Source organism: Adiantum capillus-veneris, chromosome 13 (genome assembly GCF_014529385.1).
Source record: "Adiantum capillus-veneris isolate H3 chromosome 13, ASM1452938v2, whole genome shotgun sequence".
Classification (NCBI taxonomy): domain Eukaryota; kingdom Viridiplantae; phylum Streptophyta; class Polypodiopsida; order Polypodiales; family Pteridaceae; genus Adiantum; species Adiantum capillus-veneris.
In genome coordinates, this window is record NC_140943.1 from 109,010,394 (window position 1) to 109,273,343 (window position 262,950).

General features: G+C 45.8%; 4 protein-coding genes and 1 pseudogene across 5 annotated transcripts; 3 read left to right on the forward strand and 2 right to left on the reverse strand.

Annotated features, from left to right (window-relative positions):
- Window positions 1–22,646: 22,646 nt before the first annotated feature.
- RECQL2 (RECQ helicase L2) lies at window positions 22,647–227,187 on the reverse strand. Of its 2 annotated transcripts, XM_086527175.1 has the most exons (20): window positions 227,050–227,187; window positions 180,746–180,984; window positions 180,513–180,659; window positions 180,203–180,418; window positions 105,846–105,950; window positions 105,372–105,476; window positions 80,913–81,035; window positions 80,709–80,797; window positions 78,858–78,894; window positions 78,743–78,776; window positions 78,564–78,616; window positions 78,407–78,484; window positions 78,248–78,313; window positions 54,391–54,457; window positions 54,237–54,290; window positions 54,053–54,160; window positions 53,883–53,974; window positions 27,474–27,552; window positions 27,185–27,405; window positions 22,647–23,230 (listed from the first exon to the last, which is right to left on the reverse strand). In XM_086527175.1, exons 1-20 carry the CDS (start codon window positions 227,108–227,110, stop codon window positions 22,904–22,906), a joined length of 2,301 nt encoding a protein of 766 aa, XP_086383301.1. In that variant the 5' UTR covers window positions 227,111–227,187; the 3' UTR covers window positions 22,647–22,903. The 2 variants fall into 2 exon arrangements, with proteins under 2 accessions (XP_086383301.1, XP_086383302.1); XM_086527176.1 differs by lacking the exon at window positions 105,372–105,476.
- LOC147444624 (uncharacterized) lies at window positions 62,329–63,839 on the forward strand. Its single transcript, XM_086527653.1, has one exon. It carries the CDS (start codon window positions 62,460–62,462, stop codon window positions 63,837–63,839), a length of 1,380 nt encoding a protein of 459 aa, XP_086383779.1. The 5' UTR covers window positions 62,329–62,459.
- On the forward strand, window positions 63,942–64,870 carry LOC147444625 (uncharacterized). The gene is made up of 2 exons (XM_086527654.1): window positions 63,942–64,792; window positions 64,852–64,870. The coding sequence occupies exons 1-2, from the start codon at window positions 63,942–63,944 to the stop codon at window positions 64,868–64,870; spliced, it is 870 nt and encodes a 289-aa protein (XP_086383780.1).
- Window positions 88,516–89,531, reverse strand: LOC147444626 (uncharacterized). The gene has a single exon (XM_086527655.1). It carries the CDS (start codon window positions 89,529–89,531, stop codon window positions 88,524–88,526), a length of 1,008 nt encoding a protein of 335 aa, XP_086383781.1. The 3' UTR covers window positions 88,516–88,523.
- Window positions 171,695–173,044, forward strand: LOC147444627 (uncharacterized; annotated as a pseudogene).
- Window positions 227,188–262,950: the final 35,763 nt, after the last annotated feature.

Below are 262,950 nucleotides of genomic sequence, written 5' to 3' on the forward strand. Positions count from 1 at the left end.
TCCCTTGAAAGTAGGAAACTTGATATTTACCTTGACCAAAACATTGATCAACGCCTCCATGGCCGCTTGCTCAAGAGCGCGTTGCTCAATAGCTTGCTGTAACAAAATGGGAGAGAGCTTTATTGGGGAAGGTGACTTGTAAGATGTAGAACCGGATGGAGGAATGGATGATGCCTTATGTGGAGGTATGGGTGATGAGGTTGGTGGACTTATACTAGGTACCAAGGGTTGACGTCTTCTGTTGTAGTGCTTTAGAGGAATCAATAGTGCACTTTGACGCTCTAATGAACCCCTTGTATGTGTCATGCAGTGACCACAAACCCAACCAAGTTTTGGGCAAGAAGACTTTTCACTGGCTGAACACAAGTCTAGACTCTACTAGACCAGGGCAAGTGACTAGACCACCTGGCCGGCGGACCAAGCATGAGGAAGGACCAGACTAGGGATGAGGAAGGACTAGACCAGGACGAGAGCTTGGTTGGACCAGGGCAAGACCAGTAGGGCGAGAGACTAGGTAAGCTAGAGTAAGCTGTCTAGGGTGAAACTGGACAAGACCAGCAGGCTGCACTGGCGAGGTGAAGTAGGTGAGGCTAGGTAAAACCCAGCTAGCTCCTTTATTTGTACCTCAACAAAGAGTGAGAATTCAGTTGAGGTCCCACCGGATGTGCAAAAAATGAGAGCACCTGTAGCACATATAGTGTGTCGTGCTCTCTACAGTGGGTGCTCCTCAGTGCAATGTGTGTGACATCTCACTCAAAATAGAATGAGAACAAAGGAAAAAATAGATAACAGTTGATCAACATGAAGACACAACAACAGACAAGAACATGTGGACTTGACTATATCAAAGAACCGATACAGACCTTGGCATAGCAGCACACTCAGCTCCAGCCCAGAACTCACAAGTACAATGGGGGTGTCGAGGCTTAGATGTGCAAGGATGGTGTAGACGTGTTGTGTGTATAGACTCGCTACTCTAGACAATGACATTGGACCATATATGAAGAAGATGGTAATCCTGACCCAACAGCTACTACTCACATGTACAATCATAAAGAGCCACTCACGGCTCATAAATGTCAGCCATCTAAGTCTATCCCCAAACTGAGTGGTGATGGTGACTTAGCCACGATGTCCACGAGACCATTGTCCGTATCCCTGCCATGTCTCACTGCCCAGCCCAGAGAGTCCATCCAGTGTGAACTAGACCCGACCAACTGTACTAATTATGTGTCTTGTGAAAGTGACACTGTAGCTTGCTACAATCACTATGCTATTATGTATGCTAGCAAGAAGAGTGATGATAAGTGAGGAACTAATTCTTTCTCCTATGAAATGTTTCTTCTTCCTCTTTCCTACCCTCATTTGCTGCTAACTCTCTCCACCTTCAAAGGTGTTTGAGGTCTTTGGACTGAGGCTTGGGATAGTTAATGCTTTCCTCAAAGTTTATGTTATGCTCGTAATGCATGAAGCTTTCCATCTTCATTGCATCACTTAGGTCACAAGGAACACAAAGATTGTATTGTAAAAAGTCTCTCTTGATGGGAGAAATCATAATACAGATGCCTATTGCAGGGGGGACCGGCTCCACATAAGTCTGGTCCTCAATTGTTGTTATGTTCTCTAAATTCACTCTCTTGCAAAAGTATTGTTCATGCCTTATGAATTAAATGCTATGTTTATGTTGCTAACATTAATTATGTTCACCCGCTATGCTCACAAATAAATTTCACAAAATTACTCTCTCTTATTTCCGCTACTCTCAAGTTAATAGGCCAATTCCATTACATTGGTATCAGAGCATTTGGTTTCTCTTTTCTTGCTTAAGAAGAGAGGTCCTTAAGTAACCTATAAATGGTTGATGTTGTTAATTATATTAGGGTAAGTGGAATTGGATCTATTATCGATTTTGTTGAGCCCACTATGTGGGATATGGTGCATGCTTTGGGAGCTTTGGAGTTAATAATGGAGTCTTTTTAGACTTGCCTACGGCTTTACCATTATTGAGCCATAAGAAGTCCAAAAGGAGCTAGCCCTCAACAACTCTACTATGTTAGACCTACTCCACTATTCTCTATAATTTACCACTTTGAGCCATGGGTGTAGATACTTAAGAGCCGATTTTCAAAGCCTAAGAGAAGTGGCAACTAAGGTTTTGAATTGCCAAAGCATAAACTAAGTACGTACACAGATTTTGTTAACATGGCTGACAATAACCAAGAAAGTAGAATGAACATTAATAGCTTTGATTTTTCAAATGAAGGTGCTAATGATGATTCCCCCATGTTTGTCAATTATCTCGTTATTAGGTTGCAGCAAGCTATGGGCAACCCTGTTTTGCAAGCTGAAGTTACTCAACAACTTCACGCTTATGGAATTTCCCTTCCTCTCTAAGAGGAGAGAGAGCTAAGGAGGCCTCTTGAAGAGACCCCCAAAAGAAGACTCTCTCCCATACAAGAGGAGGAATCCAAAGAGCAAGAAAGCAATGAAACTTTAAGTTCCTCTGAAGATGTGTCTCCATAAAGACGGTGGTCTAGACGATTGCCCACTCCTGCCAAGAGGAAAAGATTAACACTCATTCCTCTTCTTGTTGCTCCGCAAGGGAAGAGAGGAAACAAAGGAAGAAAAGGGCAAGCAAGACGTCACCCTCTTCTCCTTCTTCTTCACCTTCCTCCTCTTCTGAAGAAAGCTATGGCTATTCTCCTAGAGAATACAAGAGGGGAGGACATCACAAATCATACCCTGCATGGCGAAGGTCACAAAAGCTAAAGAAGTTCAAAGAGGGAGGAAAGAGTATCTCTTTTCTCACCTATGATGGCACCTTTGGTGATACCAACAAAGTGTTGGCCTTCATCCAACAATTTGATGCGGCCTTTGAAGACGAGGGATTCACAGAGTCCTCCAAGCTACACCATTTTGCTATGCATTTCCAAAAATCATCTCGTCAATGGTGCGCTAGCCTTTGTGGCAATGGCGAAGCCCCAAAGACATGGAAAACTCTACGAGTTTCCATCATGAAGCAATTCCTTGCAAGCGATGCAAAGGGCAAAGTGCTTACCAAATGGTGCAGCTTGAAGCTTATCTCTCATGAGTCTATCCACAAGTATGTAGACAAGTTTTTGAATTTACATCTCAAGGCTGCTGTCTTTCAAAAGATAGACTTTGCCGAGCAAAAGCAACAATTCAGTGCGGGATTACCTGAAGAGATGGCCGAATACATCAACTCTCAACGATGTGGTTTTATCACCGAAGTAATCCATCACACCGTGGTTGCTTCACATATCAATTTCCATCAAGGGGCTAGATTCCATGATTTTCTCATATTAGCTTGATCATTTATATGGGAGAATAGACGGGAACAAGGGTTACAATATAGACATGTGCTTATAGATCTATCTCAACACGGGGCCAATGGTAAAGGGGCCCAAATGAGAGATGGTTTGTCAAAGAGCAAGGCTAACCAATGGAGCATAAAGACCTTAGGGTTAGCTTCATTGAAGACCTCCAATAGTTAGTGTTAGAAGTCCTTTGACCTTAGGTAAGCTAGGGATGTGCTTGAGGTGCTGACTAAGGTGCTTGAGATAAGGTGTGTGCCAAAAAGCCAATATTCAATCCCTACAAGGAGGGGGGGAGCCCTACAAGAGGGGGGATGAGAGAGAACACACACACAATCACACAAGGCATGCTTGGTACAATGAAAGCAAAAGGGACACTTGTCAAGTTCCTCCTTATGTTGCCCTCATAATGTGCCTGAAGCCTATTGGTCGGCCATCCAAGGGGTCCAATGATAATTTAGAAAATTTAATTTACTCTCTTTGCATTTATCAAGTCCTCTCTCTCAAAGTGGAAAGGGCGACACTTGTCCCAAGGCTACACTCGTTACTTGATTTACCTCCTGCTTGTGATTGGCTAGGCCTGGAGGGGTCCAATGAGCTTCAAGCATGAGCTACAAGGGGGGGTCAACCAAGGAAGCTAGGGGCCTGATTAGGGGGTATACTCTCCCACACACACTCTCATTGTGTGAACTGAAAAGTGCAAGAGCTCCCTCTCCTTCTCCAAGCAAGTAGAGAGGTTGAGATCCTACACCAACACTCTTGGCTATGGAATGCAAATCCAACCAAGAGCCATGCTTCAATGCTTAAGCTTGCCATCTCCTCCATCTTCATTAATATGATATTATGTATGCTAGCAAGAAGATTGATGATAAGTGAGGAACTAATTATTTCTCCTATGAAATGTTTCTTCTTCCTCTTCCCTACCCTCATTCCTTGCTAGCTCTCTCCACCTTTGAAGGTGTTTGAGGTCTTGGGGCTGAGGCTTGGGATAGTTAATGCTTTCCTCAAAGTTTATGTTATCCTCATGATGCATGAAGCTTTCCATCTTCATTGCATCACCTAGGTCACAAGGAGCACAAAAGTTGTATTGTAATGTAAGTCTCTCTTGATGGGAGAAATCATAATACAAATGCCTATTGGAGGGGGGACCGGCTCCACATAAATCCAGTCCTCAACTATTGTCATGTTCTCTAATTCTCTCTCTTGTAAAAGTATTATTCATGCCAAGTTAACTAAATGATATGTTTATGTTGCTAACATCAATTATGTTCACCTGCTATGCTCACAAAGTAATTTTACAAAAGTACTCTCTCTTATTTCCGCTACTCTCAAGTTAATAGGCCAATTCCATGCTTATCCCAAGGCTACACTTGCTGCTTGATTTACCTCCTACTTGTGATTGGCTAGGCCTGGAGGGGTCCAATGAGCTTCAAGCATGAGCTACAAGGGGGGGGTCAACCAAGGAAGCTACATGCTTGCTTAGGGGGTATACTCTCCCCCGCACACACACACACACTCTCATTGTGTGAAGTGCAAAGTGCAAAGTGCAAGAGCTCCCTCTCCTTCTCCAAGCAAGTAGAGAGGTTGAGAGCATACACCAACACTCTTGGCTATGGAATGCAAATTCAACCAAGAGCCATGCTTCAATGCTTAAGCTTGCCATCTTCTCTATCTTCATTACTATGCTATTATGTATGCTAGCAAGAAGAGTGATGATAAGTGAGGAACTAATTCTTTCTCCTATGAAATGTTTCTTCTTCCTCTTCCCTACCCTCATTTCCTACTAGCTTTTGAAGGTGTTTGAGGTCTTGGGATTGAGCCTTGGGATAGTTAATGCTTTCATCAAAGTTTACGTTATACTCGTGATGCATGAAGCTTTCCATCTTCATTGCATCACCTAGGTCACAAGGAACACAAAGATTGTATTGTAACAAGTCTCTCTTGATGGGAGAAATCATAATACAAATGCCTATTGGATGGGTGAATAGCTCCGCATAAATCCGGTCCTCAATTGTTGTCATGTTGTCTAAATTGTATCTCTTACAAAAGTATTGTTCATGACAAGTTAACTAAATGCTATGTTTATGTTGCTACCATCAATTATGTTCACCAGTTATGCTCACAAAGTAATTTCACAAAAGTACTCTCTCTAATTTCTGCTACTCTCAAAATTCTTCCCAAGGCACTTCCAACAACAACAACAACAATTGGTCCAAGGAGAAGGGAGTTTACAAAGGCAAAAACAAACTCTCTCCTAAAGAGCTTGAAACTTTTCGCAAGGACCATAAGTGTTTCAAGTGTGGGGAGCAAGGACATGGCTATCGTTCTTTCCCTAAGAAGAATGCTCACAATGAGACTCCTAGGGCTTCCACCATCAAAGCTTCAAAAGAGGATGTTCATTGCAAAGGATCATCACTTTCCTATGCTTGGGGAAAGGTAAGAGATCATGATGCATTCATCTTGTTTGACCATGTATCTACTCACGACTTCATATCAATGGAGCTGGCCACCAAGTTGGGCATTCAAGCTTTCGAGATGGGAGATGCTGTAACGGCCGCCACTGGATAGCGAGCCTCCGTTACTCTCTTGATTGGGAAGGTGAGGCTCCATGTCCAAAGCTATGTTGACAAAGAAGACTTTTTCATCTCTCCTCTCCAAAATGAGGATGCTATCCTAGGGATGCCATGGTTTGATCGCATGGCTGCCAATATGAAGTTCCCTGAAAGGAGAATCTACTTCACCTATAGTGGAAAGAACATGTATATAGATGCTAATGAGCACGGTCACACTATTCCACTTGTAAATCCTCCTACTTTTGATAAATCAATGAAGAGCTCAGTTTCTGCGTACATGGTTTTTTGTCAAAGAGTCTCTAAAAGATCCTAATGTTTCATCAAATGTAAATGATAGGAATCAAGAAGAGTTAGACTTGTCTAATTTTCAAAAAGAATTCCAAGATGTGTTCATCAATGATATCCCTATGGACTTACCTCCAAAATGAGGGGATGATGACCATCACATTGAGCTCCTTCCAGGAAACTCATCGCCTAACAAGCCTCCTTATCGAGTCTCTAAAGCTCAACAAAGGAGATCATGAGGAGGCAAGTACAGGAATTGGTAGACAAAGGGATGGTGAGGCGTAGTTCACTTCCCTTTTGTTCTCCAGCCCTTGTAGTGCAAAAGAAAGATGGTACATATCGTATGTGTGTGAACTATCGAGCATTAAACCATATCATTATCAAAAACAGATTTCCCGTGCCTCGGGTAGAAGGTCTATTTGATAAGCTACAAAGGCTCTACCTACTTCAGTAGGATTCACCTTCAGTAGGATTCCCAACCATTCCTCATGCTTCCGGATCTCTCAAAGCCATTTGAGGTCCAATGTGATGCTTGTGGTGATTGCCTTGGATCAGTTTTGCTTCAAGAAGGGCATGCCATAGCATATGAAAGTCGAAGGCTCAATACCGATGAATAAGTCTTGGGCATTTATGAGAAAGAGCTTTTAGCTGTTCTACATGCCCTAGACACATGGACACACTATTTATTCGGGACTCTATTTATTCTACGAACCGACCATCAAAGTCTCAAGTATTTCATGACACAAACCAAGCTTCCGACAAACAAATGACGTGCGCAAATTTTCTTTTTCAATTTAATTTTCATATTGCTCACTTTGTTAGTAAGCACAATCAAATGGCCGATGCACTTTCACGACGACCAAAAGTTAATGCGGTGTCTATAGCTACTCACAATGATCTATCCTCTATGATAGATGAGTATGCTACTGACCCAAAATTTAGAGACATAATGTCAACCCTTGCTTTGGGGAAGAAAGAGAAACCATTCACCTTGTAGGATGGTTATCTTCTCCACGGCAATAGGCTATGTGTCACCCATTCCCTTTGTGAGAGAAAGTTATGTATGAATCCCATGCTCCTCCCTATGTGGGGCATAGAGGCATTCAACCTACTCTCCGAGGAGTAGAGACGTATTTCTATTGGCTTACCATGAAAGTGGACATACAAGAGTATGTTTCAAAATGTGTAGTATGCCAAAAGACCAAGTATGATAGAGGGAAGCAACCTGGATTATTCCAGCCGTTGCCTATCCCAAATTCACCATGGGAGAGTATATCCATGGATTTCATCTTTGGATTGTCCAAGTCTATCCATGGAAATACGGGAATATGCACAATAGTCGATAGGTTTAGCAAGCAAGCATACTTTATTCCTGTCAAAAAGACTGTTAAGGCACACCAAATGGAAAGTCTCTTCATATCTCATATTTTCAAACCCATGGATTACCAACATCCATCGTGTCAGATAGAGATCCTAGAATGACTAGTAACTTCTAGAAAGGTCTCTTTGAAAATCTAGGAACAAGATTGAATTTCTCTTCGGCATATCACCCACAAACGGATGGCCAAAGTAAGATAGCCAATCTTACGATACTTGATCTACTAAAGACTTATGTTATAGAAGTAGATCAATGCTCACAATGAGAAAAGTACTTACCTCTTGTACAATATGCTTACAATAATACTATACCTACTTCTATGGAAAAAGCACCTTTTGAGATCATTGAGGGAAGACCTAAAAGTCCCTTGCTACTCAAAGTACATGGGAAGATCTTCACTGCCGAAGAGTATAGCCATGACCTACAAGAATCTTTTCAAAAGATTAAGGAGGCTATATCCATCTCTCAACAAAGGAAAAAAGTTGTTGCTAACAAGCACAGAAGGGCCTTAATGTTCAAAGAAAATGATTGGGTCTTACATACTTAAGTTTCCTAAGGCTCGATTAAGGCAAACGACGAGCAAAAATCCTACGGGCCATCAAAAGTATTATGCTAAGCTAGCAAAAAGATACTATGGTCCTTTCCAAATCTTGAAGCCTATCAATGAGACGGCCTACCGACTCAAGTTTCCCAACCATTGACTCATACACAATGCTTTTCACATGAGCCTACTCAAGCCCTACAAAGGAGAGCCACCAAGTGAACCAATTATCAAAGACCCTCCCGAAGTTGAAGACTAAGAAGATGTGCTACAACCCGAAGCTATCCTTTGGTATGAAGACAAGGTACTACAAGATGGTAAGATTATCCGACGGTATCTTATTAAGTTCAAAAATTATCCTTTTGAAGATGCTAGATGGATGCAAGGAATACAGCTTAAGGATAGTATGAACCTTGTCAATGCTTACAATGAATGCTACATTAGAGGAAGAAAATGTACAATTTTTTTTTAAATGACCCATGTTTTTGTCTTGTAAGACTAGTTCTCTTTTTAATTGTGCACAAATTAAAATAGTATACATGCTTAGAATCATGTTTGTGATGACGACGTCTCTCAAACACCAAGTAGAATTTGTCACTCTACTTTCGGAGAATGAAATGGACTAAAGAGAAGAGATGCTTCCGGCACCATGTCACATACTTCCAAGTGACGTCATTGTTTGTGTAGGATGTTGTGAACATTTTACATACAATGAGACAACAATTTCCCTTTTATACTACCATGCAAATTGCTTCCCATTTTAAAAACTTACTAGTTCACATAGATCCCTTCAACAAATACAATTAAAGAGATATAATATGTCAAGAAAGTTGGAAGCCAGTGTCTCAAAGCAACATTGCACCCCATAAAAAATGCCTCATTCGACCCAGCATAAGAGGCAAATATACAAGTTGTCAACAAAGAGGGTAGTTGCATCTCAAAGCAATAGTGCATCCCATTAAAAAATGCCTCATGCAACCCGACATAAGAGTTACTTTGACGATTTAGTGATGTGGCCTCTCATGCATGTACATCATGTAACATGTGGGTCAATAGAAAAATCTTGAAACCATTGTCTAGAAATCCGCTCTCATTTCATTTGGGTCTACAACACCTTGTTGCTGAGGGAGAAGCAAAAAAAGTGCATGTTTGTGATGCTTATAGGGAGTGCCTAACAAAAACACACAGCCCGCAGTATTGCACGCATGCTCAAAAACCCTTCAATCCACCTTTAGGACCTATGCAACACTTGAATCCACTTCATGTACATCTAGTCTCCTTGTGCATACCATTTGCACAAATAAGAGAGCTCAACTATGAAGTACAATATGGGTTGTGCGGCAATGTTGTCAATGTGATGGTAAACTTTTTTGGAGTGCAAATAATCTTGTCTCACTTCATGCATGAGGAAGCGATACTTGTTGACTTTAAGTGCAAGCTTAAATACAATCATACCTGTAATAAAATTGGCCTATTAACTTGAGAGTAGCGGAAATTATAGAGAGTACTTTTGTGAAATTACTTTGTGAGCATAGCGGGTGAACATAATTGATGGTAGCAACATAAACATAGCATTTAGTTAACTTCGCACAAACAATACTTTTGCAAGAGAGAGAATTTAGAGAACATGACAACAGTTGAGGACGGGATTTATGTGGAGCCGGTCCCCCCTCCAATAGGCATTTGTTTTATGATTTCTCCCATCAAGACATACTTGTTACAATACAATCTTTGTGTTCCTTGTGACCTAGGTGATGCAATGAACATGGAAAGCTTCATGCATCACAAGCATAACATAAATTTTGCGGAAAGCATTTAACTATCCCAAGCCTCAGTCCCAAGACCTCAAACACCTTCGAAGGTGGAGAGAGCTAGCAGGGAATGAGGGTAGGAAAGAGGAAGAAGAAACATTTCATAGGAGAAAGAATTAGTTCCTCACTTATCATCACTATTCTTGCTAGCTTACATAATAGCATAGTAATGAAGATGGAGAAGAGGGCAAGCTTAAACATTGAAGCATGGCTCTTGGTTGGATTTGCATTCCATAACCAAGAGTGTTGGTGTAGGCTCTCAACCTCTCTACTTGCTTGGACAAGGAGAGGGAACTCTTGCACTTTGCACTTCACACAATGAGAGTGTGTGTGAGTGTGTGTGGGAGAGTATACCCCTAAGTAGGCCCCCTACTTGCTTTGGTCGACCCCCCCTTGTAGCTCATGCTTGAAGCTCATTGGACCCCTCCAGGCCTAGCCAATCACAAGCAAGAGTTATACCAAGCAACAAGGGTAGCCTTGGGATAAGTGTCCCCCTTTCCCCTTTCAGAGAGAGGGCTTAATAAATATTTAAAAAATTAATTAAATCTTCTAAATTATCATTGGACCCCTTGGATGGCCAACCAATAGGCTTCAGGCACACCATGTGGGAAACCTAGCTAGGGGCTTGACATGTGTCCTACTTGCCCCTTGGGCAAGCGGTGCCCTTTGGGAGAGGGAGTGGTCAAGCAACCACCCCCCCTTCTTGCATGTCTCGCCCCCTCCTTGTAGGGATTTACTTTGACTTTTGTGCCACCTCAAGCCCGTCAACCTTGGGCCTAGTTCTCACCACAAGCTTGGCCCTTAAGCCCCTCAAGCTTGGGCTGGGTTCTCACCTCAAGTACAACCCTAGCATCTCAAGCATGGCAAGCATCTCAAGCATCTCAGTCATTAGGCATGTCAAGCACCTTAAGCTTGGGCCAGGTTCCCACCTCAAGCACAACCCTAGCTTACCTAAGGTCAAAGGACTTTTACACTAACTATTGGAGGTCTTCAATGAAGCTAACCCTAAGGTCTTTATGCTCCATTGGTTAGCCTTGCTCTTTGATAGACCATCTCTCATTTGAGCCCCTTTACCATTGGCCCTGTGTTGAGATATATTTATAAGAACATGTCAAATTTTACTTGGTGTTTGAGACGTCGTCATCACAAACATGATTCTAAGCATGCATACTATTTTAATTTGTGCACAATTAAAAAAAAGAGAACTAGTCTTATAGACAAAAACATGGGTCATTTAAAAGAAATTTGTACATTTGCTTACTCTAATGTAGCATTGTAAGCATTGACAAGGTCCATACTATCCTTAAGTTGTATTCCTTGCATCCATCTAGCATCTTCAAAAGGATAATTTTTGAACTTAATAAGATACCATCGGATAATCTTACCATGTCGTAGTACCTTGTCTTCATGCCAAAGGATAGCTTCGGGTTGTAGCACCTCTTCTTGGTCTTCAACTTTGGGAGGGTCTTCAATAATTGGTTCACTTGGTGGCTCTCCTTTATAGGGCTTGAGTAGGCTCACATAAAAAGCATTGTGTATGAGCCAATGGTTGGGTAACTTGAGTTGGTAAGCCGTCTCATTGATGCGTAGGATTTTCGCTCGTTGTTTGCCTCAATCGAGCCTTAGGAAACATAAGTAAGACCCAATCATTTTCTTTGAATGTTTATACCCTTCTGTGCTTGTTAGCAATAGCTTTTTGCCTTTGTTGAGAGATGGATATAGCCTCATTAATCTTTTGAAAAGATTCTTGTAGGTCACGGCTATACTCATCGGCAACAAAGATCTTTCCATGTACTTTGAGTAGCAAGGGACTTTTAGGTCTTCCCTCAATCATCTCAAAAGGTGATTTTCCCATAAGAGTATGTACAGTATTATTGTAGGCATACTCTACAAGAGGTAAGTACCTTTCCCATTGTGAGGGTTGATCTACTTCTGTAACATAAGTCTTTACTAGATCTAGTATCGTAAGATTGGCTATCTCACTTTGGCCATTCCGTTTGTGGGTGATAGGCCAAAGAGAAATTCAATCTCGTTCCTAGATTTTCAAAGAGACCTTTCCAGAAGTTACCGGTCATCCTAGGATCTCTATCTGACACAATGGATGTTGGTAATCCATGGTGTTTGAAAATCTGAGATATGAAGAAAGTTGCCATTTGGTGTGCACAGGAATAAAGTGAGCTTGCTTGCTAAACATGTCGACTATTGTCCATATTCCCGTATTTCCATGGATAGACGTGGGCAATCCAAAGATGAAATCCATGGATATACTCTCCCATGGTGAATTTGGGATAGGCAATGGCTAGAGTAATCCAGGTTGCTTCCCTCTATCATACTTGGTCTTTTAGCATACTACACATTTTGAAACATACTCTTGTATATCCATTTTCATGGTAGGCCAATAGAAATACTCCTCTACTCCTTGAAGAGTAGGTTGAATACCTCTATGCCCCACATAGGGAGGAGCATGGGATTTATACATAAATTTCTCACGAAGGGAATGGGTAACACATAGCCTATTGCCGTGGAGAAGATAAGCATCCTGCAAGGTGAATGGTTCCTCTTTCTTCCCCAAAGCAAGGGCTGACATTATGTCTCTAAAGTCAGGGTCAGTAGCATACTCATCTATCATAGAGGATAGATCACTGTGAGTAGCTATAGACACCGCATTAACCTTTGGTCGTCGTGAAAGTGCATCGGCCACTTGATTGTGCTTACCATCAATGTGAGCAATATGGAAATTAAATTGCAAAAGAAAATTTGCCCACCTCATTTGTTTGTCGGAAAGATTGGTTTGCGTCAAGAAATACTTGAGACTTTGGTGGTCAGTTCGTAGAATAAATGGAGTCCCCAATAAATAGTGGTTCCATGTGTCTAGGGCATGTAGAACATCTAAAAGCTCTTTCTCATAAATGCCCAAGACTCATTCATTGGTATTGAGCCTTCGGCTCTCATATGCTATGGCATGCCCTTCTTGAAGCAAAACTGCTCCAAGGCAATCACCACAAGCATCACATTGGACCTCAAATGGCTTGGAGAGATATGGAAGCATGGGTACTGGTTGGGAGGTAAGCTTTTCTTTGAGCTTATCCAAAGAATTTTGCTCCTTAGCAGTCCATACCTACTTAACGTTCTTCTTAGTTAAGTCATGTAGTGGTCCTGCTATTTGAGAGAATTTTTCTATGAAGAATCTACAGTATTCGCACATACCAATAAAGCTTCTTAGCTCATGTAGATTCCTTGGATTAGGCCATGATTTTATTACCTCTAACTTTGATGGATCCATACGGGTACCATCTTGAGAGATAATATGACCTAGGTATTGAATCTCTTGAAGGAAAATTTTGCTTTTCTCTTGGTTGAGAAAAAGCTTGTTCTCCCTCAATGCTCCGATCGCCGTCTTCGTGGAGCCACATCTTCAGAGGAACTTAAAGTTTCAATGCTTTCTTGCTCTGTGGACTCCCCCTTTCGTATGGGAGAGAGTCTTCTTTTAGGGGTCTCTTCAAGAGGCCTCCTAAGCTCTCTCTCCTCTTGGAGAGGAAGGGAAATCCCATAAGCGCGAAGTTGTTGAGTATCTTTGGATTGCAAAGTAGAGTTGCCCATAGCTTACTGCAACCTAGTAACGAGGTAATTGACAAACATGGGGGCATCATCATTAGCACCTTCATGTGCAAAATCAAAGCTATAAATGTTCATTCTACTCTCTTGGTTATTGTCAGCCATGTTAACAAAAATTGTGTACGTACTTAGTGTATGCTTTGGCAATTCAAAACCTTAGTTGCCACTCCTCTTAGCCTTTGAAAATAGGCTCTTAAGTATCTACACCCACGGCTCGAAGTGGTTAATTATAGGGAGTAGCGGAGTAGGTCTAATGAAGTCGCGGAGCGGAGCATAGATCGCCTCACACACACACACACAGATACACAGAGATCTTACACAGTATGCAGAGAAGTCGTTTGAAGGTTTATCTCCCAAAACCTTATTATCCACAAAAGTATAAGTGAGTATATACAAAGAGTTAGTGATAAGTGAGTTAGGCAGGTGACAGGCCATATTCGTATAAAAGGCCACTTGAGCTTTAATCCCAACAACCTCCCACTTAAAGTCCAATGTGGCACTTTAAGTAACTGTAAATCTATGAACATAAATGTACAAAGATTTACATGGTTGTCATCTATCCAATGCCCAATAACTCAAGACAGTGCACAAAGCCCTCTCCTGGAAGTCCCTTTGTGAGTAGATCAGCAGGATTGTCCTTGGTGTGGATATTCAGCGGTTGTATCTCCTTGTCTTCAAGTACTTCCCTAATGAAGTGATATTTCACATCAATATGCTTAGTCTTCGAATGGAACACTGGATTCTTTGCCAATTGTATAGCACTTTGACTATCACAATATAACTCTGGCATATCTACTTTGATTCCCAAGTCTACTACCAATCTACCAAGCCAAATAGCTTCTTTGCATGCCTCATTTGCTACAACATACTCAGCTTCTGTAGTAGACTGCATAATACAATCTTGTAATCGAGATCGCCATGATATGGCACCTCCAGCCAATGTAAAGACATAGCCTGATGTAGATCTCCTCTTATCCAAGTCTCCTGCATACTCTGAGTCAGTGTATCCTCTGACACTCAAATCCTGATTACCATAGCATATGTGCATACTCTTTGTATGTTTTAAGTATCTCATGATACCTTTCATTGCCTCCCAATGTTTCTTGCCGGGATTTGACATATATCTGCTAACCACTCCCGCTACAAATGCAATATCCGGACGTGTAGCAATCATTGCATACATCAAACTACCCACTGCAGACGCATATGGAATCTTATCCATTTCAGCCTTTTCTTCCTCAGACACAGGACAATCTTGTTTGCTAAGTTTCACATATGGTGGCAATGGAACACTCAATGCCTTTCCCTTCTCCATATTGAAACGTTGCAAAACCTTGCCAATATACTCTGTTTGAGATAACCAAATCAACTTCTTTGATTTGTCTCTCTCAATGCGCATACCAAGTATATGACTTGCCTCACCCATGTCTTTCATGTCAAACGATTTTGCCATCTTTGACTTCAAAGCTGAAATTTCTTCCAAGTGTTTTCCAGCAATCAACATGTCATCCACATACAAAATAAGGATCAACCAACTGCCATCCTTAGCCTTCTTTGTATATAGACAGTGATCGAACTCACTACGTTTGTAGCCTTGAGAAAGCATAAACTTGTGGAACTTATGGTACCATGCCCTCGGTGATTGTTTGAAGCCATAAAGACTCTTTAACAACTGGCATCCCAAATATTCCTTGCCTTTCTCAACAAACCCTTCTGGCTGTTGCATGCAAATTTCCACATCTAAATCACCATGCAAGAACGCTGTCTTGACATCCATTTGGTGCAACACCAAATCCAATATGGCAACCAATGCAAGAAAGCATCTCAGTGTAGTCATCTTGACCACTGGAGAGAAGACTTCATCAAAGTCAATGCCTTGTTCTTGCCTAAAGCCCTTGGCAACAAGCCTTGCTTTGTACTTTGGCTGACTATCATGAGCGGCGATCTTATACATGTAAACCCATTTACAAGGTAGAGCCTTTTTGCCCTGCGGTAATTTAACTAGCTTCCATGTCTGGTTTTTAAGCAGAGCTGTCATCTCTGACTGCATGGCCAACTGCCATTTTTTCAAGTCAACCACTTGTAATGCTTCCTTGTAACAAGATGGTTCTCCGCAATCTGTGAACATGACATAATTTAGAGATGGCACATAACGATCAGGTGGTTTGGAGACACTCTCAAAATGTCGCACCACAACTGATTCTGCCTCTCTAGCCACTATAGGTTGTTCCTGAGCCTGACCATGCTGTCTTGATGTGCTATCACTAGGTCCATCTTCCCTGAACACAACTCTTCTGATCTCCTCTGTCTTCTCTGGCTTAGCGTGAAACTTGGCTTCATTGAAATGCACATCATTGTGACGAATAACTTTTCTGGACTCAGGATCCCAAAGCTGGTAACCCATCTCGCCCGATTCTCCGTAGCCAAGAAATATACACTTCTTGCTGTTTGGTTCTAACTTATTCCTAAACTCCTTAGGAATATAGCTATAAGATTCACAACCAAAGACTCTGAGATGCTTATACGAAGGTGCCTTGCCTGTCCATAGCATCTCGGCCACTTCACTCTTATCCAGAACCCTACTAGGAGACCTGTTGATCAAATGGACAGCTGTAGCCACTGCTTCTGCCCAAAATCCATCAGGCAACTTAGGATTTGACAACATGCTTCTGACCTTCTCTTGTATGGTCCTATTCATACACTCTGCAACCCCATTCTGTGAAGGATTATATGGTGCAGTAAGTTCCCGCTTAATCCCTTTTGCTTCACAAAAGTCTTGAAAAGCTTTGAAAACGTACTCTCCACCATTGTGAGTTCTCAAGCACTTCAGCTTCTGACCACTCTGATTCTCCACAAGCTGCAAGAATGTCTTAAAGACCTTGAGCACCTCATCCTTGTGCTTCAAGAAGTAAACCCATACTTTGCGAGAATAGTCATCTATGAATGTACAAAAGTACGCTGCTCCCCCTAGTGACAAACTAGGCATTGGTCCGCATAGATCATTGTGCACAAGAGCTAACCGTTCGTCCCTACGATTCCTCTTTGATCTGTGCGGTTCCTGTGTTTGCTTACCATAAACACAATGCTCACATAATTCGAAATCTTGAAATGAAAAGCCAGGCAAATAACCATAATGATAAAAAAAGGTCCATTCCTCTTTTTGACATATGTCCTAGCCTACGATGCCACAATGACACACTTGACTGCTCAATCACATTAATTACATGGTTTTTAACCTCTGAAATATGTAAAGTGTACAGAGTTCCTGACTTTCTGCCATGTGCTATAGTCATCGAACCTTTGGAGATCTTCCAAGCACTGTTCCCAAAAACTGTCACATAACCCGCATCATCCAACTTCCCTTTACTGATCAAGCTCTTTCGGATTGCTGGAACATGTCTAACATTCTTGAGCCATAAAGAAGAGCCATTCTGAAACTTCAAGTGCACATCTCCCACTCCAAGTATGTCACAAACCTGCTCATTGCCAAGTCTGACATAATCTTTACTAGTCACATATGATGTAAACCACTCTTTGTGCGGAGAAACATGAAAGATGCCCCTGAGTCAATAATCCAATCACTCATAGCATGTCCATCCTCTGCAGCCAAGAAAACAGAATCAAGATTGCTTGTGAGGAAGATGTCACCAGCTCCTATACCAGAATCATTGCCTGAACCAGATCCTGTGACATTCACCTCTTTAATCTTCACCGAACTCTTCTTTTCATCTTGCTCAGAACTCTTTGTTTTGCCTTTTTCTTGTTTCCACTTCGTACAGTCTCTCTTCATGTGACCCTTCTTGCCACAATGGTAGCATTCTATGTCATCCTTTGACTTCGAGTCACGAGACTTACTTCGGTTTTGTGCCTTCTTACCCTTCTTCTCTTCAACTATTGTCTCCCTCGAACGACCAAAGCACTATTGCTTTTGCCTTTGTCAATGTTCTTCCTGTTCACTTCCTCTATGACCAAGTCGCCTTCTACATTGGCACTTGTAAGACCTTCTGGTGCGACAAAATTACTTAACGCTGTACGAAAAGTATCCTAACTGTCTGGCAAAGTGATTAAGAGAAACATAGCCTTCACTGAATCTGGAAAGACTATCTCCTGCACTGTTAACTGGTTGAAAATTGTGTGAGATTCATTGAGATGATTTAACATGGCTGTCCCTTCCTTCGTCTTCAAATCCACCAATTTCTTGAGCAAGTAAATCTGAGAAGTAGCACTTTGTTTCTCGTACATACCATATAGCTTTTGCCATACGCCATACGCTGTAGTCTCTTCTGCTACGTTGAAGTAAACATTTTCTTCCAGTGTCAGCATGATTGTGGAACAAGCTAACTCGTCAAGCTCTTCCCACTCATCTTCAGCCATACCTTCTGGTCTCTCCCCTTTGAGCTTCAGTGGCTTCACTTGTTTTTTCGGCACCAAAACCTGTCAAATCTGCTTCTTCCAGAATGGAAAGTTTGTGCCATCCAGCTTCTTTATGTTGTAAAGAGTCTCACTTTGAGAAGATGCCATATTTGCCAAACTGTTTACTTCTGGAAAAAATCCGACAGAGTTTCCCCTGTAAACTGGCCTCTATACACAATAAACAAGCTGTAAACAACAAGCTGAAAACCTCTCCTCAAGAACTGTCAGTATTTTGAAAAAATTTGACAGTCTCCCATGTAAACTGAGCTCTGGGAACCAAAAGATAGCTAAAAAAGAATCATAAATAGCTGACCAGTGACAAATCTAAAAATCTCTGTAATATGTTGTCCTGTAAGCATACATTGTCTCCTGTCTGAGCGATCACAGAACCTGTATCTGTCTCAAGACTAAACCCTGAACAATGCCTCAACGGCCTGACACATAAGATGCAATCCAGTGTCTACACAAAGTCATACATCCTATGGGATAAAAGTCGTCGAAGAGAATGCATGTAGAGGGGAACTCCAACAACCTAATCCACCTCACACTGGGTAACCCAACTCCCAGTGCTTGGCTTCAAAAAACCTCACCCACGACCCTCTCAGATGGCTCAACAAACTGCCCAGAACTAACATACATCCTACAATAGACCAATCACTTTCCTATGACCGCTGTGACGGTCTTTCTGCTAGCTTGACTCACAACTAGCAGACCCACAATCACAGTACATCAATCTACAATACATGCCAGTGGTGTCAAGCCGTCGTATGGCCACACCTCCCTTGGAACCTAGCAAGCACAAGAAGTAGCAATGCAGACTGCAATATATATATATCTGATGATATATATGTGTACATGGTCTATAGATGATGCTTTGAAGACTAATGAGTGATGTATGTCGATGCCGATATTGATGTCGACCACCTCCTGCTTGCCAGTCTACACAAGGCGGGTTTCTTTGTAGCTGAAACCTATCTTCTGATGTAGTGCTCAGAACGAAATTCTGAGGGCATAAACAGCTTCGAAAGAGGGGTAAAACCCCAGGTCACCTATCTAGATCACCTACTGGAAATCCTCCTGGAATGTCGAGTGTGAATTTCCAAGCTCCAGATCCAAAATCTGCCTAAAAAGTGCGGGTGCGCGATTACGCAAAACTCTGAACCAAGCTCTGATACCAATTGAAGTCGCGGAGTGGAGCGTAGATCGACTCACACACACATAGATACACACAGAGCTTACACAGTACACAGAGAAGTCGTTTGAAGGGTTATCTCCCAAAATCTTATTATCCACAAAAGTATAAGTGAGTATATACAAAGAGTTAGTGATAAGTGAGTTAGGTGGGTGGACGGCCATATCCGTATAAGAGGCCACTTGAGCTTTAATCCCAACATCTACATATAGTAGAGTTGCCAAGGGCTAGCTCCTTTCGGACTTCTTATGGCTCAATAATGGTAAAGCTGTAGGCAAGTCTAAAAAGACTCCATTATTAATTCCAAAGCTCCCAAGGTGTGCACCATATCCCATATAGTGGTCTCAACAAAACCGATAATAGATCCCAGTTCCACTTACCGTAATATAATGAACAAAATCAACCATTTATAGGCTACTTAAGGACCTCTCTTCTTAAGCACGAAAAGAGAAACCAAATGCTTTGATACGAGTGTAATGGAATTGGCCTATTAACTTGAGAGTAGCGGAAATTATAGAGAGTACTTTTGTGAGCATAGCAGGGAATGAGGGTAGGGAAGAGGAAAAAGAAACATTTCATAGGAGAAAGAATTAGTTCCTCACTTATCGTCACTCTTCTTGCTAGTTTACATAATAGCATAGTTATGAAGATGGAGAAGATGGCAAGCTTAAGCATTGAAGCATGGCGTTGGGTTGGATTTGCATTCCATAGCCAAGAGTGTTGATGTAGGCTCTCAACCTCTCTACTTGCTTAAAGAAGGAGAGGGAGCTTTTGCACTTTGCACTTCACACAATGAGAGTGTGTGTGGGAGAGTATACACCTTAAGCAGGCCCCCTACTTGCTTTGGTCGACTCCCCCTTGTAGCTCATGCTTGAAGCTCAATGGACCCCTCCAAGCCTAGCCAATCACAAGCAAGAGTCATACCAAGCAACAAGGGTAGCACATCATGAGGGCAACCTAGCTAGGGGCTTGACATGTGTCCTACTTGCCCCTTGGGCAAGGGGGGCCCTTTGAGAGAGAGAGTGGTCAAGCAACCACCTCCCCTTCTTGTATGGCTCCTCCCCCTCCTGGTAGGGATTCACTTTGACTTTCGTGCCACCTCAAGCCCCTCAACCTTGGGCCTAGTTCTCACCACAAGCTTGGCCCTTAAACCCCTCAAGCTTGGGCTGGGTTCTCACCTCAAGTACAGCCCTAGCATCTCAAGCATGACAAGCACCTCAAGCATCTCAATCATCAAGCACCTCAAACATCTCAAGAATCTCAGTCATCAGGCATGTGAAGCACCTTAAAGCTTGGGCAGGGTTCCCACCTCAAGCATAGCCCTAGCTTACCTAAGGACAAAGGACTTTTACACTAACTATTGGAGGTCTTCAATGAAGCTAACCCTAAGGTCTTTATGCTCCATTAGTTAGACTTGCTCTTTGATAGACCATTTCTCATTTGAGCCCCTTTACCATTTGCATCGTGTTGAGATAGATCTTAAGCACATGTCTATATCTTAACCCTTGGTCCCGTGTATTCTCCCACATTAAATGATCATTTTAGTATGAAAAAATCATTTGGGTTGGTTAGATATTAGATTTTATGACAATACCCATCTTAGTGGTGTAGGCAAAGCTTCATGTGTGCTCCAAGCTTTAGCTTCAGTCTCGAACACACCCTTGTATTTAGAGCACAATGCATTAATGAATGCTTCTTGGTCTTTAAAGTTTTTGTGACAGCTTGATTGTGTTTTGGCCCTTGCACTATGTGATGAATTGTCCATGGGTGAGGATCTAAATACACTTGTTCATGCACAACAAGTGGTGGACCATAACGAACAAGCAACAAGCATTACACCTTTTGTGAACGCTATGGTCCACTTAGTTTATTTGATGATGAGGCTTGCAAATAATTATGGTTTTCAACACTTTTCTATGGTCATCCAAGGATATACCGTTAACTTGCTAAGAAGCATTTCCAAAAATTTGCACCATGGGAGCTAAAAACTAAAGGCAGACGAGTTGCTAATAGCATTGAGAATCTATTCTTTGCCCATAACCCAAATGACAAAGCAAGCATGCAAGATGATCAAGCAATGAATGTCACCGCCAAAATGCCATCCTTCTAGACCCGTGCATTTGCCACAAAAATGACCCTAGAAATGGTGAACAAAGAAACATTCCAATGCAAAATACCTATCAATCTGAATACAGGCAATTCAATTATGCCAAAATCCCCACCGAAGCATATCAAAAAGCAACTAAAAATATTGGGCATGACATGCACGAGAGGGCTTTCCAAAAACCAAGTCACGAGGAGAAAAAGATTCACCAACAACATGAAACTAGACAAATGAAACAAAGGCCCATATTTTCTTGGCAAGACAGTAAGTAATGAAGCAATATCTTTAGTCTTCTCTAAAATTGGTGCAAAAGAAACACGTGCCATTGGAAAGGCGACGATAGTGCAAACTTGCTCCCAATGCAAGCCCTCCCACCATAGCTTGCAAAAGAAATACTTTTCCCTTACAAGGAAGTTGAGTATGCCAACCTTGAAAAAATACATTTCTCCATGGAACAACATATTTCTTCATCCGCTAAGCCTTGTTCGCCTTATCAACCAACCAATGCTTTCATCCGCCAATAGAGTGATTAATATTGCTTCCCTTGTGGATATCCAAGTATTTGGGAGTGACTTCATGGTCCCCTTTCTTCCTTTTATGTGCTCTCTCTCTCTCTCACACACACACACACACACACACAACCATTTCAAGGGAGAAATAAACACATGCACACGTATATTACATGAAGTTTTTTGAGAGAGATGTGTTTGGAGATGCTCTTGGTGGTAATACCAAAATTTGAAGTCATACACTGATCATTTATTGCTTGTAGGATAGCTTAATGGTAAATAAAAGAACTTCATTGTTCTTTGAAGTAACTGGTAGTGTACTCTTTAATCACTCTCAATGCAATTGTAAGGTTAAGCTGAAACACCACACCCAAGATCGACAACGATGCTATGAAATGTTATTTTAATGAACTTGATTACCTTGAGTTACAGCACTAAGTTGGATACCTTGACTCATAATAATGAACGTCCAATGTCAACGACATCTTAAACAAATTGAGAGTCCCATGTTACTACAAAATTTGTAACTGTCCTTAAGCGCATAAAAAATGACTATAAAATAATAGCATATATCAATAACAAAGCATAGTCTTACCTAAAAATTACCTCTGCCATAATGGGCTATCTATATCAAATGTTCCATGATAAATCTTGGCACAATCATTTCCATGTCGACTAAATTGACTAGTTCAAGTTAGGCTAATTATGACCTCCACTCCTTCAATTCAGAATCCCAAAAATTGTTGTGATAAAGTACTCCAAGAAGCCTGTGCTTGAGGTAGCAAAGGCTACTATCACTAGAAAGAGTTTGAACTTAATTGTCTTTTTATCACGTTAGGAAAAATGAACTTGCCTTTCAAAGTATGATTGAAATTTAAAGACAGATGAAGAATAGCAAGGGTATGCTTAAATGTGAGCTCGAGGCTTCCATGATGAGGAAATTTACAGAGAGAAATGGTGTAATAGAGTTGCAAAAAATTGATTACAAAGGTTTATTGCAGACAAAAATGAAAGGCTTGCATGCACAATATATAGCAAAACCTTTGATTCCACCGGATGCCCGGGTAAATTCAGGACAATAATCTCTTTATCAATGGTTGCTTTAAGACTCGCCAATTGGATTCAAAATTCCAAACTCCCTCTCTCCTCAAGCAAAATCATCATCTTCACTAGCACTATCTTCTATGCATATCAAATCGTCTGCTTTATCCTTTTTACTTGTTTTCGTTCTCTCCTTACTTCGTTCAGCATCAGTTTGCTTGTTTTTCTTTGCTGAAGAAGAGCTCATGGAGGCACTTGACATTGTTTTCCTTTTACCTGCTTTCTGCACATCTAGGGAAGTTACGTCTTTTGGTGAAACCCAGTCTCCAGCCACAGTATGACAATCTGGGTTCTTTGATAAGCAAGCAATGATAGTATCCAGGACATTTTTTCCAAAGAGGTCTGTCTTTCTCTTCCCCAATAGCTTCTCAATCTGCAAAAAGAACATTTAGTACACATTATATCCATTGATTGCGTTGTCAACTGATTTGAAAGACCTCATGCACGTAACACCTTGAGGATATAGCTTGGCCATGATGAGGTGCTATGATCTACCCCAAGGTAGATCCATGCGTACAATACATATGATACAATGCAGTATGGTACACAATATGGTACACTCTCGGAGAAAAGTACGCGAAGTACTGCCTGCCCTATTGCGGCCTGTCTCCGTCATTTTCCATCCCACCCGCAGCCTCTGAATACCCTTTGTTGAAGCCTTAGGCATCTCAGCCATATAGCCCCTTCGCATAGACTTGCCTTTTGTAGCAGCCTTAGACATCGCCTCCATAGCCCCTTCGCATAGCCAGCATCTAGTTTAGCACACAGCTAGCACTTTCTTCCCTCACACCCACTCTCCACAGAGATAAGCAGGCAGTCTTAGGTATTCACTATGATACAGGGAGAATACACATTAGTGGCGATCGGCATCGGTAATTGCTCAGGTTTGTTGGTAATGAGCCTTTAAGATTCCAGACTTTTGTAAGCCACAATCTTGGCAGGGAATCCTACTGGATCACGAGCACCACATTCGGGTTACACTTGGTCCTGCTCATTGGAGGTGAGTCATCTCTTCATCATGGATTCTGATGGGATGCCCATTGAAGTCAGACTTTCAGCAGAAACCCTTAGTTTCATTTACAGTTCAGTGATCACATTGGAGGCATGTTGTTCGGTGGTGGGAGGCTGTCCGCTAGACAGCTCCTGGGCTACTTGCAGCCTACCCTTCTTGACATGCTAGTTCCCAGGATTGCAATCATCTTGAGGAAACTAACAGGATCTACTGGCAATAGAAAAGTGCTATCTCCCTAAGGATAGGGAGATAAGGCCAGCAGACATCGATGTCCACATACACTCAGCATAAAATGAAAGGTATACACTGCTCAAAAGCACTGCATGCACAGTGAGACCCTCCTCCTGCACAGGAGGATGTATCAATAGATAGCCTCTAGTAGCTCCAAGCATGCCCAACACGAGGATCTGTCTACTGATTGCCAGCAGCTCCCATTGAATAACTGTTTGGCCAGCAATGGTGTGTAGAAAAGAAATCTTTATTATCTTTTCGGATTTGATGATCCAAGGAGAAATCAACCCATACTAAGAAACAAGAAAAAGACACTAAGGTGATATGTACTATGATCTAGAGAGATATTCGCTCATGTCACCAACCATAGAACATGTAAACCAACTCTCTGAAAGGTGTGCCTCTCCTGATCTCCAGCTCTCAATGAATCAAAACTAGGTTGTCCACCATTTCTCTCACAGTACCATTGGAGGGCAGCAAATCTTATTTTAGAAACTCTGTTCACATGAAGCATGTGTCCACAATAGGGCAAAGACCAGTTGCTCTGGGATTGGCTGACAACAAGAGTGAGAAAAGATGGTCAGCCCGCCAGGCTGCGAGCTCGCTATCAAAAGAGCTGCGTATGTAGTTCGTGAGTAGAGAGGGTCGAGGTGTGTGCACCTCGAGATAAATAGCTGAAGTGGCAGAGTTTGTTTTTGTTTTTTGGGTCAGAGGATTCAAGGTCGGTATTTTCTTCAACTTTTGACAAAGACAAGATAGTCATGCATATATTTCAGCATTTGTTTCGAAAAGAACTCGAGCATGGCATGGGTCATTAAAGTGTTTCTTGTTGGAGATTAGGTAGCAATGCATTATGCTAATTGAGACCACATCTTCGTACATAGGACCTTTTTATGTTCATCTGGCACACTAAATGCATCACCAAACATTGCTGGCCAGTATTCACAGGCTTGTTAAAGTCTATGCATCTCAAGTGAATGCCCAAGGTGATGCCATTATTTGATTTTTCTAATAGGTATTTATTTTACTTCTTTGACATGATTCTTGGTAGGGCAATTTGCAGAGGGAGGTACATAAGGCCCCCGAGTTACTAGTTGGTATATACGAGGCACATGTGCCCCAATTGTATAATAATCTAATTCATTGTTGTGTTGGTTGGTTCAACAATCTTCCGACAGCAAGCAGTTGTTTGTTTTGAAATGCTAGGCATCCAAAGGTGGTGAGCAGCTGTCCATGACAAGTGAGGCATCCGAAGTGAAAGTGCAGGCCCCCGGCTGGGTGGAGGGCAAGGCCATTGAGAGCTTTGGTTACCCCATCAAGTTCTTGGATTGGAGCATTTGCATGAGGACATACCCGCTTGGCCTCGACACCAAAATGGCCCCAGTATTGTTAAAATTAAAGGTCATCCTTGATCAAATATTAGCTATGGTAAGAGAATTGTCCAGTACTCAGTTAGCTGCCTTGGCACTCACTGAGTCCTCAAGGTAATGAAAATCGATTTGTCTCGGGATTGCAAATCCAAAGGCAAGGGCAAGAGCTTGCAAAGGACAAAGGCAAAGGCAAGTTTGACGAGGACAGCAGTGACACTGCTTCCACCAAGGAGATTGACGAGGCTCATGTAGCGGCAGCCACAGTGGCTGAGAATCTCAGTCTATAGTTTGGGGGAGGTTGCTGCAAAATGCTTCGGCTAGAGAGAGGCACGTGGCAGCAGAGAGGGGCAAGTGAAGCTCCCAATACTTGATTTGAACACGTGTGTTGGAGTCATCGGTCTTTGAATCCATGTGTTGGAATTCAAGGCACATTGCATTTGGCAAGCAACCAACATGACATAAATAAAACACTCTCGATGTGTGCACAATCCATTGTTGTTGGCCGGACTATGGACAAGGTGCGTTCCAAAGTTCATTGCATTATCTTATAAAATCTTGAATGTGATGTGTTCACAATTCACGAATCGGGATTCTTGGACGTAGTGTGGTCTATAGTTCCACTTTCCACGAGGCAAGCGGTACTCAAGATGGCAATCTTTTCGGTGACATGTTGGTAGTTGCAAATACAAGGTGTATCCAGCATCCTGGCCGGCGTTGGGGTGTCCATGGTAGCTTCTTCATCCACTTGGTCTTCCTACATTTTCCCACCATGAGCTACTGAGAGGGTGTTATGCATCTCGAGTGAATGCCAAGGGTGCTCTCATTATTTAATTTGTCTACTAGGTATTCATTTTACTTATTTGACATGATTTTGTGTATGGAACTTTGTTGAGGGGGGTACATAAAGGCCCCCAAGTTAGTATATAAGAGGTAGCTCTACCCCCATTGTATAATAATCTTATTCATTGTTGTGTTGGTTGGTTCAACAATCTCTCTCTCTCTCTCTCTCTCTCTCTCTCTCTCTCTCTCTCTAGCCTCCAATTGATCACCCCCCCCCCCCCCCCCCCTACCACAGGACCACATTGTGTTACTTTGTACTTTTGTCCTTTCCCGATAGATGGAGGACACACACATGGACATTTGATTTGTCTCTTAGGCCAACTTCGGCCTCTAATAGACGGAAAATGATCTTTCTTTCTCTCTTCTTTTCTTTATCTCATGCATTCTCTCCCTAACTCTACGCTTCCGCATCGTCGACTTTGACAAAAGGCTTACAAAGAGCACTAGTGTGGAGCACCGAACCAAGCTGCGGACAACAACACATAAATGTAACCAAATTGCTTACACCATCTTTACGCACATCATTATGAGTAGCACAAGAACAAAGTGTGTGTCCGTCAATCAATTCAGCCATTTTATGAAAAACCATTATACGTTATCATCATGGCCTCTCCTGGTTTGAAGAAGAGAATTAGGCAATATGAGAGACAAAATCAAGATCACTTTTCCTGTGCCAAGAAACCAAAGAGCGGGCATTGTTTATTCAATGGATCTTAAACAAGTTTGTGTGTGAGCCTCGCAGGTGAAACTATAGCATGAATGATATCTTGACTTTATACATTGGGAAAGGGGGTTTAAAAAAGAGAGGTGTGTTTGTAAGGTGCAACATTTCAAGTACTGTAACCATAAATCAATGTCAGTAAACTACACTTACTTGAGCAACTGATCTAGGTTTCTGCACAGTCAGCTGAGCTATCTGCTGCGATGACAAGATTGTGTACGGAAACACCTCATTGTGCTGTTGTGCCAAAGAGTCCCGTAATCGGTCAAGCTCTCTTGCCAAATCACAGTCTAAAATTGCTTGTAGAGCGCTCCCTACATGAATCCCTGCAGTTTGTATACCTTGTCTAAACTCAAGTTTAACCTTTCTTTTGCCTGCCACAAATACATCAGAATAAGCATTCCTCCGAAACCCAAAGATTAAGTGTTGCTTTCAATCTTACCATGCAATAATGACTGATAAAGACTTCCCAATGCTACATATGAATTAGTAGCATACGCAGTGTGCTGAAAGACCTCCTTCTGCATTATTTAAAAAACAGCAGTATCATTTGCTTTGCTATACTTGATCTATCTTTGACAAGCCCAACATTCACATCAGTATGCTCCATTCTGACGTTCATTTTATGATAAACGCTATGAATTTGACACATCTATTCAGCCAGTATTTGATAAATTTTACTATGAGGTGAAGCTCACTACTCTCAGCACTGTACCTTATACTGACCGTAAATTTTTCTTTAGCGATGTAGAAGAAAAGCATGATCATAAGTTGTGCAAAATGTATCACAAAACAAATGAAGGCGAGACCACAATAGAGAAAATTAAAAGACCGACAAGCATAAGAAATGTTAAAAAATGGACTGCCCAAAAATATAGAAAAGTATTGTTAAAGATGTGTATGTGAATGTGTGTGTGTGTGCGCGCGCGCACGCACGAGAGAGAGAAATGAAATGTTATATTAACGTGTTCAGAAGTCCAGAATGACATATGAGACCAAAAAGTTCCAATGTGGTGGATCTTATAAGAAGTCAGAGTAACGAAAATGACAAAATAAAATAAAATGACAGAATAACATGCTATGGAATCCAAAACATCTAGGTGTGAAAAGCTAGGTGGGATAGCTAAATCACATATCAGAAAAGATCCAGCATCGGTCAATGGCAGATCTCATCAATCTCCTCCATGGTCAATAGCCTGACCGGGCGTCGTGCATGTCGGGCCAAAGTGATCCGAATCCTCTGATGTAGCCTCCGTCGATGCTGTGTAGTCCTCCGCAGTCGTGGGCATCTAGATCTCCCTAGCTCGGTCGCTCGGTCGATCAGTGTGCCTCTAGTGTGAGGCGGCGAGCTCTCCTATGGTAGTAGCTCCTCCCGGTGTCCAGTGTCTGCTCTAAAGAAATCTGTGATCCGTCTCTGAGACTGGCTGGCCTCTCTCCTCATCATGCTCTCTCTGTGTTTGCACACCTCGAGCAAAAACAGACCCAAGCATCTCTGATCCTCGTACCGCATGACTCTGGAGAGTGGTCCAAAGCCCTCTCTGAACAAGCAGTGGAAGCGGCCGCGTATCTCGTAGTAGACGGGGCAGTGGCATGTGTAGTGCAACCCTGTCTCGGGCTCTAGGTCACACAGGGGGCATGTCCTGGCTTCTATTGGTACTCTGCTGTATCTCCCAGTCTCGTTCCACAGCTGGTGTGAAGATGTGCGTATCTGGCCAATAGCACATCGTATCCCATGAGACAAGTGGGTGTCCATGTATATGGGTCTCGTCACAAAACCATCCTCCGTGAGCTGGAGAAGATGCTCTCTATAGAAAGCCATCTTCGTGCCCAGCTCCTGTGTTGGCTGTATCCATGTCCTCCTGGTGTGTAGCTGAGTCAGGTCCCGGCGATCTCGGACTGTGTGAACGTCAGAGAGGGTGCATCCAGTGAGTACTAGAAGGGGGGCAATCTATCTATGCTGAACCCATGCGCCTGAAACCATGATGTCATCTCCCCATACCAGCATGTTGTATCTCCTTGCATGGCTAACTGTCGAGAGGACTCAAGTGCAAGGCGGGCATATCTGTTTCTAGGAAGTTCCCACATGCGGTGTATGAAGGAGACAGATCTGGTGAGCGCCTCAACCACTAGTGGGGGGCAGCTAGCTCTGCTCGGATAATGGCACATGGTATTGAAGCCTTGGCGCTAATAAGCCGTGAGATCATAGAGACTAGTGGCTTCTCCATGTCCCCCCATCCATCAGTCCGACTCCTCCCATCATGGTCCAATGAAGGTCCCCAAATCTCAGCTCCATAGAGCAATGCAAAAGCCACCAGGGTGTCAAAGAGCCAGAGCTTCGTCCGAGGCTCCTGAAACTAAACATGTGAACACATCCTCTCCAATCTACCCAACGCTGCATGGGCTCTGGTCAATCTAGTCTCTGCTGCTCTTCTCAATGAAAATGCTGGTCCACTAAAAACCACTCCAAGGTAGGTGTAAGCATCTGTATACTCCACTGTCTCCTAGCGGTATGTGAATGCGGGCGCTGACCTCCTGATCCACTGTGGGGTGGTATTAAATACCACGACCTTGGTTTTACCAAGGTTGACAGATAAACCACTTTCATGGGCAAACCTATGCAAAGCATCCAAGTGACGTTACATCCCCTCCGGAGAGTCGGAGATCAACACAATATCATCAGCATATAACAATAGTGGAATCCATGTTCCTGCCAGTTGTGCACCTCTAGCACCATCTCTCTCAATGTAGTTAGAAACCTCATCAACATACATACCAAACAGAGTAGGAGAGAGCGGGCAACCCTGCTTCACCCCAATAGTGGAATGAACTGTAGCACAGATAGTGTGTCGTGCTCTCTACATTGGGTGCTCCTCAGTGCAATGTGCGTGACAATCTCACTCAAAACAGACTGAAAATAGGAAATAAGAGACAACAGCTCACAGAGACACAGCAGCAACAATAGACCACAACAAATGACTCGACTATCTCAAAGAACTAATACAGACTCTGGCGTGGTAGCACACTCAGCTCCAGCCCAGGACTCTCAGGTACAATGGGGTGTCAAGGCTCAGATGTGCAGGGATGGTGAAGACGTGCTCTGTGTATAGAATCACTCTAAACGACTACGTAAAGATACAGATGACCAAACCGCTACTACTCATATATACAACCATAAAGAGCCACCAACGGCTCATAAATGACAGCACCTAAGTCTATCTCCACCAGTGGTGTTGGTGACCTGGCCACGATGTCCACTAGACCACCGTATCCCTGCCACGTGTCACTGCCCAGCGAGTCCGTCCAGTGTGAACCGATCAACCAAAGACCAACTGTAAAGTCCAAACTGTACTAATTGTCCTGTGAAAGTGACACTGTAGCCTGCTACAGGTTGCCCGCCACAAGACCGCTCACCATCTCGGTGAGAGGAAGACTGAAACTGTGAAAGAAAACTACTAGCTACTGCATATGTACAATGGTGAGCTCCTGAATCTGTCATCCAAGAGATAGAGTGGTGGCCACTGCTGCACCCGAAGTATCAGCCTTTGGAGGTGGAGCCATCAAATCAATTGTGGGGCCCTGCTGTATGTGAGCTCTCCTGTCAGTAACTGTGTCCCCTGGGAAGGGACCAGCCACCTGCCGCTGGGCCGCTGGTAGCACCTGTCCTGTAGTGTACTGAGGACGTCGAGTAACACAGCCATGGCTGACGATTGAAACCCCTGAGGAGGATACTGTTGTTGTTGATTGTAGTACTGAACAGGAACTCGAGTCTGTGAGTAAAGTCCCATAAATTGCTGAGAAGGACCCGTTGCTGCATGCTGCACTGGTGTACCTGCTCCACTCCACCCATACCCCATACCCATCATCGTAGGCTGGGTTGCCCTATTCTCATGTAAGAGCAATTCTCTAAATCCTTGTACTTGATTTTGAAGGTCACTAATCACTTGAGACTTTAACTTCAAGGCCTGTTGGAGTGCGAAAATAGTGGCATCCCTATCGGCGATGGCGATCTCAGCAACTCGCAGAGGTCCCTCCATACCTGCATAAGTACCTGCGTGACGCTGGTGTGTAGCTGCTAACCACTAGGCTCCAAGCTCAATGGTGGCAATGGCTTGCCTAGATTCCTACAATATATCTTCAGATAGCCGAAAAAGTGATGTAGAGTCCGACACTGTGGAGGGTCCTGTAACCGTGTCGGGATGAAGAGCGCTGGCAAGTGGTACAACTGGTGGGATTGGTGTGGCAAGTGGCACTGCTCGTGGTGGACTGGGAGCATGCCTCTCTGTCGGAGTAGACATGGTGGAAGTGGTTGCAGCAGGACTACGCATAGGAGAAGAAGCAACTCCCACTGGGACTTGGGAGCTAGTCATTGTGGTAGGGGTAAAAATAGCAGCAGTAGAGAGAGGAACACACACTGTAGAAGCCACAACTGTGACATGCATAGTATGATTTGCAACACCTGAACTCACCATCGAATCAGGCAGAAGTATGCGAGGAACGTCGAACAGGTTGCTTCACTCGAAGTTGCTGGCTTTCCGAAACTCGCAGTGATACTAAAGATTCTACTGTGTCCTTCACTACCTTTGCCCTCTTTTTCTTTGGCTTCCCAGGGAGATCCATTGTCTGTTCAATATATTTCCCTTTTGTCTTAGAGCTTTTACACCGCATATCCGCATCCACATCCATAGGACTAACATGTATGTTAATGACCCACGCCAACATGGGAGCTGCAAAGCATTGAAAGCTAGATTGCACAAATTGTACCTGAGCTCTGAATCTTTTTGCCCGCGACTGTAAAGAGGTAAATAGAATTTGATTAAAGGCACACGGGATGGTGTGGATGAGGCAGTATAGGCCTTCGCAGTGCGAGAATATAGTAGGCACGTCACATCCTGCCCTTGCTTACTTTAGCAGCTCTGACCAAAGAGTAGTACTTGAAAATGGCCTAGAGCTTTTTATTCCTTGCATAGTCAGCATGACTCGTACTAAGTAGCTCTTTGCATGCCTCGATGGTCGCATCTTTCGAAAGTTGTGAATAGGTTCTTGTAGCCGCTTTTACTGCAGGAAAGGTTGTCATCCCCAAAGCGTGCCCAATGCGTGCAGCAGTCAATGGGTGTCCTCTGACTTTGGGAAAAAACTTGAGAACCTCATGCACCATATCCATGGGAATATCAGAAGGCAGATCGGCCTCTGCTAATGCTGAAAGACCTAGCGTATGTAGCTGATCTTTCGATAAGACTTCTCGAAGAGACGGATGAGACTGCTGTAGATGGAAGTTCAAAGTGAATTTGGTTTGAGTTTTGGAAGAAGGAGGCCGAGGAATTTGATGGCTCAGTAACTGCGTGATGGCTTTCTTGGCTTTCCTCTTCTTTTCGTTTTTCACAGCATCTTCACGTTCCTCATCTTCCTCTTCCTCTTGGCTAGAAGACTCTGAATCAGAGTCAGAAGCAGAGCCAGAGCCTGAGTCAGAAGCTTTGTAATTCTCATCACTGTGATCAGTGGAGGACAATTCGGTAAGGCCATGGCTGGAGGTATCCACATCCTCTTCCTCTGTAGAACTTTGGGATGTTTCAGTTGGCCTCTGTCGAGACAAAGCTTTCTTCCTAACTTGTTTGCTTGTACCAGCCATCGTGAAGTGTCCTTGAATATCTAACCTGAAAAGCGTCAGTTGGTTCGAAAAGCTAGCTGCCTGGCCAGTGTGCAGGGTGAACTCGACTCCCAGATTCAGAGATGTAGCCTTGCACTTGGAAAAAGCTTGATAACGCAGGAAGAAGAGTCGGGCGGTATCAGGGAGCAAGGCGATATCAAGGAGCAGATGCAGGAAGAGGAGGAGGGCGGGCGAGGGGATTGGTGAGGACGAGGGGTTGGGGTATGGACACGTTGAGTAGGGGCGAGGGGATTGGTGAGGGGCGAGGGGGTTGGGGTAGGGTAGGGGCGAGGGCCAAAGAGGAGGGTAGAGGCGAGGGGAGTAAAGGGGGAGGGTAGGGGCGAGGGGCCAAAGAGGAGGGTAGAGGCGAGGGGAGTAAAGGGAGGGTAGGGGCGAGGGGCCAAAGACGGTAGAGGCGAGGGGGTTGGGGTAGGGTAGGGGCGAGGGGGTGTGAGAGGGAGGGTAGGGGCGAGGGTTTAAGGGGAGGGTAGGGGCGAGGGGAGTAAGGGGTGGGTAGGGGCGAGGGCCAAGAGGAGGGTAGGGGCGAGGGGAGTAAGGCGAGGGGGTTGGGGTAGGGTAGGGGCGAGGGGAGAGGGGAGAGGAGGGGGAGGGTAGGGGCGAGGGAAAAGTGTGTAGGGGTGAGGGGAGGGGTTGGTTAGGGCGGTGGGTTATTTTAGGGTAGGGGCAAGCGGAATTTTGTTCGGCTAGAGGCGAGAAGGAAAGCAAGTAGAAAGCAAGCAGTTCCAGAGGCTGATCAGTAGGAAGAATTCGGTACTGAGCTCTGGCTCCACTTAGTAAACGGAAGCAAAAAGCGGCAACAACAAAAGGAAGCTTTCTGGGTAGGTAGGCAGCAGGCAATAGCGTGCCCGCAGTTGCAGCAGCAGCTTCAGGTTCTGTTCTCCAGAGATGCCTTGTGATACAACGGCAATAACAACAATTCGGAGAAAAGGGGGAGAGAGAGAGAGAGAGAGAGAGAGAGAGAGAGAGAGAGAGAGAGAGAGTAGATGCCGAAGAATTAATGGCAGATCAGGAGACATAGTTTACAAAGAGGAGTGGAAACATAGAGGAAGGATATTGCGGAGCAGGAACTTTGTTTTCGAACTGTGTTTGTGTGAGAAGCGACATTAGTGTGTGTGAGCACGTGTGAGAAGAGATACGGGACAGACAAATAGAGATGCACCAGAGTAGTGCTAGGAAGAATACCAAGAAAAGTCCATATTCTATCCGACTAGAGTTGTACCTCGGACATTTTGAAGAAATCCACAGAGAGAGAGAGAGAGAGAGAGAGAGAGAGAGAGAGAGAGAGAGAGAGAGAGAGAGAGAGAGAGGGCAGTAGAGAGAGAGCTGTAACGTGTAAGGACTAGAGATAGAGATACCCAGGGATACAGATAGACACGGATACAGAAACAGGAGGAAGATGATTATCCAATCTATGAGTGGATTCAACTAGTTAAAAAGAAAAGGCTGGATCGTAGCTGGAATCCAACCCGAATTATATCAATGAGATGAAATGAGATGAGATGCAATTTGATGCATGCAGTAAAACAAGGAGAATTTTAACCATAACACGGATTACAACTGAGATGAAAACTTGACATAAGGTAAATCTGAGAACAGGGAAAATGGAAAGCCGGAGAGAAGAGTCAGGCAAGTGAGTGATAGCACTTTATTCTTGATCCATTTACTAGTGGCAAAGGAACGCCTTCCAGAGTGACTAACTGGACAGCCCCCTATGCCAAAATCTCTTGTACCATGAATGGCCCTTGCCAGGCTGGGACCAGCTTCTTAGCTTTCTTCAAATACTTAGCTTGATAGAGTAGCACCAAGGAACCCTGCGTTATTTTTGGCTTTCGGAGATGGCGATCATGCCACGCTTTGTGACAAAGTTGCTCAGCTTGGAGAGAATGTAAAGCTAACCTCCTGCTTTCTTCTAACATTGAGAGACGGGAGAGGTTTGCTGAAGCAATCCCCGCTGTGACACGAACACTTCCCACTCTTGCTGAACCTGAGTTGAACTCATATGGTGCGATTGCTTCTAAGCCGAAAGCTAGCTCGAATGGGGTGTAGTTAGTGGTTGCCTTGAAGGAGGTGCGATAAGCCCAAAAAGTGCCGAGGATAGCCTGAGCCCAGGATGTTGGATGCAGGTGACAAGCTTTCTTGAGAAGCGCGATTAGCACTTTGTTAGTGCTTTCAGCCTGCCCATTTGCTCTAGGATAGTAAGAGCAAGACTTGCGATGAAAAATCTTGTAATTCGTGAGGAGTGTGGAGATCAGGTCGTTGAAAAAATGACTACCTCGATCACTGATGACTTCCAGAGGGCACCCAAACCTGCAAAAAATATTTTCATACAAAAATTTTGCAACAGTGGCGGCTGTACAGTCGATGGTAGCCACCACTTCGGCCCATTTTGTTGCATAATCTGTTGCTACCAAGAGATACTTACAATTGCCTGGTTGAGCAGATGGAGTAACTGGACCAACAAAGTCCAAGCCCCATCTCTCAAACGGCAACCACGCCATAGATACCTGCAGAGGGCGATTTGATTGCTTGCTAGGCTTGGGCGCACATCGCTGACAGACATCACAAATCTTGACATGAGCAATAGCATCTCTAAATATATAGGGCCACCATAAGCCTGTCTGTAATATTTTTTGCGCCGTGATGTGACCAGGGTAGTGGCCACCTGTAGGACCGATGTGTGCATCCTCCAGAATGTGGTCTACTTCATGAGGGGAGATGCACCTGCGCAGCACACCATCTGGACCAGATTTGTAGAGCTGTCCGCCAATCAAAGAGAACGGTCTAGACTTCAGCAAGAGTCTTCTTTTTTGCAAGAGAGAAGCATTCTTAGGATATAGGCCAGTAGAGACCAGATGTAACACATCTCCATACCATTCTGGGGTTGTATCCACCTTAAAAAGATGACTATCCGGAAAATCATCATCAACCCCAATATTGGGCTCACCTGTGTGTATGCGAGAGAGATGGTCGGCCATAATGTGCCGCTTGCCTGGACTAAGAACTACTTCGAAGTCGAACTCCTGGAATATCAGTAGCCATCTCTAGACTCTTCCTGCAACTTGGGGTTTATTCAGAAGATAGCGTAGCGCATGATGATCTGTGATGATAGTGAAGTGAACCCCTAACAAGTAATGACGAAACTTTTGTAAAGAATACACCATAGCCAACCCTTCCCTTTCTGTGGTGTTGTAGTTGCGCTCTGCTTTGGTGAGCAGGCGACTTGCATAGTGAACAGGGCGATCCACTTTGTACTCTTTACTAGGCTGAGTCAGCACAACCCCCACAGCCAGTTGACTGGCATCCGTATGCACATGAAAAGGGAGAGACCAATCTGGAGCCACTAAAATAGGTGCTTCAGTGAGGCGCTTTTTGAGGTATTCAAATGCTTCAGCCTCAGGTTTTGACCATTTAAAGGATACTGTAGCACTAGTGAGTCGGGTCAATGGTTGAGCCACCTGTGCATACATTCGCATGAACCTACGATGATATCCTGTGTGGCCTACAAAGCTTTGAACACCTTTCGGGTTGATGGGAGGTGGTAACTTCAAGATTGCCACGATCTTCTCTGGGTCAGGTGCTAAACCTTTGGCAGACACCACATGGCCTAGAAGTGTGCCCTCAGTGACCAAAAAGTGACATTTGTTAGGATTGAGTTTTAGCAGTGCCTCTCTGCACCTAAGGAAGACAACAGAGAGCTGAGCGAGGTGCTCCTCTAGATTTTCCACTGGGGTTGAACATTGGGCACCTGAGAAGGTCGAAAAATCGTCCATGAAGATGCGAAGATGACCCGTAAGTAAAGAGCAGAATATAAGATATACTGCTCGATTGAAGGAAGGTGGAGCGTTTTTCAACCCAAACGACATCCTAGTGTAGATGAAAATACCCCAGGGAGTCACAAAGGCCGTTTTAAGCTGATCACTTGGATGGATGCCCAACTGATTGTATCCACTAAACCCATCCATAAAACTGTACAATATATGCCCTGCTACGTCTTCGAGCACACGCTCAGTGAAAGGTGTGGGGAAACCATCTGGGATAGTTACCTTGTTCAAAGCGCGGTAATCTACGCACACGGATTTTATTGGACTGCTTCTTGGGCGCTATCACCATGGGTGATAACCACTCAGAGTGCTCCACCGGTATAATGATCCCTGCCTCTTGCATTTTTTCGAGCTCTGACTTGATAGCCTCAGCATACTTTGGGTTGAGCTTGTAAGCTCGGCCTCTGACAGGCCTAGCCCCTTCAACCAGAGGGATAGTGTGGAGACCCAATTCTGGTGGGATCCCTTCCAAATCCTTGTAGGACCAAGCAAAAACATCCTTAAAAGAGTGTATGAAAGAAACTACCTAATCAAGTAATGTGGGATGCTCCCATAACCAAGCTGCTAAGAGGACGTGCTGAGGGTTGTCAGGGCCACCCAGGTTGACTTTTTTGACCGGGTCAGGAGGTGTAACTGTGGAGGTACTTCAGAAGTTGAGAAATGAGCTGCCTCTTGGAGCTTCGAGACATCATGTGCTGACGTTTGATCGATTGGAAACTCCGCATACTCTTCCTGTAACCATCCTGGTGGAAGCTCATCGAAGGGTAAATCTTCTGACACAGACATAACAGAGTGCTTTTGAGGAGGCGGGACGTCCGACCTGGGAGATGTTAGAAGAAGGGGGGAATCATTGGCGAGTTCATGCAGAGGAGATTTTTTCCCCCTTTGATGATGTGTTATATGTTCCCCGAGGCAGAGGGCTCCATAGGAGGACCATCTGAATCATGAGAATTTGGGGCTGACCCACTTACTTCTTCGACTGGCCCACTGTCTGCTGTAGGACTTGGGACATTTGTGTCCGCCTGAGGAGTTGGTAGAGAGAGTGTTACCGGCACATGTGACTTTTGAATAGAGACTACATAGCATGGCATCGAGGCGGTAGCTTCCAACCACTGCAGCAGGTCTTCGTCAGACCCGTCAGGTGGGATGGGTTGCTCAGGGTCGAGGGTTGGAATGTACTGACAATGAGCTGTGATGAACCACTGGATCCATACCTCCCTCGAGACGAATTGGTTGCATGGGGGAGCCAGGAGTATGTATCCACATAGCGTCGTTTCCCCAATCATGAAGTGCCTTAGTATGCCGCAACCATGGTCTACCAATCAGCAAAGGAAATCCTCCCTCCACCTGAGGAAGACTGACCACCACAAAATCCAAGCTAAATGTGAAGTCTTGTACCATCAGAGGCACCTTCTCTACTATGCCCACAAGGTAGACTATCCTCTGATCTGCCAATGTAACAATGAATGGAGCAGGGCGAGTAGGCTGCAGACTCTAAGGCCAACATAGTAAATTCTGGCATCAGATTGATCCCAGATCCACCATCCACTATGACGCATGAGAATTGATGCCCAAGAATAGACACAGTGAGGCGAGGACTTTTGTAATCGGTGAGTGGAGCAGCTGGATATGAAATCATGTAGGACTCCAAGGGCTGCACAGGTAGGTGCCCGCCACTAGGCCCTGCACCAGGGTATAGAGACTGGATGATGGAGAGGGTGTCACTTCTAAAATTTGCATCAAGTCGAAGCATGTCGTACAGTGACACTTGTTGAAAGGTGTTTTTCAAGATAGACTCTGCTGTAGGCTTCACTCCTTTGATTAGATCTTGCTCTGGTATCTTAAGCTTCTGCAAGTCCTCTACTGCTTCCATGAAAGCACCATCAATATCTGATAGAAGCGAGGTAGGTTGGCTCTTGACACTACCTGCTGGTTTGTCAGCTGCTAAGGGAGTTTGACTCATTTGTGTGACAGGAGATGGAAAAATTGGACCAGGGAGGCTGAGGCGAAGAGCAACTCTCTGTGCGCGTGTGAGCACACCAGCCGACTCTTCCACTTGCTTCAACCCATCTCGAGAGGCAACTACAAGAGTGGAAGGTGGGGCCTCTGGAATGGTGCTTACTGTGATGAGGTTAAGCTTTGGGAATGTAAACTCTTGCTAGTTCTGTGTGCTTGCAGATGTGGATGCTCGTTGTTTTGGGCAGTCCTTACTATAGTGATCCTTAGCTTCAGGACAGTGTCGGCAAGGAGGGGACCCTTCTGGCAACGGACATTTGCTCTGATAATGTCCTTACTCTCCACACCTATAGCACAAAATTGGCCTATTGGAGGGGCGAGGTGGTCTCTGCCCTTGCTGCATGGGACCGGATGCTGACGTGTAGAAGCTTTGGGGAACTGAAGGAGTACTAGCATGATAAAAGTTGGGAGATGCAAAGTTGTTGTGCATACCTTGCTGCATAGGAGGTGTTGTCAGCAGAGGTGGCAACGGGTTTTGATGGCCATAGGTGAGACCATGTTCGATGCAGGTGCTAGGCCTTGTTGGAAAGAAGGACCGAGACTTTGTTGTATTTGCCGCAATCCCTTGATATAGTAGCAATCCTTGTCTTCATGCCCAGATTTTTCGCAGAAGTGGCAATAAGCCCGAAGGGGACAGTCCTGTGGAGGATGCCCTGGAGAGCGACAAGAGCTGCACCATACCATAGCTTTAGTCTCCTGCTGAGACCGAAGCTCTTCTAGCTCTCTCTTGATTTGATCCAAAGCCTCAAGATGTGGTTTCTCTTGTCTAAGAGAGATTGATTTCTCTTCTTGAAGAGCTCTCTGTAACTTTAGGGCTTCTAGTTCCCTGCGTAAAGAAGTTATCGGATCAGAAGGACTTTCCGAAAACACTGAGGTGGTCTCTACCTGAGGGGAGTTGGTGAACAGCTTCCTAGCCCCCTCTATCCTAGTAGCAGCTGCGATGAATTCCTCCAGAGTGGCGTCGGGTCGGAGGATCTCTTGGAGTTTTTGCTGAGAGGTTTTGGGGAGCGCCTTCTCCACCCACTTCTTAACCATGAATTCGCCGGGTTGCTGGAGAAGCTTGGCAACCAGGGACTTGGTTTTAGTCATAAGATTTGCAAAAGTCTCCTCTGGCTGGAGTACCATGTTGGCCAACTCATCCAACACTTTCTCTTGGTAGTCACCTGGCCTGAAAGCTGCACAGAACTGTTGTCTTAAGGCTGCCCAAGTTGCAAAATGGTTCTCTGCAAACTGGCTGTACCATTTGTCTGCTAAGCCATCCAAGGTGGATGGAAAGAGTACCAAATAAGCATCTTCCCTGTTAAGACCACGACCCCTACAAAGAGATACAAACCTCCTTGCATGGTCGTCAGCATCTTCTGAAGAGAGTCCTTTGAATGTAGGGAACTTGATGTTTACCTTAGCCAAAACGCTAGCCAACGGCTCCATGGCCCCTTGCTAAGCCTGTTGCTCAGTAGCTTGCTGTAGAAGAATAGGAGAGAGCTTTACTCGAGAAGGTGATCCGGAAGATGTGGAACCGGAGGGAGGAATGGGTGATGTCGTATGTGCACCTGTAGCGCAGATAGTGTGTCGTGCTCTCTATAGTGGGTGCTCCTTAGTGCAATGTGCATGACAATCTCACTCAAAATAGACTGAAAACAGGAAACAAGAAACAGGAAACAAGAGACAACAACTGAGCTCACGGAGACACAACAGCAACAATAGACCACAACAAATGACTCGACTATCTCAAAGAACTGATACAGACTCTGGTGTGGCAGCACACTCAGCTCCAGCCCAGGACTCTCAGGTACAATGGGCAGTTGAGGCTCAGATGTGTAGGGATGGTGAAGACATGCTCTGTGTATAGAATCACTCTAAACGACTACGTAAAGATAACGATGACCAAACCGCTACTACTCTCATATACAACCATAAAGAGCCACCAACAGCTCATAAATGACAGCACCTAAGTCTATCTCCATAGTGGTGGTGGTGACCTGGCCACGATGTCCACTAGACCACAGTATCCCTGCCACGTGTCATTGCACAGCGAGCCCGTCCAGTGTGAACTGACCAACCAAAGACCAACTGTACGGTCCAAACTGTACTAACTGTCCTGTGAAAGTGACACTGTAGCCTGCTACATGAACCGCTGTAGATAGGCCCTCGAGGTGCGTACATGCCCCACTACTGACCTGTATAGTGCCATGACCCCCCAAATGAGCTCTGTGGGTACTCCCATCTCCTGCAATCTGCGCATCAATCTAGCTCTGGGTACTGTGTCAAATGCTTTGCGGAAGTCCACAAAGCTGCAATAGATCCGTCTCCCATGCGATCTGCCCTCCTCAATGATGGCTCTAAGTGTCAAGATATGGTCAAGAGTAGGAAAACCTCTCCTAAATCTTGCCTGCCCGGCTGCTCGTATCCCCTCCCTCTCTGCCCATCTACTCAGCTGCTGCTCAAGAATGGATGTGTACAACCGTGCCAATGTGTGTCCGATCATGATAGTGCGATAACTCCCAGGCTCCATAGGGTCTCCTGACTTGAAGATAGGTACAATAGTAGATAGGCTCCAAGTATCAAGCAAGCCTTCACACATGGCACGGTTAAACATAACTGCTAGGAGCTCTGCTAGTAGATCTCTGGCATGCATGAAGTGCTCAGCCACTAAGCCATCGTGATCATATGCTCTCCCAATCCTCATCCTGTCAATGGCCTTCCTCACCAGCTCAGCGGTGAAAAAAGCACATGTGTGGGGGTATGGATCAGGGGGGTCAAGAAGGGGCGGCTGTCCAAGAACTGTGTACAGAGATGACGCGTACTTGCACTAGGCCTCTATAGAGGTAATGGCAGGGGGGGGTGCTCATGAAAGAGCCGCCATGCCTCACGTGAGTCCTGACTCAAGAATAGCTGGTATAGATCCTGCTCTAGGCGAGCCAAAAATGCCCTCTTCTTCCGCCGCACTAGGCGTCGGAAGTCAATCTGTGACTGTCTGTGAGTGATGTCCCCCAAAAGCCCCTTTCTCTGAAGTCTAGCTCTGGTCTCGCGGAATTCCTCATCATATCAGCTGTTCTGGGGCATGCTCCCAGAACAGCGTCTCTGCTCAGGCTGTGTGTGTGGGTATGCCTCTGCTGCTGCATCATGTAACGCATGTGTCAGTATAGTAGTAAGCTCCTCTAAAGGTCGCCCTGGCTCTTCTGTACACAAGTGTCTGTAGCTATGTATACAGAGTCCGTCTCCCGCGTGAAGGTGTAGCGAGTAGGAGCTGCTGCATGTGGCCTATGTGCTACACTAAACTCGAAAGAGATGGTCAGCGACACAAGAGCATGGTCCACTGCCACACCAACAAGTCTGGGTCCAACCGTGAGGTCCTGGATACTAGAGATGAGACTCGCCTACGCCATGACATAATCCATTGTGCTAGCTCCATGTCTGTGTGGAAAGCATGTAAAACCCGCCGCAACGAGAAATCTCTGTAGGCCATTCAAGATGACCAATCCATGTGCAGTCCCCATGTCTATCAAGTGTCGTCCATACTCAGTATGCTCCCCATCTTGTAATAGTCTGGATAGGCCCGTCTTTGCAACATCCAGCTCTCTCAGCATCTCCTCTGAAGTATCATAAAAAACTGTCTGATGATGAGCAGTCCTAGCATTGAAATCCCCTATATGATGATGTCACCATCTCTAGAGAACTCCCAAATGTCATCGTCCAAAATAGAAAAGGGGGATTGTCCTTTGGGTGGTGCATACACTGACGTACTCGGGGGAAAGTAGCAAATAGCAATGTAAAGATATCTGCCTGTCTCTGCATCACCACTCTTCCATCTCGGTAAAAAGCAATCTTACCTTTTTCCCTTGCCGCTCTAATCTCTGGCATTACCTCCTGCATATGAGCTATCTGTGAGAGGGTAAGGTCATCCCCGAGGAAGATGCCCGTTTTCTTAAGAGTTGGTCTCTTCTTCAAAAAGTCCTTTGCTTCCATGGATGGAAAACAAAGGATGAGTGCCCTTTGTTTGGAGGTTTCACCCTTGCTCCCGTTTTTCTTGTTGCCGACTCTTCAGGCTCTTGAGTGCATCGGCTCATGAACCCCCATCAAAGCCATGAGTTCTTTTACCTCTTCGTCCACATTATATTTGTCTTTAAGACCGCAAATCTTCACATGTAGAGAGCGCACACGCCTTCTTTGTTCCTCTTCAAGTGTCAGGTTAATGATGGTGGGTGTGGACATAGTTGTTTCCTTGCTTTTCCCTTTCTTGGCAACCTCAATCCACTTCTCGGCCTCATCTGCCTTCTGTTGAGTCTTTGTAATTACGTCCACCCAAGAGGTCGTCATTTCTTTGTGTTGCTCTTCCCCCTCTTTGATGGCTCGCACTTGCTCTTTGATCGTGTTTAGCTCTTCTATTACTGAAGATTGCAATTCTCCCTCTTCAAGTGTATTTCGTGATCGTGCCTCTGCGAGCTCCCTTTTGAGTGACGCAATCTCTTCGTCTTGGGCCGTCACACGATCTCCTAGTGTAGCTATCTTGCTTTCTTGGGCCAACATGCATTCGTCGAGCATTTTTATTGTGCCCAATAAGTTCCGGTTGATTTTGCTAATTGTTTCGGTCATTTCTTCTTTGTATTTTTGAACTGCATTCTCTCAAAAATCAAGCTTATCATTCTGTTTTCGCATACTTGGTCGCCGCAAAAAACGAGGGGGGAATTTGCGATGGTAGTAGGAGACCACCCTACGTGCACCACACTATGCATACATGTTCTCCCCACTTTAAGCATACATGGCATACATTTGCCTTTCCTGCAATTTCTGCAAATCAAAACAAATTCCTGCTTTCTACAACTGCCAATTTTGCAATTTCTATAAGTTTTGAAAATTTTGAAAATTCTGTGAATTCTGAATTTTGCTTGCAATTACTGTTTTCCTGCAGGGCTGAGAAAGCCGTTTGAAACTCGTTTGGGAGTAGACTCGTGTGGGAACCTGCACCTGCCGGGGGGGAATGCTGGGCCACACGAAAAAAGAAAACGGGGGGGGGGGGGGGGGGGGGGGGGGGGGGTTTACGCGTGAAAAAGAATGCACAAGGGGCTGCAGGTTACGCGCGAGAGAGGGAGAGACGGGGAGAACCCTAGAGCAACCTGGCTGTCCTCTGTGACGCAGTGCCAATAGCAGCTCGGTGACGACGCCCTTGCTCAGCTCCCCCAGCAATGCTTAGCGAGAGACAGTCCCAGAGACCTGCGTGCTTAGACCTGCTCGCTGAAGATGCTACGTGCTAGGACCTGTGTGCTGAGACCTGAGAGAGAGAGAGAGAGAGAGAGAGAGAGAGAGAGAGAGAGATGCATTTCCCACAGAAGTCAAAAAGGGCCCATATTCAAAAGCTGTTTCCACCTGCAGAGAAGCCAAAGCAACTAAAGCATTCCTACAAAAGAACAAACTCCATAAAGTTATTTTCAAAGGGGTAGTCTCCACTACCATAAGCCTTTTTTCAAAACTCCTTCAAGCATTGGAAGCGGCAAATTCCAATGAGCTTCACCCAGTAAAGCAAAGGGCACTACCTCCTTGTGAAGAGGGGCTTCACCGACGATGAAGAGGAGCTTCACAAAAAGGAGTAAAGCCTTACTAAAGAAATTTTCCCTCTCATTCTCTCTATCCCTTAACTTGCAATGAAATGAACCCAACCGAGCACAACCACTTCGAATAAATTTCAAATTCTTGTGCACCATGTAAAGAGGTAGACACTGGCTAGGAGAGTCTCCTAAGCTAAGACCCCTCTATTAGCACAAATGGGGGACAAGGGAATAGAAAAATTCAACGGGAAGGGTTTCACACCTGGAAAACGAAGTTAAGAGGTTACCTAATGAAAAAATGTTTATGGTCTATCATCAACACTGGCTTAGAGCATCAAGCCGAACCCGATGGAGTGCATACTAGGGTATCTACGCTCATACCAAGTGCACAGAATCTGGCCAAAGACGAACAAGCATTAGGAATTATCATCACCTCTTTGCATGACAACTATGTGCATTTTATAGAAGAATGTAAGCATGCACATGAAGCCCGGCATGTCCTAGAAAGTAATTTTGGAGCCAAAGCCAAAAAAAGTAAAGTTAGTCTCAAAAGACAACTTTACAAGATCGCCATGATTGAAGGGGAGGACATTGCTAGCCTAGTAAATAGGCTTAAGAGCATTGTCACGCAGCTCACTTACATCCAGATTGAAGTACCAAAAGACAACAAAATGGCCATACTATTAAGTGCACTTCCACCTTCTTATGACCACTTAGTCACAATTCTTGAAGAAAAAGAACCAGCTCCACCTTTCCAAGATGTCATCAACTCAGTCCACGCAAAAGAAAGAAAGCAAAAAGGTTCATTAACCTCATCAGGAGGGGCCTTTATCACAACATCCTCAAGGGGAAGATATTCGCCATCAACATCATCTACCGAGAGAAAGTGTTATGAATGTGGAAGAATGGGACACATAGCGAAGGACTGCTACACAAACAATCCTTGCAACAGATGTGGTAAGAAGGGACACCCTCCTTCTCGATGCTACACAAATGGAGGCAGTAGCAGTGGAGAAAGCAGCAGTGGTAGAAGCAACGGCAGAAGCTATGAAGGCAAGAGACCTAACAAAGGATCAGCTCACATAGTAGAAGACGAAGAAGACAAAGGAGAGACCAACCTTGTCTTTTATGAAGACCCATTTTGAAGATGCAGCATCTCTACTTGTAGGGGAGGACTTTTTCCTATGTGGATTTTATCATCCTGTGTGGATATTATAATCCTGTGTGGGTTTTGTCAACCTGTGTGGATTTTACCATCCTGTGTGGATACCAACTTATCATCCTGTGTGCATATTGCATCTTCAGTACTTTGTCATAGTCCAAACCTCAAGGGGAGGATTGTAAAGTGTGAGCTTTGTCCTAAAGTTTGAGTCAAGGAGAGAAGAGTGGAATTATCCCACATGCTATGGAGCAAGGCTGTAGAGCTACTTAACGCTCATTTCATGAATGAATAAACACAACTCTATTTTACACTACAAGCTTGTCTATGGTGAGCTTGTGCTAAGCTAAGTCAATACTCAAGATTGTGTTTATGAGTCCAAGCTAATTCTATCTTGGAACCTAATTCACTTGAGTCATAATCTTGCTTACACACACACTCACACACTTGCACTATGTTTCTCTTTCATCCACCCTAGCTAGCACGATCCCATTCCTGAGAGAGAGAGAGAGAGAGAGAGAGAGAGAGAGAGAGAGAGAGAGAGAGAGAGAGAGAGAGAGAGAGAATGAAACGAAATGTTACATTAACTTCAAAAGGCCAAAGTGACCTATGAGACCAGTACGTTACAATGTGGTGGATCTGATACAAAATCAGAGTAACAAGATGACAAAATGACAATATGAAATACTATGGAATCCTAAACTACTAGGTGTGAACTAAGCAGCTAGCTGGGATAGCTAGATCACAAGAGATCCAGCATCGGTCGCTGACGGATCTCATCAATCTCCTCCATGGTCAATAGCCTGACCGGCCGTCGTGCATGTTGGGCCAAAGTGATCCGAATCCTCTGATGCAGCCTCCGTCGATGCTGTGTAGTCCTCCGCAATAGTGGCGGTCTATATCTCCCCAGCTCGGTCGCTCGGTTGATCAGTGTGCCTCTCGTGTGAGGCGACGAGCTCTGCTGTGGTAATAGCTCCTCCGGGTGTCCAGTGGCAGCTCTAAAGAAGTATGTGATCTGTCCAGTGGCAGCTCTAAAGAAGTATGTGATCTGTCTCTGAGACTGGCTAGCCTCTCCTCTCATCAAGCTCTCTCTGTGTCTGCACAGCTTGAGCAAAAACAAACCCAGGCATCTCTGATCCTCGTACCGCCTAACACTGGAGAGTGGTCCAAAGCCCTCTCTCAACAATCAATGGAAGCGGCCGCGTATCTCGTAGTAGACGGGGCAGTGGCATGTGTAGTGCAACTCTGTCTCGGGCTCGATGTCACACAGGGGGCATGTCCTGGCCTCTGCTGGTACTCCGCTGTATCTCCCGGTCTCAATCCGCAGCTGGTGTGAGGATGTGCGTATCTAGCCAATAGCACATCGTATCCCATGAGACAAGTGGGTGTCCATGTATCTGGGCCTCGTCACAAAACCATTCTCCGTAATCTGGAGGAGATGCTCTCTGTAGAAAGCCATATTCGTGCCCAACTCCTATGCTGGCTGTATCCATGTCCTCCTGGTGTCTAGCTGAGTCAAGTCCTGGCGAATGAGCCTGGTGATCTCGAGTTGTGTAAGAGTCAGAGAGGGTGCATCCAGTGAGTACTAGAAGGGAGGCAATCTGTCTATGTTGAACCCATGCGCCTGAAACCATGATGTCATCTCCCCATACCAGCATGCTGTATCTCCCTGCATGGCTAACTATCGAGAGGACTCAAGTGCAAGGTGTGCATATCTGTCTCTGGGAAGTTCCCACATGCGGTGTATGAAGGAGACAAATCTGGTGAGCGCCTCAACCACTAGTGGGGGGGCAGCTAGCTCTGCTCGTACAATAGCACATGGTACTGAAGCCTTGGCTCTAATGAGCCGCGAGATCATAGAGACCAGAGGCTTCTCCATGTCCCCCCATCCATCACTGCGGCCTATCCTCCCGTGATGATCCAGTGAAGGTCCCCAAATCTCAGCTCCATAAAGCAATGCAGAAGCCACCAAAGTGTCAAAGAGCCAGAGCTTCGTCCGAGGCTCCTGAAACTGAACCTGTGAACACATCCTTTCCAATCTACCCAATGATGCATGGGCTCTGGTCAATCTAGTCTCTGCTGCCCTCAATGAAAATGTTGGCCCACTAAAAAACACTCCAAGGTAAGTGTAAGCATTTGTATCTTCCACCTTCTCCTAGCCGTATGTGAATGCTAGCGTTGACCTCCTGATCCAGTGTGGGGTGGTATTAAATACCATGACCTTGGTTTTACCAAGGTTGACGGACAAACCACTTTCTTGGGCAAACATATGCAGAGCATACAAGTGACGTTGCATCCCCTCCAGAGAGTCGGAGATCAACACAATATCATCAGCATATAACAATAGTGGAATCCATGTCCCTGCCAGCTGTGCACCTCTATCACCATCTCCCTCAATGTAGTAAGAAACCTCATCCACATACATACCAAATAGAGTAGGAGAGAGCGGGCAGCCCTGCTTTACACCAATAGTGGAGTCAACCGATGTGGATAGACCCTCTAGAGTGCGTACATACCCTACTACTGACCTGTATAATGCCATGACCCCTCAAATGAGCTCTGCGGGTACCCCCATCTGCTGTAATCTGCGCATCAATCTAGCTCTGAGCACTGTGTCAAATGCTTTGCGGAAATCCACAAAGCTACAATAGATCCATCTCCCACGCGATATGCCCTCCTCAATGATGGCTCTGAGTGTCAAGATATGGTCAAGAGTAGAAAAACCCCTCCTGAAACCTGCCTGCTCGGCTGTGCTTATCCCCTCCCTCTCTGCCCATCTACTTAGCTGCTGCTGCTCAAGAATAGATGCGTACAACCGTGCCAATGTGTGTCCAATCATAATAGTGCGATAATTCCCAGGCTCCATAGGGTCTCCCAACTTGAAGATAGGTACAATAGTAGATAGGCTCCAAGTATCTGGCAAGCCCTCACACATGGCACGGTTAAACATAACTGCTAGAAGCTCTGCTAGTAAATCTCTGGCATGCGTGAAATGCTCAGCCACTAAGCCATCATGATCATATGCTCTCCCAATCCTCATCATGTCAATGGCCTTCCTCACCATCTTAGGGTGAAAAAAGCACATGTGTGTGGGCATGGATGGGGGGGGGTCGGGAAGGGGGGGCTGCTCAGGAACTGTGTACAGAGGTGATGCATAGTGGCCCCAGGCCTCTGTAGAAGTGATGGCAAGGGGAGGGGAGTGCTCTTGAAAGAGCCGCCATGCCTCACGTGAGTCCTGACTCAAGAATAGCTGGTATAGATCCTGCTCTAGGCGAGCCAAAAATGCCCTCTTCTTCCGCCGCACTAGGCGTCGGAAGTCAATCTGTGACTATCTGTGAGGTGATGTCCCCCAAAAGCACCTCCCTCTGAAGTCTAGCTCTAGTGTCCCGGCATTCCTCATCATACCAACTGCTCTAGGGCATGCTCCCCGAACGGCGTCTCTGCTCAGGCTGGGTATGTGGGTATGCCTCTGTTGCTGCATCATGTAGTGTCTGTGTCAGTATAGTAGTAAGCTCCTCGAGAGATCGCCCTGGCTCCTCTGTGCACAGGCGTCTGTAGATCCCATCTATGTATACAAAGTCCGTCTCCCGCGTGAAGGTGTAACGAGTAGGGGCTGTTGCCCATAGCCTGTGTGCTACACTAAACAGAAAAGAGATGGTCAACGACACAAGAGCATGGTCCATTGCCACACGAACAGGTCTGGGTCTAACCGTGAGATCTTGGATACTAGAGATGAGGCTCGGCTGTGCCATGACATAATCCACTGTGCTCGCTCCATGTCTGTGTGGAAAGCATGTAAAACCCCCCACAGCGGGAAATCTCTGTAGGCCATTCAAGATGGCCAATCCATGTGCAATCCCCATGTCTATCAAGTGTCGTCCATACTCGGTGTGTTCTCCATCCTGTGATAGTCTGGATAGGCCCGTCTCTGCAACATCCAACTCTCTCAGCATCTCCTCTGAAGTATCATAAAATATTGTCTGATGATGGGCAGTCCTAGCATTGAAATCCCCTAGAATGATGATGTCACCATCTCTAGAGAACTCCCATATGTCATCATCCAAAATAGAGAAGGGGGACTGTCCTCTGGGTGGTGCATAAACTGACGTACTCGGGGGAAAGTAGCAGATAGCAATGTAAAGATATCTGCATGTCTCTGGTCTCAATCTCACCCACATGTACCTAGCTTGCTCATCCCTGCGGGCTATATTTATCAATGGCTGCAACTCCTCCCTGAATAACATTGCCACTCCTCCTGAGCCCCGCCCTCTGGGCTCTGATCGTGTCTCGTGTCTACAGGTTGTCTCTCATCTATATCCACTAATGTGAGGCATTGATTGCCCTGGGGCCTGACGTGTCTCAGAGTAGAAGACGATGTCTCTTCCCGTAAAACTATCCTCAAAAGCACCCACATCAAGTCACATAGATCCATTACAATTCCATGTGGCAACTTTGAGTGTGGTCCCATAGGTCCCACACAGTCATGTGGAGCGCCGCTCTACAATCACCACCCGGCCATCTCTGTAGAAGGCCGTCTTTCCCTTCTCCCTTGCCGCTTGAATCTTTGGCATTACCTCTCTCATATGCGCAAGCTGTGTGAGCGTGAGGTCATCTCCAAGGAATATGCCCGTTTTCTTTAGTGTAAGGCGCTTCTTTAAAAAGTCCTTCTTTGCCTCCATGGATGGGAAACGGATGATTAAAGCTCTCCCTTTTGAGTCTCCCCATTGCCTTCTGTCTTCTTTCCTACCGTCCAAGCCTCACTACCCATCATGCGAAGAAGTTCTTCGACTTCCCCTTCCACATCATCTCGGTCTTTTAGACCGGTTACTCTTATATGCAAGACTCTAGTTTTCCTTCGCTGCTCGCCTTCTAGAGTCATGTTGATGATTGTAGGAGTGGGGACGGATGTGGTTTCTTTCCCTTTCCCTTTCTTAGCGACTTCTATCCATTTTTCGGCCTCATCCGCCATTTCTGCGTCTTCGTGATCACATCCATCCACGAAGACTTCTTTACCACCTTCTGTTTCTCCTCCTCTGTGATCATCCGTACCTGCTCCTTGATGACCTTGATCTCCTCTATCATCGAGGGCTGGAATTCCCCTTCTTCCAGTCCACTGCTTGCTCTATCAGCAAGCTCTCGCTTGAGGGCTGTGACCTCTTCTCTAAGTGCTTGTGAATCCGCCTTAAGTGCTTGTACCTCTGCGTGCAAGTCCTCTTTCTCCCTTTTCCATTGCGCGCCTTCGTTGAGGAACATTTGAAGAAGGTTGGCCTTCTCTTTCCACCATCCCTCCGTCTCTGCTTTCCATTCTTTCATCTCCCTTTCCATTTGTGTTATCCGCTTGTTTGTAAGCACAAAGGTTGCCTTCGTATGGGGCTTACATACTGGCGAAAGAGAGAGAGAGAGAGAGAGAGAGAGAGAGAGAGAGAGAGAGAGAGAGAGAGAGAGAGAGAAATGAATGAAATGAAATGTTATATTAACGTCTTCGAAAGGCCAAAGTGACCTATGAGACCAGAGAGTTACAATGTGGTGGATCTGATACAAAGTCGGAGTAACAAAAATAACAACTATATCAACATAACAAAACAAGCTAAAAACACTATGGAAACCTAGGCCGCTCGATGTGAACTAAGCAGCTGGTTCGGATAGCTAAATAGCTAAATCAGAGGAGATCCAGCATCGCTCGGTGGCAGATCTCATCAATCTCCTCCATGGTCAGTAGTCTCACAGGGCGTTGTGCATGCCTAGCCAAAGTGATCCGAATCTTCTGATGCAACCTCCGTCGATGTTGGGTGGTCCTCCGCAATCGTGGGCGTCTGGATCTCCCAAGCTCAAACGCTCGGTCAATCAGTGTGCCTCTGGTTCCGGCTGTCCAGTGTCTGTTCTAAAGAAATCTGTGATCTGTCTCTGAGACTGGCTAGCCTCTCCTCTCATCAGGCTCTCCCTGTGTCTCCACAGCGCAAGCAAAAACAAGCCCAGGCATCTCTGATCTTTGTACCCCATGACTCTGGAGAGTGGTCCAAAACCCTCTGAACAAGCAATGGAAGCGACCTCGTATCTCGTAGTAGACGGGGCAGCAGCATGTGCAGTGCAACTCTGTCTCAGGCTCCATGTCACACAAGGGGCATGTCCTGGCCTCTGCTAGCACTCCGTTGTATCTCTCAGTCTCAATCCGCAGCTGGTGTGAAGATGTGCCTATCTGGCCAATAGCACATCGTATCCCATGAGACAGGTGGGTGTCCATGTATCTGGGTCTTGTCACAAAACCATCCTCCATAAGCTGGGGAGAGAGTTTCCACGCTCCGCAGGATCATCTGCTTTGAAGATAGGTACAATAGTAGACAGTCTCCAAGTCTCAGGTAGACCCTCACACATGACACGATTAAAGAGAACTTCAAGAACCTCGGTCAACATATCCCTAGCATGTATCAGTGCTCTACTACTAGATCATCATGATCATATGCCCTCCTAGTCCTCATCATGTCAATGGCCGTCTTTACCATCTCAGTGGCAAAGAAGGTAATCGTAGATTAGCATGGGTCAGGAGGATTTGAGAGGGGTGTCTGTCCAGGGGCCGTATATAAGGATGTTGCATACAGATCCCACACGAGGGGAAATAATCACCGGGGTAGGGAAGTGCTCATGAAGGAAACGCCATGCCTCTCGTGAGTCTACTCAAGAACAACTGGTATAAGTCTTGCTCCATTTGAGCTAGGAATGCTCGCCTCTTTCATCGCACAAGGCGCTGGAAGGTTATCCGAGACTGTCTGTGATTGATGACCCTTAGGAGAAGATCCCTCTGAAGCTGTACTCCTCGTCATACCAATTGTTATGAGACATGGTCCCAGAACGGCGTCTCTAATCAGGCTAAGTGTGGGTATGCCTCTGCTGCTGTATCATGCAATGTTTCGGCCAGTAAAGTGGTGATCTCCTCCATTCAGATTCCTAACCTGGCTGTTGTACATAGACGACTATAAATCTCCTCTATATAAACAGAGTTATTCTTTGGTGTAGATGTATAGCAGATATGTGTCCTCCCTCCTGACACTTGAGTTGTACTATACTAAAAGGAGACGGAAAGTGTCAAGAGAGCATGATCTACTGCTACACCCTCTAGTATGGGTCCTACTGTGATATCTTGAATACAAAGGATGAAGCTCAGCTGTGCCATGACGTAGTCCATTGTGCCGGCCCCATGCCTATGTGGAAAGTATGTGAAACTGGCTGAGCCGCTCTAGGAAAACATTGTAGGCCATTAAGTATGGCCAAACCATTGTGGTCGCCATCTCCGCGAGATGTCTCCCATACTCTGTCTGCTCTCTGTCCTGTGAATTTCTATCAAGCCCCAAATCTCCTACATCCAACTCTCTAAGCATCACCATCCCTGTGGAAAACTCCCATATGTCATCATCTAGGAGAGAGAAAGGTGACCACCCTCTAGGCTTAGCATAGACTGATGTACTGGGGGGAAAGTAGCATATGGCAATGAATAAAAATCAGCCTGTGTCGGCCCTCAACCTCACCGACAAGTATCTAGCATGATCATCTCTTCGTACAATGTGTAGAAGTGGTTGTAGCTCCTCTCTAAATAATATTGCTACTCCCCCCGATCCTCTGTTCCCATGCTCAGATCTTGTACCAGTCCGGCAAGCTGTCTCCCATCTATATCCCGTCACATGTGGCATCATCTGTCAAGGGGCCTATTGAGTCTCTGAGAAGAATTAGTGTCCTGTCCTAAAGCCATTCTCAAAGGCGCCCACATCCAGCCTATAAGATCCATAAAAATCCCAGACAGCCATCTTCAGGATGGTCTCGCACCGTCATGTAGAGCGTCACTCTACAATCACCACCCAACCATCTTCATAAAAGACAATCTTTCCCTTCTCCCTTGCTGTTGTAATCTCTGGCATCACCTCTCTCATGTGAGCCAGCTGCGAGAGGCTGAGATCATCACCGAGAAAAATACCTATCTTCTTGAGGGTTGGCCTTTTCTTCAAGAACTCCTCCTCCAAGGAGGGGAAACGTATACGAGTGCTTTGTACTTTGAGGATTTTCCCGGGCCTTCACTCCTCTTGCCCACCCTCCATGCCTTTGCGTGTAAAGGCTTCTCCATCCCCATCATGGACATGAGAGAGAGGTGAGTTACAAAAATGAGTGCAAAATCAAAGGGACTTGGTTTTTTCAATCTCAAGATTCAACATTAAATAATAAACAATGACTTGAAGGTATCCAATTACAACCATCTTTGCCTTATCTCCAAGGCTAAAAAAACCAACCAAAGGCTTTTTCCACTAGCAGGCCAAAAATGTGCAATCAAATATTGATGTCAAAAGAGCATTATTATCAGATAAAACCAGATAACAGTGTTCAGTCACTCCGAAAGTTCTAGTTATCAGGACTATATTATGAAATGGATGATAGATAAATCAGAGATAAAGTATATAAATAAAGTCCCAAAAATTGCTTATCAAAAATGAAAAGCACAGCATGGTATAGAGAATCTAAGATAAAACCAGAAGTTTGACAGTGATCAGTCAACTGTTTTGTCCTACTTCAAAGCATTTCAGGAGGTTCACTACTAGGAGAAAGAAAGGAATTTTTCTCTAAGATAGACGTTAAATAATTATCCTCTAAGGTAGAAATAAAATACCAGAACACCATCCAACAGTAGCTGTAAAATTATCTGCTCAACTTCCTGCTTCTTGACATCTTTTGCAAGCTGTAGGTCTGTTTGTGTTTGGCCTGAGAAAACATTCACACAAGAAGCCTTTCAGAAGAGAAGACCAGCTGCTCTCAATCCTACAAGGAGTGCTTCATAACCTGCTTGATGCGCCCTGCTTTTCCACAGATCCACAAGCTGCAGCAGAGTGACTTTCTTGTCACAATCCTCCATCTCTTTCACAGCCAGTACAATAGATTGTGCATGTGCTGCAGTTAGAAGCAACAAAAGTAAGAAAAAATAATTCAGGTTCTCACCAAAGAATCTACAAGAAATCACAATTACCGGTTACATCCTTCTCAGCAATGTCACCACCAATGACACAGTTGTCACACATGCCTGATAGAGGTTCTCATAGTTTTTTAGCCAAAGACAAAATCCCAAAGAGAAAGAAAAACAGCATGAGAACTCTTTTTAAAAACGAAATAATCAGAATTACCGTTACATTCTTGGCGTTGTTCACCAAAATGTTTAAAAAAAGCTGCACGACGGCACTCATTCTTCAACTGTAACAAGGGAGTAACACTATAAACATCTCACCCTCCGTAACAGTACCCATTCTCGCAATGCTGACATCGTTAGTAAATGTAAACATGATGGCAATAAATTAAAACAGAACAGAAATTTGGTGAAGCAATCATTTATGTTTTCAAATTTTCGTAAAGCTCCACTAGATAGTAATAAATATAAGAAGACTTGAGATTGGCTTGCTGTCAACTTCTCAATCTCCCAAACAAACATACGTAATGTATGAAGGCAAAGGTGAGCACAATTTGCACAATCACATCAACAACACATTGTCCCTAAACCCTAAAGCTGGGCTCCCTCCCTCCTGTTTCATTTTTTTTTCCAAAGAAAAAAATTCTTTTACAATAAACATCTGGAGGGCACACTCCTCAAGACATAATAGACAAAATAATAAATATGCCAATCACCAGGGAGGTGTGATCCCAATGTCCCTCAGCTATACAATAAATTACCAAGGCTATACCTTGGTTTCAAATCTCTCAAATCTCCTATGTTTACATTTTTTGTCATGTCCAAGAAGTGGAGAGTTCTCCTCGTATACTGTTTTGCATGAATACAGCTAAAGGAATAGCATCTCTTAACTATTACATGTAGGTACAACATCCTGAGGAGCCTTATTGAGCTCTGCGCCCTAAGGAGACATGAGGAATAGCTTCTACAGAAGAAAAGCTCTGAAGAGGTAGATTCTGTTGATTAGCATCCTTGTGTATATAAACCTGTAAGACCTAAGGAGCCTCTTTCTGTCGCTTTTTTATTTATTTATTTTAAAGGAGGGCTTAGACGCTTTTGTATTACGTAACCAAGTTACAAAGCCCGTAGGCATTACATCTTCCCATAAGCATCACTTACTAATGGAACTAGTTGGGAAAAACCCCTGAAATATAACAATTACAACAAAACATAGGGAAAAAACCAGCATTGATACAGAGTTACAAAAGATGGGTGATACATCAAAGGCTAGGGACAAAGGAGGTGAAGATAACTGTAGAGAGATCACAAGCAGAATTAGGCCACCCATCCTTCAACAAGGAGACCAAAAACTCCACCAAATAATCTCCAATATAAAACTCCGGATCCCCAACGCCCACAGTGCACCCCAGCGGAATAAGCATCACCGCCACACATAGACTTTGCACCAAACTCCGGGAGAGAGACAACCTCAAGCCATCCCTGGTGGCTTAACCCACCCATATCCACCACACCCACCGAAACCACCACCAAACCCATCCGATCATCGGGGGCCCAACAAACAGGGGGAAAAAAACAGAAAGAATTGACAAGAAATAGGCAAAGCAAACAAACACAACCCTAACATAAGCATAGCACTCAAGTGCGCCTTCATGTTACCTTCAATGTAATCCCAATGACCTTTACTCATTAGAAATTCATTGTTCTGAACTCCAAGCATCGAACACATGTAGAACACAACACATGCAAGACACACAAAGCAAACAAACACACAAGTAGAGCAGAAAACAATCAGCAAACAAGAAACACAAAGAATGACCTACGTAAAAAGAAGAAAACGTCGCAAACATAAAGATTACAAGTGGAGAGGCAGGAACAATGTAAATACATAGAAGGCGACCACGGCAGGAGACAGCAGCGGCACAAAGCATGCACGAGGAGGAGGCGCACACACATGTTGTCGGAGGACTTCAACGGCAGGACGGGCCAGTCTCAGCAGACAGCTTTCTACGATACCTCAGAGGAAATGTTGAGAAAATTGGATGGCAATGATATGGGATTGGCCAGGTGTTCGCAGGATGAAGAGCACATTGGATATGGGGTATATCTGACAGATCTGGGGGCTGCACATGGACTGGCCATCTTGAATGGCCTCCACAGATTTTCAGCGTCGAGTAGGTTCACCTGCTTTCTTCATAGACATGGGGCCAGCACAGTGGATTATGTTTTGGCTCAGCTCAGTTTCATACCCTCTATTCAGGACTTTACAGTCGGGCCCGGGCCTATTGGGTAGCAGTAGATCATGCTCTCCTCACCGTTTACCGTCTCATTCCAGTTCAACACAGCTCGATTGGCACAGACACCTATACATACCCGATACAATTTTACTTCGGAGACTGATTTTGTCTACACAGATGGTATCTACAGACGCTTATGCACAAAGGATCAGGGGAGACCTTTAGGGGAGCATATGATCACGATGGCTTGGTAGCAGAGCATTTCGTACATGCCAAAGATTTGCTTCCAGAGCTTGCAGTGATGTTCAATTGTGCCATGTGCGAGGGGAGATCACGTGGGAGATGGCTCTATTGTTGCTTTGTGGACTTCCACAAAGCCTTCGATACAGTGCCCAGAGCTAGATTTATGCGCAGACTGCAAGAGATGGGGGTTCCAAAAGAGTTGATTTGGTGGATCATGGTTCTTTACAAGTCAGTAGTGGGGCATGTACGCACTCCAAAGGGGATTTCTCATTTGGTTCACTCCACTATTGGGGTGAAACGGGGCTGCCCGCTATCTCCTACACTGTTTGGCATGTATGTGGATGAGGTTGCTGACTACATTCAGAGGGATGGTGATAGAGGAGCACACTTGGCAGGGACATGGATCCCACTACTATTATATGTTGATGATAGTGTTGATTTCTGACTCCCCAGAGGGGATGCAGCGTCATTTAGATGCTTTGTACACATTTGCCCACGATAGTGGATTGTCCGTAAACCTAGGGAAAACCAAGGTTATGGTGTTTAACACCACACCACAGTGGGTCAGGAGGTCAGCACCTACTTTTACATATGGCCAAGAGACGGTGGAGTATACAAATGCATACACCTATCTTGAGATCGTCTTCAGTGGACCGGCATTTTAATTGAGGAGAGCAACAGAGACTAGATTGACGAGAGCTTATGCAGCTTTGGGAGATTTGTAGACGATGTGTTCGCAAGTTTAGTTTCAGGAAGCTCGAACAAAGCTGTGGCTTTTTGACACTCTAGTGGCTTCAGCTATGCTCTATGGGGTTCAGATTTGGGGGGCCCTCAGTGGACCACCAGGGCAGATCTGGTAGCATTGATGGATGGAGATGTATGAGGAGGCCTCTAGTCTCTATGATCTCTCGGATGATTCGGGCTAAGGCCTCAGTGCCACATGAGATTATTCGCGCTGAGTGTAGCAGGGCTACAGTGTCATTGGCGCAGATAGACAGTTAGTTCAGTTGGTCAGGAGTTTATACTAGACAGACTCTCACCTAGGCAGTGACACGTGGCAAGTGATATGGATGGTGGTCTAGTGGACACGAGGCCAAATCACCACCACCTCAGTTTGGACATAAGCTTAGCTGGATTGGGATATCTGCTAGCCGTTGGTGGCTCCTTACATATGAGTGGTTGGGTCCTAGTCGGATACGGGATCCAGATCATCTACTTTTGTGTGGTCAGTCGTCTAGAGTCTATCATCTTGAGTTGTACACAGCACGTCTGCACTATCCCTGTACAATTCAACCTCGACACCCCCACTGTACCTATGAGATCTGGGATGGAGCTGAGTACGCTGCCATGCCAGAGTCCGTGTTGGTTTCTTTGAGTTAGTCGTTGTTCATGTTCATTGCTGAGTGGTACTGTTGTTGCTCTGTTGTTCATTGTCTTCTTTGTTTGCATTCTGTGGAGTGAGATCTCACGCACATTGCACTGAGGAGCACCCACTACAAAGGGCACGACACATTATCTCCGCTACACGTGCTCTCACTTTTGGCGCGCCCGGTGGGACCTCAACTAAAATCTCACTCCGTGTAGAGAGCAGAGTCAAGTCGAGGAGCTGCTGGGTTTCAGCTCTCTACCTGTCTTGCTCTAATGGGTTCGACTGGGTCGGCTTAGTCTTAGTCCTAGACCTGCTGGTCTAGTCTCTCGTCTTGGTCTAGTCTCTCTGGTCCAGGTACACCCAAGTGGTCCACTCACTTGCCTTGGTCTAGTCTCTCTCATCCAGGTCCAGCTAAGTGGTCCAGTCTCTCTCTCGCCTTCGTCTAGTGGTGATTGGACCAGTTTTCAGCAAGTTAAAGTTCTTCGTGCCCAACGCTTGGGTGGGCTTTTGGTTACTGCATGACACATACAAGGCAGTCAAAAGAGCGACAAAGCCCGCTATTAAGTCCTCTGAAGTATTACCACATAAAGCGTCAACGCTTCGTGCCAAGAAGAAGTCCACCAACCCCATTATTCCTACCTTCACCCTCAACCAGTTCTACACCTCCCCAGTCACCCCCCTCAATAAACTTCTCATCCCCTATGTCACAACAAGCTCCTTTACAAACAGCTCCTCCACATACAGCCATGGAGGAGCTCACAAGCGTTCTAGCTAAGGTGAGTATTAAGTTTCCTACTTTCAAGGGTCTCTCCACAAAGGATGTTGACGACCATGCCCGGAGGTTTGTTTCTCTCTGCAGAGATCGTCGTCTCAACCGAGAAGATGCCTACTTAGTACTCTTTCCATCCACCTTGGATGGCTTAGACGACTAATGGTACAGTCAGTTTGCAGAGAACCACTTTACAACTTGGGCCACGTTACGACGACAGTTCTATGCAGCTTTCAGGCCAGGGGACTTCCAAGAGAAGGTTCTGGATTAATTAGCCAATCTGATGCTCCAGCCAAACGAGACTTTTGCAGAACTCATGACCAGAACCAAGTCTCTGGTCGCTAAGCTTCCTCAGCAACCAGGTGAATTTATGGTTAAGAAATGGGTGGAGAAGGCTCTTCCCAAAACCTCTCAGCAAAAACTCCGAGAGAGTCTCCGACCTAATGCCACTCTGGAGGATTTTGTTGCAGTGGCTACTCGGATAGAAGGAGCTAGGAAGATGTTCACTGACTCTCCTCATGTAGAGACCACCTCAGTCTTTTTAGAAAGTCCCTATGATCCTTTAACCTCTTTACGCAGGGAACTAGTGTAACTATGTCAGACTTTGTAAATAATTAATGTATTTACGAGAAAAGAATTATCTAATTAGTTGTGTGCACATCAGAATAGATCTAGCAGTTCAAGGGCCTCAGGTGCGCCCAAGTTTGGGCCAGAGCACCTAAGGGAGACCCTAGCAGAAAATACCCTGAAGCCCTAGTGATTGGGAAATCGGGTCTTCAATGAAGGGGTAGATAGTAGCCTCAGATTTTAGACTCTAAAAATTACACGCGCTAGTGTAAGCACAGGAATGAGATGGGGTCTTTAGAACAACATAACCCCTAAGGCCTGAATTATTTTTACGGCCTTAGGATAAGTCTATTAAATTATTTTAAATTGTCTATGCTGGACCAAATGGCCGGACAAGTGCGAACAGGTAATGCCAGAGCAGTGCTAGTACGGCATTGCGTTGGGGAGCACCTAACATTTTCATTGGTTGCATCTATGTGTGCACTTGTGCACTTAATTGCACTTTTCATTAATTAGCATCGGACTTTTAAAGTCAAAAGGTGAATGGTTTTTAAATTATTAAGTAAGTGTGCCACTTAGCACACTTACCCATGCAATCTCTCTCTCTCTCTCTCTCTCTCTCTCTCTCTCTCTCTCTCTCTCTCTCTTCATGCTAGGGCCCCCTCTTCTGGCTGGCTATATGAGAGCAGCCCCTCCCCCTCTTGCCAGGTTGACAGTGCACTACCCCCCCCTAAGTTGAACGTCCTCTATGCAGTGAAGCTCTCCATTGAAGCTTGATAGCAGCACCTTGTGGTGTATGTGGAGCCTCTGAGCACCCATCACCTAGACAGGGCCTCTCATGGTTGTAGGCAGCTGTGGGAGAAGTTCCATCGCGTATACTAGTAGAAAACTCTCTTTCTCCCTCGTCTAGCTGCTGCAAATTCTCTGTTTTCAGCCCCTAATCACCTGTATTAGGGTGAATTTCAGCAAAGTCTTAATAGAATCTAATTCATCACTACCTACTCTACACATACACAAAGTTTGGAGCATTTCCATCGCAAAAAGCACCTCCATTTCGACATTGGAACGCGCTCAGGTAACAAATTCTGGTTATGTGCAGAAAATTACAGCAAGCGTGTGTGCGTGCGTTTTGCATGTTTCTTTCGTGGGTTGACTGTAGGAATGATTATGTCCGAAGAGACACAGTTAGCGGAAGATAAACTCTCGTTTATGAGAGCTTCCGATGAGTTTTGTGAAAGGTAGACTCTCGCCTACGAGAGCTTCCCAAAATCTCACAAAAGAGGAAAGATCCTCTCAGTAGTCAAAGAGCAGTTCTTCTACTCTCTCAGTCAGAAGTAGAAAAAGGACAAGAAAGAATAGAGGACGGGCTTTTGCCCTGTTCCTGTGCTTGTAAAGATTCTCCCTTAGTAATAAAGATATTCTCTTTATGGGGGGGGGGGGGGGACTAGCCCATCTTCTGGTCATCAATGATGTGTCAAGCTTTCTCTCCAAAGTCTCTTGAGTATATAAATTGCATTTAACAGTCGGTTTTTCGGTTCCGTATTTTTGTGACAACTAGAAGTCCTAGAGTTACACCGAGCTCTTCAAGAGGAGAAGTCCTTCTGTCTTCGATAGGAGAAGACTCCACATCATGAGGCTTTGGACCAGATCAAGCGCAAGCTAGAGGAGCTCAGGTCTTAGCAAGAGACTAAGGCTATGGTCTGGTGTAGCTCATGCTGCTCTCCAGGGCATCCTCCACAAGAATGCTCCCTTCGGGCTTATTGCCACTTCTGTGAAAAGTCTAGACATGAGGACAAGGATTACTACTACCTCAAGGGATTGCAACAATTACAACAAAGTCTTGGTCCTACTCTTTGTAGCAGGGCTACAGTGTCACTTCACAGAACAGACAGTTGGACAGTTGGTTACACTTGGTCCTGGTTCACACTGGACGGACCCTCTGGTCTGGGAGCGACACGTGGCAGGGTACCTACCGACGGTGGTCTAGTGGACTTCGTGGCCAGGTCACCACATGGCTGACATTTATGAGCCGTTGGTGGCTCTTTATGGTGATACATATGAGTAGTCGTTCTGGGCCAGTGGCATTATCTTGCACGTAGTCCTCTAGAGAGAGTCTTACACAGAGCACATTAGTACCATCCCGGCACATCTGAGCCTCGACACCCCATTTGTACCTGTGAGTCCTGGGCTGGAGCGGAGTGTGCTGCCACGCCAGGGTCTGTACATGGTTCTTTGAGCTAGTCGAGTCCACATGTTCTGGTCCACTGTTGTGTCTCTGTTGTTATCCATTGTTTCTGTGTTGTTATCCGTTATTTCTGTGTTTCATTCTGTCTGAGAGAGTTTTCATTTGGTTGAGTGAGATTGTCACGCACATTGCACTGAGGGGCACCCACACTGTAGAGAGCACGACGCATTATCCGTGCTACAGGTGCTCTCATTTTGGCGATCACGGTGGGACCTCAACTGAAGTCTCACTCTGTTGAGTAGCTGGTTTCTTCGCCTCGCCTGTGCAGCCTGTTGGTCTGGTTTGGTCTGGTTCAACTTAATCTAGCTGGTCTAGTCTCTCGCCTTGTTGGTCTGGTCCTCTCTCGCAGTGGTCCACCGAGTGCTCGTCCTGGTCTAGGCCTTCCTCGTCCCTGGTCTCTGGTCCTTGGTCCTTGGTCCTGGTCTAGTCCTCGCCCTGGTCCAGCCCTCCTCGTCTTGGTCCTTGGTCCTCGGTCTTGGTCCTGGTCCTGGTCCTGGTCTAGTCCTCGCCCTGGTCCAGTCCTCCTCATCGTGCCTGCTAGGTGGTCTAGTCATTGGTCCTGAACCAAGTGGTCTAGTCACTATCCTCACTTGTTCGGTTTTAGACCCGTGTTGTTCACTGCATGACACATACAAGGCGGTCAGTTGAGCGTCAAAGCGCACTACTGAGCCCTCTGAAGCACTATAACAGAAGACGCCCTGTGGTATCTAGTAGAAGTCCATTAACCTCATCAACCATACCTCCACATACGACATCCCCGATTCCTTCATCCGGTTCCACATCTTCCAGATCACCTTCTCCAGCAAAGCTCTCTCCTATTCTGCTACAGCAGGCTATTGAGCAACAGGCTCAACAAGGGGCCATGGAGGCGTTGGCTAGTGTGTTGGCCAAGGTAAACATCAAGTTCCCCACCTTCAAAGGACTCTCCTCGGAAGATGCGGACGACCATGCACGGAGGTTCGTATCTCTCTGTAGAGGACGTGGTCTTAACAGGGAAGATGCTTATCTGGTACTTTTTCCATCAACCTTGGATGGCTTAGCAGACAAATGGTACAGCCAGTTTGCAGAGAATCATTTTTCAACTTGGGCAGACTTAAGACAACAGTTCTGTGCAGCTTTTAGGCCGGGCGACTACCAAGAGAAAGTGTTGGATGAGTTGGCCAACATGGTGCTCCAACCAGAGGAGACTTTTGCAGAGCTTATGACCAAAACCAAGTCTCTGGTTGCCAAGCTTCCCCAGCAACCAGGTGAATTCATGGTTAAGAAGTGGGTGGAGAAGGCGCTTCCCAAAACCTCTCAACAAAAACTCCGGGAGAGCCTCCGACCCGACGCCACTCTGGAGGAATTCATCGCCGCTGCTACGAGGATAGAAGGGGCTAGGAAGCTGTTCACCAGCCCCCCTCACATAGAGACCCCCTCTGTGTTTTTGGACAATCCTTCTGATCCTTTATCTTCTTTACGCAGGGAACTGGAAGCCCTAAAGTTACAGCGAGCTCTTCAAGAGGAGAGATCCTTCTCTCTTAGACAGGAGAAGCCCCCACATCAAGAGGCTTATGATCAACTTAAAAGAGAGCTAGAAGAGCTCAGGTCTCAGCAGGAGACTAAGGCTATGGTATGGTGTAGCTCATGTCGATCTCCAGGGCATCCTTCTCAGGACTGCCCACTTCGAGCTTACTGCCATTTCTGCGAGAAGCCTGGCCATGATGACAAAGAGTGCTATTATCTGAAGGGAATGCGGCAACTACAACAGAGCCTCGCCCCCAACCTTCAACAAGGGTTGACACCTACATCCAACATGGTTTCACCCTATGGTCATCAACACCCTATGCCACCTCCGCTGACAACACCTCCTATGCAAGGTATGCACAACAACTTCGCATCTCCCAATTTTTATCATGCTAATGCTCCCTCAACCCCTCAGAGCTTCTACACGTCACCCTCAAACTCCATGCAACAACCACCTCGTCCGCCGTTCCGTCCCTCCAATCGGCCCATTTTATGCTACAGATGTGGAGAGTATGGGCATTATCAGAGCAAATGCCCTCTGCTAGAAGGCTCTCCTCCGTGCCAACTTTGCCCTGAGGCTCAGGATCACTACACTAAGGATTGTCCCAAACAACGCGCCTCTACCTCTGCGAGCCCAAGTCAGAGCCAACCGGAATTCACCTTTCCCAAGATCAATTTGATAGCAGTTAGTACCAACCCCAAGCCACCACTTTCTGCCCATATGATTGCCTCTTAAGACAAGTTGCAGCTGGTAGAGGAGCCAGCTGGTGTCCTCACACGAGCTCAGAGGGTAGCCCTCGGCCTCAATCTTCCAGCAGGTACAGCCCTTTCCTCCCCAATGTCTACACCTCCTCCAGCAGCTGACATGCCATCCCCTAGTGCTAAGAAAGGATCTTTTACTATGCTTTCCGATATTGATGGGGCTTTCTTAGAAGCAGTTGCTGACTTACAAAAGATCAAGGAAACTGAGAAGACGCTGATCCCAAGAGAAAAACCTACAGCAGAGACTATATTGAAGAATACCTTTCAGCAAGTGTCATTGTATGACATGCTTCGACTTGATGCAAATTTTCGAAGTGACACCCTTGCCATCATTCAATCTCTGTACCCTGGTGCAGGGTCTAGTGGCGGGCACCTCCCAGTGCAGCCCTCCGAATCCTACATGATATCCTATCCCGAAGCTTCACTTACTGATTACAGGAGTCCGCGTCTAACCGTTTCTATTATGAGCCGCGAATTCTCAGGGGTCATAGTAGATGGTGGGTCGGGTATCAACCTGATGCCTGAATTCACTATGCTGGCATTGGGTCTCCAGCCCACTAGGCCTGCCCCATTCACAGTGACTTTGGGCGACCAGAGGACTGTCTACCCCTTGGGCATTGTAGAAAAGGTGCCTCTGCAGGTTCAAGATTTCACATTCAGCTTGGATTTTGTGGTGGTTCGCCTTCCCCAGGTAGAGGGCGGCTTCCCATTGCTCATTGGCAGACCATGGCTACGACACACGAAAGCACTACATGATTGGGGAAACGATGCAATGTGGATACGAACCCCTGGCTCCCCAATGCAACCGATTCGCCTTGAAGGTGGAATGGATCCGGTGGTGCATCATAGTTCCCTGTCCATGGAGTCCAATCCCGAACTGGAACAACCTACTCCGCCGGATGGGTTAGATGAAGACTTGCTGGAGTGGTTGGAGGCTACCAAATCTATGCCTTGTTATGGAGTCTCTATTCACTCTTTGCCTGAAGGAACATCCTCTTCAAATGATTCCACAGCAACTCAATCTAATGTGCCACCTGAGCCTATGAAGAAGTATAGAAGCAATAAGAAATCTCCTCTACAAACACCTTCGGTGTCTGCTTCTCCGACCAGAACAAAGCTCTCCTTTGTGTATAGCAAACTCCCTTCACAGAGCCCGTCCTGCAAGATGAATTCTAAGATCGTGATCGCTGTATTGCTCATGGTAACTGCGTGCTCATTATGTGCACCTATCTACCCTATCCCCCTCTCCCCCTCACTACCCCTCGCCTTACCCTACCCCTCACCTCCTCGCCCTAGCCCTCCTACCTACCTCCTCCCCCTCGCCCTAGCCCCCTACCTACCCCCTCGCCCTCGCCCTCGCCCTCCCACCTACCTACCCCCTCGACCTCGCCCTCCCCTTCCCCCTCTCACCTACCTACCCCCTTGCCCTCGCCCTCCCCCTCTCACCTACCTACCCCCTCGCCCTAGCCCCCTACCTACCCCCTCGCCCTCGCCCTCGCCCTCCCCTTCCCCCTCTCACCTACCTACCCCCTTGCCCTCGCCCTCCCCCTCTCACCTACCTACCCCCTCGCCCTAGCCCCCCTACCTACCCCCTAACCCTCGCCCTCGCCCTCGCCCTCGCCCTCGCCCTCCCCCTCCCACCTACCTACCCCCTCGCCCTAGCCCTCCTACCTACCTCCTTCCCCTCGCCCTAGCCCTCCCCCTCCCACCTACCTACACCCTCGCCCTTGCCTCACCTTGTCCCCTAGCCCCTAGCCTCTCATCCTCCCCCTCGCCCTACCTACCCCCTCGCCCTCGCCCTCCCCCTCTCACCTACCTACCCCCTCGCCCTCCCCCTCTCACCTACCTACCCCCTCGCCCTAGCCCTCCTACCTACCTCCTCCCCCTCACCCTAGCCCTTCCCCTCGCCCTTGCCTCCCCTTGTCCCCTAGCCCCTAGTCTCTAGCCCCTAGCCCCTAGTCTCTAGCCCCTAGCCCATAGTCCCCTCGCCCCTAGTCCCTAGTCCCTAGCCCCTAGCCCCTAGTCTCTAGTCCCTAGTCCCTCGCCCCTAACCCCTAGTCCCTAGTCCCTCGCCCTCGCCCTCGCCCTCAAAAAAAAAAAAAAGTGTAGCCTGCTACAGTGTCAATTTCACTTTCACACGACAGTAGTTTGCAGTTGGGCTTTGGTCAGTTGGTCTTTGATCTGGTCGGTTCCACTTGGGCAGAGACACGTGGCAGGATGGTGGGTTCCTGCCTAGTTAGAGGCTTAAGGCGATTGCAAGCAATGTAATGTTCTTAACTCCACTTTTGAGGTATGTATGGTCATGGGCCTAACACCTACTTCAAGAAAGATCTACGGAAGCAGTACCTAGTGGTTTTCCTTCACAGCTTTCTCAGTATTCCTCTCACCGAGACGGTGAGCGGTCTTGTGGCGGGCAACCTGTAGCAGGGCTACAGTGTCACTTCACAGGACAGACAGTTGGACAGTTGGTTACACTTGGTCCTGGTTCACACTGGACGGACCCTCTGGTCTGGGAGCGACACATGGCAGGGTACCTACCGACGGTGGTCTAGTGGACTTCGTGGCCAGGTCACCACATGGCTGACATTTATGAGCCGTTGGTGGCTCTTTATGGTGATACATATGAGTAGTCGTTCTGGGCCAGTGGCATTATCTTGCACGTAGTCCTCTAGAGAGAGTCTTACACAGAGCACATTAGTACCATCCCGGCACATCTGAGCCTCGACACCCCATTTGTACCTGTGAGTCCTGGGCTGGAGCGGAGTGTGCTGCCACGCCAGGGTCTGTACATGGTTCTTTGAGCTAGTCGAGTCCACATGTTCTGGTCCACTGTTGTGTCTCTGTTGTTATCCATTGTTTCTGTGTTGTTATCCGTTATTTCTGTGTTTCATTCTGTCTGAGAGAGTTTTCATTTGGTTGAGTGAGATTGTCACGCACATTGCACTGAGGGGCACCCACACTGTAGAGAGCATGACGCATTATCCGCGCTACACTCTTCAACAACGACCACCATTTGCATCCCACATGGGTTCCCCCTATGGCCATCCAAACCACATGCCACCTTGGCTGACAGCACCTCCTATGCAAGGTATGCAGAGCACTTTTCCCTCTCAGAGCTTTTATAATACCCATGCTCCCTCATCTCCTCAAAGCTTCTACGCCTCCACCTCTAACTCCATGCACCAGGAGCAAGGAACACCTCGCCCATTGAGTCGGCCTATTTTATGCTACAGATGCGGAGACTATGGACACTATCAAAGCAAATGCCCCTTGCCACAAGGGTCCCCTCCCTGCCGCCATTGCCCTGAAGCAAAGGATTACTACAATAAGGATTGTCCCAAACTTCGTGCATCTACGTCTTCGAACCCAAGTTAAAGCCAAAATGAGTTTACCTTTCCCAAGCTCAATCTGATAGCAGTTAGCACCATTCCTCAGCGTCCCCCTTCTGCCCATGTGGTTACCCCTCAAGATAAGCTGCACATGGTAGATGAGCCAGTGGGCGCCCTCACTCGGGCCCAGAGAGCCGCTCTCGGTCTTAGCATTCCAGCAAGTTAAACTCCCCCACACATTCTCACACCAGTGGATACCTCACTTTCAGCTGTTGACAAGCCATCCCCCAGTGCCAAGCAAGGATCCAAATCTTTGCTCTCCAATATTGATGAAGCTTTCTTGGAAGCAGTTGCTGATCTACAGCAAATTAAGGTACCAGAAAAGCCACTAGTAGAAAAAGAAAAGCTTACAGCAAAGACAATCTTGAAGAACACCTTTCAACAAGTGTCGCTCTATGACATGTTGCAGTAGATGCGAGTTTTTGAAGTGACACTCTTACAGTTATTCAATCACTTTACCCCAAAGCAGGTCCTAGTGGCGGGCACCTCCTAGTGCAACCATCCAAGTCCTATATGATATCCCATCCCGCTGCTTCCCTCACGGATTATAGAAGCCCTCTTGGGGCGGCAATTCTCAGGAGTGATAGTGGATGGTGGATCTGCCATCAACCTAATACCTGAGTTCACTATGTTGGCTTTAGGTCTGCAACCTACACAACTTGCTCCCTTCACAGTTACGTCGGCCGACCAGAGGACAGTCTACCCAGTGGGTATAGTGGACAAGGTGCCTCTGCAGGTACAAGACTTCACCTTTAACTTGGATTTTGTTGTGGTTCGTCTTCCCAGATTGAGGGAGGATTTCCCTTGCTCATCGGTAGACCATGGCTGCGACACACTAAAGCGCTTCATGATTGGGGAAACGATGAAATGTGGATACATACTCCTAGCTTCCCAATGCAACCCATTCGCCTAGGAGGCATAGATCTCGTAGTGCACCAAAGATCTTTGTCAATGGAAACCAACCCAGAACAAGAACAGCCTACTCCACCCGACGGGTCAGACGAAGATCTGCTAGAGTGGTTGGATGCTACCAATCTATGCCTTGTTACGGGGTCTCTATTCAATCTCTGCCTAAAGGGACATTCTCCTCCAATGTCTCTACGGTCATTGAACCCAGTAAGCCACTTGAGCCAACAGCAAGTGTCGAGGATCTACAAGAGTTCACATACACTTCAACCTTAGCACCATCTGTGTCAGATTGTTCAAACCAACTTAAGTTCTCTGTGTCTCGTGAACTACCCTTCACCAAGCCTCTTCAAGGCGGCTTACAGCGATACCAAGTGAATTTCAAAGGGGATGACACTGATGTCTCTCTACTCCTAGCCGCGGCCACTTCTTCACCTACAGTGCAATCTTCAGCAGTGCCCTCTCCAGACCCCACAAAGGGAGCAAACTTCGGCGTTTCTGATACCCACATGGCTCTGCTAGGCCATGTGTAGTGCAGACGAGTATCTTTGCTAAGGTCTAGGTCACAGTACAAGATCCATGTAGCCCCTTCTGCAGGAATGCACAATGATTTTACAACAGATTGGTTTGTAAAAACTCTGTTTTTGTGCCTCCTCTTTCTTGGCTTCACCACCCCTGCTTGTCCTCTCTCGCCTCCTACCTACCTCCCCTCTCTCTTTGTTCCTGATCCCTTCCTCCCCACCCCCTCCCACCCTCACTCGGCCCTGCCCTCCCCTTCCCAACCCCACTCGCCCCTACCCCCTCTCTCCCTTGCCCCTACCCACCCCCTCACACCCTCACTCGACCATACCCACCCCCTTCTGCACGAATGCACGATGATTTTGCAACAGATTGGTTTCTAAAAACTCTGTTTTTGTGCCTCCTCTTTCTTGGCTTCACCACCCCTGCTTGTCCTCTCTCGCCTCCTACCTACCTCCCCTCTCTCTTTGTTCCTGATCCCTTCCTCCCCACCCCCTCCCACCCTCACTCGGCCCTGCCCTCCCCTTCCCAACCCCACTCGCCCCTACCCCCTCTCTCCCTTGCCCCTACCCACCCCCTCACACCCTCACTCGACCCTACCAACCCCCTACCCTCGCCCCTACCCACCCCCTCTCTCCTCCTTGCCCCCACCCAAGCCCCCTCGCCCCTACCCACCACCTACTCTCTCCCTCGCCCCTACACACCCTCTCTCCCCTCCTCGCCCCTACCCACCACCTACACTCTCCCTCGCCCCTACCCACCCCCTCTCTCCCACTCGCCCCTACCCAGGCCCCCTCGCCCCTACCCACCCCCTAACCCTAGACCTCGCCCCTACCCACCACCTCACTCTCCCTCGCCCCTATCCTCCTCTACCCTTGCCCCTACCCACCCCCTCTCTCCCCCTAGCCCCTAACCACCCCCTACCGACCCCCTCTCCTCCCCTCGTCCATACCTACTCCCTCTCGCCCGTACCCTCACCCTACCACCCCTTCTCTCTCCCCTCGCCCTATTCACTTCCTAGACCACTATCCACCCCCTCAATCCTCCACTGTTAGAAGCAACTGCTACAGACGCATTCAAGTCGGATTTTGGGCATTGCCTTTAAAAAAACCGAAAATTTTCCCGGAGTTTCATTGCGGCCGAGGCTCCACGTGTCGAACTAAAACCGGGCATTGCTTCATTGGTACCTTCCTCCTAGGAACTCAAAATCTTCTCCAAGCATCACCTTCTTCAGTCAGAGTGTTCTACGTGTTTCCTGCTTGTTTCACTGTTCTCTCTAGCTCAGTGTTCTCTCTCACTAGGACGATGAGTGGTCTTGTGACAGGCAACCTATAGTACGGCTACAATGTCAATGGTGTCTACTTTTGTGTGGTCAGTCGTCTAGAGTCTATCGTCTTGAGTTGTACACATCACGTCTCCACCATCCCTGCACAGTTGAGCCGGACAATTATTTACAGAGACGGACATTGACGAAGCTCTTCAGCGACTGATGCAATACTTTCTCAGACAACGCCCGATGTTGGGCATCCTCGGGCATGGATAATGATGATGATATTTTTCAGGCTGACAATTTGAGTCTTTTAGTTTTAGTCTTTCAATTTACTTCATTTTATTTTTGTACCCACACATTGGATTAGATCCACAAGGATTGTATCAGTTTGGTCTCATAGGTCATTTTCGCCTTTTGAAGATGTTAAAATGACATTTCATTTCATTCCCTCTCTCTACGCAGTTTTGTAGAGGATAGTGGCATGGGTGTAAACCTAGGTAAAACAAAGGTTATGGTGTTTAACACCACACCACAATGGGTCAGGAGATCAGTACCTACTTTCAAATATGGTCAGGAGATTGTGGAGTATACAGATGCATACACTTACCTGGGTCACTTTGGCCTCATAGGTCACTTTGGCCTTTTGAAAACGTTAATATAACATTTCTCTCTCTCTCTCTCTCTCTCTCTCTCTCTCTCTCTCTCTCTCTCTCTCTCTCTCTCTCTCTCTCTCTCTCTCTCTCTCTCTGGGCCGCGCGAGGGCCGTACGCACACACGCTCTCTCTGCAAGCTCTTCTACGAGTAGAAGGACTTCCTCACCGTAATACCCTACCCCACATTTGTGGCTCGGGTTCGATGGATCCGCCTACCGAAGGGGAAGGGCCGGGTGTAGATAGTTACACCACCCCCAAAAAAACAGCAGCTACATTTAAACGGAGAAGCAGAGATACTGTACTATCACCAGGATCCTTACGAGTGGGGAAAACCTCGAGGAGACATGATGAGCTAATGATGGAGAAGGTCCAGGTGATGCTCAAATCAGAGCTAAACTATATGAGGGATGACATCAGGAAGGAAATGCACGCGAACGCTGAGAGCTACAGGAACTCCATGTATGGAGACATGATGAGAGAAATAAGGAGAGAGATCCGGGGGATACAGAACGAGGAGATTCAGAGCTTGAAAACGGAATTACGAAACCTAATCAAGGCCGAAGTAAATGTAACAGATTGCGTTATGCAAAAGAAAATCGATGAGGCAGTAGCAAGTTTTGAAGCATGGAGAACAAATATGGAAAAGCAAATGGGGGAAAAAGATGCAATAATTGAGGAGCTAAAAGGAGAACTTGTTGCTTGCAAATTTGTAACTAAGGAGAAGGGAGACGACCAACCTTCGGTGCTGAAGGAGCTCGAGGACATGAAGGATCAGATGAAAGCTCTACGGGAAGGAGATGGACAGAAATCGAAAACGGCATCTTCATGGGCGGAACGTCTTTGTAAGACACAAGAAAAAGTTGATGAAGCACAGAAATGGATTGAGGATGCGAAGAAAGGGAAGGCCCAGATGCCCGATACCACACCTACCTCCACTATTATTAATATGACCATTGAGGAAGAGCAGAAAAGGAAGAATCGGGCTCTACATGTGCGGGTCACAGGGGTCAAAGACAAAGAGAATGTAGATGAAGAAGTGAAGGAACTGCTACAACGCACGGGGCATCACAGAGCCCACTCACACAAGTGCATGGAGAGTCGGCAAGAAAGGAATCGATGTGAAGGGAAACGTAAAGGATAGGGCACTTATTCTCCGCTTCCCGAATATAGAAATAAGGAAAGAATTTCTAAAGAAGAGGCCAACTCTTAACAAAACCGGTATTTTCCTAGGAGATGACCTTACATTGGCACAAGTGGCACACATGCAAGAGTTGATGCCAGAGATCAGGGCAGCAAGAGAAAAGGGGAAAATCGCCTTTTATAGAGGGGGGAAAGTAGTGGTTCTGGAAAAGCGCTCAGCATGACGGTGCGATACCTATGGGGCGACGCTCCGGATAGCAGCGTGGAATTGTAATGGATCGTATAGGCTAGATGTAGGTGCCTTTGAAGACAGCTTTAGGGACAGAGACATAGTTTTCTACTCAGAGACACACCACATATCGGGACAGCATATGCCACATGTGAAGGGTTATTTATGGGAAACAGTTGGTCGACCAGACAAAAGATCTCTACGGGGTAGCCGGGGTTCAGGAGGAGTAGTAGTCTTATTTAAAGAAGAGCTGAAACCACTACTACAGATCATCAGGAAAGATGAACAAGCAAGGTATATGTGGGTGAGAATGAGAGCCAAGACAGGTAGATTTCTATATATCGCTATATGCTACTTCCCTCCAAGTACATCAGTCTACTCCTCACCTAAAGGACAGTCCCCTTTCTCCATATTGAGTAATGACATATGGGAGTTTTCTAGAGATGGAGACATCGTTCTCTTAGGAGACTTTAATGCTAGAACGGCCAACTCGCAAGCAGTATTTTATGATACCTCTGAGGAAATGCTCAGAGAAGTGGATTTATCACAGAGGGGGCTTACTAGAAACTCACAGGATAAAGAACACACTGAATATGGTAGACATCTCATGGAGATGGCAACTACACATGGTTTAGCCATACTTAATGGTCTAGAGAATTTCCCTTTATCTGGGGGATTCACATGCTTCCCGCACAGGCATGGGGCCAGCACAGTGGATTATGTCATGACTTCACCAAGCTTTCTTTCTAGTATCGAGGACTTTAAGGTGGGACCCAGACCAGTTGGAATTGCAGTGGATCATGCTCTCTTGACCTTATCAATCTCCTTCCAATACAATGCCTCTCAAGTACCAAGGAAGAAGACACACACAAGATATACTTTCACACCAGAGACTGATTCAGTCTATGTGGCAAAGATCTATAATAGGATGTGGGCAGCCGAGCCAGTATATACTGTAGAGGAGATTACTTCTCAGTTAACAGAGATACTACATGGAGCAGCACAAGAGGCATACCCACATACTCAACCTGATCCAAAGAGAGGATCTGGGAACATGCCTCAGAACAGTTGGTATGACGAGGAATGCAGAGAGACGAGAACCCAGGTACAAAAAGAGCTTACACTTGGGATCATCACATATAAGCAGTCTCGGATTGCTCTTCGGCGTATAGTACGTCGCAAGAACAGGGCATTTTTAGCCAAACTGGAGAAGGATTTATATCGGCTTTTCTTGAGTCAGGACTCACATGAGGCCTGGCGCTTATTTCACGAGCACTCACCGCCTCCGACGATTACTTCTCCTGAGATTTGGGGTCAATATGTAACATCATTATATATGGTATCTGGACAGCCTCCACTACCAGATCCGCTAGAGCCATGCCCTGCTACTAGTACTTTCTTTACTACGGAAATGGTGGAAAAAGCCATTGATAAGATGAAGAGGGTCTAGTAGCAGAACATTTGATTCATGCAAGGGATCTACTTTCAGAAGTCCTTGCTCGTCTGTTTAATCGGGTCATGTGTGAAGGATTACCTGAATCTTGGAAATTATCTACTATCGTACCTATTTTCAAGTCAGGGGATCCTATGATACCCGGGAACTACCGTATCATTATGGTGGGTCACACATTGACCCGACTGTACGCATCCATTCTGGAACAAAAACTGAGTAGATGGGCAGAGAATGAGGGCATAAGGGCAACAGGACAAGCTGGATTCATGAGAGGTTATTCCACTTTGGATCATATTCTTACGCTCAGAGCCATTATTGAGGAAGGAAGAGCAAGCGGGAGAAGGATGTATTGTTGCTTTGTGGATTTTCGGAAAGCTTTTGATATAGTACCAAGGGCCAGATTGATGCGCAGAATGCAAGAGTTAGGGGTCGCCAAAGAGATTATCTGGGGGATCATGGCCTTATACGGGTCAGTAACTGGTTATGTACGTACTCCAGAAGGGGATTCCGACATTGTTCATTCCACCGTTGGAGTAAAGCAGGGATGCCCACTGTCCCCTACTTTATTTGGTATGTATATAGATGAGGTATCAGATTACATTGATAGAGAGGGTGACAGAGGTGCCCCACTTGCAGGGTCATGGATCCCTTTGTTGTTGTATGCAGATGATATTGTATTGATAGCAGAATCACCAGATGGAATGCAGAGGCAGTTAGATGCATTACATTAATTCGCGGAGGACAGCGGACTGTCGGTAAATTTGGGTAAAACCAAAGTTATGGTGTTTAACACCACACCGCAGTGGGTTAGGAGATCGGCACCTACATTTGCATATGGCCAGGATACAGTAGAGTACACAGATGCATACACATACCTTGGTGTGGTATTTACAGGACCGAAGTTTACTCTTAAGAAAGCAGCAGATGCTAGATTGTCCAGAGCCTCTGCGGCCTTGGGAGGGTTGGAGAGGATGTGTTCACAAGTGCAGTTTCAAGAACCACGAACAAAACTTTGGCTCTTTGATACTATGGAGGCTTCGGCTATGCTTTATGGGGTCCAGATTTGGGGACCATCTGTGGATCAGGATAATTGGAAGTCAATGGAGAGACTTTTGGTATCTATGATTTCCCGAATGATTAGAGCCAAGGCCTCCGTACCACACGCGATTATCGGAGCGGAACTAGCTGCCCCTCCGATAGAAATTGAAGCTCTTACCAGATCAGTGTCCTTTATACATGGTTTATGGGATACAAATAATTGCCGATATACTAGATTGGCCCTCGAATCCTCTCGACAATTAGCAATGAAAGGAGATACATCATGTTGGTATGCGCAACTGTCCTCGTGGTTTCAGAGACACGGGTTCAGTATGGAAAGATTACCCCCCTTCCAATACTCTCTTGAGGCTCCATCACTGGCAATTACATGAACGGAGATTAATAAAATCATCCGTCAGGATCTTATACAGTTGGATACTAAGAGGACATGGGTAGACCCTACACAAGAATTGGGCACGAAGATGGCTACCTACAAAGAAAACTTCCTACAGCTATCTGAAGATGGATTTGTGACCCGCCCGAGCTACATGGATACCCACTTGTCTCATGGTTTGAGATGTGCTATTGGTCAGATTCGTACATCCTCACACCAGCTGGTAATTGAATTTGGCAGATTTAGGGGAATCCCACCTGAGAGCAGAATTTGCAAGTTATACGGAATGGAGCCGGAGACAGAATTACACTACATATGCCATTGCACCGTATACTATGAGATACGTGGGCGTTTCCATTGCCTATTTAAAGAAGGCTTTGGACCTCTAGATAAAGTCATGCAATACCAAGATCAAAGATGCTTAGGCTTGTACCTACTGGAAATACATCGGCACAGGGATAATCTAATGAGAAGACAAAGAGCACTACAGCCTCAGAGGCAGATCACAGATTTCTTCGGATCGAGAGAAGCAGGAGGGGAAGGAGAAGCAAGAGACCAGCAACCAGCACAAAGGAGTACCCACATCCATACCAAAGGCACCCTCATGGATAGGGCGATTGAGCTTAGGAAATCGAGACGACCACGACCGAGATGCAGAAGCACACTTCACCGGAGGAGACTACAACAAAGGATTAGAAGCATTCTAGGCAGACACCCAGAATGCTCCTAAGAAGTTTATTCAATACTTTGTATTTAGTTTTTCACATTTATTTTCACACTTTCCACACTTAGTACTTTAGTACTAAGGTCAAAGACTTTGTAACAGATTCACCACTTTTGTATCAGTTTGGTCTCATAGGTCATTCTGGCCTTTTTGAAGACGTTAATATAAAATTTCATTTCATTTCATTTTCTCTCTCTCTCTCTCTCTCTCTCTCTCTCTCTCTCTCTCTCTCATTCATTCCAGCCTCTCATCGCCTTCTGCTTTTCTTTGCTTTTCTTCCTCTAGCTCTCTCCGCATTTGACCTTCTAGAGCATGTAGATACCCGTATTTGTCTCTCCTAGACATCTCTCTATATTAACGTCTTCAAAAGGCCAAAATGACCTATGAGACCAATCTGTTACAAAATAGTGAATCCGATACCATGTCTGGTACAAAGAACTAGAACAAAAATACTACTACTACTAGAATCCATCCTCATCTGTACTCTGGATGTCGAGAGAGTATGACTCGAATCCACTGATGTAGTCTCCGTCAATGTTGTGTCGCCCCTCTCCTCAATCGTGGCCGTCTCGATCTTCGTAGCTCCAATGCTCCGTTGATGAGAGTGCCGGTAGTGGTCGAATGAGTGTGGGTTGTGTGAGGATTCTAGGTACTAATCTTTTATTAAGTACTTAAGCTCATGATTAAGACTTAAGAAACTTGAACTTGACTCAGAGATAAGACTTAGAAGACTCTGTGTTTGATTGATTGATGACTGCTTGAAACTGAGTACGATAGGCTCCCTATATAGGAGACGAAGAGACACAAATGAAAAGACACGTCTCATGGTAAGAGACGTGACTTTAGACGTATAGACACATCCTTTCGGCGAAGAGCTGCAACCATTGGGCGAAGAATCGCACCCGTAGAGCGAAGGGTTGTGACCAGTCGTCGAAGGAGTGTGGCTTTTGGCAAAGAGGCACGTCTCTTGAGCGAAGGGTCGTGACCATCCAAGCGTAGGGGTCCGTCCTCCTTGGCATGGCACTTCGCGTATCTGCAACTAGGAGTAGATGTATTGCTGTTAACATCGTCACAATCATGACATTCCCTCCCTCTTTAAATAAAACCCAGGGTAGTTGTAGAAACTTCGGGAAGAAGGAAATGTATTGTTGTAGTGCTTCTGCATCCAAAGCTCTTTCTGTTAAGTCCCACGTCATGGCACTATTATTGACCATGACTATTTTGCCAAACTGAAAACTGATCATATCTGCAACTTGATAAGTGTCTTTGTCAAAGTCATTTCTAACTTCGAGCTTTGTCCAATAAAAGATTGAATCTGTATCTGCGTCCATCCCTCCGTATCTGCTTTCCATTCTTTCATCTCCGTTTCCACTTGTGTTATCCGCTTGTTTGTAAGCACAAAGGTTCTGCAAGAGAGGCCAACCCACTATATCCACATTACGCAGAGAGAGATGATCATGTGCACTCATCTACATTTTGCACTTCCCTTGAGATTGTACTTCCTCCCTTGATCATGTATCCCACCCCCTCTTTATATTGAAGTTTGTACCTCCATTGCTAATGTAGCCTGCCTAGTTTTGGGTCAAGTACTTTCAAGTTCCAGTAATTCCACACCAGCTTCCACACATTGTATCACCTATCAGATGGCTGTCAACTTTCCCTGTCATAGGTCATTTTTTCCTCTTGCAGACAATAATACATTTCATTTCAACTCTCTTCAGGTCCGCAAACGGGATGTCTGGTAGCTATACATCTGAGAGACATGGAGTACACCTATACAGTATCTTCCATCGAAGTATTACAGAGAGCACTTCGTCACAATTCCAAAGGATTCCTTCATGATACATGGACACATGTATGCCACATAGTGCTAAGAGCCTAAGAGTGATGATTGGACAGCTTAGAGTTGCATGTCACAGACTCGAGATTGAGGTTGGGTGAGAAGCACGGATTGACAAAGACCAGAGGACATGCGGAGTATGTGGACGTGGGATAGAGAACAAGGAGCACTATGCATGCAGATCTCCAGCATATGAGAGCATATGGGACCGATATGTAGCCCTTTTTACAGGACAGCCCACACTAAGAGTGCTATTGGAGTCGAGTGACCAGAGACAGCTGGGTCGCTTCTTACTTGAGATTCGGAGACAGGGAGACTCTCCTCTAGTCACCCACACACACCAAAGGAGGCCACCAGTCGCAGCTCACGGACTTCTTTCAGAGAGCTGCCCTAGTTCCACCCATTGACACTCACAGAGGGGTCACACTACAGCTGGCAGAGATTGTTTGAGCTTGTAGATGCACCAAGATACCAGGCCCACAGAGAGGAGCACAGGACCATTCGGGAGATCCAATTACGACAAGAGCAAAAACCAGACCCTGTTGTTATGCTGCAAGGATTCATCACTCCCTACCCAATAATGCATGCTATACTACAACCCCACTTTGGTACTGGAAGGAGCTAGCTAGTCCTTCGCATCCCATGGTTGTACCCCCTATGAATATGGTTCCACATCCATTAGAGTTAGAGCTCCATTCCCCTCACCCCTCATATACATATACAAGCCCCCATGTCAATCGATTTTGTTTCGTAGCAGGTTTATTTTCAGCACTTTTGTTCTTTGCAAATAACACTCCTTAAGGTGATGAAATAATTGAGCTGCATACCTGACAGAACCGAACCATGCTGTACAGGTTTGTCAGCCCTGCATGCTCGTGAAAAACCATGCTGCTCTGCAAAGAAGTAAGATCTCTGAAACACTATTTCTGCCAGCAGCTGTTCTAATCCATCCGCCCAAAAAATAAAAATCAAAAATCAAAACGCACATGACGAGGTAGGTCTGCTGGCTTGAAATAAAGCAGGCAATGTGATGGCAGACCGTCACGACCAGCACGCCCACTCTCCTGCTATGTAGGAGAAAATTCAATGAGACTTCAAATCAGCATAAAGTTAGACTTTAATGGGAAGCAAAACACTTAGGACCTGGTAATAAGTTTCCAATGACTTGCTCAAGCTATGATGAATTACAAAACGCACTGCAATATTTCATACACACTCATCACTATGAATTTAAGGACAAAAGTCTAAACAAACACACAAAAACCACATGGAAAATGGTTCATAAAGCGTGTAGCATCAAGTTATGCAGGAGTGGAGCTCACCATCTGGTTTGTTGATACCCATGCCAAAAGCCACCTGCAATATTCACAAGCACCATAAGCATGGATCTGTCAGGTACAGCACCCTGGCCTTTTTTGAAAAGGAGAAGATACCAACCGTGCCAACAATAACCTGCAGCTTGTTGCTGCTCCACCTGTCACAAAAAAAAAACACCACGATTTCTGAAAAGTGTAACCTGTTTTGTATACTCAAACAGTGGATATTTCAAAATAATTGTTGAGATTTCAGTGCTATGCTGCAGTCTGACAATGATTCTACTGCACTGCAACGAAAGACTTTATTAGCAGTTATATCATTTGAAAATTATTAGATTGTCTTACACTCTTTTCTAAATCAAATCTTTCTCAGGCCAGTTACGCACAACATTTCTAGAGCTTCAGATTGCATAGACTTCATCTACCAATGGTCTTCAGGAAGATGCCACACAACAACTCCACAACCTCCTTTCTAAGAAGAAACAACTTTTCTCAACAGCTGTGAAGTAAATAAGTTTGATATATTCTTGGCATGAACAACGTGTCACCAGGGGGATACTTGTTTTACGATCTATTTAATGAAGAAAATACCCCTAGCTGGTCATTACTGCATGTAACCTGCACCATTATCCATCTTTTTGCCAACATATAGATGCTGAAGAACATGAGGGTGTCTGCCAAAATTTGGCACAAGACTTAGCTACTACACAGGAAGACATGAATAGACCTTATACACCAGCTTACCATGCAAGTAAGCAACAATCAGTTTCACCCCCTGACCCTAAGGAGACATCTCCCGAGGAGTCCAACATGCCCAGACTCAATTGTGTGAGGCTTGAAGGCCTGTCTAGATAAAGGTGCAAATGCTCAACTGGCCCCAAATCACAAGCATAAGATGGGTATCAACTCAACATCTATGCCAGGGCAAGTGCAAGGCTTTGCTGAGTGCCAAGGCAATATAATAGGATTAAATCAACCTCTACAAATGACAAATGAAGATTTCATCCAATGCCACAAAATAAGAATGTCCACATATTCCGTGTCATTGGAGAGGAGCAGCATTGCATAAAAGTTGATAAGGGATACATGATTCTCTATTTGGATAGGAATGTGTTGTTCTCTTCTGGAAGCTTCTGGAAGAAGCTTTGAGACGCTTACTTCAAAAGAGTGATGGGGTATGCAATCAAAGACATTGTCTAAGGATATCTCTGATAAAAATAAGCTAAAATAGAGAGATTATACAAATGCAGCCGCATTACACTATAAAGATCTAAGGGATATGTTCTCTATTTGTAGTGGCCTTTAAGAAGCCACTTTAAAAGAGTGATGTGGTATACAATCGAAGACATTGTCTGGGGCTAGTTAAGATAAAGATCAGTTGGAATAGAAAGAAAATACAAAAAGAGCAGCAACACCCATGTAACACGTCATCCAGTTCACAAACCCCGGTACCCCAAACAAAGCTATTGAGAAATGTATTTTCATGCTGCCCGGAACCCAACTCACAAAACTTCATTATCTAGAGTTCCACCAGGACAGATTAAGAAGATAATGACTAGATTATACTGAGCGCAGCAGGTGGCAGATACATAGTCGTCCATGTTCAACATATGGTACCATTAGTGCGATTAGCACTGTCCCATACAATTAGTTCAATGCTGTTCAATAGCCTCCAGATAGAACATGTGAGTGGAGCTCTAGAGCTCTTTTCTTCTGGTGCAAATGCTTCTAGCCGATCTTGTCACTGTGGTGGGGCTATCTGGGGCTAGCCTTTCTTGAGCCTCATATATCAACCATTTGAGTATTTCTTATGGTCATGTAGATGCTCATGCTAGTTATTTTACGATGGTTTAAGCTACCTATGTTTTCCTTTCTTGTCGTAGCACTTGACATACTAATGTTGGATCTGTCCACTTAGTACTGTACTAACATTGAATAGTGAATGCACAGTATTGTCTGTAAGATGACATACCGATGATGAACAGCTGACCGGGCATGAGGTTCCATGTCTGCATGATAGTAGGCTGCTGCAATTCCTTGTTCCCCAAGCTCTTTTGCAACCTAGAGTACACATCTCGATAGTCACACCATAACACTGGTGTTTGAGCTACATTAATTGAGAGAAAAAGAGAAAAAAGAGACTGGTGTTTACATTAGAAAAAGCAGTAATGCTTACCTGCTCACATTCCTTCCGAGAGTAGCAATACACTATTCCAGAGTCCTTTTTCTTGTACGATTGCTTGATAAAATTGGCAATCTCAGAAATGACATTTTGTGCATTTGGTGACTTTTCTCTCACCTGAAACAACTCAACAGTAAAAATTATGTACTTATCTCATGGCTCATTCAACATCCCATAGGAAACCTTCCAGAAGAAGTATATCTTCACATACCAGGACAAAATTTTATTCTGGCAATTATGGTACACGTTATCGCCTGACACTTAAATAGAGTAAGAAACAATGGCAATTTGTTGATTCCAGCTGCTGCTACCCCTTTCACCCTCTCTTACATCGCTATCACTCCATGCCCCCCCCCCCCCCCCCCCCCCCCCGACTCTGAGAAACAAAAAAAGCAGGTTCTCACTCCTCTTCTTGCTGCTGCCCATCTGTGCTTGTATTTGCTGCCCTTGCTAAACATTTTGATTTCTTCAAAGGTGGGTACGTTTCTAAGCCAAATGTTATTGAAGCCGAGGCCAGCTTAACCTGAGGCACAGAGCATCGTCTCCCCTTCTTCCTCCCATATTTGCAGTTTCCTCCTTCCACTTCTCCTTTTTACCTTGCGCTTTGTGCATGAGATTGGGTTTGCATTAACGCTCAGCTCTGCTCAGGACATTCTCTAGTCCTATTTTCTTCACTTCTTCAGCAGCAGACAGATGGCATCTCCTGCTCCGTCTTAGAGGGACTCTTTAGAGGATCCCTCGCCAGCCCCAAAAAAGATAGCCAAATTACTCTCTCTCAAGCCAGAGGATAAGGCAAGCCTTGCAGCTGAGATTTGCAACCTTCTGCAGGCTCACAAAGAGGTGGCCAAGATCATTAATGTTCAGATTTTAGGATGAAAGTATTATCAGATTGACTTCTGTCTTCTAACATGGTCGCCACAGTGCTTTGGATGAGCCCTATTGCTGAGCATGCTGCTTGAACACGCTCTAGACATTGACAAGAAGCTTTCGACAAGGGCATCAATCTGTCCCATGGAGCACCCTCCTTAAGTAGCTTCAGAATCTCAAATTTCTTTCATGCATAAGTCACCAATCGAATACCACTATCATCGCCATTATCCACATGCCATTGTTGTTTCCATCAGACTGGCAATTGACAGCCTAAATAGGATCAGAAGGAATCTTGACCAGTTGGTTGGCAATATTTGCAAGGACTTTAGATAGGGTTTCTAACTTCATCAGTCAAAACCGCAGGAATAGGTCATATGGATAAAAGCAATTTGGGCTGATTGGAGTGCGGATTTTTGCCTAGATGACCTAGTCATGATGGCGTAGATATAGGGGATAAAAGCGATTCTCCGCCATTCAATGCTGATTTTCGCGCTCATGCAGCCAACATACACACACAGGCAGTCAATGTCATTTGTGCAATTTGAGCTCTAGTGAGGGTGCCTTCAAGAGTGGATGGCTCATTTTCCCTAAGCTTGACAATAACCCATAGCTGCTGCTTCATCAGCTATCCCCATAGCTTTGTCTGCTACGTATGGAAGCCCTCCCCATTGAATTTCTCGACCCCTTTGTGCGAATAGAGGGGTCTTAACTATTGGCGATGTGCCAATGTCAATGTTTACCGCTTTACAAAAGCACTATAATGATAGTCCCCATAAGTGGGCACTGAGAATTATGGCATACATTACCAATGATATGCCTTGGAATACAAGCATTTTAAGCTTTTTAATTTAGGGGAAGAGAGAAGGATAGAAAGGAGGAGAGAGTGATTTCCTTTGCTTTGAGTTCTCGAAGAAGCCGTGAAGCCTTTGAAGCTCTTGAAGATAAAAGCTTGGAAATTTTTGAACCCCTTTTGAAGCTTGGAAATTTTCTTCAAAGCCTTTGCCTTGGTGCTCTAGCCCTTGTACAAGCTATGCCTCGAGCCTCAAAGAGAAGGCCTTGCTGCCTCTGATTACCTGCGGGAATGTTAAAGCTCATTTAGGGGGGCTTTTCCTTGGAAGATGGAGTTTGATGGAGCTTTAACTCCACGCAAAAGCGTGCCCTTAAAGGGCTTGGGGGCCAATGGGAGTCGAGCTGCCCGTGGGACTGCTCTCTGGCGCAGCTTCCAAAAAGTGGGGTTAATGGTGTCCTCACATCCGCGTGTAAGGCAAAAGGGGCTGGCATGTGTGATCTCCCACTTTTGGACCCACTTGCCTTCTAGGCCATGTTGAAATTCCGTACCCAATCCCCCCCCCCTCTCCCTCCCTCTTGAAATAGAGAGTTTGACCTCGTGACCTCACCAAGGGGAAGCGCCCTAAATGAGGATGGCCCAGCCAAGTAGCCCACAAATTGCTCTTGTGGAGGAATCCTGAAATACAGGAATATGAGCTTCTATTATGCAGTGTAACACACGAAACAAAATACACACACACACACACACACCCAAATATAGACATAATTTGAGGGTTGCGTTTTACACAAGCAACCAAATACACACACACACACACACACCCAAATATAGACATAATTTGAGGGTAGGGTTTTTTATGGGTCTCGGAATGCAGAGCTTAGTGGCTCTAATGGAAGCTTATCATGAAGGCTTTCTCCACACGCACAATGCATGAATCACACAATGCTCTAATTTGAAGGTTGGGTTTTGTGGGCCTCGGAGCTTGGAATGCACAGCTTAGTAGCTCTAATGGACGCTTATGATGAAGGTTTTCTCCACACGCACAATACATGAATCACATAAATCAAAGGGATTAATTTGGGGGATTGATTGTGCAAAAAATTGACCATAAAATGCACAATCAGGTGAAGTGAAATTGAATCAATTGAATGAGAGAGAAAATGAAATGAAATGTTATATTAACGTCTTCAAAAGGCCAAAGTGACCTATGAGACCAGAAAGTTACAATGTGGTGGATCTGAGAGAGAGAGAGAGAGAGAGAGAGAGAGAGAGAGAGAGAGAGAGAGAGATGAAATGAAATGAAATGTTATATTAACGTCTTCAAAAGGCCAAAGTGACCTATGAGACTAGAAAGTTACAATGCGGTGTATCTGATACAAAGTCAGATTAACAAAATAAATTAAACTAGGATAACAAAATATAAATACTGTGGGATCCTAAACTAAGCAGTACAATGTGAAGACAATATGGGGGGGGAGTACAGATCCATCTTCATCTGCACTCTGGACGACGAAAGAGTATGGCTTGAATCCTTTGCCGTAGCCTCCTTCGAAATTGTGTAGCTCCTCTCCTCCCTCGGGGTCGTCTAGATCTCCCTAGCTCCAATGCTCGGTCTATGAGAATGCCAGTAGTGCGGGTAGACCTCTCCACCGTCGTTGGTTGCTCCTCTGTCTGTTCTTCTGGGTGTACAGTATCTAGTGTAAAGAAATCTGTGATCTGTCTCTGGGGATGTCTCTCTTCACCTCTCTTCAGTAAGGTTCCTCTATGCTTGTGTAACTCAAGTAGATAAAGCCCAAGACATCTTTGATCCTCGTAACTCATGACCCTACATAGAGGCCCAAAACCTTCTCTGAATAGACAGTGAAAACGACCTCGTATCTCATAGTATACTGTGCAATGACATATGTAATGTACTTCTGTCTCTGGCTCTAGATGGCATAAGCGGCATATTCTGTTATCTGCCGGTGTCCCTCTAAATCTGCCAATCTCAATCTCGAGCTGATGTGAGGACATGCGTATCTGGCCAATGGCACAACGCAAACCATGCGAAAGATGCGTATCCATATAGCTAGGTCGAATCACAAACCCATCCCCCGTGAGGTGGAGAAGATGCTCTCTATAGAAAGCCATCTTTGTGCCCAACTCTTGTAACGGCTCTATCCATGTCCTTCTCGTGTCCAGCTAGATCAAATCCTGACGGATGAGTCTATTAATCTCTACCCGTGTCAGAGACCTCAAGGGTGCCTGAAGAGAGTATTGAAAAGGAGGCAACCTATCCATGGTGAAACCATGTGTCTGAAACCATGATGTCATCTGAGCATACCAGCATGATGTGTCCCCATTAAAAGCTAATTGTCTGCAGGACTCTAGAGCCACCCTGGCATATCTGTCTCTGGTAGTATCCCATAGACTGTGTACAAAGGAGACTGATCTTGTGAGCGCCTCAATCTCCATAGGGGGGACAGCTAATTCCGCTCGAATAATATCATGCGGTACAAAAACCTTGGCTCTAATCAGCCGAGAGATCATAGATACCAAGGGCTTCTCCATACTCCTCCACCCATCCTGGCCTATAGAAGGTCCCCAAACCTACACCCCATATAACATAGTAGAGGCTACCAAAGTATCAAAGAGCCATAACTTTGTCCTAGGTTCCTGGAATTGAACTTGTGAACACATCCTCTCCATTCCTCCCAAAGCCGCACCGGCTCTAGTTAGTCTAGTCTCTGTTGCTCTTCTCAAAGAAAATCTCGGCCCCGTGAAGACTACCCCCAGGTAAGTGTATGCATCTGTATACTCCACAATCTCCTGACCATATTTGAAAGTAGGTACTGATCTCCTGACCCATTGTGGTGTGGTGTTAAACACCATAACCTTTGTTTTACCTAGGTTTACACCCATGCCACTATCCTCTGCAAAACTGCGTAGAGAGAGGGAATGAAATGAAATGTCATTTTAACATCTTCAAAAGACGAAAATGACCTATGAGACCAAACTGATACAATCCTTGTGGATCTAATCCAATGTGTGGATACAAAAATAAAATGAAGTAAATTGAAAGACTAAAACTAAAAGACTCAAATTGTCAGCCTGAAAAATATCATCATCATTATCCATGCCCGAGGATGCCCAACATCGGGCGTTGTCTGAGAAAGTATTGCATCAGTCGCTGAAGAGCTTCGTCAATGTCCGTCTCTGTAAATAATTGTACCGGGCATCTTCCATGTCGTGCTAGAATAGTCCTGATTCTCTGGTGGATCCTCCATCGATGTCGTGGTTGCCCCCGTAGACGTGGACGTCTAGCACTCCCGAGCTCAGTGGCTCTGTCCACTAATATACCTTTGGTAGAAGTGGGCTCTGAAGTTTGCTGCGAAGCATGCTCATCCGGTTGCTGAGTCCCTGCTCTAAAGAAGTCAGTGATCTCCCTCTATGAATGTCTCCCACTACCTAGCAAAAACAACTCGAGGCATCTCTGATCCTAATATCTCATGACTCTAGCCAATGGTCCAAAGCCCTCTCTGAATAGACAGTGAAAGCGGCCTCGTATCTTGTAGTATACCGGACAATGACAAATGTGGTGTAACTCTGTCTTGGGCTCGATATGACATAACTGGCATATCCTGGCTTCTGTTGATACTCTCTAAATCTGCCAGTCTCAATCTCTAGCTGATGCAATGATGTGCGCATCTGACCAATAGCACATCGTATCCCATAGGATAAATGAGTGTCCATATAGGCCGGTCTGATCACATATCCATCCTTTGTTAGTTGGAGGAAATGCTCTCTATAGAAAGCCATCTTCGTGCCCAACTCTTGTACCGGCTGTATCCATGTGCTTCTAGTATCTAGTTGAATCAAATCCTGATGTATAGGTCTAGTGGTCTCCATCCGTGTGAGAGAAAGGGAGGTTGCATCCAAGGAGTACTAGAATGGAGGCAGTCTATCCATGCTGAAGCCGTGTGATTGAAACCATGATGTCATCTGCCCATACCAACATGCTGTGTCCCCTTGTACCGCTAGCTGTCCGGATGATTCAAGTGCTAGCCGAGCATATCTGTCTCTGGAAAGGTCCCATAAATTATGCATGAAGGAAACTGATTTAGTAAGGGCCTCAACTACAAGAGGAGGGGCAGCCAGCTTAGTGTAGCGGAGATAATGTGTCATGCCCTGTATAGTGGGTGCTCCTCACTGCAATGTGCGTGAGATCTCACTCCACAAAATGCAAACAAAGAAGACAATGAACAACAGAGCAACAACAGTACGACTCAGCAATGAACATGAACAGCATGAACATCCACTAACTCAAAGAAACCAACACAGACTCTGGCATGGCAGCACACTCAACTCCAGCCCAGATCTCATAGGTACAATGGGGGTGTCGAGGCTCAACTGTGCAGGGATGGTGGAGACGTGATGTGTACAACTCAAGACGATAGACTCTAGACGACTGACCACACAAAAGTAGACACCATTGACACTGTAGCCGTACTATAGGTTGCCTGTCACAAGACCACTCATCGTCCCAGTGAGAGAGAACACCGAACTAGAGAGAACAGTGAAACAAGCAGGAAACACGTAGAACACTCTGACTGAAGAAGGTGATGCTTGGAGAAGATTTTGAGTTCCTAGGAGGAAGCTACCAATGAAGCAATGCCCGGTTTTAGATCGACACGTGGAGCCTCGGCCGCAATGAAACTCCGGGAAAATTTTCGGTTTTCTTAAAGGGAATGCCCAAACTCCGACTTGAATGCGTCTGTAGCAGTTGCTTCTAACACTGGAGGATTGAGGGGGTGGATAGTGCTCTAGGAAGTGAATAGGGCGAGGGGAGGTGGTAGGGGGAGGGTGCGGGCGAGAGGGAGTAGGTATGGACGAGGGGAGGAGGGGGGGTGGGTAGGGGGTGGGTAGGGGGTGGTTAGGGGCTAGGGGGAGAGAGGGGGTGGGTAGGTCTCAATCAGTATATTGGTGCACTCCTCCACTGAGAGGCCTGTACCATTTCTGCCAGCTGTGCCTTCCAATAGACGGTCCCAGAGCTCCTCTGTATAAACGAAATCAGTCTCTGGTGTAAATGTATAGCGGGTGTGTCGCTTGCCTCCTGGTGTCTGGGTTGTACTATACTGAAATTTAACGGACAGTGTCAATAGAGCATCATCTACTGCTATGCCCACTGGCCTGGCTCCCATTGTGAAATCTTGAATGCAAGGGATAAAGCTCGGTTGTGTCATAACATAATCTACTGTACTGGCCCCATGTCTATGTGGAAAGCATGTGAAACCGGCTGCTCCAGGAAATCACTGTAAGCCATTAAGTATGGCTAATCCATGTGTGGTCGTCATTTCCATGAGGTATCTCCCATACTCCGTTTACTCTCTATCATCTGAGCATCTGTCAAACCCCAACTCACCCGCATCCAGCTCTCGAAGCACCTCATCTGAGGTGTCGTAGAAGACTGTCTGCGAGTTGCCCGTTCGGGCATTGAAGTCCCCTAGGAGAATGATATCACCATCCCTTGAAAACTCCCAAATATCATCATCTAGGATAGAGAAAGGCGACTGCCCTCTGGATGCGGCATACATTGATGTACTGGGAGGAAAGTAACATATGGCAATATATAGGAATCGACCTGTGTCAGGTCTCACTCTCACCCACATATATCTAGCATGATTATCTCTTCGTACAATATGCAGTAATGGTTGTAGTTCCTCTCTGAATAGCATTACTCCTCCTGAACCTCTACTCCCGTGCTCAGATCTCGCATCTGTCCTGTGAGCTGTTTCCCATCTGTATCCCACCACATGTGGCATTACCTGTCCAGGGGCCTGATGAGTCTCTGAGAAGAACACAATATCATTGTCTTTGAAACTCTCCTCAAATGCACCCACGTCCAACCTCATAGACCCATTACAGTTCCAGGTAGCCATCTTCAGTGTGGTCCCATAGGTCTCGCACCGTCATGCAGTACGCCGCTCTAAAATCACCACCCGTCCATCTCTGTAGAAGGCTATCTTTCCCTTCTCACTTGCCGCTGTAATCTCTGGCATTACCTCTCTCATATGTGCGAGCTGTGAGAGGGTCAGGTCATCACCGAGGAAAATACCTGTCTTTTTGAGAGTAGGCCTCTTCCTCAAGAATTCCTTCTTCTCTTCCGACGAGGGGAAGCGTAGTATGAGAGCTCTCCCCTTTGAAGACTCTCCCGGGCCATCACTTTTCTTACCTACCCTCCATGCCTTTGTGTGCAAAGGCTTTTCCATCCCCATCATGGATGTAAGGCTTGTGACCTCTTTCTCCACGTTGTTTATGTCCTTGAGACCGGTCACTCTCACATGCAATGCTCGCATCCGCCTTCTTTGTTCCTCTTCGAGAGTCATGTTAATTATCGTCGGTGTACAAGGAGTTTCTTGACCTTTCCCTTTCTTGACGACCTCGATCCATTTTTCAGCCTCGTCCGCCTTTTTCTGTGTCCTTGTTATCATCTCCGCCCATGAAGATGTCTTTGCCACACTCAGCTTCTCTTCCTCTGTGATCAACCTTACCTGTTCCTTATTTTCCTTGATTTCATCAATTACCGAGGGTTGAAATTCGCCTTCCTCTAGTCCATTGCTTACTCTATCAGCAAGCTCCTGTTTAAGGGCTGAGACTTCTTTTTTGAGTACCCGTATCTCGGCGTTTGGGTTCTCCTGTTTGAGGGCTGATACTTCTTCTTTGAGTGTCTGTATTTCTACGTTAAGGCTCTCTTTCTCCTTCTTCCACTGTGCGCCTTCATTGAAGACCATCTGAAGGAAGTTGGCCTTCTCCTTCCACCATCCTTCCATCTCTGTTTTCCATTCCTTCATTTCCCTCTCCATCTGCACCATCCGCTTATTCGTGAGCATGAAGGTTGCCTTTGCTCGGGGCTTGCAAACAGGTGAGACATTGGCGGCTTCTGTGTCCTGTGCAGGGTCTTCTTCAAGTGGATCCATTCCGGTGAGGCCCAAAGAATCAGACACACACAGAGAGAGAGAGAGAGAGAGAGAGAGAGAGAGAGAGAGAGAGAGAGAGAGAGAGAGAGAGAGGAGTGATAGATGGGCTGAGGAGAGAGGGGGGGGAAGGGGGGGGGGGGGGGGGGGGGGTTGTTTTTCCGCGATAGACAGAGAAGGGGGGAAAAAGAGGGAAGAGAGAGAGAGAGAGAGAGAGAGAGAGAGAGAGAGAGAGAGAGAGATGAAATGAAATGAAATGTTATATTAACGTCTTCAAACGGCCAAAGTGACCTATGAGACCAGAAAGTAATAATGTGGTGGATCTGATACAAAGTCAGAGTAACAAGATGACAAAAATGAAATGACAAAATAAAATACTATGGAATCCTAAACTGCTACGTGTGAACTGAGCAGCTAGCTGGGATAGCTAGATCACAAGACATCCAGCATCGGTCGCTGGCGGATGTCATCAATCTGCTCCATCAGTAGCCTGACCGGGCGTCGTGCATGTCGGGCCAAAGTGATCCGAATCCTCTGATGCACCCTCCGTAGATGTTGTGTAGTCCTCCGCAGTCGTGGGCGTCTGGATCTCTCCAGCTCAGTCGCTCGGTCGATCAGTGTGCCTCAACTGTGAGGCGACGAGCTCTGCTGTGGTAGTAACTCCTCCGGGTGTCCACTGGCAGCTCTAAAGAAGTCTGTGATCTGTCTCTGAGACTGGCTATCCTCTCCTCTCATCAGGCTCTCTCTGTGTCTGCGTAGCTTGACCAAAAACAAACCCAAGCATCTCTGATCCTCGTACCGCATGACTCTAGCGAATGGTCCAAAGCCCTCTCTGAACAAGCAATGGAAGCGGCCTCGTATCTCGTAGTAGACGGGGTGTGAAGATGTGCGTATCTGGCCAATAGCACATTGTATCCCATGACACAAGTGGGTGTCCATGTATCGGGCCTCGTCGCAAAACCATCCACCGTAAGCTGGAGGAGATGTTCTCTGTAAAAAGCCATCTTCATGCCCAGCTCCTGTTCTGGCTATATCCATGTCCTCCTAGTGTCGAGCTGAGTCAAGTCCTGGCGGATGAGCCTGGTGATTTCGGACTGTGTAAGAGAGAGAGAGAGAGAGAGAGAGAGAGAGAGAGAGAGAGAGAGAGAGAGAGATGAAATGTTATATTAACGTCTTCAAAAGGCCAAAGTGACCTCTGAGACCAAAAAGTTACAATGCCGTGTATCTCATACAAAGTCAGATTAACAAAATAAATTCAACTAGGATAACAGAATATTAAACACTGCGGAATACTAAACTAAGCTGATAGGTGTGAAAGGTGAAAGGCGCAAAATGTGTGAACTAAGCAGTACAATGTGTAGACAATATGGGAGGGAAGCAGAGAATCCACCTTCATAGAGATCCATCTTCATCTGCACTCTGGACGACAAAAAAGTATGGCTCGAATCCTTTGTTGTAGCCTCCTTCGAAACTGTGTAGCTCCTCTTCTCCAACAAGGTCGTCTAGATCTCCCTAGCTCCAATGCTCAGTCTATGAGAATGCCAGTAGTGCGGGCAGACCTCTCTATTGTTGGCTGCTCCTCTGTCTGTTCTTCTGGGTGTACAATATTGTTGGACTCTGCACTCAGAGAGCGAGTAGAGGCTCTCTGGACAGAGCACTTGGACAGGCAGGATTGTCCTGCTGACAGAGTGACCTAAGGATTAGCTCAGATTAGCCGTTTCTTTCTCCAGGACTCTTTGGCTCGCCGGGCTGCAACGAGAGAGGAGGAGCAGCGTCTCAGACGGGGCATTGCTTCGTTACAGAGGATGCAAGAGAAGCATCCAGACAGTCCTTGGTTGGAGGAGCAGCTACAGCAGGCTCGACAGGAGCTTGTTAGCACAGAGGAGAGGTGACATGAGTTTGCTTTTCACCGACAGGCATCTCAGTGGACCCAGGTGGGCGACAGAGTGACTGGTGCTTTCTTTGAGGCAGTGGGACCTCGGCATTCGCATGCCAAGGTCAGTCGACTGCAGAGGCCCGACGGGTCAGTTGCTTCTGAGCTCGAGGATATGCGTGCAGTTGCTACTGACTTTTACCGTGAGTTACTGTCTGCAGAGCCCCAGTCAGAGCGCCAGGATGCATGTAGGGAGCAAGTTTGGGCACAGATGCCTTGTCTTGTGACTGAGGAGATGCGTCAGAGGCTTGAGTTGCCACTTCCGCTTGAGGAGCTGCACACGGCTCTTAGGGCCCTCCCCCGTGGTAGCTGTCCAGGTGAGGATGGGCTGACTCCCAGTTCTTTCTTGGAGTACTGGGACCGCTTGGCCCAGATCTCTGTAGTGCTTTTCAGTACATTTTGCAACCAGGAGTGATGCCTGACAGCATGAGTGAGGGCCTGATCTACCTCATTCCCAAGGAGGGTGGCTGCTTGGATGAGATTCAACAGTGGCGCACCATCACCATCCTCAACTCAGCCTACAAAATTCTTGCCAAGTCTCTGAGTTTGAGGATTCAACTAGCTCTAGAGAGCCTTATACATGGGACTCAGACAGGTTTTGTCAAGGAACGCAGTATCCTTGACAACATCTTTACTTTTTGGGAGGCTTCTGCCCTGGCACGGCTCCGTGGTGAGGACCTCGTGATTCTTCTTCTCGATTTTGAGAAGGCATATGACAAAGTTGACTGGGACTTTCTAGTGGGCACTCTACGCAGGATGGGCTTCTCAGATGCTTGGATCAGAGGGGTGTCAGCTTTGTACAGACAGGCTCATAGTCAGGTACTTTTGGCAGGAGGTAGAGGTGATCGCTTCATGCTTACACGTTCGGCCAGCCAGGGCTGTCCTCTTGCCCCCTTCCTCTTTCTGTTCTATGCGGAGGCGATGAGCAGGTTTTTAGTGTCGCAGCAGGTTGGTCTACGGGGCTTAGCACTCCCTATTCGGGGAGATGAGCTGCTGGACGTTGAGTTTGCAGACGACTCAGCCTTGTACTTAGATGGCCAGGAGGCCAACCTTCACAGGTGTGAGCAGGCTCTGGAGACCTTCTGTTGTGCATCGGGCGCACTGATCAACAGGAGAAAGACAGTGGCTTTCTCGGTTGGTAGTGCTCCTGTGCCCGATTGGATGCCAGGAGAGGGTTTTAGGTGGATCCCCCAAGGGACTGCAGTTGGGTACTTGGTCAGGTTGGTTTGGACTTGTCTCCCGAGGAGCAGATTGCTCCCCTCCTCCTATCTATCAGGAGGAAGTTGTTACATTGGAGCTCAGCACGACTTTCTTTGGCTGGAAGAGTAGTAGTGGCCAACCAGGTGTTGTTGGCGACTATGTGGTACATCACTTCTTGCTGGATCTTCTCTAGTTCCTGTATCAGCCAGGTAGAGAGGCTGATCAGGAACTTCCTTTGGTCAGGACGTGACACTCAGGTAGCCCGAGCCAAAGTGGCTTGGCAGGTCATCACTCTTCCTTGTTCACAGGGAGGGCTTGGGATCATTGACCCAGCACAGCACAGCAGAGCCCTTCTTGGGAAGTTCATCGTCAGAGGACTCCTTCCAGGTGAGGAGCCCTGGAAGGAGTTCTTGCTACAGCGGCTTCGTGCTAGGGTGCCTCAGGCAGGAGGCCCCTGGCAACCTTCGACCAGATGGATCTTCACAGAGATGCGCAGAGTTGGTTTGAGCAGGAGACTGGAGGACCGCTTCGCTGTGAGTTTGCTTCGATCTTGGGAGCTCTTGCGGCGAGGCCTGGAGCAGAGACAGCCTACTTGCACGGAGGAGCACCTACAGCAGCCCCTTGTCTGGAACCCCATGGTTAGCACTCAGAGAGGCCACTTGGTTGGTAGTCGACCTCATGTTTCCTGAGGTCCCATGGCAACGAGTCCAACGCGCTCTCTAAGTGACTGGTTAGAGTTCACAGGCTTGTCAGAGGAGGTGCAGGCTCTCCACCTACAGGGCATGAGAGGGGTGCAGAGCATGTGCCAGGACATCTCAGAGGCAGTTCCAGCTGAGTGGCTCACGCCTCTCGAGCCAATAGCACCCAGGTGGATGGGAGCCTTCACACGACTGGAGGTTCTCATCTCAGTCAGGGCCTGCTCAGAGACTGTTCCAACCCTTTTCTTCGAGCTTCAGGCTGGGGGACGCCTACAGCAAGTTGCAGTAGAGGCCCCGTAGGTGGCAGAGTGTTGTTTTTAGAGGATCCGAGTAGTGGGCATCTGTGGGAGGACTTGTGTCATCGATCCTGACCCAGTAGCTCTTGAGACTGGACATTGGAGGCTGTGCACTAGCATGAGTACAGTGGGATCCTAGTGAGTGGCTCTGGAGGGACCCTTTCTCTTCTGCAGACCACCCAAGTGTCCCGTTCTTTCAGTACACTGTTCGACTGGGACGTCATATACTTGCAGCACAGAGAGAGGCCCGCCCCGCTGCAGCACCTCATTGGCAGGAGGAGGGTCTCACAGCTGAGTTCTTGGCAACCTTCTGGGAGAGGTTGTGGGACTCCAGACAGCCAAGGCAATCACCTTGTTTCAGTGGCTGGTCGCACACAGAGCTACAACAGTTGGGAGCTGACTAGGGCATAGTGGTCTCTCGGCCGCATGTGCAGCTTGTGACCATCTTGTGGAGAGTCAGCGTCACTGTCTTTGGGACTGCCCCTCGGCCCAGCAGGTGTGCCTACGAGTTCTTCGTCTGATGCCTGCTGTCTCCAGGGCTCGACAGTACACTTGGGGAGCAACGGCTTGGTCCACCCTCGCGTGCCCCGCACTTCATTTTGAGCTATCTTCCACCAGCAGGATGATAGTGATGCAAGAGGGGCGACCTATGCTACAGAGCTTACTCCACAGGAGTGGTGGAGTGAGAGAGAGGAGTTGTGGGAGCTCATCAGTGGCCTGACACTCTGGTTCATCTGGCGGGCCCGTTGCTTCCGCATCTTTGAGGCTCGCCCTGTGCCACCAACAAAGACTGTTCGCGATTTTTGGCTAGAGCTGATCCACACTCTCAGAGGACAGCTCGAGGGACTATAGGGCAGCTCCGACCGCATGCGAGAGCGCAGAGAGGCTTTCCTTCAACTCTGGCGTCCTGGGCCTTTCTACATTATGGTCCAGGGTGTACTCCGATGGAACTACTGACCACCTGTGTGGCTTTTCCCTCCCCCCATTTCTTGATTTAGCCCCATTGTACATATGCTGGTTTTTTGATTGGGAGAGTCTCCCACCATGTTGTTGTAGCCCTCTCTTGGAGAGGTGGTTGTAGCCCTATGGGCAGTTTCAATAACTAATAGAAGGATCTTTTTCTCGGAAAAAAAAAAGAATGTTCATGAAGTTAGAAACTTCTTGGGTTTGTGTTCTTACTACTGGTGGTTCATTCGAAAGTTTGCAGAGGTATCCTCCTTTGCACATTCTGATACAGAAAGAAGTCCCTTTTCTCGTGGGGGCCCACAGAGGTGACTGCCTTTCAGACATTGAAAGAGAAATTGACTACTGGACCAGTGTTGGCTTTGTCGGACTTGCAAAAGCCATCCAAAGTATATTGTGATACTTGTGGTCGTAGTCTGGGAACGGTCTTAATGCAAGAAGGCCATGTGCTTGCCTATGAGAGCCGATTGTTTTCAAGGCCAGAATTGACAGCACAGATTTATGAGAAAGAGCTTTTGGCGGTTTTCCATGCTCTCACTCAGTGGCGAGATTACCTACTCGGAGCCTATTTTACGGTTTTCACTGATCATCAAAGTTTACGCTACTTCTTGTCACAAAAGCAGCTTTCGGAAAAGCAGATGCGGTGGGCTAACATCTTGTCACAGTTTCACTTCCAGATTGTCCACGTACAAGGACAAAAGAACTTGGTGGCAGATGCTTTGTCCCGGAAGCTGTTGGTCTTGGCTATTTCCGCGATTCAACATAGAAGCTTCGAGGACATGGTTGATCAGTACACCACAGATCCGGATTTTTTGGATGTATTCACACGAATACAGAATGGGGAGGTCGTAGCAGGATACATCGAAGGATAGCACAAGGAGGGAGTGGGGGAATGGTGGGCACGCTACGGGCCTCGTGAGGAGGGAGTGTAGAGCGAGCGGGCAGCTCAGTGCAACGCGAGGGGGGGAGGGATGAGGCGGGGCTAGTAGGGTCAGGGCAGTGCGTGGGGGAGCAAGGAGGATTGCAGCGATGGCGGGCGCGAGAGAGAGCAGCAGCAGCAGCGAGCATTCGTCTTTGCACTGGCCAAGAATCTACAACTCTTAATCGAACTTGACCTAGCTATGGAAGGTAGTATCTCAATGGACTTTCACCATGAACTTGCCTAAACATAGCATAATCAATGAATTGATTAGAAAGTAAAGAAACCTAATGGATCTAATGTGATTAGGAAGATGTTAATCACTATTTAGCTCTGATACAAGTTATTAGGGTTAGGGGGGCATAATTAGAGTTGCACTCATGATGAGAGAATAGAGATAGAAATTGCAAAATGCACAAAGTGTAAAACCAACTAAGATAACTTGATGATGAGATGACCTAGCAACACTAGTAGAATGTTACAAGATGTGGCTACTTATATAGAAGTATCATGGTTAGTGCAAGTGGTAGTACAATGGCTAGGTGCAGCACTCAAGGGCCAAGAGGCATCTCCCCAGAGGGCAAAGGGCAACCTCCCAATGTAGCTTCCGAAGGGTACTTCTTGGCTCCTTGTGCAACTCAACTAAGCCCACATGCTGCCACATGGTCACCTAGATGCCGACTGAACTATTGACTAGATTGGAGATGGTATAGACTAATGTGTAGCGGCATAGGCCAAAGGCCATATGCCCAACAAAGAGCACCGTTGGTACCATGTCTGATGTCTGCGTCCATGTAGGTGGGTTGTATAATTAACCCATCTAGAGAGGTGTGTAGAAAATGTCTCTTGTAGTGCGCCACTTTTGTGCCAAGTGGTAGTGAGGACTTAATGAATGTTTTGCTTTGTGTCTAATTTCACAATATCAATCCAAATGACCCGATTCAGAAATGTGCTACTAAAATCGAGGAAAGGAGAGTCAAGGCTATAATCAAAAGGAAGGATACATAGAAGAAAAGGCCATGGAAAGCCATCCATATGCGCATCTAGACATACAAACATTTGGTGCCCCCTTCATCAGGAAATTCTTGGAAGATGCGAGTGGTAATCGAGGATACCATTGCAAGGATAGTTCCCATATCCTATGAAGGAATGGGACTAGTCGAAAAGAGTGCCTCCATGACCACTACAGAGGTCACTATCTCTGTCCTCACAACCTCATGCAGTATCGATGACTTGCATCGAAACATGGGTACAATCACCAACACAAGCTGGCCATCATAATAGTCTCCCTCTCGTCCACTGCATCCAGCCAATAGCTCCCTCCTTTTATAGTGGAGACTGGGCCACAAAATTTTCTTTCCATAAAGAGCAGCCAATGTAACCAGTGTATCAAACAGCCACGCTTTTTTGCTTGGCATTTGAAAGTTTGAAACTACATATCTGCACTTTGCCACTCAAGCACTCCCAAAGCTGCAACACCGCATGCAAGTTTCTCCTTTGCTACCTTCTTCATACAAAATTGATGCCCTTTCAAAGTGACTCCCAAGTATGCATAGGGTCTTACATACTCAACGTGAGCATGTAGACGTCCTAACCTAGTGTGTTTTTCCGGTACCTTTTAAGAGGATTTAATTGAAGGTGACTCAGGAATTTGAGAATTGAGTAAGATTTGACGTGATTTTATAACAATCAGTAGACCTAACTATGAAGTCCTATGTACATGACCCTTGCGGTCACATTTTCATCCATCATCATCAATAGGAGCACCTGAACTTCCAACAGCCAAAGGGTGTCTCCATGGACAAGCTTCTCTCTCATTTTCAACACCCCAGACTAGCAGCCCTCCAAGAGATGGACCATCCCAACATTGTGTCACAAGTTTGGTGATGTGGCACCCCTAGGGGGTTCGGGCCACTAAAAGGTCCCCAACTTTGGACTGAGGATTAGTGGTGCTAATCCTTTAATTAAGACTAAAACTTCATACTTAAGATCAAACTGAGACTCAAGACACCGAATGTGTGTTTGATTGATTGAACAAATGCTTCAAATTTGAGTACAATAGACAAAAAGACACAAATGAAAAGACACGTCTCATGGTGAAGAAATGCGACTTTAGACATAAAGACACGTCCTTTTGGCGAAGAGTCGCAACCGTAGAGCGAAAGGGTGTGACCAATCGTCGAAGGAGTGTGACTTTTGGCGAAGGGTCGCGACCATCCAAGCGTAGGGATCCTCCTTGGCATGGCACTTCGCATATCTGCAACTAGGAGTAGATGTAATACAGCAACATAGTCACAATCGTGACATTCCTTCCATTTAAAATGAGAGCCCATGTCAAAGAAATGAGTTTTGATGTTGATAGAACTCTGGAAAAGCATTGAATCTCCGAAAATCTTCAATCTTTGAGTTATCTGAAACCTTTGTCTTGAACCTTTTCTTCTTGCGAAACCTTTTTGCTTTGACTGCTAAATCCCATGTCATTGCAGTATTCAAAGACTCTTTAGAGGAATCTGGCATGATCAGGTTGACTGCAACGAAAGATTGAGCTTCAAAATCCTTCGTGTGATGTAAGACTTCTAAATTAAAATCTTACAGTAACTTCGAATTATTTGGCGAAGAGGAAATCTTCTAAAGACATTCTTCAGATGGGATAACTTCAACTTTAGTAATCACTGGAGAGGATTTTGGCTTGAGAGTATAATCATCTTCCAATAATGAATCCCAAAATTCTTCAGAATCATCTTCAGAAATTGCGACTTCATGACTTGCAATTGGCATATCATCGTCCAATAAAGAATCAAAGAAAGCATAGACGTCTTTAGACTCGGAATTTACAACTATGTCCTTATCTTTGTTTGGTACGAAGTATCACTTGGAAAAACTTCTTCATCAATAATAATTTCTGCATCTGCATCGGAAATCATATTCGTTTCATAATCCACTGTATCATCTTGTTTGACTTGTACACGTGAGGCTTGAATCACTCGTTCCGCATAATAAAGCCCGTGTAAAATCAGTTCATGTCCATCTTTGAACAAATTGATAGTATGTTCCTCGAAAGCTAATAGCTGGATCATACTGAAATAACCAATGCTGACCAAGAATCATGTCGTAATAAGATAAAGGCATGACTTTGAATCCACTTGATTTGCATACATTTGAATCTCGAACTGCAACTGTCAAACTGTCTGATCACAAGTTTAAATTGATCCATTTGCTAACTCCACATCATATAAGTGAGATGTCTTCTAAGTTGGCAAGCCAAGCTGTTGAACTATCTCAGTGCTGACAAAATTATTAGAGCATCCGCTGTCCACCAAAATGTTGATGGAGCAACCATTGAGAGTTCCAAGAAGGCTCAAAACTTGCTTTGAAAGAGGCTCCAAAACTGAATAACCACGCTGAGCATGCTTCATAAGAATAGTTGTATCCTCTGAGACGCGAATTGTATTGACCACAGAGTTTCCTTTATCTTGAGCAGAAGCTGATTGTTCAAAATTTGATGGTGTTTCCGCGTTGGAATTTCTTTTCAAATTAGACGGATTTGGTCTCTTTGGACATTGATACCATCTATGGTCACCACCGCATATTGTACATAAACCATCCTTCTTTGAAGCGGAAGATGCATTTGACGAAGAGCCTTGCTGACTATTGGAATGCCGATCTTGAGAAAATTCACGTCCTTTACCATGATCAAGTGGAGTATTTGAAGAAGATCTGCTTTGAGATTGTCAATCTTGAAAATAGAACCTTGAAGTTGAATAAGGTGTTGTGGCTTGCTGTTTGAATTGAGACTGATGTTGCTGACTTTGGCTATAGCTGTCTCTACAATCGCGTTGTGAAAAGCGAGCCCTGTTTGAAGATCTATCACCAAGAAAAAATTCCGTGAGGGCACCGATTATCTCCAAAACGCTCCACATAGGCAATTGCAGCATCCAAGGTGGTAGAGGTGGGTTCGAGTCCGTCGATAAAGCTGTGAAGTTTATCAGAGGGACTGAGATCCTCTATCTCCAGAGTTAGTCTTTGGGACTCTGCGATGTACGCGGCCAAGGAACCTGTCTCGCTCAGGCAGCGAAGAGAGGACCGGGCATGAAAATCCGCATTGGCAGGTTCGAACGCCTTGCGAATAGCACGCCGGAATTTATCCCAAGAAGGTGTGTTTACCATCAGCAACCCGTCGTTGCCACCAAAGAAATGTTGTGTCCTTGCGCAGAGAACTAGCAAGTGCAACTTTTTTACTCTCGACAAGTCTGTGTTTGGTAAGTACACCTCCATTTTGAATAGCCATTGGTCCAGCACGCGCTTGTCGCGGCGACCATTGTACGGTTCCGACAGTTTAACATTAAGCTTCTTCTTTTGTGCAGCATTAAAAATTTTATAAAGCAATTGAAGTTCGTGATTGTCTATCTCTTCAGTTGGATCTGGTTCGTTTGGTCCGTCCACTGAAGCTTCGGAAGAAGGTGTGGAAGATGCTGCATGTGTAGTCTGAGAAGCAGCACGACAACTTCGAGAAGTGTTTTGCGGCTTCATCTGATCCAAGCAAATGCGAAGTGATGCGAGGCTTGTGGAAAGTGTGGCCATCTGCTCTTTGATGAGAGCGAGGGCGTCTTCCGACTGTCCTACGCCATCTTGTGATGTCGGCATGGTGATTCCTCAAAAGGAGCTCCAATAGGTACAGGTCCTGGTTCAAGAACAGATTTTGGGACAGGTAAAGCTTCTGGGATGGGAGCACCTACGAGAACTGGAGCGCCCTCCGAGACTAGTTCTGGCTCCGACAAATTGGGAATTATGATAATTTCGAGTTCCGGAGTATCCGCAATAATAATCACTTCGGTGTAGCAGGAGTTTCTCGGAGAACACTGTCGGAAATCTCCTCTATGTATGAAAGATAAGGGATTGGCACTTTGAATTCCACGCCTGCCATGGGTGCGGTGTCCATGGTGCATGGAGAAGAGGACCAGTGTGAGAGGAGGAGCAACAAGGGCAATGTGGTAAATCTGGAAACACTTTCTGCCTTTCATTTTGTTTATTTTATTACGTAAGTGGTGAAAGGGTGGGGTTCACACAAGGGGTTTAAACTTTGGGGTTAATTTGGGGAGGCTGGCCAAGTTGGGCACCCTTAATAATTTAAACTTATAAGTGGGCTGCCATCAGCGTTAAAATGAACGAAGAGGTTTTTTACTCTAACGAAGGGGTAGCAGCCAGCACAAAATTTCAGCATGCAGCGTTTCCAAAAATCAGCCAGCGAATTCAGCAATCAGCCCAGCGTTTCCAGAATTCAGCCTAACGGCGTAGGAAAAGGGTGCCAGCAAGGGGGGAGATGGGGTGAGCACTTGGGAAAAAGGTGCTTCTTGCCGTCTTGTGCCCTTTTGCATGATGGGGTGCAAGTGCGGTTCGAAAGGGTGTCACCCAAGCAAAAGTGCACAAGGTTCTCCGGGTACGCCACGCACACACATCTGTTTTCTGTCTTTTATTTATAGAATTGGAACAGAAAAATTCATGTTACCTCATCTCACAATGTAACAAACTACTGACGTGTCAAAGCCCTGAAGAATGGAGCCCACTTGCAGATGTCGGCCGAGGGGCCTAAACCCTAAGAAGAACAAGTAGCAGAAGAAGAAGAAGTCCTACCAACTTATGGGGACCCCGTCCGATGGGGCCCCAAGTGACAAAGGATTAAAATAAAGCAGGACCTGCACACACCCACGCAAAGCTCATAACGTGGCAGCTGTATGGGGACCCCGTCCGATGGGGCCCCAAGTGACAAAGGATTAAAATAAAGCAGGACCTGCACACACCCACGCAAAGCTAATAACGTGGCAGCTGTACGGTAGTTTCCGAAAATTGCGCTCGCATGATGACGTGGCAGGCTGTACAGATTTCCACGTTTTGCGCTGGCTGATGACGTGGCAGCTGTATGGATTTCCGTGATTTACGCTGGCAGCTTTTTGTCTTTGCTTTTGAACCAAATGCTTTTGAGTTTGAAGGCTTTTTACTGTAAATTGCTTATTAGGTCAAGGGCCTTTAAATATGAGGTTAGGGCTCATTCTTTGGCATGCTTCCTGGAGAAAGTGCAGAGTCTGGAGTACCGGCTTGTACTGTGTTGATGCAATATAAAGAAATACCGAAAGGGGTGCCAAGGTTTGGGGCCAATACTCTCTGGGGTGGAATTCCGCCACTCTGTGTCGCGTGTCGTCTCTCTCTTTCAGTTCAGTTATTATTGAAGTGTTAAAAGTCTGTTTAGTCTTTTCTTTTCTATTGGCACGTGGTGCCCGTCTTGTGACAGTGGTATCAGAGCATCAAGCGTGTGCTTTTCTGAAAGCATACCGGTCCTACAAAAGAGCAAACAGAGCTATTGGAATTTTTATTTTGAGGTATCTTCGCCCTGCAACCTGAACTTACTAGCCACTCCAACCCTTACTTCATCGAGCGCGCTCCCATCTTCACCGCTCATGTCTTACAGGGCATAAGCCAATTAAGATCACTTGCAAGAGAAGGATCCGGATTTGTTTCAAGTCACTGTTTTTCTCAGAAGCAGTGCCATGCAGATGTTGATGTCTACAGCTACCAAGCAGCATACTCCAAGTACTTGGCAAGCTTTCAAGAAAAAAAAAATTGCCCGAAGTTGTATGATTTCCTACATCTTCCTTTGGAGTGCAACTGCTAGCAGAGTGGGGTATCCTGAAATGCTTGCCATGGAAACCCTAGCAGATTATAATTTGAAGTTTCTCGACATCTCTCAGTAGATGTCTCTTCACGAATAGATGACCTTGGAGATCCAGTGCGATTGCTATCTTGGGACTACTATCGCCGCCGACGCAAACACTATTTGTCCAAGAGCTGATGGACCATGCTGTGCTCGGCTACGACCTTACGAAATGAACCTAACCCTAATTTTTGGTGCAGGTTCCAGGATGGAAAGTCGGTCGACTATTTGAGCTCCACTAATGTCAAGATTGCTTTTTAAGTTTGAAATCTGTTTGAGAACTTGTTTGGCGATCTTGTTTGAAATGGATGGTATCTGTTTTGAACCTGTCTTGGTGCCGATTTGAATTGTTTGACTTTGGTTTTAATACTGGTTTCAATGATTTGTGACTTTACTCCCGGGTGGAGTAGTGACAAATGATGTTTGAGAATGCTTGTTCATACTCATGGCCCGGACCCTTGTGGGTATTTGCGGGGGGAGTATTGAATGATTAAAAAGTGTTGTTTTCTTACTCATGACCCGGACCCTTGTGGTTATTTACGGGGGGAGTATTGTCGTTGTGACTCCCAGCCCGGACCTGGATGGTTATGCGGGACGAGTATTAAGAAATCTGAGCAGTGGTTACTCTCAGCACCTCCAAACGACGCAGGCTGCGGTCTGGGGGGTGTTTGGTTGTAAAAGGCCTCTATATCTTCCGGCCCGGCCCTTTTTAGGTTACGCGGGAGGAGTGACGAGGGAGTCGTTGAATATCTCTCGGCTCGGATCTTATTAGGTTATGCGGGAGGAGTGTTCAGCGGCAACTTTAAGTTTCTATGTCTTGTAACATGCATATGTGAGCATTTGTGTTGCATTGTGATGTGCCAATTACTGAATATTCCTAATTGGATGAGATTGCATGGGTATGTAATTTTTTAGTGCATCAAGACACCATGGAAGATCGGTACGGTCTGGGTGTGATGGCTAATTTTACTACGCCGGAATATCAAGAGTTCCAATATGGAAGAAAGGAGAAGCTAACTCCTTAATAAATAGAGCAAACTGATTGTCCTTCGGAATGTCCCTCGGAAATTTTTTTTAGCTAACTTGAGTTGTTTTGCAGATATGCTGTAATCGCGGACGATTACTCTCTTTCAAGAAGGGGAGATGTAACAAACTGCTGACGTGTCAAAGCCCTGAAGAATGGAGTCAACTTGTAAATGTCGGCCGAGGGGCCTAAACCCTAAGAAGAACAAGTAGCAGAAGAAGAAGAAGTCCTACCAACTTATGGGGACCCCGTCCGATTGGGCCCCAAGTGACAAAGGATTAAAATAAAGCAAGACCTGCACACACCCACGCAAAGCTGATGATGTGGCAGCTGTACGGCAGTTTTCGAAAATTGCGTTGGCATGATGATGTGGCAGGCTGTACGGATTTCCGCGTTCTGTGTTGGCTGATGACGTGGCAAGCTGTACGAATTTCTATGACTTATGCTGGCATCTTCTTGGCTTTGCTTTTGAACCAAATTTCTTTTGAGCTTGAAGGCTTTTTACTGTAAACTGCTTATTAGGCCAAGGGCCTTTAAATATGAGGTTAGGGCTCATTCTCTTGCATGCTTCCTAGAGAAGGTGCAGAGTGTGGAGTACCGGCTTGTACTGTGTTGATGCAATATAAAGAAATACCGAAAGGGACGCCAAGGTTTGGGGCCAATACTCTCTGGGGTGGAATTCCACCACTCCGTGTCGCGTGTCATCTCTCTCTTTCAGTTCAGTTGTTATTGAAGTGTTAAAAGTCTCTTCAGTCTGTTCTTTTCTATTGACACCTGGTGCTCGTCTTGTGACACAACCTTCGGGTCCCGGGAAAAATTTTGCTATGATACCACTGTGAGGATTAGTGGTGCTAATCGTATAATTAAAACTAAAACTTCATACTTAAGATCAAACTAAGACTCAAGACACCGAATATGTGTTTGATTGATTGAACGAATGCTTCAAAATTGAGTACAATAGGCTCCTTATATAGGAGACGAAGAGACACAAATGAAAAGACACGTCTCATGGTGAAGAGACGCAACTTTAGACGTAAAGACACATCCTTTTGGCGAAGAGCTGCAACCATTGGACGAAGAGGCACGTCTCTTGAGCGAAGGGTCGCGGCCATCCAACCGTAGGGGTCCTCCTTGGCATGCCACTTCGCGTATCTGCAACTAGGAGTAGATATAATACTGCAACATAGTCACAATCGTGACAAGGACAACTGGCCGATGACTCAAAAGATCTAAAAATTGTTGACGTGGACGTTGTACGGACCAGTCCACAATCGCAAAAGGTGTGGACGTGGCACTAATGGGCATCCGCAGTTTGCAGAACAGCCCAAAGGGCACCAGCTTTTGGATAAGGAGCTTTTAGGAGTAGAGTGTTTCACTATATGGTGTAATGCGTGCTAGAGAATGAGCTATCTAGTACTGATAGGCATTGGCATGTATGCATAAAGGCAGTGTCTACTAAAGAGTCGGATTGAGTTTTACAAGTCTATCATGGCTGATTACTCTTCTTTCAAGAGGGGGTATGTCACAAGTTTGGTGATGTGGCACCCCTATGGATTAAGGGCCACTAAAAGGTCCCCAAACCGGCTGAGGACCCGGACCCAAAAGATCTAAAAATTTCTGACATGGATGTTGTACAGACCAGCCCCCAAATAACAGAAGGTGCTGACGTACAGACATCCGCAATTTGCGGAACAGCCCAAAAAGCGTCAGCTTTTGGATAAGGAGCTTTTAGGAGCAGAGCTTTTCACTAGAGTTTCTTTTCGAGGCTAGGGGCCTTTAAATATGTACTTGAGGTTCTCACCCTGGCATTCCCCGTTTGGAGGAAGCAGAGCAGAGCCCCGACAATTGTATCTTTGTAAAGGAATATAAAAAGAAATACGCAAAAGGGGTGCCATGGTTTTGGGGCCAGTGCTCTGGGAGTGAAATTCTGACACTCCGTGTCTACCGCTCTCTATTTTCTGCACATAACGGCATAAGGGGGTGGTCACCTGTAGTAAAAAAGGCAGCAGTCCAGATCAACTAAAATGCATTTGGGGCAGCAGACTCTGTTTCCAGCCGATTAGTAGCCACCTACAGCAAGTAGATCTATAGAAACCAAACATACCTCATAAAATAGGTTAGGCCTGTTAATTGAGCTGACAAATTTCACACAGCTTCTGATTTGCAACATTTCTCTCAGGTCATTTTGCACCCTTGCAGTCGCTGTAGCCTTCCTACACAAGGCAGAAACAGAGCTTGAGCATTTGCCAATTATGGAATAAACGAGCTGAAGGTCACAAGTATGAATGTTGTTAGTAACAATCTGCATCCTAAATTCCAGGAAAAAGGAGCTCCAACATTTGACCGTCCAGATTTCATTGACCAACAAGCTAATGAAATCTTCTGTGTCATCCTTTTCAGTTGATTGTAACTGGATTCTCTTGCTTATATCAGAGTTTCCTGAACTAATAACCTTTTTGACAGTGAGGAACCAGAAGTTCCTAGATAGAACCAATTGCAATTTTCTTAATAACAAGCTCCATGGAAGGTGTGAGAAGGGAAGAAATACCACTCACTAGAACTCAATAATATCACTTACAGTCAAAGCAATCATAGGTACTTTTGGAAACTGCTTTTTCAAGATTCCAAGATTTTTGTAATCTGGCCGAAAGTCATGACCCCACTGACTGCAGCAATGTGCCTCCTGAAGCAAAAGCAAGAGCAGATATCACAATACTGAATCTCTGTTCATGAACACACACTAGCAGCTTATTCAAACAATGGAAAAAGAACCATCCTCAAAGTGCCACTGTGACTAGCATCATCTAGAATGACACTACCACCAAATGCATATTTGCTACCTCTACCTATCACTTGAAAATCCTTCTATAGCTGAGCCCATTATCCACATGTGCATGACCATGGGTACATCCATGGCCATGGAAGGTTGACATTGGGCAGGTTAGACGTTCCCCCCCTGAGGTGGCTACCTTAGAGAGCAGTTAAAGGCCTTAAAAGCTGTGTGGATCTGGAAACGGACTGACAAGCAGGGCAAATGGGGGTAGACCACACCAACCTAGTTTAGCAGGTAGGGGGACCTATGAGACCAAAAGGTTACATCCATGTGTAACTCTAGTCCAATGTCTGGGTCACATAAAAATAAAATAAATGAGGGTACCTAGAGTGGGTAGGTATGAAAGCCTACCCTACATCATCATCATCATCATCATCATCATGGATTATTAACATCTACTAGAGGCCAAAGTTTTCCTACCTCTGAGCCTTGCCAGTTCCACAGGGCACCCCTATTTTCTTGCAATGACCCTTGGTATTCCCCATGTTTATGGGAGGTGGGATATTATGAGGGGGTCGACATCTTGTGAGCACCCGTACATAGGGGAGATGAGGTGGGTACAACCTTTTTATCTTTTTTGTGACAAAGAAAGAGGCTGATTTCTATTACTTGAAAAGTCTCTCAGAACGCGCAGATGGTGCCGATTCTGAGAGCAAGTACGTTACTGATTACAAGCAAGCCTAAAGGCGGCAATCTACAAACTGTAAAAACTGGAACAACATGCCACATGAAAACTTCACAAACTGAAAGCCGGAGTAAAAAACCTCTCCTAAAGAGAATAAAAAGTGCCCTGGCAAGCAAAGTGGAGAGAGGATGACAGCAGCCTCTGAAAGATGGGCACTTTGACCTAAAGCCACTAGCGGTGAAAAGGACAACGAACATCCACAATGGCAACAGCTCGAGCGTCAGGCATTGCCCGGAAATTGGTATAATCTGACAACATAAGGTAATGGAAGGGAGAGAGCAGTCGGTGATGAAGATGAGGGTGAAGAGGCGATTGACATCACCAAGAAACTGCAGGAGGATGCCACAAGAACAGCAACAAAGTGGCACTAAAGCTGACAAGGAGCCAAACTAGTCCACCTGTTCAAGGTGGCTCTTGAAGAGCAGAGCTGGGGAGGGAACACCGAGAAGATAGTGAAGGAGGCTCTAATGACAACAATCTTTTGGAAACCTGATGTAGAAACCTAGTAGAGCAAGTAGAGAGCAAAGCAGCAAGCCAACAACGGCAAATCCAATGACCAATGCGAAAAACACTAGAAATGCAGTAGACAAGGAACACAATGACAAACGGAAAAAGGAAACCACTGAAATCAAACGAGAAAACATGCTCTAAAACAGACTTCACCCACACCCACGCACCCACCCAAACACACACACTCACCCACCCAAAAGTTTGTACTCGAGCACAAGGAAAACTAAGCTCTGCGTACACACACTACAAAAGGAACCGCCAGCAACGAGGCCACACCTCTCTCTCTCTCTCTCTCTCTCTCTCTCTCTCTCTCTCTCTCTCTCTCTCTCTCTCTCTCTCTCATTTGGGGGGTCATGGCATTATACAGGTCAGTAGTGGGGCAGGACCTCACAGGGTCTATCCACAGCGATTCACTCCACTATTGGGGTGAAGCAGGGCTGCCCGCTCTCTCCTACTCTATTTGATATGTATGTGGATGAGGTTTCTGACTACATTGAGAGAGATGGTGATAGAGGTGCACAGCTGGCCGGGACATGGATTCCATTATTGTTATATGCTGATGATATTGTGTTGATCTCCGACTCTCCGGAGGGGATGCAACGTCACTTGGATGCTTTGAATAGGTTTGCTCAGGAAAGTGGTTTGTCCGTCAACCTTGGTAAAACCAAGGTCATGGTATTTAATACCACCCCACAGTAGATCAGGAGGTCAGCCCGAGCATTCACATACGGCCAGGAGACAGTGGAGTATACAGATGCGTACACTTACCTCGGAGTGGTTTTTCATGGCCCAGCATTTTCATTGAGGAGGGCAGCAGAGACTAGACTAACCAGAGCCCATGCAGCATTGGATAGATTGGAAAGGATGTGTTCACAGGTTCAGTTTAGGGAGCCTCGGACGAAGCTCTGGCTCTTGACACTCTGGTGGCTTCTGCATTGCTTTATGGAGCTGAGATTTGGGGACATTCATTGGATCATCACGGGAGGACAGGCCGCAGTGATGGATGGGGGGACATGGAGAAGCCTCTGGTCTCTATGATCTCACGGCTCATTAACGCCAAGGCTTCAGTACCACGTGCTTTTGTCCGAGCACAGCTAGCTGCCCCCCCACTAGTGGTTGAGGCGCTCACCAGATTTGTCTCCTTCATACACCGCATGTGGGAACTTCCTAGAGACAGATATGCCCGCCTTGCACTTAAGTCCTCTCGACAGTTAGCCACGCAGGGAGATACAGCATGCTGGTATGGGGAGATGACATCATGGTTTCAGACGCATGGGTTCAGCATAGACAGATTGCCTCCCTTCCAGTACTCAATGGATGCACCCTCTCTGACTCTTACACAGTCCGAGATCACCACGCTCATCCGCCAGGACTTGACTCAGCTAGACACCAGGAGGGCACGGATACAGCCAGCACAGGAGCTAGGCATGAAGATGGCTTTCTAAAGAGAGCATCTCCTCCACCTTACGGTTGATGGTTTTCTGACAAGGGCCAGATACATGGACACCCACTTGTCTCATGGGATACGATGTGCTATCATCCACATTGGCACATCTTCACACCAGCTACAGATCAAGACTGGGAGATACAACGGAGTACCAGCAGAGGCCAGGACATCCCCCCTGTGTGACATCGAGCCTGAGACAGAGTTGCACTAAACATGCCACTGCCCCGTCTACTACGAGATACGAGGCCGCTTCCATTGCTTGTTCAGAGAGGGCTTTGGACCATTCTCCAGAGTCATGCAGTACAAGAATCAGAGATGCTTGGGTTTGTTTTTGCTCGAGCTACGCAGACACAGAGAGAGCCTGATGAGAGGAGAGGCTAGCCAGTCTCAGAGACAGATCACAGATTTCTTTAGAGCTGCCACTGGACACCCGGAACAACAAAGCTCGTCGCCTCACACCAGAGGCACACTGATCGACCGAGCGACTAAGCTGCGGAAATCCAGACGCCCACGACTGCGGAGGACTACACAGCATTGACGGAGACTGCATCAGAGGATTCTGATCACTTTGGCTCGACATGCACGATGCCCGATCAGACTACTGTCCATAGAGGAGATTGATGAGATCCGCCAGGGAGGACCGATGCTGGATCTCTTGTGACCTAGCTATCCCAGCTAGCTGCTTAGTTCACACCTAGCAGTTTAGGATTCCATAGTATTTTATTTTGTCATTTGTCATTTCATTTTTGTCATCTAATTACTCTGACTTTGTATCAGATCCACCAGATTGTAACTTTCTGGTCTCATAGGTCACTTTGGCCTTTTGAAGACGTTAATATAACAACATTTCATTTAATTTCATCTCTCTCTCTCTCTCTCTCTCTCTCTCTCTCTCTCTCTCTCTCTCTCTCTCTCTCTCTCTCTCTCTCTCTGTGTGTGTGTGTGTGTGTGTGTGTGTGTGTGTGTGTGTGTGTGTGTGTGTGTGATAGAGAGCTCTCTCGGCAGGACACCTCTCACGCGCGGCTGTTGTGTAAGTCGTCAGTGGGACTTGCTACGCGTAGCACCTAGTGCAATACGGACACAGCGGGGCACAATACAACACAGCAGAGCTGACACTGTTAGGGTTCGCGACAGCAGAAGGAACCGAGACAGGTGGGGAGCTCGTCAGAGCAAGCTCTCTCTCTCTCTCTCTCTCTCTCTCTCTCTCTCTCTCTCTCTCTCACGCAGCACCGGCGGAGATTGCGGCAGAGGATCCACAGGATTCTAGTACGACACCAAGAATGTTGATCGGGATAGGCTTCATGCTACTGTTATATTGTATCATGGTGACACTTATCCCCACTTTGTACCTTTATGGTGATACCATTGCTCAGCCTACCAGCCACCCATAGGAGTCGGTAGCACTCCTATCAGTTCTTTGTTTGTAGTTTTCTTGTTTGTACCCAGACTTGGTACTAGACTCATCATTGTAATCAGTTGGTCTCATAGGTCATTTTGGCCTCTTGTAGACGTTAATATATCATTTCATTTCTCTCTCTCTCTCTCTCTCTCTCTCTCTCTCTCTCTCTCTCTCTCTCTCTCTCTCTCTCTCTCTCTCTCTCTCTCTCTCTCTCTCTCTCTCTCTCTCTCTCTCTCCGTCCGTGCTGGGAGATGCTACGTGCGCTGGGACATGCTACGCTAAGGTTCGACTTGCACTTGCTACGCGCTGGGACATGCTACGCGCTTAGACATGCTACGCAACCTACGCACCCCCCCCCATCATCTACGCGTAGGAAGTCAATAGCTCTTACGCCCAAGTTTAAGAGATTTTTGAGCCTTAAGGTAAATTTTAAGTTTGCCCTATAGTACCCTATCCCACATTTGTGGCTCGCGTTCGATGGATCCGCCTACCGAAGGGGAAGGGCCGGGTGTAGATAGCTACACCACCCCAAAAAAAACAACAGCTACATTTAAACGGAGAAACAGAGATATTGTACTATCACCAGGATCCTTACGAGTGGGGAAAACCTCCACGATACATGATGAACTACTGACGGAGAAGGTCTAGGTGATGCTCAAATCAGAGCTAAACTATATGAGGGATGACATCAGGAAGGAAATGCACACGAACGCTGAGAGCTACAGGAACTCCATGTATGGAGACATGATGAGAGAACTAAGGAGAGAGATCCGGGGGATACAGAATGAGGAGATTCAGATCTTGAAAACAGAATTACGAAACCTAATCAAGGCCGGAGTAAATGTAACAGAATGCGTTATGCAAAAGAAACTCGATGAGGCAGTAGCAAGTTTTGAAGCATGGAGAACAAATATGGAAAAGCACATGGGGGAAAAAGATGCAATAATCGAGGAGCTAATAAGAGAACTTGCAGCTTGCAAATCTGCAACTAAGGAGAAGGGAGACGACCAACCTTCGGTGTTGAAGGAGCTCGAGGACATGAAGGATCAGATGAAAGCTCTACGAGAAGGAGATGAACAGAAATCGAAAACAGCATCTTCATGGGCGGAACGTCTTGTTAAGACACAAGAAAAGGTTGATGAAGCAGAGAAATCGATTGAGGATGCGAAGAAACGGAAGGCCCAGATGCTCGAGACCACACCTACTTCTACCATTATTAATATGACCATTGAAGAAGAGCAGAAAAGGAAGAATCGGGCTCTGCATGTGCGGGTCACAGGAGTCAAAGATAAAGAGAATGTAGATGAAGAAGTGAAGGAACTGCTACAACGCATGGGCATCACAGAGCCTACTCACACAAGTGCATGGAGAGTGGGCAAGAAAGGAATCGATGAGAAGGGAAACGTAAAGGATAGGGCACTTATTCTCCGCTTCCCGAATATAGAAATAAGGAAAGAATTTCTAAAGAAGAGGCCAACTCTTAAGAAAACCGGTATTTTCTTAGGCGATGACCTTACATTGGCACAAGTGGCACACATGCAAGAGTTGATGCCAGAGATCAGGGCAGCAAGACAAAAGGGGAAAATCGCCTTTTATAGAGGAGGGAAAGTAGTGGTTCTGGAAAAGCGCTCAGCATGACGGTGCAAGACCTATGGGGCGACGCTCCGGATAGCGGCGTGGAATTCTAATGGATCATATAGGCTAGATGTAGGTGCCTTTGAAGACAACTTTAGGGACAGAGACATAGTTTTCTACTCAGAGACACACCAGATACAGGGACAGCGTATGCCACATGTGAAGGGTTATTTATGGGAAACAACTGGTCGACCACACAAGAGATCTCTACGGGGTAGCCGGGGTTCAAGAGGAGTAGCAGTCTTATTTAAAGAGGAGCTGAAACCACTACTACAGATTATCAGGAAAGATGAGCAAGCAAGGTATATGCGGGTGAGAATGAGAGCCGAGACAGGTAGATTTCTATATATCGCTATATGCTCACCTAAAGGACAGTCCCCTTTCTCCATATTGAATAATGACATATGTAGAGATGGAGACATCGTTCTCTTAGGAGACTTTAACGCCAGAACGGCCAACTCTCAAGCAATATTCTATGATACTTCTGAGGAAATGCTCAGAGAAGTGGATTTATCACAGAGGCGGCTTACTAGAAACTCACAAGATAAAGAACACACTAAATATGGGAGACATCTCATGGAGATGGCAACTATACATGGTTTGGCCATACTTAATGGTCTAGAGAATTTCCCGTTATTCAGGGGATTCACATGCTTCCCGCACAGGCATGGGGCCAGTACAGTGGATTATGTCATGACTTCACCAAGCTTTATTTCTAGTATCGAGGACTTTAAGGTGGGACCCAGACCGGTTGGGATTGCAGTGGATCATGCTCTCTTGACCTTATCAATCTCCTTCCAATACAATGCCTCTCAAGTACAAAGGAAGAAGACACACACAAGATATACTTTCACGCCAGAGACTGATTCACTCTATGTGGAAAAGATCTATAATAGGATGCGGGCAGCCGAGCCAGTATATAGGGGGGGGGGGGATATGGTAGAGATCCATCCTCATCTGCACTCTGGACGTCGAGAATGTATGGTATAGAGAGAGAGAGAGAGAGAGAGAGAGAGAGAGAGAGAGAGAGAGAGAGAGAGAGAGAGAGAGAGAGAGAAATGAAATGAAATGATATATTAACGTCTTCAAAAGGCCAAAATGACCTATGAGACCAAGCTGTTACAACATAGTGAATCTGATACCATGTCCGGAATAAAAAAGAACTGGAACAAAAATTACAACAACTACAAGCTGGGACTGTGTGAATGTGCCAGCTCATACAAAAGGTGCCCAATACAATGTGTAGAGCAATGACAGCGGGGGGGGGGGGGGGGGGGGGGGGAGATATGGTAGAGATCCATCCTCACCTCCACTCGGGGGGGGGGGGGGAGAGAGAGAGAGAGAGAGAGAGAGAGAGAAATGAAATGAAATGATATATTAACGTCTTCAAAAGGCCAAAATGACCTATGAGACCAGAAAGTTACAATGTGGTGGATCTGATACAAACTCAAAGTAACAAAAGTAACAAAATCACAAAAAAAAAATACTATGCTATGAATCCTAAACTGCTAGGAGTGACCTAAGCAGCTAGCTAGGATAGCAAAATCACAAGAGATCCAGCATCGGTCGCTGGCGGATCTCATCAATCTCCTCTATGGTCAGTAGTTTGACCAGGCGTCGTGCATGTCGGGCCTCTGATGCAGCCTCCGTCGATGCTGTGTAGTCCTGAGCAGTCGTGGGCGTCTGGATCTCCCCATCTCGGTCGCTGGATCGATCAGCGTGCCTCTGGTGTAAGGCGACGAGCTCTGCTGTGGTGGTAGCTCCTCCGATTGTCCACTGTCTGCTCTAAAGAAGTCTATGATCTGTCTCTGAGACTGCCTAGCCTGTCCTCTCGTCAGTGTCTGCGTAGCTCGAGCAAAAACAAACCCCGGCATCTCTGATCCTCTTACCGCATGACTCTGGAGAGTGGTCCAAATTTCTCTCTAACAAGTAGTGGAAGCGGCCTTGTATCTCGTAGCAGACGGGGTAGTGCAACTCTATCTCAGGCTCCATGCCACACAGGGAGCATGTCCTGGCCTCTGTTGGAACTCCGCTGTATCTCCCAGTCTTGATCCGCAGCTAGTGTGAAGATGTGCGTATCTGGCCGAGAGAGAGAGAGAGAGAGAGAGAGAGAGAGAGAGAGAGAGAGAGAGAGAGAGAGAGAGATGAAATGAAATGAAATGTTATATTAACGTCTTCAAAAGGCCATAGTGACCTATGAGACCAGAAAGTTACAAGGTGGTGGATCTGAAACAAAGTCAGAGTAACAAAATAACAACAGTACAAAACAAAGATATATACTATGGGATCCTAGACTGGTCGATGTTAACTAAGCAAAAATGGGCTGAGTCACAAGAGATCTAGCATCGGTCGTTGGCGAATCTCTTCAATTTCCTCCATGGTTAGTATTCTGACCGGACGTCGTGCATGCCTGGCCAGAGTGCTCCGAATCTTCTGACGTAGCCTCCGTCGATGCTGTGTAGTCCTCCGCAGTCGTGGGCGCCTCGATTTCCCCAGTTCAATCGCTCGATCGATTAGTGTGTCTCTGGTGTGAGACGAGGGGGAGCTCTGCTGTAGGAGTGGCTCTTGCGGCTGTCCCGTGTCCGCTCTGAAGAAGTCTTTGATCCGTCTTTGAGACTAGCTAGCCTCGCCATTCATCAGGCTATCTCTGTGTCTGCGCAGCTCGAGCAAGAACAAACCCAGGCATGTCTGATCTTCGTATCCCAATACTCTTGAGAATGATCCAAAACCCTCTCTGTTAACCCTCACGGCTCACGGACACCCTATCACCTACGACGGACGTTGTAACCTACGGCGGACATTCTATTATTTATTTGGTAGAGTCAGGTACCGGGCTTGTCGGTCCAATAGGAAAAGGGTAAAAGTGATCGCCAATGAGAGGCGCACTCTAACTGGAACATTCAAGGGATTAGTTGGCTAAGCATGGGCGCCCAAGTGTGATTGGGGCGAGCTCATATAAAAATCAACTAAACCTAAAATTCACTCATTCTCTCATTTGTGCAATAGAAGAGTACTCTTGCTCCATCTCCATCTTCTTCTTCTTCATCTCCTTGTGTGTGTGAGTATGCGTGAGAGAGAGAGAGAGAGAGAGAGAGAGATGAAATGAAATGTTATATTAACGTCTTCAAAAGGCCATAATGACCTATGAGACCCGAAAGTTACAAAGTGGTGGATTTGATACAAAGTCAGAGTAACAAAATAACCTAACAACAGTACAAAACAAAGATATATACTATGGGGTCCTAAGTTGATCGATGTGAATCAAGCAAAAGCAAAAGACTAAGCAAAAAATGGACGGCTTGTTGGGATAGCTGAATCACAAGAGATCTAGCATCGGTCATTGGCGAATCTCATCAATTTCCTTCATGGTTAGTAGTCTGACCGGCCGTCGTGCATGCCTGGCCAGCGTGCTCCGAATTTTCTGTCGTAGCCTCCGTCGATGCTGTGTAGTTCTTCGCAGTCGCGGGCGCCTGGATTTCCCCAGTTCAATCGCTCGATCAATCAGTGTGCCTCTGGTGTGAGACGAGGGGGAGCTCTACTGTGGGAGTGGTTCTTGTGGCTGTCCCGTGTCTGCTCTGAAGAAGTCTGTGATCCGTCTTTGAGACTGGCTAGCCTCGCCATTCATCAGGCTATCTCTGTGTCTGCGCAGCTCGAGCAAGAACAAACCCAGACATCTCTGATCTTCGTATCCCATGACTCTTGAGAGTGATCCAAAACCTTCTCTGAACAAGCAATGGAAGCGGCCTCGTGTCTCGTAGTAGACGGGGCTTTGGCTAACAGCTGCACCAAGCATGCACCAAGCAGGGGATATGCTATGGATGTACACAATAGGTTTTATTCACATTGTATAAGGTCTTGGGCTCATTTGGGAGTTCCAAAGTTGGATATGCTAGCCAGAAAGCTCAACTTAATCCCATAGTAGGAGGGTTTGTGGTGCATGCCCTTATAAGGAACCCTTTTAAGCAAAGAGGTCATTCTTGAGTGGTCCTTTTGAGAACTCTCTCCCTAGAGGAGGTCTTGATGGCTTAGCCTTTGAGCTTAATGCTCATGCTTAGAAGGCTAGTGCTAATCACATGTAATTAGTATAATCCTCTCTTAATTAATTTAGTCTTCATTATGTTGTCAATCATGTTTCTCTACTTTCTTTCATTGTTTTGAACTGTTGATCTTCTCTAATCTAACTCTTACTTATGCTAAGCTACTCCGATTAATGGAGTCCTTATCTAACTCTCTTGATTAAGCGGAGTGGACGTACTCGTGATTGAGGGCTTAGAGTTGTCCTCTAATGGTGTGCTTGTGTGTGTGTAGGTTTAAGAAGCCTTGAGTTTAATTTGATTATGTGTGACTTGATTTGGACACCATGATGGGCATGGTTGGGGTGGCCAACTTGAATGCGATCTTGTGTGCTTAATCGTCAATGCATGTAATTAGAGTTGTGCTTGAGAGATTCCAAGATTAGTGTGTTTCACTTCGTTACTTGATGTGTGGAGATGATTGCTTAAATTGATGCTTGATGTGCGATTAGCATTAGTTGATTTGGGATGATTTTTAATTGCATTGGAGGATGCACACTCTTGAATCCTCTCAATCTTTGCATCTGATGATGCTCTCGCACATTCTTTGTGTGATGCCTCCAAGCCCTAGCTGGGTCATGCTCTCTCTCTCCGGATTGATAGATTTTGTGGGAGATTGCCTATGCTATGGCGAGCATCCAACATTGGCGCCGTTGCCATAGCATAGGCAATCTCCCACAAAATCTATCAATCCGGAGAGAGAGAGAGCATGACCCGGCTAGGGCTTGGAGGCATCACACAAAGAATGTGCGAGAGCGTCATCGGATGCATAGATTGAGAGGATTCAAGAACGTGCATCCTCCAATGCAAATAGAAATCATCCCAAATCAACTAATGCTAATCGCACATCAAACATCAATTTCAAGCAATCATCTACACACATCAAGCAACGAAGTGAAACACACTAATCTTGGAATCTCTAAAGCACAACTCTAATTACATGCATTGACGATTAAGCACACAAGATCGCATTCAAGTCGGCCACCCCAACCATGCCAATCATGGTGTCCAAATCAAGTCACACATAATCAAATTAAGCTCAAGGCTTCTCAAACCTACACACACACAAGCACACCATTAGAGGATAACTCTAATCCCTCAATCACGAGTACACCCACTCCGCTTAATCGAAAGAGTTAGATAAGAACACTAATCGGAGTAGCTTAGCATAAGTAAGAGTTAGATTAAAGAAGATCAACACTTCAAAACAATGAAGAAAAGTAGATAAACATGATTGACAACATAATGAAGACTAGATTAATTAAGAGAGGATTACACTAATTACATGTGATTAGCACTAGCCTTCTAAACATGGACATTAAGCTCAAAGGCTAAGCCATCAAGACCTCCTCTAAGGAAAGAGTTTTCAAAAGGACCACTCAAGAATGACCTCTCATTAAGCATAGGGCTCTTTTATAACTTTGAGCCTCAAACCCTTCAACTATGGGATAAAGTGAGCTCTCTAGCCTAAACTCATACAACTTTGGAACTCCTAAATGAGCCCAAGCCCTATATAATGAAAAGTAAATATTGTGCACTATGGCACATCAACAGCTTGGTGCATAATTGGTGTAGCCGTTAGCCGCTGCTAACACTCCCCCCTTCCTAATTTGGCGCACGGCCTCGTGTGCCGATTAAGCAAGACACAAGGACATGGTAGTAAGCAAGTCCATGGAAGAAATGTTGAGCTGCAAAACATAAGAACAAATAATGAGCATCAAAGGCCACCAAGAATGAATAAAACATGAAACATAAATGAACAATCATGCAAAGTGATCTTTTGCTTCTAAAAAATGGGTCAATCATAGTCAAAAACTAGACAACATAAAGCAAAAAAATACTCAAACTATTGTGAAGATTAAACCACTTGAAATTTCAGTTTTATGCATGAAACACAAGTAATCAATTATGACCCTATGCTAATACAAGTTTATAAACCTACTAGCATAAAATCTATGTGAACAATCTTAATAAATCATTCAAGTCTATCTTGTCTATGGGCTATAAAAAAGCTCCTAATCTATTAGTACATTGTCAAAGTTTTTTGAAGCTCATGGAAGTTTTGATTTAGTCATTCATTGAAAGATTAAAGCACAATCACAAAGCTACCACCCCAAGGCAAGTCTAGGTGCGACTCTCGGCTCCTTGAACCCTCAAGAAGGTGTTACAATAGCCTACTAGCTTACCAAGGCGACGGATAACCCCTATCAACCCAGGGCATCGGTTTAGGGCCTTGACCAAGCGAGCCAAGGTGATTCTCCTCGCCTACCAAGTGCCAATAAGACGCTAAGCCTCACAAAGACACAACATCACATAGAATTTGTATTTTCACGTGCCTTAGTAGCATTTTTGCTACTTTTTTGGACACTTCTTTGCTTCATGGTTCATTTTTTAGCACATTTTTTAATACTTCCTTTATGAGATACTAGTGGCAATTGGACTAAAAAGATTAAAGCCTAATCATAGCCCTAGGTCATGAAAAAAATGAATGGAATATTAAGACATATCACTATGAATCTAGGACTAGCAAGAAATGAACCTACATTAACCTAAGATCAAGGCCAATTACCTATGATTAACATACATAAAACCTAATTTTTTGTGAGTTAATTTTCACAAAGTAGGGTGTTGAAACTTTACGATGCCTAGCTTTCTAACATGAAAATACCATAGCTTAGAAGCAAAATTTCACTTAAACCAAGCAATAGAATGGAGAGATAAACAAGGAGCAAAATCATGGAAGGATTACACCTATTCATGCTCTTTGTACATCCTTGAGCAAGCATCCCTTTATGTAGAGAAGTCTCTTGATCCTTTTTATTTGCAAAAGAAGCCTTTTGAAGCTAAGTGAAAACACAAGCTACAAAAGCCAATTATTGAAAGCCCAAAGCACACAAAAAACATTATTGAAAACCTAAAGCTAGGGTCTTGCATACCCGAATTTGCCAAAGGGAAAAAAATGCCTTTGGTTATACACATGATGCTCTAAAGTAGCAAATTCATGCATACATATCAACCATGAGAGATAAAATGAGCTTCTACATAAGCAAATAGTACAATTTTTATCATCTCTCATGTATGATTCAAAGTTGATTAAGCAGAGTGGGCATACTTGTGATTGAGGGCTTAGAGTTGTCCTCTAATGGTGTGCTTGTGTGTGTGTTTAGGTTTAAGAAGCCTTGAGCTTAATTTGATTATGTGTGACTTGATTTGGACACCATGATGGACATGGTTGGGGTGGCCGACTTGAATACGATCTTGTGTGCTTAATCGTCAATGCATGTAATTAGAGTTCTGCTTGAGAGATTCCAAAATTAGTGTGTTTCACTTCGTTGTTTGATGTGTGTAGATGATTGCTTGAATTGATGCTTGATGTACGATTAGCATTAGTTTATTTGGGATGATTTTTAATTGCATTGGAGGATGCACGCTCTTGAATCCTCTCAATCTTTGCATCCGATGACGCTCTCGCACATTCTTTGTGTGATGCCTCCAAGCCCTAGCCGGGTCATCCTCTCTCTCTCCAGATTGATAGATTTGTGGGAGATTGCCTATGCTATGGCGAGCCTCCCACATTGGTGCCGTTGCCGGGGACGGGTTGCCTACGCTAGTGGAGTTGAGGTTGCAAAAGATAAGAGTAACTTGAGTACCGATTTCTTGTAATTAGGTAGGATTTGATTTGTGTGTAGTGTAATTAGGTTTAATTGGATGTGTATAGAGTCATTTCACCCCAAAAACCCCTAAATTCTCTTTTGATTTTGCTAATTTTTCACTAACCTTCACTAATTTTGCATCCCATTCATGCTAATTTCGTGCTAATTGTACAAATTCCATGCTAATTTCATGCTAATTGTGCTAACCTAACCACTAATTTTGATTTGGAATGTATGCTAAATCCCCTTAATTGAGGAGGATCATCACTCTTAATTGCTCTAATCTATGCCTAATCATGTGATTGAGTGTTGATTTTGGTCAATTTTTTGATCAATTTTGGACCGAATCGGAGTTGCACACGTGTGTGCAATGGAGTGTCTACGCGAGGAGCAAGGACTAAGCGAGCAAGCAATCAAGAGAGAGAGTGTGCGATCAAGCATTGCAACGACGGCACGGCGGCAACGAAGCGGTTGAGCGCGGCGAAGCGGCGGCTCCTTCTTCTTCGCAGCGAAGAATCCTCCACGAAGCAAGCGTAGAGCGGTGAGTGACACACCATCGCCTTCTTTGAGCTTACTAGTTTAGGCTTGTTGTGTGCTTGGAACCATTTGTGGCTCGCACACGGTGTATCGGCAAGTTCCTTGCATTGACACATACGACATAACCGCACATTTTTGGCGCCGTTGCCGGGGAATACCGTGCATTAAGCTCGAGTAGCACTCTGTGCTTCTCCGTGGTGCAATTTCAATTATAGGAAAGGTAGGGAAGGAAAGTGTGTGTGTTGAGAAGAGGGATTTGGTGTTATACTGTGTGTTTTTTTTGTTAATGGAGTTTTCAAACGTACTGTGTTTATTCTCTGTGTAATAAGGTAGTTAGTTTTCTTTGTTAATGGAGATTTCAAAGGTACTGTGTTTATTCTCTGTGTATCAAGGTAGCTAGTTTTCTGTGTACAGTAAGTAGGAAGAAGATTAGTGAGAGTTAATAGAGTGTGTTAGTGTGTAAGAGTAGGTGTATTAGTTAGAAGTAGATAGATAGAGTGTGTGTGCTCTCGCACAGGCCGCGGCGACCTTATCCTTTTAAAATAAAAATTTAAAATTAAAATTTATAAAATAAAAATAAAAAAATTTAAAGGTAAGACCGGGATCGGGAATATCTCCCAGACCCAAGCCCAAGCTCACGCTCAGGCCTAGGCCTAGGCCTCAGTCGCCTTTTAAAAAAACGAACATGGTATCAGATTCACTATGTTGTAACAGCTTGGTCTCATAGGTCATTTTGGCCTTTTGTAGACGTTAATAAAGCGCTCTCTCTCTCTCTCTCTCTCTCTCTCTCTCTCTCTCTCTCTCTCTCTCTCTCTCTCTCTCTCTTTTTTTTTTTTTTGAAAAAAGTCAGGGTTATATATTATTGAGTACAATATAATCCCCAGCGGATGCCAAAATAGCCTATCACGTGGGGTGTACAAGCTGAATGTAAGGAGGAGAGCCACTATAGTGACTACTCGACTAGAACAATCTTATGGTGGTCGGTGTGAGGAGTGGAGGAGAAACCATTGAGGAGGGGCATAATGCCAAGTAATCTGACCACCTGTCAGTGTGAAGAAGAGTGGGGATCGAGCCCAACACCGAAGGAAGACAAATCGACGAGCCTCGGCTGCTCGAGATGTACCTGAGAGAGAGAGAGAGAGAGAGAGAGAGAGAGAGAGAGAGAGAGAGAGAGTGTGCGATCGAATTAGCTGTTTGATGGAAACTTTTAGTAGAGCTACGCGCTCTGAACCTGCGGCTAGTGAAGTAAACGAAGGGGGTGGGGAAGTAGAATCACCATTCATATCTCCTGTAGACCCCACACTCCCTCAGAGTGTCCACGTGGACATTCTACCTACCTCATTTAATGAGGGCCCTTCCGAGCTACCACCTTCCAAAGTCGCCTCTAAGGTAGCGGTGACTAAAAATCAAAACACGGGAAGCAACATTGCATTCACCTCACGGCAACCCTCTAGTACACCAAGTTTGGACGGGGTGTTTCTCAATGAAAATTGGGAATATGACCTACACACAGAGACTTTGACCGACCTATACATGGGCTACACATACCATGTGGGTTGGTTAGAAGTTGTACAATCCACATCTACTGCCACTAGTCTAGAGGAACAACACCACATGATCTGCAATGTCATCCATAGGATTATCCAATCCGAGAGGCAAAATTGAGGAATGAACATACCTTCTACGGGTCCTATGCGATTTTTACACATGGGCAAAGGGAAACAACCCACTCTATCACAAATGGAGACTCTCCCAATGAGTCCCATCGATCCCCCATATGTTGTTTCTCCAGGGCTCTCAGTGCAATCTGAGCCCACAGGTGATAGCTTCACCTTTCCAAGTCTAGCTCATCTTTCCCTTGATAACACCACGGCTACCATGCCTACCCCAATGATGGGCATGCCAAGAAACACGCCATGGACCTCATTTGTTAGTAAAGCACCGCTACATGGTAGCTCAGTGCCTGCAATAGTACCTACAAGTGTGTACCAATCGTATGCACCTATGGGTCATCGTACTCATGTAGTCTCTACTCCTCCCATTGTCTCAACTACCTATGCTCCACAACCACAACACCCAAGTTCTTATTTCCATGGGACTATACCGGCTAGCATTAGCATGTCACATCCGACGTCTGCTATGCCTAGGGCCACACATATGAACTTTGGACCACCACATGGCACAACATCGTACCCAACGTGGAACCCAAGGGCTTCCTATGCGCCAAGCTCAATGCCAATACCTACTCCACATGTAGTCTCTGGAGCACCTTCACCCACGGTGCCTGCTCATTTAGGTGACTTGGCAACATTTGCTCAAGCTATTGGTCGATCTATTGCTGAGAATATGCGTAACACGTCTGATAGAGAGCCTAGAAGTAAGGCGGTACAAATAGCCAAGCTCACACAAAAATTTAGTGGAGACGGGGATGTGAGAAAGCATATCGAAGTGTTTGAACAAATATGCGATTCTCTAGGAGAACACAATGACCTACATAAGAGCAATGCTTTAAGCTTAACCTTAAGTGGAAAGGCTGGGGATTGGTATAGAACCCTAAGGGTGGAAGAAAAAACGATTTACCCTACTCTTAGGAGACTATTCTTAAAAGAATACATACGAGAGGGAGTGCTTTGGAGTGTTGCCTTTCAGCTCCAGAAAGCCCAACGAGAGGAAGGAGAGTCGGTGAGAGACTTTATAAATCGCTTGAAGCATTTGAATTCTCGTTGTAATCCAAATGAGCGCTTCAACAATAACCAATTGCTTGATAGATTCATTAGGGGATTACGGCATGAGGATATCTACAATGGCCTAGTCATTAGAGATATCACCACTTGGGAAGCAGTCACCACCAATGCGATCCAATTGGAGGATAATTTAATGATTCAAGGAGAAAGAGTGTCTGTTGAGTCTAAATCTATTAGCTCACAAGCATCGGGGCATCAGCCAATGACCCTAAAGACTATTGCTAAGGAGCCAAAGATATCTGAGATAACTTTAGCAGATCTCACCAAGGCTATTCAAGAAAGTCTTAGAGACAATCGTGCTCCGCAAAACAATCATATGTATCCAAGAAGGGAGCAGCAATGGTGCTCAGTATGCTATGGACCGCATAGCACCAGTGAACGCCCTACTTTTAGAGTAAAATTCAATGGGAACTGCAATGCCTGGGGAGGTATGGTCATCAAGCTAATGATTGCATAGTATTTAAGCGTGCGATGGCCAATAGACCAACCTTAGCATGGACAGACACACCTCGAGTGCCTGCATTGATGCCAGCCCCACCTCTTGAACAAACATCACAACATATGGTCCCTAGGGCCCAAAATGTTGTTCAAACAACACCCTTACCACCTCCAGTGCTAGGACCGCAACCACCACATCCGAGAATCACTTCTGTGAATCAAGTGGGTTGTGAGTCATCTATTTCTTGTTTGGAAGGCTGTGAGGAAGATATCGATCCTAATATCGCCTATGGGATGGATGTGCTTGAAGAAAGCCCACAATACTACATGGAGGACTATTGGGGACCAGTCAAACCTGTATATCAAGTAGCTGCTCTTGCAGCAAGAGGCCAAAATATCAATTACACTGCTAAGAGACCACCTTTTCAATGCTATGAGTGTGGAGGTCCACATCGTGTAGCCGAGTGTCCTATTAGGCTACAAAAGAACGCCACACTAATGCAAACCAATCAAGCGAGCACGTCTACAATGCCGATACTCATGTGTAATCGATATGGCATAGATCATTTGATTGCCCAATGTCCACATAATCCAAATGCACCGAAGATCACGCCATTAAACTTGATTGAAGTTACTGAGGAGCCATCACCAAGTACACCCGTGGTACCAGTAAACGTACTCCCACGATCGATGCTCCAAAAACAAAATTATATTCTTGAGAAAAGAGACATGGCATCAATTGCCCAATCTCAGAAAAAGAAGAAAACACGAAGAAAGAGATCGCAAAAAGCACCGACGTCAGACCCCGGTTCAAAGACCAGCATAGGGACTGGTGACGACCCCGTATATATGAACGACGCTGAAGAAGATTCTGATTCAGGTGAAACCATGGAGACCAAAACGACCACTAACATAGAAACCAACAAGGAAGATCTTCATGAGCCACAATGGCCAGGATACAAAAAGAAGATAGGAACTTATCCAAACCCTACAGAGGAGATCGAGCGAGTCAAGCAATTAAGGAGTTTGGTAGAAGATACCTAAAGGGATCTAGAACTAGCACCTAGGAAGATCCAGATTACAAACACCGTGTTCCCTACGCAACAACAACCTCACCAAGTCCATAGACCCTTGGACATACCTAGTGTCATCCAAGAAGAAAGTGACTTAAAGTCATGGGAAAGTGGGCGTACTCACTTCTTGATGGAAAGAATGTTTACAGAGGGACTACCTGATCCTACCGAAGAAATGGAGATCCCATCTTCCCCATGTCAAGGGACTCAAGGCCAAAAGGTACCGTTAAACATTGCCAAATTGATGGATTTCATGTCTTCAGAAGTTAGAACCACCATCATGTTCAAACTATATAAAGACCCCGAGCTAGTCTCAACTCTTCGAGCCTTCCTCAATGGAGAACTAAAGTTTGGGCTACCACAATTTGCACAGATGGATGGAGCTGGGGAGATGCCAATAGAGGAGGAATACATAGATCCACAACCCAACCTCGATGAGAACCTTGTTATAAAAATTCCTGTTAACAAGTTGGGACAATACTTTGAGGGTGATGAATCCAATGCGACCATACCAATCACTACTAAGGGATTAACTGTGAAGGGAATCCTTGATGGTGGCGCTAGGGTTAGCATTGTGACTAAAAATTGATGGGAAGCTATGGAAAGACCTCACCTTGCGACCACAACCATAGTAGTGAAGATGGCCAATGGGTCTATTGTTAAACCTATTGGGAGGCTAGAAGATCTCAAGATCAAGGTCTTTGGACATAAAATAAGAATTACCTTTATTGTTATGGATTTCTCCAAACACACTATGGCATCTGAGATGATCTTAGGACATCCTTTCATGAGGGAAGCAAAAATGGTGCATGACTGGTCCAAAAACCATGTCTACCTGCAGTTCCAAGATTCTGTCATTCGAGTGGATCTTGTGACGGGTCGAGCACATCCCCTAGGAAACAGGTTTATAATTGATCATAGATCTGACACCACAATTCACTCGGCCCCATTGCAATATTGTTACACGTGTAAAGCGGACACTGATGTTGGGGAAGATTCTCTTTATATGGATGTACTACTTGGGATGACTGAATCGGACAATGTGGATTGGGTCCACCTAGCAGCAACCATAGACACTTGGGGAAATAGGGGGACGACCTGGGTAACACCTGAGGGGGATGAAATGCCTCTACCCTTAAATATGCTACAAGCAATGCATATAGCTTCTGATAAGACTCATCCTCATCTAACAAGAAAAACATACAAGTGGGTCCCTAAAGCTTCTTTAGCGACCATAGCTAGTGCTAAAAAACAGAAGCCTTGTAAGAAACGTCCCACTCGCCCAAAAAAATGTAAGGAAACGTGGCGATGGATTCCTAAACGACTATTGGAAGCCCAAGGCTACTATCAAGGAAATGATCAAATCTGGGTGCCAAAACGTAGATTGTGTTCTTACCTGTCACATGACCCATGTGAGTCCAATCCTGTAGCTCTAAAACAAATTGAAGATCGTGGAAAGGAAAAAATCACAGAATGCTACACACCCACTCCAGAGCTAGTTTGGGTACCGAAGAAAGAACGATTTGTTCCACCTAGCTCAGGAAGGGGGGAGTCCCATGAAGCTTCTAGCTCCTCATGTAATGCATCCATAGAGGTAAAAGCTTCTCCACAGCCTCCACCTACAATAGTGGACCTCCATAAAGCTACAAAGGAATCCACACTTCCTAGTGTTCAAGAATCACTTGATGAACCAATTCAAGTCCGATCCTGGGAGAGTACCTTACCACCCTTGCAACTCGATGAGGCACCTAAGGTAAGAGAAAACTACTGGCAAAAATCCCCCCATATTACCAACTGGAATAATTGGTTTCAAAGGGTGACAAGCTCATTTCAAACGGTATGATCTACCCAAGGAAGGGAGGAGTGTTTGCTGACATTCATCATTCACTTGCTTCCCTCTCAACCTTGTTTCCCTGACCTCTCAATCACCAACCTTAGGGAATGTACATATAAAGCCTTATACTCACAAAAAACAAAAAGAATAAAGAGCAAGAGTAATTAGCAAACGAGTATGCACAATAAAAGTCAAAACATTGACCAGACCTACACATTCACATCCGGTACATGAAACAGAAACCTATGCCATAAAACACCTTTGATCCTCATCACTCAAGTGATGGAGGGTAGGTAGAATTAGTACGATAGGAGTGTTTCTGTTTTAGAGTTGAGTGATTAGCAAAGTTTCTTTTTCCCACTGATGTGCCTCCTAGAGGTATTCTTTGTGTTTCCTAGTGTGTACAGGAACGTGTTGCTGTTGTTAAGATTTGGACCTTCATGGGATCTTTCTCTCATTCACACTTCAAATCAAGCGCGACCAGCGACACAAACAGGTGTTTCTTATCCATTAGCATTGCCCCTTATCTTTTTGCATCCATGTTTGTCTGCTTTGATTGTGATTGGTAGCATAGTATTCAGCGCATTTGCTTAGTACTAAACATTAAATTCAATGAATTTTTTGTCATAATCACTTGTCTAGGTTTAAAAATCAAACAATCCGACTAAGCTAGTTTGACCAAGCTAGGTGTTAGAGATCTTCTCTTAATACCATGGGGAATGCCTTCCTAATAATCAATGGTTACTTAGATTCTTAATCCGATTTAAGCAGCATTGTGTGAAATGTACTAGGGCTTTCTAGTGGGCCTGACCCTATTGACCTTTAGCTTAAGTATTATAAAGGGAGTTTACTTGTGTGATGAGCCTGGGGAGGTGTATCAGTGTTATATGACCCTCCAAAGTTACAAAATTAAAATGTTGAAAATGAACAAACAAAAAATCAAAGTGCCACATTGTAAAATCTTAAGCTGGAAGAGAAATCTCAGCTTGATTGGGTACTTCACTCACATGTATCGCCTATGGTACTAGAGCCCTAGAGGTTCCCAGTGTGGGCGCTTTTCCTTGAAAAGCAAAAAACCCAAGGCATACAAAATAAGCACACACATCAAAATTGAATCACTGTGAAAAGACTTTGGGGGGTCAAAGAAAAGGTAATCAGTCAGGCGATGATTTCATGAGACTATTCCTTTTATCGTAGCTTAACTACAAGGTCTTCTAGGTATAGCCTCTAGTCAGCCCTTGAATATGAAATACTTGGCTCTCGCGATTAAACAACTTAATTGACCAAAGAAAATTAAGAAGCTTACCCATGGTATTAATAGTCGATCTCTAGTGCCTTTCGACCGTTAAATTAGCGACCCCAGACTTGTTTAATTTTTTACCTTTACATCTGTTTATGCATTCGATTATATTGCAATTTAATGTTTATTGCTGACAAATTGTTTAAAATTCTGTTACCAATCAATTTGTCTGTCTAAAACTGCATATGCTTTTTAATCGCTTATGAGAATGCAATTACTGTGCCAATGTTGTTTGATTTTGCAGTGACTGAAGAAGGCTAAGAACATTCATCTCAAATGCTCTTCCACCTCGACGAACAAGCTTCAACTCAATAGCTTCCGAGGACGGAATCTACATCAGGAAGGGGGGCATGTTAACCCTCACGGCTCACGGGCACCCTATCACCTACGACGGACGTTGTAACCTACGGCGGACATTGTATTATTTATTTGGTAGAGTAAGGTACCGGGCTTGTCGGTCCAATAGGAAAAGGGTAAGAGTGATCGCCGATGAGAGGCGCACTCTAACTGGAACATTCAAGGGATTAGTTGGCTAAGCATGGGTCCCCAAGTGTGAATGGGGCGAGCTTCATATAAAAGTCAACTAAACCTAAAATTCACTCATTCTCTCATTTGTGCAATAGAAGAGTGCTCTTGCACCATCTCCATCTTCTTCTTCTTCATCTCCTTGTGTGTGTGTATGCGTGAGAGAGAGAGAGAGTGTGTGCGATCGAGCATTGCAACGACGGCACGGCGGCGGCGAAGCGGTTGAGCGCAGCGAAGCGGCGGCTCCTTCTTCTTCGCGGCGAGGAATCCTCCACGAAGCAAGCGTAGAGCGGTGAATGACACACCATCGCCTTCTTTGAGCTTACTAGTTCAGGCTTGTGTGCTTGGAGCCATTTGTGGCTCGCACACGGTGTATCGGCAAGTTCCTTGCATTGACACATGCGACATAAGCGCACACTCTCTGAACAAGCAATGGAAGCGGCCTCGTATCTTGTAGTAGACGGGGCAGCGGCATGTATAATGCAGCTCTGTCTCAGGTTCCATGTCACACAAGGGGCATGTCCTAGCCTCTGCTGGTACTCCACTGTATCTCCCAGTCTCAATCCGCAGCTGGTGAGAAGATGTGCGTAACTGGCCAATAGCACATCATATCCCATGAGACAAGTGGGTATCCATGTATCTGGGTCTCGTCACAAAACCATCTTCCGTAACCTGGAGAAGGTGGTCTCTGTAGAAAGCCATCTTCGTGCCCAATTCCTGTGCTGGTTGTATCCATGTCCTCCTGATGTCTAGCTGGGTCAGGTCTTGGCGGGTGAGCTTGGTGATCTCTGACTGTGTAAGAGTGAGAGATGGTGCATCCAATGAGTATTGGAATCGTGGCAGCCTATCTATGCTGAACCCATGTGCCTGAAACCATGATGTCATCTCCCCATACTAGCATGTTGTATCTCCTTGTATGGCTAACTGTCGAGAGGACTCAAGTGCTATGCGAGCATATCTGTCTCTAGGGAGTTCCCATGTGCGGTTTATCAAGGAGACTAATCTGGTGAGCGTCTCCACCACTAGTGGGGGGGGCGCTAGCTCTGCTAGGATAATGGCCCGTGGTACTGATGCCTTGGCTCTAATGAGCCGTGAGATCATAGAGACGAGAGGTTTCTCCATGTTCCCCCATCCATCTGTGCGACCCGGCCTCCCGCGGTGATCCAATGAAGGTCCCCATATCTCAGCTCCATAGAGCAATGCTGAAGCCACCAAAGTGTCAAAGAGCCAGAGCTTCGTCCAGGGCTCCTGAAACTGAACCTGCGAACACATCTTCTCCAATCTACCCAATGCTGCATGGGCTCTAGTCAGTCTGGTCTCTGCTGCTCTTCTGAGTGAGAATGTAGGTCCGCTAAAAACCACTCCAAGGTAAGTGTAAGCATCTGTGTACTCCACAGTCTCCTGGCCGTGTGTGAATGTCGGTGCTGACCTCCTGATCCATTGTGGGGTGGTATTAAACACCATAACCTTGGTTTTACCAAGGTTGACAGACAACCCACTTTCGTGGGCACACGTATGCAAAGCATCCAATTGATGTTGCATTCCCTCTGGTGATTCGGAAATCAACACTATATCATGAGCATATAACAGAAGTGGGATCCATGTCCCTGCCAAGTGTGCACCTCTATCCCCATCGCTCTCAATGTAGTCAGAAACCTCTTCCACATACATACCGAAAAGAGTACAAGAGAGCGGGCAGCCCTGCTTCACCCCAATAGTGGAGTGAACCGGTGTAGAAAGTCCCTCCGAGGTGCCCTCTGTGGGTACCCCCATTTCCTGTAATTTGTGCATCAATCTTGCTCTGGGTACTGTGTCAAAAGCTTTGCGGAAGTCCACAAAGCTATAGTAGATCTGTCTCCTATGAGATCTGCCTTCTTCGATGATGGCCCTGAGTGTCAAGATATGGTCAAGAGTAGAGAAGCCTCTCCTGAACCCTGCCTGCCCAGTTGCACGCATTCCTTCCCTCTCTGCCCATCTACTCAGCTGTTGCTCAAGAATGGATGCATACAACCGTGCCAATGTGTGTTCAATCATGATAGTGCCATTGTTCTCCATGGGGTCTCCTGACTTGAAGATAGGTACGATCGTAGATAGGCTCCAAGTGTCTGGTAGGCCCTGACACATGGCACGGTGAAACATAACTGCTAGAAGCTCTGCTAGTAGGTCTTTGGCATGCATGAAATGCTTAGCGACTAAGCCATCATGATCACATGCTCTCCCAGTCCTCATCTTGTCAATAGCTTTCTTCACCATCTTAGCGGTGAAAAAAACACGTGTGTGGGCATGGATCGGGGGGGTTGGGGAGGGGCGGCTATCCATGTACTGTGTACAAAGATGATGCGTACTGACCCCAGGCCTCTGTGGAGGAAATAGCAGGCGGGGGGGGGGGGGTGCTCATGAAAAAGCAGCCACGCCTCACGCGAGTTCTGACTCAAGAATAGCTCATATAGATCCTGCTCGAGTTGAGCTAAAAAAGCCCTCTTCTTCCGCCGCACCAGGCGTCGGAAGTCAATCTGCGACTGTCTGTGAGTGACGTCCCCCAAAAGCACCTCCCTCTGAAGTCTGGCTCTAGTCTGGCGGCACTCCTCATCGTACCAGCTATTCTGAGGCATGCTCCCTGATCGGCTGCTCTGCTCAGGCTGGGTGTGTGGGTATGCTTCCGCTGCTGCATCATGTAATGTCTGTGTCAGTATAGTAGTTAGCTCCTCCAGACGTCGCTCCGGGTCCTCAGTGCATAGGCGTCTGTAGATCCCATCCATGTATACAGAATCCGTCTCCCATGTGAAGGTGTAGCGAGTAGGGGTTGCAACCCGTGGCGTGTGTGCTACACATAAACTGGAAGGAGATGGTCATCGACACCACAGCATGATCTGCTGCCACCCCGACCGGTCTGGGCCCAGTTGTGAGATCCTGGATACTAGAGATGAGATTCTGCTGTGCCATGACATAGTCCACTGTGCTGGCTCCATGTCTGTGTGGGAAGCATGTAAAACCTCCTGCAGCAGCAAGAAATCTCTGTAGGCCGTTCAAGATGGCCAATCCATATGCGGTGCCCATGTCTATCAGGTGTCGCCCATACTCAGTATATTCCACATCGTGTGATAGTCTCGACAGGCCTGTCTCTACAACATCTAGCTCTCTTAGCATCTCCTCTGAAGTATCATAAAACACTGCCTGGTGATGGGCAGTCCTAGCATTGAAGTCCCCTAGGATGATAATGTCACCATCCCTAGAGAACTCCCATATGTCATCATCCAAAATAGAGAAAGGGGACTGTCCTCTGGGTGATGCAAAAACTGATGTACTCAGGGGAAAGTAGCAAATACCTAGGTAGAGATATCTGCCTGTCTCTGCTTTCAATCTCACCCACATGTACCTAGCCTGCTCATCCCTGCGGGCTATATGTATCAGTGGCTGCAGATCCTCTCTAAATGACACTACCACTCCCCCCGAGCCTCACCCTCTGTGCTCTGAGCGTGTCTCCCACCTGTATCCACTAATTTGAGGCATGGATTGCCCAGGGGCCTGGTGTGTCTCAGAGTAGAAGATGATGTCTCTTCCAGTAAAGCTATCCTCAAAAGCACCCACGTCAAGACGCATAGATCCATTACAGGTCCAAGCAGCCACTTTGAGTGTGGTCCCATAAGTCTCGCACCGTCATGTCGAGCGTCGCTCTAGTATTACCACTTTTCCATCTCGGTAAAAGGCACTCTTGCCTTTTCCCCTTGCCGCTCTAATCTCCGGCATTACTTCCTACATATGAGCGATCTGCAAGAGGATGAGATCATCCCCGAGAAAGATGCCAGTCTCTTTAAGAGTTGGTCTTTTCTTCAAGAAGGACTTCTTCGCTTCCATGGAGGGAAAACGGAGGATGAGTGCTCTTTCTTTTGAGGTTTCTCCGCTGCTTCCATTTTTCTTTATGTTGCCCACTCTCCATGCCCTTGTGTGCGTCGGCTCATGAACCCCCATCAGGGTTGTGAGTTCTTTTACTTGTTCGTCCACATTGTTTTTGTCTTTAAGACCGCAAATTCTCACATGTAAAGCGCGCACCCGTCTTCTTTGCTCCTCCTCTAGTGTCTGATTAATGATAGTGGGTGTGGACGTGGACGTTATCTCCTTGCCTTTTCCTTTCTTGGCCACCTTGATCCATTTCTCGGCTTCATCCGCCTTCTGTTGAGTTTTGGTAAGAACATCCACCCAAGAGGTCGTCATTTCTTTGTGTTGCTCTTCTCCCTCTTTGATGGCCCGTACTTGCTCCTTGATCGTGTTGATTTCTTCGATTACTGAGGGTTGCAGTTCGCCCTCTTCCAGTGTGTTTCTTAATCGTGCTTCGGCGAGATCTTTCTTGAGTGACGCAATCTCTTCATCTTGAGTCGTCACTCGGTCTTCCAGCGTACTTATCTTGCTCTCTTGGATCAGCACGTGTCCTTCGAGCATGTTTATTGTGCCCAAGAGATTGCGGTTCATCTTGGTAATGGTCTCCGTCATTTCCTCTTTGCACTTTTGAATGGCATCCTCTAGGGGGTCGGCTTTATCGTTCAACTTCCTCATGCTTGATCACCGTCCGCCAAAGGAGTCACTAAACGTACGTGTGCATCCACACTAGCAGCGGGCGCGGTAGCTGGGGAAGTGGGGGAGCGTGAGGAGGTATGGCAAGGGAGGGGCAGCGATAAGAGTACGGACGAGAGAGAGAGAGAGAGAGAGAGAGAGAGAGAGAGAGAGAGAGAGAGAGAGAGACAGGGGGGAAGGGAGGGCGGCGGGGGATATGGCAAACTTTAAAAAAAATAATAATAATAATAATTTGACTTCCTACGCGTAGAAGAAGGGGGGTGCCAGCTGGACTTGCTACGCGTAGAACAACTCGACATGCTACGCGTAGGACTATGCGTGGGGCAGCCGGGTGTGGGGGGAGCCTGTCTGCAGTAGCACGTCTCGTGTGGGGGGGGAGGGGGGGGGAGCCCGCCTGGTGCGGGAGCAGTAGCCATCAACAGGGCGGGCAGCAGCAGGTCCCTGCAGTAGGCAGCAGCACAACGCGAGAGCAGAGGGCTCAGGGCCTCGCAGCAGGGGAGTCCGCGCAGCGCGAGAGCAGAGAGGGAGGTAGTGTGGCGTGAGGGGAGGTGGGGCTGCAGTGGCAGCGCGGCGGGGAGCGGGGAGCAGGGGCAGGGAGCGCGGCAGGGGCGGGGGCAGTGGAGCGCGGCAGGGGCGAGAGAGAGAGAGAGAGAGAGAGAGAGAGAGAGAGAGAGAGAGAGAGAGAGAGAGAGAGAGAGAGAGCGGGGGCGGGGAGCACGGCAGGGGAGAGAGAGAGAGAGAGAGAGAGAGAGAGAGAGAGCGAGAGATGAAATGAAATGAAATGTTATATTAACGTCTTCAAAAGGCCAGAATGACCTCCGGTGAAGTGTGCTTCTGCATCTTGGTCGTGGTCGTCTCGATTTCCTATGCTCAATCGCTCTGTCAATTAGGGTGCCTTTGGTTTTTGTTCCAGAATGGATGCGTACAGTCGGGTCAATGTGTGACCCACCATAATGGTACGGTAGTTCCCGGGTATCATAGGATCCCCTGACTTGAAAATAGGTACGATAGTAGATAATTTCCAAGATTCGGGTAATCCTTCACACATGACCCGATTAAACAGACGAGCAAGGACTTCTGAAAGTAGATCCCTGGCATGGATCAGATGTTCTGCTACTAAACCATCATGATCATATGCTCTTCTTGTCTTCATCTTATCAATGGCTTTTTTCACCATTTCTGTAGTAAAGAAAGTACTAGTAGCAGGGCATGGCTCTAGCGGATCTGGTAATGGAGGCTGTCCAGATACCATATATAATGATGTTACATATTGACCCCAAATCTCAGGAGAAGTAATCGTCGGAGGCAGTGAGTGCTCGTGAAATAAGCGCCAGGCCTCATGTGAGTCCCGACTCAAGAAGAGTTGATATAAATCCTTCTCCAGTTTGGCTAAAAATGCCCTTTTCTTGCGACGTACTATACGCCAAAGAGCAATCCGAGACTGCTTATATGTGATGATCCCAAGTGTAAGCTCTTTCTGGACCTGGGTTCTCGTCTCTATTCCTCGTCATACCAACTGTTTTGAGGCATGTTCCCAGATCCTCTCTTCTGATCAGGTTGAGTATGTGGGTATGCCTATTGTGCTGCTCCATGTAGTATCTCTGTTAACTGAGAAGTAATCTCCTCCTTCTCTCATTGTACAACACATTGTACTGGGCACCTTTTATATTAGCTGGCACATCCATACAGTCCCAACTTGTAGTAATTGTATTTTTTGTTTCAGTTCTTTTTTATTCCGGACATGGTATCAGATTCACTATGTTGTAACAGCTTGGTCTCATAGGTCATTTTGGCCTTTTGTAGACGTTAATAAAGCTTTCTCTCTCTCTCTCTCTCTCTCTCTCTCTCTCTCTCTCTCTCTCTCTCTCTCTCTCTCTCTTTTTTTTTTTTCTTTTGAAAAAGTCAGGGCTGTATATTACTGAGTACAATATAATCCCCAACAGATGCCAAAATAGCCTATCACGTGGGGTGTACAAGCTGAATGTACGGAGGAGAGCCACTATAGTGACTACTCGACTAGAACAATCTCATGGTGGTCGGTGTGAGGAGTGGAGGAGAAACCACTGAGGAGGGGCATAATGCCAAGTAATCTGACCACCTGTCAGTGTGAAGAAGAGTGGGGATCGAGCCCAACACCGAAGGAAGACAAATCAACGAGCCTCGGCTGCTCGAGATGTACCTGAGGAAGAATCCCACTGCCAAATCAGAGTGTGAATGATGTCCAGCCAAATGGCAGTGAGGATATCCTGAAGGAGCTGTGGAGCTGCACTGAGAATGTGAAGACAACGAGCTCTCCAAACATTCCATAGTGTAATACTAGTGATGATTCGTCACGTGTCTGAGAATCCCCCTGCCAAGCGATCTGTGGTAGCATAGCCAAAGTCCCTCGCCGATAACCAGTCGAGGTAAGCATGAAGGCTGGATCTGTGGCTGAGCCCTCGTAGAAAAGATGTGGGCCGGGCATCAGCATCAACCATGAGACAGATCCCCAAGTGAGAAATCCATGCTGAACACCTGTTCTGCTGAGTAGAAAGCAAACTGCAAGCCACACTACATGGGAAGCTGAGCATGACCAAAGACAGTGGGTTGGTGACTCAAGTAGTCGCAAAGGACAGCGAGTACAAAACGGATCATGACCCATAGTAGCTAGCCAAGTCCCAACTGGAAGTCCCGCATGTGCAATCATCCACATGAGAAAATACGACGAGCCGCATGTAAATCCCAGATGGCGGACAAAAACTGCTGCAGATAGGCATGAGAGAGGCCTGAATGTAACCAGAAACGCATACGAGTGGGCTGCTCTAGTTGCTGTCTCATCAATCCTAACCTTCCAATCCTGGCAGTGTACTCAAAGAATGATACAGGTGCACCAGTGGGGTCAGAGTGAGGCCAATGCCACTCTCCTGGGTCCCAATAAAGCTGAGATAGGGCACGACCCTCCCACACCCAAAGGCTCCAAAGTGCAGCATCAGCGGAAGCAAAACGGGGGTCAACACAACGACGCTTCCCGCGTGAGCCAACTACTCGTATGGCCTCCCATCGAGCGCCGGGGGAGATAAGTTGTGGAGAGGTAGCATCATATGTCAATCTAGCATGAGTCCCCTGAGAGTAGTCAGTATCAACTGTGAACCGCATGGTGTCCAAACGAACTAATAAGAGAGTGCTCTAACCAAAGAGGCCTTCCCAGCCACAATGGGGGGGCATCTGAACCGTGCCTCGCATGACTGCATCCCACTGTGAAGGAACCGCAGAATTAATCTCAAGCAGTCTGTCTGTCACCCCGCGACCAATGTCATAATGTTCCGCCACAAAATCTGCATCCAGCATACGTGTCTCATGAAACAACTGCATAGAGGCAGCAGGGCCAGTGTCCCAAGCAGCCCAATCAATGTGAGTCCTCTCTCCAAGCTGACGAGGTGGATTAACCGAAGAATCAAGAACTGTAGCATTCCAAATGAGAGGCTGGCGCTCAATCTCCTCACGACATGAGGGAGGTGAGCGTATGATAGCCCGTCGCATGGAAACCCAAATCTGAAGGAGCGATCGGAGGAAGCGTGAGAGGGTGGAGGTGGACAAGGGGGCATCCGTAAAGAGAAAACGATACCTTGAATGCCAAGTATGACCGTCTCTAGTGCCGAGTCGTGGAGTCACTGTGCAAAGAGCGGCCTGAAGAAGCATCTTCCAAGGTTCTTGGCCGGGAAAAAGACCCCGAACAATAAGCTTGGTAAGAAGTGCGCGGCTCTGTAACTCTAGATCAATAATGCCAAGGCCTCCCTCTGACCTAGGTCGAATGATCGTGGACCAGCGAACTAGAGCACGAGTATCAATAGTCCCATCTGTGCCACTCCATAAAAAGTTCCTCACTAGTCGGCGGAGCTGAGCTATCACACCGGAATGTAACATCCAACAAGAGGCCGTATACCATACTGTAGCCAGAATGACCTGGTTGGTGACCAATGCACGGCCAGCCAACGACAGACGACGTGAAGACCAATGGCATAGCTTCCTGCGAATAGACTGTAGTACGGGTGCAGACTGCTGCTGTGAGGAAACATCAAATCCAACCTGAAAGCCCAGATATCTGCATGTCTGACCCGGCTGTAGCCATGTGAAACCATCAGCTACCTCCCAAGTAGGTATGTCATCACTACCAACCAGTAACCCATAGGATTTGTGCCAATTAATGCATGCACCACTCGCAATGCAAAAAACCTGTAGGGCCTCCCGCATGGCGTCAAGAGCAGGTAGCAAATAGCGCAACATGAGCATAGTGTCATCAGCAAACTCCTGATCGATAAGGTCTGGAGCTGTAGGTACTGGCATGGTCAAGCCACGAAATGCATGACTCTGAGCACGAAGAAAGTCAGACATAGTCTCTCCCACAAACAGATATAGATATGCTGCTAAAGGACATCCTTGACGGACAGATCGAGAAAGCTCAAAACTGCGACTGACACGGCCACCAATAGTAATAGCACTGCTGGTAGTTCTGAAGAGAGCGGAAATGCCTGAAATCCATCTCGAAGGGAAACCCATCCTGGCTAAAGATCCTTCGAGAAAGTCCCACTCAACACAATCGTATGCTTTCTCGAAGTCAAGGATGAAAAAAGCGAGAGGTTCAGAAGATGATCTGGCCCACTCTACTGCCTCATAAAAAGTGAAGATATTATCCAAGATGCATCGATCCATGACAAAGCCTGTCTGAGAAGTATGAATAATATCTGGTAAGAACGGCAGCAAGCGATGGCTGATCAGTAACGCTAATATCTTATAGACCGAAGGGAGTAGGTTAATAGGTCTCCATTGTCGGAGCTGAGTGGTGCCACCCCCCTTCGGAATAAGAGATATGAGACCTGAACAAAGATCCGGATGCATATATCCTGATGCAAAGATGTCCTGACAACCGCGAAGCAGTGGTATATGCAATACATCCCAATATGTCAACAAGAAGGCTCTAGTGAGGCCATCCTCTCCTGGACAGGAGGATGGATCAAGACTCTCTATAACAGCATGGAGCTCTGTAAGTGTGAAGGGTGCCAACAAGATCTCTGCCATAGTGTCAGTACAACGATGTCGAGTGTGTTGCCAGATCTGCTCACAGGCAAGTAAAACCTCAGGAGTGCATACATCAGCAGTGAACACTGTTTCAAAATAATTTGCATACATATCAAGAATAACATCAGGATGCATATGTAGTGTCCCTTGAGCATCGCACAAACTCCACAGGGTGGTGCCAGGAGGGCGTTCTTTATGCGCTGCGAAGAAGTCTTTATTCATTCGATCAGCTTTAGCTATCCAATGAGATACTGAAGCATGATGAGTGAACTCAGACCTACGCGACGAATCTCTTCTGTGAGCTCTGTCTATCTAGCAGCGAGATAAGCATCCTGAGGCCACTCCTCAAGCAAGCGCTGAGTGGAACCAAGAGGGATGTGAGGATCAGACTCGCGTACTCTCAACTGACGATGAATAATAGCAGTCTGGTCACGGCAGTAAATACTAGACTGAGTAATGCAATGAGCAAGAAACTCTCCAGGGGGTCCACAATAAGAAGCATCCGTGGACCATAAGTCACGAATCTGCTGCTGCAATACTTGAGTGGTGAGAACACTGTCAGGGATGCGGCAGTCTCATGTCTGTGCAGAGGATCTAGTGAAGGAGATAAACAATGAGGTGGGTAAATAATCTGAGAGGCTGGTCCCTCTCCATATAGTAGTAAATCCGCCTAGAGCTGCTACCCAAGGGCCAATGTAAAAACGATCAAGTCGCTCTAATAATCTCCCCTGCTGTCTCTGAAACCCCCAAGAGTAATGAAGTGTAGCAGGGTGGTGACCAAAAGAGGGTATGTGCCAGGCGTCAACACCTTGAATAGCTAGAAGAAATCGATCCCAAGCTGGCTGCTGATCGGGAGAAATGGATGAGAGAACGGGAGGTGTGATGGCTCGCCAATCAGAGTCGCTCTCAACGTTGTTGAAGTCACCTCCAACAACCCAAGAGTCTACAGCAGGTAGAACAGCAGCCAAGGAGGACCAAAAAGTAGCCCTTTCTCGAGGGGTAGTGGGTCCATAGACTGACATAAAACCAATGACAGATTCCCGAATCCGAATAGAAACATAAACTGCTCTGCCAGCGACAAGTGTGCCATGCTACTGAACTAAGGCCAAGTAACGTGGCCCTACTGAGATGCAAACACCGCAACTCTGTCCATGAAGGCCCAAAGCAGGCTCCCAAAAAGTGCAGGCACCCGAGGACATGAGATTGCCAAAAGGAGTGGCAAGCTTATGCTCTCTCTCTCTCTCTCTCTCTCTCTCTCTCTCTCTCTCTCTCTCTCTCTCTCTCTCTCTCTCAGCAATCTATATAAAGGCTACTATATAAAGAAAGAATTGAATTGCTAGTAACACTGAAAGTAATACAAAGGAAACAGCTATGCTCAAATGGAAGAATGAACATACTCGTGTGAGGCTGAGTAGCCTTTATATATATTGGGGTGATCAATCAGTGCATAGATTATGGGTGATTGCTAGGTCTGTGGTAGGTGAATAAAGTTGGGTGGTTGATTGCTAAATCTATGGGATAATTGATGGTGGCAATTCACCCTTACAAGATAAAGGTAAATTAATTTCTAACATCCCCCCTTAAGGGTGAATTTCCTACTGCAGAAAAAAAAAGAACTTGAAATCCCCCCTTCAAGAGGAAGTTCGCTCATGGGGTGTAAGGGATAATCCGCGGCAGGAAGCGGTTTGCTTTGCAGCATGTACTGACTTTGTGAAGAAATCGGCTCAATTTTCAGTTGTGGGCACATAGCGTAGGCGCAGAAAACCGTCAGCAAACGAGCTCCTTCAGAAAATGAAAGCTAATGCGAACATGCTTGAGCTTCGAGGAAAAAGCAGGCGATGTGGTTAACGCGATTGTTGATTGATTGTCGCAGTAGAGTATCAAGGGCTTGTCAGAGATAGCATAGGGCAAACTAAATTCTTGAAGAAGTTTGGATAGCCAAAGTGCTTCACGAGCAGCAAGAGCAACGGACACATATTCTCCCTCGGTAGATGAGCAATCAACGGAACCTTGACGCTTCGTTTGCCATGAAATGGGGCCTCGTGCAAATAGAAATATATACCCACCAGTGGAGAAACAGCGTGGATCATCACCAACCCAATTGGCATCCACATAGCCAGAGATGGAGAGCGGCGTACTGGGATCAAAATAATACGTGATGGCATCGTGCTTAGTGCTGTTTAAGTAGCAAAGAGTGCGCTTAGCAGCTTGCTTATGAGCTTTGCAAGGTTTAGCCATAGAGCGAGAGCGAATGTGGCCTGTGTAACATAGATCAAAGCGAGTACATGAGATTAAGTAGCGTAGTTGCCCGCAGAAACGTGGGAAGTGAAAGGCGGGCAAAAAAGAAGAGTCATATAAGCATGATATTCTGGAGCTAGGTTATGGTTGAATAGGAGAGGAGCAGCTTCAGGAGAGCATGAGTTGAAACCATAGTATTGTAATAATTCCTCAATATATTTGAGTTGAGAGAGTGTTATCCATTTACTTGCGGGGTCCCTGATGACCTCAATGCCAAAAAAATACTCAATAGCGCCTTTGTCGGTGATGGGAAATTTTTGTTGTAGGCAATCAATTGCACGAAGAACCATAAGATCATTTGTACCTTTAAGTGGAATATCGTCGACAAATAAACCAAGTAGAGTAAGACCTTCAGGACACTTCCAAAGATAGATGATGTAATCAACGAAAAGACGTTGCCAGCCACAACTTATAAGATGTTCATGTATGTGGGTGTACCATTGGCGAGAAGACTGTTTTGAACCATATATTCTTTAATTTGCAAACGTAATGTGGGTAGTCCGAATGAGCAAAATGAGGTGGTTGCTTCATGTAGACAGCTTCAAACAAAAATGAGATGGTTGCTTCATGTAGACAGCTTCGAGATGGTCAAGAGGCAAACCAAATTTTGCGGCTATGGCCACAAGTGGACGGAAGGATGCCATGGCTAAGACTGGAGAATAAGTGTCGAAATAATCGACGCCATGACGTTGAGTGAAGCCACGAGCAACGAGAAGCGCTCTGTAGCGGTCAACGCACCCAGCAGGGTTGAACTTTTTCATGAATAACCATTTGCATCTGAATATATTGAAGTGTGGCGCAGGAGGAACTAGCTCCCAAGTATCGGCCATATTTAGGGCGTGAAGCTCTTCTAGTATGGCCGCATGCCATAATGGACCCTGAGAGGAAGAGACAGCATCTTCGACCGAGAGTGGTAATGCATCTTCAAGCGGTTGCGTAAGCGGGTCTGCTGAGTATTCTTCTTCCATCATTGCGGAAAAGCTAGTGGCAGCATAGATGTCGGCGAGGGAGCGGGTGCAAACATTGCGGTTTGTGGCAGAGCTATCAAGATGTGGAGCTCCAGGAGAAGAATCCATCGAAGATAGTGTGCCGGGGGAGGTGGCGGATTGAGAAGACTGTGATTCGACCTCATCGACGTCGGAAGGAATGCCGTAGTTGAGGGGTGTGTCGTGGGAGTTCGAAGATGAGGGTGAGACACAGATATATTTTGGGAGTAAAGAGAGGCGTGAGGAGGTTGAAATGGCGGGGTCAAGAGATGGGGCTGTAATCATTGCCGTGGGTAAAGCATTGTGGGTGAACTGGAGCGAGGCACGGGTAATGGGTTTGGTGGAGGTGTGAAAGCCCGCTGTAGAATGAGTTGTGGGTTTGAAATTAAAGGGTCTAGATTATGGCGTGCAGAAGAGGTGGCGAAAAGAGGTACTGAGGACGGTTCTCTTGTCGCCAGAGGAGCACATGGGGACAAATGGGGAGGAGTGCGGCAGGGCTCAGAGAGTGTGTGAATGCACAGGCGAGCAGGTTGAGGGTTGCAGGATTGCGCAGAAAAGGAGCTGCGAGGGCGAGGTGGCAAAGTATTGCAGGCTTGCGCAAGGAATGAGCTGCAACGTGAGCTCCGTGAGAGAGCGCAAAAAAGCGATTTATAGGAGGAGGGCAGCTCGCTGATGAGGGAGAGCGAGCACTGGCCGAAATCAAAGGCATTGACAGAGGGAGGTTGAAGAGCTCCGTGAGAGAGCGCAAAAAAGCGATTTACAGGAGGAGGGCAGGTAGCTGATGAGGGAGAGCGAGCACTGACCGAAATCAAAGGCGTTGACAGAGGACGGGTCTGAGAGGGTGCCGAGAAGGTAGGGGTTGATTGAGGTGTGCCTACAGAGTTGGTAGTGGGCAAGGGAGCGCTGAATGGGGTGGTATGAGCTGCAAGCGAGGGAAGCGATCAGCGCCAGGGGAAGCGGAAACGGTGTTGGTGGTTGAAGCCAAAGTGGCGCAGGGAATTTCGGAAGCGAGACTAGGGCCAGTCGACGGCGAGGGGCTACGCGAGGGGGGTTGGGCAATAGCCTGCAATTGTGCGCACGAGGCGAGCGGGAAGTTTCTAATAGGGTGGGGTGGTGAACGATAGAAGCTCATAAGGGTTGGTGCTGGCTTTGAAAATTTTCAAAAGGATTGGGTTGGGGATAGTTCACCTGCAGAGGAAAAAGGGGTATAATTATGGGGTGCATCATGTGGATTCGGGATGAGGGGTACGCGCGATGGTGAGGATATGATGCGAGGAGGGGGCTCAGGTGGTTGGCCGAGAAGCGCGCCTTCATCAAAGATGACGGAGCGGGAAATATGAAGCAGCGGTGCTCCGGTAAGTGAAAACAGTATGCTTTGACGCCAAAACAATCACCATAGCCTAAAAATAGAGCACGATGGGCGCGGGGAGCTAATTCTGAAGCGGGATGTGTGTCAAGCGCTATGCAGGGGAGCAGAAGATACGCAGATGGGCGAGGTTTGGAGGGTGGCCATGCCAGAAGGTATAAGGTGTGGTGTCGGGATTCCGTGAAGAAGGGATGCGGTTTTGTAGATAACAAGCTGTAGCAGTTGCTTCTTCCCAATAAGAATCTCCCATATTTGCTTAAGGTAGCATGGCCCGTGCAGCATCAAATAGTGTGCGGTTTTTGCGTTCGGCACAACCATTTTCTTGTGGATGATCTGGGATACTAAATTCATAGCGGATACCAGCTTCATAGCATAGCTGTTGAAATTTATGAGAAGTGTATTCTCCACCATTGTCTGCACGAAGAACCTTGATGGTGCGATTGATGTGATTCTCGACTAGAGCCTTGAAATGCTGAAAATGAGTGATGGTTGCAGATTTTTCTGCCATATAGTATGTAGCTGTGTATTTAGAGTAATCATCAATGAAGACCAACCTCCCCGTTGCAGCTCATTCCCTGCGCAAGCCTGCAATACTTTGCCACCTCGCCCTCGTAGCTCTTTTTCTGTGTAATCCTGCAACCCTCAACCTGCTCGCCCGTGCATGCACACACTCTCTGAGCCCGGCTGCACTCCTCCCCATTTGTCTCCATGCGCTCCTCTGACGACAACAGAACAGTCCTCAGTACCCATTTTCATCACCCCTTCTGCACCCCATAATCTACACCCTTTAATTTCAAACCCACAACTCATTTTACAGCGGGCTTTCACACCTCCATCAAACCAATTACCAATGCCTCGCTCCAGTTCACCCACAGTGATTTACCCACGGCATCTCACTACAGCCCCACCTCTTGACCCCGCCATTTCAACCTCCTACGTCTCTCTTTAGTCCCAGAATATACATGTGCCTCCCCCTCATCTTCGAACTCCCACGACACACCCCTCAACTACAGCATTCCCTCCGACATCGATGAGGTCAAATCATAGTCTTTTCAATCAGTCCCCCTCTCCGAGCACACTATCTTTAATGGATTCTTCTCCGGGAGCTCCACATCTTGATAGCTCTACCACAAGCCGCAATAATCGCACCCGCTCCCTCGCCGACATCTATGCTGCCACCAGCTTTTCCGCAGTGATGGAAGAAGAATACTCAGCAGACCCGCTTACGCAACCGCTTGAAGATGCATTACCACTCTCGGTCGAAGATGCTCTCTCTTCCTCTGAGGGTCCATTATGGCATGCGGCCATACTAGAAGAGCTTCACGCCCTAAATATGGTCGATACTTGGTAGCTAGTTTCTCCCCCGCCACACTTCAATATTCTAAGCTGCAAATGGTTATTCAAGAAAAAGTACAACCCTCCTGGGCGCGTTCAACGCTACAAAGCGCGTCTCGTTCCTTGTGGCTTCACTCAACGTCATAGCTGGTCGATTATTTCGACACATATTCGCCAGTCTTAGCCATGGCATCCTTCCGTCTACTTCTGACCATAGCCGCAAAATTTGGTTTGCCTCTTCACCGTCTCGATGTCATTACAACTTTTTTGCATGGATTTTTGTTTGAAGTTGTCTACATGAAGCAACCACCTCATTTTGCTCATTCGGACTACCCACATGATGCTTGCAAATTAAAGAGTCCAATTTATGGTTTAAAGCAATCTTCTCGCCAATGGTACACCCGGATACATGAATATCTTATAAGTTGTGGTTGGCAACGTCTCTTCGTTGATTACAACATCTATCTTTGGAAGTGTCATGAAGATCTTGCTCTACTTGGTTTATTTGTCGACGATATTCCACTTATAGGTACAAATGATCTTATGGTTCTTCGTGCAATTGATTCCCTACAACAAGAATTTCCCATCACCGACAAAGGCCCTATGGAGTATTTTTTTGGCATTGAGGTTATCAGAGACCCCGCAGATAAATGGATAAAACTCTCTCAACTCAAATATATTGAGGAGTTATTACCATACTATGGTTTGAGCTCATGCTCTCCTAAAGCTGCTCCTCTCCCACTCAAGCATAACCTAGCCCCAGAATATCATGCTTATACACAAGCGGACTCTTCTTTTTTGCCCTCCTTTCACTTCCCACGTTTCTGCGGACAACTACGCTACTTAATCTTATGTACTCGCTTTGATCTATGTTACACAGGCCACATTCTCTCTCGCTCTATGCCTAAACCTTGCAAAGCTCATAAGCAAGCTGCTAAGCGCACTCTTCGCTACTTAAACACCATTAAGCACTATGCCATCACATATTATTTTGATCCCACTACGCCGCTCTCCATCTCTGGCTATGTGGATGCCAATTGGGCTGGTGATGATCCACGTTGTTTCTCTACTGGTGGGTATATATTTCTATTTGCACGAGGCCCCATTTCATGGCAAACGAAGCGTCAGGCTTCCATTGATTGCTCATGTACCGAGGGAGAATGTGTCCGTTGCTCTTGCTGCTCGTGAAGCACTTTGGCTATCCGAACTTCTTCAAGAATTTAGTTTGCCTTATGCTATCTCTGACAAGCCCTTGATACTCTACTGCGACAATCAATCAACAATCGCGTTAACCACATCGCCTGCTTTTTCCTCGAAGCTCAAGCATGTTCGCATTAGCTTTCATTTTCTGAAGGAGCTCGTTTGCTGACGGTTTTCTGCGCCTACGCTATGTGCCCACAACTGAAAATTGGGCCGATTTCTTCACAAAGTCAGTACCTGCTGCAAAGCAAACCACTTCCTGCCGCGGATTATCCCTTACACCCCATGAGCGAACTTCCTCTTGAAGGGGGGATTTCAAGTTCTTTTTTTTCTGCAGTAGGAAATTCACCCTTAAGGGGGGATGTTAGAAATTAATTTACCTTTATCTTGTAAGGGTGAATTCCCACCATCAATTATCGCATAGATTTAGCAATCAACCACCCAACTTTATTCACCTACCACAGACCTAGCAATCACCCATAATCTATGCACTGATTGATCACCCCAATATATATAAAGGCTACTCAGCCTCACACCAGTATGTTCATTCTTCCATTTGAGCATAGCTGCTTCCTTTGTATTACTTTCAGTGTTACTAGCAATTCAATTATCTCTGTTTTTGCATCAGTGTGAAAACTTTAATTTATATGAGCACTAAAATTGTAATTAACTTAGTAACAAAAGACAGAGAGAGAGACTGATGCGAAAGAGAGATAATTGAGCTGCTAGTAACACTGAAACTAATACAAAGGAAGCAACTATCCTCAAATGGAAGAATCAACATACTGGGTGTGAGGTTGAGTAGCCTTTATATAGATTGGGGTGATCAATCAGTGCCTAGATTATGGGTGATTGCTAGGTCTGTGGTAGGTGAATAAAGGTAGGTGCTTGATTGCTAAATCTATGCGATAATTGATGGTGGGAATTCACCCTTACAAGATAAAGGTAAATTTATTTCTAACATCCTCCCTTAAGGGTGAATTTCCTATTGCAGAAAAAAAGAACTTGAAATCCCCCCTTCAAGAGGAAGTTCGCTCATGGGCTGTAAGGGAAAATCCGCAGCAGGAAGCGGTTTGCTTTGCAGCAGGTACTGACTTTGTGAAGAAATCGGCCCAGTTTTCAGTTGTAGGCACATAGCATAGGCGCACAAAACCTTCAGCAACGAGCTCCTTCAGAAAATGAAAGCTAATGCGAACATGCTTGAGCTTCGAGGAAAAATCAAGCGATGTGGTTAACGCGATTGTTGATTGATTGTCGAAGTAGAGTATCAGGGGCTTGTCAGAGATAGCATAGGGCAAACTAAATTCTTGAAGAAGTTCGGATAGCCAACGTGCTTCACGAGCAGCAAGAGCAGCGGACACATACTATGCCTCGGTAGATGAGCAAGGAATGGAAGCCTGACGCTGCGTTTGCCATGAAATGGGGCCTCCTGCAAATAGAAATATATACCCACCAGTAGAGAAACAGCGTGGATCATCACCAGCCCAATTGGCATCCACAATGCACATAGCCAAAGATGGAGAGCGGCGTAGTGGGATCAAAATAATATGTGATGGCATAGTGCTTAGTGGTGTTTTAAGTAGCGAAGAGTGTGCTTAACAGCTTGCTTATGAGCTTTGCAAGGTTTAGCCATAGAGCGAGAGAGAATGTGGCCTGTGTAATGAGATTAAGTAGCATAGTTGCCCGCAGAAACGTGGGAAGTGAAAGGAGGGCAAAAAAGAAGAGTCAGCTTGTGTATAAGCATGATATTCTGGGGCTAGGTCATGCTTGAGTAGGAGAGGAGCAGCTTCAGGAGAGTATGAGCTCAAGCCATAGTATTGTAATAATTCCTCAATATAATTGACTTGAGAAAGTTTTATCCATTTACCTACAAGGTCCGTGATGACCTCAATGTCCAAAAATACTCTATAGGGCCTTCGTCGGTGATGGGAAATTCTTGTTGTAGGCAATCAACTGCACGAAGAACCATAAGATCATTTGTACCTCTAAGTGGAATATCGTCGACAAATAAACCAAGTAGAGCAAGACCTTCGTGACACTTCCAAAGATAGATGTTGTAATCAACGAAGAGACGTTGCCAGCCACAACTTATAAGATATTCATGTATGCGGATGTACCATTGGTGAGAAGACCGCTTTAAACCATAAATTGGACGCTTTAATTTGCAAACCTAATATGAGTAGTCGGAATGAGCAAAATGAGGTGGTTGCTTCAGGTAGACAGCTTCAAACAAAAATCCATGCAAAAAAGTTGTAATGAAATCGAGATGGTGAAGAGGCAAACCAAATTTTGCGGCTATGGCCACAAGTAGACGGAAGGATGCCATGGCTAAGACTGACGGGGGAGGAACTAGCTCCCAAGTATCGGCCATATTAAGGGCGTGAAGCTCTTCTAGTATGGCCGCATGCGATAATGGACCCTCAGAGGAAGAGAGAGCATCTTCGACCGAGAGTGGTAATGCATCTTCAAGTGGTTGCGTAAGCGGGTCTGCTGAGTATTCTTCTTCCATCACTGCGGAAAAGCTGGTGCCAGCATAGATGTCGTCGAGGAAGCGTGTGCGAACATAGCCGCTTGTGGCAGAGCTATGAAGATATGGAGCTCCCGAAAAAGAATCCTTCGAAGATAGTGCGCCGGGGGAGATGGCCGATTGAGAAGACTGTGATTCGACCTCATCGATGTCGGAAGGAATGCCGTAGTTGAGGGGTGTGTCGTGGGAGTTCGAAGATGAGGGTGAGACACAGGTATATTTTGGGAGTAAAGCGAGGCATGAGGAGGTTGAAATAGCGGGGTCAAGAGGTGGGGCTGTAGTCAAATGCCGTGGGTAAAGCATTGTGGGTGAACTGGAGCGAGGCATGGGTAATGGGTTTGGTGGAGGTGTGAAAGCCAGTTGTAAAATGAGTTGTGGGTTTGAAATTAAAGGGTGTAGATTATGGGGTGCAGAAGAGGTGGCGAAAAGAGGTACTGAGGACGGTTCTCTTGTCGCCAGAGGAGCACATGGGGACAAATGGGGAGGAGTGCAGCCGGGCTCAAAGACTGTGTGCATGCACGGGCGAGCAAGTTGAGGGCTGCAGGATTGTGCAGAAAAGGAGCTGCGAGGGCGAGGTGGCAAAGTATTGCAGGCTTGCGCAGGGAATGAGCTACAACGGGGAGGTTGAAGAGCTCCGTGAGAGAGCGCAAAAAAACGATTTATAGGAGGAGGGCAGCCAGCTGATGAGGGAGAGCGAGCACTGGCCGAAATCAAAGGAGTTGACAGAGGACGGGTCTGAGAGGGTGCCGAGAAGGTAGGGGTTGATTGAGGTGTGCCTACAGATTTGGTAGTCGGCAAGGGAGCGCTGAATGGGGTGGCATGAGCTGCAAGCGAGGGAGCGCCAGGGGAAGCGGAAACGGTGTTGGTGGTTGAAGCCAAAGTGGCGCAGGGAATTTCAGAAGCAAGACCAGGGCCAATTGGCGGCGAGGAGCTACGCGAGGGGGGTTGGCCAATAGCCTGCAGTTGTGCACGCGAGGCGGGCGGGAGGTTTCTGATAGGGTGGGGTGGTGAACAATACAAGCCCATAAGGGTTGGTGCTGAGTTTGAAAATTTTCAAAAGGATTGGGTTGCGGAAGGTTCACCTGCAGAGGAAAAAGGCGTATAATTAAGGGAGCATCATGTGGATTGGGGATGAGGGGTACACGCGATGGTGAGGATATGATGCGAGGAGGGGGACTCAGGTAGTTGGCCGAGAAGCGCGCCTTCATCGAAGATGACGGAGCGGGAAAATATGAAGCGGTGGTGCTCCGATAAGTGAAAACGGTATGCTTTGACGCCAAAACGATCGCCATAGCCCACAAATAGAGCACGATGGGCGCGGGGAGTTAATTTTTAAGCGGGATGTGTGTCAAGCGCTATGCAAGGGAGCAGAAGATACGCAGATGGGCGAGGTTTGGAGGGTGGCCATGCCAAAGGGTATAAGGTGTGGTGTCGGGATTCCGTGAAGAAGGGATGCGGTTTTGTAGATAGCAAGTTGTAGCAGTTGCTTCTTCCCAATAAGAATGTCCCAGATTTGCTTGAAGTAGCATGGCTCGTGCAGCATAAAATAGTGTGCGGTTTTTGCGTTCGGCACGGCCATTTTGTTGTGGATGATCTGGGATAGTAAATTCATAGCGGATACCGGCTTCGTAGCATAGCTGTTGAAATTCATGAGAAGTGTATTCTCCGCCATTGTCTGTACGAAGAACCTTGATGGTGCGATTGATGTGATTCTCAATTAGAGCCTTGAAATGCCGAAAATGAGTGATGGCTGCAGATTTTTCTGCCATATAGTATGTAGCTATGTATTTAGAGTAATCATCAATGAAGACCAACATGTATTTGTTGCTAGTAACGGATAAGACAAGCGATGGGCCACAAACATCAAAATGGATGAGATCAACCAAGGCTTGAGCTTGTGAAGTGGAGTTTGGAAATGGGGTGTGGTGAGCTTTGGCAAGAATGCATCCTTCACAGAGTGAAATGGGAGTGATTTGTGTAGGGAGACCTAAAGCAAGTTGGCGGTGTGTGAGCTCATGTAAAACACGGTGAGAAATATGCCCTAGTCTATAGTGCCATTTGAGAGTGTTTTCTTGTAAGGGGATATTAACGGTAGAGGATAAAGCTTGTGCATTTGAGGAGTGGCCAAGCGGGTGGAGGCGGCCAATTTTGGAAATATGCAGACTGACTAGGTGACCCTTTGTATCTCTAGCTAGAAGCGTGCATCCTTCGTTGTTGAATTCAACTTTGATACCTGTAGAGGTGAGCTCACCGACAGAAATTAGATTTTTCTTGAGTCCAGGAACATAGTATACATTTAAGATGGTTGTCTAGAGACCATTGGGAAGATCAATGAGAACATCTCCATAAGCTTTGGCATATTGAACGCTATCATCTCCCAGGCAAACTTCAAGTAGATGATCAAGGTATGTGAGATTTGATAACCAAGAAAATTGATGGGTCATGTGACGTGTAGCTCCAGTATCTAGTAGCCATAGGTTATTAGGTGCAGAAGAGATAGTAGTAACATATAGCTGCATAGGGTAATGATGGGTACTATCATATGTAGAGATTTCAACATATTGGGCTTGACCGGGGAAAGATGTGGAGGGAAATGAGGGCCTGGCCCCCCCTTGATGATAAGATGGGTGCTGAGGTATGTAGCCAGGAGAGATAATAGGGGGCTGTTGATAAACATTACCTTGATGCTTGGGTTGTCGACAGTCCTTTGCCTCATGCCCGAGGCGATGGCAGTTGGAACATTTCTTGTGTTTGTTGTTGTGATTACGACTTTGCAGACTATTATAGGACTTCTTTCCTTGACCTTGTTGTTGAGGTTGTTGAGGGTGCTGAGGATTATATAGTTTCCTTTGAAAATGCTTTTGATGCTTTCCAGTAGTGATAAGAGCCATAGGCTTATGAGAACCAGAGGTTAGCTCTCGAAGAGTTTCCTCTTGTTTAACCTTTGCCACAAGATTATGTAGCTGTAGATTTTCGATTGTTGCTTGAGTAGTAATAAAAGCTCTCCAAGATGACGAGAGAGATGCTAACAAAAGCATAGATTGTAGCTACTCTGGATTGTTAGTGCAGATATAAGGACTTCATCAAGCAAGATTTGCCAAGATTCTAAAAACTTGGAAGATGACTGACCTTTTGACATGGTAAGTCTCTCTCTCTGTCTGAAGGAGCATGTTCGCATTGGAGTGAAACAGGGCTGCCCATTGTCTCCTATTCTATTTGGTATGTATGTTGATGAGGTGTCTGATTACATTGACAAAGAGGGTGATAAGGGTGCCCAGCTGGCAGGGACGTGGATCCCATTGTTGCTATATGCTGATGATATTGTGCTGATATCTGACTCACCAGAAGGTATGCGACGACATTTGGATGCACTACGCAGTTTTGCAGAGGATAGTGGATTGTGTGTAAACCTAGGTAAAACCAAGGTTATGGTGTTTAACACCACACCGCAATGGGTCAGGAGATCAAGACCTGCTTTCAAATATGGTTAGGAGATTGTGGAGTATACAGATGCATACACTTACCTGAGGGTAGTCTTTACTGGGCCGCGATTTCTTTGAGAAGAGCAGCAGAGACTAGACTAACTAGAGCTGGTGCGGCTCTGGGAGGAATGGAGAGGATGTGTTCGTAGGTTCAGTTCCAGGAACCTAGAACAAAGTTATGGCTCTTTGATCCTTTGGTTGCCTCTACTATGTTATATGGGGTGCAGGTTTGGGGACCTTCCGTAGGCCAGGATGGTTGGAGGCATATGGAGAAGCCCCTGGTATCTATGCTCTCTCGGCTGATTAGAGCCAAGGCTTCCATACCGCATGATATCATTCGAGCGGAATTAGCTGCCCCCCCTATGGAGATCAAGGCCCTTACCAGATCAGTCTCCTTTGTACACAGTCTGTGGGATACTACCAGAGACAGATATGCCAGGGTGGCTCTAGAGTCCTCCAAACAATTAGCTCTTAATGGGGATCAATGTGACATAAAAACGCGTTTCATGCGGATGAAACCCCGAAACCTATGAAACGTTTTGCCGAAACGCATGAAACGGACATGCATTTTTTATGAAACGTTTAAAATTGGGGCTTTTTTCCCAGAAACTTTGTTCAATAGAAGTACTTTGTTAAATGAATCAATGATGCATCAGTTATGATTCATGAAACTAGTGGCTGTGTTTTAACTTTCATCAATATTGAACATCTCTTTGATCGTGCTCGCTTGAAGTCGCTTCTAAGCACTGAGCACGTCTCTCTCTCTCTCTCTCTCTCTCTCTCTCTCTCTCTCTCTCTCTCTCTCTCTCTCTCTCTCTCTCTCTCTCTCTCTCTCTCTCGTGGACATTAAAGTCTAGAGTCATGTGTGCTACATTATATACATATTTATCATATTTTATTAATATATAATTTAATGTTGTTTATGAAACCTGTTTCATGTTTTTGACGTTATGAAACGAAACGTTTCAAAACCTCGAAACCCCGAAACGATCGAAACCACGAAACGTTTCATGTCACACTGATGGGGATACATCATGCTGGTATGCACAGATGGCACCATGGTTCAAGACACATGGTTTCACCATGGACAGATTGCCTCCTTTTCAATACTCTCTACAGGCACCCTTGAGGTCTGTGACGCGGGTAGAGATTAATAGACTCATTCGTCAGGATGTGATCCAGCTGGACACGAGGAGAACATGGATAGAGCCGATACAGGAGTTGGGCACAAAGATGGCTTTCTATAGAGAGCATCTTCTCCGCCTCACCGGGGATGGGTTTGTGATTCGACCTAGCTATATGGACACGCATCTTTCTCATGGTTTGCGTTGTGCCATTGGCCAGATACGCACGTCCTCTCATCAGCTCGAGATTGAGACTGGCAGATTCAGAGGGACACCAGCAGATAGCAGGATATGCCGCTTATGCCATCTAGAGCCAGAGACAGAGGTACATTACATATGTCACTGCACAGTGTACTATGAGATACGAGGCCGTCTTCATGGTCTATTCATAGTAGGTTTTGGGCCTCTATCTAGGGTCATGAGTTATGAGGATCAGAGATGTCTTGGGCTATATCTACTTGAGTTACACAGGCATAGAGAAACTTTACTGAGGAGAGCTGAAGAGAGACAACCCCAGAGACAGATCACAAATTTCTTTAAACTAGATAATGTACACCCAGAAGAACAGACAGACGAGCAGCCAACAATGGAGAGGTCTGCCCGCACTACTGGCATTCTCATAGACCGAGCATTGGAGCTAGAGAGATATAGACAACCCCGATGGAGAAGAGGAGCTACACATTTTCGAAGGAGGCTACAGCAAAGGATTCGAGCCATACTTTTTCGTCATCCAGAGTGCGGATGAAGATGGATCTCTATGAAGATGCATCTCTATTTCCCTCCCATATTGTCTACACATTGTACTGCTTAGTTCACGCATTTCACGCCTTTCATCTTTCACACCTATCAGCTTAGTTTAGGATTCCGCAGTATTTATGTTTGGTTATCCTAGTTTAATTTGTTTTGTTAATCTGACTTTGTATCAGATACACCGCATTGTAACTTTCTGGTCTCATAGGTCACTTTGGCCTTTTGAAGACGTTAATATAACATTTCATTTCTCTCTCTCTCTCTCTCTCTCTCTCTCTCTCTCTCTCTCTCTCTCTCTCTCTCTCTCTCTCTCTCTCTCTCTCTCTCTCTCTCTCTCTCTCTCTCTCTCTCTCTCTCCACTTTACTGATTGAGACAATGCATGGTGCAGCATCAGAAGTATACCCAAACACTCAACAGGTCGGAGGCGACATTCTAGGAGCATGCCCCAGAATAGTTGGTATGATGAGGAGTGCAGAGAGATAAGAGCCCAGCTCCAGAGAGATCTTCTTTTAAGAGTCATCACTTACAGACAGTCTTGAATTGCTTCCCAGCACCTTGTCCGACGGCACAAACGAGCTTATTTGGCCCAGATGGAGCGAGACTTGTATCAGGTGTTCTTGACTAGAGACTCAAGAGAGGCATGGCGATTCTTTCATGAGCACTCCCCTCCCCCAGTGATTACTTCTCCTGATGTGTGGGGCCAGTATGCGACATTGTTATACACATTTCTTGGACAGAACCCCCTTCTAGATCCTACAGAGCCATGCCCACCTACCAACACCTTCTTTACCACTAAGATGGTAAAGAGGGTCATTGACAGGATGAGGACCAGCAGGGCATATGATCATGATGGTCTAGTAGCAGAGCACTTTATACATGCTAGAGATATGCTGGTAAAGGTTCTTGCAGTGTTGTTCAATCGTGCCATGTGTGAGGGGTTACCTGAGACTTGGAGGTTGTCTACTATTGTGCCTATCTTCAAGGCAGGTGATCCTACAGAGCCTGGGAATTACCACACTATTATGGTTGGGCACACATTGGCACGGTTGTATGCATTTATTCTTGAGTAGCAATTGAGTAATTGGGCAGAGGGTGAGGGTGTACGAGCAAAGGGCCAGGCTGGTTTTATGGGGGGTTTCTCCACTCTTGATCATATTCTAACAGTCAGAGCCATCCTTGAGGAGGGCAGCTCACGTGGGAGACAGATTTATTGTAGCTTGGTGGATTTCCACAAAGCATTCAACATGGTACTGAGAGCTCGATTGATGCGCAGACTGCAGGAGATGCGGGTGCCCATAGTGTTGATTTGGGGGATTATGGCTCTATACAAATCAGTGATGCGACATGTACGCACCCTGGAGGGGATATCTAGTTTAGTTCACTTCACCATTGGGGTGAAACAAGGTTGCCCATTGTCTCCTAATCTATTTGGTATGTATGTTGATGAGGTGTTTGATTACATAGACAAAGAGGGTGATAGAGGCATAGTTACCAGGAACGGGAACACGGAACAAAATGCCATTCCCTGTTACGGGTACTCAAGTTTGAAACACGGAACGGGGATTCGGAACGGGAACTTGGAATGGGAACGGGGAACGGAGACCTAAAAACGGCCATTCCCTGTTACTATGGATAGAGGTGCCCAGCTGGCAGGGACGTGGATCTCATTGTTGTTATATGCTGATGATATTGTGTTGATCTCTAACTCACGAGAGGGTATGCATCGACAGTTGGATGCATCACACAGTTTTGCAGAGGATAGTGGATTGTCTGTAGACCTTGGTAAAACCAAGGTTATGGTATTTAACACCACACCACAGTGGATCAACAAATCAGCACCGACTTTCACATATGATCAAGAGATTGTAGAGTATACAGATGCATACACTTACCTTGGGGTTGTCTTCATTGGGCCAAGGTTTTCTCTGGGGGGAGCAGCAGAGACTAGACTGACTAGAGCAGCAGAGACTAGACTAGATATCTAGTTTAGTTCACTTCACCATTGGGCTTCACCAGGCTCGTACGATATTGGGGGAATTCGCTAGTGAGTTTTTGAGGCCTCACTTATTCCCTTTATTAACTTTGGACCTTTTAAAAGGTCTTAAAAATGACCATAGGCCATGTTCAAATGTGAACATGGCCAAAGCTGAAAATATAACTTTATACATTGTTAAATGTACAAAGAGGGCGGCATTAGGCCTCTAAACCAGCAACCTCCCACTTAAAGGCATAAGTGGCGCCTTTAAGTTATCCAACTCCCACCATCTGTATGCAATGCTCATGCTGAGCTTTAGCAAGGCTCTTGGTGAGAACATCTGCAGGGTTATCATGTGTGTGAATCTTAGTCAAGGTGACTAGACCATCCTCCAATACCTGTCGTATGAAGTGGTATCGCACATCAATGTGCTTTGTCCGTGCATGAAACATGGGATTCTTGGCCAAATAGACAGCACTCTGGCTATCACATCCCAAGACAGGAGTACTAGCAGGCATACCAAGCTCTTTGACAAGTCTGCCCAACCATATGGCCTCTTTAGAAGCCTTAGTGGCTGAAATATATTCAGCCTCAGTTGTACTCAATGCCATAATTTTCTGCAGTCGTGAACACCAAGAGACAGCACCACCAGCAATAGCAAACACATAGCCACTAGTGGACTTCCTGGTATCCAAGTCACCTGCCATATTTGCATCACAATAGCCCTGCAACTTCAGGTCACTTTTGCCATAGTATATACACCTAGATTGTGTACCTGACAAGTATCTCAGAATGCATTTCACAGCTTCCCAATGTGCTTTGCCAGGATTGGACATGTATCTACTAACAACTCCCTCCGCATGGGCAATGTCAGGACTGCTTTGCCAGGATTGGACATGTATCTACTAACAACTCCCTCCGCATGGGCAATGTCAGGACGAGTGGCAACCATAGCATACATAAGAGAACCACAAGCTGATGCATAAGGGATTCCCTTCATAGCATTCACTGCCACGTCATCCTTTGGGCAATCGGCTTTGCTAAGTTTTGTGTGTGGAGGTAAAGGTACTCCAAGTGACTTAGCTTCAGCCATGTTAAACCTGTCAAGTACTTTAGCAATGTACTTTTCTTGAGATAAGAAGAGCAATTTCAGCTTTCTATCTCTCTTGATTCTCATGCCCAAGATGTGCTTAGCATCACCTAAATCCTTCATTGCAAAAGCTGAATTCAGCTGACGTTTAAGAGCATCAATGGTAGACTTATGCTTCCCAGCAATCAACACATCATCTACATATAGCACAAGGATTATAGGACTTCCATCATTATCCTTCTTTGTATACAAACAATGGTCTGGATGGCTGCGTTTAAAGCCTTGAGACAGCATAAAAGTATCAAACTTTTTGTACCACTGACGTGATGACTGCCTCAAACCATACAGTGCCCTTCTTAGTTTACATACAAGTTCCTTTCTATCAGGAACTACAAAACCCTCAGGTTGCTTCATGTAGATATCTTAATCAATGTCACCATGAAGAAAAGCTATTTTTACATCCATTTGATTCAATTCCAAGTCAAGCACTGCAGCGAGAGCAAAAAGGACACGCAATGTTGTAAGCTTTACAACAGGAGAAAAGATCTCTTGAAAGTCAATCCCCTCTTTCTGTGCATACCCTTTGGCAACTAACCTTGCTTTATACTTGGGCTTTCCATCAACACATTTGACCTTGTAAACCCATTTGTTAGGAAGAGCCTTTCTTCCTTTAGGCAATGGCACAAGATCCCAAGTATTGTTTGCATGCAAAGATTTGATTTCCTCTTGCATCGCAAGCTCCCAATTACTGCTTAACTCACATGATTTTGCCTCTTTATATGTAAGAGGCTCACCCTCATCTGTCAACATAACCTGATGCAAAGAGGGGTCAAAGCGCTGTATCAACCTTCTGACACGAGTAGACCTGCGTACCCAATGATCTACATTCTCAGACACAGGTTCTACATCAAGAGGCAACTCATTTTCAGCATGCTCATGCTCCTGAAAATCATTTTCATCCATGACAAGTGGCTGTCCATCCTCATTTGGAGCATCTAAATCATGTCCTACCTCTTCTGGCTCAAGGTTAACCGGCTGATTATCAATTTCAACTTGCGGTAATGCATCCTGAGGCTCTTTTTCAACATCAATAGGTGGCAAGAGAGGCTGAAATTTGACCGATTTCTTGTCAATTTCATAAGATGTAGCATTTTTCAGCAATTTAGCCTCATTGAACACTACATCTCAGTTGCGTACTACCCTCTTAAACTGAGGCAACCATATCCTGTAGCCCATTTCACCCTCTTCCCCATAACCTAGGAAGAGTCCTTGGATAGACTTGGCATCTAGCTTTGTCCTCAAGTCATTACGAACATGGACAAAAGCCTCGCAGCCAAACACTCTCAAATGATCATAAGAGGCAGGTTTGCCAGACCAAACCTCCTCTGGAATGTTATTTTTCAGCGTACTGTTAGGAGAGCGATTGCATACATGAACTGCAGTTTTCAAAGCCTCTCTCCAAAACCCATGAGGGAGATTAGCCGTGGACAACATGCAACGCACTCTCTCACATAAAGTACGGTTATACCTCTCAGCCACACCATTAGAAGATGGATTATAAGGGGCTGTCAACTCCCTTTTAATCCCATATTCTTCGCAATAACGCTGAAATTCAGCAGACATGTACTCCCCCCCATTGTCAGATCTCAGACATTTAAGCTTACTACCCTTTTGCGTGCTCTCAAAAGCATGAAACCTCTTAAATGCATTAAATGTCTCACTCTTATTCTTTAACAAATATGCCTAGCCTTTCTTAGTGCAATCATCAATGAATGTAACAAAGTATAATGCACCACCAAAAGACTTAACAGGCATTGGACATACATCGGAGTGAATTAAATCAAGAGAATTAGCTTTGCGCGAGACACCAGAATAATAAGAAGAATTCTTTTGTTTACCATACAAACAGTCATTACAAAAATCTAACTTGGTGCCCTTTACATCAACCCTCTTCAAAGAGGAGAGCACATCAAGTCCCTTCTGGCTCATATGGCCAAGTCTTTTGTGCCACAACTCCAAATGAGAAGCAACTTCGACCACTGCAAGAAACTTGCCAGGCAAAGCTTTGCCATGTAAATAGTACAATGTACCACTCTTGCATCCCTTGACAATGAGCATTGATCCCTTAAGCAACTTCCATGAACCCCCAGCAAAAATGGTTGTATAACCTTGTGCATCCATCTGGCCAACAGACAATAGACTCTTTTTGAGGCCTGGTACATACCTTACATCTTTAAGCATAAACTCTTGGCCATTGTTTAATGCATTGATCCCTTAAGCAGCTTCCATGAACCCCCAGCAAAAATGGTTGTATAACCCTGTGCATCCATCTGGCCAACAGACAATAGACTCTTCTTGATGTCTGGTACATACCTTACATCTTTAAGCATAAACTCTTGGCCATTGTTTAATGCCAAGCGCACAGTGCCCATTCCTTCAATGTCACAAGCATGGTTATCCCCAAGGTAAACCTTGCCATACTTGCCTGCATGATAAGAAGCAAAACACTCCACAGATGGAGTCACATGAAATGAGGCACCCGAGTCTACTATCCAAGATTGTGTAAGGCCATCATTTGCACTTAGCAATGCATCAATGACATCTCTACGTGAAATAAGCATGTCTTCTGCATTTGCTACAACAAAATCTGAGGGGCATGAAGCTGCAACCAAGATCTCCTCACTGTCGGATAACTCTGTGATAACCACACTAGAGGATACATTGACAGTCTCCGAATCCTTGGAGGAGGTACCTCCTGATTTTTCCCCTTTCTTATCCTCTGTCTTCTTCTCCTGTGATTCCTTCTTTCTTTCTTGCTCTTTCTTGAAATACCTGCAATCTGGCTTCTTATGGCCGTTTCTGCCACACTGGTAACAAGTCACATCCTTATCCCTAGACTTGCTTTTGCTCCTGTTTTGAGTCTTAGTACCTGTATTTTGCTTCTAACTTCTGCCTCTCGCATTGTAAGCAGAACTGCCACCTTCCCCACCACTAGACTTGCGTCTAATTTTCTCATTTAAGATGGAGCCTCGCACTCCATCATATGTGAGGTTGGGGCTATTACTCAACGAAACCACAAGCGTTTCCCAAGAGTCTGGCAAAGTCATCAACAAAAATATGGCTTTCAACTTGTCATCAAAAGGTTGAAGCCCAATATCCTGTAGCTGACTCATAACACTGGTGAAAGCACTTAAGTGCTCAGAAAGTGACTTGGCTTCGTCAAGCATCATGTTCACCAGTTTGCGCATCAAATGCACCGGATTCACAGGGGTGGCATTCTCATAAGTGACCTTCAACTTATGCCAAATTGCATGTGCACTGTCCAAGCCCTTTATGTCCACCAGAATGTCATCGGTCACAGCCATTTTGATATAGGCCTTTGCCCTCTTGTTGAGCTTGGCCCAATCCTCATCCGCCATATCCGCAGGCTTTACAACCAAAAGGGCGTCCTCACAATCCTTGAGGAACAAAATCCCCTGCATCTTGTCCTGCCATAGGTCGAAACCTGTACCGTCAAATCGCTTGATTTCCATCAAGCTCTTGGCATCAGACGATGAGGAAGTAGAGGCCATTTGCATGGATAAAAATGCAACAGAAAGTGGGAAAAGAAAACAAGGGGCATTCACGGGAATCGATTTAGAACACCTGCGTTTTGCTGTTTTGACCTATAATCTTCTGGTTTTTACCTGTTTTGACCTAATTTCAGCCTGTTTTAGGCTGTTTTGGGAACCCTAATCACCCTAGGTGACATCGGAAGCAAGGGGCTTCGCGATGAAAGCGGAAATTTGACCCTTTTGCCTGCTATCCAGCCACCTGCGCAAAGCTTTTGAAACCCTAATCTAGCTTTGATACCAGTTGTTGAAGCAGGTAGGCTTCACCAGGTGGAAGAGAACGTGAAAGAGTGCAGGTTTGTGCACACTGAGCATAGGCGAAAGAGGGAGAGAGAGGTGGCGATGGAAATCGAAAGTGCAGAGCTCTAGAGAGAGAGAGGCTCGTACGATATTGGGGGAATTCGCTAGTGACTTTTTGAGGCCTCACTTATTCCCTTTATTAACTTTGTTAAAAGGTCTTAAAAATGACCTTAGGCCATGTTCAAATGTGAACATGGCCAAAGCTGAAAATATGACTTTATACGTTGTTAAATGTACAAAGAGGGCGGCATTAGGCCTGTAACCCAACAGCCCCTGCTCCATCGCGCTCTCCCCGCAACTCCCCAACCTAGCGTAGAGAGAGAAAGAAGGGGGGAAACTTCCGTAGCGAGAGAGAAACAGAAAAGCGTAGAGAGAGAAAGAGAGGATTTTTTCAAGCGTAGAGAGAGAAAGAGAGGATTTCTCAAGAGTAGAGAGAGAGGGAGAGGTGAGAAGCGTAGAGAGAGAAAGAGAGATTTGGCACGTAGAGAGAGAGAGAAAAAAAAACTTAGCCGCGTAGAGAGAGAAAGAGAGACTTAGCCGCGTAGAGAGAGAGAGAGAGAGAGAGAGAGAGAGAGAGAGAGAGAGAGAGAGAGAGAGAGAGAGAGAGAAAACGCCGCAGGGAGACTTTGTACCTCTCCCGGGGCGGCCTTCCGACCATGAGGAAGCGGAGTGGCAAGGATGACCCGGTGGAGGATGCCATCCAAAAATGCAAAGAAGAACTGAGCGAGTCCATTAGCATGATCAACCGCCACCTCCTAGGTACTATCAACATACTCGACGCGCACGAAGCAACACAGGAAAACGCCATAAATACACTCGAGGATCGCGTGAAGGCTCAAGATAAGGAAATCGCACTACTCGAGAAAGAGCTTGCACAGGTGCGATCGCAAAATGTCCTCGAAGAGGGAGAGCTTCAACCCTCAGTAATTGAAGAGCTTAACACGATTAAAGAACAAGTGCGGGCCATCAAAGAAGGTGGGGAGCAACAAAAAGAAATGACGACCTCGTGGGTAGATGTCATCACAAAGACCCAACAAAAAGCAGAAAAGGCCGAAAAATGGATCAAGATCGTCAAGAAAGGGAAAGGCAAGGAAATAACCCCCACCCCCACACCAACCATCATCAACTTGAATCTAGAAGAAGAGCAAAGGAGACGTGTGCGGGCCTTACACGTAAGGATATGTGGCCTCAGAGACCAAGATAATGTGGAGGAAGAGGTGAAAGAACTCATGACTCTGATGGGGGTCAACGAACAGACGCATACGAGGGCCTGGAGAGTGGGCACAAACAAAAGCGGAAGCAACGGAGAAACCTCGAAGGAAAGGGCACCCATTCTCCGCTTCCCATCCATGGAAGCGAAGAAGGATTTCTTGAAGAAGAGACCGACTCTAAAGAAGACTGGCATCTTTCTTGGAGATGACCTCACCCTCTCGCAGATTGCTCATATGCAAGAAGTAATGCCGGAAATTAGAGCAGCAAGGGAAAAGGGAAAGATTGCTTTTTATAGAGATGGAAAGGTGGTGATATTGGAGCGACGTCCCGCATGACGGTGCGAGACCCATGGGACCACACTAAAGATGGCAACCTGGAATTGTAACGGTTCACTTCGTCTTGATGTAGGGGCCTTTGAGGATAGCTTCACAGGGAGAGACATCATCTTCTACTCGGAGACGCATCAAGCCCCTGGGCAATCCATGCCACAGGTGAGCGGATATAGATGGGAGACAGCCTACAGACAAGAGACCAGATCCGAGCATCGAGGACAAGGCTCAGGGGGAGTGGCAGTTTTATTTAGGGAGGAGTTGCAGCCATTGATATATATAGCGCGCAGGGATGAGCATGCTAGGTACATGTGGGTGAGGCTAGGGACAGAGACGGGCAGATACCTCTACATTGCTATCTGTTACTTTCCTCCTAGTATGTCAGTATATGCATCGCCTAGGGGACAATCTCCCTTTGCTATTTTGGATAATGACATATGGGAGTTTTCTAAGGATGGTGACATTATCATACTAGGGGATTTCAATGCTAGGACTGCCCACCACCAGACAAAATTTTATGATACTTCCGAGGAAATGCTTAGGGAGCTGGACGATACAGAGATGGGTCTATCCAGATTATCACAAGATGAGGAATACACGGAATATGGCCGATACTTGATAGATATGGGAACCGCACATAGATTGGCCATTTAGAATGGCCTACAAAGATTTTCGACAGCTGGAGGTTTTACTTGCTTTCCACACCGACATGGTGCCAGCACAATGGATTATGTTATGGCCCAGCCAGGTCTCATTCCATTCTTTCAAGATTTCGTGGTGGGCACTAGGCCAGTTGGAGTAGCAATTGATCATGCTAACTTGTCCTTCACCCTGACGTTTCAGTTCAGCACAGCTCCATTAGGAGAAGTCCCTACACACATCCGGTATACCTTCATGAGGGAGACGAACTCTGTGTATATGGATGAGATATACAGGAAGCTATGCACCCAGGAGCCAAGACGGCCACGAACTCGCTCAGATCTGACAGAGACGCTCCATGATGCAGCATCCGAAGCATACCCCCACAACGAGCCTACACGGAGACGATCTGGAAAAATGCCCTAGAACAGTTGGAATGATGAGGAGTGTAGAGAGATGAGGATCAAGTTACAGAGGGAAGTGCTCATGGGTATTACCACACATAGACAGTCACGGATTATCTTTCGCCGCCTAGTGCGACGAAAGAAAAGGGCTTATTTATCCCAGCTAGAGCAAGATCTGTATCAGTTATTTATAAGTCAGGACTCGAGCGAAGCATGGAGGCTATTCCACGAACATTCACAACCACCAGCGGTCACCTCCACCGAGACATGGGGGGAATATGCCACATCTCTCTACACAGCACCAAGACAACCACCTCTACCGGACCCACTAGAGACATGCTCGGAGACATGTTCTTTCTTTACTGCCGAGAGGGTAAGGAAAGCTATTGACAGGATGAAGACAAGGAGAACACATGATCATGATGGTCTGGTAGCAGAGCATTCATCCATGCCAGGGATATGCTCGCAGAGCTCCTGGCTATGATGTTTAATCGAGCCATGTATGAAGGCTTCCCTGAGACTTGGAGTATGTCCACGATTGTGCCTATTTTTAAGTCAGGAGATCCCATGATTCCCGAGAATTATCGCACCATCATGGTTGGGCACACATTAGCTAGGCTATATGCATCGATTCTTGAACAAGAGCTGAGTAGATGGGCAGAGCGAGAGGGCATAAGAGCACCTGGGCAAGCAGGTTTCAGGAGAGGTTTCTCCACTCTTGACCAGATTCTGACACTCAGAGCTATTATTGAGGAGGGTAGACACCATGGCACGAAGATCTATTGTTGCTTTGTGGATTTCCGCAAAGCTTTCGACACAGTGCCGAGAGCCAGACTCATACGTAGAATACAGGACATGGGTGTGCCCACAGAGCTGATTTGGGGGATTCTGGCTCTATACAGAACAGTGATGGGGCAGGTACGCACCATTGAGGGAATGTTGGACATGGTCCTCTCCAATATTGGAGTAAAGCAGGGAAGCCCCCTATCCCCGACTCTTTTTGGGATGTATGTGGATGAGTTTTCGGACTATGTAGAGCGTCAAGGGGACAGGGGGGCCTAACTAGCAGGGACATGGATTCCGCTGTTACTATATGCTGATGATATTGTGCTGATCTCTAACTCACCAGAGGGGATGCAGAGTCACTTGGATGCTCTGCATACATTTGCTCGTGACAGTGGATTGCCTGTCAATCTGGGGAAAACCAAGGTTATGGTGTTCAACACCACACCACAGTGGGTCAGGAGGTCGGCACCCACATTTATGTATGGCCAGGAGACTGTGGAGTACACAGATGCATATACTTTTCTTGGGGTAGTCTTCGGCGGACCGGTGTTTTCACTAAGGAGAGCATCAGTGACTAGACTGACGAGAGCATATGCAGCTTTGGGAGGATTGGAGAGGATGTGTTCGCAAGTTCAGTTTCAGGAACCGCGAACAAAGCTTTGGCTTTTTGACACTCTAGTGACTCCAGCTATGCTCTATGGAGTTCAGGTATGGGGACCCTTAGTAGACCGCCATGGGAGATCTCGCCACACAGATGGATGGAGATGTATGGAGAGGCCTCTGGTCTCTATGATCGCTCGGATGATTCGGGCTGAGGCCTCAGTACCACATGAGATTATCCGAGCCGAGCTAGCTGCCGCCCCCCTCGTGGTGGAGGCGTTGACGAGATCAGTTTCTTTTATGCACGGTCTATGGGATCTCCCCAGGGACAGATACGCTCAACTTGCCTTGGAGTCATCTCGACAACTAGCTCTACAAGGCGATACAGCATGTTGGTATGGACAAATGACGGAATGGTTTCAATCGCATGGTCTCAAGATGGATAGATTACCTCCGCTTCAATACTCTCTGGATGCACCCTCCCTGTCTCTCACACGGACAGAGATCACTAGACTCATAGGTAAGGATTTGATTCAGCTAAATACCAGGAGCACATGGATACAGCCGACACAGGAGTTGGGCACGAAGATGGCCTTCTACAGAGAGCATCTTCTCCAACTCATGGAGGACGGCTTTGTGACTAGGCCTGCATACATGGACACACACTTATCTCATGGGATAAGATGCGCTATTGGACACATACGCACATCCTCACATCAGCTCCAAATCGAGACTGGCCGATTTCGAGGGTGCCGGCAGGAGCTAGGATATGTCACCTATGCAACTTAGAGCCAAAGACAGAGCTGCACTACACATGTCACTGCCCGGCATACTATGAGATACGCGGCCGCTTCCACTGCCTGTTCAGAGAAGGGTTTGGACCTTTTTCTAGAGTCATGAGATACAAGGATCAGAGGTGTCTCGGATTGTTCTTGCTAGAGCTGCGCAAACTTAGGGAGAGCTTGCTAAGAACATCAGAGGAAAGACAGTCTCAGAGACGAATCACAGATTCCTTTACACCAGCCATAGGAGAGCCAACGGAGCAGTCATTACAACAAATCTCAGAGCCTACTCATACTAGGGGTACACTACTTGATCGAGCCACAGAACTTGGTAGATCCAGACGTCCACGACCTCGGGGGGTCTCCCACTACAGACGAAGGCTGCAACAAAAGATACAAATCACTCTAGCTCGACATGCAAGACACCCTACCAGAGTACTCACCATGGAGGAGGTCGATGAGATCCAACAGCGACCAATGAGAATTTTCATCTCAACCCACAAACCCCCCCCCCCCCCCCCCCATTTCCTTTCTCCTTAGCGTCTTAGTGTTAGTTCTTTATACCTTTGTAATTTCCGTACTCAGACATGGTATCAGATTCACCAATTGTAACTTTTTTGGTCTCATAGGCCATTTTGGCCTTTTGAAGACGTTAATATAACATTTCATTTCATCTCTCTCTCTCTCTCTCTCTCTCTCTCTCTCTCTCTCTCTCTCTCTCTCTCTCTCTCTCTCAAAAGAAGGGGGGCTTGGTACCCTTTTGTACTAGGTAATCAAATTATAGTCACACAAAATATAACGGATCTGATAGTGATAAAACCCATAAGATATTCAACAAACACAAACCTAAGAGGAAAAACTACCAGTGATGTAGAGTTAAAACCTGGGTGGTACTACAAAAGCTAAGATCATGGGAGTACGGAAAGAAAGTAACAAAGAACTGAAGCAGAAACAAGCCACCCAGACATTTTGAGGAGGCCGAAAACTTTACAAAAGAAAATTTCATTATCCAACTCCGCGTACATCCTAGCAGAAGATACATTGCCACCGGAAAATAGACTCTGCACCAAAAAACCAGGAGAGAGATAGCCTCTAGCCATTGCTAGCATTGATCAACAGGGCTCTGGCCCTCTTCCACTTGCAAACAAAACAGGTGAAGACAAGGCTAAAATCGCCCTTCCTCACACATCCCATAACCTTTACCAAACCCCAGCCGACACGTGTATCCACCAAGCAAGGAAATAATCAACAAAACACATAGGCAAGCAACCATGCAAGCATTCACACACACACACACACCCCTCTTGCACACATGCACACAAACGCACGCAGACATAGGCAGAACAAGCAACCACATGTAAACATGCAAAGAAAAACCCATATATAGACCAACATGCATACACACAACAAACAAAGAACCAAAAAAAGACCTGCAAAAACAAAAGGAAATTAACCCAGTGTAGGCATCACAGACACACGGAACAGCAAGAAGGGGAGGGGGGGGAAGGGTGGTGTGCAACTAGATCTGGTGCTCAATTGCTGGCGGTGCGACAAACAGTATCTGGCAGTGCTGGCAAAGGCAGCTGGTATAATGAGGAATGCTGCGAGATAAGAGACAGACTTTAGAGGGAGGTGCTTTCGGGGGACATCACTCACAGACAGTCACGGATTGACTTCCAACGCCTAGTGCGGCAAAAGAAGCGGGCATTTCTGGCTCGACTAGAGCAGGATCTATACCAGCTATTCTTGAGTCAGGACTGGGGCCAAACAGATCTGGTGCTCAATTGCTGGCGGTGCGACAAACAGCATCTGGCAGCGCTGGCAAAGGCAGCTGGTATAATGAGGAATGCTGCGAGACAAGAACCAGACTTCAAAGGGAGGTGCTTTTGGGGGACATCACTCACAGACAGTCATGGATTGACTTCCAACGCCTAGTGCGGCAGAAGAAGCGGGCATTTTTGGCTCGACTAGAGCAGGATCTATACCAGCTATTCTTGAGTCAGGACTCACATGAGGGATGGCGACTCTTTCATGAGCACTCCCCACCGCCCACTATTACCTCTATGGAGGCATGGGGCCAATACGCATCATCTTTGTACACAGTTCTTGGACAGCTGCCCCTTCCCGACCCCCCCGATCCATGCCCACACACATGTGCTGATGGTGAAGAAGGCCATTGATAGGATGAGGACTGGGAGAGCATCTGATCATGATGGCTTAGTGGCTGAGCATTTTATACATGCCTGGGATCTGCTCGCAGAGCTTCTAGCAGTTACGTTCAACCGTTCCATGTGTGAGGGCTTGCCTAAGACTTGGAGCTTATACCTATCTTCAAGTCAGGAGATCATATGGAGCTTGGGAATTATCGCACTATCATGATTAGTCACACATTGGCACGGTTGTACGCATCCATTGTTGAGCAGCAGCTGAGTAGATGGGCAGAGAGTGAGGGTATACGGGCAGTCGGGCAGGCAGGGTTCAGGGGAGGTTTTTCTACTCTTGACCACATCTTGACACTCAAGAGCCATTATTGAGGAGGGCAGATCACATGGGAGACGGATCTATTGTAGCTTTGTGGACTTCCGCAAAGCATTTGACACACTACCCAGAGCTAGATTGATGCGCAGACTACAGGAGATGGGAGTACCCACAGAGATAATTTAGGGGATCATGGCATTATACAGGTCAGTAGTGGCACGTGTACGCACTTCAGAGGGGCTATCTACATTAGTTCACACCACTATCGGAGCAAGGCTGCCCGCTCTCTCCTACTCTATTTGGTATGTATGTGGATTAGGTTTCTGACTATATTGAGAGAGATGGTGACAGAGGTGCACAACTAGCAGGGACATGGATTCCACTATTGTTATATGCTGATGATATTATGTTGATCTCCAACTCTCCAGAGGGGATGCAACGTCACTTGGATGCTTTGCATAGGTTTGCCCATGAAAGTGGTTTGTCTGTCAACCTTGGTAAAACCAAGGTTATGGTGTTTAATACCACCCCACAGTGGATCAGGAGGTCAGCACCCGCATTCACATACAGCCAGGAGAAAGATGCTTACACTTACCTTGGGGTGATCTTTAGTGGACCAGCATTTTCATTGAGGAGATGCTTACACTTACCTTGGGGTGATCTTTAGTGGACCAGCATTTTCATTGAGGAGAGCAGCAGAGACTAGACTGACCAGAGCCTATGCAGCATTGGGTAGATTGGAGAGGTGTGCTACAGATGCTTACACTTACCTTGGGGTGATCTTTAGTGGACCAGCATTTTCATTGATGAGAGCAGCAAAGACTAGACTGACTAGAGCCTATGCAGCATTGGGTAGATTCGAGAGGATGTGCTCGCAGGTTCAGTTTCAGGAGCCTTGAACAAAGCTCTCGCTCTTTAACACATTTGGTAGCTTCCGCATTGCTCTATGGAGCTGAGATAATGGGGACCTTCATTGGATCATCATGGGAGGTCGGGTCGCACTGATGGATGGGGGACATGGAGAAGCCTCTGGTCTCTATGATCTCGCGACTTACTAGAGCAAAGGCTAGCCTCTGGTCTCTATGATCTCGCGGCTTATTAGAGCAAAGGGTTCAATACCACGTGACATTATCCGAGCAGAGCTAGCTGCCCCCCACTAGTGGTTGAGGCACTCACTAGATCGGTCTCCATTATACACCGCATGTGGGACCTTCCTAGAGACAGATATGCCCGCCTCGCACTTGAGTCCTCCCGACAGTTAGCCGTGCAGGGAGATACAGCATGCTGTAATGGAGAGATGACATCATGGTTTCAGGCACATGGGTTCAGCATGGACAGATTGCCCCCCTTCCGATACACCCTCTCTAACTATTACACAGTCCGAGATCACCAGGCTCATCCGCCAGGACCTTACTCGGCTAGACACCAAGAGGACATGGATACAGCCGGCACAGGAGCTGGACACGAAGATGGCTTTCTATAGAGAGCATCTTCTCCAGCTTACGGAGGACGGCTTTGTGAAGAGACCCAGATACATGGACACCCACTGGTCTCATGGGATACGATGTGCTATTGGCCATATACGCACATCTTCACACCAGCTTCGGGTCGAGATTGGGAGATACAACGGAGTACCCGTAGAGGCAAGTACATGCCCCCTATGCCACATGGAGCATGAGAAGAGTTGCACTACCCATGCCACTACCCAGTCTACTATGAGATATGAGGCCGCTTCCACTGCTTGTTCATAGAGGGCTTTGGACCACTCTCTAGTGTCATGGAGTACGAGGACCAGAGATGCCTCGGATTGTTTTTGCTCAAGCTGCACATACACAGAGAGAGCCTGGTGAGAGGAGAGGCTAGCCAGTCTCAGAGACGGATCATAGGCTTCTTTAGAGCAGACACTGGACATCTGGAGGAGCTACTACCACAGCTGACTCCACTTACCTCGGAGTGGTTTTTAGTGGGCCAGCATTTTCATTGAGGAGGACAGCAGAGACTAGATTGACCAGAGCCCATGCAGCATTGGGTAGATTGGAAAGGATGTGTTCACAGGTTCAGTTTCAGGAGCCTCAGACGAAGCTTTGGCTCTTTGACACTTTGGTGGCTTCTGCATTGCTTTATGGAGCTGAGATTTGGGGACCTTCATTGGATCACCACGGGAGGACAGGCCGCAATGATGGATAGGGGGACATGGAGAAGCCCCTGGTCTCTATGATCTCGCGGCTCATTAGAGCCAAGGCTTCCAGTACCACGTGCTATTGTCCGAGCAGAGCTAGCTGCCCCCCCACTAGTGGTTGAGACGCTCACTAGATCTGTCTCCTTCATAAACCGCATGTGCGAACTTCCCAGAGACAGATATGTCCGCCTTGCACTTGAGTCCTCTCGACGGTTAGCCATGCAGGGAGATACAGCATGCTGGTATGGGGAGAGACATCATGGTTTCCCGCGCATGGGTTCAGCATAGACAGATTGCCTCCCTTCCAGTACTCACTGGATACACCCTCTCTGACTCTTACACAGTCCGCGATCACCAGGCTCATCCGCCAGGACTTGACTCAGCTAGACACCAGGAGGACATGGATACAGCCAGCACAGGAGCTGGCACAAAGATGGCTTTCTACAGAGAGCATCTCCTCCAGCCTACGGTGGATGGTTTTGTGACGAGGCCCAGATACATGGACACCCACTTGTCTCATGGGATACGATGTGCTATTGGCCAGATACACACATCTTCACACCATCTGCAGATCGAGATTGGGAGATACAGCGAAGTACCAGCAGAGGCCAGGACATGACCCCCTGTGTGACATCGAGCCTGAGACAGAGTTGCACTACACATGCCACTGCCCCGTCTACTACGAGATACGAGGCCTCTTCCATTGCTTGTTCAAAGAGGGCTTTGGACCATTCTCCAGAGTCATGCGGTAGAGGATCAGAGATGCTTGGGTTTGTTTTTGCGCGAGCTCCGCAGACACAGAGAGAGCTTGAGGAGAGGAGAGGCTAGCCAATCTCAGAGACAAATCACAGACTTCTTTAGAGCTGCCACTGGACACCCGGAGGAGTTACTACCACAGCAGAGCTCGTCGCCTCACACCAGAAGCACACTAATCGACCGAGCGACTGAGCTAGGGAGATCTAGACGCCCACGACTGCGGAGGACTACACAGCATCGACGAAGACTGCATCAGAGGATTCGGATCACTTTGGCCCAACATGCACGACGCCCGGTCAGACTACTAACCATGGAGGAGAATTGATGAGATCCGCCAGCAACCGATGTTGGATCTCTTGTGATCTAGCTATCCCAGCTAGTTGCTTAGTTCACACCTGGCAGTTTAGGATTCCATAGTATTTTATTTTGTCATTCTGTCATCTTGTCATCTATCTGCTTCAGAATCTTGTGCTAGACTGCAATTTCTAGAGGTTGTTTCCCCGATTATGGATTCTGATGAAGTGAATGCATTGGAACAACCCTTCTCAGATGAAGAGCTGTATCATGCTTTGAAAGCACTAGGGAAGGGGAAAGCTCCAGGATGGGATGGTCTTACTGCTGAATTTTTTCATGCTTTTTGGGATGAACTGAAAGATGCTTTATTGCTCATGATAAACAGTGCATGGCTGGAACAGCAGCTTCCATCTTCATGGAAACAAGGTTTGTTGAAATTGCTCCCGAAAAAGCATTTGGCTGAAATCTTTGATGATTGGAGACCAATCACTCTTATGCCAGTCGTATACAAACTTGTTGCCAAGATGATGGTGCACAGAGTAAGGGAGATTCTTCATCGTGGCCTTCATCCTCATCAATATGGGCTCATTCCGAGACATCATATTGTTGATAATATTGCGAATGCTATGATAGCCATTGAATATGCAAAATATTCCTCTCAGGATGTACTTGTATTGCAGGTAGACATAGCCAAAGCCTTTGATTCGGTTCGCTGGGATTTTATTTCTCAGATTACGTCTAGATTGGGTTTTGGTCCTAAACGGATTAATGTCATTTACTGGCTATATTCTGAGGCTCCGACTCATGCTATCATTGCGGACGGGCTCTCTGACCCTTGGGAACTGGGTCGTTCTGTTAGACAGGGTTGTCCGTTGAGTGCTTTGCTTTATGCAATTTCCACTCACCCATTGCTTTTATATGTGGACAAGATGGTTGACGCTGGTTTGTTACATGGAGTACAAATTCCAGGTAGTCCTTTTCTTCCTCAGGCATATGCGGACGACTCTTTTTTTATGCCTAAAAATGATCGTGCGGATCTTCAAGCTTTGATGAAGATTTTGTCAGATTTTGGGCTGGCAGCTGGTTTGCATATCAGCTTCAAAAAGTCCATTTTGCTGCCTCTTAATTCTTGCGACTGGCACTCTATTTTATGGCCTGGACAACTGCTGTCACCACATGATGTGATACGTCACCTTGGTTATCCGATTGGTTGGTTCATTACAGCGACACAACAAATGGAATGGGTGACTGCTAAGCTCGCACAGAAACGGAGATATTGGAAACTGTCCACTTGGCCTCTTTATGTACGACTGCGAATAGTACAATCCATTGTGATGGCACATGTTCAATTCTATTTGCCGTTGCTGTCTTGGACGCATAAAGACATTTCAGCCTTTATGTCGAAGGCAATGGAATTGTTATGGAAGACACATCCCAAACGCAAAGCTTTACGCTTGTTGAGAATGCAGTCTACTTGTACACCAAGATCGCATGGTGGGCTTAATATATTGAACATACATTTCCATCTCTTGGCACGCAAAGCCACACTGCTGGCTGATTTTTTCGCGCAAGTACAACCTTGGTCACGCATGCTAGCTACTATGTGCAGTTCTATGAACACAAAGGCATATGGTAATTGGATCACTGATCAATGGGAAGTTGTATTGGGTCGCTTTGAAGGTACCATACCTGGCTACCCTCACTCTACAAGATTGATATTGGATTGGAAACATGTACTTTCTCAGATTAAGTGGTCCGGGAGATCCTCTTTGAATGGTAACTCATTGCGGAAAGAAAGCCTTCACTGGTCTGCAGTATTTCCTTTTCAGCGTGACCGCGAAACGTTTCAAGGCCGAAACGTTTCACCCTGAAACGCGGTGTTTCACCACGAAACGTTTCAGTCCAAAATGAAATCACAGCGAAACATGAGACCGAAACGTGCATTTAGCGACTTTGAAACTAAAACTATGGTAACTTGTTGTTAATGAAACGGCTTGTGTTTCACTTGGTGAGCGAAACGTTTCAAGGCCCGAAACGTTTCACCTATCCTTACCTGCCGAAACGCATTTCATGGTGACGTTGTTCCTTTTCCCTTGGCAGTTACTCAATTGGTCAAGGCTTACAACTTGATGAAAATGGATATCAGACGTATTGAGGATGTTGTGGATGAAAATGGTTGAGTGTTATCTTTTCCCTGTGCTTGTCAGACACTTAATTTGGGCATGCACCATCGGCCAATTTGGAGGGACATATGTGCTTTGCTTGCTCCTCTTATACCTATACCAATACTCAATGAGGAGGATAGGCTTAAAGATTGGGAAATCATTGGTAATTCCCCAGGTTCCAAACCTGTTTCTATGCAGAATTGGACTTCAAGGCAAATTTACAGAGCTATTGTGCCTCCTCCATGGATACAGTCTCATGGCAATTTGCTTTGGCACATGCATAAGTCAATGCGGTGGTGAAAAATGGTTCTTTCCATCAATTGGAAAAGCAAGTTGCCATTAAAACAAAGAGTGTTTCTATGGAGATGCATGCTTGGCATATTACCGGTGGGTAAGATTTTGGCTTCTCGTCGCATTGCCTCTTTATCTTGCCGAAGATGCTCGAATCAAATGGAATCAGTTCCTCATCTTCTTTGGTTTTGCCCCGACTCTCGGGATTTCTTGCTTGTGCTCTCAAGGCAATTGCGTTCGAGGTTTCCTTCTGCTGCATTTGGGAAACTTTTCTGGGTTTTCGGAAAACTCACACTGCAATTGCGTCCGCATGCGATTTTCATGCATTGGGTCAGATTTTGGGCCTTCTCCTCGATCTGGTCCAAAAGAAATGTTACTCTTTTTGAATCTCGACAGTTTCAGCTCTACGCTCACTTTAGAGGCTCTCTACAGCAATCCTTGTTTGACTGCTGTAGACTAAAAGACATAAACATCACGACTTTGACACTTTTCTATGACTGTTTCTAGTTTGAAGGTTTGCTCCTATATGGAGTGACTTCCTCATGTTCGGTTGTATAGATCTTTATGGTGGGTTTTCCTCACGTTGAGGCTTCCCACATGTAAATTAATCCAAGAGATTTTTAAAATATAAAAAAAAAGCGCGCAAACGTAAGTCGCATTAGCTCCTCTCGTTGTGTCAGCTGCCTCGCTGTTGATGAGAATGTCAGACATCTGCTTTGGGATTGTCGCTGCACCAGGACATTCCTTCAATGCGTTTCTCCTTGTATGAATCTTCGATTTCCCTCGGCGGTTTTCCACAAACGTTTCTGGCTTTTTGGCATTCTTCCGACTTCCCTCCAACGTTTCTTTTTTTTTTTCGAGAAAAAGATCCTTCTATTAGTTAATGAAAACTGCCCATAGGGCTACATCCACCTCTGCAAGAGAGGGCTACAACAAGCATGATGGGGAGACTCTCCCAATGAAAAAACAGCATATACACAATGAGGCTAAATCAAGAGATGGGAGGAGGAAAGAGCCACACAGGTGGACACTAGTGCCATCTGAGCACCCCCTCGACTATGGTGTAGAAAGGCCCAGGGCGCCAGAGTCGAAGGAAAGCCTCGCGGCGCTCCGGCATGCGGTCGGAGCTACCCTCTAGTCCCTCAAGCTATCCTCTGAGAGTATGGATCAGCTCTAGCCAAAAGTCACGAACAGTCTCAGTTGGTGGCACAGGGCGAGCCTCAAAGATGCGGAAACAGCGGGCCCGCCAGATGAACCAGAGTGTCAGGCCACTGATAAGCTCCCAACACTCCTCTCTCTCACTGCACCACTCCTGTGGAGTAAGCTCTGTAGCAGGCTGAAATGTAGGTCACCCCCCCTGCATCACTATCATCCTGCTGGTGGAAGATATCTCAAACTGAAGTGCCGGGCCCGTGAGTGTGGACCAGGCCGCTGCCCCCCGAGTGTACTGTCGAGCCGTGGAGAGAGTAGGCATCAGCCGAAGAACTCGTAGCCACACCTGCTGGGCCGAGGGACAGTCCGAAAGACAATGACGCTGACTCTCCACAAACTGGTCACAGGTTGCACATGCGGCCAAGAGACCACTATGCACAAGCCAACTCCCTACTGCTGTGGCTCTGTGTGCAACTAGCCACTGAAACAGAGTGACGCGCCTCGGCTATCTGGAGTCCCACAGCCTCTGCCAAAAGGCTGCAAAGAAATCGACTGTAAAGGCCTCCTCCTGCCAATGACGTGCTGCAGCGGGGCAGGCCTCTCTCTGTGCTGCAAGTATATGACGTCCAAGCCGAACAGTGTACTGAAAGAAGGGGACTCCTGGCCGGTCTGCAGAAGAGAAGGGGTCCCTCCATAGCCACTCACCAGGATCCCACTGTACTCGTGCCAATGGACAACACTCCCAAGCCCATAGCCTCCAGTGTCCAGTCTCAAGAGCTGCTGGGTCAGGGTCTATGACGCAAGTCCTCCCACAGATGCCCACAACTCGGATCCTCTGGAAACAGCACTCTGCTACCTGCGGGGCCTCTATTGCAACTCGCTATAGTCATCCCCCACCCTGAAGCTCGAAGAACAGGGCTGGGACACTCTGAGCATGCCCTGACTGAAATGAGAACCTCCAGTCGTGTGAAGGCTCGCATCCACCGGGGTGCTACTGGCTCGAGAGGCGTGAGCCACTCAGCTGGAACTGACTCTGAGATGTCCTAACACATGCTCTGCACCCCTCTCATGCCCTATAGTAGCTGGAAACCCTGCACCTCCTCTGACAAACCTGTGAACTCTAGCCAGTCACCTAGAGAGCGCGCTAGACCTGTTGCCATGGGACCCCAAGAAACATGAGGCCAATTCCCAACCAAGTGGCCTCTCTGAGTGCTAACCATGGGGTTCCAGACGAGGGGCTACCGCCATAGGCGCTCCTCCGTGCACGTCGGCTGTCTCTGCTCTAGGCCACGCCGTAAGAGCTCCCAAGATCGAAGCAAACTCACAGCGAAGCGGTCCTCCAGTCTCCTGCTCAAACCAACTCGGCGCAACTCTGTAAAGATCCATCTGGTCGAAGGTTGCCAAAGGCCTCCTGACTGAGGCACCCTGGCACGAAGCCTCTGTAGCAAGAACTCCTTCCAGGGCTCCTCGCCTGGAAGAAGTCCTCTGATGACGAACTTCCCAAGAAGGGCTCTGCTATGCTGTGCTGGATCAATGATCCCAACCCCTCCCTGAGAACAAGGAAGTGTGATGGCCGACCAAGCCACCTTGGCTCGGGCAATCTGAGTGTCACGACCTGACCAAAGGAAGTTCCTGATCAGCCTCTCTACCTCGCTAATACAAGAACTCGAGAAGATCCAGCAAGAAGTGATGTACCACATAGTCGCCAACAACACCTGGTTGGCAACTACTACTCTACCAGCCAGCGAAATTCGTGCTGAGCTCCAATGTAACAGCTTTCTCCAGATGGACAGGAGAAGAGGATCAATCTGTTGCTCGGGGGACAAGTCCAAACCAACCTGACAACCCAAGTACCGAACTGCAGTCCCCGAGGGAATCCACCTGAAACCCTCTCCTGGCATCCAATCTTGCACAGGAGCACTGCCAACCGAGAAAGCCACTGTCTTTCTCCAGTTGATCAGTGCGCCCGATGCACAACAGAAGGTCTCCAAAGCCTGCTCACATCTACGTAGATTGGCCTCCTGGCCCTCTAAGTACAAGGCTGAGTCGTCGGCAAACTCAGCGTCCAGAAGCTCATCTCCCCGAATAGGGAGTGCTAAGCCCCTCAGACCAACCTGTTGTGACACCAAAAATCTGCTCATCGCCTCCGCATAGAACAGAAAGAGAAAGGAGGCAAGAGGACAACCCTGTCTGACCGATCGTGTGAGCATGAAGCGCTCACCTCTACCTCCTGCCAAAAGCACCTGATGTGAGCCTGTCTGTACAAAGCTGACACCCCTCTGATCCAAGCATCTGAGAAGCCCATCCTACGTAGAGTGCCCTCTAGAAAGTCCCAATCAACTCTATCATATGCCTTCTCAAAATCGAGAAGAAGAATCACAATGTCCTCCCCACGGAGCCGTGCCAGGGCAGAAGCCTCCCAGAAAGTGAAGATGTTGTCAAGGATACTGCGTTCCTTGACAAAACCTGTCTAAGTCCCATGTATAAGGCTCTCAAATAGTGGCTGAATCCTCAAACTCAGAGCCTCGGCAAGAATTTTGTAGGTTGAGTTGAGGATCGTGATGGGGCACCACTGTCGAATCTCATCCAAGGAGCCACCCTCCTTTGGAATGAGGTAAATCAGGCCCTCACTTGTGCTATCCGGCATCACTCCTGTGTGCAGAATGTACTGGAAGGCACTACAAAGATCTAGGCCAAGCAGGTCCCAATACTCCAAGAAGAAGCTAGGAGTCAGCCCATCCTCACCTGGACAGCTACCACGAGGGAGGGCCCTAAGAGCCGTGTGCAGCTCCTCAAGTTGAAGAGGCATCTCTAGCCTCTGGCGCATCTCCTCAGTCACAAGACAAGGCATCTGTGCCCAAACCTGCTCCCTGCATGCATCCTGCCGCTCTGACTGGGGCTCAGCCGACAGTAACTCACGATAAAAGTCAGTAGCAACTGCAAGTATATCCTCGAGCTCACAAACAACGGACCCATCGGGTCTCCTCAACTGATTGACCTTGGCATGCGAGTGCCGAGGTCCCACTGTCTCAAAAAAAACACCTGTCACTCTGCCACCCACCTTAGTCCACTGAGATGCCTGCCGGTGAAAGGCAAACTCATGACGCCTCTCCTTTGTGCAAGCAAGCTCCTGTCGAGCCTGTTGTAACTGCTCCTCCAACCATGGACTGTCTGGATGCTGCTCCTGCATCCTCAGTAGTGAAGCAATGCCTCGTCTGAGATGCTGCTCCTCCTCTCTCGCTGCAGCCCGTCGAGCCAGAGACTCCTGGAGAAAAAAGTGGCTAAGCTAAGCTAGGCCTAAGGCCACTCTGTCTGCAGGTAGAGCCTGGCTGGCCATGCCCTCTGTCCAGAGATCCTCTACCCTCTCTCTGAGTGCTGAGTCCAACAAGACCCGCTCTGGGATGCGAAGCATCCTGCTTCTTCTTCACATGGGTCAGATTTTGGTCGCTATGGTCTCTGTGGCACCATTGCAATCTCCTATGTTTCACCATCGTGAGGCGGACCCTTTTCCATCCTTCAAAATTTCGTTGAGGCAATCGTTACATTTTGCCTTTGACACTGGGGACATATCCCTGGAAATCTTGCAACTCTTCTATGTTTGTTTTTGACGATTTTACGTCGCAAAACAGAGTTGTGTTCTTCCCCTTGTATCTGATCCTTTTGGTGGGTTTTCCTCGGTTTGAGGTTTCCCACTTGTAAATTAATCAAATCAGATTTACAAAAAAAAAGTGGGTGTGCGCACGCACGCAGAAAGTGGGGCTTTTGACCCTTTGCATTACGTTAAAATCAACCATAGTTCCATATACAAGAGATATGGGAAACGCCTTGAAAAATATACAATGAGATCATGAGGAAAAATCCAAAAATAAACCACAAGACACATCAAAGGATAACATATTCTAATCACGTAGTGATTAGAATAAATGAAGCTATCTAGCTGTGATAAACCTACACAAATCTGCCCAAAAGCTCTGTCCGCCTTGGGCGATGTAGCGCCACAATGTCCAGTGCTAAGTATCTAACTGATATAAAGCATCCGCTATAAAAACCTCCTGAAATGGCTCACAAAAGCCAAGAAACTGTGAAGCCCCTTGCTAAGCCTCCAAAATCGTCCACAGCCACTCTTTAACATTTTCTAATGTTGTACCCCAGAAAAGGATGCAGATCTACGACACAGCCATATTGTGGGAGGGACCGACTCGTCATGCACCACAAAAGCAAAGAGAGGGTACCAAGATGCACATCTCTCTGACCAAACCAACGTCCCCATAGCCTCACCTCACTAAACTGACTCTCAAACAACTCTGCAAACTATCCATGAAGTGGTTGGCCTCAACCATCATCTGCTCCTATATGGTATCATAAACAGCCTCCCTCGCCCAAAAAAACCCTCTTGTAAAACCTGCACCCTCAATTTGATCATGGGCGCCCTTTGGACCAAGGAAAATTTGGCGTTCTCTTGACAATTACAGGAAAAACATGTCAACACAAAGTGGCCCACTCCTCAAAGATACATTTGGAAATCTTCATGGACAAACCGCAAAGAATTGAGCAGAAAAAATCTCAGATACTGGGACATCTATTAGTGATGCAAGTCACACTCCTCTACAAACTGAGGAGACTCAATCTCTTGCTCACCCCAATAGTGCTTATTGTTAGAGGCACCTGCAGCTGGATCTCCAAGAAATCCAAAACATATTGAACTGGCCTATCCTGGGGCACCTCAGGCTGATCCTCACTGCCTCCGACTCCTAATCCTCATGCTCTCTCTCACTCTGTCGAGCTGCTCTGAGACCTCTTCTTGATCCTAATCTCATAGCCTCTCCTCAAGAGGTTTGTCTGGGGGTTGCTCTGCCTCCTCCAACCTTTGTCTCACTACCCATCTGTAAACAAGGATAGGTTGTGTTGTCCTTGTCTGCTTGCCTGTCTCTGTTGTGTCTGATCAACACATTGTTGCTGCTGAGCACTCTGTTTTTGTTGACTCTGACCCCTCTGATCTCTATCATGTTGTCTTCTTGCTGCTGTGCAGTACTATTGGCTCTACTGTAGCTGTGAGGGCCGTCCTCTCCTGCAACCAGAGTGTCCCTGTTGTCGCCCTTTAGAGAAATCCTTCACCAGATGCCCCATTTCATGACATCTAAGGTGCTGGTTTAGTCTGCCCGTAACACCCCTTTCAACTCAAAGTGATGGTATCTGAAAACTTTGTGATCGGGATGGTAGCCACCTTTATAGATGGCACAGATGTTTGGGTCTATATTGACCACACGAATGGTATGCCAAAAATAAAAACCCTCTGCCTCAACATGTCTGGCAACCAAAACTGTGCACGTAGCTTTGGAAAAGTAATTTTTTCGGGATATTTCGGGAACTCGCATCTATCCTCAAAAGAAGCTAAAGTAAAATCCTCATACCACGGATGCAGAAAAATCAATCTGTCCCTGAAATTGAGAGGAGTGCGGCTGATGGCTCTAGTGGCAAGCTTCTGTGATGAGCAAAGAGCAATAAAGGTGCCTCTACCCAGTAGGATGACGTCCTCCACTGTGCCAAACAATGAAAGTGATGCCATAGCCTGGTACTCCTAGCGATATATCCAATGTTTGTGTCTGTGAGTTTCTTGTTCAAAGCAGAACCACAATCTTGCAGGTCCCATTAGATAAGATGAGTGATCTTAACTATTTCCACAATTACACTCCCTACTTGGCCCAATGAGAGGCTGTCATATGCACATGATTGGTTCTTTGTGAAAGTAAAAATATATGAGAGGAGGATCAGATTGACACTTCCAGGCGGTCAAAATCACTCCCCTAGGTCTTAACCCTCTGCAGCTACTATCAGTCTCGCCTTGGGGCAGGGAAAAGACAGGAGGGAGGGAGGGCAGGGTAGCATTGTATTCAAATTCAAAAAGCTGTCAAGCTTAAGCACAAATCTAGAAAGAGCGGCAAATAAAGAGAGAAGACAATAACTTAATGTCAGCAAAAATATTCATTGAATGTATGTATAGGTGCAAAACTGTAAAGCCAGTATTTTTATTTCTTTCAAAAAGAAGTATGTTGACCTAGACATTGCCATTGTGGTTGAGATGCAGCACTGCTGATATGAACATGACTGGGCAGGTTTATACAACCAAACATTGCAGATCCTGACTTGAATGCAAGTTTTCTGCTACATATACAAGCAGATTTGAGGCTGATCCAGGAGGCCTGTCCTTCTAACTACCCACATATGATGATTTATGGGAAACACTGGCTTTGGTGCCTCCTAAGAGTTTTGAAAAATTTCCCCTTCCCAAATTTGCCTTCAAATGCAGCAAGTAAAAGCATTCTGGAAAAGTAGCTGCCTCCTCACCTTTTCATAGTAAAAATACTTTACAAGCTTGTAAAAGTTTGAATGTGTGAGTGAGAAATTCATGCAAACAAACCTCGATTGTCTACCTCAAAACCAAGCTTAAAGCAGCGCTTAAAATTTACATGATGGTGTCCTGCAGCAAATCACTACATCAAGTAACCAACTCACATCAATTGCAATGATAGAAAGACGGCCAGCATGATTACACTTTTCAAGCTTTGACATAAATCTCTTGCTTTTTGCAATCTTCTCAGGAGTGACATAAAGCAATTTCAGTTCGCTTTCTCCTTTCTCGAGAGACTTGTACACTGTTTTCTCCTGCTCCTTTGATGTTACTGAGGTCAACATAGCTGCTGGTATACCTAAGGCAGTAAGGCCCATTACCTTGATAGCAAACAAAAGACTTAGTCATATAAAATCAGAGAAATTGTATCAATCGAACATGAAGAGGAGAATAGATATATACAATAAGCCAAACCTGATCTTGTATAAGAGAGAGCAATGGGCTAACAATAAGTGTCGTTCCATTGGAGAGGAGAGCAGGGAGCTGATAACATAGACTCTTCCCACCTCCTGCTGCCATTATGACAACAACATCCTTGCCACTTAAAACTGCATTAACTATCTGCATAGAACAAGGTTATATATAAGAGTTCCTCAAATGATGTGATAGCAAACATTTCATGCCAGGCTCCAGCCCAGTGAACTTACTTCTCGTTGATTGGTACGATAAGAAGAGATGCCAAAAACATTCAGCAAAGTAGAATCCGCTTCCTTATTCCATCGAAAAGGACCAGTCCAATTCTTCTCAGAGCTCTCAGCTGCATCCTTTTGCCTAACAGAATTGTTCCCTTCCTTACTAGCATCACACATGGAATCTAACAAGCATTGCAGTTCTGTTTGTTGCTCCAAAAGCGTTTCCTGGCGCTCAAGCAGATAGTCTAACTGCTCTGAAATTGGGGAGGAACACAGCAAATCAAAATATTAGCTTCCTCTGTAAAGTCAGATTTTTCATGACCATGTAAGAAGTCTCCTTACACCAATATCAAGAAATGACGACAAAGTAAACCCATCCCCGCTAAGTGCATTACATGTTTCTAAAGTGCTCAGAGATGGTTTACTTTGAAACTTTTTGGTTGGCTATAATCCTCCTAACAGTACCTTATCATCTTCTATCTGACACTTAATTTTCTTTTTCTCTTGGAATCTCATATTCCAGAAATCTCGAGAAAGCGAAATGCAAGGGCACCATTCAGCCCCGCAATGAACATGAACCTGTTTGCAGCCCGCTGCTGAGTCTGCTGCACTTTACCCCTCCCCTGCTCTTCCTATCCCCCTTCCGCCTTGCGATCACCTGGCCAACCTGCCTGCATGCTGTTATTCTTTTCCCCATTGCTTCCAGCCCTGTTCATTCAATGTCACATGCTTGATGTGCCATCCAGGCGTGTTACTATGACCTAGAGCAGTTGAGAGCCCTACTTAATTGCCATTGGTGGACAGGATTATCTAACTTGGTGCCCTACGAGATTCTCTTGAGAGTTCGTGTGCTTGATGCAGTGGTGGACCCTCGTTCTCTTTGAGGCCCCGAGATGCCTAGTCTTGTTGTGTACCCAGAATCGAAGAGGTAGTGAATTGGGAGTTTCGGAGGTCTATAGCAAGGAAAGTATGTCGTGCTCTCTACAGTCGGTGCTCCTCAGTGCAGTATGCGTGAAACCTCACTCCAACAGGAAGAAAACATCACACAGTAATGGAACCAACAACTTAAAGGACAACAATACACTTAGAACTCGATGGAACTCGACAAGCTCATAGAACCATACAGATTCGGGCTGGCAGCACACTCAGCTCAAGCCAAGGACTCACAACACAATTGGGGTGTCGAGGCCCCAATGTGCAGGGAGAGTGCAATTGTGTGGTGCTGGACTCCAACTCAAGACTCAAGACGCTAGACCATAGAAAGAAGATGATGATCCAATGGCTAGAACCAGCTACAAATATATCCAATCATAAAGAGCCACCTACGGCTAACAAAATATCCAATCCAGCTAAGTCTATCTCCAAACTGTGGTAGTGGTGATCTGGCCACGGTGTCGAGTCTCGCTAGACCACCACCCGTATCCCTACCACGTGTCACTAGTCAGGCGAGAGTCCGTCCAATGTGAACTCCAGCTCAACTGTAACTAAATTGCCTGTCCGATGCCAATGACACTATAGCCCTAGTATCGATTGCCCACCACAAGATCACTCACAGTCTCGATGAGAGGAACACTGAAACTACAAGAAGACACTGGAACTGCAAAAAGAAACCACTAGTGCACTAAACTAGCTGAAAAGAAGGATCTACATATATACACTGGAGAAGCTGAGCTGAACATTTTGATCCTATCACCCAGAAGAAAGAGTCGTCGCTACTGCCGCACCCAAAGTGTCAGCCGGAGCCATCAAATCAATGGTGGGAGTCTGCTGCTGGACTATAGGCTGTTGCACTTTGCTCTCCACAAACTGGCTCTCAGTGAAAGGAGCAACCACCAGCTGCGCAGCAGATGAAAGCACCTGTCCTAAGGTGTAATAGGCCGCCCATTATAAGTGCAGACGCTGCTCGCTACTGCTGCCTGCACTCTCCCCCTCCCCATTCCTCGCCATCGCTGCCTTCCCTCCCTGCCCCTGCGTTGCAACCCCGCCCTCGCCTCCTCGCGCAGCCTTCCCTGCCCGCCCCCCTGCGCAGCCAACCCCCCTGCTCGCCCCGTGCACTGTCCACCCACCCCGCCTGCTGCCGCGCCCGCTTCCCAGCCCGCAGCCCCTCCCGTCCGCTGCCCTTTCGCTGCCCCGCCTTGCCACGTCCGCCGCCCGTTTCCCAACCAACTCACATTGCCCGCCCCCCCCCCCCCCCCCCCCCCGCCCCCCCCCCGCTTCCATCGTTTCTTGCCTTTCTTCCGGCAGGTCTCCTTCAGCCGGCATTGGCAGTGCTACTCTTCGGACAGTGCTCGTCAAGGTCGTTTGCAGCGAAATCACTATATCCGCTTCTCCGACACAGCAGTAGACACAGATGGAGGCTCCAGCTCCGCCACAGAGGGACTCGCCCGAAGCCCCCTCCCTTGACCCCGCTGAGCCCACCATTCGACTTGCTCTTTCACCGACAGAGCAAGCGAGCCTAACCGCAGAGGTAGAGCGCTTGCAGGCAACTTCTGTCGTCTGCAAGATTCTCGGCACCCGACCTAGCAGAGGAGAGTTGCGTGACCTTCTCCAGGCCCGCCTTCTCGCAGACGTGGGCAAGATCTTGGACGTACAGATACTCGGACGAGGTTACTATCAAATCGAGTTTGAGACCTCCGAGATGGCGTCCAAGGTCATCGCCATGAGTCCACTAGCCATCCGAGCAGCACGTGCCCACTTTCGACAGTGGAGACATGGTTTCGACCCTCCTTCGGATGTTCTAGTAGAGGAGGCAGACATCCCCATCTCTGTCTGCTTTCCGGTTTGCGGAGGGAGTACTTACCACTTCTATCCGAGATCGGCTCAGCCATTGGGACTGTCCTAGAGACACCTCACACGGCAGCCTCAGTAGCTACCAAGGCGGCTGGCATTCCCTTGGTTCGCGTTTTGGTCAGAGACACTCACATGCTCCCGAAGGTTATTCTTCTGCCTCGGGTGAGTGGGGGTTGGTTTAAACAGAGTGTGGAGTATTCCGGCCTCCCGAATCAGTGCTTTATTTGTCGACAGAGGGGCCATTTAGCGAAGGCCTGTCCACGGAGGAGGCCTCGACCTACACCACAGCCTCAGCCCCAGCCTGCAAGGGCTGGGCAACAAACACAGCCAGAGACACAGCGCACACAGGCAGAGCCACCCTTTGAGCCTGGGGCTCCAGCGGAGAAGAGATGGCAGCAGGCCCGTGGTAGACGACGACAAGGGCCACAGCGTCAGCCTGGCACTCAGAGTGGTCCTCAGGCGCCTACTCAGCAGCAGTGGGTTCCAACGGGAAACCGTTTTGGTCCTCTTGAGCAAGATGAGGTCCTTGCTCCAGCCCCCACCCCAGCTTCACCCTCGACAGCCCCTTCCCCCCCCCCCCAAAAATTCCCTCCCTCTTCCTCATCCTCCCCCCCGCCCCTCTACCTCTATCCCTCCCTCCCGCCCCTCTTCTCTACCGCTCCCACCTGCTCCTTCTCCCCCCCCCCCCCTCCGCTTCAGTTCCACACTCGACCCAAGGGGCAGGGCCTTTTCCTGCGGCTAAGCGATCTCTTGGCAGCGCCTTTGCCACGAGTCGCCTAGCTAGAGAGGGACAACCTTTCTTGCGGCCTCCTCTGCAAGTACAGACATCTTCCCTTGCAGCTATCTCTCATTTCTGACGAGCATTGACATCCGGCGCCGATGGGACTTCTTCGACTACGGCTTCACTCGTTTTCTCGGCGACCCCTCAGCAGACCATGAGGCAGCCTGCTTCAGGGTCCATGTTTTGTTCCTTGCCACTAGGGGAACCGAGGCCTTGGACTCAGCAGTTTGCTTCTCCTTCCCCCTCTGCGGCAGAGACCAGACAGAGTGGACTCCCGACTCAGTGTTGGGATGGTTACACACATAGGTCCTAGAGTTCTCTCCCCACATGGGAGAACTAGGAGTTACAGACATGCTCCAGACTTTGTGGCCATTGGCCAAGTTTGCGGTGACACCTCCAGACTCGGCAGGATGTAGACACATTGTGGTTTACTTCTTTGCCGATACACAGTGCTTGCCATGCTATGTATAGTATATACATTCATGAGGACTCCTGGACAGAGGGTTGCTTTACGTACGGCTCGCTCTGCTTGGGCTTGGACCAGACTGTCACCAGCGTGTGACTACTATCTATCCTTTTTGTTGATTTCTTTCTTATTATCTATTTACTTTCACTTTTTGGAAACACCCCTCGAGAAATCTAACTGCCCTGCATTGCATAGCTAGTGTGGAACTGTCCAGAGGGAGTCCAGGCCTGAGGGCAAGACAGCACTAAGGTTGGACAAGGACTATGGTTAGCCAAAGTGGGGTCATTGAATAGCCAAAGTGGAATCCTTTGCTAAAGAGGCTACTTTTCAGTTCTGGGTGTGTACAAAGAGGGTCGGATGACCTAGAAAGATACAATGGCAGCATCTCCTAAAATTTAGGGAACTGCTATTTTGGGACCTGAAAATGTCTTCGCGTCATTACGTGCAGTTTGACATGGGGATCATTTTGTTACTCTGTGGCCAAGTCAACAGAGGCTGCAGGTGAGATATTTTTAGACCCGAGGGTCTAAAGCGGGAAAATGCACAAATGAGTGACACTTGGCACTCTGAGGCTAGTTTACTACTTATAGAGAAGGCAAAAACGTGATTTTCAGCTGTGAGCTCATTTTCAAGTTTCTTGTCACAGGTTAAGAGCTATGGAGTGCTTCCTTTCCCTCCTATGTACAGTGCGGTGCCAGGAGTGATGCCCTGCACACTACGCACTGCCCTCTCTCTCCCCTATGGCAGTATGTTATGCCCCTCTAGTGGGCTTTTCATTTGACCAATGTACAGTTGTGTGGGTTCATGCGCAATTGCCGAGGCAAGAGCCTCTTGCACAAGTACTGGATTAGCTAGCGGCTAATCCCCCGCAGGTACAGGTGAATTCGGAGAGGTTTCACGCCAGAAATCTCGTCCGATTCAAAGGGCAAGTAGCCCTACAGGTGCGGGAGCTCGAGGACTTGCTACGGATGCGACCGGCACACGAAACGGAGCCCGAAACAGAAAATTACAGCCTGCTGTGTATTTTTGCAGGTTTAGGGTTTTGGCCCTAAACGGTCCCTAATACCCCCAGGAGGTTCGGGGACGCGAGGGGACCGCTGTACAGGTGATCTGGCGCATTTTCCGGGCTGAAAACAGAGAATTCAGCGTGCTGCAGATTCTCGTCAGGTTTTGCAAAGTGCCCGTATGCGTCGGGAAAGTCATTCAATGCGTGGGAATACTGACTATGAAGGATCCTAGTACAGTTATATTGCCGAAATCGGGTTGGAACAGTTGAAATTCAGCCGAGCTTGTGCGGGGCAACTTGTAGGGAACCACAGCGTTTATTCCCTCTTTTTAATAATAAAGAAATACCGAAAGGGGCGCCTAAGTTAGGGGCCAATCTGGTGTCGGTCTACTCATACAGGTGCAATCTAGCAGCCTGTATCCCTCTCCCCTTTGTTGTGTCTTGAAAGTACAGGTGAAGTGGGCGACAAATTAAATGGGTGAAAGCAAATAAGGATTAAGTCTAAGGTCTACCACCCTTTTTGAAAGTAAGAGGCCAGTTTCACGGTTCCATCGACGAGATTAAATCACTTTCTCCCATAGAAGTGAGCCTTGGTCAGTTTGGGCTTGAAGACACAAGGGATCATAGACCAGACACAGGGAATTGCAATTATGGCTGACAGACCAGATGATGTGACTGAAGAGGTTTCCTCTTCGCAGGGTCAACAGACACATGAAGTGGGTTAGTCTTCGAGACCACCACAGACGGATGATGATATATTCATGACCCAGTTGGCTACTGCCGTGACTATGTTCACACAAGTAATGCAAAACCCGAGGTTTTTCGCCTTTCTGCAACCTCCTCTTCCGTCTCAGCAAGTTGGGTCACTCGATCGTATTCAGAAGCCTGTTAAGGCTCAAGCACAGGTGATTCATACTGCACAGTCAATGGAAACACCTGTACACTTGACGGAGAACGTGCAGTCTCCACAACCTGTGTCTAAGGTGCAAGAACAGGTGGCTGAGATGCCAGTCTTTCAAGCTGTACCAGTTCAGCCCATCACCTTTCAGCAGCCTATAGCTGGTTCTAATGGGCAGGGAAGCAACCTACAGGCTATGCAACAAGTCTTCCCACCACCTTCATTACACCCTGGCTATTTTGGAGGTGGATCGGTATTCCAGAGCATGGCTGGTCATGCACCTGGAAATCAGTTTTACACTCCAGGAACAGTGTTCGGGGGTGCTCTAACGATGATGCCTAACCCCATGTACGGTGTCACGGGCATGCTACCAGGGTTTCAAAGCACTCAGGGCCAATTTGGGATGCCACAGGCAAATTTTGGTATGGCTAGAATTACAAATCAGCAGCCAAATATGGCATTTCCAGGTCAACTTAATTGCGGTCAGGGAACACAAATGAACCCTAACAGTGTTCCCATGTTTCAGTCACTTCCATATGACAATTTAACGCCGCTGGAGAGGCCAACTCCGTACAAAGAAGGTGGCAAAGGTGCGACTTTTACGACCTTTACAGGGTTTAATGATAGGAAGAAGGCTCTCTCATTCCTCCAGCAGTTTGACAAGGCCTATGCAGGGGAAAACTTTACAAAGGCTTCAAAGGTCCGCAAGGCAGCCACTTTCTTGACAGGGAATGTGGGACAATGGTGGACAACTTTATTGCTTCAAGGGCAAGCTCCGTCCACATGGATTTACTTCAAGCAGATTTTTGCAGCACCATGATTATCTGATGACTTTGAAGCAGATGTCATGACAGAATGGCACCAGCTTAATGCTGCCACTTGCAAGAATCTGGATGACTACAATCGAAAGTTTTGGAAAGCTCTACTTCCAGTAACTTCCTATAGGTTTGTGCCATTGACAGAACAGATTGAAAAATATTGTTGTGGCCTACCCAAAGGATTAAGAAAATACTACACGGAGACCAAAGTCACTACTTTGACGCAGCTCATCGAGGTAGCAAACACTGGCAATGGTTTGCTCAATGGAGAAGATTGTGAATTCAATACTGGCGTCAAGGAAGGATCAACCAAGAAAAATTCAGCGAAGAAGCACGTTCCCAATGAGGCTCCAAAAGGGACTCACGAGCCAGCCAACGCAGGGAAAGGCAAAGCTTCGGCTGAATCAGAAAAGGGACCAGCAAAGAAATGGAAAAGACGTTTTCCTCGCAAGTCGGAAGAGCAAAAGAAGGTCCTGAGGTCAGAGAACAAATGCTTCATCTGTGAGCAGCCTGGCCACATTGCTTACAATTGTCCTACAAAGAAAAGGCCAGCTGATTCTGAAGACAAGGAAGAAAAGAAAGGAAAGAAGCCCATGGCTGGTTTAGTGCCAGATATGGTGGGCGACAAGCCAAATTCAGATGCAAGTGAGCTTTGCAGAGCATGGGGAAAGGTCAGGGATCAAACAGTGCTTATCTTCTTTGATCCAGGGGCCAAAGCCAACTTCATTTCCCCAGAATTGGCTTCAAAGTTGGGAATCAGACCTGAAGAGATGGGGTATACAGCAGAGGCAGGTTTGGCATGGCCTGGCCATACAGAGGCTGTGACACCCATCATTGAAAAGTAGCGCCAACATATCTAGTCCTATGTAGATGCTGAAGAATTTTACATCATGCCACTAGACGGATGTGATGTGTTGTTAGGTATTCCTTGGTTGTTTCGTGTACAGGGAATCATGGATGCCTACAACAAAAAGATCACTGTACAGAGCAGGGAAAAGACTCATATTCTGGATGTAAAGCTTAAAGGGGAGTCTATTCCCACTGTATCAGCTTCTTCTATTACTTCTGTAATGAAAAAGCATCTTTCTGCGTACTTGGTTTTTACACGTGAAGTGTCAGATTGTGATGAATCAAATTTATCTGTGCTAGATAAAGAAAGGTCAATGTTTTTACAACAGTATAGTGACTGTTTTTCCGATTCATTACCGTCTCAATTACCGCCAGAGAGACCCGAGGACCATGCGGTAGATTTGGTGCCAGGCAGTAGCCCACCAAATAAGCCTCCGTACAGGGTTAGTACGGCTCAGCAGAAAGAGATAATGGGCCAAGTACAGGAGCTGTTAGAAAAGGGGCTAATTCAGCCCAGTTCATCCCCATTCTGTTCTCCAGTGTTGTTGGTGCAGAAAAAGGATGGCTCATGGCGTATGTGCATCGACTACCGTGCACTGAACAAGAATACCATCAAGAATAGGTTCCCTATACCTAGAATTGATGATATTTTGGACAAATTAGAAGGAGCGGCTATGTTTAGCAGGATAGATCTAAAGAGTGGGTACCATCAGATCCGCATTAGATCAGAGGATGTGCACAAGACTGCTTTTAGAACGACGTTTGGCCTTTACGAATTTTTAGTGATGCCCTTTGGTCTCACAAATGCTCCTACTACGTTCAATAGGATGATGGACAGAATTTTCCGTCCACACCAGCAATTTGTTGGTACATTCTTTGATGACATGATAGTCTACTCAAAGAATGAAGAGGAGCATAGGCATCACTTGGCCATTGTGTTCAAAGAGCTACGCAGTCATAGGTTGCTCATAAATGCAAAGAAAAGTGAATTTTTTCTGGAAGAGATTCACTTTCTGGGACACATTGTCTCAAAGGATGGTGTCAGAATGGATCCTGCAAAAGTTGAAGCGATCAAGTCATGGCCAGATTTGAAGACGGTGCACGATGTCCGAAGTTTCTTGGGACTATGCTCCTATTACAAAAGGTTTATCCGAAATTTCGCTAAGATTGCTTCACCTTTACATGCTCTTCAAAAGAAGGCAGTCACCTTTAGATGGACACAGAAAGAGATTTCAGCTTTTAATCTCTTAAAGGAAAAGATGACTTCAGATCCAGTCATTGTGTTGCCAGATCTTAGGAAGTCATTTGTGGTCAAGTGTGATGCCTGTGGTAGTAGCATTGGTGCAGTGCTAATGGAAGATGGCAGGGTAGTAGCCTATGAGAGCAGAATTTTGCAAGGGCCTTAGATGACCATGCAGGTCTATGAGAAAGAGTTACTGGCTGTGATTCATGCGCTCTTAAGTTGGATTTTGTTGTCCAAACGGACCATCAGACCTTGCGATACTTCTTGACACAGACAAAGTTATCTGAGAAGCATATGCGATGTGCAAATATCTTGTCCATGTTCCACTTTCAGATCGTGCATGTGGAAGGCAAGAAGAACGTTGTGGCTGATGCCTTGTCAAGGAAGCCACAAATTTCAGCTGTGTCAATTCCTTATCATCATGAACTTGATGATATGAGAGAACAGTATGCAAATGATGAAGATTTTGCAAGGGTCTTCGAGCAGCTAATGGATGGACAACGTCATGAACACTATCTTCTTAAAGACGGGTTCATGATGATGCATGGCAGATTGTGTGTCACAAAGCCATTGCGACGCAAAGTTATGGAAGAGAGTCATGTCCCACCGTATGCAGGGCACCGTGGTATCGATGCTACAGTTAAAGCGGTTGAGACATTCTTCTATTGGCCTACATTGAGAAGGGATGTGGATGCCTTTGTGCGAGAATGCCTAATTTGCCAGAAGGTCAAGTTTGACAGGCAAAAGGCACCAGGGTTATTGCAACCACTACCTATTCCAGATAAACCATGGGAAAGTATTGCTATGGATTTTATCTTTGATCTTCCGAGAACGCAGACAGGAAACGATGGTATTTGGACCATTATTTGCAGATTCAGCAAGCAGGCTCATTTTATTCCTGTCAGAAAGAAGATAAAGCCAGATCAGATGGCACGCTTGTTTATGAGCAATATTTTCAAGTATCATGGCATGCCACAGTCGATTGTTAGCGACCGTGATCCACGCATGACAAGTTTGTTCTGGAGAGGCTTGTTTGAGAATATGGGCACAACGCTCAAATTCTCTTCGTCATTTCACCCTCAAACAGATGGGCAGTCAGAAGAAGCAAATTCTAATGTCCTAGATCTGCTGAAGTGCTATGTGTCAGAACATAAAGGAAAGTGGGAGCAGTATTTGCCATTGGTGGAGTATGCATACAATAATACAGTGCATTCATCAACTGGCAAGGCACCTTTTGAGATAGTTGAAGGTGGCAAGAAAGTTCCTCCCATACTGCATACAAAGGACAAGATATTTGAAGCAGATAAGTATGTTCAGGACATGGATGAAATGTACAAGATGGTCAAAGTGGCCTTAGAAAAGACTCAGGCAAAGCAAAAGAAAGCAGCTGATCGTCACCGTCATGAAGTGGTATTTTCACTTGGTGATTGGGTGCTTTTACGCTTTAAAAAGGCAAGGTTAAAGAAGATGAAGGGCAAGGAAAGATTGTTTCCAAAGCTCAGCATGCGTTACTATGGGCCTTTTCAAGTGTGCGACATAATCAGTGATGTTGCATATAGGCTGAAATTGCCTGACAGTTGGAAGATTCACAATGCGTTTCATGTGAGTCTTCTCAGACCCTATGTGGGTGATGTGCCAGAAGATATACCAGTTGAAGATCAGCCGCAAGTCGAGGAACTTGACGAGATCTTGGTCCCGGAACAGATTTTGACACATAAAGAAAGAAAAGTGAAAGGCAAGGTTGCTAGGCGTTACTTGGTAAAGTTCAGAAACTATCCACCAATGGATGCTAAGTGGATGGAAGAAGGTGAACTTGCAGAGTCACCAACTGTGTTATCACTTTACCTTGAAGCCTTCGATTTGCAACCTACCTTGACCCCTTGAGTTTCAAAGTTACATGGATTGTCAGTGTGACAATGGCTTCTGAAACAAATCATGTACATGGTATTTAAAGTGAGCTCAAATCAAATACATGTTACATGAATGTTAGAGTTGTACAGATTGTCAGTTTGGCAATTGTTCTTATGAAATGTCCAAAAGTTTGGTTAGTGCTATAGAAGTGAGTATTTCTTGTCAGTTTATCAAGGATACAGTAATTGCTTCTATTAAAGGATACATGTGTAACTGCATTCTTAAACTGTCGGTTTGGGTATGCTCGAAAGTGTTACTGGACCCAACGTGTACTATAAGGCAGTGGCAAAATGTGTGGCTATCATTGTCATTGGAAAGTTAGTGACTCAAAGCAATGGCAGAGTGCGAAGCTACCACTATGTCATTGGGACAGGGTTCACACATAGGCAATACATATGTCGACGAGGTGTTGAATACACCAGGGTTGACAATGAGCATGTATGTGTCGTACATGTGTCGACACGTGTTGAATACATCAGTGTTGACTGTGAGCATGTACGACATAGATGCAAACGAGGACGTTTGAGATTTCAAGAGGGGGGTATGTCACCAGCGTGTGACTACTATCTATCCTTTTTGTTGATTTCTTTCTTATTATCTATTTACTTTCACTTTTTGGAAACACCCCTCGGGAAATCTAACTGCCCTGCATTGCATAGCTAGTGTGGAACTGTCCAAAGGGAGTCCAAGCCTGAGGGCAAGAGAGCACTAAGGTTGGACAAGGACTATGGTTAGCCAAAGTGGGGTCATTGACTAGCCAAAGTGGAATCCTTTGCTACAGAGGCTACATTTCAGTTCCGGGTGTGGCTGCAGTGTACAAAGAGGGTCGGATGACCTTGAAAGATACAATGGCAACATCTCCTAAAATTTAGGGAACTGCTATTTTGGGACCTGAAAATGTCTTCGTGTCATTACGTGCAGTTTGACATGGGGATCATTTTGTTACTCTGTGGCCAAGTCAACAGAGGTTGCAGGTGAGATATTTTTAGATCTGAGGGTCTAGAGCGGGAAAATGCACAAATGAGTGACACTTGGCACTCTGAGGCCAGTTTACTACTTATAGAGAAGGCAAAAACGTGATTTTCAGCTGTGAGCTCATTTTCAAGTTTCCTGTCACAGGTTAAAAGCTATGGAGTGCTTCCTTTCCCTCCTATGTACAGTGCGGTGCCAGGAGTGATGCCCTACACGCTACGCACTGCCCTCTCTCTCCCCTATGGCAGTATGTTATGCCCTTCTAGTGGGCTTTTCATTTGACCAATGTACACTTGTGTGGGTTCATGCGAGATTGCCGAGGCAAGAGCCTCTTGCACAGGTGCTGGATTAGCTAGCGGCTAATCCCCTGCAGGTACAGGTGAATTCGGAGAGGTTTCACGCCAGAAATCTCGTCCGATTCAAAGGGCAAGTAGCCCTACAGGTGCGGGAGCTCGAGGACTTGCTACAGATGCGACCGGCACGCGAAACGGAGCCCGAAACAGTAAATTACAGCCTGCTGTGTATTTTTGCAGGTTTAGGGTTTTGGCCCTAAACGGTCCCTAATACCCCCAGGAGGTTCGGGGACGCGAGGGGACCGCTGTACAGGTGATCTGGCGCATTTTCGGGGCTGAAAACAGAGAATTCAGCGTGCTGCAGATTCTCGCCAGGTTTTGCAAAGTGCCCGTATACGTCGGGAAAGTCATTCAATGCGTGGGAATACTGACTGTGAAGGATCCTAGTACAGTTATGCTGCCGAAATCGGGCCGGAATAGTTGAAATTCAGCCGAGCTTGTGCAAGGCAGCTTGTAGGGAACCACAGCGTTTATTCCCTCTTTTTAATAATAAAGAAATAACGAAAGGGGCGCCTAAGTTAGGGGCCAATCTGGTGTCGATCTACTCATACAGGTGCAATCTAGCAGCCTGTATCCCTCTCCCATTTGTTGTGTCTTGAAAGTACAGGTAAAGTGGGCGACAAATTAAATAGGTGAAAGCAAATAAGGATTAAGTCTAAGTTCTACCGCCATTTTTGAAAGTAACAGGCCGGTTTCACCAGGCACTCGTTGCAGTCACGCCTATCTAGAGGACGTTCGGATGCGGATTACTCCCCATCCAAGCAAGCCTCGAAGATAGCCCGTCTAGCTGCTGCGGCAGCATCTGTTCTCTCTCGCTCCCCATGAGGATCGTCTCATGGAACGTGCAGGGACTAGGTGGGCCCCAGTTTCAGCGTCAGTGGAGTCCACTGCGTCAGCAGCTTCAGGGTTGCCTTGTTGGAGGAGAGATTGATCTCCTTATGCTTCAGGAGCACCATCTGTGTGAGAGCCGCATTAGACGTTGTGGTCAGCTCTTGCGTGGACGATATGATACTTTTTGGTCAGCTGCTTTTGGACCTGGAAGCATCCAGGGTGGGGTATGTATGACTATTGTGGACTCTTTGCAACAAGCCACTGTGGGCAGAGGGATTATTGTGCCAGGCAAGGCTCAGTGGATTACTATGCAGGTTCAGGGTGGCGTCGTGGGTTTCCTGAACATCTATGCGCCCAATGTGGCAAGTGCTCATGCAGAGTTTTGGTCACGGATAGTTGAGTCTTTGCCGCAGGCAGAACATTGGTGCATAGGAGGGGACTTCAACATGCTGGAGGACCCTTCTGACAGGGTCGGTGGTAGCCATGCTACTGTGCATGGAGTTGAGTTGGCAGCTTGGGAGAGGTTTTGTATGACTTTGAGGGTCTCGGATGTTTGACAGCACTCTGGTTTTGTGAGGCCCCCAGATAGCCTTGCCTTCTCTCGATCGGACCGCAGAGTGGAAGGAGTGAATCTATCGCGGATAGATCGCTTCTAAACTAGTGACACTTCAGTGACTTGGGAGGGACAGTGGGCATCCTGGCAGGGACCTTCTTCTCGGACCATGCACCAGTGATCCTCACAGTAGCAAACAGGCAGAGGAGTGGGAGCACGATGCTTCGCATCCCAGAGAGGGTCTTGTTGGACTCAACACTCAGAGAGAGGGTAGAGGCTCTCTGGACAGAGGGCTTGGATAGGCAGGACTCTCCTGCTGACACTGGCCTCGGGCTTAGCTCAGATTAGCCGTTTTTTTCTCCAGGAGTCTCTGGCTCGCCGAGCTGCAGCGAGAGAGGCGGAGCAGCATCTCAAAGGGGGCATTGCTTCGTTACAGAGGATGCAGGAGCAGCATCCAGACAGTCCTTGGTTGGAGGAGCAGCTACAGCAGGCTCGACAGGAGCTTGTTAGCACAGAGGAGAGGTGACATGAGTTTGCTTTTCACCGACAGGCATCTCAGTGGACCCAGGTGGGCGACAGAGTGACTGGTGCTTTCTTTGAGGCAGTGGGACCTCGGCATTCGCATGCCAAGGTCAGTCAATTGCAGAGGCCCGACGGGTCAGTTGCTTCTGAGCTCGAGGATATGCGTGCAGTTGCTACTGACTTTTACCGTGAGTTACTGTCTGCAGAGCCCCAGTCAGAGCGTCAGGATGCATGCAGGGAGCAAGTTTGGGCACAGATGCCTTGTCTTGTGACTGAGGAGATGCGTCAGAGGCTTGAGTTGCCACTTCAGCTTGAGGAGCTGCACACGGCTCTTAGGGCCCTTCCCCGTGGTAGCTGTCCAGGTGAGGATGGGCTGACTCCCAGTTCTTTCTTGGAGTACTGGGACCTGCTAGGCCCAAATCTCTGTAGTGCTTTTCAGTACATTTTGCACACAGGAGTGATGCCTGACAGCATGAGTGAGGGCCTGATCTACCTCATTCCCAAGGAGGGTGGCTGCTTGAATGAGATTCAACAGTGGCGCACCATCACCATCCTCAACTCAGCCTACAAAATTCTTGCCAAGTCTCTGAGTTTGAGGATTCAACCAGTTCTAGAGAGCCTTATACATGGGACTCAGACAGGTTTTGTCAAGGAACGCAGTATCCTTGACAACATCTTTACTTTTTGGGAGGCTTCTGCCCTGGCACGGCTCCGTGGTGAGGACCTCGTGATTCTTCTTCTCGATTTTGAGAAGGCATATGACAAAGTTGACTGGGACTTTCTAGTGGGCACTCTACGCAGGATGGGCTTCTCAGATGCTTGGATCAGAGGGGTGTCAGCTTTGTACAGACAGGCTCATAGTCAGGTACTTTTGGCAGGAGGTAGAGGTGATTGCTTCATGCTTACACGCTCGGTCAGCCAGGGCTGTCCTCTTGCCCCCTTCCTCTTTCTGTTCTATGCGGAGGCGATGAGCAGGTTTTTGGTGTCGCAGCAGGTTGGTCTACGGGGCTTAGCACTCCCTATTCGGGGAGATGAGCTATTGGACGCTAAGTTTGCCGACAACTCAGCCTTGTACTTAGATGGCCAGGAGGCCAACCTTCACAGGTGTGAGCAGGCTCTGGAGACCTTCTATTGTGCATCGGGCGCACTGATCAACTGGAGAAAGACAGTGGCTTTCTCGGTTGGTAGTGCTCCAGTGCCAGATTGGATGCTTGGAGAGGGTTTTAGGTGGATTCCCCCAGGGACTGCAGTTCGGTACTTGGGCTGTCAGGTTGGTTTGGACTTGTCTCCTGAGGAGCAGATTGCTCCCCTTCTCCTGTCTATCAGGAGAAAGTTGTTACACTGGAGCTCAGCACGACTTTCTTTGGCTAGCAGAGTAGTAGTTGCCAACCAGGTGTTGTTCGCGACTATGTGGTACATCACTTTCTGCTAGATCTTCTCGAGTTCTTGTATCAGCCAAGTTGAGAGGCTGATCACGAACTTCCTTTGGTCAGGACGTGACACTCAGATAGCCCGAGCCAAGGTGGCCTGGCAGGTCATCGCTCTTCCTTGTTCACAGGGAGGGCTTGGGATCATTGATCCAGCACAGCAGAGCAGAGCCCTTCTTGGGAAGTTCATCATCAGAGGACTTCTTCCAGGTGAGGAGCCCGGGAAGGAGTTCTTGCTACAGCGGCTTCGTGCGAGGGTGCCTCAGGCAGGAGGCCCTTGGCAACCTTCGACCAGATGGATCTTTACAGAGATACGCAGAGTTGGTTTGAGCAGGAGACTGGAGGACCGCTTCGCTGTGAGTTTGCTTCGATCTTGGGAGCACTTGCGGCGTGGCCTGGAGCAGAGACAGCCTACGTGCACGGAGGAGCGCCTACGGCAGCCCCTCGTCTGGAACCCCATGGTTTGCACTCAGAGAGCCCACCTGGTTGGTAGTCGGCCTCATGTTTCTTGGGGTCCCATGGCAGCAGGTCCAGCACGCTCTTTAGGTGACTGGCTAGAGTTCACAGGTTTGTCAGAGGAGATGTAGGGTCTCCAGCTACAGGGCATGAGAGGGGTGCAGAGCATGTGCCAGGACATCTCAAAGTCAGTTCCAGCTGAGTGGCTCACGCCTCTCGAGCCAATAGCACCCCGGTGGATGGGAGCCTTCACACGACTAGAGGTTCTCATCTCAGTCAAGGCTTGCTCGGAGACTATCCCAGCCCTTTTTTCGAGCTTCAGGGTGGGAGACACCTTCAGCGAGTTGCAGTAGAGGCCCGCAGGTAGCAAAGTGCTGTTTTCAGAGGATTCGAGTAGTGGGCATCTGTGGGAGGACTTGTGTCATAGACCCTGACCCAGCAGCTCTTGAGACTGGACACTGGAGGCTGTGGGCTTGGGAGTGTTGTCCACTGGCACGAGTACAGTGGGATCCTGGTGAGTGGCTATGGAGGGATCCCTTCTCTTCTGCAGACCACCCAGGAGTCCCGTTCTTTCAGTACACTGTTCGACTAGGACGTCATATACTTGCAGCATAGAGAGAGGCCCGCCCCGCTGCAGCACCTCATTGGCAGGAGGAGGGTCTCACAACTGAGTTCTTGGCAGCATTTTGGGAGAGGTTGTGGGACTCCAGACAGCCGAGGCGAGTCACCTTGTTTCAGTGGCTAGTCGCACACAGAGCTACAGAGTTGGCAACTGGCTAGTGCATAGTGGTCTCTTGGCGGCATGTGCAGCTTGTGACCACCTAGTGGAGAGTCAGTGTCACAGTCTTTGGGACTGTCGCTCGGCCCAGCAGGTGTGGCTACAAGTTCTTCGGCTGATGCCTGCTCTCTCCACGGCTCGACAGTACACTTGGGGAGCAGCGGCTTGGTCCACCCTCTCAGGCCCGGCACCAGCAGGATGATAGAGATGCAGGAGGGGCGACCTACACTCCAGCCTGCTACAGAGCTCACTCCACAGGAGTGGTGCAGTGAGAGAGAGGAGTGTTGGGAGCTGATCAATGGCCTGACACTCTGGTTCATCTGGCAGGCCCGTTGCTTCCGCATCTTTGAGGCTCGCCCCGTGCCACCAGCAGAGACTATTCGCGATTTTTGGCTAGAGATGATCCACATAGAGGACGGCTCGAGGGACTACAGGGCAGCTCCGACCGCATGCGGGAGCGCAAAGAGGCTTTCCTTCAACTTTGGCGTCCTGGGCCTTTCTACACCATGGTCCAGGGTGTACTGCGATGGCATTACCGACCACCTATGTGGCTTTTCCCTCCCCCCATTTCTTGATTTAGCCCCATTGTACATATGCAGGTTTTTTTCATTGGGAGAGTCTCCCACCATGGTTGTTGTAGCCCTCTCTTGAAGAGGTGGTTGTAGCCCTATGGACAGTTTCAGTAACTAATACAAGGATCTTTTTCTCAAAAAAAAAAAAAAAAATGAGTCCGCCGATTGACACAGCCATGGTGATGTGCACCAGCAAAGTGGTCACAAGGAACTCTGTGTCGGCTACATGTGTGTCCAGTGAGCCGGCTGCTAAAACCCCTGAGGATAGTATTGGAAATGTTGAGTCTGAGTGTACTCTTTACGATTCTGTGTCGAAGGTCCCATGAACTGGGTAGCAAGACCTAGTTGTACATACCCTACAAGAGTCTGTACCTGAGTCTATACATGTCCCCCTAGCCCAGTCCATCCATACTCCATAGCCACAGGAGATTGGCCCCCATATCTCCATGTAGTAGCATCTCTCGAAATCCTTGCACTTGAGATTTGAGGTCGTCGATGATTTGAGATTTCACCTTCAAAGTTTGTCGCAATGCAAAAATGGTAGCATCTATGTTCGCAATTGCAATCTCTACGACACGCGGAGATCCCTTCATGGCCACGTATGTAGCTGAGTGGCGCTCTCCTCCTAGCTCAACGGTAGCAATAGCATTCTTAGACTCTTACAATATCTCCACAGAGAGCCGAAATAGTGAGCTAGAGTCTGCCACTACAGCATTGTTGAAGATCCAACAGAGGTATCTGGTGGTTTGGGACTCGCAAGTTGTGTGTGGCACAACCAGTGAGCTGCTAGCATGCATAATGGGTGTAGCTGAGATAGGTATGGGGGAAGAGGTAATTGCAAGCCGGGTGTGGGAGAAAGTCACTGTGGTAGGAGTGAAGATAGGAGAAGTAGGGAGAGAAGCATAGGAAAGAGAAGCCGCAGATGGGACATGACGACGGTGATCGAAAATAGCAGAGCAAAGCACCGGCCCAGTAGAACTAGGGACGGAAATAGAAAGAGAGCATTGTGGAAGGTGCGTCACCCTACTCTGACTCTCTGATACTGGCAAGGGAAGTAGTGACTCTGCTATGTCTTTCACCACTTTTGCGCTGCTCTTCTTCTTCTTCTTTAGTGTGGGATCCACCGCATTGCCAAGAGATTTCCTCTTCGTTTTTGAATGCACCAGTTGTGTATCCTCATCCAGCTAACATGTATGTTGATTACCCAAGCCAACATAGGAGCTACAAAACATTGAAAGCTCGATTGCACAAATTGCACCTGGGCTCTAAATATTTTGGCCCTCGATTGTAGTGAGGTATACAGAATCTGATCAAACCCATAGGGTATAGTGTGGATCAGGCAGTAGAGGCCATTAGTGTGGGAACGTCGTGGGCACATCCCATCTTCCCTTTGACTCTTTAGCATCTCTGAACAGAAAAGTAATACTTGAAGATAGCCAAAAGCTATTTGTTTCTCGCGTAGTCGGGGTGATTAGCACGAAGCAACTCTTAACATGCTTGAATGGTAGCATCTTTAGAAAGCTCGCAATATGTGCACGTAGCCAACTTCAAGGACGGGAAGTTCGTCATTCCCAGTGCATGACCAATCCATGTAGCATAAAGCGTGTGACCCCGTAACTTTGGAAAAATCCTTAGAAGCTCATGGACCATAGCGACAGGAACATCGATTGATAATCTACATCAGCCAATGCCGTGAGACCTAATGTTTCCAACTAATCGATCGAGGGAGCGTACTTCGCAAAGAGATGGATGGGGCGGCTGTAAGTAGCAATTTTAAAGTGAATTTTGCTTGACTTTTAGATTCTACAGGCCTACTGATCTCCTAGCTTATCACTTGATTGTTGCCCTTCTTTTTGCCTTTAGGATGTTTGTCTTGGGCGTTGGGAGGGTCTGATTCAGAGCTTGAATCCAAATCCGAATCCGACTCGTGTGGAGATGCTCTATAACTTTCATCACTGGTGTCACTAAAAGTCATATTTATGAGGCCATGGCTATTGTGGTCTAAGTCTTCATCAGCAAAACTAAGAGGCCCTTCAGCAAGGGCAAGCTTTTTTCTCAAAGCTTCCCTTCGCGATTGCTTGCTACTACCCACCATAGTGACATTGTAAACACACTCCGTCACACTGTAAACTTACTCTTGGTAAACTGTAAACTTACTCTGTCTACGCAATGCAACCCACAAAAGCTTACATGCAATAGAGCTCAAAATTCCACATTAGCATACATGGATCCTTTGCAACTTTTGTTGTTCGCTCTGTAGAGACCACCTGTATAGACCTGTGGAGACACTATGTCCCAACTAGACACTAGAAGAATCGCTTTGGTAGAAAGGACGAGAGGCAGGGATAGAAGCGAGGGGCTTGGGTAAGGGCGATAGGGTAGGGTGAGAGGCACTGGGTCCGCAGAAGGTGATAGGGACGAGAGCAAATAGAGGGTAGCATGAGGGGGTCTGTGTAGGGCGAGCGCTGGGTAGATGGGCGAGAGGTGGGATGAATAGGAGCGAGAGGTAAGGGGTGGGTAGGGGCGCGAGATGGTGAGAGGGGCTGGGTAGCAGCGAGGGATGGGAGGGGGTGGGTAGGGGCGAGAGGTAAGGGTTAGGTAGGGTGAGGTATTTGTGGAGAGGGGCAAGGATGGGAGGGTAGGGGCGAGGAAAGGTAGATAGGGTGAGGGAGCTACGTACGGACGAGAGATTTGTGGGGAGGGGCGAGGATGGGAAGGTAGGGACAAGAGGTGGGAAGGGTAGGGACAAGAGGTGTGAGGGGTGGGTAGGGGTGAGAGGTCCTGAATAGGAGCGAGGGATGTGAGGGGTGGGTAGGGACGATAGTGCTAGAGGGTAGGGGTGAGAGTTGAAAAGGTTGGGTAGGGGCGAGGGGTCCTTGGGTAGGAGCAAGGGGTCTTGGATAGTTGGCGAGGGATGTGAGAGGTGGGCAGGGGCGAGACTGCTAGAGGTAGGGACGAGAGTTAAAGGGGTGGGTAGGGGCGAGGGGGAACTAGGTAGGAGCAAGAGAGGGTCAGATGAGGAACTAGGTAGGGCAAGAGGTGGGTAGAGGGGGGCAAGAGAGGTGAGTTTGTTGTTTCACGGACGTAAAGATGTGTCTAATTAAGCCTTCTCACTGCAAGAAACCCAAACTAACCTTGCAATTTTACGTTGGACTCTGCCTTTGAGACTAAGAAGTTATATTCACTCAACGGAGAGTTGTCCACTCAGTGGAGAGTATGTCACAAACTGCTGACGTGTCAAGCCCTAAAGAATGGAGTCAACTTGCAGATCCCGGCCAAGGGCCTAAACCCTAAGAAGACAAGCAACAGCAGAAGAAGAAGTCCTACCAACTTATGGGACCCCGTCCGATGGGGCCCAAGTGACATAAAAGCATTTAGAATAAAGTTGGACCCTCACACACACAGCGTGGAACTATGACGTGGTAGCTGTACGAAAGCTCCGGAAATTACGCTGACAGTGCTGACGTGGCAGGCTGTACGGATTTCCACTTTTTGCGTTGACTAAGAAGTTATATTCACTCAGCTGAGAGCTGTCCACTCAGTGGAGAGTACGTCACAAACTGTTGACGTGTCAAGCCCTAAAGAATGGAGTCAACTTGCAAATCCCGGCCAAGGGGCCTAAACCTTAAGAAGACAACCAGCAACAGAAGAAGAAGTCCTACCAACTTATGGAACCCCGTCCGATGGGGCCCAAGTGACATAAAAGCATTTAGAATAAAGTTGGACCCTCACACACACACAGTGTGGAATTGATGACGTGGCAACTGTACGAAGGCTCTGGAACTTACACTGACAGTGCTGACGTGGCAGGTTGTACGGATTTCCGCTTTTTGTGTTGACTAAGAAGTTATATTCACTCAGCGGAGAGCTGTCCTCTCAGTGGAGAGAGTGTCACAAAATGCTGACGTATCAAGCCCTGAAGAATGGAGTCAACTTGCACATCCCAGCCAAGGGGCCTTAACCCTAAGAAGACAAGCAACAACAGAAGAAGTCCTACCAACTTATGGGACCCCGTCCGATGGGGCCCAAGTGAAATAAAAGCATTTAGAATAAAGTTGGACCCTCACACACACACAGCGTGGAATTGATGACGTGGTAGCTGTACGAAGGCTCCGAAAATTACGCTGACAATGCTGACGTCGCAGGCTGTACGGATTTCCGCTTTTTGCACTGACTGCTTATGTGGCAATTGTACAGATTTCCGTGATTTACGCTGGCAGCTTTTGGCATTGCTTTTGGAACAGAAGCTTTTGAGTTTGAAGGCTTTTCATGAAAACTGCTTTTGGTGCCTAGGACCTTTAAATATGAGGCCATGGGCTCATTCTTTTGCATGCTTCCTGGCAAAGGTGCATGGTCTGGAGTACCGGCTTGTACTGTGTCGATGCAATATAAAGAAATACCGAAAGGGGTGACAAGGTTTGGGGCCAATACTCTCTGGGGTGGAATTCTGCCACTCCATGTTGTCGTCTCTCTTTCACTTCAGTTGTTATTGAAGTGCTAAAAGTCTGTTCAGTCTGTTCTTTTCTATTGGCACGTGGTGCCCGTCTTGTGACAATGGTTTCAAAGCATCAGGCGTGTGCTTTTCTAAAAGCATACCGATCCTACAAAAGAGCAGACCAGAGACTACTGGAAATTGTTATTTGAAGTATCTTCGTGCTCTGACCCCAGACTTATTAGCCACTCCTATCCTTACTTCATCGCGCATCGGGCGCGCTCCCGTCTTCACCGCTCATGTCTTATAAGGCATAAGCCATAAAGATCACTTGCAAGAGAAGGATCCAGATTTGTTTCGAGTCACTCTTTTTCTCAGAAGCAGTGCCATGCAAACGTTGATGTCTATAGCTACCAAGCCGCACACTCCAAGGACTTGGCAAGCTTTCAAGAAAAAAATTTCGCCCGAAGTTATATGGTTTCTGACATCTTCTTTCGGAGTACAACTTTTGGCAAAGTGGGGTATCTTGAAATGCTTGCGATGGAAACCCAAGTAGATTTATAACTTGAAAATTCTCGACATCTCTTAGTAGGTATCTCTTTTCGAGCTAAAGACCTTGGAGGTCTGGTGTGATTGCTATTTTGGGACTACCTTCGCCGCCAAAGGGACAATGTCTGTCCAAGAGCTGATGGACCATGCTGCGGTAGGCTCCGACCTTATGAAATGAACCTAACCCTAATTTTTGGTGCAGGTATCAGGATGGAAAGTCAGTCGACTTTTCGAGCTCGAGTGATGTCGAGATTGCTTTTTAAGTTTAAAATATGTTTGAGAACTTGTTTGGTAATCCTGTTTGGAATTTGTTTGAAATGGATGGTATCTGTTTTGAACCTATTTTGGTGCCGATTTGAAATATTTGACTCTGATTTTGAATACTGGTTTCATTGATTGGTGATTTTATTCCCGAGTGGAGTACTGAGAAATATTGTTTTGGTATTGTTTGAAAAACTCGAAACGATGCAAGCCGATGCCTGGGGAGCATTTCGTTGTATGTATGAAAACCTCGGAACGACGCAGGCCGATGCCTGGGGAGCGTTCCGTTATATGCTTGAAAACCTCAGAACGACGCAAGCCGATGTCTGGGGAGCGTTCCGTTGTATGGCAGAAAACCTCCGAACGACGCAGGCCGATGCCTGGGGAGCGTTTGGTTGTATGCTTGAACCTCCAAGTGACGCAGACTACGGTCTGGGGAGCGTTGGTTGTCCCGTCCTCTGAGCTCATGGCCCGGACCTTTTTAGGTTATTTGTGGGGGGAGTGACGAGGTAGTTGTTGAGTAGCTTCATACCGCAGACCATTTGTCTTGGGGGAATGCTCAGCGGCGCTATTTGTTGTGTCTTGTAACATGCATATGTGAGCATTTGTGTTGCATTGTGATGTGCCAACCTCTGAATATTCCTAATTGGATGAGATTGCCTGGGTATGTTATTTTAGTACATCAAGACACCTATGGAAGATCAATGCAGTCTGGGTTTGATGGCTAATTTTACTACGCTAGCATATCCACAGTTTCGATCTGGACGAAAGGAGAAGCCAACTCCTTGATCAAAAGAGCCGAAAGGAGAAGCTAACTCCTTGATGAAAGAGCCGAAAGGAGAAGCCAACTCCTTAACAAAAAAAAAAAAAGCAAATTGATTGTCCATCGGATTGTCCCTCTGAAATTTTTGAGCTAACTTGAGTTGTTTTGCAGATATGTTGTAATCGCAGACGATTACTTTCTTTCAAGTAGGGGGGATGTCACAAACTGCTAACGTGTCAAGCCCTGAAGAACGGAGTCAACTTGCAAATCCCGGCCAAGGGGCCTAAACACTAAGAAGACGAGCAACAGCAGAAGAAGAAGTCCTACCAACTTATGGGACCTTGTCCGATGGGGCCCAAGTGACATAAAAGCATTTAGAATAAAGTTGGACCCTCACACACACACACGGCGTGGAACTGATGACGTGGCTGCTGTACAGAGGCTCCAAAAGTTATGCTGATAGGGCTGACATGACGGACTGTACGGATTTTTGCTTTTTGCGCAGACAATGTTCACGTGGCAGTTGTACGAATTTCCATGATTTACGATGGCAGCTTTTTGGCATTGCTTTTGGACCAGAAGCTTTTGAGTTTGAAGGCTTTTCACAAAAACTGCTTTTGGGACCTAGGGCCTTTAAATATGAGGCCATGGGCTCATTCTTTGGCATGCTTCCAGGAGAAGGTGCAAGGTCTGGAGTACCCGCTTGTACTGTGTTGATGCAATATAAAGAAATATCGAAAGGGGCGCCAAGGTTTGGGGCCAATACTGTCTGGGGTGGAATTCTGCCACTCCGTGTCGCGTGCCGTCTCTCTTTCAGTTCAGTTGTTCTTGAAGTGCTAAAAGTCTGTTCAATCTGTTCTTTTCTATTGGTACGTGGTGCCCGTCTTGTGACAGAGTAGCCCCAGCCAAATACTAAATTCAGCAATCTAGCTGGAAACAAAAGGAAGGGGATGGAAGAATAAAACACAAGGACCACGGACAAAGGGGACACTGAAACGAAGGGACCTGGAAAGAGGAAGTGGTGCAGGGGCAAAAGTGAGAGATGAAATTTCAGAATGAGGAAGGTACACGAAAACGAGAGAGAACCGATTGGCATTATCAACAAAGCAATGGAACTAAATAAATACAATGACCCAAATAACCAAATACAAGAATTTGTAAGGGAGAAGACACAATTAAAGTTGTTAAGAAATGAAGGCCAAGGGAAGAATTCTTGGGACACAAATGGACAAGTGATAGGCTGATAGGTTGATAGAGAACAAAATGCTCGAGCTGAGTTCAGACTAAATTGAGGGAATGAAAGAGAACAGCTACATATCACTTATTGTGAGGGATAATAGCACTTAACCCTAGAGCCATTTACAAGCGGCAAAGGAACACCGTCCAGAGTGGCTAACTGAACCGTTCCTTGTGGCAAAATTTCATGTAATCTGTATGGTCCTTGCTAGGCTGGGACCAGCTTCTTTGCCTCTTTCTGATGACGTGCCTCATAAAGCAACACTAGCGAGCCTTCCACTATTTTAGGCTTGCGAAGATGGAGATCATGCCATGCTTTGCGATAAAGTTGCTCTCCCTAGAAAACATAGGAAGCTAATCTGCGGCTCTCTTCCAACATGGATAGACGAGAAAGATTGGCAGAGACAATCCCAACTGTGACACGCAAGCTGCCCACCCTAGAGGATCCGGAGTTGAATCCGGAGTCTAAGGCAAAAGCCAGTTGAAAGGGAGTGTGGTTTGTGGTTGCTTGAAGCAAATGAGATATGCCCAGACAGTGTCAAGGATTGCTTGAGCCCAGGAAGTTGGATGCAAATGGTTTGCCATTTGGAGGATGGCAATTAAAACTTTGTTAGTGCTCTCTACCAGTCCATTGGCTCTGGGGTAGTAGGAGCATGACTTGCGATGAAAGATTTTGTAATTGTTTAACAGTGTGGCGATCAATTCGTTGACAAAGTGACTGCCTTGATCACTAGTGATCTCAAGGGGACACCCAAACCTGCAAAATATATACTCATACAAGAACTTTGCGCCAGTAGTACCTGTGCACTCCGTAGTGGCCGGTACCTCCGCCCACATGGTGGTATAATCTGTAGCGACCAAGAGATACTTATTACGATTGCCTGGTTAAGCAGGGGGAGAAATTGGACCAACAAAGTCCAAACCCCATCTTTCAAATGGCAACCATGACATAGATACCTGTCATGGACGGTTGGATTGCTTACTGGATTTAGATACACAATGCTGACAGACATCACAAACCTTCACATGAGCAATTGCATCCCTAAACGCATAGGGCCACCATAAGCCACTCTGTAGAATATTTTGTGATGTGACGTGACCAAGGTAATGGCCACCTGTGGGACTGTTGTAGGCATCTTCTAAAACATGCTCTACTTCCTAAGGGGAGACACATCTGCACAGCACACCATCAGGGCTAGACTTATAGAGCTGACCTCCAATCAGACTAAATGGTTGACACTTCATCAATAGCCTTCTTTCCAGCAAGGGAGAGGCATACTCTTGATAGAGGCCAGTGGACAGCAAATACAACACATTACCATACCATTCCATTGTCGTGTCCACTATAAAGAGAGTGCTATCTAGAAAGTCGTCGTCAACACATGTAGCTTCTTCAAATATCCCAGCATGGTCTTCTGCATCCTCTGTGGAGATTCCTCTGAAAGTCGGAAACCTTATGTTCACCTTTGCGAGAAGGCTTGTGAGCTCCTCCATGGTTGCCTGCTCAAGAGCCTGTTGCTCAAGAGCTTGCTGTAACACAATGGGTGAGAACTATACTAGGGAAGGTGATCTTGGAGGTGAAGAACTGGTTGAGTGAATGGAGGTAGATGCGTGGGAGGGTAGGGGTAACGGGGCTGGTGGACTTCTACTTGGCACAAAAGGTTGATGCGCTCTGTGGTAGTACTTTAGAGGGCTCCACAGTGGGCTTTGTCGATCTTTAGATTGCCTTGTATGTGTCATGTAGTAGCAACAACCCCACCCAAGCTTTTGGGTGCGATCCTTGAACTTGCTGGATGGTCTAGACCCATTCGTCCACACCCGACTAGACCAGGCTAGACTCTGCTAGACCACTCCTGCTAGATAGGGGCGAGAGAGACTAGACCAGTTGGACCAAGCTGGACAAGGCAAAGATGGACTAGACCAAGCTGGACTAAGGTGAAGCTGGTCTAGACCAAGCTGGACCACACAAGCAGACTAGACCAGGCAAGGAGCTGAACCCGCTAGCTCCTTAACTTGTAGGCTCAGAGGAGTGGAGCGAGACTTCACTTGAGGTCCCACTGGGGGTGCCAAAAATGAGAGCACCTGTAGCACGGAAAGTATGTTGTGCTCTCACAATGGGTGCTCCTTAGTGCAACATGCGTGAAACCTCACTCCAACAGGAAGAACACATCACACGGTAATGGAACAACTCCTCAAAGCACAACAACAGACTTAGAACTCAATGGAGCTCGAAAAACTTATAGAACCATACAGACTCTGGCTGGCAACACACTAAGCTCCAAGCCCAGGACTCACAGGTGCAATGGGGGTGTCAAGGCTCCAATGTGCAGGGAGAGTGCAACTGTGTAGTGTTGGACTCCAACTCAAGACTCAAGACGCTAGACCATAGAAATATATATCATAAAGAGCCACCTACAGCTAACAAAATATCCAGTCCAGCTAAGTCTATCTCCAAACTGTGGTAGTGGTGATCTGGCCACCGTGTCGACTAGACCACCATCGGTATCCCTGGCATGTGTCACTAACCAAGCGAGATCCATCCAGTGTGAAGTCCAACCCAGCTGTAACTAACTGCCTGTCCCGTGCCAATGACATTGTAGCCCTGCTACAAGGTCATCTACTGGTTTCCCATTTGGATCTAGTGATTGTGGCTGTGCTCAACCTTGTGAGATACTACTAGAGTCGAGGCATCTTGGGGATCCACCAATTTTGTCTTGTATGTAACCATTGGGCCATTTTCAATCGGCACCCTATTTTCTGTTTGTTGACTTTTCATATTAAATAACAAGTCTTGAGTTCAACTCTCCTCGTCGGATAGATCTTTAAGGTCTTTTGGGATAGCTTCCTACGACGTTAAAATCCTCTTCTTCTTCTTCTTCTTCTTCTTCTTCTCTCTCTCTCCTGTGCTCTTGGGTTACCACACCTTCCGTTCCACTCTGACACAAAAGGCAATTGATTATTGGAGGAATGTGGTCCAAATGACCAATTCAATTCCCAAGCTCCTTGGTAAGCTTTCTTCATCATTCAGGATTCACATCACCAAGACAAAAATGATGCAAACATTTCATCTTACACACATACTCAGACACAGAAACAATGAGTACATGAATCATTCAGTTTTTTAGAAATTTCTAGCAATAATCCCACAAATTATGGTCAATCGTTTATGTACGTATCATAAAGTCACTCGGTAGAGTATTGTCAGCCTGTCACCACCCGCAAAATTTCGAAGAGAAATTGATCGACTATCTTCCCTTCTAGGCTGTCTATGACGAAGGAGTAGAGAGGCTCCCTCTTGTGCAACACCCACCCCACCAGATTCAACTTGTTGATTCGACATGCACTTTTGGAATACACAAAGGTAAACCAAAAGCCTCCCGGTCGTCCTCTATCAGCTGGATAATTTCTGAACTCGACCAAATATATGCGGACCAGCTTACACTTCACTTTCCCTTCTTGACCTATTTATGTATAAGAATCTCGTCAGTTGCTTTTATCTTTGGTTGCTCCTTTGCCTCCCTGTCCTCTGACACTTCACCCTTGAAAGGTCTTAACAGACTAGCATAAAAAGCATCATGAATCTTCCAAGTATCTAGCAATTTCATTCTGAAGGACACATCATTGATCTTTTTAAAAATCAAGAAGAGCCCATAGTATCGCAAACTGCCCCCCCCCCCCCCCCCCCCCCCCCCCCCCCCCAGAAAAGATCATTCTATTAGCTAATGAAACTGCCCATAGGGCTACAACCACCTCTACTAGAGAGGGCTACAACAATCATAAGGGGAGACTCTCCCAATGAAAAAACAGCATATGTACAATGAGGCTAAATCGGGAGATGGGAGGAGGGAAAAGCCACATAGGTGGACGGTAGTGCCATCTGAGCACACCTTGGACCATGGTGAAGAAAGGCCCACGGCGCCAAAGTCGAAGGAAAGCCTCTCTACGCTCCCGCATGCAATCGGAGCTGCCCTGGAGTCTCTCGAGCTGTCCCCTGAGAGTATGGATCAGCTCTAGCCAAAGATCTCGAACTGTCTCTGCTGGTGGTACAGGGCGAGCCTCAGAGATACTGAAGCAACAGGCCCGCTAGATGAACCAGAGTGTCAAGCCGCAAAGGAGCTCCAACACTCCTCTCTCTCACTGCACCAATCCTATGGAGTAAGCTCTGTAGTAGGCTGGATTGTAGGTCGACCCCCCTGCATCACTATCATCCTGCTGGTGGAGGATAGCTCAAATTGTAGTGCCGGGCCCGTGAGAGTGGACCAAGCAGCTGCCCCCCAAGTGTACTGCCGTGCTGTGGAAAGAGCAGGCATCAGCCGAAGGACAAGAAGCCAAACCTGCTGTGCAATGGGACAGTCCCACAGACAATGACGCTGACTCTCCACAGGATGGTCACAAGTTGCGCATGCTGCCGAGAGACCACTATGTACAAGCCAGCTCTCCACTGCTGTAGCTCTATGTGCAACCAGCCACTGAAACGAAGTGACTCGCCGCGGCTGTCTGACGTCCCACAACCTCGCCCAAAAAGCTGACAAGAACTCAGTTGTGAGACCCTCCTCCTGCCAATGAGGTGCTGCAACAGGACGAGCCTCTCTCCATGTTGCCAATATGTGACGTCTAAGTCTAACAGTGTACTGAAAGAAAGGGACGCTTGGATGGTCGGCTAAGGCGAAAGGGTCCCTCAAAAACCACTCTCCAGGATCCCACTGCACTCGTGCCAGTGGACAGCTCTCCCAAGCCCACAGCCTCCAGTGGCCTGCGGGGCCTCGACTAAAACTCGGTGTAAACGACCCTCAACCTGTAGCTCAAAAAACAGGGAGGGTACAGTCTCTGAGCAAGACCAAACAGCGATGAAAACCTCCAATCTCGGGAAGGCCCCCATCCATTTGGGCGTTGCTGACTCGAGAGGTGTGAGCCACTCAGCTGGTACTGCCTCTATGATGTCCTGACACATGCTCTGCACCCCTCTCATGCCCTGTAGCTAGATGCTCTCAAGCTCCTCTGACAAGCCTGAGAACTGTAGCCAATCACCTAAAGTGCGTGCTGGACCCTCTGCCATGGGACCCCAAGAAACATGAGGCCTACTACCAACCAAGTGGCCTCTCTAAGTGCTAACCATGGGATCCCAAACAAGGGGCTGTCTCAAGCGCTCCTTTGTGCAAGCAGGCTGGTGCTGCTCCAAGCCTCTCCGCAGTTGCTCCCAGGAGCAGAGGAGACTCACAGCAAAACGGTCCTCCAGTCTCCTGCTCATGCCAACTCTGCGCATCTCTGTGAAAATCCATCTGGTCGAGGTCTCCAAGGGCCTCCATCCTGAGGCACTCTAGCACTAAGCCACTAAAGCAAAAAGTCCTTCCAGGGCTCCTCCCCTAGAAGCAATCCTCTGACAACAAACTTACCAAGAAAGGCTCTGCACTGCTGTGCTGGGTCTATGATCCCCAACTCCCCCTGGGAACAAGGTAGAGTGATGACCTGCCAAGCCACTTTGGCCCGGGCTATCAGAGTGTCGTGCCCTGACCAAAGGAAATTCTTGATCAGCCTCTGTACCTGGCTGATGCAAGAACTCGAAAAGATCCAACAAGATGGGATGTACCACAGAGTAGCCAACAACACCTGATTGGCCACTACAACTCTGCCTGCCAGAGAAAGTCGTGCGGAGCTCCAATGTAACAACTTCCTCTCGATGGACAAGAGGAGGGGAGCAATCTCTTGCTCAGAAGACAAGACGAGGGGAGCAATCTGCTGCTCAAGAGACAAGTTCAAGCCAACCTGACAGCCCAAGTATCGAACTGCAGTCAACAAAATGATGGATAGAATCTTTCACTCATATAGAAGATTTACAGGAGTTTTCTTCAACGACGTCTTAATCTTCTCAAAGACGGAAGACGAACACTATAAGCGTCTCGCATTAGTGTTTGAAGAATTACGCAAACAAAATTATTTGTGAATGCTAAGAAGAGTGAGTTCTTTCTAAAAGAAACAGTTCTTTCTAAAAGAAATTCACTATTTGGGCCATATAGTATCTCACAACCAGGTGAGAATGGACCCTGATAAGATTCAAGCAGTTGTAGAATGGCCTACGTCAACTACAGTACATGATGTACGAAGTTTTCTCGGCCTTTGTTCCGATTATCGGCGTTTCATTCGAGCCTTTGCCGCCATAGCGGATCCTCTCCATGATCTAACAAAGAAACGAATTCATTCCATTGGGGGCCTAGCCAAAAACAAGCTCTTGAAAAGCTTAAGTATCTACTTAGTCATGGACCTGTTCTCACCATCCCTGATCTTCGCAAACCTTTCGAGGTGTATTGCGATGCATCTGGAGATTGTGTAGGAACAGTTTTGAACCAAGAGGGTCACGCCATAGCCTACGAAAGTCGGTGCCTTAGAGATGCAAAGTTGCATGCTTCCATTTATGAGAAAGAGCTAATGGCAGTAATTCATGCTCTTTCCATTTGGAAACATTATCTGTTAGGAGTTGACTTTATAATCAAGACAAATCATCAGAGTCTTCGATACTTTCTCACACAGAGAAAATTATCAGAAAAGCAAATGAGGTGGGCCAACTTTCTTTCAATGTTCCATTTTCAGATTTTACACACTTCTGGAACAAAGAATGCGGTTGCAGGTGCTCTCTCCAGGCGTCCAAAGATCAATGCAATGACAACAATTTATCATGAGGAACTAGAATTTCTCAGTGGGATGTATCCTCAAGATCTAGACTTTGCTACAATTTGGGCAGATCTTCAAGCTGGTAGCTCCAGGCCACCTTATTCCATTCGGGATAATACGCTATATCGTCAACAAGCAATATGCATAGCTCAGCCCTTACGACAGAAGGTGATGGATGAAGCACATAATTCTCCTTATACCGGGCATCAGAGAATTGCTGCTACCACTAGCGCCCTTGAAAGATATTTCTTTTGGCCTACACTCCGAGAGGGGGTACGTAAGTGTTTAGTATGCCAAAAAGTGAAATATGACAGACATAAAGTTTATGGCAAGCTTCAGCCATTCCCTGTGCCTGACACACCATGGGAAATATTGCCACTGATTTTATTACGAATCTTCCTAGATCCAAGAATGGAAATGATGCAATTTGGACTATAGTAGACAGATTCAGTAAGCAAGCACATTTCCTTCCAGTTAAGAATACGATCAAAGCTGATCACATGGCTAGAATATTTCAAGCTCAGATTTTTAAACATCATGGATTGCCAAAGACTATTGTCAGTGATAAAGATCCTCGCATGACTAGTCTATTTTGGCAAGCATTGTTTGAGAAATTCGAAACTAAGCTTGATTTTTCAACAGCTTATCATCCTCAAACAGATGGTCAAAGCGAAATCGCCAATGCCACTGTTTTAGACCTCCTCAAGTGCTATGTTCGGAAAGACAATCCGAATGGGAATAGTACTTACTGTTAGTTGAGTTTGCGTATAATAATACCATACATTCCTCAACTCGTAAAGCTCCCTTCAACATTATTTATGGGAAGCCGTTCTTACTTCCTATTATGGTCACCAAAGAAAACATCTTTGCTGCAGATGAATTTGTGCGCAATATTGATACTGCCTACCAACAAGTAGAGCAAGCGAATCTTCGTACTCAAGACCAGCAGAAGAGAAAAGCAGACAAGCACAGAAGGACACTCAATCTTGAAAAAGAACAATATGTCCTCCTTAAGTTTGAGAAAGCTAGATTGAAAAAGCGGGTCGGAAAAGGGAAAGTTGTTAAACTTTCCCATAGATTTTACGGCCCTTTCAAGATTACAGATAAAGTCAATGAAGTGACTTTTAGATTGGATTTGCCTTCTCATTGGCGCATCCATAATGCTTTTCATGTAAGTCTCCTCCGACCATATGTTGGACCTCCTCCAGCCGCGCCAGTACAAGAAGATCCTCCAGAGGTCGAAGAGACTAAGGAAATCCTTCAACCTGAACAAATAATACACCACTCTGAGAGACAACTAAAGTTTGGGAGCCTCCATCGAAAGTATTCAGTCAAGTTCAAGAATTACAGCCCTTTAGATACAAAGTGGATGACTGAGTCCAATCTCAAGGACTATCAAGACATCTTGCACAGTTATGTTGACGCTCTACAGTTGAGGTCAAAACTGTGTAGAACCAAGAGGGATGTAACAATGTCAGACTTTGTAAATAATTAATTTATTTACGAGAAAATAATTATCCAATTAGTTGTGTGTATATCAGAATAGATCTAGCAGTTCTAGGGCCTCATGTGCGCCCAAGTTTGGGCCAGAGCACCTCAGGGAGACCCTAGCAGAAAATACCCTAAAGCCCTAGTGATTAGGAAATCGGGTCTTCAATAAAAAGGGGTAGATAGTAGCCTCAGATTTCAGTCTAAGAAAATTACGCGTGTCAATGCGAACACAGGAATGAGATGGGGTCCTTAGAACAATAACCCTAAGGCCTGAATTACTTTTACGGCCTTAGGATAAATCAATTAAAATATTTTAAATGGTTTGTGTTGGACCAAATGGCCGGACAAGTGCGAACAGGTAATGCCAGAGCAATGTTGTTAGGTGCAGCCGAATGAATGTTTGCGCTTTGCTCAAGATGAGTGCTCCGAACTGTGCTCAAGGTTCCTTTTGTTCTTATGGAAGGGAGAGCCTTCCGTTCTTAATAAGAGAGTGCAATGATCACAAACAAAGTGAATGGACACTGTGCGTGCAAGTGTATGAGACTGAGAGATAGAGAGAGAAGAGGGATACGACACCAGAGACGTTGTAAACCCTCCTCCGAAGGCCCCACTCTCGTCGGCGAGAGTGGTCTACTTAGGATTGCACAAACTTGTACAAACTGTATGCATGGGACTGATGCAAGTCTAGGCTATGTCAGTGATGGCGAGGCCGACCTATGGGCTGAAATCTACAATCTTTTATCTGCTGTCCAAAAACGCTATGGGCTGAAATCTGCTATTGCTGAAAACGCTAAGGAAAACGCTGATTCTGCTGGTCTTTAGGGCTGAAAAACTGCATCTACTATAGGGCTGAAAACTGATGATCTTTGGGTTGAATCTGCTACTCTTTTAGGGCTGAATCTACAGGTTCTTTATGGCTGAAAAACGTTGCATGGCTGAGGGTTCATTTGTTGAAAACGCTAGGTCAGGATCTCCAAAAACGCTAGTTCAGGATCAGTCCTTCTTGCTTGGAGGGGAGACCACCAAGTTATTGCTTGAGAAGTTGCCTGTTGAGCTTGGCTCCTGTTGCCTCTTCTGCCATTTAGTGCTAGTTTAGGTTTGCTTATATACACACTTACTCAATTTGCCCTACCTACTTTCCAACAAAAGTCACTTAAAAATAATAAGTGAAAAATGTCCAAAATAGGTAAAATAGGTTAAATGCACTACAAAATTCCCCTGAAGGATTCTGATTGGAATGCTTATGATCATGCTGTGTGAAACCAGAGGATATACATCTACACTAAGTGGCTGGGCATGCACGGTCTGCGAACAGACTCACAAAAGTGTCAGATCACTTCTAAATCTAGACTGACTGGACTGATTGAACCCTTATTGTGCTGTAGCTTGTCCCCGGACACATAGGGTTGGATGTGTCACGTGACATCCCCTCCTTTTCAAAGTGAGGTACTGGTACCGAACTGTATGGCGTCGAGGGAGATCGCCAATAGCATCCGGAATCCTGGAAGGGACTCTTCGACGGCCCACTCTGATGTGTGGGTCGTGCGGTACTTGAACTTCATAAAGGTCTGCAACGCTTGCTTCTTTGGGCCGCACCGAAAGCAACACAAAGTCTTCTGTGGCTTCTTCGATGCTTCAACTTCGTCGAGTGTCATGCTTCTTTCTTCTTCAAGAATCTCCACAGCTGAAAATTCCTGAAACCATTTCCAATACAAAACCATGAACATACATATTCCATGTAAAGTGAGTGGAAAAAATCTTGTCTTCCTCAAAGACTGTGCATGCAATGTAGATGAACAAATAGACTGAGTGCTAAACCGTTCAACACACACACGCAAACAATGAGATCGAATCTCTCTTTTGATCTAAAGCAATCAACTGTGGCAATTCACAACGGAAATGCCCATGCTTGGTGCTCATACTTTCATGTGCTCTTTCTACAAATGTGTCATGCCAAGAAAGAGACATGCTCATTCATGAGTGAAATGTGCTCAACGTACAATATATCATGCCTAGGAAAAGGGATCACATAAAGACGCTGACTAAAGTACAGGAAACGATCACGAATGAAACACTCGATCAATGCATGTGTATCAATCATGCGAACACATAGTACTTCCTGTGGGGGTTCGTGGAATCTAGGCTCGAGAGCCAAGATCGGTTCTTCCTAAGGAGGTTCTTTGGACCTAGGCTCGAGAGCCAAGATCGATCCTTCATGATTGATCGAATCTACAACGAGATTAGCTTCGCTAGAAAAAGCATCAACTAACTCATCATCCTTGTGAACTCATCATGCTTGTGAGAAATCAGATCTTGATCATGCAAATCATCATGCTCATCATTATCATCCAAATCACCATGCTTATCATTGTCATTCAAATCATCATGCAAATCATTGTCATTCAAATCATCATGCAAATCATGTGTGTCATGCTTTGAAGAAGAAGAGACTAAGAGAGTCTCCTTTTTTCGAATCTCTTGCATCTGTGCATGCACTTGAGAAAAGAGTCGCAAGAACTCTTGTATGTGTTGGTCGCTCATTTCTTTGACGGAGGCTGCAATTCTTTCTTGGTGTTTGCGCTCCATTTCTGCTCTTCTTTCTGCGTGTCTACAATCCATTTCTACCTTTCTTTCTTTGCATTCACGATCCAATTCTGCCATTCTTTCTGCTTGTCTTGCTTCGCGTTCTAACTTCCCTTCCACAAACATCCGGTCCAACTCCTCCATAGGAGCTAGTGCAATCCTTGACGTAGATAGGGAAGGGGGAGGGTCGGAAAAACCTCCTCGTGGGGAAAATTCTTCTTCGGCTCTCCTGCTAATCACCTCCAAGCGAAGTATCCATTCCGCTTCGAGTGATGACCATTCCGAAGTCGTGGGTTCTTGTGGGTTCTTGTGGTCTTTGGTTCTTAAGTTCACGAGAAACTTGGGTTCTTGAGGGTCTTGAGGGTCTTGAGGGTCTTGACGTTCTTGAGGTTTTCTTTCCCTTGCAATCTATGTTTGAGAAGGATCTTCTCTTCACCCGAGTTCTACTCCTTTCCGCGGGCGCACCCCTTGGCGGCCTTGCGCTCACACCAAGGTTGCTTTTTCCCAACTCACGTCAATTGGCCGGCCGCTAAGTGCACGATCCGCTCTCAATGAGTGAAAAGAGACACAAGGGGAGGCTGGACAAGCCCTTCTTTCCTAGGATTCCTGTCACTCTTCAAAAACACGATTAGGAATCGACACGCCCAAGCGAACTTGGGTTCGTGCGACCGCAATAAGCAAAAAAAACTGTATGGTTCTTGTGGTTCTTTCCTTGAGTGATACAGAACACTGCCAAAGCTCTGATACCAATGTTAGAATGAATGTTTGCCCTTTGCTCAAGATGAGTGCTCCGTACTGTGCTCAAGGTTCCTTTTGTTCTTATGGAAGGAAGAGCCTTCCGTTCTTAATGAGAGAGTGCAATGATCACAAACAAAGTGAATGGACACTGTGCATGCAAGTGTATGAGACTGAGAGATAGAGAGAGAAGAGAGATGACACCAGAGACGTAAAACCCTCCTCCGAAGGCCCCACTCTCGTCGGCGAGAGTGGTCTACTTATGATTGCACAAACTTGTACAAATTGTATGCATGCGACTGATGCAAGTCTAGGCTATGTCGGCGATGACGACGGTGATAGCGAGGCCGACCTATGGGCTGAAATCTGCAATCTTTTATCTGCTGTCCAAAAACGCTATGGGCTGAAATCTGCTATTGCCGAAAACGCTAAGGAAAACGCTGATTCTGCTGGTCTTTAGGGCTGAAAAACTGCATCTACTGTAGGGCTGAAAATTGATGATCTTTGGGCCAAATCTGCGACTCTTTTAGGGCTGAATCTGCAGGTTCTTTATGGCTGAAAAATGCTGCATGGCTGAGGGTTCATCTGCTGAAAACGCTAGGTCAGGATCTCCAAAAACGCTAGGTCAAGATCTGCTTGGCGATGAAGCTTTGTTGCAGAAAACGCTATGCATGAGGATCTGCTTGCGGTGACTACCTGTTGCAAAAACGCTAGGCTGTGGGAACTCCTGGCGATGATGCTAGATGGAAAACGCTAGGGATGAGTCCTTCTTGCTTGGAGGGGAGACCACCAAGTTCTTGCTGGAGAGGTTGCCTGCTGAGCTTGGCTCATGTTGCCTCTACTGCCATTTAGTGCTAGTCTAGGTTTGCTTGTATACAAACTTACTCAATTTGCCCTACCTACTTTCCAACAAAAGTCACTTAAAAATAATAAGTGAAAAATGTCAAAAATAGGTAAAATAGGCTAAATGCACTGGAAAATTCCCCTGAAGGATTCTGATGGGAATGATTATGATCATGTTGTGTGCAACCAGAGGATATGCATCTACACTAAGTGACTGGGCATGCACGGTCTGCGAATAGACTCACAAAAGTGCCAGATCACTTCTAAATCTAGACTGACTGGACTGACTGAACCCTTGTCGTGTTGTAGCTTGTCCACGGACACATAGGGTTGGATGTGTCACGTGACAAGTGTCGGTACGGAATTGTGTTGGGGAGCAGCTAACATTTCACTAGTAGCATCTATGCGTGCAGTTGTGAGTCAATTTGCACATTTTATTAATAGCTTAGGGACTTTTAAAATGTGAAAGTTGAATGGTTTTTAAGTAAGTGTGCCACTTGGCACACTTACCAATGCAAAGTGACTCACTCACTCTCACTCTCACCCTCCCTCATTCTCTAGCATCCCCTCTTCCTGCTGGCTATTTAGAGCTCCCCCTCCCTCTCTTCACAGGTTGGCAGTGCTCCTACCTCCCTTATTGTGAGTATGCTCTACGCATTGGAGCCCTCCATGGAAGCTTGAGAGTAGCCCCTTGCGACATATATGGTGGCCTTGAGCTCCCATTGTTTAGAACAAGGGTTCTCATAGCCATAGCCAGCTTTTGGTGAAGTTTCATCGTGAGAAGTTGCAGTAGGCACTCTCTTCGTAGAGTGTGCTAGCTGTAGATTCTCTGTTTTTAGCCCTTAATCGTCTCTTTTAGGGTGAATTTTAGCAAAGTACTCATGGAATTAAGTTCTTCTCTACCTACACTACGCGTACATAAAGTTTGGTGCGATTCCATCACGAAAAAGGTCTCTATTTCGGCATTGGAACGTGCTCAGGTAACATTTTCAGGTTATGTGCAGAAAATTACAACAAGCATGTGTGCGTGCATTTTGCGTGTTTCTCCCTTGTTTTTAATGCAGGAATGATTATGCATAAAGGGACACAGTTAGCGGAAGGTAGACTCTCATTTTTGAGAGCTTCCCAAAATCTCATAGCAGAGGGAAAATCCTCTCAATATTCAGAGAGTAGCTTTCGCACTCTCTCAGTCAGAAGCAGAAAAGAAAGAATAGAGGACGAGCTATTGCCCTGTTCCTGTGCTTGTAGCTCCTAACGAAGTCGGCCTCTCTGGCGCTGAAACTGGGGCCCACCTAATCCTTGCACGTTCCATGAGACGATCCTCATGGGGAGCGAGAGAGAACTGATGCTACAGCAGCAGCTAACCGTGCTATCTTCGAGGCAGGCTTCGATGGGGAGTAATCCGCATCCGAGCGTCCCCGAGATAGGTGTGACTCCAAAGAGTGTCTAGTCCAAGCCCAAGAAGAACAAGCCGTGCGCAAGGCAACCTCCTCAGTCCAGGAGTCCTCATGTATGTGTGCATAGCATAGCGGGCTCTGCGTGTTCAGCAAAGAAGTGAACCACAATGTGTCTACATCCTGCTGACTCTGGAGACGTCACTTAAAACTTGGCCAACGGCCATAGAGTCTGAACCAAGTCTATAATCCCTAGGTTTTCCATGTGCTGAGAGAACTCGAGGGCATGTGCCTGTAGCCACTAGAACACTGAGTCTAAAGTCCACTCAGGCTAGTCCCTGCCGCATAGGGGAAAAGAGAAGCCAACCGCCGAGTCCGGGGCCTCTATCCCTCTAGCTGCAAGAAACAGCACATGTACTCTGAAGCAAGCTGCCTCAAAGTCTCATGAGGGGTCACCGAGAAACTGTGTAAAGTCAAAGGCAAAGAAATCCCGACGACGACGAATGTCGAAGATCATCAGTCCACGAGGAACTGTTGCAAAGGGGGACGTCTGCACCAGAAGTGGGGTTCGCAAGAAAGGCTATCCCTCTCTCGCCAAGCGACTCGTGGAAAAAGCGCTAGCAAGAGATCTCCTAGCAGCCGAGGATGGTCCTACCCCCTGGGACGGCTGCGGGGAAGGAGCGGGAGGAGATGTGGAAGCAGAGGGGCTCGTGGGAGAAAGAGGAGAGGGGGGGCGGGGAGCGGAAGCAGAGGGAGGAGAGCAAGGTGGAGAGGCGGAGGGAGGAGGCGGGGGGGGGGGGGGGAGGAGGGGCTGTCAGAGGTGAGGCTAAGGTGGAGTGCGGAGCAAGGACCTCGTCCTGCTGAAGAGGGTCGAATAAGTTCCCTGTGGGAACCCATTGCTGCTAGACCGGAGCTTGGGGACCACTCGGAGTGCCACGCTGGTGTGGTGGCCCCTGTCGACGTCGACCACGAACCTGCTGCCAACCCTCCTCCGCTTGAGCACCAGGCTCGGAGGGTGGCTCTGCCTGCGTACCCTGTGACTCTATCTGCTGCTGTGGGCCAACCCTTGAAGGCTAGGACTGAGCCTGCAGTGTAGGTTAGGGTCTCCTCCGTGGACACGCCTTCACAAGATGACCCATCTAACAACAAATAAAACACTGATTCGGGAGGCCCGAATACTCCACGCTCTGACGGAACCAACCTCCACTCATGCAAGGTAGTAGGATGACCTTTTGAAGAGTGTAGGTGTCCCAAACCAGAACACGTACTATAAAAATGTCGGCCGCCTTGGCAGCTACAGAGGTTGTCGTGCGAGGTGTCTCCAGGACAGTCCCAATCGTTGAGCCTATTCTAGAAAGGAGCGGAAGGTACTCCCTCCGCAGGCCGGGGAAGCAAACTGAGATGTGCAAGTATGCCTCCTCGACAAGAACGTCGGTAGCTGGGTCGAAACAGTGGCACCACTGTCGAAAGTGTGCTCAAACTGCTCGGATGGCCAGGGGGCTCATCGCAATGACCTTGGACGCCATCTCGAGCGTCTCAAACTCTATCTGGTATTAGCCACGTCCAAGAAGCTGAACATCGAGGACCTTGTCCACCTCTGTGTAAAGGCGGGCCTAGAGGAGATCACACACCTCCCCCCTGCTCGGTTTGGTGCCGAGAATCTTGCAAATAACAGAGGTGGCATGAAGACGTGCCACCTCTGCCTCTAAGCTCGCTTGCTCTATCGACGAAAGAGCAAATCGGATGGAGGGCTCTGCGGGGTCGGGTGAGGGGGCTTCAATGGAGTCCCTCTGTGGCGGAGCAAACTTTTCCATCTATGTTTGTTGCTGCAAAGGCGAGCAAAAGGGAGTCGAGGGCGTCGATGAGGGCGAGGTGAAGCGATACGGCGAGCCGATGCTGCTGGGAAGCAACACCGAAGGATAGCACGCGGAGGGAGTTTGGGGGGGGGGGGGGGGGGGGGGGGGGGGGGGGGGGGGGAGAGTGGGGCGAGCGGGCGGGGGCAGCACAGGGCAACGCGCAGCACGCTTGGCGGGCAGCTCCGGGCAACGCTCGAGGGGCCGGATGAGGCGGGCTAGCAAGGTCAGGGCGTGCACGAGGGGGAGCAAAGGGGAGGCAGCGATGGCGTGCGCGAGGGGTAGCAGCAACAGCAAGCTCGATGTACATCAAGGACACCATAGTATCGCATACTTAGCTTTGCATATACCATGATCGATACCACAAACTGCATCGTGCATCTCGATAAGAGTGAATGGCAACGGTAACCCGTGACAGATCTTTGTAGTGACCAAAGAAAGGATAAGACCAAATCTCCTCTCTGGCAAAAGAGGCTGTATCAAAAATTGGATCAGCAATAAAGCGTGCATCATTGTAATCACACGCAGGCAAGAACCTCATTACAATCAATGTGCAGGTCTCTCAAAGGATCTCCGTGGCCTAATATTATTCCCAATCAAGGTAGGATCAACATGTATGTACTCATCTATACCATATAGTAAGTTTGTACGGTACCACAATCAGTACAATACAATTAGTTTATGGCAAGGGTTTTTTTTTAATTTATTTGTATGGTTGTCTTGATGATGATCATTCATGATGAGTCATCCCAAGCCTATGTAGTCTCAATATGGCATGACATCCATGTTGTAATTGTCGGATTTGGTGTCAAAATGTGAGTAGTATGTGTTGTGACCATTGATGATTATGGAGATAGAGAGTATATAGTTTCAGTTTGGCATCACATAATTAGTCCATTTTCAAACTTGGTGTCTTGCACTATATGACTTGCTTTGTTATAGATGATATTTGGATGGTCTTTATTGTTGGATGACTTGGGAGCCCTATTGTGATGTGAAATGGTTCTTAGCTTATGGCATCTTCTTGTGTTATAGTTGTCATTTTATTGCAAATTGTATAGTGTTTTGTGATCTTGTATATTTTTAAGCACATCAGAACACAATCCATGAGTCCACAATGTTAAAGTTTATGTATCTCAACTGAATGCCCGACTCCACGACTTCGTGTCTACCGCATGGATTTTCTACCTCCCTTTCTGTTCGGTTGTGTTTTGAAGTGCTAAAAGTTTGTTCCAGTCTATTCTTTTTAGTTGGCATGTGGTGCCCTCCCGTTACAAGGACCCCCCTCAGGTAGAGACCGCCTCAGTTCTCATGGAAAGCACATCTGATCCCTAGATTTCTTTACACAAGGAATTAGACGCCCTATAACTATGAAACTAACTTCTTTGCTCTCTGATATCGATGGGGCCTTCTTGGAAGCAGTGGCCGATCTACAACAGCTCAAGGTATCAGAGAAGGTGCTGATACAAAGAGAAAAGCCTACAGCAAAGGATAAACACCTTTCAGCAAGCATCACTCTATGACATGCTCTGGCTAGATGCGGTTTTTTGAGGTGATACCCTTGCAATTATCCAATCTTTGTACACAAGTGTAGGTCCTAGTGCAGGCACCTCCCAATGGAGCCATTAGAGTCTTACATGATCTTCTATCCCATTGCTCCCCTCACTGATTACAAAAGCCCTCGTCTCACTATATCTATTCTAGGGCGGTTAGCGGTGATAGTTGATGGTGCATCTAGCATCAACCTCATGCCTGAGTTCACTATGTCGACCTTAGGTCTCCAACCTACCCAACTTGCCCCATTCACATTTACTATGGCAGACCATAGGACAATCTACCCCTTGGGCATAATGGACAAGGTGCCTCTTCAGGTACAAGACTTCACCTTTAGCTTGGATTTTGTTGTGGTTCACTTTTCCCAGGTCAAGGGAAGCTTCCCCTTGCTCATTGGTTGCTATGGCACACTAAAGCACTACATTATTGGGGGAATGATGCGATGTGGATTCATACTCCTGGAAGTCCAATGAAACCCATTCGCCCTGAAGGGGGGATGGATCCAGTGGTGCACCAAAGTTCTCTGTCAATAGAGTCCAACCATGAACTAGAACAACCTCCTCCATTCGACAACCTAGAGGAAGACCTGCTTGAGTGGCTGGAAGCTACCAAGTCTATGCTTTGTTATGTGCTCTCTATTCAATCATTGACTGAGGATACCCCATATAGTAGCTGGCCCAATTGTGTCCCCCTAGCCTAGAAACAAGTGCCGAGGTCATAGAGGCTGACGACTAAGATGCTCCTATAGTGGAAGCCCTTGGGCTTAGTGAACCGATGAAGGACCAGAGAAGAGGAAAGAAATCTTCTCTACATGAGTTCACCCAAACCCCAACCTCCTCTGTGTCTAACTCTCTGACCAAGGCAAAGCTCACCTCTGTGTCTGATGAGTTACCCTTCAACAAGCTTTCCCCAGGTTGGCTACAAGAAGCATTCGTCGATTTCAATATAGATCAACTCATGATGTCTCTATGCTCCAAGAAGCGGTTTCATCTTCATCTACAGAGATCACCTAACCAGTAAAGGAAGTCAATTTAAGCGACTCTGACAACCCTCAACCCATTCTTCTGGCCGCATGGCTGTGGGATCACCCTGTGCTGTTAGGCCAGGTAAAAGCATGTTTTTACCTCGTCTTACAATTATTTGGAAGGGATACCGCTAGAGCTAGGAGTCTACATTATCCCTCTAACAGTGGCGCTAAACCAGTTAAAGGCCAAGCGTACAAGCTCAATTTGAAGTATGCAGAAGCTGTCAAACTAGAGTTAGAGAAGATGCAAGAAGCAAATATCATCGTGTCACAGTGGAGCACTCAGAGTGGCTATCACCAATGGTCATAACTCCAAAGAAGCAGTCCAATAAAATCCGAGTATGTGTAAACTACCGCGCTCTCAACAAGGTGACATCCTTGATGGCGTTCCGACCCTTCACCAAAAGAGTCCTAGAAGATGTGGCTGGCCATATACTCTACAATTCCACGGATGGTTTTAGTGGCTATAATCAGTTAAGAATCCATCCTGATGACCAAATCAAGACTACTTTTGTGACTCTCTCAAGCATCTTTATCTACAAGAGGAGCTGAAAAACGCCCCACCTTCTTTCAATCGTACGGTCTACATCATCTTTTGTCCTCTCCTCACTGATCATCTCCGAATCTTTATGGACGACTTCTCAACATTCTCCAACGTGCAATGTTCCACCCCCATGGAGAATATGGAGGAGCACCTAGCTCAGCTCTCCACAATATTCCTCAAGTGTCAACAAGCGCGCCATAAGCTCTATCTTAACAAATGCCACTAATTGGTCACTCAAGGTACGCTTTTAGGTCATGTGTTGTCTACTAAAGGTTTGGCCCCTAACCCTGATAAGATAGTGGCCATTCTGAGGTTACCTCCCCCAATCAACCCCAAGGGTATCCAGAGTTTTGTAGGCCATACCAGTTATCATCACAGGTTCATTCGCATGTATGCAGATGTTGCCCAACCCCTGACAAGGTTGACCAATGTTGCTATCCCCTTTCAGTGGTCTAAGGCTGAGGCCCAAGCTTTTGTCTATCTATAGAAGCGTTTGACCGAGGCAACTATTCTAGTTGCCCAAGATTGGTCCCTCACTTTTCATGAGCATACAGATGCTAGTCAAATTGTTGTAGGCATTGTCTTGACTCAGCCTAGCAAAGAATTCAACCTCGATTGCCCCATCCACTACGCAAGTCGCTCCTCACCAAGGCTGACCGCAACTACAACACAACAGAGAGGGAAACTTTAGCTATTGTTTATAATTCTGCCATTATATATTGGGTGTACACTTCACCATTATTACTAGCCATCATGCTCTACGATTATCTCCCCCAATGAACCCCAAAGCTTTGTAGGCCATACAAGTTATCATCACAAGTTCATTCACATGTATGCAGATGTTGCCCAGCCCCTCGCACGGCTGACCAGTGTTGCTATCCCCTTTCAATGGTCCAACGATAAGGCCCAAGCTTTTGCCTATCTCAAAAAGCGTGTGACCGAGGCACCTAGGTCCTATTCTAGCTGCCCCAGACTGGTCCCTCACTTTTCATGCGCATACTGATGTTGTTGTAGACGTTGTCTTGACTCAGCCTAACAAAGAATTCAACATGGATTTCCCCAACCACTACACAAATCGCCTGCTCACCAAGGCTAAGCGCAACAACAGCACGACAGAGGGGGAAGGTTTAGCTATTGTTTATAATGACCATCATGCTCTACGTTATCTGTTGAATAAGCCATGGCATGCCGGGTTCGGAGGTGGCTACTTCTCTTCCAGGAGTTCGATTTTAAGGTGGTTCTTTGCCCCGGCAAGCATCATGTCATGACTCATGGCGGACCACCTCTCTAGGGTACACACAGGTGAAGAAGCTATAGAAGTCGAAGATGACTTCCCAGATAGAAATCTCTTCAGGGTAGACACAACCCCAGAATAGTATGGCAATGTCTTGCATTTGCTGTCCACTAGAATATACCAAGAGAATGCCTCTCCTTCACAAAAGAGAAGACTACTGCTAAAGTCCACGTCATTTACCTTGACTGGGGCCATCTCTACAAGTTTGGAGCAGATGGTGTCTCTTGCATATGTGTCTGCCCTCATGAGGTAGAGCATATTATTTTTTTTAAATGCCCACAGTGGTCCCATTGGTGGCCATGACCCAAGTCACATTAAAGCACCGAAAGTACTACAGATGGGTTATGGTGGCCATATGTGTTTAGGGATGCAATTGCTCAAGTGGCGTTGTGCACCTAAATCCAACAGGCAAACCAATCATCCTTTGCAGGTCTCAATTGCATGGTTACCCTTTGAAAGATGGGGATTGGACTTTGTTGGTCCCATTTCTCCACCAGCACAATTGGAAATAAGAAGTATCTTCTAGTCACACAGATTATGCTACAGAATGGACCGAGGTACTCGCCACCACCGACTGCACAATGGCAAAGTTCTTGTATGAGAATATATTTTGCAGATTTGGTTGCCTCACCAATGATTGAGGCAACCACTTTGTAAAAGAGTTGATCTCTACAATGCTATTCTCGCTTCGGTTTCCAATGTTTCAAGATCTACTACTAGCTATGGATATTGAATTGGCTAGTGCTTAGTTAGTTGCCTCGATACTCACAAGGTTCGAGCGCCTTCGTTATAACTACAAAAAGTGGATCGACTTGTCTCACAATTGTAAAGCCAAAGCAAAAGCAAGGTTCAAGTTTTGAGAAAGGACAAAGCTTGACGAGCACAACAAATACAGTGTTTCTACCAATGACGAGGACGTGACACACATGGCGATGGCCATCGTGGCCTCAATTCTCAGATTGGAGCTTCCTATACCTGATTTGGACCTATGTGTTGGAGAGGGGCAATTGGAGCTCTCTATACTTGGACTCGTGTGTCCAAGTTCGCTTCATTGGTGTTTGAACCTGTGTGTTGAACAGAGTTCAAGGCACATTACATAAGGACAAGAACCAATGTGACGCGTACAAAACATTAAAATTGTGCGCACAATCCATCGTTGTTGGCCCGATTATAGACAAGATGTGTCCCAAAGTTCATTGTCTTGGAAATCTTGGACGTGATGTGTTCACAATTCAAGAAGAATGGGGATTCTTAGACACAGTGTGGTCTACAGTTCAACTTTCTATGAGACAACCAGTGCTCTATTGGAGTGTCCATGGTAGCTTCTTCATCGACTTCCAACATATATCCACTATGAGCTGCAAAGGTGTTAAAGTTCATGCATCTCAAGTGAATGCCCAACGTGATCCTAGTTAACACTTTGCCTTTTAAATATTTATTCTACTATTTGAAGTGATTCTAGGTAGGTCTATTTCTATTGGGTAGTATATAAGCACACCAAAGCCCCCATTATAAACCAACTCATTTGCAATGGTTGGTTGGTTCAGCAACTCTCTCTCGTGTAATCTCTCCCTAGCTCTACGCTTTCGCACCATCAACTTTGACACACAGTAGGCGCATAATGCAACATAATCCCAACCAATGCGTAGTTTTCCACATATCTCTCTGTGTGTCTGTCCCCCAACAAGAAAGATGATGTTTCAGTTGAAGGGCAATGGCGTTCCGTATCAGCTGACCATTCGCTATTATAAGTTGTAGTAGAAAGACCCTCGAGTCGTAAACGGCAGGGTAGGCAGCATTGAAATGTGTGTGTGTGTGTGTGTGTGTGTGTGTGTGTGTGTTTTCAAACGTTCGCGGGAAACCATCGTCACCTTGCACTTGAATGAGCTCCTTGTTCACCAAGCGTAGTTGCTCGTCGACCTCCTGCGCCATCTTTCTCCGCTAGTTAAAATTCCACCAACGTCAAGGAGAACCCTCAAGCTACATAAACTCCACCTTGGCTAACTTTTAGGGGCAAATTTACTCCCCAAGTCTCCCGAGGTCTTAGAATCGATCCAACTATACCAAAAAATCGGTATTTTATTGATGCAACTATGTCAAAATCGGCATAGTTTCTTGCATAGTTGTGTATAAGACAAGTAACTAGTGCACTCTTGAATGTGCATGAGGCTTAGTTATTTCAAAAATTAACTGATAACTATGCATCGTGTGACCATTGTTGTTACCATATATGTGGTCGTGATGTGTGAACGCACTTAGGACCCCTAGGGCATTTTTTCCTCACTAGGAGGTTTTTTTCTCCGTGCATTGTATATATGTCCATCGCTAACTTATCTTTCTATTTTGCACTAAGCAATATACTCTCTGTTGTGTGCCTTGAGCTTCTTCATCTTCTCCAAGCTGTGTGTGAAACTCTGCAACCCTAATTCGAACAATTGGTATCATAGCAGCTTGCGTCCTACCGGGCATAGTCACCAGCATCTCCAGCACTGCTCACTTTTTTCCAATTTGGGTGACCTTTCGTGAGCGTTAGCAGGTTGATTAATACTTTGGGCAAGCTCTTTCAAGCTCAAAGAGCTTGGTGTGCTCAAAATTTTGATTGATACTCATTTCGGCCTTCGTTTCCACTAAAAGTAGTATTGCACAAGCAATTTCGTCCTTTTGTGCAGAATTTCTGTCAGTGCAATTTTCTGCAGAACAATTCCCTTAGAGTCCTTTTTGGGTTGTGCTACACGACACATCTTAGTCCTACTTTGTTTTTCCTCTATTCGGGCAAGTTTCACAATAAATGCAGTCAACCACCATGGCTGATAATAACACAGATGTTTTCAAGATGTTTGTTGTTGTTGAGGATAAACTAGATGGGGACAACTACCCAATGTAGGCTTACATGATGACACATGTTCTTGTGTCAAAGAGTGTTTGGAATGTTGTGCAGGGCATTGATGTACGTCCGCCTTCCATGGATACATGCTCTGTTGAGGATGTTGCAGGTATATTGTTGCTAGAGTTGTTTTGCCTATAGCTGAGCAGGCTCGTTGGGATGTTAGAGATGCACGAGACCATCGAGACCATTTTGATCAAAATTGTTCAGAAAGAAGCTCATGATTGGGATGAGAAGCTTTGGGTAGCACTGTGGGGGCTTATAGCACAACTTACAAGAGCACAACTGGAGTGACTCCATTTTGAATGATGTATGGCGGCACAGAAGCAATAGTGCCTATGGAGTTTGTTGTTCTTAATCTCACAATGGCCATTGAACATGAAATGGATTATAATTCAACACTGAAGAATCGGTTAGATGAGTTGAAGCTAGACGAGATCAGACAGAGGGAAATTCTAGAATGAGAAATGGTCCAACAAAGAAAGAAATACTGGCACGAAAGTGAGCTGAAGACCAGGGAGTTTAAGAAAGGGGACTTGGTTTTACTATATCCTATGAAATTAGACCCAAAGAAACGTGATCGGATCCAACACCACTTGCCAAGATCGACTTTCCTTATAGGCTGACGCAACCTAACTCTTCTCCTCTGAATCGCACTGCATCTGTTCCTCTTTGACCAACATTTAAGGGTTTCAGGTGGAAGCGGAGTGTGCAAGTGTGGGAAGTAGGGAAGGGAAGGGGATGGAGAGGCAGACATAGGTTGTTAGTGGAGCATTGGAGAGTGCAACACTCTCTTCTCCTTATTTACTTTACGAACAAAGAATGAGTAAGCGCACGAGCGCCTGGCCACAAGTCGGTCACGGGGCCTGAAACCCAACAATCTCCCACTTGAAGGCCAACATGGCCCAAGTGGCTAAAGAATATAGGGGCTACTATGTACAAATGTACAAAACGTGAAGTGTGACCCTAGCTTCACCATACGCCCATCGTCTCTATGCAATGTGCGAACCGCTTTGAGGCTAGGCTCTTTGTTAGAGCATCCATTGGGTTTTCATCCGTGTGAACTTTGACTAACTCAATGCGTTTGCTAGCCAAAATATCCCGTACCACATGATACTTGACCTCTATGTGTTTTGACTTGGAGTGAAACACGAGGTTCTTTGCTAATGCAATCGCACTTTGACTATCACAATGTAGCACTAGAGTCTGGTGTATACCAAAATCTCCCACTAGACAAGATAACCACGCAGCTTCCTTACTGGAACTAGAAATTACAACATACTTTGCCTCAGTGGTGGAAGACAAAGTGCAATTTTGGATACATGACCTCCAAGAAACTACCACTCCAGCAAACAAGAAAACATAGCGATGTGTGGATCACTTAATGTCCACACAACCCGCATAATCCGAATCAGTGTATCCAACTATGGATGCCTCAATGATCCTCCCCAAGTGTAAACACTTGTTGGCTAAGCCCTTGACGTATCTCAAGATGTGCTTCATTGCTTCCCAATGATTTTTGCCTGGTTTTGCCATAAACCTGCTGACCACTCCCACTACATATGCAATGTCTGGCCGTGTGCTAATCCTAATGAACATAAGACTGCCAACTGTCGAAGAATACGGCACCTTTGCCATCTCTACCTTTTTAGCATCCGATTTGGGACAATCATGCTTGCAAGTTTTTTGTATGTTGCCATTGGGGTACTCAATGCTTTTCCCCCTTGCATGTTAAAACGTTGCAAGACCTTGTGAATATACTCTTCCTACAAAAGTTCAAGTATACCACGTTTGCGATCTCTCTTGATACGCATACCAAGAAAGTTATGTACATCACCCAAATCTTTCATAGCAAATTGCTTGCTTAAGGCATCCATGAGAAGTGCAATCTCATCTTTTGACTTTCTGGCTATGAGCATATCATCCACGTACAAAATCAGAATGATGAGGGAACCATCGTTCAACCTCTTTGTGTACAAGTAGTAATCCTCTTGGCTCCGTACGTAACCTTTGGACTGAATGTACTTCTCAAACTTGATATACCATTGCCTTGAGTCTTACTTTAATCCATACAAAGCTTTCTTGAGTCTACACGCCAGTCTACCGGTGTTGGCTTCTCAGGCTTTATCGCAAAACCTTCTGGCTGTTTCATCTAAACATCCTCTTCAAGATCCCCATGAAGAAACGTTGTCTTCACATCCATTTGGACCAATTTCAAGTTCTCAATGGCTACTAGACCAAGCACAAGGTGCAATGTAGTCATCTTGACCACTGGAGAAAATATTTCATCAAAATCCATGCCTTTCGTTTGCTTTGGCAACCAATCTAGCCTTATACTTAGGCTCGGGATCATTTGTGATATACTTCTTCTTGTACACCCATTTGCATGGCAATGCCTGTTTACCCGTAGGTAGCTCTGTCAATTCCCAAGTTTCTTTTGCTAAAATCAAGTTATACTCAGATTGCATAGCCCCTTCCCACTTCATGCTATCATCCATTTGAATGGCCTCTTTGTAGCAAGTGGGTTCATCGCAATCAATGACTAGCAAGTAGTCTAATACTGGCTCAAAACGCTCAGGTGCATGAGATGTACGAGTAGATCTCTTAAGTGTCTGACTATTGGATTCCACTCTCTCTGGAGCAACATGTGTTTGTGTACTAGTTGAAGGTGCATCACTAGCACGCCCAACATTCTATGTAACTGGTGGTGAGGAAACATCATCAAACCGTACTCTACATTACTCAATGTCTTTCATTGGCTTTTTATGCATCTTAGACTCGTTGAATATCAACTATGAGCTGCGTATAACCTTCTTAGATTCCAGGTGTCAGAGACGATATCCCATCTCTCTGTCTATACCATATCCAATGAAGATGCACGTGTGTGATTTGGGGTCTAGCTTTTTTCTAAGTGCTTTTAGCACATGTGAGAATGCCTCACACCCAAATACATGTATTCTGACATAATTGGTCTCTTTGCCCATCCACATCTCCTATGGAACCTTGTACTTTAGTGGTGTACTAGGTGACCGATTGATCAAGTAAGCAGCCGTTGTAACAGCTTCTCCCCCAAATTCTTGAAGTAAGTTGGTCGTGGACAACATAGATGTGACACGTTCTTGAATGGTTCTATTTATCCTCTCAGCCACACCGTTTTGGGCGTGTGTATAAAGAGTGGTAAATTGTCTTCTAATGCCTCTTTTACTGCAAAAGTCTTTGAACTTGGAGGAAATGTACTCGCCTCCATTGTCACTGTGCAAAGCTTTAAGCTTTCTACCCGATTGGTATCTACCAATGCTAATAACTTCTAAAAGACACTAAAGACATCACTCTTCTGCTTCAAGAGGTAAACCATAACCTTTCTAGTAGAGTCATCTATGAATGTTAGGAAGTATAATGCTCCCCCTAGAGACTTGGCTAGCATAGGTCCGCACAAGTCGTTATGAATGAGATCAAGAGGACTCCTTAACTCCTTGTCCAAAGGCGCTGATGTCAACCTAGTCTGTTTGCCGTAGATACAATACTCACATAAAGAGAAAATATAGTAATTTGACACAGGGATATAAGTAGAGCGCTCCAAAACTTTCATTCCTTTTTTACTCATATGTCCTAGCTGGCTATGCCACAACTCTGTAGATGGCAGCTCGGCTACACAAATAGAATTTTCTTTCACAGAAGAGACATAAAGTGAGTACAATGAGCCAGACTGATGGCCTTTAAGCATGACCAGATTTCCCTTCTTGATAATCCAAGAACCATGAGCAAATATAGTAGTGTAACCCAAATTGTCCAGCTGTCAATTTGGGTACATGTCTGACATTGTGCAACATAAACTCAGTAGTGTATGTAGAAAACCACTCCTTGTGAGGAGTCACATGAAAGCTAGCACTTGAGTCCACAATCCAATTCTGCGCATAACACTCATCATGAGCTAACAATGCATTAGAACTCAAATCCGATGTGAAAATGAACACATCATCTAACACTTTTTAGAAACTTTTTCAATGGCTAGAGATTCAACCACATTAAGCTCTTCAATCTCCATGTTGCTTTTAGGTTTGTCAGACTTTGCTTTCTCTTTGCCCTTATCATGTTGCATTGTGCGGAAATATTTCTTCAAGTGTCCCTTTTTATGGCAGTATTAACACTCTACATTTCACGTGCCTTTGCCGCAACTCTTGCTACGACCTTGCCTGCGATCCTCTAAACGACTGCGGCTACGACCACGCTGCCTTTGCTTGTCACGATTGCCACTAACCACATACGCATCACCATGCCCACTCGCATCAAGCGATTGACATCGAATCTCCTCAGTGAGCAATGCACTAGCAACACTACTAAAATCTAGCTTGCCATTGGGTACAGAATTGCTTATGACTGTGTTGAATGTATCCCATGACGATAGCAAGAAAATGGCCTTCATTTCATCATCAAAATTGAGACCTTTTGAAGTAAGAAGGACTTAGTTCGAGGTACACCGTTGGGAACTATAGTCTCAATAATGGAGTCTCTCGCACTGGCACATCAATTTCGACACAAATTCTTGTGATTCAGCATCAGCTCAACATCACCTCTCATTGTGGTGGATCTTCGACATCCGATCGCAATACCGAGCGTTCCCGTGGACAAGCGCTTTCCCGCGGACAGTCATGCTTGCGACATGCACGGGTGAGGTGCCTCTACCATAGAGGAGTGACACTGGCATCGGCATCGAGCGCACTGATCGGACCTTGCGGCACCATTTTGACTATGAGTACCTTTGGTGGCTATTTGACTAGCACATTTTCGCCCAGCGGCCGAAATTGGCACATACCGACACCGACATTCAGGTTACAGGTTACAAGGGGCTTTTGAGCACGTTTACACACAGATTCTCTCGGTTTCCAGACACTTACAGGCACAACACTTTCACAAGCGATTTAGCAGTCATTTCAACAATAGTTTCTCTGCATACAAATGCATTGACAGATGCATTTTTGTGTAAGCACACTTAGTGCTACTGAGCTCTTTTAAAAGCAGATATCCCCACAGGGATCACTTTTACTACATGTAACAATTCTTGCCACCTGTTTGAGCACGATTCATTCATGTATGTTGAGTTGTGGACACTGCCTATTGTACTACGTGTGGAGCTATTTTTGGCTATTTTGGAAGTTTTTTTCGGCCGTTTATGAGATTCGGACCAGAAGAGCGAGCTCTTTCTGAGACTGTGGCTAGTTCTTTTGTGTCTGCATTAGCCTTTGGAGGGTCGATACCGTGAGGTTTTCTTTGAGCTTGGGTATTCTCAAATGTTGAGATACCTTCAGTGATACAGGTAGCTGGAGTTCCCCATTACAGTGCCCTCGCCATAGGACATGTATCTAGATGGTTTTTTGTGCTTTTGATGTCGAGTTGGCAGTCACACATCAATGGTTTTGAGCAGTTGATGCACAGTGGTCCTTTTTTGACCGGTTTATGCATTTTTGAGTTGATTTTTTACTCCTTATACAAAAGAGACTCTGTCGGATTTTTCCCTCAAGTCTATTTTCTGCGTTCTTGGCACTTTTAGCCATTTTTAGACAATGATTGTACTACATTTTGGTTTGAGTTTTTGCTCCTATTCTAGGGAAAACTCTGTCAAAATTATCCAGTAAATTGGACATGTATTTTTGGTACATTCTCTTCATCATGGCTGCGAGTAGTGCTTCCGAAAGAGAAGAGTAATACATCAAAAAGTTTGATGGCTCAAGCTTTGTCATTTTGGCGGTAGTGTATGCAAGATGTTTTGATCAACAAAGGCTTCCTTGCGTGCAAGAAGAGAGAATGCGTACACTAATGATGAGTGGGATGACTTGAATGAGCGTGCTATGGCAACCATTTGTCTGCACCTTGGTGAATCCATTTACTTTACCATAATGGATAAGACCAATGGCAAAGATCTGTGGGATGCTTTATGTGAGGCTTGCAATACCTCGAACAAGGTTTTCTTGATGAAGAAATTGATGTGCATGAACATGAAAGAAGGCAGTAATGTTAGTTCTAAGAGAAGAGTACTACATCAAAAAGTTTGATGGCTCAAACTTTGTCATTAGGCTGCAGCGTACGCAAGATGTTTTGATCAACAAAGGTTTGATAGCACCCTTGCATGCAAGAAGAGAGAATGTGTACACTAATGATGGTGGGATGAGTTGAATGAGCGTGCTATGGTGACCATTCGCCTGCACCTTGGTGAATCCATTTACTTTACCGTAATGGATAAGACCAATGCCAAAGATTTGTGGGATGCTCTATCTCAGGCTTCGGATGGCAACAACGCCTCGAACAAAATTTTCTTGATGACGAAATTGACCTCTATTATTATAAGCAAGAAAAGAGAAACCAATAGCTCTGATACCAGTGTAATGGAAATGGCCTATGAACTTTGAGAATAGCGGAAATATGAGAATTAAAGAGAGCATTTTTGTGAGACTACTTTGAGAACATAGAGGGTGAAATTAATTAGCGGTAGCAACATAGCGATTATACGTAATTAACTTGGCATGAACAATACTTTTGCAAGAGAAAGAATCAGAGAACTTGACAACAGTTGAGGATCGGATTTATGTGGAGCCGGTCCCCCCTCCAATAGGCTTTTGTATGATTCTCCCATAAAGAGAATCTATAATACAAAGAGAGACTTGGTACAATACAATCTTTGTGTTGCTTGTGACCTTGGTGATGCTATGAAGATGGAAAGCTTCATGCATCACAAGCATAACATAAACTTTGTAAAAGCATTAACCGTCCCCAACCTCAGTCCCAAGGCCTCAAACACCTTTGAAGGTGGAGAGAGCTAGCGGGGAATGAGGGTCGGGAAGAGGAAGAAGAATCATTCATAGGAAAAAGAAATAGTTCATCACTTATTATCACTCTTCTTGCAAGCATACATAATAGCATAGTAATGAAGATGGAGAAGATGGCAAGCTTAAGCATTAAAGCATGGCTCTTGGTTGGATTTGCATTCCATAGCCAAGAGTGTTGGTGTAGGCTCTCAACTTCTCAACAAGCTTGGAGAATGAGATGGAGTTCTTGCACTTTCACCAAGTGAGAATGTGTGAAAAATGTGTGTGTGAGAGGGTGTATACCCCCAAGCACCCCCCTTGCTTGCTTTGGTCAACCCCTCCTTGTAGCTCAAGCTTGAAGCTCATTGGATCCCTCTAAGCCTAGCCAATCACATGCACAATGCGTTTCAGGCAACATGGTTAGTCTTTGGACAAGTGTCCTCCTTACCCCTTTGAGAGAGAGAGCTTGAAAATATCCAGATATTTGCTAGATTGAACTAGAAGCTCATTGGACCCCTATTTAGCCCAGCCAATAGGATTCAAGCACACCATGTGGCTAAGCATAGGGAGAGCCTGACATGTGTCCATGTGCCCCTTGAGAAAGGGGGTGCCCTTTGGGTGAGTGGGAGGTTAAGTCAAAGATTCCTCTAACTTTGGGGCTTTCCCCCTCCTTTGTAGGGTCTCTTTTTTACTCAATCCCCTCAAGCACCTTACCCCCCCATGCATGGGAAGCTTCTCGAGCACCTTACTCATCAAGCATGACAAGCACTTCAAGCACCTTAGTCAGTAAGCACGACAAGCACATCAAGCATGACAAGCACCTCAAGCACCTTACTCATCAAGCATGACAAGCACCTCAAACACGCAAGTAGGGAGATGTGCTCCATGGCTCTGATACCACTTGAAGGATGAAAGCGAACTGTTCAAGAGTGGGAAGTAGAGAAGGGAAGGGAATGGAGAGGCAAACACATGGTGCTAGTGGAGCATTGGAGAGTACAACATCTCTTCTCCTTATTTACTTTACGAACAAAGAATGAGTAAGCGGGTTAGCACCCGACCACAAGCAGCCCACGGGGTCAAAAACCCAACACGCATCAAGAGGGATAAAAAACGTGGAATATTGGAGTTGTCTCAAGAAACTACATTCACAAGAGCATATGAAAAACTTAGCAAGAATGATGCTCCCAAGTTTGATGCTCAGAAAGCATAAATGGCCAAGGTGCCATATTCTTCAGCTATCGGTGGTCTCATGTACGTCGTGGTAGCCATGGGACAAGACGTTGCTTTTGTAGTGGGAGGAGTTAGCAGGTTTATGGCATATCCTTATAGGAAGCACTGGGAAGCAATGAAACATTTCTTGAGATAGGTGCAACCTCTTTGTTTTATGTGTCTTCGTGCCACAAGAGTTAAAGATTATTAAATAGTGGTAATATATGAGTAGCTCTTAAGGCATGGCTATCAAAAGAGCATGCAACATGCACATAAATTGGTTTACATTGTAGTGTAGAATTGCTCGAGAGGACAAAAGAATTTTGAGAGCTTGTCACATTCAAACTACGACACAAACATGTTTCATATATTTTATGTCCCTATTTATTGATACTTAGGCATACTAATGCAATTTGGGGGGGGGGAGAGAGAGAGAGTCACATATGCTTGCATCCGTGCATTTCACCCCCTCCCCCCAAGAGAATTTTATTAGTTTAATTCCCTCTCTCTCTCTCTCTCTCTCTCTCTCTCTATATATATATATATATATATATATATATATATATATATATGCATAAATAAAGGTCTAAGTCAATAGAGACATACTCATACACACAGAAAAGCTTCCTCTTGACATGTCAAAGGAATAGAAGGAGATGCACTTCAAGGAGACGAAGACATGAGGATGAGATTGAGGAAGTACCTACTTTCCTTCATGACACAAAAACGAGGACACATAGGTTAGTGCCTACACTATATTGCACTTGGGAGCGATCTTTCAAAGGAGCATTGCAAGCGATATTTTTGGAGTGAGCTTTTTCGATTGGAAGCAAGATTTTGAGTGAGCTTTTCTAGGGAATAACCATCCATGTGGCACCAGAAAAATCAAAAGCTCACTTCTACACTCTCCTGTACTTTGTTTGAAGAACATGATGGAGATGAGGGTGTGGGGAGTACCAGAGGCCAGAACCAAATAATTGAAAGTTAGAGGGCATATGAACCTCGTAAGGGTCAGTCGTGGTGCATTAAAGACTAAATCATTTTGAGTATTTTGTCAGTCATCATTAGAAGGGTAGACCAATGCATGGACGACACATCAAGAACGGTGGGCATAACTTCGAGGCGCAAAAAGAGTGGAGCATTCATGGCCCGAATTAGGATTACCATGAGTAGAGTGTGTGACCCCACATTTATTCCTTCACCTCCGTGTGCATTGAGCCCTCTCGTGTAGATACTTTCCTGCATTACCTTCACCTTCTTCAACTACTATGCATCTTAACATACCTGCCTATTCGTGGTTTGCATTACCATCTTCATCAAACGAGTTTTCATTTTCTACACAAAGCGTGTCGTAGAGCTCTGCTATGGTGAAAAGAGGTACATTGACCTCTCAAGCCATGAAAGCTATCATTGACGAGAAAGCTCAATAAATTGACCTCTCAAGCCATAAAAGCTATCATTGACAAGAAAGCTCAAGAAATTGAAGACTCACAACAAGTTATGGCATCAGCAAAAGCTTAATGTTTAGTACCCCATAAGAACATCAGCAAGTTTTTCTTTCAACAAAATGAGCACACACTAAAGATATGGGGTATGGACCCATTCAATGGCATAGTCATTCAATAGGTCATTGATACCTTTGATTTGGACATACACAATCAGCATCAACGGAAGGACTCTCTAGGTGACTTCTCTAGTGCTTTCCGAGGTTTTATGAGTGCTCTTTGATCAAAAACCCCAACCTTGCACAACCAACATGATTAGCAATTTTCTTAAGGAAACTACCCAGGCTAGGAATTAAAGCAAAGACGAGGGTCAAGGCATTCTAGTTTCAACGTTGGAATGTAGAATAGCCTATAAATTTTCTATTGAATCTATGAGTCTAAAGAACAACCCCACGTATCTGTCTAAGAAGTTATTTAATATGCTTCTAGCCAAAACCATGAACACCAAGGCACCGATTAACCTTAACACCATCTTATTCAATAGTGTCATGACATTAAAATGAAAATGCAAACGCAGAACCTGTTCAAAGCATGGTATGTATGGTAGTTCTTCTATTGGGCCACCAGTATACCACTGCATGTGAATGTTTTGAATGCTCTACTGAAGATTAATGGAGTTGAAACCCCAAAGGATGGGACCATTGGTCTAGAATCTCAACCAAAATGATCTATGTTGGTGATAATCAAAACCAAGAGGGATCTTGAAACGATTGAGGCTGGAATATCTGAACTAGCAAACAAGAAGCAAAAACTGACTAAGAAGTTTTGGGATCAACTAAAGGCCCAAAGCAAACAAAATATTGATGTATCAATTGATCAAAAAACAATAGGTTCAGTATCTGGTAAAGCCCCAAGAACTTCAACAAACAAAGCAATTCTGTTGCTAGGCACTCGACCAGAGTCTGATACAAAATTGCCAAAGAGTCATGATCGAGGCAGCCACCACTTCTGGACAAACCATAGTGGTGACCTCTTTTATTGTGGAAACGTCATTGGATCGACTATAGGCTTTGTAGAAGAATAAAATGGTGGGCATTTTGGTTGTGAACACTTCAAAGAAACTACCAGTGCCTTATAAAGTATTTGTTCTCACCTACCAAACTGACAAAACAGACACAAAGATTTGTTTATTGCTACCCTCTTGGGATATCCTTTGCGCAGCTATTCGTAACTCTGCTCCTAATGGTACACTAAAATACGATGATGTTATTAGTGCACTTTTGTCATAGGAGATGCGTCGGAAGACCATGACTAGCTCACATTATAGCGAAGCTCATTATGTGCAAAGGGATGATAAGCAACATAAGGACCGTTCTTTGCAACGTGAGTCCAAGAAAGAGGGCAATAGAGATGCATCAAAGGGTAGATCAAAGTCTCGTGGTCGTCGCAATGTTCAATGCGATTATTCTGATAAGTTTGGTCACATAAAGAAGGATTGTTATGCTTGGAAGTGTGACAAAGAGAAGGGCAAAGGTAAAGGCAAAGATCATGATGATAAAGAGGAGAAACCAAAGACTTCGATTAAGATTGAAGAACTGAACATAGTTCAAGATGACAATGATGCGCAAGACATTAATATGTTGACTGAAAATAATGATGTCTTTTATGATGCATAGGAAACTCTATCTTTGAAGAGTTCTATGCCAGTTGAACTCCTTGCTAGTTGTGAAGTATCCCATACATGGATTCTTGATTCGGGTGCTTCGTTGCATGTCACACCTCATAGGCATTGGTTTACTACATACGAAGAAACCATTGGCTCTGTTACACTTGGTGACAGTTACTCTTGTGACATTGTTGGTGTAGGTGATATTGCCATGGTTATGGCAAATGGGGTGAAGTTTATGATCCAGAATGTGCGTCATGTTCCAGCCTTGACATGCAATCTGATTTTGGTTGGACGTCTTGATGACTTGGGTTACAATCACTTTTCATCAGTATTCTTGGCGTGTTGCAAAGGGTCATCTTATTATAGCCCATGGTTCTAAAGTTGGTTCACTTTATCCTCTTTATGTATCTGATAAAAACATTGTTCTTTCTGTAACCGAGCTGCCAACCGTTGCTTTGTGGCATAGCCGGTTAAGACATATGTCAAAGAAGGGAATAGAGACACTCTCTCGTTTGGGCTACTTACCGTCTTTGCCATTTTTTGATTTTCCCTTTTGTGAGCACTGTCAATATGGAAAGCAAACACGGAAACATCGTACACATTCTTTTGACAAAGAAAGAAACCCCTTAGAGCTTGTGCACAGTGATTTATGTGGGCCTATGTCTTCTAAATCCCATGGTGGTGCATCCTATTATGTTACATTCATTGACAATTCAACACGGCATGTTTGGGTCTATGCCATGAAGTCTAAAGAAGTTCTTATTTAGTATTGAAACTCAGTCTGAACATAAGTTGAAAGCTTTGTGCTCAGACAATGGTGGAGAATATGTCTCCAAAGAGTAACAGACTTTTGTTCAAGTAGGGGAATTAAGTGTGAGTTACAGCTCCTTAAACCCCTACACAAAATGGTGTTGCCGAATGAATGAATAGGACCATCCAAGAGAGGATTATGTCTATGATATCACATGCTAATTTACCACAAGCGTTTTGGGTTGAAGCATTGTACACAACCGTGTACTTGATCAATAGATCACCACATGCTTCATTAAAGTTTTGTGTACCTTAGGAGTTATGGTCATGACATAAATTGTCGTATGAAAAACTCCACACATTTGATTGTGAAGCTTATGCACAAGATGCATAGATAGCCAATGAAAGAGGTTGTATTTCGGTAAGTGATGTATTCCGATGTATCACCTCCTATACAGACAGCTCCCGAGGTACTTACTGCACAGGCTAGTACGAGTTCTAATCGACTGTGGAGATCTCAAAGAGTCTCACATCCGCCAGAACATTTTGTTCCAAGCGTGGATTTTGTTTTGCTGATAGATAGTGGTGAGGCTTCTTGTTACAAAGAGTCTATGCTAGCCAATGATAAGGTTTAGTGGGAACATGCTATGAAGAGAGAGTTGTTCAGTATTGCAAAGAACAAAACATGGGAACTTGTTCCGTTGCCAAAGGGTAGGAAAGCATTGCCTTGTAAATGGGTTTATAAGAAGAAGATTGACAATTACAAAGCTCGTTTAGTGGCCAAAGGTTTCAAGCAAGAATATGGTGTTGATTTCTAGGAAATCTTTTCTCGAGTGGTCAAGATGACCACAGTGAGAATGTTGTTTGCTTTGGTTGCCACTGAAGATATGGAGCTTGATCAAATGGATGTCATTACAGCTTTCTTACATGGTGATCTCGAGGAAGAGATTTATATGCAGCAACCTAACGGGTTTGTGCTAAAGGGTAAGAAACATTTGGTCTGTAAGCTTCTGAAAAGTCTCTATGGCTTAAAGCAATCATCTAGACAATGGTATCAAAATTTTGATGCATTTATGCGTTCCCTAGGCTATAAGCGCAGTAAGGAGGATCCATGTCTTTACGTGAAAAGACAACCCAATGGACATCTTATCCTTTATGTAGATGACATGCTTATTGTTGGTCACTGCAAGAAGGACATTGCTGACTTGAAAACACGGAGCTGAAAAGTCAATGTGACATGAAAGATTTGGGTGAAGCCAATCACATTTTGGGTATGCACATTACTTGTGATCGTAAGAAGAGGTTTTTGTACCTTTCTCAAAAAGAGTATGTGCACAAGGTTCTTGATCATTTCAACATGCATAAGGGGAAGGCTTTGAGTACTCCATTGCCTGCATATTTGAAACTTAGCAAGAACGATTGTCCCAAATCTGCTGAGGAAAAGGCTGCAATGGCTAAGGTTCCTTATGCTTCAGTTTGTGGTAGTCTCATGTATGCCATGGTTGCTACAAGACTTGACATTGCACATGCAGTGAAAGTTATCAGCAAATTTATATCTAACGCTAGTAAAAAGCATCGGGATGCTGTCAAGTCAATTCTCAAATACTTGAGTGGCACTGCAGATAGACATTTATGCTATGGTCGTGGAGTCTCATCCATTCAGGGATTTGTAGACAGTGATTATGTTGAGAGTCGTAAATCAACAACATGTTGTATTTACACATTTACTGGTTTTGCTATTTCTTGGAGATCCGTTCTTCAAGACTGTACATCCATTTCTACCACAGAGGCAGAGTATGTTTCATTGAGTGAAGCATGCAAAGAAGCTATTTGGCTTGCTCGCCTAGTGAAAGATCTTGGATTGGAGAAGTGTACACTAGTTCTTTATTGTGACAGTCATAGTGCTATTGCCTTGGCTAACAATCCAGTGTTTCATTCAAAAAAGAAACACATTGATGTGCGTTATCACTTCAGTCATCGTGAATGCTTGGCAAACAAGAGCCTTGATTTAGTGAAGATTCCTACATCAGAGAACACAGCGGATGCACTCACTAAAAGTCTCTCTAAGCATCAGTTCAGCACCCTTGTGAGTTGATGGGCATTGGGTGAAGCTTGGTTCTCTTCCATTCTTATGGTCTCCCACATTGGCCATCAAGTGGAAGAATGTTAGGTTTAATGGCCATGTGGCCGCCGCCCATCAGTAACTGCTATTAGCCCTAAGTGTACAGATATACACTTGTGTGAGCCGCTAACACAAAGTAGAGTGTGTATTGTGCCTAAGTGCATAAGATAGAAAAGAGAAAAAGGGGGCATATAGTGTGTGTCTGCTCTTACCCTCCAACTTGTGTATGTGGCTATGGTGGTGTGTGTGTGTGTGTGTGTGTGTGTGTGTGTGTGTGTGTTTTCATCTTCCTCTTTCGTTGTGCTCCTAGCTCCTCTCCTTCATATTTGTCCTAGTATTGCATACACAGATAAGGCATCCAGCATCAGTTTGATAAAGAGTGACATCGGCAAGATCACCAGTATCATGAAGACTGAATTTCAAACGTGTTTCCATGGGAGTAGCAATAGGTTTGTAGTCCTCAAGTCCAAACTTACATAGTAATGTCTCTATGTAGCTTGTTTGACACAAGGCAATACCACAATTACACTACTTAACCTGCATGCCCAAGTAATGATGCAACAACCCCAAATCTTTCATCTTGAAAGTAGCATCCAAATCAGCCTTAAAATTCATCAATATGTGTCTCATTCGGGCTAGTAATCAGTAAATCATCGACATACTTCAAGACACAAACCAAGCTCTCCTACAAACAAATGAGGTGGGCAAATTCACTTTCACAATTTCATTTTCATATTGCTCACATTACTGGCAAGCATAAGCAAGTAGCCGATGCATTCTCAAGACGGCCAAGAGTGAATGCGGTATCCACAGCAACTCACAATGATCTATCTTCTATGATAGATGAGCACACTATCAATCCCGATTTCAGAGATGTGATTTCAGTCCTTGCACTCGGGAAGAAGAAAGAACCATTTACCCTACAAGATGGTTATCTTAGAACGAGGATGAGAAGTCCATCACTCTCACGCTTTACATACAAAGTGCTTTCTGCTAGACTGTTACGAAAGCCTCGTTAACCCAAATGAGTGTTAGCTTTCTTATACTAAGCACGAGGAGACTACTTCAACCCATACAAAGCTTTCTTACATTTGCACAGTTTATCTTCCTATCCTCTTTTGACAAAACCGCAAGGCTGTGTTACATAAACTTCCTCAAATATGTCACCATTCAAGAAAGCTGTAACAATGTCTGATTGATGTACATCCCATTCAAAATGAGCTATCAATGCACATAGAAAACACACAATAGTCATTGACAAGTGGGAGCAAAAGTCTCTTCACAATCTATGCCTTTCTGTTGTGCATAACCTTTTGCAACAAGGTTAGCCTTGTAGCAATGAATCTCACCATCTGACTTACATTTCAACTTGTAAACCCACTTTGCACAAATGGCCTTTTTGCCAAGAGGCAAATCACATAAAGTTGATGTGTCATTTTCTATAAGTGCATCATACTTTGATTGCATGAAAGCCATCCAATTTTCTAAATTTTGTGCTTCATCAAATCACAAAGGTTCTTCCACATCACATCAACTGAAAACAGCCAAAGCCTAACAATCTGATGCATAAGATGCATGGCAAGAACGTGAACAATTACGACTAGAAAAAGGTGCATCCAATTTACTATCATGGAAAGTATACACCAACCATTTTGGCAGACATCTAGCCTACTCATTGTAATGGAAATTGCATATGAACTTTGAGAGTAGCGGAATTAGGAAATTAGGTGAAACACTTTTGAGAGATTTTTTGTGAGCATAGCAGTTGAACTTAATTGATGGTAGCAACATAAACATGGTACTTAGTTAACTTGGCATGAACAATACTTTTGCAAGAGAGAGAGTTTAGAGAACATGACAATAGTCGAGGACTGGATTCATATGGAGCCGGTCCCCCGTCCAATAGGCATTTGTATTATAGTTTCTCCCATCAAGAGAGACTTGGTACAATCTTTGTGTTCCTTGTAACCTAGGTGATGCAATTAAGATGTAAAGATTCATGCATCACAAGCATAACATAAACTTGAGGAAAGCATTAACTATCACAAGCCTCAGTCCCAAGGCCTCAAACACCTTCGAAGGTGGAGAGAGCTAGTGGGAATGAGGATAGGGAAGAGGAAGAAGAAACATTCCATAGGAGAAAGAAATAGTTCCTCACTTATCATTACTCTTCTTGCTAGCATACATGAAAGCATACTAATGAAGATGGAGAAGATGGCAAGCTTAAGCATTGAAGCGTGACTCTTGGTTGGATTTGCATTCCATAGCCAAGAGTATTGGTGTAGGCTTTCACTCTCACAAGCTTGGAGAAGGAGGTGGTGTTCCTCAACTTTCACCAAGTGAGAATGGCTTTGCAAATGAGTGTGTGTGTGGAGTATATCCCCCTAGCACCCCCACTCCTTGCTTTGGGTGAGTGGTGACCTTTCTGCATGTTGCAAGCTCATTGGATCCCTCTCCCCCGCAAATCACATGCAGCATGCAGTCAAGTACATGGGTAGGCTTTTGACTAATATCCTCCTTACCCCCTAGAGAGAGAGAGCTTGAAAATATCTAGGTATTTGTTAGATGGAAGTAGAAGCTCATTGGACCTCTCTTTAGCCCAACCAATACCATTCAAGCACACCATGTGGTTAAGCTTAGTGAGAGTCTAACACGTGTCCCATGTGCTCTTTTAGAATTCCCCTAACTTTGAGATTTCTATGCATAGGAAGTTTCTCAAGCAACCTCCTCATTAAGTGTGTAGGTTCTCTTTTTGACTCAAGCATCTTACCCCCCATGCATAGGAAGCTTCTCAAGCAACTTCCTCATTAAATATGACAAGTACCTCAAGTACCTTAGTCATCAAGCATGACAAGCACCTTAGGTGAAGTTCCCACCTCAGCACAGCCCTAGCTTGCTTAAGTTTATGTTGGGTTCCCACCTTAAGCTTAGCCCTAGTTTGCTTAAGGTCAAATGACTTTTAACACTAACCACTGGAGGTATTTAATGAAGTAAACGCTAAGGTATTTTAAGCTTCATTAGTTAACCTTCCTCTTTGACAGACCATCTCTCATTTGGGCCCCTTTACTATTGACCCCGTGTTGAGATACATCCGTAAGCAGATGTCTATAGTATGACCCTTGTTCCCATTTATTATCCCATATTAAATGATCACTTTAATATGAGAAAATCATTTGGGTTGGTTAGATATTAGATATTTAATGACATTACCTCTCTCTTGAAATCATAGTCGTCCTCGACTATGAGGTAAAAGAGATAAAGTCGTAGTCATTAGTCAATTTGTCTTAGCGGGTAGAGGATCCCTTTTTACCCTACGAGATCATTCCAAGATGGATGACTAATCCATTTGGTGCTTGGGAGACATAGCTGCCGCAAGCATGTCTACTCTTTAGTCCATTTCATCCTTCTAAGTAGAGTGACAAATTCTACATGGTGTTTGAGAGACGTCGTCAACCCAAACATGATTCTTAGTATGCATACTACTTAAATTTGTGCACAATAAAGGGAGAATTAGTTTTATAAGACAAAAACGTTGATCATTTAAAAGAAACATATACATTTGGTTACTCTAATGTAGCATTGTAAGCGTTGACAAGGTTCAGACTATCCTCAAGCTGGATTCCTTGCATCCATCTAGCATCTTCAAAAGGGTAATTTTTGAACTTAATAAGATACCGTCGGATAATCTTACCATGTCGTAGTACTTTGTCTTCATGCCGAAGGATAGCTTCGGGTTGTAGTACCTCTTCTTCATCTTCGATTTCGGGAGGGTCTTCAATAATTGATTCATTTGGAGGCTCTCCTTTGTAGGGCTAGAGTAGGCTCACATGAAAAGAGTTTTGTATGAGCCAATGGTTAGGTAACTTGAGGTGATAAGCCACCTCATTGATTGGCTTCAAAATTTGAAAAGGACCATAGTATCTTTTTGCTAGTTTAGCATAATAGTTTTGATGGCCCGTAGGATTTTTGCTCGTCGTCGTTTGCCTCAATCGAGCCTTAGGAAACTTCAGTAAGACCCAATCATTTTCTTTGAACATTAAGGCCCTTCTGTGCTTGTCAGTAGTAGCTTTTTGTCTTAGTTGGGAGATGGATATAGCCTCCTTAATCTTTTGAAAAGATGTTTGCAGGTCACGGCTACACTCATTGACAGCGAAGATCTTCCCATGTGCTTTAAGTAGCAAGGGACTTTTAGGTCTTCCCTCTATGATTTTAAAAGGTGCTTTTCCTGTAGAAGTATGGATAGTATTATTATATGCATACTCTACAAGAAGTAAGTACTTTTTCCCTTGTGAGGGTTGATCTACTTGTATAACATAGGTCTTTAGTAGATCAAGAATTGTAAGATTGGCTATCTCACTTTGGCCATCCGTTTGTGGGTGATAGGCCGAAGAGAAATTCAATCGTGTACCTAGATTTTCGAAGAGACCTTTCCAAAAATCATTGGTCATTCTAGGATCTCTATCTGACATGATGGATGTTGGCAATCCATGGTGTTTGAAAATCTATGATATGAAGAGAGTTTCCATTTGGTGTGCCTTAATAGTCTTCTTGACAGGGATAAAGTGTGCTTGCTAAACATGTCGACTATTGTCCATATTCCCGTATTCCCATGGATAGATTTTGGTAATCCAAAGATAAAATCCATGGATGTACTCTCCCATGGTGAATTAGGAATTGGCAATGGCTAGAGTAATCCAGGTTGCTTCCCTCTATCATACTTGTCTTTTGGCATGCTACACATTTTGAAACATACTCTTGTATGTCCACTTTCATGGTAGGCCAATAAAAGTACGTCTCTACTCCTCGAAGAGTAGGTATAATGCCTCTATGCCCCGCATAGGGAGGAGCATGGGATTCATACATGACTTTCTCACGAAGGGAGTGGGTAACACATAGCATATTGCCATGGAGAAGATAACCATCCTGCAAGGTGAATGGTTCCTCTTTCTTTCCCAAAGCAAGGGCTGACATTATGTCTTTAAAGTCAGGGTCAATAGGATACTCATCTATCATAGAAGATAGATCATTGTGAGTTTCTATTGACACAACATTAACTTTTGGTCATCGTGAAAGTGCATCAGCCACTTGATTGTGCTTACCAGCAATGTGAGCAATGTGGAAATTAAATTGTGAAAGAAAATTTTCCCACCTCATTTGTTTGTCTGAAAAGCTTTGTTTGCGTCATGAAGTACTTGAGACTTTGATGGTCTGTGCGTAAGATGAATGGAGTCCCCAATAGATAGTGCTTCCATGTGCCTAGGGCATGTAGAACAGCTAACAGCTCTTTCTCATAAATTCCTAAGACCCGTTCGTCCGTGTTGAGCCTTCGGCTCTCATATGCTATGGCATGCCCTTCTTGAAGCAAGACTGCTCCAAGGTAATCACCACAAGCATCACATTGGACCTCAAATGGCTTTAAGAGATCCAGAAGCATAAGGACTGGTTGGGAGATAAGCTTCTCTTTGAGCTTGTCAAAAGCACTTTGCTCCTTAGCAGTCCATGAATACTTAATGTTTTTCTTTGTTAAGTCATGTAATGGTCCTTCTATTTGAGAGAATTTTGCTATGAAGCATCTATAGTATGCACACATACCAATAAAGCTTCTTAGCTCATGTAGATTCCTTGGATTAGGCCATGCTTTTATTACCTCCAACTTTGATGGATCCATACGGATACCATCTCGAGAGATAATATGACCTAAGTATTGAATCTCTTAAAGGAAAATTTCGCTTTTCTTTTGATTGAGAAAAAAACTTTTCTCCCTTAATGCTTGAAAAATCACTTGGAGATGTTGCTTTTGTTCCTCCAAGGAATTGGAGTAGATGATGATATTGTGGTAGGGTCTAAAAAATTTCTCCATTAATTGATTGAATGTAGCTGATGCATTAGTCAAGCCAAGAGGCATGACTAGATATTCATAAAGGCCAAACGTTGTACGAAACATGGTCTTTATGATATCTTCATTCACTATCCTTATTTGATGGTAGCCACTTTTAAGGTCAATCCTACTGAAGTACGTAGAGCCTTGTAGCTTATCAAACAGATCTTCTACCCAAGGTACGGGAAATCTGTTTTTGATATTGATATGGTTTAGTGCGTGATAGTCCACACACATGCAGTATGTACCATCTTTCTTTTGCACTAAAAAGACTGGAGAGCAAAAGGGAGAGGAGATAGGCCTCATCATTCCTTTGTCTACCATTCTTGTACTTGCCTCATGATATCCTCTTGTTGAGGTTGTGAAACTCGATAGGGAGGTTTGTTAGGCGGTGAGCTTCCTGATAGGAGCTCAATTCGATGGTCATCATCCCCTCGTTTTGGAGGTAAGTCCATAAGGATATCATCAATGTACTTGCCTCATGATCTCCTCTTGTTGAGCTTGTGAAACTCGATAGGGAGGTTTGTTAGGCGGTGAGCTTCCTGATAGGAGCTCAATTCGATGGTCATCATCCCCTCGTTTTGGAGGTAAGTCCATAAGGATATCATCAATGAACACATCTTGGAATCCTTTTAGAAAGTTAGACAAGTCTAACTCTTCTTGATTACTACCATTCACCTTTGATGAAACATTAGGACCTTTTAGGGATTTTTTGACAAAAGTCATGTACTTAGAAGTTGAGCTTTTCATTGATTTATCAAGGGTGAGAGGATTTACAAGTGGTATAGTACGACCAGACTCATTAGCATCTATATACGTATTCTTTCCCCTGTAGGTGAAGTAGATTCTACTTTTAGGGAACTTCATGTTGGCAGCCATGCGGTTGAACCATGGTATCCCTAGGATAGCATCCTCATGTTGGAGAGGAGAGATGAAGAAGTCTTCTTTGTCAACATAGCTTTGGACATGAAGCCTCAACTTCCCGATCAAGGGAGTAATGGAGGCTTGTTGTCCCTTGAAAGTGGCATCAACAGTTACAGCATCTCCCATCTCAAAAGCTTGAATGCTCAACTTGGTGGCCAACTCCATTGATATGAAGTTGAGAGTAGACCAGGGTCAAACAAGATGAAAGCATCATGCTCCCTTACCTTTCCCCAAGTATAGGAGAGAGGTGATCCTTTGCAATGAGTATCCTCTTTCGGAGCTTCGATAGTGGAAGCTCTAGGAGTCTCATTGTGAGCATTTCTTTTGGGGCAAGAATGCTATCCATGGCCTTGCTCCCCACACTTAAAACATTTGTGATCCTTGCGAAAAGTTTCAAGCTCTTCAGGAGAGACTTTATTTTTACCTTTGTAAACTCTTTTCTCTTTGGACCGATTGTTGTTGTTGTTGTTGGAATGGCCGTGGGAAACATTTTGGGCGTTAATTTTTCCCTTTGCATCACTTTTGTCTTTATTTTCCATGGGTTTGACATTCCGTCTAACCCCTTGTTGGAAATTGATGCGTGAAGCAACCATGGTATGGTGGATTACTTTGCTGATAGAGTCAGGCCGTTGAGAGTTGACATACTCGGCCATCTCTTCAGGTAATCCTGCACAGAATTGTTTTTTTTGCTCAACAAAGTTTATCTTTTGAAAGACAATAGCCTTGAGATGTAAATCCCAAAACTTGTCCACATATTTGTGGATAGACTCATGAGAGATAAGCTTAAACTCCGCCATTCGGTGAGCACTTTGTCCTTTGCATCACTTGCAAGGAATTGATTCATGATGGAAACTCGTAGAGTTTTCCATGTCTTTGGGGTTTCGCCATTGCCTCGAAGGCTAGCCCACCATTGACGAGCCAATTTTTGGAAGTGCATAGCTACATGGCGTAGCTTGGAGGACTCCGTGAAGCCCTCGTCTCCAAAGGCCACATCAAATTGTTGGATGAAGGCCAATACTTTGTCGGTAGCACCAAAGGTGCCATCATAGGTGAGAAAAGAGATACTTTTTTCTTCCTCTTTGAACTTCTTGAGCTTTTGTGACCTTCTCCATGTAGGGTAAGATTTGCGATGTCCTCCCCTCTTTTATTCTCTAGGAGAATAGCCATAGCTTTCATCGGTAGAGCAGGAAGGTGAAGAAGAAGGAGAAGAGGGTGACCTCTTTCTTGCCCTTTTCTTCCTTTGTTTCCTCTCTTCCCTTTTGGAGTGACGAGGAGAAGAACTATGGGTTAACCATTTCCTCTTGGGAGGATTTGGCGATCGTTTAGTCATCCTTCTTCGTGGAGCCACATCTTCGGAGGAATTTAGGGATTCATTGCTTTCTTGATCTTTGGATTCCTCCTCTCGTATGGGACAGAGTCTTCTTTTGGGGGTCTCTTCAAGAGGCCTCGTAAGCGCTCTCTCCTCTTGGAGAGGAAAGGCAATCCCATAAGCACGAAGTTGTTGAGTAACTTCGGCTTGCAAAGTAGGTTTGCCCATAGCTTGTCGCAACCTAGTGACAAGATAATTAACAAACATGGGGGCATCATCATTGGCACCTTCATGTGCAAAATCAAAGTTATCAATGTTCATTCTCCTCTCTTGGTTATTGTCAGCCATGCTAATTAAACTTATGTGTTTACTTAGTGTATGATCTGGCAATTCAAAACCTTAGTTGCTACTCCTCTTAGCCTTTGAAAATAGGCACTTAAGTATGTACATGCACAGCTCGAATTGGTTAATTATAGAGAGTAGTGGAATGAGTCTAACATAGCAAAATTGTCGAGGGATAGCTCCTTTTGGACTTCTTATGGATCAATAATGGTAAAGCTTTAGGCAAGTCTAAAAAGACTCCATTATTAAGACGAAAGCTCTCGAGGTGTGCATCATATCCCACATAGTGAGCTCAACAAAACTGATAATAGATCCCAGATCCACTTAGCCTAATATAATTAACAAAAACAACCGTTAATAGGCTACTTAAGGACCTCTCTTCTTAAGCAAGAAAAGAGAAACCAAATGCTCTAATACCAATATAATGGAAATTGCCTATGAACTTTGAATTAGGAAATTAGGTGAAGCACTTTTGAGAGATTCTTTGTGAGCATAGCGGTTGAACTTAATTGATGGTAGCAACATAAACATGGTACTTAGTTAACTTGGCATGAACAATACTTTTGAAAGAGAGTTTAGAGAACATGACAATAGTTGAGGACATGATTAATATGGAGCCAGTCTCCCTCCAATAGGCATTTGTATTATAGTTTCTCCCATCAAGAGAGACTTAGTACATTACAATCTTTGTGTTCCTTGTAACCTAGGTGATGCAATGAAGATGGAAAGCTTCACGCATCACAAGCATAACATAAACTTGAAGAAAGCATTAACTATCCCAAGGCCTCAAACACCTTCAAAGGTGGAGAGAGCTAGTGGGGAATGAGGATAGGGAAGAGGAAGAAGAAACATTCCATAGGAGAAAGAAATAGTTCCTCACTTATCGTTACTCTTCTTGCTAGCATACATGATAGCATAGTAATGAAGATGGAGAAGATGGCAAGCTTAAGCATCGAAGCATGACTCTTGGTTGGATTTACATTCCATAGCCAAGAGTATTGGTGTAGGCTTTCACTCTCACAAGCTTGGAGAAGGAGGTGGTGTTCCTCAACTTTCACCAAGTGAGAATGGCTTTGCAAATGAGTGTGTGTGTGGAGTATATCCCCCTAGCACCCCCACTCCTTGCTTTGGGCGAGTGGTGACCTTTCTGCATGTTGCAAGCTCATTGGACCCCTCTCCCCCTAGCCAATCACATGCAGCATGCAGTCAAGTACATGGGTAGTCTTTTGACAAGTGTCCTACTTACCCCTTAGAAAGAGAGAGCTTGAAAATATCTAGATATTTGTTAGATGGAAGTAGAAGCTCATTGGACCCCTCTGTAGCCCAACCAATAGCATTCAAGCACACCATGTGGTTAAGCTTAGTGAGAGTTTGACATGTGTCCCATGTGCTCCTTTAGAATTCCCCTAACTTTGAGATTTCTATGCATAGAAAGTTTCTCAAGCAACTTCCTCATTCAGTGTGTAGGTTCTCTTTTTTACTCAAGCATCTTACCCCCATGCATAGGAAGGTTCTTAAGCAACTTCCTCGTTGAATGTGACAAGTACCTCAAGTACCTTAGCCATCAAACATGACAAGCACCTTAGGTGGAGTTCCCACCTCAAGCACAGCCTTAGCTTGCTTAAGTTTAGGTCGGTTTCCCACCTCAAGCACAGCCCTAGCTTGCCTAAGTTTAGGTCGGGTTCCCATCTCAAGCACAGCCCTAGCTTGCCTAAGTTTAGGTCGGGTTCCCACCTCAAGAACAGCCCTAGCTTGCTTAAGTTTAAGTCGGGTTCCCACCTCAAGCTCAGCCCTAGTTTGCTTAAGGTCAAAGGAATTTTAGCACTAACCATTGGAGGTCTTTATGAAGCTAACCCTAAGGTCTTTTAAGCTTCATAAGTTAACCTTGCTCTTTGACATACCATCTCTCATTTGGGCCCCTTTACTATTGGCCCCGTGTTGAGATAGATCCGTAAGCACATGTCTATATTCTAACCCTTCTTCCCGTTTATTATCCCATATTAAATGATCAGTTTAATATGAGAAAATCATTTGGGTTGGTTAGATATTAGATATTTAATGACACTCATTCTCGGCCCTTTCCACATCAAGTACATCAGCCTTAAGAATAGACTGATCCATAGCATTTTCAAAAACCCCCATAGGGTGTACATTTGCCTCATTGGAATTAACATTTAAGTTTCCACCACTAAAAAGAGGCAACAAACTGTCATAAATGTCTTGTGAGCTTACATTATTGTCTCTAGTACATGACAACAAGGGTTGAACAAAATCTTCCACAAACACATCTCCTAAAACCAAGATATGTTTTGTTTGCGGATGGTTCAACCTGTAACCTTTTCTTTTAGTATTGTAACCAACAAAAAAGATTTAACAACCTTATCATCCAATTTTTTGCACTGCGTTTGCAGCAAGAAAGCATAAGGTAAACCAGAAATGTTCACATGATCAATGGATGGCTTCTTTTCATTCCATGCTTCATAAGGAGTCATAGACTGTAAAGCTTTCGTAGGACACCTGTCAAGTACATAAGTAGCACACATGATAGCCTCAAGCCAAAACAAATGTGGAAAAGCTTGACTCTTGACCATACATCATGCCATCTCTATAAGTGACCTATTTTTTCTTTTAGCAGCACCATTTTGTTGAGGTGTATATGGCATTGTACATTGGTGTTTTATCCCACAACTAGCTAGATATGCATTAAACTCCCCCCCTCGATCTGAACGGAGGGTGCCCATAGTACATTTAGAGACATTTTAAGTCATAGCCAAAAATTGCTTGAAGCACATAAACACTTTGAACTTAGCTTTAAGCAGATATACCCATGCCTGCCTGGACTAAGCATCAATAAAATTCATGAAGTACAGGTAATTTTCCAACGATGAGGTTTGGATGGGCCCATAAACATCACTATGCACAAGTTGCAATCTGCATGTAGCCCTGATTGTACTAGCCTTTGGAAACTTTGAACGCTACATCCTACCCGAAATACATTCTTCACAAACATGCTTCATAGGTGCTTCAAGAGGTGGCAAAGAAGCTACATTTGAAACAACCTTTGAATGCACAGCTGCATTTGCAAAATTCTTCCCACACTTGTCACACAAAGTGGGCTGATATAGCCCATGACACAAAATGCCGGATGCAACAATTTCATCACCAAAACTAAGATCATGAACTGTACATTTTTTCATTCACATATTTCACAACAAGACCAACTCTAGCAAGTGCCGATACAGACAAAAGGTTCTTTGTGATCCTAGGCACATAAATTGCATGAACAAGTGTGAAGAACTACACAACAATCAACATAATCTTTCCAACTTTATGGACCGGGTAAGTGGCATTGTTGGCACAAGTGACTATATTCCCATGAGGACAACCTTGAGAGAGGTAAACAAGTCACGATATGATGTAATGTGCTTTGTAACACTACTATCAGAGTACCACACATGTGAATTGCAACAACTGACATACATGGATCATGTACATAAGAATCATAAGTGCACTCTACAGTAAAATGCCCACTCTGCATCTACATCAACATCACAATCTCGTTTCATGGATGACTCTACAATAGCTGCATTTGTAGTGGAACCAGTCTCTTTCTTTTTGGCCTCTTTGACCTTCAATTTAGGACACTGCTTGATCAAGTGATCATTAGCTTTGCAATGATGGCAACGATCTTCTTCTTGCCCTTTTCACTATAATTCCCAGATGAGGTGCTGCTAGCAAAAGCATCACAAACAGGTAATTTTCCACTCGTTGAAGAACCATGAGAGGTGGCCACATTGGTGTTACCACCTTTTCTTTGAGCCTGTTCAACTGCATGCCATTTAGCCCTACTTTTTCTTGAAAGTGACTCTTGCAATAGCAATGTGCATAATGCATCAAACTTGACAACATAAGGATTTCCTTGGTTTATAAGTCTCCAAGTACTAGCAAATGTCTGATAAGAATCTAGCAATGCATCAAGAATAGTCTACACAAGTGAATAGTCTGAAATGACTTCACCTGCAGAAATGAATTGCTCATTAATATCCTTGGCACTAGCAATGAAAGTGTCTATTTCATCTTTCTCATGCGTAATCTTTGACTCCAGCTCTTTATGCAATTTCAGCCTCACTGTGACTTGCATAAAGACCAACCAAAATATCCCAAGCATGTTAGCTGATTTAGCCGAGCGAATGTGAGGAGTAATAGTGCACTTTACAGATAATGCAATTAATGCATGAGCCTTCGCATCTCTAACATCCAAACTACCTTGCTTAGTCGTAGGCAAAACAGCTTTAGTAGCAGCAATCCTACCACCAAAACATGCACCATTCTCATCAGCGCTTGTATCCACAGAATCCGACGTACATCAATGCCCTGCACAACATTCCAAAATCCCTTTGACACAAGATCATGTTGCATCCTCTAAGCCCACATTGGGTAATTGTCCCCATCCAATTTATCCTCAACAACAAACATCTTGAACACATCTATGTTGTTGTCAACCATGGTGAGTGCTTGCACGTGATGTAAAAATTGCACGAAAAGAGGAGAAATGAAGCGAAACCAACACGTGCTATATAGCACAACCCAAAGAAGATTGTAAGGGACCTATTATGCAGAAAATGGTATTGACAAAAATTATACACAAAAGGACAAAATCGCATGCACAGTATTGCCTGTAGTGGAACGGAGGCCGAAATGAGCTCGGAGGGAAATTTTGAGTAGACCAAGCTCCACGAGCTTGCTCGAAGTATTTCCCAACCTGCTGATGCTCACTAAAGCTCACCCAAAACAAAGAACGTGAGTTGGTGGGTCTTGGCAACGTTGACGACTACACCCAGGAGGATGCAACATGGTCTGATACCAATTGTTGGAAATATGGTTGCAGGGAAACACACATACCTTGGAACAGATGAAGAATCTCAAGGCACACAATATAGAGTATGTATTACTTAGTGCAAAATGGAAAGATAAATTAGCCCAAGAATGATGGGCATATATACAATGCATGGGGGAAAAAACCTCCTAGTGAGGGAAAAAATGCCCCGGCGGTCCTAAGTGTATTCACACACATCACTACCACATATGTACCATAACAAGAGATATTTGTCACTAATGGTAGGTACGTTAACTTTTTTGAGGTTGACACACGTCCTCAGTTTTCCATTCTTTTTGGGTACAACCACTATAGGAGCTACCCAATCAGTGTGTTAGATTTCAGATGAATTTTGCTTAAGAAACTCTTTCTTGTCCATGTTGTCAATGTGTGTGTGTGTGTGTGTGTGTGTGTGTGTGTGTGTTCATCCATAGTAATACATCAAGTTTTGTGGAATTGGTATGCCATATCACTTCAAATCTTTAATGACGCTTCGAAATGAGTCTCTATTAATAAAACTTTCTAGTAGAGTTGCATGGCAATAATTACAATTATTTTTAATGGAAGTTGGAGTTAAAAAGAAATTTATCCTTGTTGGACTTGTTGGGGATTCTACGTAGACAATTTTGAAGGTTAAAGGAAGAGGACATGGAGTATGCAACAAAAGCTACCCAACTATGTAGGAGCACAAAAAAGAAATTAATTGCACAAAAGATGTTCTTCATCGAATAGAAATCTTGCAAATCTCCATGACTCCATCTCATGTCAAATTTACCCTTGTTGGAGTTGTTGGCGATGCTATGTAGACAAGTTGGAAGGTTAAAGGAAGAAGAGATGGAGTATGCAACTGTAAGGACATGGGTCCTATGGGCAAGGCCACCGGCATGGCCGGACAGTGTGTACGCTAGGGAGAGGCTATAAGATAGCACCATTGGGTGGAGACTAGCACACGCATTACCAACGCCCTTTCACTGGTATCATAGCTATTTTGAAAAGCGGGTTGCATGTGCATGCGTCACGCTGCTTCTCCCCCACGTTCCGCAGACAGCGACGTCTCCGCTATGCAGCAAAAGAAAGAAAGCAGACAAAGTTTCCCGTGAGCAACACGCGTAAACAGACATACAACGACAATCGACCACAGGCGCCCCACCTACGATCTCCATAGCACACGACCAAGGTAAACTCGACCGGCAACTCGATGGCACCGAGGCTCCGAAGGCTTCCGTTGGCTGCGTGCTTAGAAAGGCCTGCTTAACCCTTGCATGAAGGAGGGTTGAACCCACCCCATGATGGTAAGAAGCAAACACTTTACCATCAAGCTAATGACCCTTGTTGTGTACAAGGAAATATAACATACTTATGTTGAAAAGAAAACTAGAAGGAAATGGAAAGCTTCAAACTTCAAGGAAGTAGTTTCACCCTTCCTTTTCACTTCTTGGAAAAATGCAAGTTTTCCTTTAAAATTTCTTTTTTCCTCAAGGAGGTAGCTTCAAAGTGAACAAAAGCCTTCACAAAAGCGACGAGTTTTTGTGAACAATCAACAAAGGTGTTCTTACGACAAACGACACGTGGAGCGCTACAATTCCCACAAGGCGGGGTTCGCATGCAACCCAAATCGCGGAGCATACAAAACACAAAGACTTCAATTTCACAAGGTACAAGTTGATGTTTTTTTTCTCTCTCTTTACATTAGTGTGTGTTTACCATGGCCACTTAGGATATCCCACCTACACACACTTTTGATTTTAAGCAGGTAGATCAAAATCAGGGCACCACGGGTGTTGCTGACACTAATATGCACGACGATGATGATCTATGAGATCATGGCCTTGTATGTATGGCTGCTTTTAAGACTTTGGAAAATCGCCAAAGCGTACTTGAACGCAATCTCTCTGCACTCAACGAAAATGTTACCAATCTTATGGAGTTACTTGTGAAATTTATGAATTCACAGACGGCTCAAGGAGCCACAAGCGGCACGATTCAAGGGAACCAAGCTTGCACAACTCAAGGAGTCCAAGAGACAAGTGCTTCAGAAGATGCAGAAGGTAGCAATGCATTACTTAAGAATATCACCATTCCTGAGTTTCATGGAGAAGAGCGTGATCTCAACAAGGACGCGGTCAATACGTTCCTACACAAATGGAGTGATATTCATAGATTGAGACACACCCCGAATATAAAGACGGCTGTGGAAACAAGTCTATCTCTTTAAGGCAAGGCCTATAAGTGGTGGATGACATTTCCAATAGATGGGCGTCCTTCGTCTTAGGCTGCGTTTCAAGCTTCTTTCTCCAAAGAGTTTTTGAACTCCAATGAAGAAGATAAGAATTGGTTAGCATGGGATGCATACCACATGTCTGGCGCCTCTGTCACACAGTACCTTTCAAAGTATCGAGAAATCATATTAAAACTAGAAGGTCTATATGAATTCCAAAAGATACGGGGGTTTAATAGGGGTCTTGACAAAGACTATCGTCTTCATGTCAAGACCCAACATCCAAAAACTTTGGAAGAAGCCATCAGTCATGCCCAAAGATATGATGATGACCAAGAGAGGAAAGGAAATGTTCCCTACTCTGAGAATCATTTTGCTAAGAGCAATGTAGCTAAGAGCCAATGGCGGGTAGATCTTTCACACGTTCCAGGAGGAATAAGAGACAATCTACCTCTCCACGCCCACAAGAGGCTAAGAAGCCTAAGCAATCACGGATACTCCACATGGGTCTCTCAACACTGCTGATTTGGGCGTGCAAAGAAACACAATTAGTGTTTTAGATGTCTTTCGGACCAAATAACAAGAAAGATTTGTTCTCTTTTGCAAGGCAAAGAAAAGGCCATGCACACAGTGCAACGCCTCACATTAGATTCATCTCCTAAATATTGTGTTGTAGAGGTTCTTCATATGGAAGAAAAGCACAAGTGTTGTGTGCCTGCTTCAATGTGGCAGCCCACCTTTGGCCCCCATGATTTGAGTCGCATGCATGGCACTATTAACGGACAATGCGTTCGTATTTTAGTGGATGATGGTGCAACTCATAACTTCTTGAACTATAAGCTAGTCAAGAAATTGAAGCTTACACAGACTCCCTGCTCTCACAAGTATGTGGTCAAACAGATGTCTGGCAATGATAAAGAAGTATGGGACACGGTAGTTCAATGGGTTGAGCTTACTGTTCAAGATCATACAATGACCCTTGACTTTCAAGTTATGAACATGGACCATGTTGATGTAGTTTTAGGACGGGAGTGGCTGCATGGTTTAGGAAACACATTGCACACTAGTTACGAACACAACTCCTTATCCTTTATAGCCAAAGGTAAACATGTGCTTTTGCTTGGTGAGAAAAATATACCATATGCACCTCTTATATGTACAGCCGAGCTTTCTATTTTGCAGTAGGCAGATTTAATAGATGAAGTCTTTTTGTGTTACTGCTTGTCTCCAAGTCTTGTGAATTCTTTTTGTGTTACTGCTTGTCTCCAAGTCTTGTGAATTCTCAAGAGCAAAGTGCAGTCAATTCTAGCAATGGTATGCAAAGTGCAATGAATTCTAATGATAAACAAAGTGTTAACAAAACTAACGAGCAAAGTGCTCTCAATTTTAATTCTATAGAGCAACATGCAACTGCTATAAAACAAACATTACAGGAATTACAAGATTTTCCATCCCATCACAACTCTAGTTTACTTTCTCCTTTTGCACGGCAAAAGCTGACTCACTTACTCACGGAGTATAGTGATGTATTCTCAAGTGATTTACCATCGGGTTTACCCCCTACACGTGATGTGCAGCATGGCATAGATGTCTTGCCAGGCACTAAACCGATGAATAAACCACCTTATCGTATGAGTTATGAGAAGCCAAGGAGCTTAAGAGTCAGTTGGTTGACTACCTCGGCCCTCGTTGCATTAGACCTAGCACTTTGCCTTGGGCATCACCAATTCTATTGGTAAAAAAGAAAGATGGTAATATGCACATGTGCGTGGATTAAACACCATAACCATCAAGAACAAGTATCCTCTGCCAAGAGTGGATGAGTTGTTTGATCAACTCCATGGGGCAAGATACTATACAAAGATAGATCTTCGTTCAGGATACCACCAGGTGCGTATCCTTTTGCAAGATATCTCCAAAACTACCTTTAGAACACGGTTCGGGCATTTTGAATTTTTGGTTATGGCTTTTGGTTTAACCAATGCTCTAGCTACATTTATGACACTCGTGGATAGTGTCTTACGTTCCTATCTTGGAAAATTTGTTGTTGTTTTCCTTGATGACATTCTCTTTATAGTAAGACTGAAGATGAACACATAGAACACTTATGATTAGTGTTCAAACAACTACGAGCTCATGCGCTGTATGCTAAGCAAAGCAAGTGCGAGTTAAAACAGAGATACATTATCTCGATCATGTGATCTCTTATTTTGGGATCAAAATGGACACTGACAAGGTCGTTGCCATTCTTCGATGGCCACATTCCAACATGGTTGAGGAGCTTCAAATATTCTTAGGCATGACTCGATTTTATCGGCATATATGTACACTTTACGGTCTTCCAGCTAGTATCATTAGTGACAGAGATCGAAAGTTCGATAATCACTTCTGGAGAGCTGTGTTCCAAAAGTTGGAAACTAAACTTAATCTAAGTACGGCTAATCATCCAGAAACGGATAGTCAAACAGAAAGAGTTAATCAAGTGCTAGAGGATATGCTACGAGCGTACTTAGCAAGAAGCAAACCAATTGGGAAGACTACTTACCTATATTGGAGTTTGCTTATACTAGTTCAAAGCATGTGACTACAGGGTTTAGTCCATTTATGCTTTTGTATGGATTTCAACTAGATCACCCTTACGGTGGGGTTGGCTAAGGAGAAGATACAACAAACGAAGGATTTTCTCCAAGACCATTTTGACATGCTTCGAGTTGCTCGACAGAATGTTAAGCAAGCTCAAGATCAATATAAGAAGTACGCAGATGAGAATCGTCGTCTTGCTACTTTCGAAGAAGGAGACAAGGTTTTCCTCAAAGTTCCGGAGCATTGGGAAAGTTTGAAGACGGGAAAAGTTGCTAAACTTTCACCACACTATTGTGGACCGTTTACCATCCTCAAATATATAGGTCAAGTGGCCTATAAGTTAGTTCTTCCAGAGTACTCACGAGTTCATCCTGTGTTTCATTTTAGCCGTTTACAAAAACAGCTGGGACAGAATGATAATGTCATTGACATAGGTGTGTTAGTTGACCTTATCGAACCGCCAAGCATTCCTCATGAGCCTGAAAAGATTTTGGATTCTCATGAGCTTCGCACCAGACATCATGTCAGACGACAGGTGTTGGTAAAATGGCTAGATAAACTCGAAGAAGGTTCTACATGGGAGAATGTCTCCGCACTTAAGAAACGTTTTCCTACGCTCGTTTTCGAGGACGAAAATGATTCTCCAAGGGGGGGAAGAATGTAAGGACATGGGTCCTATGGGCAAGGCCACCGGCATGGCCGGATAGTGTGTATGCTAGGGGGAGGCTATAAGATAGCACGGTTGGGTGGAGATTGGCGCACGCATTACCATCGCCCTTTCAGCAATAGAAAGCTACCTAACTATGTAGGAGCACAAAAGAGCAATCAATTGCACAAGAGATTTTCTTTATTGCATAGAAAGCTTGCAAGTCTCCATGACTCTATCTCATCTTCATGACTCCATCTGGTGGAGTTTTCTACACATGGTATCTTCTCCTTGACTAATTTGTTAGTAGAAAACATATCAACAAAGTTGAATTCCGCTACAAGCCTCGGTTTAGAGCCATTGTAGTACCACTTTTATAAAGCCACAATTCAAACCATTACAGGGGGTTGGAAAACAAGCAGGGACCAAAGCACGATAGCAAAACCAAGCTTGAGAAAACCAAAAATATTGAAGGTTATCAATAGAAACCATTGAAAACGGAGTGATACAAAGCCTTTGCATGTGTGTGTGTGTGTGTTGAACACCCAATCTCTCTAAATATAGGGCAAGGATACATGCTTCCTAAACATGGGTATGGTAGCCACATCTATACCACTATGGTTGGCAAACAAGGGCATGGACATCTCAAAGAAGGAAGAGGAAGAAGGCAAGAAGCTTGGGCAAGGATACATGCTTTCTAAACATGGGTATGGTAGCCACATCTATATAACTATGGTTGGCAAACGAGGGCATGTACATCTCAAAGAAGGAAGAGGAAGAAGGCAAGAAGCTTGGACAATCTATTGTTTGCTATGGCTATCTTTGTCAACTTTGCTATCATAGGGAGACCACACGGGATGCATCTAGATACGTGGGCTTGTTGTTGAGAACATGCACGCGTAGTTGGATAGAGAGGGAAAGAGTAAACCCAATCATCATCAATACAACTTAATTGTAAGAATCCATGCTTCATGAATATGGTCATGGTAGTTGCATCGACACCACTATGGTTGTCAAATGAGACCATGGACACCTCAAAGAAGGAAGAGTAGGAAGGCAAGACGCAAACAATCTATTGGTTTCTATAGCTACAATTTTAAAATTTGCTACCATAGGGAGACCGTGCAAGATGCATCTAGATACTTGTTGTTGCTAGGAATATACTTGGTGGGGGGGGGGGGGGGGGGGGGGGGGGGGGAGGAGAGAGAGAGAGAGAGAGAGAGTTCTATTGGATAAGGTTGCTTCACTGGCTGCATTGGGCATATTATTCTCTCACAAATTTTCCTATGAGAGGCAAGGATGCTTTACAATGTTGCATACAAATACAACAAGAGAACATTCCTCCAAATACTTTGGTCATTCAAAATTATCATTCTTCTTTGTTTCATATCTATAAAATGAACTTCGAGCTTGCATCTTGTGTTCCATGCAAAATGGCAGTGAAATAGATATTGACAATGATGCGAATGAAATGAGTTGTGCATCATCCACTCCACTGAATTTTTTTGTTTGTAACCTTGCTCTTGATTTTTGCAGGCCTATGAAAGTAGGATGCACTTTACACTTGACTACAAGGTGAGATACAACTTCTATTTCTTATTAATTTTGGAGAGACTTTGTGCCAACTCTCCACCATACTTCTATACGGTACATGCTGAGATACAACTTCTCTTTCTTATAGATTTTGAAGGGACTTTGTGCCTACATTCCACCATACTTCTATACGACACATGCTTAACTTATGCATAATATCATTATGGAAGATTTGCACAAAAATACCAGGTCATTGCTCTCTCTTGATTTATATGTTGCATTGCCATTTGCAAAGAACCAACTATTTTATTTTATCTAAGAAGTAAAAATATAATGTTCAATGTGTAAGATGAATCACATCAAATCATAATTGTTCATTCAAAGTCCACTACAACAATATTGTGAAAAGGCTAATCAAGCATGAGTAGGTGATACCAGGTTTTGAAATCTTTTGAGTGGAATCTTTCAAGATTTCGAGGGCAAGTTCGAGCGAAGGCAGCTAAATGTGTATCATTGTGTAGTAGACAAAGGCGACTTACGAGTTTCACAACACCATGTAGTGGAGTGCTGCCATGCAATGACAA

What these genes read in the sequence shown, in the direction of transcription:
- LOC147444624 (XM_086527653.1), top strand. Translation starts at nt 62,460, where the DNA reads ATGGAGGCGTTGGCTAGTGTGTTGGCCAAGGTAAACATCAAGTTCCCC.
- LOC147444625 (XM_086527654.1), top strand. Translation starts at nt 63,942, where the DNA reads ATGTCTACACCTCCTCCAGCAGCTGACATGCCATCCCCTAGTGCTAAG.
- LOC147444626 (XM_086527655.1), bottom strand. Translation starts at nt 89,531, where the DNA reads ATGGATCCACTTGAAGAAGACCCTGCACAGGACACAGAAGCCGCCAAT.
- RECQL2 (XM_086527175.1), bottom strand. Translation starts at nt 227,110, where the DNA reads ATGGCGCAGGAGGTCGACGAGCAACTACGCTTGGTGAACAAGGAGCTC. An exon ending in CTCGGAAGGAATGTGAGCAG is followed by an intron (nt 80,798 to 80,912) that starts GTAAGCATTACT and finishes TGTGTACTCTAG; the next exon opens with GTTGCAAAAGAGCTTGGGGA. An exon ending in GGGTATCAACAAACCAGATG is followed by an intron (nt 78,617 to 78,742) that starts GTGAGCTCCACT and finishes GAAATATTGCAG; the next exon opens with TGCGTTTTGTAATTCATCAT.